At 36.1% G+C, this 276,090-nt stretch overlaps 1 protein-coding gene and 1 pseudogene across 2 annotated transcripts; both read right to left on the bottom strand.

Annotated features, from left to right (window-relative positions):
- Positions 1 to 54,532: 54,532 nt before the first annotated feature.
- LOC144302672 (uncharacterized) lies at positions 54,533 to 132,121 on the bottom strand. Its single transcript, XM_077880231.1, has 11 exons — positions 132,037 to 132,121; positions 126,593 to 129,292; positions 124,205 to 124,339; positions 120,571 to 120,702; positions 119,245 to 119,359; positions 114,250 to 114,491; positions 108,659 to 108,732; positions 73,406 to 73,582; positions 72,229 to 72,359; positions 64,375 to 64,500; positions 54,533 to 64,024 (listed from the first exon to the last, which is right to left on the bottom strand). Exons 3-9 carry the CDS (start codon positions 124,319 to 124,321, stop codon positions 72,287 to 72,289), a joined length of 930 nt encoding a protein of 309 aa, XP_077736357.1. The 5' UTR covers positions 124,322 to 124,339; positions 126,593 to 129,292; positions 132,037 to 132,121; the 3' UTR covers positions 54,533 to 64,024; positions 64,375 to 64,500; positions 72,229 to 72,286.
- LOC144302297 (uncharacterized) lies at positions 130,921 to 259,606 on the bottom strand (annotated as a pseudogene). Its single transcript, XR_013369148.1, has 11 exons — positions 259,554 to 259,606; positions 257,487 to 257,776; positions 256,419 to 256,541; positions 197,350 to 197,472; positions 148,693 to 148,811; positions 146,777 to 146,899; positions 141,417 to 141,560; positions 137,103 to 137,180; positions 134,984 to 135,025; positions 134,420 to 134,613; positions 130,921 to 132,239 (listed from the first exon to the last, which is right to left on the bottom strand). The product of XR_013369148.1 is annotated as an uncharacterized LOC144302297 (transcript).
- Positions 259,607 to 276,090: the final 16,484 nt, after the last annotated feature.

Below are 276,090 nucleotides of genomic sequence, written 5' to 3'. Positions count from 1 at the left end.
TAATAAAAAAAGTGGGGAACATATTTGAAGCAGATACAACAAAGAAGATATACAGGTGGCAAATAAGAGCATAAAAAGGGGCTCCACATCATTTGTCTTTAGAGAAATGCAAATTGAAATTATAAGATACTAGTCACATCTATTAGAATGGCCACAATTAAAAAGATTTCACAAACCAATGTTGACAGGGATTTAAATCAACTACAACTCTCACACACTGCAAGTAGGCATGCAAAATAGTACAACCACTTAAGGAAACAATTTGGCAGTTTCCTAAAAAGTTAAACATATAACTACCATGCAATCAGCAATTCCAATCTAGGTATTTCGTCAAGAGAAATTACAGTATATGTGCACACAAAGATTTATACATAAATATTCATAAAGCTTTATTTACAATAGTCCAAAACTGAAATAACTCAAATGTTCATTAACAGGTAAATGGATAAATAAATTGTGACATATCCATAAAATGGAATACTGAAATAAGCAATAATATTGGTTGAAAATCTAAATCAACCCAGAACATTGCATTATGCTGCTGTATACCTGAGAATAAACTTTTATTATATTAAGCCCTAACATTTGGAATTGGTAGTTAGCTTATCATGACTAATTTGAAAAGATTCCAAGAATGAAAAGCAGAAAGACTTCCATCAACATTCTAGAATCCGTATTATTTATGGATGTTAAGCATGGATTGGAAGGCTATAAAAATAGGTATCTTCCCTAGTTAATGTCAGAATTTAATCATCACTAGAGTGAGAATTCTTCCAATATCTTTTTTAAAAATGGGAATATTCAGGGAGAGAAAATGTGCTTTCATTAGGCCATTTTCCTACATAATAGGAAAAATGGGAGTAACTTCAGAGAAAAGTATGATGTTTGAGAAAGGGAGAATACTGAAGAAGCAGGAAAAAGGTAATAAAAGCCAGGGAATGGCAAACACATCTTCTTGACTTATTCTGTTCAGGGAGATGGTGTCAAAGGTAATGGAAAACATATGATCTTTCTAGTGTTCTTGGCTCCATGAATAATGGAAAATGGTTTTGGGTGATGGTATCATTTCTAACAAAGTGGATTATGTCACTTGATTACTGAAAATCTCTTGTATTTCCTTTGTGATATTTTTATTCTGACTTATTTTGCATTCATTTTTACAGTAAGGTATTATGTAGGGACCCTAAGATATAAAAGTGAAAAAACAGTCTCTCACTTCATGGAGCTTGCAATCTGCTTATGGAGAGGGAATAACACACATAAATTAGCTAGATATTTAAGTATATAACTGTAGCAATGTAATTATAACAACATAAAAGTACATAAAGGGTGCTCTGAGTGCTATATTGAAGGATGCAGAGTCACAAGTAGGAAAGAGAAGGCCTCTGTGATAAAGCAAATTTTCAGTCTGAAAAAATAGTGGATTAGGCAGATGAAACAGGAGAAAGAGAGGTGAATTTAGGTGAGTGGAGAAAGGAGACAGACAACACTCAAAGAAAGGAACCAACACATGTACAAGTGTACCAAACCTCTGAGATGGGAAAGAGCATGTTCTACTCAAGAAACAGAGAAGGACAAAGAGAATATAGGGTGAATTAGGAAGAGAGGGCACGACACGAAGGCAGAAAGGAGTTGGATCACCCAAAGCATTGTACGCCCTTCAAGGATTTTGAACTTATTGTGACAGCAATGGGAGATCACTGAAGACTTTTAAGGAGGGGAACTGCATGAATTGTCATGGCTTTTACAAGACCACCTTTCTATGGTGGAGAATGCATTTGAGGGGAAAGTGTAAAATAAGGAAGATCTCTTTGGGAGTTATGTCTGAAGTCTAGGCAAGAACTGAGGGTGATTTATACCAGGATGAAGGCAAGGGAGACAGAGAAAAGTCTGCAAAGTCAAGATGATATATTTAGGAAGTGAAACCAATAGGAATGATCAAATGTGAACATTAAAGGAGAAGGAGTAGAGAAGGCTGACTGTCAGAATTCAGATTTTAGCCACTCATGGTTATTATTATTATTGTTAATTATTATATTTGCATTTCTTGTATTCCTTATTCTCCCAGGTAAGCTTCAAGATAAGAATACTTTCTCCTTTAATGTTAACTTTTTAGCACCTAGTCTAATAATGCAAATACAATAGAAGCTTAGGATGTTGAAAGAATCAACGAATGAATGTATATATGCCTAAATAACTGAATGCATTTTGAATATTTAGTTCATAAACTACACAACTGAAGTTTCTAAAAGTGATTTCAATCTTTGAGATATTAATTTATATCTTTTATCTCTGTATTATTCTCTTTTTCTCCTCTTCATTCAAATAGACACCAAGGCTCTACATTACATCATGCAATAGACATCAAATTTGAGCAGGTGAATTATTTAGTAAATTCTAAATCTTTTTTTTTTTTTTTTTTTTTTTTACTAAATTCTAAATCTAAACACAGAGGTACTGAGGCTGAGTTCTGAAGAGGCCATCCAGGTGGGGGCTGTGGACTTCTTAGCTATACCCTGTGAATTGTTTTCTCAATGACTGCACTTCCCAACCAACATCTTTATCACATCCCTAGGGATAGAAAAATCACTCAAAATCCTATGGGTAAATTAGCATTCCACCTGGTGTAATGGAAAATAAAATAACTTTTTCTAAACTTGGGTTTTTGGCCTGACACTCATATCTTTAATATACACTTTGTGACTGAGACGGTGATAGTTAATTATGTTTGTCAACTTGGCTGGGAGATGGTGCCCAGATATGTGGTCAAACATTATTCTTGATGTTTCCGTGAGTGTGTTTTTGGATGAGATTTACATTAAATTGGCAGACTGAATAAACAGATTGCCCTCCATAATGTAGGCAGGCCACATTCAGTTGAAGGCCTATATAGGACAAACAAGAACAACAACAACAAAAAAAAAGAAACAAAAAAACAAAAACAAAAAACAAAAAAAACAAAACAAAACAAAACAAAAAAACTGACCTCTTGTGAGCAAGAGGGAATTCTTCAACAGATAGCCTTCAAAACCAAACTATAACATTGGCTGTGTTCTGGGTCTCCAGCCTGATGGACTTTGGACTTGATCAGCAGTATGGGTTCTTCCCTGCATCTCCAGACTGCTGGCCCACTCCACAGTGGTAGACTTGCTGGCCTCCATAATCATATTTGCTAATTCCTTAAAGCAATATACTTCATATATATACATATTTATATGCACACACATATATATGAAAAAATACACACTGAAATATTATTACCAGTGAGCCATAATAACAAAGCTACAACCCTCATAAATTTAGTCATTCTCTATGAACAAGGAAGTTAAATTAGAAATAACAACAGAAAAATAAATAGACAAACTCCAAATATTTGTAAAATAAACAACCACTTCTTTATATCCTATGACTCAAAAATAAGCCATAACAGATTACCTTTAAATAAATGAACATGAAAAAAGGTATATCAAAATTTGTGAGGTGTAGCTAAAACTGCCATTAGAGGAAAAACTATAGTCTCAAAAGCTCCTGTAAAGAGAAGAAAAAGTTTCAAAATCAATTATCTGAGTATCTACCTTGAAAAATATAAATAAAAGAAGAGCAAAGTAAACTTAAGCAGAAGGAAGGAAATAATATACATAATAGCAGGTATCAAAGAAATATAAAACAGAAAAATATATAATAGCAATTAGACCAAAAGCTAGATTTTTTTAAAAATCATGATAAATATTTTAAATAATTAATAGATCTTTAGCTAGAATGATCAAAGGAAAAGGGATACACAAATCACTAACATATGGAATTCAACAGATGACATCATTATACATATCAAAAGGATAATAAATATTACAAATAACTTCATGGTAATAAATTTGACAACTTCAGTAAAACAGACAACTTCTTTTAAGATTTATTACCAAAACTGACTGAAAATGTAGAAAATCTTAACAGTTCTATATTCATTAAAGAAATCGAATTTGTTATTAAAAACCTTTCCTAGGGCAGCCCCCATGGCTTAGCAGTTTAGCGCCGCCTTCAGCCCAGGGTATGATCCTGGAGACCCCGGATCAAGTCCCACATCGGGCTCTCTGCATGGAGCCTGCTTCTCCCTCTGCCTTTCTCTATCTCTCTCTTTCTCTCTCTCTCTCTTTCTCTAATAAATAAATAAAATCTTTTTAAAAAATTAAATAAAAACCTTTCCTAAAGTAAACTCTGAACCTAGATAGTTTTCCTAGTAAATTTATGCTCAAAACAAGACTTTTCAAGAAAACTGCAGACCAGTAGCCTCACAAACATCAACACAAAAATGTTTGACAAAATTTTAGCAAATCAAATCTAATACTTTAAAAATGGCTAACATCATGCAATATAAATTTGTAATATAAATTTGGTTTCCATTTAAAAAGCAATCAATGTAAGTCCCTGTACCAACAGAATAAAAAAGAAAAACTATAAGATCATCAAAACAGATGCAAAGAGAGGTGGGTGGGGGAATGGGCTACATGCATGATGAGTATTAAGCAGGGCACTTTTGATGAGCACTTGCTATAACATGTAGGTGATGAATTAATTATACTCCTGAAACTAATATTACACTATATGCTAATCCACTATATGCTAACTAACTAGAATTTAAATAAAAACTTAGGGAAAAAAAACAGATGCAGAAAGGGGCACCTGGCTGGCTTAGTCAGAAAAGTATGCAACTCTTGATCTCAGGGTCATGAGTCTGAACCCCATGTTGGGTATATAAATTATTAAAACAAACAAACAAAACAAAACCAATTGCAAAAACCCCCACAAAACCTTTGACAAAATTCCATACCCATTAATTATTAAAACAACCAAAATTAAGAATTGACAGCAACTTCCTTGACTTGATATAGGGCATCTATAGGGTTGTTGGCATTAAAACAACCAAAATTAAGAATTGACAGCAACTTCCTTGACTTGATATAGGGCATCTTGATATAGGGCCTATCAACTTACTTATTGAAAAAAGACTGAAATGTTTCACTTAATATTGAGAACTATCACTATTCAACATTGTACAAAAAGGTCCAGCCAGTTAAGGGAGGGGGAAAAAAAAGACAAGATACAAAAATTAGAAATTTATAAACCTGTTTTTTGTGGCATATTCATAAACCTAGAAGTTCATAAGGAACCCACAAAATTGTTGTTAGATCTAATAAGAGGGGTTAGAAATGAAACAAAATATTAAGATGATAAAAAAAATTAATTATATTTCTATATTCATGCAAAAACAAAATGGAAATTGGAATTAAATGGTATTTACAATACCATCAAAACTACAAAGTACTTAGGGGTAAATTTAATAAAATATGGGTAAAATACTTTGTACTCTAGAAAATATAAAACATTTTTTAAGAGAATAAAGACCTAAAAAATAGAGCAATTACACCATGGTTTAGTTGGAAGACTCATTATTATTCAAATTGATACAGATTCGACACAATCTAAATCAATATTCTGGTGGGCTTTTAAAAAAAGAAATTGACAATCTAGTTCTAAAATCCATGTGAAGAGTCAAAGGACGTAGCATTGCCAAAGGAAAGAACAGAAATGTTAGAGAGCTTACACTATCTGACTTCAAGGCTTACTTATTATAAAACCACAACACCAAGACATAGTATATTGTTGTAAAAAATAGTAAGTTCAATGGGACAAAATAGATTCTAGATATAGACGTATGCATAGATGACCAATTGAATTTGAAAAAAGACGCCAAAGTTATTTAATGGGGAAAGGCTGGTGTTTTCAACATACAGTGACAGAAGACTGGACATCTCCATGGAAAACAAAAACAAAACCATTAATCTCATCCCTTAACTAAGCCACATGTAAAAATTGTCCTCAAATGACAATACATTTAAATATAAAAGCTAATGTAAAAATTTCTAGGAGAAAATTTTTGTTACCTTGGAGAAAGCAAAGCTCTCTTAAATAGAACACAAAGAGTACAAATAATACAAAGTTGGTAAATTCGACATCATCAACATTAAAAATTGCTCTTCAAAAGTCACTATTAAAAAAATGAATCGACAAGCATGGGCTGGCAGAAAATCTTCTCCAAATATATCTGAGAAAGACTCATTGTACAATGCAATAATATGAAAATAAGTCCAATTAAGGTGGTAAAAAAACTTGAGCAGATATTTTACCAAAGATATAGAAATGGCAATCAGTTCATGGAAAAAATGCTCAAGCTGATTAGTTCGTATGCAAACGAAAACTTAAACCACAAGGAGATAATATCAAACATCCAATCAAATGGCTAAATGAAGACAATGCCAGGCATTGGTGAGGGTGTGGATATGGGGATCTTGGGATCTCATACGGTGCTGATGAGAATGTAAAATTGTGCAACCCATTGGAAAATATTTATAAACAAAGGGTTGTAGAAGGGGAGATGCAAGGGGGAATAGGGTAGCTAGGTGATTGGCACTAAGGAGGGCACATGACGAGGTGAGCACTGGGTGTTCTACTATATGCTGGCAAATTGAATTTAAATAAAATAAAGCATTGAAAACAAGTTTCTTGCAAAGTTAAATATATACTTACTATATGACTCAGCACAAGCATACCTAGTCATTTCCCTAAGAGAAGCAAAAACATATGTCACATGAAGACCTGCCATAAGGACATCATTCTATAACCGGAAATCAAGTGTCCAACAGGTGATTGTAGTACATCTGTACAAAGCAATAATATATAACAATAAGGAATACATTCTTGATATGTGCAATAATGTGGCTAACTCTGAAAAACATTTTGCTAAGCAAATGACACCAGAAACATAGAGTTCACACTATATGATTCATTTTATATTAAATTTTAATTCATAATGGTAGAAATTGGGTCAGTGGTTGCCTAGGTCTGGGAGTAGTGTCATGATTCAATGAGAGGGCACAAGACAATATTTGGGATGATAGAAATGTTCCAAATCTTTATTAAGGCAGTGATTACACAGGTGTATACACCTTTAGGGACAGTTACATATAGATATATACCCTTAAATTGGTGTCTTTTATTGTATGTACATTATACTTCAATGAAGCTGATTTTTGAAGTAGCTTTCAGTTTAATAAGAAAGATATATGCACAAATAGTACACTAAATGATCAGATGTTATATTGTCCCTAAGATCATAAAGGGGTTACTCATTATAAATTTCAGCAGCTATGTCATTTGAATCCCTGGTTTTAAAATTATTCTTTTTGGAGGCACCTGGGTGGTTCAGTGGTTGAGCCTCTGCCTTTGGCTTAGGTCATGATCCTGGGGTCCTGGGATCGAGTCCCACATCAGGGTCCCCACAGGGAGCCTGCTTCTCCCTCTGCCTATGTCTCTGCCTCTCCTTGTGTGTCTCTCATGAAGAAATAAAAAAAATATTTTTTAAAAATAAAATTATTCTCTTCAAAATTTAGGTTTAAAAAAGCACAAGACCCATGAACCCAGGCTTCAGGCTTAGCCCTGTCTGTGGACTCAAGCTCTAGACCCACTCTTGTGCCAGGTTGGTCCCCGTGAACCTGGGGTGCAGGCCCATCCTTGTAGACTCAGGTTTCAGGTTGGTCCTGGTGAACAGAGGCTCCAGACCCACACACTAGCCTGATGACAGTGGACACTGATGACAAGTTAATCCCCATGGACTCAGGCACCAGACTTGCCTGCCCACTTGTTCACAGCCTCTGGAAGCAGGTCTGCCTACCTTACCCTACTAAGGCCAGTCTATTGGCAATTAGAAAAGGTGACTATTTTTCAAATACACCAATTTCAATGCAAGGTAATAAAAATCACAAATAATCAGACTTACATAGCATTATCCAAGGAACCAAATAATAACTGACTCTTAAGAAAAGGAGATCTATGAACTGCTGCAAAAGAATTCACTATAGTTATCTTAAGGAAGCTCAAGAGAACATGGATAGACAAATGACAGCAAGAAATAATACATGAAGAAAAATGAGAAGTTCAACAAAGATATAAAAATAATGAAAGTAATGAAACAAATTCTGGAGCTGAAAAATACAGTGATTGCAATGAAAAAAAAATAGCGAATTTCAACAGAAGACATCAAGGAGAGGAAAGAATAAGTGAGCTCAAAGACAGATTGCTTGAAATTACCAAGTTGATAAGATAAACAAACTGACAAACCCTTAGCTAACTTAAGAAAAAAGACAAGATATACATACATACATATATATATATATATATATAATTATTGATGAAAGAGAAGACATTCCATTTATACCACAGAAACAAAGGATCATAAGAGAAAACTATGTAAGATTTTGTGCCAACAAATTAACATTTCTCTAAAGAAGATGTACAAATGGAAAACAAGTATATGAAAAGTGCTCACATCACTAATCATCAGGCAAATGTAAATCAAAACCACAAGGAAATATTACCTGCTAGAATGGCTATTAAAAACAATAACAAAAAAAACCAATAACAACAACAAAAAACTAAAGATCAACGATTGCTGGTGAAATGTAGAGAAATGGGAACCCTGGTACATGTCAGTGGGAATGTAAATTGATAGAGCCTTCATGGAAAATAGCACTGAGGTTCTTTAAGAAATTAAAAATAGAAGTGACAAAAAAAAAAATAGAAGTGACATATGATCCAGCAACCCCACCTCTGGGGATTATTTATCCAAAAGAACTGAAATCATTATCTTGCAGAGGTATCAGCACTCTCACATACAGGTATTACTCACAATAGTCAAGATATAGAAATAAAATGTCCATTGATGGATGAATGGCTAAAGAAAAATGTGGTATATTAAGACAGAGTAGAATATTATTCAGCCTTAAAAAAAAGAAGCAAATCTTGCCACTTGTGACCTCATGAATGAATCTGGAAGACATTTTGCTAAATGAAATAATCCAGACAAAGGAAGACAAATATTGAATAATTTCATTTATGTATATGATTTTAAATAGTCACACTCATAGAAGTAAACAGTATAATGGTGATTTCTAGGGACTATGGGGAAGGGCAAATGGGATGGTCAGAGTTTTAGTTATATAAGGCAAAAAATTCTGAAGGTTTATTACACAACGCAGTGCCTATAGGTGCTGTACTGTATATTTATCTTAGTCTGTTCAGGCTGCTGGATCAAAACTCCACAGACTGAGTAAGTCACAAAGAGCAGAAATGTCCTTCTTTCAGTTCTGGAGGCTGGGAAGTTCAAGATCGAGCTGTGAGCATGGCTGCATTCCGGTGAGGACCAGAATCTTCCTGATTCACAAGGGGAGTGGAAGGGCTTCCTGCTACATCCTCACAGGAGGGAAACCACCAGGGAGAAATGTGGGATCTCTTTCATAAGAGCAGGAATCTTCTTGATGGGGGCTCCACACTCATGACCTCATCACCTCTCAAAGGCCCAGCTCCTAATACCATCCCATTAGGCATTAGGATTTCAGCATATGGATTTGAAAACAGAACATTCAGAACCTAGCAATACCTAAAATTTCCTAAGAAGATAAATCTTGCATTAAGTGGTTTTATTTTGTTTTGTTTTTACCCTACCACAGAAAGTGGTATTTATAATGATACAGAGGCTGGGGGGAACCAGGAGTGATGGACACATCTATCTATGGCCTTGATGGTGGGGATGGTTTGTGCTTATATTCCTAAACTTATCGAGTTGTATACATTAAATACGTAAAGTCTGCTTAGAATTTTCTCTCTCCTCCTCCCTTTGACCCTCCCTGTTCCCCTCATACTCTCTCTCAAAAGAAAAAGAAAAAAAAAAAGACAACCATGGGCCAGTTATTTTGATAAGATCATAGTGACAGAAACTACTAGTCTTTACTCAGCTTGGGATCTCTCTTCCCTCTCATATAAGTCTTTTGACACGTGAAGGGAAGATGGCAGATGACATCCACAGGAGAAATAGGCCTGAGAATATCACATCGTCTTCTATCCTTACATTACGGTGGTAGGTACCTGCACGGGGTTCTTTGGAGTCAGGAACAGAATACAAAACAGAGATCTCCACTCACCCAGGAATTATGTGCCAATTGACCTCATTCTCCAAACTGGTTCTTGTGGCCTTGTTTCTCTCTTCTCCAGATGTGGGTGACATCACCAGACCCTTGTTTTGGTTAGTAAAATGCACTATCAGCTCTTACTTCTCCCACAGTCATATTTACGAGAATTTAGGGAAATTTAAAAAAAAAAAAAAAGATATTCATCAAGAGAAGGTCAGCAATGTTATTTCTGATGACTTGTACAGCCCTTGCATTAGCCTGCAGACCGGAAGTATGCGGAGACTCAAGAGCACAGAGTTGACTCCAGCAGTTTGCAAATTAGGCAGACTTAGGTTTGTGCCTCAGTTTCTGAGCTTATTGGCTGTGTGATCTTTTGAAGCCTGCCCCATCTTTCTGGTGACAGTTCTAATATCTGCCTTCTAGTATTTTCTGAGGATTCAAATAAATACAAAATGTGAAGCACTGACTGTAGTTCCCTGTACACTGTTCAATATATAGTAGTTTTGATTATCATGATAATCAAGTTCTTATTAGGAATGAGGACCCCTGACCTCTACTGCCCATGGACAGCTAGAGCCATGGACAATTCTTAACCTTTATGTCTCAGTTTTCTCCTCTCTAAATTGGAGAATAATGTCTTCCTATCTGATGGGATCATTAAAAGGATAAAATGTGAAAGAACTGTCATTATTGCAGTGGTTGATGCGGAATGTGCCCAATTATCCTGTTTGTTTTAGGAAGAAGACCAAGAGTCAGAAAAAAGTAAAAATTTTAAATAACCTCTTTTTTTTTTTTTAATTGGGTGAGAGAACATTTTGGAGAAGAGACTGTAATTGCATAACTGGATGGAAAAGTTGGTTAGGACAAAGAAGGTGAGAAACAGGATTCTAATAAAATCAGAATTTAAAATCATGGATTATCATTAAAGTATAAACAGTATCGAACTCCAGGAAATTATTTCTTAAGACTGCTAGGAAGTGAAACTCAGCGTGGTTCTTTTTTTGGCCTACTTGAACACACGCACACACACACACACCATGTGCCACACCGTGTGTGTGTGTGTGTGTGTGTCTGTGTGTCTCAATTCCATGTGATTAAGCAGCTTTGTTTCTGTCATTTTCAACATGCCACCACTTCCCAGAACTTGGGAGGGCTCTGAGGGATAGGGATCCCCGATTCTCAAGTGTTCCTCCTTGCATAACTCTGGTTTTTGAAGAGGTGCGCCAGAGGTGAAGTGCACACTGTGTCATTTCCAGGATTTACGGGGAACTAAAATGCTTGAGTCAGAAGTTGCCAAGTACACATTTCATTTTGATTTAAAAGACAGTTAGTGCCTAAAATTGAAAAGAACGCAAGCGATTATTAATGAAAATAGGCAACAGGAACCAACAGTTGAGAAGCAAGCCCACTTTTACATGCAGCTGATGATGCTGACTTGCAATGAGGTGGCTAAAGCAGGCTCCTGAGAAAATGAGAATCAACTTTCTGAACTGACAGCATTCCGTGACTGAGCTGGATCTTCTTTGATGGTGAAGAGGCAAATGGGGCATTTCTACACGTTGCTGGAAAGATCATTTTCTCTAGCTGTACCATAAAGTTCTGTTCATACTCCGGACTTCAATGCCACAATAACTTGGCAAGAAGCTACAATGGCTCACAAATGGATGCTTATAGAGGCATTTAAATTGTCCAGGCTTCGTTGCAGCTTGTAGAAAAAGAAGGGGTGCATGGTTACTGTAAATGTGGGCCTTTCCATTGAATGGTGATATATAAGACTGATGACTAATAAACATACCCTACATGGGAAACATTTGAGTGATGACATCTTTTTTCTTTCACCCTTTTAACTAGCCACAATGGCTGGGATTTTACTTAAGAAATATATGGGAAACAGACTAAGCCCCAAGGCAGATCACCCTGGCAGCTGTAGAAAGAGCAGGCTCTACTTTCCCATGTATGTTATCTGCATTTTTCTATCATTTTAACATCCACAGGGAAGTCGGCTTGGTCCTGTGCATGATGCACATTGAATGCCTGAGTCTGGCAGACAAATGCAGCTTCCTGCCATAAGGGAAAAGAGAGAGGAGCTCTTCGGTTGTGGCCCTGAAGCCCCTGCCAGCAGCCCCATCCAGGCCGTCTGGGTTTTCGGACAAATGTACTCACAAAGGTTCCCAGTAATCTTGGTCACAGATCATTGTTAGGCCACCCTTATTCCTGTGTCCCCGACAAGGAAGATGCTGGCATTTCCTTGATCCTCAGGAGATTCATGACAATCAAATGACAAGATAATTGTGATCTTGCAAAACATAAGGAAAAAATGCAAAACATCACGCTATTGGTTAATGCCACTGTGAAACAAAGTAAGGAGTTCTTTATACCTTCTCCATGTGATTTATTATGTACAGTTACCTCATTTTGCCTACAGATGTATTTCTGGTTGCAAAATGAGCCCGGTTTGCCAGTAGACTCTATCGTATCACTAAGCATGTGTCTACCCTTTGGTCTACTCTGCTTTCTCCTATGTTGCTGAGATTTTCCAAGATTTTTCTAAAGTCGTACATGTAGAATTGTCCCATTCTTTTTTATTGAGACATAATTTACACACAATATTGCATTAGTTTCAGCTGCACGATATAATGATGTGATATATGGTATACATTGCAGAGTAATTACCCAAACAAGTGTAGTTAATATTCATCACCTCACATAGCTACAAATTTATATTTTCTTATGATGAGTACCTTTAAGATCTACTTTCTTGAAAAGAAAAAAAGATCTACTTTCTTGGCAACTTTCAAATATATAGAACAATATTGTTAACTATGGTCACCATGCTGTAGGAGTTACTAATCTTATGGCTGGAAGTTTGCACCTTTGACTACTTTTCCCATTTTCCTCACCCACCACCTCCTGCCTCTAGCAACCACCAATCTGTTTTCTGTTTCTAGGAGTTTCATTTTTTAAGATTACATATGTAAATGAGGTCATACAATATTTGCCTTTCTCTCTGTGCCTTATTTCACTTAGTATAATGTCTTCAAAGTCAATCCATGTCGTAAAAGGATTTCTCTTCTTTTTTTTTTTTTTTAAGAGAGACTGAGAGCACACACATTAGCAGGGGGTATGGGCAGAGGGAGAGAAAGAATGTTAAACAGGCTTCACACTCAGCAGGAAGCCCCACATAGGGCCAATTCTGATGACCCTGAGCTCATGACCTGAGTTGAAGTCAAGAGTCAGATGCTTAACTGGCTAAGCCACCCAGGTGACCCAGGATTTCCTTTTTATAGTTCAATAGTATCCCATAACATATATATGTGATATATGTGTGTATGTGTATAAATAGATATATGTAAAGCATATATATGTATATGTGTGTATATATATATTTTATATATACATGTGTATATATATATTTAATTCATCCATCAACAGACACTTAGGTTGTTTTCATGTCTTGGCTATCATAAATAATGCTGCAATGAGACGAAGGTACAGATATTTCTTCAAAATAGTGATTTCATTTCCATCAGATATATACCCAGAAATGGAATTCTGAATCATGTTATTTTTAATAATTTGAGGGACTCTATAATGGTTTCCATAGTGTCTGCATCAGTTTGCATTCCCATCAACCACATGGGTTCCATTTTCTCCACATCCTTGTCAACCTTTTATATCTCTTGTCATATTGATGACAGCCATTCTAACAAGTGTGAGGTGATATTTCATTGTGGTTTCGATTGAGTTTTCCTGATGATCAGTGATATTGAGCACCTTTTCATTTACCTTTTGGCTATTTGTATGTCTTCTTTGGAAAAAATGTTGAGTTCCTCTGCCTATTTTTTTTTTTTAAAGATTTTATTTATTCATGAGAGACACAGAAAGAAAGGCAGAGGAAAAAGCAGGCTCCCTGCAGGGAGCCCAACCTGGGACTCGATCCTGGGTCTCTAGAATCACACCCTGGGCCAAAGGCAGGCGCCAAACCACTGAGCCACCCGGGCTGCCCCTCCTCTGCCTATTTTTTAATCGGACTTTTTTGTTTGTTTTCTACAGGGTTGTAAGAGATTTTTATATTTTGGATATTAACCCCTTATCAATATATGATTTGCAAATATTTTTTCCCACTATGTAAGTTGCCTTTTCATTTTGTAGATAGTTTACTGTGCGAGAGTTTTCTAGTTTGATATATTTCGACTTTTTTATTTTTGCTTTTGCTGCCTTTGCTTTTAGGGTCAAATCTAAAAATCATTACCAAGACCTATGTCAAAAAAATTTCCTGGGAATCCCTGGGTGGCTCAGTGGTTTGGCGCCTGCCTTCAGCCCAGGGCGTGATCCTGGAGACCCAGGATCGAGTCCCGCGTCGGGCTCCCTGCATGGAGCCTGCTTCTCCCTCTGCCTGTGTCTCTGTCTCTCTCTCTATTATGAATAAATGAATAAATAAATCTTTAAAAAAATTTCCTTCCTTTGTTTTATTCTAAGAATTCTACAGTTTCAGGTCTTACATTCAAATCTGTAATCCATTTTGAGTTGATTTTTGTCTATGGGGTCAGATTGGAGTCCAGTTTCATTCTTTTGCATGTGCCTTTTCAGTTTTCTTGACACCATTTATTAAAGAGACTGCCCTTTATTATGTATTCTTAGCTTCTTTGTCATAAATTAATTGCTTGTGTACATGTAGGCTTGTTTTCGGGCTCTCTATTCTGTTCTATTGATATTTGTGTTTGCTTTTTAAGCCAATACGATACTGTTTTATTACTATAGCTTTGAAAGATATTTGAAATCAGGAAGTGTGGTGCTTTCAGTTTTGCTCCTTTTTTTCCTCAAGAATGCTTTGGTTATTCAAAGGTCTTTTATAGTTCCAGACAATTTTTGGATTGTTTGTTCTATTTCTGTGAAAAAAATGTCATTGGAATTTTGATAGGGATTGCATTGAATCGGTAGATTGCTGTGTATAATATGGACATTTTAACAATATTAATTGTTCTAACCTATGTGCTTGCAGTATCTTTTCATTTATTTGTGTCTTCTTCAATTTCTTTCATCAATGCTTTATAGATTTCAATATATAGATCTTTTCACCTCCTTAGTGAAATTTATTCTTGAGTACTTTTTCCTTTTTGATGTAATTATAGATTGTTTTCTTAATCTTTGTTTCTTCCCCCTTAATCTTTGTTTCTGATAGTTCATTGTTACTGTATAGAATCACAACTAATTTTTGTGTATTCATTTTGTATTCAGTAACCTTAATGAATTCATTTATTAGTTCTAACAATTTGGAGGGGGGAAGGGGAGGAGATTTTTCTATAGAAAATTACATAACTTGCTTACTCCTATTTCCTTCCATTCTTGAATCTAAGCACACAAATTATTCCAATTTTCTGGATTCTTTCTGCATCTTGCTTTTCTACTACTAGAATCTGTTTCTTTAGAATAAAGAAGAGCATATATCTATGTAAAATCTGGTCTTTCTAGGACCACATTATTATTAGGGAAAGGGAGGGAAATATTTCTTTGCTCAGATATTCAGTCCTCTTATATCACCATGAATATAAATAAAATATGCCCAGACGTCTAGAGTATCTCAAACTCTCGGGGCCTTCTTATTTTACTTTCATTATAGACTATTCAAGGTAATCCCAGGGTCAGTCTCCTGAGAACTGAATGGAAGATGTTGAGATCTGCAAGACCCAACATGACTAGCAAGTCATTTTTAGGACTAAGTGCTAATTCCGCAGTCAAGTCAAAGAATAATGCTGCCCCTTCAGTCCTTCCTTTTATCACATTTGTTGCTAAGGGAAACACGTGTTTAGAATCAAGATTGCATGTCTAAGATATCTAGGATGATGTAGAAAAAGAAATTATAAAGTCATAAAGTTAAAAGCTCTTGCTCCCTACTCTCCACTCTCCATCTCCATCCTGCCCAACTACATAAACATTAAAATACTATCTAGACATACTTCATCGTGAGCCTTAAGAAGGTATGTTTCTATTGGCAACCAACTTCCTAAACATCACTGCACACCGATCAGGAAAAAAAAAAAAAAACAGGATTGATGAAAACACAAAGGTAAGATTTGTTCTAGATGATTTATTCTTCTGTAATTTCTTCCAAGAGCCCCCAACCCTCAACACACAGACACACATACAGACACACACACATACCCCTTTTTCCCTTAAGTAAATAATGAGCGTTGGAAGTCCTTTAACCTTTTTTTTTTTCTTCTTATAGACATCATTCTACAGGAAAATAGAGACCAGTGTATTCTGTAAGTTTATATAAGTTCTGAGAAAGGAGTCACTCTGGTGGAGTTTCAACCCTCACTGCACCAAGTTTCTTTATGGTGAGTATGACAAAGGGCAGGCTGTGCTGCAAAACTGCCAGCCGTCTCTGTGTTCAAAAACCTTCTCTCACTCTTCTTGATTTGACATGAAATATTAAACACCAGTTACCAGCAAAAAGTTATTGAACACAGATGTCCACTATCACTTTCAAATTGCTAAAGTCAATTTGGGTTTATATATTTTCTTTGCTTTAGCATTCGCATGCAACACAAATGTTCTGTGACAGTAATGATTTCACAATATACCCTTTCAATTAGGGAAGCACATCGTATATGTGTTTTCATTTTTAAAATGCCTATGTTTTTCATTCAAAGGCTCTGTGTCCCCACTAAAAATGGGACCTCGGATCGAAAAATAAACAAAAAGAAAGAGCTCCACCTACTGATTCATTTTAAAAACTTTTTTTCTGCTCTCCTGTTGAATTGAAAATGCTCTTGGCACAACGGGGATTTTGTGAGTTTGTAGCTCAAACTGGTTTAAAAAAAAAAAAGATACGGGAGTTGCCCCCACGGAAAGGAATAAACTAGAAAGGAACTCTGTCTCTGGAACTGAAAGAGCCTCCTACCCCCACATTTTCTGTGCCCCTCAGAAGCTCTAATTAATAAGTCTGCTTCAGGTTTAGTGGTCCCCAGGGATATGGGCTAACTGTGGCATTCCCTTTTCCTGGATTTAACAGAATCCCGACGGGTCACACATTTTGCTCCACTACAATAATTGTATTCATGTCATTGACTGTTGTTTTCCTTCTGAAGGACTTGGTGGGCCCTCTTTGAAAGGATTTACAGGGCCCCGTCTCCCACGGGTGAAACTGGAATTGTTTAGCACCTACCATACTACTCCCCTGGCTCAACCACTAGACTCAAGTGATTTCAAAGAGGAAGTGAAGAAAAACATCCACTGGGAACCTGAGGGTAATTTAAGGAGGCCAACAGTAATTACTTGAGGAGGAACTGCTGTGCCAGCCTCCTGGGGGCAAGGGTTGAGAGAGGCAGCTGGAACGGTGGCTCTCTGTGATGTTTGCCAACTCTCACCCTGTTACCTCTGTTGCTGAGAAGCTTCCAGAACCATTTTTAATTCCTGCCTTGGAGCTTCTTTTGAGAAGGGTATGTTCCCATGAGTCTCCCATTCGTGTGCCAACTCAAGCAGCTTCCTGGGGACACAAACAGATATGACTTATTGGGGGAATATCCTGGCTGCTTTGAAGGGTCATAATGTTCTGGGTTTTAGGTACCCACTGCTTCCAGCTTGGACCGTGCTTCCTGTACTACAGAATTTCTCTTAAGATGAATAAACACCGACTGTATTCATCTCATACATTCGAGCAGTGGCTATAGAAAATATTACCAATGGGTAACAAGATGATATCTGGAAGCACACAATGGAGTAATTTAGATTAAAGTCTCCTACCTTTGAATCTGTCTGTTCAGTCATGCATTCCTATAGACATGATTAACTAACCATAAGACCCAGGAATTCAAAGTCTGAATAGAAAATGTCTATTCTTCCCCCAAATGAATCACACATCACCTATCACTGCAGAGTTGCCAAACTCTATGGTTTTCTTGTCAAACATAAATTCAATAGCTGACCACAGCAAGGGACAGAAATTTCTTATAAATCAAATGACTACATACATTAGAGGGAGATGCAGGGGACCCACTGCCACATTTCAGTCAATCAAAAATATATGTAATGAGTGTCTACTGTGGTCAAGGTACTGTGCTTGGTGTTGTGCGGGTATTTAATGAAATATAACCTGGCCCTAACCCTCAAGCAAGGAAACACCTACCTTACATTGCTGCTCTGAGGATTGTATGCAATTACCTAATACAGTGCCTGGCACATAGTGGGTAATAGGTAAATGGTCACTAATATCATTCCTAATAATATAATATTTAGGTAATATTTAATACATAAGTGGAAGAGATGTCACATGATGGCATGGTTATCAAATGGTTGATTCAGATGCTAATTGTGCTGAGATCAACAGAAAGGGGACTTCTGGAGTCTAAAGCGGGGAAGATAGTTTCACACAGATGATTTGAGCCCTAATGGTAATTTACCATTTTTGGAAGCTCATTCATGTCCAGGCAGTGGACATCATTGATTACAATTGACAATTTTATCTTTTTTTTTTTTTTTTACTTTTTTTACTTTCACAATGAAATGATGAATATATATATATATATATATATATATATATATATATATATATATATAATCACCCTCATTTTACAGGTGAGGAAATGAGGTTCTGGGAGGCTAAGTAACAAACTTCATGTCACAAAAGCCTGACGCTAAATGCTTACAGTTTCTCTACTTACTCAAATGGTGGCTGTCAGAGAATTACAGACTGTTGGAGCTGGAAGGAAATGTAGAAACCATTCTGCCCTAATTGCTCACCTGGCAGATAAAGAGGCAGAGGTCCAGAGAAGAAAAGTGATTCACACAAGTTCACACACCTAACTAGTGACATTGCTGAAATTAGAAACTGAGGCTCTGATTCCAACTTGGTGTCATTTCCATTATTTTTTCCAAGTTATTTTTCAATATTTATCCTAAGTCAATAGCACTTTTTATATACAAATATAAAAAAATTATCCTAAGAGAAATCTTTGGTTTCCAAGTCAACTTTACAAACCTCCCTCTCTGCTGAGTAGGTACTTAATGATTTCCTGTTACTGAGAAATCACGCTTCACCTCACATTCTACACCACCCCATTACACACACACGCACACACACACACACACACACACACACACTTACCCTCAAAATACACATACTCTGTTTTTATTCAGAAGAAGTAATGCAGGCTGAGTTTATATGCACATTTGAGGCTTCTATTATTATTTTTTTTATTTTAGAGAGAGCATGAGAGGGAGGGAGAGAGAGAATCCCAATCAGACTCCATGTTCAGCGAGACACAGGGCTCAATCTCCTGACCCTGAGATCATGACCTGAGCCGAAACCATGAGATGGACTCTAAGCCAACTGAGCCACCCTGGCACCCCTTGAGGCTCCTTCTTAATTAAGTCCAGCCTTAATTGAACCATTCTGTCCTCAAACACATCTTTCAGCAGGACTTGGAGCTAGTCTGTTTCCTGGGAATTGTATCATGTAGGACAAATATGGCAAATATCTACTAATTATAGGTGCTATGGTCTAAATATCTATGTTCCCCACCCCAAATTTGTGTTAAAATCCTAATGTCCAATTTCATGGTATTAGAAGGTGGGGCCTTTGGGAGGTAATTAGATCATGAGGATGGAAGTGTCTGGAATGGAATTAGTGCTGTACAAAAGAGGCTTCACAAAGCTCCATAGCCCCTTTCAGCACATGATGACACATGTGCTATGACCCAGAAGGAGGGTCCTCACCAGAAGGCAACCATTCTGGTGCCTTGATTTTGGTCTTCCCAGCCTCCATAAAGAACTGTGAGTGATAAGTTACTGTTGTTATAAGTTAGTCTGTCATGTTATAGCAGGCTGGATGGAGTGAGAAAATAGATATTAATAATTGATTACAGGATACTTTCTTTTTTGATTCATGGGGTGGTTCCAAGATTGATCACATTGCCTATCAATCAGAGTGTTAGTGCTATCCCTGATTGCAGGTTTGTCTTGGTCTGATATGATCATGCTGCTTTGTATCCCTCTTTTATTTTCTGTTACAGTGCTCTGCTGATTTCTAGAGTTGACCCAAACATCAAATCAAAAGAAACATATGACACTGCAGTAAGCAGACTCTTTTAATATGGTAAATACAACAAAAACTCATAATTGCTCTTTCACTTCACTAATTCAATTCTTTTTTTTTTCTTTTTTGAGAGTTCAGTTGTTTATCATAAAGTGAATACTTGTGTAACTGTCACCAGGACCATGAAATAAGATACTGTCAGTGCTTGGGAGGCCCCCTTGTGCACCCTCTTTCAATCATTCCCTCTCTCTCACAATTACCAATACTTTGAAGGTCCTGATACTAATTTCCTTCTTTTTCTTGATACCACCAAAATATGGATTGTTAAGCACTCTGGTTTATGCTATTTTTAAACTTCATTTAAATTGAATCATACACAGTGTGTATATATATATATATATAAATTATGTATTCTTTTATATATAATACACACATGTATATGTTACAAGTATGTATATATGTTCATGTATTATATATAAAGGAATACATGATTTATAATATATTACTAACTAATAATACATTATTAATACAATTTTTTTCCTAGCCTCTTTTACTCAACATTACATCCATTCATTCATGGTTATGCCACAGGTTATTTAGCCATATCGTTGAACGACATTTTATCCAGTCTTGACTATGATAATAATGAACATTATGCTATGAACACTCTTGTACATGTCTTCTGGGACATATGTTCTTCATTATCTTGAGTATATATCAAAGAGCAAAATTACAGGACCATAAAATATGGTCAACTCTAGTAGATATATTTTTCCAAGGTAGTTGTACCATCCAATACCTGTATGTGAGAATTCCCTTTGTCCCCTAATATTTATTATTATTATTATCATCATTTAAAATCTAACCATTCTTTAGATTTTAATTTGTGTTCTCCTAACTACTAATGAAGTTGAATATCTTTTCATATATCTCATATGTGATGGATACTTGCTATCATTGTGTGTGTACATGTAGTGACTTCTCAGTTTTCTTGTCCTTTTTTTCCTATTTGGTTGTCTGCTTCTTCCTTATTTTTGTGAGAGTTCTTTATATAATCTGGAAAAAAGGTCTTTACTAGTAATAAGTGTTGAAAGCATCTTTTCCTCTTGATTTTTTAAACTGTCTTAATGGTATATTTTGATGAATAGAAAAGTTCAATTTTAATATATAACCTCCATTTATCAATCTTTTCCTTATGTTAGTACTTTTCCTTCTTATTTAAGAAACGTTCACCTATAGGGGCACCTTGGTGGCTCAGTCAGTTGGGTGTCTGACTCTTGGTTTTGTCTTGGGTCGTGATCTCAAGGTCGTGGGATCAAGCCCTACATTAGGAGGCACTTAAGGATTTTCTCTCTCCCTCTCCCTCTGCTTCTCCTCCTCTGTATGCTTGCTTGCTCTCTCTCGCTAAAAGAAAAAAAAAGAAATTTTCACCTATTACATATTATAAATTTATTCTCCTATATTATCTTCTACATGTTTTATTATACTACCTTTTACATTTAAATCTATAATATATATGGAATTCATCGATGTTTATATAAAATGTGAAGGACGGCTAAGTTACTTTTGTTTTTTTTCTATACATAGCCAATTTTCCAATATCATTTGCTGGAAAGGCCATATTCCCCACATGGTGTACATCACATGTCCATATATACACCAGTCTGTTGATGAGCTCTTGATCCTATCCATTCGATCTACTTACTTCTTTATAAACTAATACCATGCTTTCTTAAATACTGTAGCTTTGTAAGTTTGACATACAGTAGAGCAATAACCAGCATTTATGGTTATTTACAGAGCAGATGACTGTAGAAAATGCACAAAAGGAACATCAGAAGAAAGTTGAAATTTAGTAGATGCTTGAGCATCCAGGGCTTAGTTCTTGGACCACTTCTCTTTTCTGCCTACGCTTACTAAGTCATCCCATGTAGTCTCATGGTTTCCAATACCTGTATGCTAATGGATCAAAACTCTCTGCTTCCAGCCTGCAGTTTCTACCTAAATTCTGAATCTAACTTTCCAACATCCTACTTAACACTTCCACTTGAAACTATAATTGCATCTCAAATTTAACATGCCCAACACTGACCTCCTGACATCTGCCTCTCCGCATTAAAGTTGTGGCTCCTTCTGTTGTCATTCTCATCTCAGTTAAATAATAATTCAATTCCTTCATACATGTTGACAATGTTTTGTCTTCTCTCTCTTTCTCACTTGTCACATCCATTGCATGAGGAAATTCTCTTCATCCTTCATGAAATTATATCCAAAATTAATAACTTCTTCCCACTCCACTCTTGACATCCTAGACACCATCTTCCCTTTCCTTGATTGTTGCCATAGTCCCAGTCCCTCAGCCTCTCTGCTTCTGTCCCTAGTTCTCTGTAATTTATCTTCTACCCAGAAAGCATAGTTATTTTCTTATTATTCCCCTTTTCAAAAGCAGTTCAATAGATTTCCACATTATTCAATGTAAAAACCAAAATACTATGTTGAACAACCACCTAGGTGATCTGGTTCCCTGATATCTCTCAGATTTCATCTTTTATTATTTTTCCCTTCATTCTCTTTGTTCCAGTTACCTTGATCTCAAACATGCCAGGTATGCCCTCTCTTTAATGCTTTCACATGACCTATTCTCTCTACCTGGAATATTATTGGTTGTCTCATTGCACATAGCCACATACTTGAATTTCTCATTTCTTTTAGTTCTTCACTTTTAGATTGCCAGTGGAGAGTTACCTTCTCAGTGAGATCATCCCTGGACATCTTATCTAAAATTTCACAGTCTGACATCATTTCATGTTGTCTTCCCATACTTTTTTTTCTTAGCCCTTAGAATGATTTAATATGCTCTCTAAAATAATGCATTTTACTTACTTATATTGCTTAATGTGTGTCTCTTTGAAGTCATGTGATTCAAAGCCCAACTGGAGGAATTAGCCTTAAAAACGGATAATAGCAGCATAGCTGTTATAACAGGTTAGGGAGATAGGATAAAGTGCCCACATTAGTGGAGTCCATAATCTACTTCATTGACAGTGCTCCTGACTACCTGCATATTGTTGCCAAAAGGCTTGACTGGGCAGGTTTTTTGGAACTATGTTTTGAAAACTTCTATATGATTGATCAGTTTTGTGTTTTACAATAATAATTGAACACTTTGTCTATTGAACATGGTTGGAAATAGGGCAGATGGAGAAGTGGAATGGGACCAATAAGAGAGAAATATGCATATATCCAAATTCAATGTACTTGTATTTATTTGAGCTTAAAAATTCTTGTCAGTTTAAGAAGTAGCTGGATGTTATGTCTGTAGTTTAGCTGTGATTTTGTCAACTCAAATCCTTTGGCCCTATGAAAGGACCAGTAGTTTGTTAACTCCAGGATCACTTGCAGTAAATAGCAGTTACAGGCTTATAAGAAAATATAAATACTATCCAAATACTTCCACTTTCATATGGTCACACAATAAGTGAAGTGATTTCCTAGATGAACAGACATTTAGATTTCAAAGACTGTATTTGTTATGAGTTAAACTGCATCCCTCCAAAGAATCTTCAAAGTACCCAGTACCTATGAACGTGACTTTATTTGAGAATGGAGTCTTGGCAGATGAGCAACTTTAGTTGAAGTTATTGGGGTAGACCCTAATTCAATATGACTAGTTCCTTTATAAAATGGAAATCTGAGCAGAAGCAGACACACACACACACACACACACACACACACACGGAAAACCATGTGAAGATAATGACAGAGATTGGGGTGCTGCTTCTACAAGCCAAGGAATGTCAAAGATTGCCAGCAGACCATCAGAGTGTAGGCAAGATGATTGGGACAGATTTTTTTTCCTCATAGCCCTCAGAAAGAGCCAACCTTGCTGACCTCTTCATCTCAGACTTCAATCTACCAGAACTGCGAGACGATGTTTTTGTTTAAGACACAGTTTGTGATACTTCATTATGTCATCCCTAGGAAACTAAGACAGTCCCTATTCTTTTAAAAACAACTCGCGTATAAATAAGATTCAACTTTTGACCACAAGAATTTAAATCTAGTAAGATTTCTAAGGCTGATAAGTCATTTTAATAAACTTTCCAATTTAGAACAATTTTAGACTTAAAAATTATTATTGATTAAAAGTGCACACTTTTACTCAGATTTCCTTAGTTTTTAACTAGTGTCCCATCCTATCCAGGATACCATGTGACATTTAGTTGTAATGTTTCCTTATGCTTCTTTTGCTTGTGACAATCTCTGACTTTCCTTGATTTTGACGACTGTGATCATTTTTTAGGAAGACCGGTCAGTGTTTTGTGAAACATCCCTCTATTGGCATTTGGCTGATGTTCTCCTCATGATTAGACCGGGATGGCAAGTTTTGGGAAAGATTAAAGAAGTAAGGTATTGTTTTCATCACATCATACCACCAACATGACATCACTGCTGATGTTAACCTTGATCACCTAGCTGAAGTGGTATTTATAAGATTTCTCTGTAAAGTTTTTTTTACCCCCCCACCCCCTGCCACACACACACGATATCTTTGGAAAGAATTCACTATGCACAACCAATACTTAAGTAATGGGGAGTAATGTTCCACCTCCTTTGGGGTGGAGTTTCTGCATAAATTATTTGGATTATTTTTTTATTTTTTTATTTTTATTGTTTTATTTTTACAAAGGAGTGTTGTCTCTTCTCTCCAGTCTGTGTTGTAATTATCTGGGACAGGTAATTCAATACCCTGCACATAGAAGGTAACTTAAAATTTTTACTATATAATTTCTCTTAAAAACAAAGCAAAACAGTATTAGCACATTATCTATAACAAAGCAAGGATCCTGGTTCAGATAAATAGAAATAATAATATATACTTTGTAAAGGTTTCCTCTAATCATATGGTCTTAATTTTTCTCCATTAAAGTATGTATTCTCAATTACCAAGAGCATGAAAATTTCTTCCCAATTACAGAGAAAATTTATTATTGGATCACAAGATGTTTTAACTTCTTCCATTGTCACATGGAGGAATTTATGCCGTTGTTTATGATACTGACCCAATACTGCCCTTTCTTCATGTTTATCTTCCTCCTGAGGTGGAATACAGGATAGAAAAGGAGAAAGCCTTGAGTTTCCCCCAAACAGCAGACTTTTTCACTAACCATAGAGTGTACCTAAATCCAGACATTCCAGATTTTGCATTTCAAAATATGGAGATCCACTCTTCATCTCCTTTTTCAGATAAAACTAGTAAAGTGATGTTATGGAAAAACTCATGCTTCAAGGACCCCAGTACAGTATACCTAACGCATTAATGTTATTAATTCAGCAAATATTTATGGAAGGCTGGCCTTAAGCAAGGCACTATCTTTGGTTGTGAGGAGAGAGCAATGAGAACATATAGTTAGGTCTCTGTTTTGATGTAGTTTTAAACGTGAGGGAGAAGACCAGCATTGAGTAAGAATTAAAAGTTTGCTAGGTCACATGAAGAAATTCAGGATACTGTGAGGGTATAAAGCATGATCAGTTAATGGGTGATGGACTAGTTAATTTATTGCAGAAAAACAGAAGATTTCTTTGAGAAAATTATATTTGAGCTCATTTCGGCAGCATGCATAGGAGTCAAGTAAGCATTGGGAGTCAAGTTGGGGATGATTATCACATTAAGTGAGATAGTCCTACTTTGTGAGAGCGTTAGGTTTCTCCTAATGCTTTACCAGGGACAAAGAAACTTTAGAAAAGATCTCAAAAAAGGCTCACCCTAGAGTTTAGAATATTTTTGGAAAGCCAGTTGAAAACTCCTTACCCTGGACATTTATTATAAATAGTTAGGAACAACTCATCCTGGTGTGTCTTCTCTCCAAAAAACTCCATGGAAATAGCAACAGTACAATAATACATCCATAATAATGATTTACAATAGCCAGGCTCTTCTCATGCAAATGGTAAAATTGTGCGGTTGTCAGGAAGTTTGCTACAAAGGCAGAAAAAAATCTGAGGCAGCAGTTTCCCCAAATGTGGTGACAGCCTAGTCATAAAAGAATATACTACCTTATTGTTATGAATATATTAATCATTCCAGTGGTTTACTGTGAATATTTTTTACCGTTTACAAGAAAACATCTGTTAGAACTAGATGAATGATTAGCTGCAAAGTATATAGCAATTTTATTTTTAAGGATTGCTTTCTAAAGTACTCCCATTTCACCGTTCACTTCATTCAGGTGCATGTATAAATATATAGGAGGTCATTTCCAGAATTTTCTGGGTCAGTAGAAGCAAATTCTTGAAGAGGCTCATAAGATAAAGCTTTTGCTTCTCTCAGAATTTGAGTATTTCTTTGAGATCACTCCATCCCACTTTCAAAGAGTTCTATCCCCACTCCCTGGCCACTTTCTAGGACTATCTTCAAGGTTAATGTTTAAGTGTTAATTAAGCCTAGCCATCTCTTAAGAGATAACTAAGTAAACAGGCTAGCCTTGATAACAAGGTTTCTAAGACTGGACATAAAGGAATGTTAATGCATCTTTCATAATGGAAGCAATATGTTTATAATCTTAGACTTAAAGTAACTATGGTTACAAAGCCTTGTGCTGCCTCACCTTTACTTGATTCCTTTCACTGGGGATCCACCTCTGTCATCAGGGGAGAGTCTCCTTGGCTAATGGCACTCAGTTTGTCACCATGAGAATACAAAGATTAAATACCTTCTGAATGGAGAGCGCAATTTTTTTTTAATCTGCTTCAGAAGCGTCTTTTCAAAAAGGAAGACTTGGTCAACAAAGAAAGAAGTGTTCTCAGTTTAAACCAACTCTCAAAATAAAAAACATTGGCTTTCTATTGTACCTGAAGTGCTTTGTTATCAATGATTACCTAGCAAGTACAACGTCTTTAAACCCACAGTCCTGATGTTGACTAAGTGTTTCAAAAAAGAATTTCTGAAGATACTTAGGGTGAAAGGGTCAAAAAAGAAGATATTATCAGGATATAATTTAGAATACTGGATTTAGGATGAATTGCTACAGACATCTTCTCAAAGAGTGTTAAGGAAATAGGAAATTGCTCAGACCATAACATTAGAAACAAAGCATTAAAAACAAAATGTATATATAATCTATTTTATAAAACAATACAAAATGTATAAAGATGAAAGGAAGTACATGAAAACATAAATGGTGGTTATTTCAGGGGTGAGATTATAGGTGATTTGCTTCAATAAATATATATTCCTTAAATAATCATGAGAGAAATAGTAAGTTTTACATAGTAATATATTTTAAACAACTGCAGCTTTGGCAATTATGAAAAATACTCACTTAATTTGAGACACTTTCAGAAGAGATTGGCAAATGATATCAGGAGCTGGGAAAGCACTGACAATTTTTCACCTGGAGAAAAAAGGAGTAATGAAACATGAAGACTGGCTCTAACCATTTGTAAGACTCTTCAGGTAGAGGAGTATCAAGACTTATTTTCCAAAGACTAGAAGTTTTATGGAGTCAGCACTTGTCTTAATTTAAGAAAGACCTTTCTAGCAATCAGAGAAGAAATTGATATTCAAAAAGAAGTTGGATGGATATCAGACATACAGTTATAGCATTGATGTTGAGTGAGAACTAAGACTACGGGATTCTTAAAGTCCTTTCAACACTTGGAGTCAATTACTTTAAACATTGCTAACATATTTGCCCAACACTCTAGGGGTCAGAAGTCTTAGTTTTTCTTTTCCTCTTTTCTTTCCCCTACCTCACTCTCACTTTCCTCCCATATTGACAAAAAATGCTGGATTGTCCAAGGACTCACTGGGGCAAATTGCCCTTGGAAACCATGCTAAAGGAACAGTCAATTTCTTGTGATAACACTTCTGATTTTAATAGACTCAGAAATTACATAATATAGTGACTTGTCTAATTTACCACGATGTATCAATAATGTACCATAAATAGTAGGGTGGAGTTTCCTTGGCTTGGGGTTTGCAGGGTTTAAGAAAAATCACAAAGGATAAGATGGGCTCAGATTTCTACAACTCATCTGATCATGCATTTATACATGACCCATATTATCCATTCTTTTCTCCACTTCATCAATTTCCATACCATCTTACTCAAATATGGCCCAAGGGATTCTGTGACCAAGCTTACCAGACATCTGTCTCCTAGTTCAGTCTGTCCCTTGTGCAATCCCTAATGAGTGTAACATCCTCACCTCTCTTTGGCTTTAGATTGGCAGGAAATATTTTTGTAATATCATTCTTTTAGGAACCAAACAGTATTAGAAACTTTGTTCCAAACACCAATAGCCATTTTTCTGCTAGTAAAAATAGCAGAATATAGATATTTAGAATCCTGGGCAGTTTAGATATTTAGAAAACTTATTCTATTCAAAGGCATAAATACTAGAGGATTGATTTAGCCCTTTGAATGTGTTTCCTTGATAAATAATAAAATGTGATTTTTTTTTTACTTTTATTCTGGAATATAAAGATATGCCATAGAACGGAAAACTGTAATTCTTAATTCTCTATTTTCTGAGAAAGCCTCTAGTTTCAAACATATTGTGTTCAACTTTCCATGACCACTTCCCATGTTTCGATTTTTTATTTGGGAAGTACTGTCCTATACAAGACAGTATTTATAAGAGACTGCAGACTCGCTCTCTACAATTACATAAGGGCACAGGCAGACTTGCTCTCTACAAGAGTAACTACCAGAAGAGCTATTGCAGGAGTATTAGGAGAACTAATATATGCACCTCTTAGTCCAGATTTCTGCACTAGGTTAGAATGTGTTATTATTATTGTCAATGGTATTGCTATTAAGAGATTTAGACTAAACAGTCCAGGTTCCACTTACATTTAATGAGAATCTATATGGTGCAGGTATTGCACTCCATTTTTGTTTAATCTTCTTGGTAGCTTTGAATCTTCACTTCACTTTGTCCTCTGTTCAGATGAAGGATGGCCTAGATGGGCGAAGTGTATTAAGAAAGACACTAAGGATGAGCACTGGGTATTATCTAAATAATGAATCACTAAATTCTCCTCCTGAAACCAATATTACACTATATGTTAACTAACTAGAATTTAAATAAAAACATGGAACCAAAATAAATAAATAAATAAATAAATAAATAATAAATAAATAAATAAAATTCATTACTAGGATAAAATAAACAAATAATATAAAGTAGTAGGTATTTTGCTTGAATCACACAGCTATTCCCTCTTGGGACAGACATGTTAAACCACTGTCTAAGATACTCGGTACAGGACACACATGAGATCCAAGGTCATGTTTCTGCAAAATTTTCCATCCTACTGTGAAGAAGAATGTTTTGAAATATTAAAGAAACATATCTCAATAGTGATAAGTTCCCAAACCTCTGATTGTTTATGATGTATGGCCTTTACATGATGTACCTCATCATTAATCATTATCAGTAGAGGTCCTTCCTTTGTTAGCCATTAAATCCTATGAATGAATTATATTTCAAGTAATTCTATTAGTAAAAAAGGGAACAAAAACATTGATAAAATGGAAGTCCAGAAATGGAGACAGAAAATGTTGGCCAAAAAAGAAGAAAGAACAGGTGTTTGCCCTTATCCCACACTCCTTCAGACTAGAATATGGAAGAGCAACACTCTTGTTTTTGTGGAAATGTGCTAAAGAAAACAGAAAAATCTAGCCAAGTTGTGCAGTGAATCTCATGAATATATAGAGAAGTGTTTACATGTCTTGAATTGAGAATGGGATTCTAGTCCCCTTAGACTGTGAGCCAGATTTTAGAAGGCCAGTATAAGCCCACTTGCATTGTCTAATCATTCTCTCTTCTGGGAACATTCTAATTTAGCTAAAACCAGGATTTGGACTTGGCCTAGCTATAAATTAAAAGAATACTACATGGCTATGCAGTTCTGCTCAAGAGTTTATTTGCTCTTACATTAAAAAATAACTCAAGTCACTCTCAATGGATTCATTAAAAATCTGATTTCTCCACTTTATAGCTATTTTGCCTGGCAGATGGGATCTGGTTTTTTCCTTATGCTGCATTTTTTTGAACTAAGTATATATGGTGGGATAGCAGTATACTCTCCCGCCAACAAAAAAGCCACATGCATATTTCAATAAAATCACATTATTTGGCATCTACTGTCCACATATGTTCATTTGGCTATTGCTAGTCCAAGCCAATTATAGCCACAAGGGAAATGAGTGTTTGAAATTTAAACAAGGAGCTCTAAATTTTGTAAGAGAGAAGAGGCCTCCTGACAGGTAGATCAGTCTCTAATTCATTTTTAATGCTGTTGACAATTCCATAAATCATTGTTTCTCTCCATTATGTGCCAGCTTCTGTGCTGTGGAAGTTGGAAAAGAAAACTTCTCTATCCTTTGGGTGGGGGTTTGGGCGAGGTAAGACTCTTTGAATGATCTTTTAAGGATGAATAATTCACTGAGTAGAGAATAAAAGGGATTTCAAACAGAGGGAATGGTATGGAGGTGTGGTAAGTTCAGGGGTAAAGCAATTCTTCGATGTGGCTAGAAGGCATATGGTGGAATGGATGTAGAAACGTAAGTGGGAAGGGTATGGTAGAGATGATGGATTGCTTAGTGCAAAGAGCCATCATCAAAAGTTTTAAATGAAGAATGTAAGCTCTATCCCTGTGAGTCCTGAAAAAAGAGTATTATATTCCCACAAACGTGAAAAGAAAACCTAATGCCCTTGTCCCAGCAAAGAATGTCTGTAACAAATGTCTGAAGTTAGGTGGACAGATAAATAGGGGCAAAAGTCACCTGGAAATACTGTTGCAAGCAAAGAACCAAAAAATCCAATATCTTAGATTACTCAAAGAATTTTTTTTAATTGTGATTTTTAAGAATCTGGTTGAGAACCGGGGGAAAACAAGCTACAGGTGAAATTTGTGTAAATGTTTTTTGTATAAAGTCAAGGTAGGGACACCTGGGTGGCTCAGGAGTTGAGCGTCTGCCTTTGGTTTAGGGCATAATCCTGGGGTTTTGGGATTGAGTCCCACATTGGACTCCCTGCAGGGAGCCTGCTTTTACCTCTGCCTGTGTCTCTGCCTCTCTCTGTGTGTCTCTCATGAATAAATAAATAAAATCTTAAAAAAAAAGTTAAGGTCACCCAGAGATACCACTTGTTTATTAATTTCTTATGTACATGTCAAAAAAAGAATACACACATGCATTTTGATACAGGAAAATAATGGTGGTTGAAAATGCGACTGATTCCATGTGTCTGAATCAGCATCTGGAAAATGAATGCAACCTTATTTGAATTTACTAAATTTTAATTACTTCTAACATTTTCAGAGATAGATTTTCAGTCTATATGGTAGTATTTTAGAATTGCTTGCATAGCATAGTCCAGAGCTTGGCTCCTAGAATCAGGCAAACCTGAACTCTGTCCCACTTAGGAGCCATAGGACCTCTGCAAGTTATCTGATTACTTTAGGTATCAACTTTCTCAACTGTTAAAAAGAAAAATCAGATGCAAACTCATATCTACCAAATAATTATTTTGACGATTAATTAAATTGTTTGAAAAGTGCTTATTACAGTGTCTGGTATATATTAAGAAAGTGATAAATGTCATTAACCAATTATATAATTATTTTCATTACCCAAAGATAAACGCACACAATCAGTTTGAGAAAAAACATCTGTTAAAAATACTTTATCTACACACTGAGCCAGTTGATTCACTGCATTTTGCGTGATTAAATAATGATGTAAAGGATAATAACATATATATAATACTTTAGTGTCTAAGAAGTATTCCCTCATGAACAAATAATTTGGCACCAATCCTGTGAGTTACAAAAGATAAAATATTCTTATTGCTTACAAAGAAGAAAAAAAAAGAAATCAGGATGAAACAACTAAGAGAAAAATACCTATAAATGCAAGAACTGACAAAGCAAAAAAAAAAAGAGAGAGAGAGAAAGGAAAGCCTTTGAAAAGATTGAGTTGTCACCGTAAATACTTACAAATAATCAGAGTGGAAAAGACATCATATCAATCAGTGAACTGACATTGTCAAATCGAATGATGGGGAGCTAACAAATATCAGGCATATTTAACCTTTTATTTTTTTATAACTAGCTACTGATTTCTCAAGTTTAAACAATTCATTCCAAAAGTAATATTTCAGTTACGCTTATGACTCTTCACATACATCATCACAAAATATCATAAAAACATTTATTTAAAATAAGCATGATTTTTATGATACATAAGTTGGTTTTAAAAAGTACATGATTGAATATAGTTTTAGGTTCCCTATTTTTAAAAAATTACACATTTAGAGACTGAAATACAGCCACCATATTTACCTATTATTTAAATTACTGATCCATAAGCTATAATATAGACCTTGAAGTGACAGTTCTCAAACTCTATGATCGTGTGGTGAAAGCATAAAGAAGGGTTCCATCATTTAGTTGAATATGGCCAGTCATTTCCAAGTTTTCACATTTGATTGGATTTTCTTTTTAACATTTTGATCACTAAAATTTCTCTTTTAAAAAATTGATGTTCAAGAATTTTTGGCTCTGACAAAGTGAATGTCCAAGTTTCATAAAATATGTATTGATAGAATTTCTTGGAAAGGTGATTGTGCCTAAATTGAACAGTTAATAAATTTTTGTGGTTATATATTCATGTTTAAGATTTTTGTTTTATATACCTATAATAGAGTTATGGTTTTCTAAGCAGTATTGATTCCAACTCATGTAATATGATTAAATAATGCAATAATTCAAATTCTACTTTGAATACTATGATACTCAGTTGTTCTGCTTCCTGGTCAAAGTTGGTAACCATTGCTTTAGAAGTACATACATATTCAGATCATTTTTATTGAATTATTTAAATTTCTCTGAATTCCTGAGTAAGTAAATATAAGGCAGTGTACTTGGTTAGTTACATTTTTACAGAAGAGATGCATTGGTATCTCTGGGGTTTCTATCTCAATGCTCTCGCACCATGGGGGAGAAAACGTTAATGCAACTTTTCCTTATGGGTACAAGTGTGTGTATTAACCAAAAATATTTCTTATAAGTTTCTTTGGCATGTATAAGATTAACTTAAATGAAGTATTCATGTATATGTGGCTTAAATCTAGGAATTATACTTATCGTTCATTACAGAGATTGGTACCAGTGACAAAATAAGATACTCTTAAAATTTGTAGACTAAACAGCCTTTCAAAATATAAAATTTGAATAATATATGCTGAAGAAGATATAAAAACCTTTAAAATTCATATTATTTTTCTTGAAGTACAGTGAAATCATTAGTACCTCTCATTGGCTTCTTTATATGTGTACTTAACTATTGCTCCCAGATAAAATGTGAATATTCAAAAAAGGAAGACACTGCAAGTTTGGAAGTTCTGTGATACTACAGTGAGGATTCAAAGGGATCTGTCAAGCAAAGTTCACTGACCCTTCCAGCCAAAAGAATTTCTCACATGTCTCAGAAAAGGCAACCATCAGAAAGCAAAAGATGAAAAACAAAACAAAGACTTTCTTTGAGCCTCAGTTTCCTTGCCTGTAAAACAAAAAGACAGAGGAGCTTTAAGCTGTTTTCCAACTCTGTCCTTCTATGATTCCAAGTAATGAAAGATCCTCTACTCTGTTTTAGTGTTGCTGCCTTGTTTTGGTTGCTTTTCTGTAACATAGCTAGATAATGGCATCTCCAAGTATGAATAGAGGGTTATTTTATTTAGCCTGATCCCATGTGAACTGATTCATACCACTATTTATTAGTTTTAAAATTTATATATACATGTATATATATATGTATTTTGACATATATATATACATACATGTATATGTGTGTGTGTATATATATATATATATCAAAGTCACGTAGTACTGGAGGTTTTTGTTAGTGAGAAAGATGATTTTTTGAATATTGCACTGTGTACATTCATTTGTAATAATCTGGGATTTTAAATAGAGTTTTAACCAAAAATGTCTTAAATATGTAATCCAAAAGGAAATTTTCCATAACCTTTTACCAACAATATAAATAGGTCTGTGTGTATGTGTATATCCGTGTGTGCGTGCACGTAGAACTGGAGATAATTTATGTTAAGCACTTAATAAATGATATGAGGATCATTAGCAAATAATACTTAGATCATAATAACTCTAGTATTATTAGAATTTACACACTTCAATTATGACATGACAACAACTCATGTAACCATTTAGTAATTCTCAAAAAGAAATTATATTCATTCCAGTGCACTACTAAACATTCTCTTTGGAATTTTTAAATCATTTAAATAATCCCCAGGGGTTATTCAAAATATGGTATGTAAAACTACTATAAAATGCCCAGATGTTAGTAAAACTTTGGTCTTTTATTTTCTAATACATATTCCTATAAAAATTTTATAATATTTCATTTAAAAAATACAATTTATTTCACATCTTCCTAATTGTCCTTAATGTTTAAAAAAGTATTTACTCAAAAAAAAAAGTATTTACTCAATTTCTCATATTAATCAGACAAGCAAGAAAGGAAGACCTCTGTAAAAGAGCTTTATCAACATTTTACTTTGCATTTCCAAAGCTCCATTTTGAGAAATATTTGTTGGCTCACAGCAAATCCATGGGAAACTATAAAGTAATATAGGCCTTGCTCAGAATTCTCTCAGGCAATTACTAGAAACACCATAAAAATGTGTGATCAGGGTATCTAGACCAAGGATGTTTCTAAGGGATCTCTCGATTATATATTTATTCCCATTTTTCATAAATGGTGTTCCTTGGAACACTAGTTTTTCAAAACACTCCTGAAGAAAGGAATTCCTAGTTAAACAATTTGGAATTCTTTGCATAATCTTTCTACTGAAACCTCACAAGTCATGACAAGATATTAGAATTCCTAACAAGTATTGTATTAGAGTCTACTATTTATTTCTGTTTAAGAAATTAGACACCTAGAATTACTTAGCTGATGGTGCAGTTTTTCATTCTAACATGCCAGCAGTTCTCTCTCTTGCCCTTTTTCTCCTTGCTAAATGCTATGAATCTGCATCCCATGGAACACTCACTGGGACATGCTGCTGGCGGCCTCAAGGCTTTGGGAGCGTTTCCACCATCGCTTTGGTACTATGACCACCTCAAGGCCAGAGTGCAGTCCAGGGAGCAGGTATAGAAAACGGGTACAAAATCTCAGAAATTCATGAGGGTTGTTCAAAATGGAATTACAAGTTTGTTTAATATTTCATCGAGTCAAATGAATTTGCTGTCAATTTTTTCTTCAGTATGTTTAGAAATACAATATAGTGGATGAGCTACAACTGTGATAGACATCTTGAAAAATGATTGGTCTTCTTGTCACGGGATCTCTCAGAAAAGTATGATTGTTTGTTTGTTTGTTTATTTATTTATTTATTTTTATTTATTTATTTATTTATTTATTTATTTATTTATTTATTTAGTATGATTGTTTAAATGCGAAAAATGCATTAACTTCAGAATGCCCTGCAAATAAGAAGAAACTTACAAGAAGTATACTTTGAAATAATCAAAATGTTTACAGAATATGAAGATTTTCCTAAGGACAGGCAGTACATGAGTTAAGTCATTTAAGGAGACCAACAACTTGTACTGAGGACGCTACAGGTTACTCAGTTGGCATCAGTGACGTCTTCCTATGTTAAAAGAAATAATCCTTGATGATTCTAGCAAAGCAATGTGAATGTACTTAATGCCACTGAAGCTTAAAAATCATATAGATGGTAAATTTTACACTGTATGTCTTTTGCCACACTATAAAAATTAATTAATTAATTAATTAATCAATCAATCTTGTTTTAAGGCACCACTAAAATAGCAAGATATTTTTTTAATACTCGAGAGAATTACTTGCTTTGTAATAAAATCATATCCTTAAAAACATCTAAAGCCTTCCTCTATCCCTGGTAAACACTCTCTTGACCAAAAGAGAAGGCAGTGGTGGATGTTGAACAGATCCAACAGCTGTCAGAATAAAAGAAATATTCTTTTCTTCCTCCTACTTCCACTACCGAAATTCCCATGCCATTACAGTTGCAATAACAGATTTGAAAGTAGACTTCCATTTTACATGGTAAAAAATAATACAGTGTTCTAAAAATGTAAAATGGTATTTCACAAGTTTTTTTTAAAAATATTTCATTTCCTGTAGTGGCATTAAGAGTAAAATCTACCGTGTAGATTTCTAAGGTTAGGTGGGATACATTTGACTTATCAAAGTGTGTATTAATATAGAAGAATTAACAGATTTGTGAGAAATAGACTTAGCAAAGGATTAGTGAACTATAAAAGGATTGATGAACTATAAAACTCATTGCAAAGCTAAGAATGTTGAAAAACCATTGCTCGTGTTGGCTCATGTCATCTACTAGACTATAAGTTTATGAAGGCAGGGAACACATCCATCTTGTTCACCACAGGTTTTTTTTTTTTTCATGCCTTTAACAGTATCTAGTGTTGTAGACACTTAATAAATATTTTTGAGGGAATTAGGAAGTTCAAGATAGAGTTAAAATACAGAAAGTTGCTTTTTAGGCAATGGTTAAAAAGTGACACTAATGAAAGTACTTCTCAGTTAATAAATGATTCAAAACACCAATTGAGCACTTAGATATCTAATACATCACAAGTTCATTATTCATGTTAATCCTTTGCTACCATATCCATCCAAATCCTACATATGGAATTTTATTCACAAACCAATACTCTACATTTCAAGAAACCAATATTGTCAACACTTAAGCACTTAATATTCAATTTTTTACATAAATCTTTCTGTCTGAAGGACTTTTGTTGAATTTTTCTCGTGAAGTCTGGGCAATAAGATTGTACTCCATAGATATCTTTATGTCCATTTTTAAAAAAGAGATTTTATTTATTTGAGAGAGAGAGTGAGCAATAGAGAGAGCATGAGTAATAGAGAGAGCATGAGTGAGGGATGGGGGGCAGGAGAGGGAGAACAGATTCCCCTGCTGATCAGGGAGTCCTCCTGGATCCCAGGACCCTGGGATCATGACCTAAGCTAAAGACAGCTGCTTAGTCAACTGAGCCACCCAGGAGCCCCTAACCTTAGGTCCTTTTTAAGTGGATGCATTATTATTAAACTTTCTCTGTATTTGAAAGATATCCAGTGGGAGAATATTAATTAAAATGTTGATATTCATTATTTAATTTAATTGATATCCTTTGAAATTCGAGCTATTTATACATAAACATTAAATGACAAATCATCAAATGGTGTTTCATGTAATCTTGATAAAAGATTTAGAGATGAAAGAGTATGTATTTGGAAGATTGTAAAAAAAAAATAGGTATCTACTGCTTTTAAATGTATTTCCTGGACATTAATCATTGGATTTTGTGTTTTTTATTTAGAAAAAGTGAAATATAAGCAGGAAAAAAAGAACATAGTCTCCAAATGATTAGCTAAAACGGTCAAAACTTTGGAATCACTTTGAAATCTATTTTAAAAGCTCAGCTACTTTGATTTTTTTCTATTATAGAAACATGAAAAGTTATTTCAACTGAATGGCATACATAACTCCTACAGTGTAGACAGTTGCTATTATTTGTTCACTTCATCAAAATGCTTTTTTAAATTCTTGCTACATCTGTATTACCAGGTCCTGGAGAAACCAAGGTGAAAGAGGCCCAGGAGAAGCCAAACCCTCTTTGCTATTTCTAACAAAGGAAATGCCATTCTTGCCACTAACTCTTGGAATGATTTCCAAGTTCTCTAAAAATAATTTAACCTGTGTCAAATAGCTGTCTCATCTGGAAAACTCAATAAATGAGTGTAGAAGTTAGAAAGAGTAGGGGAGGGAGTTAGGTGTTAAACTGAAATGGTATATCCATTTGAGATTGAGGCATGTGAGATTGAAACTCCAAATTAGCCAGCACGCTTCCATACATCTGCTCACTTTTCTTTAAACTTGAGCTATATTATTGCAGAAAAGCATAATAATCCCCACTCTGATCTTGCATTTCAAGGGAAAGAGCCTGAGCCATCACAGTGCAAGCACTTTTATGAACGGGTATTATGGGTGGATGAATTTCTTTTAGAGTCAGTACTTCTGCATTCAAAGGGCAGATTATACAGGGAGGAAAAATGAGAGCAGTAATATAAATCATTTCTTCCCAATGACAATGACTCTAATTTGACAGTGGACTTTAGCTTAAAGAAGGTATGCCTAGTAAATCATGCTTTATTTTAAACAGTAGTTAAATTCATTAAAATTTTGTGCAAATTATTTCTTGGAAGCCAAATCACCCTTCACTGTACATGAATACATGAATAGCTTTTGTAGGTAGAAAGCTCAACTAAATCCTTATAAAAGTAAAAAATAAGCCTTATTTATTTATTCAGAAATGTGTGTCAATATATATTATTTTCTTAATTTGAAGCATTCTAACATGGCAATTATTAAAATGAATTTTAAAATTCAGCTATATGATTTTCTAAATCTAAAACTGAATTTTCTTGCTATTAAATTATTTAAGATAAACTTTTATTAAATATTGGTCCACAAATGAAATGGCATTGCTTGTAGTGATTTTCATACATCTGTCAGCATCCTCAAGTAGAAGGACTAGACAATTATTTTGGAGGGATGACTTACCCTATGACTATTAACTTTCATAGGGTACAGCTTGAATCAAGATTTTTCAAGGTGGCTAAAGGTAAAATGGAAATGTTTCAGAGTTTAAACATTTCTCTATTTTCTTTTTTTGATATGAAAGACAACTTGAAACATTGTTGTAAAGAAATGAGGCTACAGTCATTTGCATTTGTTCCTGTTGACTGTTTTAAGGAGGAAAGTGAAATTCAATTTGTCTAATGGGTCATGTGATGGTGCAAGTACAAGCACATGCTTTGACTTTGCTTGCCCATTCTCCTAATTTGTTTTAGACCTTGGGGTGGGAAAGGGGGTGAAAGAAGATAATATATGGACCGCCTGACATTTGCCAAGAACTGTGCTTAATATTTACACATGGCTTCTCATTTATAAAAAGTTAAGCAATATATAAGGAAACAAATTCAATCAAAAGAAATCTTACTCTTTTTTTTTCCCCTGCCATATCTAGATTTCTTGTCTTAATAGGAGATAATATCTCTAGTAAGGAAGAGAAATGTAGTTTCTTGATTCTTTTCTTTGTAATCACTGTTTTTTTAAGTCTCAAAATAAAGGGAGTCCAGCAGTGGATGGCAGCCCAAGAGAGAATGATGCTTTAATATGTCTTATTCTCTTTGCAGGTCCGATGGGGAAGCTAAGAGAAGCTTTAAAAAAAAATCAAGGAAAATGAGCAAGTACTCAGAATACTCATAGTTTTCAACTGATTTGTTATAGTTTAAATGAATTTATTTATTTTATTTATTTATTTTTATTTATGATAGTCAGAGAGAGAGAGAGGCAGAGACACAGGCAGAGGGAGAAGCAGGCTCCATGCACCGGGAGCCCGATGAGGGATTCGATCCCGGGTCTCCAGGATCGCGCCCTGGGCCAAAGGCAGGCGCCAAACCTCTGCGCCACCCAGGGATCCCCTTAAATGAATTTAAATAGAAACATAAAACTTTAATTCTAAATACTGCAGGTAGAGAAAAAAAGGTAAGATCATCACGGCTCTTTTAAGATTAAATCTTAAAAAGTTACTTATCAAATCCTTCATGTAATTTAAAAATATCAAATTTGGCATGGCTGCCTATTATAGATATGCCATATATCTATTAAATGTACTGAGATATAGGAAACATTAAGTTCAGAAACCATACTGAATTGATAACGCCAAGAATTTTGTATAAATCCTTCAGTCAATTCTATCCTAAATCAGTTTTGATTTAAAAGCTACTCTAGGAGTACCTGAGTGGTGCAGTTGGTTGGGCAGCAGACCAGACTCCTGGCTTTGGCTCCAGTGGTGATCTCAGGGTACTGATCTCAGGATCATGAGATTGAGCCCCATGTGGGGCTCCATGCTCAGAATGGAGTCTGCTTAAGAGTGTCTCTGCCCTTTCCCTCTTTCTCATACTCTCTCTCTAAAATAAATAAATAAATCTTTGAAAAAAAGCTACTCTAGACATTATGCATAAGTCAAATATCTAGTCACGCAATTTTAATATTTTCTATTTTTATCTCAGTAAAGCATGGATAACAGGAATAACATTTCCAATCAAGAAAATTGTTGTTTCTAATGTGAATTAACCAGCAGTTTGAAATTTTATTTTATTATTTTTATTTATTTTTCATTTTTTAAGATTTTATTTATTTATTCATGAGAGAGACGCACAGAGAGAGAGGCAGATACATAGGTAGAGGGAGAAGCAGGCTCCCTGTGGGGAGCCCAATATGGGACTCAATTCCAGAACTCTGGGATCACTTTGGATCACGACCTGAGCCAAAGGCAGATGTTCAACCGCTGAGCCACCCAGGCATCCCACCAACAGCTTGAAATTTTAGATATTCACTAATTACTTGAAGTCAAGAAATACAATAATATTTATCATTGGATCTTCCTTGGACTTATCACAGGGCTCATGCTACAAATGGCTGTAGAGCCAAACTGAACTGAATGAGCAATCTGGGTGAAGATTACCAATGTCAATTAAAAACATGATTCCCAGCAGGCCCTACTATTTGGGAATTCTGTGTGTCCCAGAGCTGGCTAGGAACTTGTCTTGATCCCTTCTACTCACTTTTTTCCTGTCTGCTGACCAGTGATGGGGAGAACACCACTAAACATTTTGATGATTCATTATAAGTGTGCACGTCATATTTTTACACTGATTTTTATGTGGCTAAAGTCTTAATAGTCTCCCACACCAAAAATCATGTTTGAAATTCAATACATTAGCAATCCAAAGCAGACTTAGTTGTGAAGCAGGATACTGAGAATAAATAGATGAAATTCTAGACATTTCTAAAGAGGATCCAGCTACTTAATAGCCACTGAGGTCTTCAGTGAATAGGTGTGAATATCTCAGTGCAGTCCAACCTGAACTGAAAAGCAGTTCTTACTTCCAAATTTAAATACCGCCTGTGCATATAAAAAAAGAGAGAGAGAGTTTTATTTATTAGTCCAAAATGTTACTATGATTGGGATCTTGGAAAAACATTCCCTATTTCTTGGGCATGTTCTTCAGCAAAAAGCAATTGGGAAGGGTAGAGAGAAAGGAACTTATACTTGGAAGCCATAAAGTTGAGACGTCCTGTTTTTCACCTCACAACAGGCGAAGTTGGGCTGAAGATAGTTGAGTAAGTACATTTCTCTGCCAAAGTTAAGATGATGAACCATGGGTGAACCCTGGCAAAATTCTATTCACCCACTGAAAAGCTGTATTTGGTTGTTCAGGATCGTCCAAATCATTTTCCTCACAGGTTGGGCCCATTCTCTTCCAGGGGCAAGTGCAGCTCCCATCACAAGGGGTACAGTGAGCTCTGTGGATACAATGGCACTTGGGAGCACCGTCAGGTCCAAACTGGCCTGACCTGCATCCTGGGAGGGAAAAAATAAAAATAAAGGCAATTCCAATATGCTTTTTATCACACAGTCTTTTTACTACTGTTTCTTGGAACTGAATAGGATAATGATAGACTTGTAAAGAATTCTGGTTAACCATGTGGTATCTTTTTCCCATGCTAGAATGTTATATAATAAAAGTAAGGACTTTAATGGAAAACAGGAGGAAACTGGGAGTGTCAAGGAAGGTAGTGACAAAATTGAAAAGAGGAGAAGGTAGGACAGCAACGTACAGTTTTAAAGTGGCTTCTCAGAATTAGATTATTCAGTAGAGCTTATAGCAGTGGCATTCTGAGGGAGCCAGGGAAAATGGATTAGTTGTTTTGAGGTCAGAACAAGGCAACACTCACTCAGAATACACAATATATGAAATTTGTCTTTAAGTTGAAAACACAATTATTTGAGCTTATGTTGTTGAAAATGAAATGGCTTTAAATTCAACTCTTTCATCTCTTAAAATATGTCAAAAGGCCCATAGATCCCCTGTGTACCCAACTCCGCAAAATCCTGCTATGTGTAGTAAAGGGATATAACTATCTTTAAATCGAATTCCATTGTGCTTGCAACGAGTAGAGAAATAAAGGGAAAGGATTAAAAAGTGTTAGCTTCATCAAAATAACTAAACATGGACTAAAAGGAGTGCCACAAGCATCACACCCCAGTCTGGGTACTTGGTGTTAGTCTGATATCCGACAAAGAATTAGCAGAGAATTAGCACATTCTGTGAGTTGAGGGAGAAAGCCCCACCTAGCCCAGCCTGTGGAAACAGAAAATAGGTTCATATTTCCTAGTCACTCAGGCAAGATGAAAATTAACTCAATTTACCAATATTTAAGGACCAGAGAAATTTAACTTGCAATAGTAAAGTTGCCTGGCTCTATGTGGTTTATAAATGGGGTCCTAATACATTATTTCAGTTGGTCCTAACATATACTTGTGAGGTAGGCAAGGCTGTGAGACAAGCTCTCTCATTTAGAGGCAGATAAACCAAGGTTTGGGATAGCTTGAGAAACCTTCTTAAATGTTATATCCCAGGTAAATGGTAGGACTGGATTTCTAAGTTCTCATCTATTGTTCATTACTCATTCTGCACTACTGTGTACAAAGACAAGGTATCAAGTGTGTGTGTGTGTGTGTGTATGTGTGTGTATGTGTATGTATATCTATATACATAAATATATATATATACATATCTATATATATGAAAATGAAAATAAGAAATTAGAAAGCTGGGGCACCTGGGTGGTCCAGTCTGTTAAGCTGCCGGATTCTTGGTTTCCACTCAGGTCATGATCTCAGGATCATGAAATTGAGCCCTGAATTAGTCTCCGTGCTCAGCGGGGAGTCTGCTTGAGATTCCCCTCCCTTTCCCCTCTCCTCCCCCCACAGCTTCTCCCCCTGCTCCATGTGCTCTCTCTAAAATAAATAAATAAGTAAGTAAATAAATAAATAAATAAATAAATAAATAAATAAATAAAATCTTTAAAGAAATAATAAAAATAAAAATAAATTAGAAAGCTGGAAAAGAGAAAAAAGAAAGATGGAAAAGTGGAAAAATTAGAAAAATTATGTGTGTAATACATAATACACACATATAATTATAAATATGAAGATACAGGTATGACAGCAAATTCTAAGTCTGTGGGCAAAATTCTGTTAAACATTTCTTTATTGCCTCAAAATTCTCTTTGCTGGGTTTATCACAAGCAGTTGGATTTTTTTCCCTCTCTTGGACAATGAAGATAGGTTAAGAGGTGGTTTAGCTTTCTTGTCTCAATGAATTAATGAGTTAGACTTTAACTGTGGTGTAAATGGAGACTTGGAAATCAATTTTGCAATTAGTTACTTTTACAGAGCAATTCAACTCCTTCCTAAAGGTACAACGGGTAGGTAAAAGGAGGAGAATGCAAATGCTGCTCTGAAATGAATCTCCTCTTTAAAACTTCAAACTTTCTAAAATAATTTTTAAAAATCTGTGTCATTTCAAATTTAAACTAACATACCTACTTCTGCCCAGTGTGTGGGAGGATTACTTAGTTTGGTGGTAAGACTTAGTGCTCTTGTTTGAAAAGGAGTTATGAATCAGGATCTCTCCTGCGCGGTTCAGAATCTGATTTTAATTTATAAAAATACCACATTTTCATGTTAATAATGATGTGTATTTAAGACATCTGTTTGAATGTCTGCAAATGTTAATTTACCAAGAGGGTGGGGAAATAATCCAATAAAAAGCTGTTACATTCTTTTATGAATTAACATTATGGCTGTTTAATAGGTCCTTTACCAGAGTTCAAATTAAAAGGAGGTCTTTTATCTTTATAGTGCCTGCATAGACACAGCTGCTCACAGTTAATATCACAGATGAACTGTGCCTAATTGAAAATAAAAATGCAAATAAAAGACCCTGTAGTACATCTGTGGAGGCTGTGTGTACCCCCAAAGAGCCCATGACAAGAGGGGCCTTGAGGTGACCACTGAGAATGGACACATTAATACACATGATCTATTGTCACGTGGTAATTTATTTGGGGGATGAAAGAGCCTATGTGATGCAAGAATTTAGTCCAAAAACAGTCCAGAGAAGTGAGCCTTTAATTTCCAGCTTCTCCATCAGTTCTCTTGGTTTAGTGCCTAGTGTCAGGCCACTGCTGAGTGCTGTCCAAGAGAATTTTCTGCAAAGGCAAAAATGCTCTATACTGCACTATGAAACACGGTAGCCCATAGCTCTGTGTGGCCACTGAGCACTTGAAATGTAATGCCTGATTGAGGTGAGTGTTATTTTATATTTTTCAAGAGTTTATTCACGAGAAACATAGAGAGAGGCAGAGACACAGGCAGAAGGAGAAGCAGACTCCCCGCTGAGCAGGGAGCAGGATCAGGACCCAAGCCAAAGGGTGGTGCTCAACCACTGAATCACCCAGGTGCCCCCCCCCTTGGGCAAGTTCTTAATCTTTTTGTGCTTTAGTTCTTTCATCTATAACATGGAAATGGTGAGAACTGTAAAGCATAAATTAAAGTGCCCAGCACATAATATGCATTCAATAAACACTAGTGGTTTTCTTCATATTTAGATGAAACCACAAATGCTACAAGCATTCTTCCTTTATGGAGCACTTCATTGGTGACATAGGTACTGTGGCTTCACCAAGATGTCATGTAGATGTTTATTCTGACATATTTAGTTTAGGTATGACAAGGTTCAGGTACTTTCGTCTACCATGACTCCATGAAGAATGTTGAGAAGCCAGGATTCCTTCAACAAAAATTTGCTAAAGACTATCATATGCTAGACCTTGTTCTAAAAGGCAAATAAAAGACTAATAAACACTGATTCAGCTCACAAACTTACGGTACCATGAAACACAAGGATTAGATATTTAAATGAAGAAGCTTTGCAAAAAAAAAAAAAAAAAAAAAAAAAGCAGTGTCCAGATCCATTAGCTCCTGAGTTGGAAGATTCCATAAGGTTCCAAGTCAGTCTATACCCCCTGACCTTATTGTACAGGTCTGTGAAAAGGGAAGAAAAAAGGCTAGTAGGGCTAGAACACTCTTGATGAGCTACTGAAAGTTCCTTATTCTGGCCTATGTATCAATATTCACACATACAGTATCGTCCACTAATAGCATCACCCAAAATCTGCAACCAGACTGCTTGGGTTCAAATCTTGGTTCTGCCACTTATTATCTTTCTGTGCTTCAGATTCTTCATCTGTCAAATAGGAATAAACAGCAACAACCTCATACAGTGATGGTAAGAATTAAACAAATGCAAGCAAAGTGTTTAAGATGGGGCCAGGCATTTTAAAAAAGTACCTTTGCTTGCTATTTCTCAGAAGCAAGGTGGGGGTGAAGGAGATGGTGCTGGGTAAGAAGCACTTTCCTATAGCCTGGGAAGTTACTGTAGTTTTCTCAGCTATATTGAAATTCCAAATTACATAATCATAGATTAGTGCTGGAAATGATCTTAGCAATACTCTTCAACTCTTCTTTTTGGCTGTGAGGAAAGTAAATTCTAAGATTAAACACTCTACTTTGGGTCATAATCCGGGGCAGGGTCAGTCCTTCAGGGCTATCGTGAAATGAATAAAACCTTTTCATATAGTAAGCATCCAGGAAGTCAAATAGCAAGAGATGAGTCAATTCAATATACTTTTTCCCCTTCTTAAGACAGTCCCCGAAGAGTTAGCACTTTACATTCTAGGTCATTCTTCCTGCGGGTGGAAAGGGAAATAAAGGATAAATCTCAATATACAAAGATAAGTGGGAGCTTGTTCCCAAGAACATTATCTGGATTGTACTTTAATTGTCTTAATTTTAATTATTTCTCTGAATATGTTTTGTGATTGGAGTGTTTAACTGCATCACTCTGAGGTACTTACAACGTGCTCTCTCTTGGTTGTGGTGCTGGTTTGGGGTGCCTGTGATATAATACCTACATACTCCAATTAATCATGCTAAGGCAAAGTGCCAAGCAGTGGTGGGGCAATGTTCTCTAATTGAGTAATGTTTTTAGTACGGAAATGTCTATATATCTCTGTGTAACCCATGAATCAGGGACGTCATGAGGTGCCTTGGTTCATACCAGTATCACATCTGGCTCCGGTTTTCCCAGAACCATGTTCCAGCTACTAGGTGGCAGGATCTTTCTCGTTCACAGTTACAAAGTTGAGGGCAATTGTCTCTTAAACATTCCAGGGGAACACTCTACCAAGGAAAGAGAAATGCTGAAAATTTAACCCTTTGAGCTTTCATTGATGCACCTAAATTGATATTTAAGATACAATTTCCTCAAGTAGCAAAGTGGGATGGTAAAATTATATTGGTTGGTCAGAAGAAGAGAGGGAAGTTTTGGAATTCTCAGAAAGAAGCTGTATTGTATATGTGATTTCACACCAGGTCTTAAAATGGATTTATTTTGGCAATGGTTTATATCTGTTAGAATGTGTGCAAGGTTTTGAAGATAGGAATTTTAAGGAAGGAGACTGAGTCCACCGGCTGTGTATTTTAATATTTTCCTTATAATGAAAAAAAATATTTTCCTTAAAATGTTATTTATTTTGTATCTCTTCAGAAGACTGAAAGCTTCATGTTTTATATTCCCAGATTTTAATGCAAAAACAGGCACATAACAAGTGCGCATTATCAAATCACTAAATAATAAATGAATAAAGGATGGATAAGAAATATCATATATAAGACTCTAGTGATGTGAGGATATGATATGGGACTAATATATGAATCTTTTTTAAAGGCAATAACTTTAGTTCACATAAAGTCAAATTATTACTATCATATCATCATGGTTGTTGTAACCATATGCATAAGAGTGTACATAATATGAGATAAATTGGACTTATAGTTGTCTACTGAGAACTCTGTAGTTTGGCACTATTTTTGGATTAGGTTGACTAGACTTTTAGGATTTTACAATATTTTATATCAAACTGAGTAGCCCGAATTTCCACCTCTTATCCCTTCATCCACATTCATGGCTGCTTCTACTTTCTTGTGATAAATGCCTAATTCCCATCTTTAAATGGTTTTTCATAAAGCCCTTGTATTTATTTCAATACCATTGAATACAATACAGCCTTTTAAAAACATTTAAGAACATATTTTTCATTCAGAGGGAGGTTCTCTGTCCATTGAAGACTAGCAGCTTAGTCTGCTTTGAGATATTAACCAATTTCATTTATGGGAGGCAAAATATTTTGATGAATCAGAAGCAAAATCAGAAACAACTACTATATCAACACAGGATGATTTCTTGTCTCTTTAATGTCCAAGTCAGAAGTTTAGGTAATTATTCCATGTTTTCAATTTGAGTTTACATTTTTGCCCTCAGAATGAAAGATCTCACAGTCATGCAGAATTCCCACATGCCTAAAAATGCCCCGGCCATACCTTTTTCACACTGGCTGCCATGGAAACCTGCTGGGCAAATGCACTGTCCACCTGCTACATCACAACTGGCTCCATTTTTGCTGTCACAGATGTGAGCACAATTCAAGCCATAAAATCCAGAAAGGCATGCTAGAAAATGGAAATGTCAAAAGTGTATTTTGGTTTTAAGAGTAAGTAAAGGGAAAATTAAAGGACCTGCTCTAAGTCATTTTTTCCCCCCAGGACCAAAGAAGGAGATGAGAGAAAAGAATTGGAAAATAAGAAAAGGTTATTAGGACATGAATATTGACATTATTTTAGTTATATAGGTAAATGAATATATGAAATGCCATTCTCTATAAGTAGTCTAGAAAAAACCATAAGAAATTGTAAAACATCTTCAAGTAGATAAAATTTACTTGCTATGAGGTGCTATATTCCTACAAAGACTTCATCAAAGCCCTCTAATACCCTAATTACCAAAATGATGTTCTCAAACTTCAGATTCAGGCTAAATTTGGTGAGAATGGATTTTCAATTAAATTAAGTAAATAAGAGTATCTGTGGAGGGTGATTCATAGCTCTTGATAGTTGAAGTCCTGGGAATGTATGACTGTATGACAAAGGTGAGTACAAGAAAAACAGGGGAGGAAAAGAAAAGGGAGAAAATGAATAAATGAGAATATGGTGTATATATAATATATAGTAGGTTAGCATATTATGAGGAAGTTAAGTTTTAAAGTCAGTGAAATTTAATATTTGGAAATTTTCCTTAGATGGACCAAAAAGTACAAAATAGGTTTTTTTAAGAAGTCCAGTATAACCTGTTTCTCTTCCAGAGTTGGAGATGATCAATATTTTTGTGGTGGAACATCAGAAGAAGTACTTGGTTTACATTTAGAGACTATGTAATCCAAGCAAATGCATTTCCTTAAAGGCTAAAATTGTCATGTGCCCAGAGAGCTGCTCTGAGAGAAGATTTGGCCTGAGAGAGGTGTGTGAGAGCTAAGTGTGACTGCAGAGAAAAGATTGCCATTTCCTATCTTGAGTTTTCTTAAAGGCTAGGCTTACCACTCAAGAATGGGAAGGGGATGAAATTCCCTCACCCCTCAATTATCCATATTCCATCTCCCCCCCTCCCTTCTTCCTTTCTAGAGCTCTCTCTCCTCTTTCTTTCTCTCTCTGTGTCCTCCACCCCTCTTCAGAGTTGGTTTTGCCTAGACTCCATGTGTAGGACACTTGTCCAGCGTGCACGAAATTAGAATAGATTCAACATTAGGAAAAACTTATAATCAGGAAGAAGAAAAAGAAGGTAAAACCAGAAAGGGAGGGATGCCTGGGTGGCTCAGTGGTTAAACGTCTGTCTTTGGCTCACATGATCCTGGATTCCCAGGATTGAGTCCCACATTGGGCTCCCTGCATGGAGCCTGCTTCTCCGTCTCCCTGTGTCTCTGCCTCTCTCTCTCTGTGTCTCTCATGAATAAGTAAATAAAATTTTTAAAAAAGAGAGATAAGGAAATTTTATATAATATATATTTTCCATTTTTTGATAGCATGATAACTCTTTAAAAACATAAATAACAGGGACACCTGGGTGGCTCAGTGGCTGAGCATCTGCCTTCAACTCAGGGCATGATCCTAGAGTATCGGGATCAAGTCCCACATCGGGCTCCCTGCATGGAACCTGCTTCTCCTTCTGCCTATGGCTCTGCCTCTGTGTGTGTGTCTCTCATAAATAAATAAATAAATTAATTAATTAATTAATTAATTAATAAGATCCAGTGTAGGGTTTCTTCTGTTTGTTCTTATATAATCATTACTGAAAACACAGAAAAAATCAACTATTCTTTTTTTTTAATTATCTCATTTAAATTCAAGTTAGTTAACATATAGAGCATTATTAGTTCCAGGGGTAGAATTTAGTGATTCATCAGTCGTATACAACACCCAGTGCTCATTATATCAAGTGCCCTCTTTAATGCCCATAATCCAGTTACCCCATTCCCCCCCATTCACCTCTACTCTCGCAACTCTCAGTTTGTTCTCTTTGGTTAAGAGTCTCCTTTGGTTTGTCTTCCTCTCTGTTTTTATCTTATTTTATTTTTCCTTCCCTTCCCATCTGTTCATCAATTTTGTTTCTTAAATTCCACATATGAGTGAAATCACATGGTACTTGTCTTTTTTTAACTGGCTTATTTCGCTTAGCATAATACCCTTAGTTCCATCCATGTCATCGCAAATGGCAAGAGTTCATTCTTTTTGGATGAGTAATATTCTATTATATGCATATGTGTGTATATTATATATATATATTATACATATATATAATATATGTGTGTGTATATTATATATATTATATATGTGTGTGTATATTATATATATTATATATATATATATATAATATCACATCCTCTTTACCCATTCATCCTCTTTACCCATTCATCTGTCAGTGGACATCTGGAATTTTTCCCTATTTTGGCTACTGTGGACATTGCTACTGTAAACATTGGGGTGCATGTGCCCCTTTGAATCATTATTTTTGTATTCTTTAGGTAAATACCTAGTGGTGAAATTGCTGGGTCATAAGGTAGCTCTATTTTTAACTTTTTGAGGAAGTTCCATACTGTTCTCCACAGTGGCTGCACCAGTTTGCATTCCCACCAACAGTGTAAGAGGGTCCCCCTTTCTTTGCATCCTCACCAACATCTGTTGTTTCTGAGTTAATTTTAGCCATTCTGACCAGTGTGAGGTGGTATCTCCTTGTAATTTTGATTTGTAAATCTTGATTTGTAAATTTCCCTGATGATGAGTGTGATGTCGAATATTTTTTCGTATGTGTGTTAGCCATTTGCATACCTTCTTTGGAGAAATGTCTGTTTATATCTTCTACCCATTTCTTGACTGAATTTTTTGGTTTTCGGGTGATAAGTTTCGGCTTGATAAGTTCTTTATAGATCTGGATACTAGCTCTTTATCTTATATGTCATTTGCAAATACCTTCTCCCATTCCACAGACTGCCTTTCAGTTTTGTTGATTCTTTCCTTTGCTGTACAGATGCTTTATGTTGATGAAGTCTCAGTAGTTCATTTTTGCTTTTGCTCCCTTTGCCTCAGGTGATGTATGTAGTAAAAAGTTGCTACAGCTGAGGTCAAAGAGGTTGCTGACTGTGTTCTCCTCTAGGATTCTGATGGATTCCTGTCTCACATTTAGGTCTTTCATTTATTTTGAATTTATTTTTATGTGTGGCATAAGAAAGTGGTCCAGCTCAATTCTTTTGCATGTTGCTGTCCAGTTTTCCCAACATCACTTGTTGAAGAGATTGTCTTTATTCCATTGGATATTCTTTCCTGTTTTGTCAAAGATTAGTTGACTATATACTTGAGGGTCCATTTCTGGGTTCTCTATTCTATTTCACTGATCTGTATGTGTCTGTTTGTGTGCCAGTACCACATTATCTTGATGATTATAGCTTTATAATACAGCTTGAAATCTGGAATTGTGATGCCTCCAGCTTTCTTTTTTCCAAACATTACTTTGGCTATCCAGGGTCTTTTCTGGTTCCAAATTTCAGAATTGTTTGTTCCAGCTCTTTGAAAAATGCTGGTGTTATTTTGATAGGGATTGCATTGAATGTGTGGATTGCTTTGGGTAATATAGATATTTTAACAATATTTGTTCTTCCAGTCCATGAGCATGGAATATTTTTCCATTTATTTGTGTCTTCCTCAGTTTCTCTCATAAGTGTTCTATAGCTTTCAGAGTACAGATCTTTTACCTCTTTGCTTAGGTTTATTCCTAGGTACCTTTTGGGGTTTGGTGCTATTGTAAATGGAATCAGTTCCTTGATTTCTCTTTCTGCTGCCTCATTATTGGTGTATAGAAATGCAACAAGCTCCTGTGCATGGATTTTATATCCTGTGATTGTGCTGAAACCCTTATAAGTTATAGCAATATTTTGGTGGAGTCTCTTGAGTTTTCTACATAGAATATCATGTTGTCTGTTAAGAGTGGAAGTTTGACTTCTTTCCTGATCTGGATACCTTTTATTTCATTTTGTTGTCTGACTGCTGAGGCTAGGACTTCTAGTACTATGTTGAACAACAGTGGTGAGACTGGACATCCCTGTCTTGTTCCTGACTGAGGAAAAGCTCTCAGTTTTCCACATTGAGGATATTAGCTATGTGTCTTTTTCATATGACCTTTACGATGCTGAAGTATGTTCCTTCTATCCCTACTTTCCTGAGGATTTTTATCAAGAAAGAATGCTGTATTTTGTCAAATGTTTTTTCTGCATCCATTATGATCATATGTTCTTATCCTTTCTTTTATTAATGTAGTGTATCACATTGATTGACTTCTGGATGTTGAACCATCTTTGCAGGTCAGGAATAAATCCCATTTGGTTATGGTGAATAATCTTTTTAACGTACTGTTAGATCTGATTAGCTAGTATCTTGTTGAGAATTTTTGCATCCATGTTCATCAGAGATATTAGTTTATAATTCTCCCTTTTAGTGGGGTCTTTGTCTGGTTTTAAGGCATTGGTTTATAATTCTCCTTTTTAGTGGGGTCTTTGTCTGGTTTTAGGATTAAGGTAATGCTGGCCTCATAGAATGAGTTTGGAAGTTTTCCTTCCAAAATCAACTATCTTTTATTTTCTTTATTTTAATTATATATAAAACTGAGCCCATAAATATTGCTTTGCTCAACTTTTAAAGTTCTCTAAATAATACTATTCTCCCAGTCTCTCTGGCTTAGAGCTTTGGAGCCATCTTTGATTCCTTCATTTTCCTCATCTCTATGTCCAAATCAATTGCCTAATACAGTCAATTGTTCTTCCAAAATAATCTTCTGCTCATTCATTTCCATTTTTATCCCAGTCTATATTTTTAAAATCCTAGACTATCATTAAACCTTCTCACATAGACACTACTATTTTTTGACTACTTGACACTAATGACTACTATTATTGACACTAATGACTATTTTTTCCCAATAATCAATAAATGTACCCACTTTACATATTTGTTTCACTAAAGTGATGTCTCTTGTCTGTTGATAATCTTCCTCAATAACCCACCGCATGCAGGATGAAATGTATGGGCCTGAGATAGATAATTTTTCCTCTCTTGTACTCTACTCCAATTGTGAAAACAAAACAAACAAATAAACAAAAACTACAAGATGTTTGGTTTCATACTTTCTGAGCCAAGAAACCACAGAGTAATTGGCAAGAATTCTAAACTTCAAAAAGTTAATAAGATTTATTCCTATGAAATATGTTTGCCAGAGCCTAAAAACAAGTTGGAAGACACGGGAACAATTTTAAACATTAATATTATTTCAGAAGCTTAAAAAATTCTTTACTTCTAAATAATATTTAGAATATTTGTCAAGCTTTTGCCATGTGCCTTAGTGCTAAGTATTTACATGTATCTTCTTATTTAGTCCTGATGATTATCTCTTAGGGATAATCTTTTATTCCTCATTCTACATTCGTTGACACTGAAACTTACAGAAGTTAATAGTTTACACATCTTTTATATGACAGATTTAGGCCTATAACTAACTCCAGAGCCTAAACTCATCTTAACTTGGGGCACTTGATGGGATGAGCACTGGGTGTTAAGCTATATGTTGGCAAATTGAACTCCAATAAAAAGAAATAAAAAAAAATAAACTCATCTTAATTTGTTAACTTGTCCATTAGGAATCCTTGATGTATAAAACAAATTATTGTGTAATTCTCCCTTTTCTTCATTTTAAATTAAAATATAGAGTCCAAATAAAGAAGTGATATAAATATGTTTAAGGAGAACTTGAAAGCAGATTTTTCAGAGTTCAGCCTAGATTAACATGAAATAAGAAGATTCCTTGTCTATATTTTACCTACAGGCAGCCAGAGGAAGGAGAATAACTTTGTTCAAAACATCTGGCAGCTGACTCCCCTGCCTGTGTCTATCCAGATGATCATGGAACCATAGAATTGTTGTTTTTTGGACAAGAGTTACAAAAAGAATGAACAAGTTCAATCACTGATTATATGACATTTGTCAGCATTTAGAATGGAAATTAGAGCTATGACATCATTTTAAGAATATACATTATATAATTAACAGTTTACCTAATTTTATATACTGTGAATGTATTATTTTATGATTCAAAGCAGTTTTTAAAGCTTAAAATTTGTCAACACTATAACATGCCCACTCATTATCTCTGTTTACCATGTTCACAGTTCCTTCCGTGGTAACCTTAGAGGCACTCACAGTTTCCACAAAACCTATTGCGAACTCCACTGTTTTGGCATAAGCAATTAAAATGGCAGCATGAGCCATAATAACCAGGATAACATTCTGGAAAAGAAAGGGAATATAAGGGAAGGGAGAAGAAATGTGTAGGAAATATCAGAAAGGGAGACAGAACGTAAAGACTGCTAACTCTGGGAAACGAACTAGGGGTGGTGGAAGGGGAAAAGGGCGGGGGGTGGGAGTGAATGGGTGATGGGCACTGGGGGTTATTCTGTATGTTAGTAAATTGAACACCAATAAAAAATAAATTAAAAAAAAAAAAAAAGAAACCACTAAAGCATTAGTTCTAGTTAAGACAACTGAATTTGTTGTAATGAGTTCAAAGACAGAAACAAACAGTGGAGTTGATAAAAAAAAAAAATAAAAGCAGATAAATCATTAACTAACTTAATCAAGACAAAAGCATAAATACACACGTTTTAAAAATGTGGAATAGCCACCAAAAAGAATAAATACAAAAATTATAGTACAAATAAATACAAAAACCCAAATGAAATCGAAAAGTTACAGAAGACAACTTACCAGAATTGTTCCTATCTGAGGTAGAAAACTTAGATAAGCTAATTATATGTAAAATAATAAAGAAAATAAAGATAGTTTCTGAATTAAAACGACAGCAACAAAAATCTCATCTGTCCTAGGTTTCACATGGAAATCTATAAACTTTTGTAGATGAGATTATCACCTTACTGTATACGCTATTCCAGAGCATTGAAAGGAAGAGAAATTTCAAATACATTTTATTGAGCATAACATCAATTCCCAAACCTGACAAAATACATAAAAAACTAGAGTTAATTTTACCTATGAATATTGATGCCAAGTTTGTAGAAAATATAAGTACACAAAAAGCAACAGCATATTATAAAGTAATATATCATGACTATCATAAATAGTAGTATTTATTCCAAGAATGTAAGTTCATTCAACGTAGAAATTCATTAATAAATTCATCATATTTATCAGCCTAAAAAGAAAAGTCATATTATTATTCCATAAATGCAGAAAATATACTTGAAAAACAAATTCACTAGGTGCCTGGGTGGCACAATTGGTTAAATGTTGACTCTTGGTTTTGGCGGGTCATGATCTGAAAACACGTAACACATCCTGAAGTGGCAGATGTGTAAGTGAGGAGGCTATCTTCTCTATTCCACCCAGTTGAGTGTCCGGAAATCTTCAGCCCAGGCTAGTATCTGAGAGAAGAGTCACTCACCTGAACCCAGTTAATCCTCAGAATCATGAGAGAATAATAAATAGTTTTAAGTCTCTAAGCTTTGGGACGGTCTCTTAAACATAGATAGATAACCAATCAGGTGGCAAACATACTATAGGCATAGTAAAAAGACAAAAGACAAATTTTCCCAAATTAAGGTGAATGATTCACAACAAACAGTTAATGTCTCATATAGATATGTATATCTGTATATACACAGAACTTCTAATATTAGAGAAGAAAATGCAACAACCCTATAGAAAAATAAGCTAAGGTTATGAACAAACAATTTATAGGAAAAAAATGTAAAAGATCCTGATCCATTAGGGAAAATGATAAGAATTTTCATAATAATAAAAATGAAATTAAAACTCCATTGATATGACATTTCTCACCAAAATTTTGGTTACATATTATTTTGATAAATCCGTGAAGAATAAAGCCATGAAGAAACAGGCATTCTGTAATTGCTTGTCAGTAAGCAAAATGGTAAACCTCACAGGGAGGATTTTATAATATGTTGCAAAATTATATTTGTATTTACCCAATGACTCAGCAACTCTTGCATATGTTTGAAATGTTCCATATTAACAGTTTAAATGATAGAATCAAAAGTTAAAATATCCCATATTCCAAAATGCCAGAGAATTATCCAACTTGGAATTAAAAAAAAAAACTAATATGAACATGATGGTTCTATTTTTAAAGTACTGCTGTTATTCTGATTTAGTAATCCCAAATATCACAGAATTGGTAAGAGTGGTTTTCCATGTGGGGCGCCTGGTGTCTCAGTCAGTTAAGCATTTGACTTGATTTCAGCTCAGGTCTTGATCTCAGGGTCATGAGTTTAAGCCTGGCATGGAGTCTACTTAAAAAAAAAGAAAGAAAGAAAAAGAAAAAAGCTATTTTCCACAAATTAGGGAAAATATCCTTGTTAAAAAAAATTCCCTAAAAAATAATCTTCAATGTTAGATTTAGAAGGGCTGTCATTTCAAAGTGTCTTTAGCCTCAGTTCAAGATGGGAAAACCATATCATGGAGAGACTATGATGTTCCAAAGGCACAGAGCATTGTATCAGGAATGCAAGAGTCACATATGGATCTATCCCCTCTCACTGCAAGGTGCTATCTTCTATGCCACGTCGCTAAATCTCCTGATGTTAGTTGAAAAGCACATGCATGTCACTTATGAATTTAAAAAAAAAATTCATGGTGGTACATGATTAATTTTTTCTTAATGAAGTGAAGATGGGAGACCTCAGTTCCCAGAGTCCTCGTCTTTGTCCCTTGCAGCTGGACCCACTCTTAATGTGAAGTGGCTCTGTCTGGGCCCGCATCCTCCACTCTGCCAAACTCAATGCCTCAGTGGTGGTTGAGGGTCTTCGGTAGCAAGCCAAGAAACTCAAGCTTCAGCAAATCTGCCATCCACAAAGGTTTCAGGCTTCAACAGAGCTGGAGGGGTAATGGGGTTTAGGTCTCACAAGAGCTCTTTCACAAAAATTAATACTATTTCAGGGGTTTTAAAGATTTTCACGTGGTATCTGGTAACAAGGTAACAAAATCAATATTAACATACCATTTGTTTTATTGGATATGGAGTCATAATTATAAACATCTTGCATGAACTTATTGGAAAACAGACTCTTCGCAGGTCTCTACTATATTTTATCAACCAATGGTAGTATGTCCTGGATTTTTGTTGAATAAAAGAAAATGATAATCATCTAAACTTTTTCACAATAATTTCCTGTCCATCCAGGACCACAGGTACTGCTTCCATCCACAGGACTGCAAGGTCCACCATTTTTACAGGTACATTTTAGCTCACAATTTGGGCTACACGTTGTTTGGGAACATCCTACAGTAGGAAAAAAACATATATGTATACACATATATATACCAAACTGAATAAATGTCACATGAATATTTTTCTCTGTTTCAGATCATCGTAAGTATATAACAAAAGCATAAGAAAATGTTCAAATTAAAGCAACTACTCAGATGTTACCTTAAGGTAGTAAGGACAATTGTTCATTCATGTTTTCAATCACAATACACACTTTTATTGTGCTTATAACTACATGCTTGGTATCCTTTGGGAACTTGAGACGCCCTATCAAACAAGCAGAGGTCAATCCCAGATTGGCGTAGGAGATTTTATATATTTGAACTCATAATGGATGAAGAAGACAGACACGTAGTTTATTCCTTAATGTCTTTGTGCTGAAATCTGAAAAGCACTTTAGCCTACAGTGGTGGGTGACACACACAAAAAGCACTGTGAAGAGGAGGTAAGATACAAGTGAGAAAAGCCAAGCAGACATAAAAAAAAGATGGCGCCTTCATCATCAGGGGAAAAAGACTGAATGGAAAGTGCCCCCAGTAGGAGAATAAGCTCTACTTACATTTAGTTGCTTTTGCCATGAGGAATATGGGTCCAATATAGCCAGCCAATATGATTTTTTTTTTCAGGAAAACTCAAAATCCATACTTTATATGAAATTATTTAATCTTTGAAAGTTGGCAACTAATTAAAATTGTTTTACAGCACTGTGGAAGCCAAAACTGTATCAGCCAATTCAAACACATTTGTGGCTAGATTTGGCCAAAGGCCTGTCATTTATACTTTCCAGTTTATAGTATTTTTACATAATGATATTTTCCACATGAATTATCTCATTTAATGCTTACAAATACCCCTCTGATGTGGGTAACAGTATTCTTATTTACACTTGAGAAAACTGAAGTCTAGCAACTTAATTCTTTCTCAGGCTTAAGTAGCCAGGAAAGATAAAAACTGGGATTCCAAGCTAGGACTTCTGACTTCTCATCAACCATTCTTTCTATTCCAGCTAGTGGGAGAGACATTAGAGATTTTTTTATTTGCCCAAAGACATTGTTTAATACATAACAGAGTTCATACTTGAATTTAATCTGTATGACACTTTCTTTTCTGCCTCTACTTGACTTAACTTTAGCATCAAATAAAAGAAAGGTTTGAATTCTGTTTATTTAAAAGACAGTTACAACTGTATAATTAATGATGGAATCAGCACTTGATTTAAAATATCAACCCACCAAAATTTAAATAAAATAATGAAATAAAATAAAATACTTTCAACCCGTATGCCTCTCTGGAGCCCCGCATCATGCTGTGTTTTTTCTCTTAACATTGGTTTTATTCCCTTTTAACATACATATAGCTCACTTATTAGTTATGTTCATTGTTCACTCTCTTCTCCACTAGAAAGCAAGTTGCAGGGCTGATATATATTTTATCCATATGTTCCATATGTTTAAAATGAGCATTGGCATTAAATAAATACTTTTGAATTGAGTGGATAAATGACTGAATATATCCAGAAACAGCCCATGCATAGTAAAGCATGTGTATGTGTATCTCTCTTATCCTTTAACCCTTGTTTAACCCAAAAGGTTAATATAGACATGTGAATTTTCCTTCTTCTATAAATAATATTTCCCAAATTCTTCTAAATTAGTACACACCATAGACCTGCCACATTGTTTTTTATCAGGTGCATAGGATTTATTGCATATAAAAAGATTTATTTTACCACATCACTATTGGTGGGCAAATAGGTTGTTTAAAATATTTTGCTACTATGAGCAACACTGTAATGAATATCTTTGTGGACGTTTTTATTCATATATACCATTGTATCTGTGGGGTAAGTCACCAGAAGACTTTAAAATAAAATAATTTTAATTAGTGACAGTATCAAATTTCCTTATAAAGAGATTTGTAAATGTAATATGGATTACCTATGTGCCATTTTCTTTAGACAAAATAGTATATTATAAAAATCTAAAGATCTAATTACATGCAACTTTAATTTGGATTTCTTACATTATGAATGATGCTTATCTTTTCATAAGATCTTTTGGTGTCATAGATTCTTTACTTACTAATGCATAAGAACACTTATATAATTAAAAAAAAGTCTTTTTTACCTTTTCTTCCATTTTTAAAATTCTTTGATACTTTGTATGTCTTTTATGCCTTGAATTTTTTTTTATTTCTTTTAAGTCAAAACAGCATGGACTTTCTTTTCTTTATGGCTCTAAATTTTTAACAAGATTTATAATATAGCTTTCCAAAACAACTTTTAAAAATGTTAATTCCCAGAGTTTTTGTCATTATCTCTAAGTACTTTATACACTTGTAGTAATTTTGGTGAACCAAATTACTTCTATAAGAGTTACTTTTGTCTAGGTTGCTGGTCATTTGACTCAACATAACTTACTAATTAATTCATATTTTCCCTATGTTTTGCTTTAGTCATTCCTCATTTTTACTTTAAAATTTTTTTTTACTTATTTCATCACTCTTTATTTACTAACATAAGTATTTTGGAATATAAATTTTCCTCTATGTCCTGATGTGGCTTTACATAATGGGATATGAATGTCCTTACTACTGTTTTTAAATTTCTGAAATACAGTTTTGTTTGCCTTTTTTGAGCCATTGATTATTTAAGAAGGAGATTTCAAAATGCTCATGTAGTATAGGGTTGTGGGATTTTTCCCTGGTAGGGAGTTAGTTTTGTTATTAGTTCCTGTTTTACTGCTTTATGATCACAGAGTGCCAAAGATCATACACTTTGGAATTGATTTGCTTTCTTTTAAAATTTTTGTGAATATTTCATGAATATTTAAAAAGATAAAAAAATTTTAGGGAACAGAGTTTGGATTATAATTAGATATACTTTACTAATTATGTTCAAACTTCTATAGACTTATTTTTTTCCTGCATGTGCATATGTAGTTTTATGTGTATGAGTTAACATGAATGAATTAGTGTTCTATTGATATTGCTCTTGCTATTTCTCCTTGTATAGCTTATGGCTTTTGCTTTATGAATTTTAATGCTGTGTTATTGGTTTTATACATATTTGTGACACTTCAATCCTCACTGTCAGTTTTATTCTCTATTATTATAACTGACCTTCCCATTAGTTGCTTGTTGCCATAAAATTGAACATTGTTTGATACTGGTATTATGACTACTGTTTATTTTTCTCTCATGTGTTTTGTGTGGTTGTAACCCATTTCTTACTTTCACTTTATTTTGGAGTCTTTTTTTCTAAGCTAATATAGGTGCTATTTCTCTCTTAGTGCTTCCAAGAATTTCTTCTTTAGTTTTTAGAAGTTTAATGTTGATATGTCTTTTGCAGATTTCTTTAAGTTTATCCTGTTTGTCATTCACACAGTTTCTTAAAGCTATAGGTTTATTTTCTTTTTGTCATTTTCATAATGTTTTCAATCATTATTTCTTTAAATATTTTTCAGCCCTATTCTTTTTCTCCTCCACTCTGGGATTTGGATGACAAAAGAAATCTTTTTTAATAGTTCCACAGGTCCTTGAGATGCTCTCTGTCTTTTTTGTCATTTCTTTTCTTTTCCTGTCTATTGTTTAGGTTGGGTAATTTTCTACTGTTTTATATTCAAATTTACTGATCTGCCCCTCTGTCCTCTCCATTCTGCTATTAATCCCATTGATTGAGTTGTGTTTTGTGTGGGTTTTTTTTTCTTTTGACTATTATATTTTCCAATTCTCAAGTTTCTATTTGGTTCTTTTTTATGCTTCTGATTCTTTGTTTTATTCTTATTCTATTTGTTTAAAATTTGTTTCATATATGGCCATAGTTGCTCATTGAAGCATTTTTATTTACAAAGGCTTATTTAAATTCTGATCAGATAATTTTATAATCAGTATTATCTGAATGTTAGTGTCTGTTGATTATTTTCTTATTCAGGTTGAAATTTTCCTGGTTGTTGGTATGATGAATAACTTTTTAATGAAATGTGGATATTTTGAATACTATGATAGAAAATTCTGGATCTCATTTTAGCAGGTCTCCTATGATACTCTATTTGCAAGGAAAGAGGTTCCTCAGATAGCATTAGCCACATATCCTATAAGTGAAGGGGGGATAAATGTGCCTCATTCCTGCAGTGGCAGTGTTAAGGGTCAGGCTTTCATGGGACCTCTCCCAACACCTATCTGACAGAGGAGTAGAAGTGCCTCTTATGGCTCCCCACTCTCACCTCCACTGAGTGGCCTCATTGCTGTTTGATGGTTGTGAAAGTCTTGACTGTCCACTGGACCTCCTGTGACAGTCCCCTAGAATGAAACAGTGGTGTCTCTATACTGCCTGATGGGGGTAGAAGTTCACAGTCTCCACATAATTTCCACTGACATTGCTAGGGCAGGGGATACATTCCAATTGGCCAGGGATGAAAGTCGCAGCACTTTCTCTCACACCATCCTGGTGCAGGGCAGGGGTACCTTATATATCCCTGTGGAGTCTGAAGGGTAGGCTCCTCACTTGGCCTTTGCTAGTGGGGTTGGAGTCAAGGATGCAGTTTTATTCTTTAGTGTTTGACTGGAGAATTTACCAGTTGTTGTCTAAGAGTTCTCTCTCTTGCTTGGCCACCCTTTAACTTACCTTTTGTTTAGAGAAACCAGGCATATCTTGGACTGTGTTTTTTTTTTTTTGTCTGTACCCATTGGCCTACTAGGTTGTAAGTTCTCCACCACGCAGCCCAGGATATATGAGTCAAAAAATGGAAACCCAAGGAATGCCCCATTCCTGTTCCCTAGGTATCTGAATTCCCTATAGAGTCTGCCTTGTTCTCTCCACATCAGAGATTCTTAAGTTTGTTTTCGATATAGTGACTAGAATTTTTACTATTTAGAGGGAGGAATGTGGAAAAGTGAGTATATTCCATCTTTCTCTAAGTTAAGTCTTATAGATATAATTCTATAGAGATGCCTAGGTGGCTTAGTGATTGGGTGTCTGTCTTTGGCTCAGGGCATGATCTCAGTCCTGGGATGGAGTCCCCCACAGAGCTCCCTGTGAGAAGCCTGTTTCTGTCTCTCTCTCTGCTGATCTCTGTGTCTTTCATGAATAAATAAATAAAATATTTTTTAAAAAGATATAATTTATATAACTAAGGGACTCTTCTTTAGACAGTGAACATATTATTATATAACATAATTAATTTCTTTATTTAGCCTATATTGGCTCAGCAGCATGAGTGGTAATGGAATGGATATGTTTCTCCTTTTTCCTAATTTTTCTCATTCCTCTCCTCTACCTGATTTTAGTTGGCTGTTTTTATTTTTAAATTCTCAGCTCCAGCATTTTAAATTCCAGCATTTAGCTTTATGCACTTAAACATGGTTATTGAGTTGTCATATTTAAACGAAATGTTTTGTCACAGATCTGTCCCTCCTTTTCAATTTCTAATGAAGAAATATACTTTTCCTCTATCTTCTCCTTCCTTCCACTTATGCCCATTTTGCTAAACTATCAAAATTGTTATAATATTAAATATGTGTATACTTATTATATCATGTGACCATAGTTCCCATATTTATTTTAAACTTAGCTCTAATAAAAATAGACTTAATACTCACTGATACTCTTTTTACCAGAGATTTTCCATTTATTGCTTGGTTGCTCAAATTTATCTTCTACAGTTTCTTCAAAAATATTTTATGGCTACATATCCTCAGTAACTTTTTATTATTAAAAATAGCTATTTATTTTCAGTCATACTATACTTGAATAATAGTTTAACTGTGTATAAAACACTTGAGTCAAATTTTTCTCAAGAACTTCATAGGCATTGATTAACCACATGCTAGCAATGGTTGTGATTATTGCTGTGAGCCATGAGCCAGACTGATTTTTTCCCCTCTCTATATATGAGATCTCACACTTTTTTTTTTCTTTTATTCCTAGTGGAGTTTCCCCTTGCTTATGATCAATCTTAACTACAGTTTCCAGAGATAGAATGTATTCAATCTGTGCATCAGATCTTCTTTCATTTCAGAGGAAAAAAATCTTAAATATTTTATTTGAATATTTTCTTTTCCATTTATATATTTGTCTATTTGTCTATTTGTTTCCACTTTCCTCAAGCTTCTTCTCCATTTACCTGGCTGTCACAGAAGCAGATTCAATCCTCCTATTACCTGTGTTCAATATGGTCCTCATTTATATGATGTGAGGTTTAATTTTCATTTCTACTTCTTTCTGAGCTCTGCCAGCTTACTTTTTCATTTCCCTTTGTTGTCTTTTCATTTATTCCATGAACCTTTGTATCTCTGCATTGCACTCACAATTTGTAGAGAACACTTTTTCATTATGTCCATTGAATTCTTGGAAGAAATTCTGGTTAATATTTCCATGTGCACCATAGCAAAATTTTTCTGCTCTACGTCCATCTGCTTTTTGTTTTCTTATTCCTTTTCTCCTTTACCCTTCTTATAGAATTTTCACTAAAAGAGTAGCCAAAACTTTGAATGGTTTCATATATTGTTTCCAAAATGAGAGGAGGGTTTTTTTTTTTTTTAATGCATCAGGTTTTTGTTTTCACTTTCATCTTCTTGTATCAGGTTAGTTTTGTGTGAACCAGGTATTTTGGAGAAGGTAGTATGGATTTGAGGCTAGAAGAATTATTTCAGCTAGTTGGGAACCTCCTAGGCCCAGAGTAAAACTCCATGTGACACAAAGTTGTGGTCTGTTTCTGTGTAGGCTTAGCTTCCTTTAGCTGCAAGGCTACTTATTGCCCATAAATTCTCCTCTATAATAGTGTAGGGTTGAAAAGATGATAGGTCTGTGCTCTGCCTGGTTTTACCCCATTTTTCCTGCAACTTTGTGATGTCCAGAAGGGTTTAAGGTAGCTCCTGCAGGATGCTCATGCAACCAACCGTTCTATTTTTTTTTTTTTTTTTTTACCAACCCTTCTTTTCTAACAAAAGGTCATTGGTTTTGTCTCTGTGTGTGCTTTGGAGAAGTGGCTTTCTGCATTTCATTTCACTGAACTTGAGAGTTCTTCTATTATGATTATTACTGTGATAATAATATGATTTAGAGCAAGAAAGTTTTGTAGTTTTAAACAGAGATCATGTTTTGCTTTCTGTCTCCCATTTTTCTTGCAGCTTTCAATGGGCTTCTGAAAGTTGAAGAAAACATAAAACTTTTCAGTTATTAGAATTAGACATCCCTAACAAAATTTTAGGCAGTTTTACAAAAGTTAACTAAACCTATTTCAAAATTTGCTCCTAGTCAAGAGTATACATAAATTCTTTTTTGTTTTTGTTTTCAATTCTTGTTTACCCTCCAGTAGGCTATTTCCTATATGGCTCTATGAAAGTGTGTGCTTTCATGTTATTAAATCCACATTTAAGAAGAAAGTGTTTTAAACAATGCCCATTTAATTATATTCCCTGGCACCAAATCTGCTTTCACAGTGTAGTTTAGTTAGTGCCTGGACGGACAAGGTGACCCTGCAGTCATTGTTACCTTGCTGACTCCTGGCTCCCATTTGGCCAGGTGGACATTGGCACCCTCCAGTCACCAGGTCACACTGTCCTGAGCCACAGGAACACTGCTGGACACAGTCTTGCCCATAGTGATCCTCGGGACAAACTGCAGGAAGGAGCAAAACAAAACCAGATTTTTCTTATTAAAACGTTTTGCCAGTCAAGACTTTAAAAACCTTGTAAATACACGACCCTTTCTTTTAATCAAATAGGTTTCCTTGTCTTGCCTTCAGTTTGGTTTTCAACTTAAAAGGTTACTTTGAAAAAACAAAACAAAAAAAGGAACTGTTCAAATTGTTGCTTACTTAGTGCAATTTTGGTTGACATCAGGAATTCCAACCAAATATCTAGTGTCAAACACTTACATATATGATATAAATGACTCTTACAAACTCAGTGTTGCTTTACCACATGGCTGCCTCAGCAAATTGTGTGTGTGTGTGTGTGTGTGTATGCGTGCATGCATGTGTGTGCAATAATCTTGAATATGTTTCCTCTTAAAGTCCACTCTGGAATTTCAGCTTACACCTCCATGTATCAACGTAGAATCTATTATGCTCAGATCTCCAAATATCATTTATGTATTTGTTAATTTATCTGTAAGTTTATTTTTTATTAAAATCAACAGATTTGTTAAATTATTTTTTAAAAATTATTACATTAATTAATATAAATTAAAATTTAATTTATTAATACATTAACACATTTATTACCTTGCCTCATTGCAACTTTATTCCACAAATTCATTGAGATGCTTACCAAAATACAGATAACCCTCAAAGATAAAATAAATATCTGTAAGAATCCAGTGAAGGAACAAATATAGTTATAACATAAAAAATATCATAATTCTTTGAACTTGTGAGAGGTAGACTGCAAATTGGCTCTGACCTACCTAGCTGTCAAAGCAAAGAAAGAAAAGTACTCAAGTATAAGATCACAGCCTTCTGAAGACAAAAATACTCCTAATATTCAGGGAAATCAAAACTCTTGAAGATGCTTTGGCCTGAGGAAATTAAGAAATTTCTCTCAATGATTTCTTTGAGGAACAAAGGGGCCAGTTAGAACCTTCCTTAGGAGATGTTTATGGGTTGGCTTTAACTCAAAGACAACTTGGCTGGTGAGGCCTCAGAGGCAGTATCCACTATGTTTCAATTTTCCACTACATGGAGCCAGGACTTTGTCTTGCTTGTCTTTTATCTTCAGAACATCAGGGTACTGAGGCAGGGTAATTAAAATTATTCTCATACAAAGAAGACAGAGCAACTATCTGCCTGGGCAAAATAAGCATTTGGATATCTTTAGCGCGTAACAACAATGATCACAAACTTCGTTATCATTCTCCAAATGAAGTAATCTCAGGTTTGCAATTACAGCACTTCTATCTTTCATTAAAGATCTATTGATAGTTTCTTTCACTCTTTTAGTTCTAAAGTATAAAATGCAGAATAGTGCACAAAAGTACAAATGCGCAGCTCAATAAAACATCACAAGTGAACATCCTCAACAGCAAATAGGTTGAACACAATAAAACATCACAAGTGAACATCCTCAACAGCAAATAGGTTGAACACAATATTGCCAGAACTACCTCCCCATCATGCACTCGCCCATGCATTGTTTATCTACCCTCTCTAAAAATCATTATAATCTTGCAAACTGTCCTCAAATATTGAGGAAATAGCAAATCTGATAGATCAAAATGTATTTGTTAAGGATATCCCTATAGAGCCTAGGATAGTGCATTTTTCAGGGATCTTTAATTTACATCTGGTCCCTTAAACTTTATGTCAATAGTTGTCTTTACGATGGGTAGTTAAGTCTTTACATTTTAGGGAACTGGTTACTTTTTGGTAAATAGGGGAACTACTTAATTCTGAGTTGGGGACCGCTGAGGGCAAATGAAATTGTGGAGCTTTACCCAATGAGTTTGACATTGTGTACACAGGCATTGCCAGTCCACTGTTATCTTATGGAACAGATTTTCTAATCCTGACTTGAGTCTAGCATTGCTGGCATATGAGATGTTATGACCAAAGGGTTCTCTTTGGCTGCCTTCACTGCTTCAGCTCTCAAACTCCTGATGTAAGTACTCCTCCGCCTAGAATGTAGGTCAGTTGGTGCTTGCTGTTACCGCAGTAAATTATTAAGTAATAATTGCAACAACACTTAGTCTGTAAGTACAGTTCTTAAGAACTCTACTTTAGCATATCCACTTTGTAAGTGGTAGACTGACTTACTTTGACTGCAGCTGGCCCCAGTGAAGCCAGGAGGGCAGTAACAGATGCCAATCACGGTGTCACAGCTGCTGCCATTAAGGCACTTACACATCCTTTGGCAATTTAGACCCTAAGTACCATTGGGCATCCTATTGAAGGCGAACAAAACCATATGTGATACTGTAACTCAAAGCAATCACTGTTTAAATTCATGCCCATAGACATGTGGCTAACTCAACATTCCAAATAGTTCTTTGGTATTTTCAATCAACTTCAAGCTAGTGTGGTGATTCAAGGCATGGACTTATCTGAAGAGATGAGATGATATGGATAGATGCCTTGGTAATAAAGATGGGGGCATAATGTTCTTGATGCTGCTCATTAATAAGACACAGGAAACTTTGAGTTTCCTTGGAGATCCGCCCGCTTTTAGAGAGTGCTCAGAATAGGTGACAATTTGCCAAAGAAGGCTATTTCATTCCAGTTGAGATGAGTTCATTATTTTGATTAATGTTTAAGTGTTACAGTTTGTTTGGAATGATCTGGGTTTTAATACAAGTATAAACTCAAAATGGCATGAAGCATAAAGAAAGCATCTTCATTTTCAGTTAGTTTCTCACTTTCCTGCTTTCACCTCCATGGACGTATGGCCTACCACGATGACACCTGTGTAACAGATAGATAAATTTCCAGAATTCAAGATAAAGGGAAATGAAACAGGACAAAGAGTAAGCTGAAGACCATCTGTGCAATGATCGAAAGACTGGGGTTGTTTATTCAGGAGAAAATAGAGCTAAGAAGACAGAAATGTCTTCAGACATGAAAAGGCAGTCTTGTGGAAAAGAAGAAAGGCAGATTTTATCTCAATAAGGAAATACTTTTGAAAGAGCTGCCCAAGATTGGAATAAGCTTTTTTTTTTTTTTTCAGGAGACGTGGTTATTCATCTCTGTAGGAGTTCAAACAGAGACAGGATAAGTATACAGTAGAGAAAATATAGAGGATATTCAAATACTTGATTAACTTTGAAGCACTTCCATCTGTGATACTCTCCTATTCTATGAAATGTCTGGTACTTCCAAGTCTTAAAATTATAAAAGTTTGAGTTTCAAGAGACCTCATGTCCGTCTGGTTCAATTCTTATTTTAAGATGGTAAAGTCGAGGCCTACAGAATGAAGTGACTTGGAACATAGATTGCACAAAATTCTGTCACCTGTTAAACATCTTTATCCTTGCCACATATTTAAATATGAGGCTATAGGAAATTTTGAATAGGCTGTGATTTGAAACCTATATTTTTCACATATTAATGTTGTAGCTTTAACTCTTTTCTTTGAACTTCTGATTCTTAATTACCAATGAGGATAATAACAAAATCATGGTCCTGTTGTGGTGACTAGAATGAATAAGTATATCGCCAAACTTAGCTCCTGTGTCAGTGGTGGCCATTATTTTCATTAATGATGGCAGTATCATTGCAAGGTATGTAGCAAAACTCTTTCCCTGCCTGCTTGATCTGAGTCAAAGTGTTTGGTATTTGCCTCAGGTCTTTCCTCTTGGAATATCTTTTCATTTGGAAGCATCACTCTAAAAGTGACCAAACTAGACCCAATGGTTCTTGTTTCCTTCCTTTTATCTTGTGTTTTTATGTAAGAATCAGATAGTAAAGGAACATTTTTTAAAGAGTATTTCACATGTAGCATGTTTTTTTAAAAAGATTTTATTTATTTATTCAAGAGACACAGAGAGAGTCAGAGACACAGGCAGAGGGTGAAGCAGGCTCCATGTGGGGATCCCAAAGTGGGACTCGATCCTGGACCCCAGGGATCATGACCTGAGGCAAAGGCAGAGGCTCAACCACTGAGCCACCCATGTATCCTCACATGTAGCATGTTTTAGAGGTAGCAGCAAAGAATGGGTTTTATTGAGGTTCAGATTGTTTATCCCCATATATGTCCTGTCCTAAATCCTAGAGTGCTCACCATGAGTCTCAAATCCAAAGAATGGCTTCTTTCTTCCTTTTTCTTCCAGTTTTAGAATAAAATTCTTCAAAATGGAGATGGAAAGCAAACCACTATAGTTATTCATACCGAAGGTTATTCCTGTGCTATAGCTGTTGTATTTCTCTATGAAAAATGATAGCTTCACTTTACAGTGTCTTCTCTCATTCCCTCCTCCCAAGGAATGTCAGTTCCCATAGCTCATCATCTCTTCTTTGGTATATAACATTCATTAGTTCTCCTAAGAACTTTTTACCCTCACAAAAAATTCAACAGCGCATAACTGAAAACAAGATTAGTGATTAAAAAGTCCTCATATCCTTCTCTCCTATTCACCAAAATATAAAATGTTTTTATGTCCATTTGGGTCAGACTTTTGGAATGCAAATTTTTATAGTTTTTTTTAATCAATTCTATGTGTGATGCTTCAGAAGAATGTTTGATTGGTTGATATTAGAGAAAATGCACATAAAGCAAGCTGAAAGTATGGAATCTGAAACAATGAAGTCTTGTGTGCACTGCTGGGATGTTGCTTCCCAAAAGAAGGTTAAATTGAAATTTGATTGGTACGGAAAACTCGGTAGTCACATTGCTATGAAATGAAAGCTGGCATGAATTTCTGTGAAAGTAAGGAAAAGAGAAACACCTGATAATATGAAATTCATGTACTTATTAATGAGGAAAATGCCAAACTGTAGATGTAATCAGGATATAAAAGATTTATCATCTCAGTTTAAAGGGAAAAAAAGCTTACCTGTAATTATTTGATAAATTTAAATAACTGATATATATTTCTATTATATTTATTAAATATGTAAATATAGACATATATGCCTATATTTTGAGATCACTTTCATAGGAGTTGAAGTTACTTGGGAGACATAATTTCCATCTGACATATACTCATTTTGCCAACTATCTTAATGGTGGTTTTGTGTTTGATAGAATCCTCTTTTATTGTTCCTTCTTCACACACAGAAAACAAAAATCACCTGAGTGTCAGCCTTCAACTTAATTATCCTTTTGAAATTGGGACACTGAATCTTGATGGAATTTACCTACTAATGAGTATGCCATCTGTTGAAAGACAATGTGCGTATAATCTCTTAGCTTTGAAATTCATTAAGTTTATATCAAGATTACAGTATGTGTTTACAAAAGTGCCAGTAACTTTTTTCCCCAAGTACAAGTTATTTACTGACAATTCCACTTTCTCTTATAATTCTGTACTGATGTGAAGGTTTGACTTCTGGGATCATGCACACATCCTTTGCTCAAACATTCACTGTATTTCACAAGGGAACACAGGCCCGGGACATAATGATTCCATTTGATTTGTTTGAGTGAAATTCGGTCTCCCTCCCTCATTTCCTAAAGTTTCATTTTGATCATTACTTGGCCTTTGCACTATCCTTTACACTGATTTCTCCTGGGAAACTTGGTTTTTCTGGCAAGGGATATTTAGATATTTCCCATCAAGCGATGACAACTTTATCCCATCCGTGCACCATCCCTTCTCCTTGAAAGAGACTGATTGGAAGAAGCTGGGATATGAATACAGAGTTTTGATGGTTTAAATATTAAAGGTGACTCTATACTGTGATGACGTAAACATTTGGTAGTTTCATTAGAAACTTAGAACAAGCAAGGTTGTGACTGTATACGGAGATGCTTAGCTAACAAACAAAAAACATCAATGTGTTTTCCACAGTCTTTTCCCAGTATTTGACCAGGTTACTCACATATACTAGCTACAGTCACACAGTTTTGCTTTATTCTTCAAAAGAGATGCTAAGATTTGGTCTGTCTGAATTCTTATTGCTACAAGCAATAAAGGCAAGCTTCTACTGATGTTTTGATGTCTTCCTCCTGGCACAGGTGTGCTATTCTACGGCCCATGCTTCTCAAAACATTCTATATTAAGGGTGTTCTTATGAAAACTGTCAAAAGAACGGCCCATGATTTTTAGAGGACTCCAATGCCTTAAATGCTCTCAAAGAGAGTCATTATATATAGTGGGTATTACAGTTTGGAGAAATAAAATATTTCCAGGGTATGGAGTTACTTTGCAATTTCTCATTGGTCATAAAATACATAGCATGATGAGTTTCTATCCACGGAGCAGTTTTTCCCCCCCACATGCCATCCACAGGCTGAGACCAACCTGCCCATTATAAATTACGGACAAGTGGTGAGATCCTCCTACAAGGTTGTCTGCTTCCTCTGACCTCTGCTGAGAGAAAAATCTTGATTCTCCACTCCAAACTCGAGAACATGAAAGCCCAGTTGTTTTTGGCTGCTGAAACTTTTGCTTTTGAGCCAGCTACACCTTTTATGGATATTTTCTTGAACCCTTTTTCGTAGTTCTGTAATTACGGTGGATGTTGCCAAGGAAACTTTGCAGCAACTCCCAACCACGTGTTGCCTGGAGCTAAGCCCATCTGACTAGTCAGGGAGCGGTTCTCCGACTCAGCCTTGATTTTACAAGGTGGAGCTCCCCTCCTTAGACCAAGGTAGCTTGCCTTCGGTTGTAGAAGTACCACCAGATCTACATAACTTGTTTTTTTGTTTGTTTGTTTCATATTAAAGATTTATTTATTTATGTATGTATTTATTTATTTATATATTTGAGAGAGAGGGCATGTGCACATAAAAGGGGGCAGAGAGAGAGAGAGAATCTCAAGCAGATACCCGCTGAAGGCAGAGCCCCACTTGGAGCTTGAACTTATGACCCTGAGATCATGACCAGAGCCAAAATCAAGAGGTGGATGCTTAACTGACTGAGCTGCCCTCTATGTAACTTGCTTTTATTTTATTAAGATAAAATATCCTTGACAGCAAGAGGAAATTTTTCCTGAAAAATGTGACAGAACTGAAAGTGAGGAAATAACTTTCTTCCATTACAAGGGTGCTTGAAATTCACCATAACCAAAAATATAATTGAAATTTTATGAATTTTATATTTTAATTCTTCAGTTTAAAGCTTGTATACCCACAGCAGTTATGGGTTCCAGACAAAATACTAATTGAAACCACTTTCATATCTGCTTAATTGTGTATTTGGCTGATAATATTTAAAATTAGGGCAAAGTGAGAAGCAATATTCAAAATAAATACTCTATGGTTTGTAGAAAATGAAAATCCATAGCTTGACCATACGTCTATGTTTTATAAGTGGAAGGAAAATCCCAAAATCATCCATATACGTGCAGCATTAAGAGAGGAAAGTAAAAGGTAGTCTGCTACAGGAGCAACTAGGGAGAAAAGAGGAGCAGTGGCCAAGTTGGGGGAAAAAATGAAACTAAGGCCAGATCATTTTATTTTGAAACCTATAAAAAGTACATTATAAATAATTACAAGCTTAAAAATTAAGTAGCTGACTGAACATTTTAACATGCTCCTTGGGACATTTTATCATGTGTTCCCCTATAACCATTTTCGATGTTAAAATGTCCTAACAAATCAATATAAGGTGTTTGGTCTAGGGACTATCCTTTTTTATTACATAGCAGTGAGCCAACTGGCATTTTGTCCTTTAAGCAAGTTACTGTTTTCATTCCAGAATAACAATTTGTTTAATTTGATTGTTCCTAAGCAGATCCTGGAACTAACTTACTTTCTGAATCACTTTAAATACGTTCCCATCTGTTGTATATTGATTGATAACAATCAGTTCATATTATCTTCCTTCTTTCTTTCTTTCTTTCTCTTTCTCTATTCCTTGTCTTTTTCTTGGGGATATTTGGGCTAGAAAAGGCAACACAGGAGAAAGCGTTACACAAGAAAGCATATGGTTTTCAACCATTCCAATAAACATTCTCACAGTCAGGACTTGCTATAAATTAGAACCTTGAATTAACATTTGCCCTTTAGCATTCTGACTGATGACCCACCCTACCGGTGTCTCTTCGATAAATTACAACAAAAGCACAGAACACACTTCCAGAGATGACAGCAGTTTCCATGGCAGCCGGGCAGACAGGTACATCTCCCTGTGACTGGGTGACACTCTTCATTCTCAGCTGAACACTGACATACCTGTTTACAGTCCTTCCCATATGTGCCTGGTGGACAAACTAAGGGAAAGAGGAAATGTAAACCCAATGAATTAAATTTGTCTGTGTAAATATAGCTCTAAAAGTGAAAGCAGAGAAAAATTTATTAAATAAGACCATTGCCTACAGAAGTGCGCTGCCCTTTGGGATTTAGGTTTCATTAAATTTACTTGGGGATTACTTCACTGTTTGATTTTGTTTTGTTCAGTCAATTTGTGACCGACTGTCAAGGGCCGGCTGCAATTTTCTTGTCACTGAAGAAAATCATAGGGTGATGTCAGGTAAAATCAACTAAAATAATAGTATAATTCATGAGGGACCACATATCTGGATAAAGATATTTTTTTCTGGTGCAGCCGGTTTAAATTCTCAAGGTTGTTTCTTTCTGCACATTAGCATGTACTGTATTTGTGTCACTTGTCAGCTACTCTGCTAGGTTGTGCTGTTTTCTTTTTAAGGCCGAGCAGTAAAAGCTTTCCCTCCAACTTCTAAATAATATCATTCCATTTTGTTAAGAAAATAAAAAGGTTTCTCGGTATTTTTCAGCTTACAAAACAGAGTCAAATAGACATGTTAAGTTTCATGGTTGTGTCTGACAATAATTCAAACAAATTCAGTAAAAAGCGAAGTCCAACAATTCAGTTATTATATGTCCTGTCGACCTAAAATTGAATAATAGTTTCTGGATCAACCTTTTTATTTATCACCCGAAGGGTTTGGCATCATGAAAGAACGAACCTGTTTGAGAAGGTTCTTCTCCCACTGGAGAAATTATTGACTGTTTTGTTCTCTGCGTCCCTGTTTCTTTGGCTGTCCTGTGTGCCTGTGGTGTCACTTGTTTGCTTAGCTTCCATTGTCTTTTTTTTTTTTTTTTTAGCCTCCATTGTCTTTAAGAATATTTCATCTTCCAGTTTTCTGTAAGTAAAAATAACAGGAATGGTAAGAATTCTAACTTTAAGGGCTATTAGTGGCTTGCTTAGTATTAAGGACAGAGACTAATGAATTAATAAAAAAGAGGGTGTTTTTTCTTTGTTTCTTCCTTTTTGTCTGGGATATGTACAAATCAGAGAGTGGTAGGTGGACTCTGACTGAGCCTCTGAACAACTATTTAAATAGTCTGTTGTTGGGCTAGACATTCTTTTACCTAAGATTCACCGATTGTTCAAATATATATCAATAAAGCATTTATCTGGTATGCCAGAAAGCACATCTGGCTTTACTATCTGAAAAGTTTATTAACTTTGTTTGTTAATAAGTGGCTAAGCGAGAAGAACTGATCATGGCATTTCAGACATGACTGAGCATGCATGTTTGTGTACTCTTCCTTCCTTCACCGTGTTCGTCAGTACACACATGAGGGCATCACTCACATTCCGCGGTGACGTGATGGAAGGGGGCTCCCTAATGGAAGTTTTCTCACATGGAAGGCTGACAAATAATCAGAAAAATCAAAATATGTTTCATCAGAGGCTTCCAATAACTTTAAAACCAAGAGCTGCAGTTATTACAAACTCTTCCCATCCCCAAGAAGACCTGTTTTTGCCATCATGACTATGTGACGATCTGCAAGCATCCATTGAAGGGGGTGTGGTCTAGAGGAAATGGTGTGAGCTTTGAGTCAGGTTGGCCCAGAAATGTCAGTGACCTGATCTCTGGCTTTAACAAATTATAAAAGCTCTAAGAACCTCAGTTTCTTCTTCTGTACAATGGAATTAATAAACCCTATCTCACAGATTGTTGTAAGGAGTAGCCTAGTGGACATAGTAACATACGAGAATTTCATAGTGTCTCCATAAAATTTGTTTCATTTCCATGGAAATTCTTATATATAAAATCAGAATCAATTATTCAATGGAAGTGGTATATTTGGGCAAACGCTATGGATAGTTACATTCAGAATAATGAATGTATGAAACTTATAGACTTATGAAAAGGATATCTAATATTTAGAGATCATCTTCACATGTGTCTGCTATGAGGAAAAATTATTTTTAAAGAAAATAATTTAAAACCATGAAAATCACATGCCATGAAGTTTCTGAAACACATATAGCTAAAATTTATCCAGATTCTCACTAATTGTTCAATGTTTTGAGGCTTCATAAACCATTCACAAATGCTAATCACTTCTCCATCCCAAGAGTTCAGGCACATCCTTACCTTTGATTCTTGAACTTCAGAGGAGTCAAAATCACAGAACATATAAATTATCTTCCTGTGCAAAACTGACCCCTTAAAGTTTTTAAAGTCAGTTCTCAAATGGATGTTTAAATGTCATTGAAGGAATTTACAATTTCTATTGCAAAGTAATAAAATGAAGACGGAAATAAAAGCAAGAAAAAGTATTCTAAATGTTACTTAAAAGACTTTTTGAGACATATTGTTGTATTTCTTAGATTACATACTCATTGTGAAAACATCTATCAATTGTCACCTGTGAAAAAATTATGATTTTTGACTAAGACTTCAGAGAAAATCGAAATTCATGTAAAGCCTGCTTCGTATCCTCTGAAAGAGAATGTGGGGTGCTAGTTTATTGCCTCATGTTCCCAGATGGACTACATTATGGAGCATACTTTCAACCCATCTTACAAGATGAGCAGAATTCTGGAATATTTTCATTCAACAAGAAATATTTTCTGGATACCTACTAGGTGCCAGTTCACAACAGTGAGCAAAACTAAACATCATTCTTCTACCTATAAAGCTTGCAATAGTGGGGAGATAATTACAATAAAATAACCATCAAATAAACATATACTTTAAAAATATAAGAGTGCAGGGTGCTGTGAGAGACCATAACATCAGGGACTCCAATTTAGACTGACAGGCATGGAATGGAGGGTGTTTAGTTCCAGATGTTCTCTTTGAAGAGATCACTAACTGAGATCTGAAACACTAGAGAATATATGCAGTGGGAGAAGGAGAGGGAAAGGGTGGGAAGAAAGAGTAAGGGGCATAAAAATTTCCAGAGGGAAAGATCCAGGTACATATGAGATGCTGACACTATTCCTGAATAGGATGTTGGCAATCGTATGCAGGTATGTTAGACAATGGTCAGGCGTATCTTATTTTAAGCATTTCTGTATTAGTTCCCGATGGCTTCTGTAACAATCACAGATTTAGTGGTTCAAAACGATAGAAACTTATCTCACAGTTCTGGAGATCAGAAGTCTAAAATCAAGGTGTTGACAGAGCTGAGTTCTTTTGGAGACTTGGTGGGTGGGGGCATCTATTTCCCTGTCTTATCTGGCTTTAGAAGATACCTACATTCCTTGGCTTGTGGCCCTTTCTTCCATTTTCCAAACCAGCAGCCTAGCTTCTTTTTTTCTCAGATTGGCTATTTCCCTCTTACAAGAACCTTTATGATTGTATTGAACCCACCTACCTAATCTGGGAAAATCTCTCTATCTCAAAATCTTTAATCACTTCTGCAAAGTCTCTTTTGCCATGTAAGATAACACATCCACAGATTCTAAATTTAGAACATGGACATCTTTGAGAGGATATTATTCAATTTACCAAAATCTCTGAATTCCCAAATGAATTGGGTGGCTTCTGATTTATTCCTTAGATACCATGGTGTCATAGAGGGTCATGTTTTCAACAATAACCTGATGCACAGTTCTTTCTAGAAATCAATACAAATATTGTATTTTAAAAACTATGTAAAATTTATATGAGGAAACTATCATCAACATATATATATAGTATATATGTTAATATACATAAAATTAATAGATCCAAAGTACAGCTTCTGATTTGAGATTCTTTGGAAAAAATCAGGACCCAGAAGTAAACTGGGAAGCAGTCTAATTACCCAGAGACATAAAACAGGAAGAAGAGACTTCTCAAGAGCTGAAACTCAGAAATGAAGGACTAACTGTAGAACACAGTTCTATAACCCAAGTCGTGGTTTGACTTACTAGTTAGAAAAATCAGCCTGGAAAATTTTATGTTGAAAATTTCTTGTTTATCTTGTTTACTAATTAGCCATCTGGAGCACTGGAAGAACTGGTCAAACCGGTTGGGAAGTACCCTTACCCTACTTTTTCCTAGCTGAAATTATTCTGGGTGACCAAATGACCACAAAGCTTCTGCACAGTGGTTTCTACAGGGATTTAAGCTGATTCTCCATATTAAAGCTCCATATCAAACTTTTCTGTTTCAATTAACCAGTGAATATACTAAAGAATGAGAATGGATCAAGAGTGACTATTTTTTGGTTAGATAGAATTTATATTACTTTGATCATGAAGATATAAACTGAATTTGGATAAATACCCAGAGGATTTTGGAAAGGGGAAAAATTGTATTTTTGATTTGTTGGATTCTCAGGCATTTGATTGATTTTTATTAAAACTTCCGGAGTCAGCTTTGCTAAGATTCAGGTTGAGACAAAGTCAATTACAGAGACAAGATGGTTAGCCCTGATGACCTCATAAACACTACACCTCGCATAGTTTTACTACAGGGCAAACTTTCTAATAGTACTTTTTGCTTCAAAGAAATAAAAACCTCTTCAAGGTGACTTCTGAAAGGTGATTTGTATTTTTACTATCCCTGCTAAATTTACAGATAAAATGAGATATCAACCAGAGAATTTAATGAATTTGTCTTTATTTAATCGTCCTACCTACTACCTTCTGTAAATAATAATTTTCTGTGAGCTGTATACCTGGCTGGCAAACATTTTATGAGATGGCATATTCGAATTCAAGCCATACATATAAGAAAATGCAATGAGTTGACTTTTTGTTTGGAAATTTGTGACTGTCTTAGCATTTGACATGATGCAGAGTAACTTCTTGTAGGAAGACTCTGTGGAGCCTGGCAAATAGATACATTGTGCAGTCCCAAGATCATAGTCTCTCCACAGTGACAGTTACAAACTCCAAGGCCATCTACACCAGCACAGTGTCCTTGACAAGCTAAATAAGCATAAGCAGAAAAGTGTTTTATACTGTCAAAACGAGCATCCACCATCCCACTAGTCGAGAAAAAATAAAAAGCCTATGGCTCTCATGATGGGCAGAGAGGTGTATTCAAATTTCATCTAATACTTTGCTTCTCACAAATTGGGATTGACCTTCCATGGCTTATGACAGCATATTTTGCTCAGGTCTTTATCAAAGGCCTGGTGATAGATCAGCTGTCACCCACCCGTTCCTCAGAATGTCTTTGTATTAAACTAATGGTCCAGCAGAGCAGCCAGCCTGACAGGCAGGTTATTTATTTGCAATCTGGTAAAAGAACTGACAACTTCATTGTTTTAATTGTTCATTTTTCATGGGTTGATGCATTAGCTCACCCGAATCTTTGTGCCTTAGTCAGAGAATAAATATATGGGAGTCAGGGCATCAGAATGACTGGGTCCATCTTAAAGTTCAAGAAGCCGAGGATAGTCTTGGTGATGGCTGTGATTACCAGTGTCCCACAAGCATTTGGGATTTTTTTTTTTTCAGTCTTATCTCTGTTTTGCATCTCTTTCCTCTCTTTCAGGAAGACCTATGATGTCAGCTACTGATCTGATTGTTTCTTGAAACAATGTTCCTTGTTCTCACAGACTGTTAAAGGAGAAAGACTGGAGTGAGTCTAGAGTCTCTATGTCTCAATCAGAGTCGGGGGTGCCAGACAGAGGCCCCCAGACTTCAGCTATCAAGATGCCAAGAAGAGATACAGCTCAAGTCAGAGCCTCTCAGAATCACCAGGAAGTTTTTTGCTAAATAAACATGGCCTGGCCTCATTCTATAAGATTTGATTCTAATTCAGTGACTCTGGTGAGGACTAAGTATATATATTTCTAAACTCCTATGATGCTGGCAGAGAAGCATTAAAGTAGAATTTAGATCGATGCCCTCAATTTATAGATAAGGTATCTGATAGATTGAATCACTTGCCCAAGGTCACAGCTATTTAGTAGCAGGGATGAAACTAGAACGCATAGGTCCCCACCCTCAGATCAATGCCCTTTTCATTTTCTCATCACATATCATTTTCCAGGAGCTACTTGAGAGATACGTTGAGGAAGTCCTATCAATAGCCAATTGCTAATGTGTCAGGGTACAATATGGAGGTGATCATTGGCACTAAAGGCTCAACGGAAATGCTGATCTTTAGAGAGCACAGGGCATTTCCACAGCCCAATTATAAGCATGAAGGGGATTCCTATTAGGGTACTGGGTCCCAAATTATATTATTAATTTACTATTCTTTCTTCACATTAAAATTGAGAGTGCTGGGGGGTGGGAGTGAATGGGTGACAGGCACTGGGTATTATTCTGTATGTTAGTAAATTGAACACCAATAAAAAAAAAAAATTGAGAGTGCTTATAGGGCAGAGACAATGATTATTTTCAAGTGCCTCACATCTCACATAAACCAAGAACACAGAAGCTAGTCTATTATAAATGCTTGATGAGGGAAAGAAAGAAAGAAAGAAGGAGGAAAGGAAGGCAGGCAGGCCGGCAAGCTTCTCTAGCCCAATATACATAACTGTATGAAAGACTGATCCTACACAAAAGAGAACACTGGATCCCTATATGGCATGTTTATATGTTCACTTCCTTGTTAAAAAAGATATTCAACACTTATAATTATTTACAGGGTTCTGTGCTTGGTACTGGTGATATAAAATTGAACAAGACTAGTATCTGTTTGAGAGAACCCAACAGACTAATTTAGGAAGACGTGACAAATTGATAGACAATAATCTGACAAATGCTACAAACATGTTTAAAAAAGTTAAAGAATATTAAAGAAAATAGCTAACCCTATCACGAGGGAATTGGTGTCTCCTCACAGAGGTGGCATTAGAACTGGGCTTAAAAGAATGAGTAGAAATTCCTTAGTCAGAAAGAAGGAAATTAATGAATAAAGTCTTTTATTGAAAGTGATAGATACCTTTGCTTCATGGCTAGAGGGCAGGGTTTAGGAACAAGTACGATGTCAAAGAACTGTTGGCCCTTAAAAATGAAGTGTTTTCTATATTACATTGAAAGCTTAATCTGGTGCTCATAGATGACCACAGAAGCACCATGATCAGACTATTGACAATGCGCATGTGGGACTGGAGGATGGGAGTCCGACTGGGGGCTATCACAGGCATCCTAATGAGACAAGAGCCTGAATTAGAGATCTGAAAAGGGATGGAGATAAGGAAATATAGCACGATATATATGTGTGTGTGTATATATATATATATATATATATATATTTTTTTTTTTTTTTTTTTTTTTTTTAGGTAGATTAGATAGTACTGGCTGACAGATTGTTTAAGAGACCAGAGGTAAGGCTCTTTCTGTTCCTAGACATTTCTTTCATTGTTTGTTGTTTGTTTTTACCATTTGGTGTCTCTTTTCCAGAATGGTCTAGTATTCTCACATTTCAATTACAGAAGGGGTTAAAAATATGACACAGACTTTAGAAGGCCATAGCAAATAAGCAAATGTGAATCAGCATGCAGCCATTCTTATAGTTTTGAAACCAGGCCTTTTCAGCTTATCTTGGCAATAACAGCACTGGCTGGAGAGGGCAGGCTGCCAGGACAGTGGCATCACAAGAACTATAGAATGTGGATACTCTGGGGGCTCCAGATTGGAAGGCAGCATGACCCTGTGGGTCAGAAAAGAGAGATCCTCCCAAGACACTGGGGCTGAGATAGGTTCTGGAAGTGAGTTCCATATGGTTCATTACTTTCAGGCTTGCTTTCTGAGTATATGCTCATATGGAGCACACTCCGTAAGGAAATATTCAGTGTTTCAGTGCTGAAGTCAAAGTGACGATGTTTCTTGTTGGAATGGACACCGTATATACCATTATCAGTCTGGTATCGCGCTAGGACATTAACGATGACTACTGCCCTTTTGTGGAACTTGGTGGTTGCCATCTACCGGATGTGTGGATAGTATTCATAAATAGTTAGCAACAACATTTCCTCTTCATCAGTGCTCCAGATAAAAGCCAAACAATAAATCATAATTCTAGAACTTGAACATTTCGATTCAATGCTGATTATATTATACCCACAGAAGAATTAAATCTGTTCTGAAAACCGAGAGTTAGTTTATTCATATCTGCTTTTCAATTTTCTCATGTGTTCTGTTCAGCTGCTAAAAGGTGAAAATAAAAAAAAAATAAAAAATAAATAAAAGGTGAAAATAAATAGCACAGTAATATTGTGGATTGTTGTGAGGAGGCTCTAAATGGTAGTAGATGTTCCGAATGCAGGAACTCAAGTTGAGGGAGATAAAGAAGTTTGTAGACATAGGAGAGGATAAGAATGACCAGATAGCAAATACAAAAAATGAGTGTCTTGGAAGCCTGAGGCATGAGTCATGGTGAAAGCACTGACATTTTCTAAGTACCTGAAATGTGTCAGACCTCTTCCAAGCCCTCTACTGTATCATTGCCTTGATAGCTTTAACAACCCTGTGAGGGAACAACTATTATTATTTTCATTTTATAGAAGAAACTAAGAAAGTTAATGCGATGTCATTCACCTAAAGCTCTCATAGCCAGAGTCAGTACTGATAACTCAATTTTCTTAAACATGATGTTATTCTTCTTCCCAGGAGTTACTACATTAACAGGGGAATATGAGCATATAGTACTGGTTTATGGATCCTTACAGAAGGACTTTTGACCTATTATCTCACCTCATTTCACAAAATCAGGACAGTACAGTGAGAAAAAATCTGGACTAAGCAGTTATCAATTCCTACCCATATTACTCTGGGAAAGTCACCTCCTCTCTGAGGGCCATATTGAATTTTGTCATTTCCATAACTCTACTAAGTTTTAAATTCAAATACTTTTTATTATGAAAGTGATCAGTAAAACATCTCGAATGATGGAAATCTGGTACATTCTACATTAGCATCATGTATAATAAGTTGGTTATGCTGTATTTAAAACCACAGTAAATTATAAGTAAGATTAGATTGTATAATCTTCTGTGCCTGTATGAAGTGATTAGATACTAAGTCTGAGATGCTATGTCACCAATTTCCACTTTTCTCAAGATCCATAGAATTTAAAGGAGAAGAGTGGTATACAGAAAGAGGAACACCCATGTTCAAACTACTGAGTTAGTGGATTGCATAAATCATACATAATGTAAGAATTCTCCTTTGTAACGGTAAAGAGAGGTATCAATATTATCCACTTAGAACTCACAGATTGGATGATGAGCAATATGGTGATTAGACAAAGAGGGGGCACTTACATAGTAAGTTGGAAACCCAGAAAGACAAAATTCTTGACTGTTCATGCTTCTGCTCAAGTGTGTTGATACTCTCTTAAATGCATATACAAGATAAGGTTTAAAGAATCCAGGGGCAGCATAATTAATCATAATTATTTCTTTTTTTTTTTTTCAGATTTGCTACCAGAAGAGAGGCAATGCTTTCTGATGATTATCTTAGAGTGTTAATTTTGGGCACCGACGTAAAATGAATCCGTAATGAAATTTTTCTTCATATCAACATTAAGGTCAATGAACAACAACAAATGATATTCAAATATAGTAATGAAACTTCTGCATCAGTGATCAGCTCAAACCCTGGCCTGACAAACAGATGTCTATTTGGCATCCTTAATATTAGTCCCCTTTTATCACTATAGAAAAATATGAAGCATCAAAATAGAAACACGAGGAAAGCAGTTAATATTATTTTGGACGATACGATAAAATGAAATAACTGTAGTAGAGTAACTAGATTCTTGTCAGTTCAAATCATAAAACCGTTGCTTTTAGGTCATGGCTTGTGAAAACAAATTCCTTTTCTTAAGACCAATATTTCAAAGACAGATACAAATATTCACTCGTAAACATCTCCCAACATCTTCATCCACTCAATTTGCAGTCTTAATTCAAATCTTACAATGTGGCAGCCACTGAGTTTACTTAGAAAAAAACTCAAAGTTGATCAGATCTCAGCATTTTCTCTATTTCAAAGTCATCACTCTGTCTGAATTCCTCAAGAATAAGAACAAAAAGATGTTTGAAGAAAATTGGCCCCTAACTTTTATGAATTGTTCATCTCAACTTCAACTATGTTAACTGCCAACTCTCCAAAACAAACTCCAATTCAATTAGTAATAAAATATTGCAACTCTCCATGAAGCTCTTTCTCTTCCTAATGGCAGTTTGCTTGGTCCAAAGTAAAGGACTGAAATGAACTACTTCATTGTAGCACTCTCTCCTTACATATTGTCCTGAATAAGTCACATTCCTTCTTAATAATCTGAAAGCATTTTCATTTGTGCCCTGGGAATGACTAGAAGAGCTTTTAATATTATTAAGTCTAGATCAAATCAATCCAGTCTAAATAAGGCAGGGGACTAATGCTTCTTTAACCACCCCTCCTTCTGACCAATTATTCACAACTATATTGGTGGCCTTGTTAGAAAATCCTTGACATCTATGATCAGAGGTTCCAGGCACAGGCCACTTTCATACATTTTGCTGACAACCTTTGAACCAAGCTGCCAAGTGAAAGCTTACCATGGTCTTAAAATCCCAACTGGTGATTCATTGTTTGCAAACAGAGAGACAGATTACCATTGTTAACTTGACCGTAGCCTCTAACTCCGAGTCAAAAATGCTTGAAAACATGGGCATCTTAACTAGAGCAAGACATAAATCAAATTACCTTCAACACCACAAAGAAATGAATGGTTGGCATCTTAGGAACTGTAAAGTGCAGTGAGTTTTCCTTGGAAGATGAAGTCGAGACGGATGACAAAGGATCCCATTACTTAATTGAGTCTAATAAAATATGGAGGAACAAACTTTGCCATGGTTTCAAATAGTCTGATGAATAAATAGAATAATTCCAAGAGCTTGCTAACTGCACAGTTCGTGGGAGTGAAGTTTTTCTGAGATTATGAGCAAGACAACAAAAGGGCACTAGCCAGTAGTAACATGGATAATGCTGTCTTAATTTCCTTGCCGCCACAGAATCCAATGAGTAGATTATATTGTTTTAATGGGTTTACTTGCAAGCTTTAGGGCGAAGCAAAAGTAGAGAGAGGGAGTAAAAAGGCTGCTACAGGGAGACAAGGGGAAAGAATTTGTTCCCGACAAGACAAACAATTTTGGTAAGTGAAGGAGGTGTAGTGAGGTTAGGCAAGAGCTAAGGCCAGGCCAAACGGATCATCAAGTAAGAATTTTATGAGCATGTTAAATCTCATCATGTCACAAGTTAGACTGCAATTTTATTAAATGTCGGCTGAACTGAGTTGAGGCAGTGTGTGTCCACAACCGAGGAAAAGGAAGACTTGGAAGTTCAAATCATAACAGATCATTATTGTTTTTGGTATATGACACCAGCTCAATTTTTTCCACTGAGTTCTAGCTAGAAACTAGAGGTAACAACTAACGTGCATATCTAATTTTTAAAAAGGCTTATAAGATCCAGTTTTGAAAAACAGACTGTGTTAAAATTAAATGTTGAAAGGTCTGGTATTAATGAGTTAACACTGATCCTTATATTTTAGAAGGTTAAATTTATTATTTACTTTCCGCTTCGGATCTGGGAGGGGAGAAGCTTCTCTAACAGTCCAGAAATGTGTGACAATCAATATTTTTGCTCTTGATATCTCCCTAAAAATGCCGATTTTGCAAAACAAAATCTCTCTGGAAATCGTTCTAGACCAAAAAGCACTTTTCTACACAAACAGCAAATAAGTTCTTTGAGGATTCTACCCAGAATGCTCTGGAATTCAGGGTTTCCAAGAAAAGATGATACATCCCAGAAACGCTAGAGACATTTCTCCTTTTAATAGTTTGCCAAAGCGTAAGCTCTTGTGAAATCTGACGGTTTTCAACATTGGCACGAGCTAGTTATTTAGAAACATATAAGCATTTGTTTGGGTCTCTGGAGAATGCAACTTAATAGAAAGTGGCATACATGTGCCCCTGTGGACGCTAACAGCATGTGTATGCACCCAAGAGTACTGGCAGGACACATACTCGCCGAAGGATACAAATGCATTCATGCACCTCTTGCCGTGACCTCATCAACCTGCTGTCAAAAGTGCTGGTTGAAACATGAAAATTCAATAACTCACCTGGTTATTTTGCCTACACTAACTGGTCTGATTTTTTTTTCCTTTTGAATTAATTGAGTTGATCAGCTGTGTTTGTGTTTTGGAATTGGGTTGATATCATATTCAAGGATTAGAAATGTGTAGCTTCTTTCCCACCATAACAATTTAAAGATAACATTTGGAAAATAGACACTGTCACAATTCAACACTAAAGTGGAAGAAACACTCACATTTGGGTATGTTTCATTGGCTGGAATTTTATTCATTTTAAACTATAGGAATCTATGAAAGAAAGAAAGAAAGAAAGAAAGAAAGAAAGAAAGAAAGAAAGAAGAAAGAAAGAAAGAAAGAAAGAAAGAAAGAAAGAAAGAAAGAAAGAAAGAAAGAAGGAAAGAAAGAAAGAAGAAACACAAAGGTTAAAGATCAACAGGTCCAAGTGCAATGCCCCAGTGGGGATGGGGTATAGGGTGAAATTGGGGTATGGAATAGAATTGCTCTGTTTACCTCAATAGTTGCCTTTGGCTCCAACCCAGTCAGAGAGGCATCAGGATGTCCGTGAGATGGATTGACAGTGTAACACATGTAGTGGCAATTCGACCCCAGAAAGTCCATGTGGACAAGCAGAAAATGACAAATAACAAATCAACATCCCTCCCAACCTCTCTCTCTCTCTTTTTTTCTTTCTTTCTCTCTTTCCCACATAGCTCCTGTTTCTCTGTACTGCTCCAGTGCCTGGTAAATGAACCAACTCTGTTTCTAGGCATCTGGACATAAACTTTTCTCCACTGGAAAACTTTTTAATATTTAAAAAAAATTTTCCCCCAATTATATTCAACAGGGTTTGACCCTCTGTCAAAGTATGCCTTACCTTTCTAATACAGAGCATGGAAAATTTTATGCACAATGTCTGTTATGGAAAATATACAACAATTTCAAAATATTCAGGCCAAAGGTTATTATGCACAACTGATAAGAAATTGCTACACACCTGGAATTGTATAATCCAAAATCACATGTTCAACACAGAAAGTTACAGCACAAGGCAGAAATAAATTCAAGTTTATCTACACAAATCTCTTTCCTTTCTGGTTTGTATAAATGCATTTTTATTAAATTATTATTTCTTAAAATAACATTCTCACTCAGGAATTCATCCCATATATTTAACTCATTTTTCACACACACAAAAAACCATATCCATGTATATAGCTAACTCATTTTTCCTGATTCATATGTATTTTTCTTTTCTAGCAATGTCACATTTTTCACGTTTATAAGTTGGCAGCTAATAATAACAATTCTGACTCACTTCACCAACTTTATTTCAAATATATTAGTTAATAACTAAAAGTAGAATACATAAGACAACCTAAAAATTTAGAGACTTCAAAATAAGAAATTATAGAGATACAGAAGTCACCTGATTATTCTCCAGTAGGGAGAGTAGGGAACAGAAGGAGGGAGCTGTTTCCTCAATCAGTATCGGCTAGAGTCCAACACAATCCCATCCCCAGGAAAGCTGAAATGTGGATTTAAAAACATTCTATTCTAAAGCTTGAAGTATGGCTAACCAAAACCAAACCACACACATACACACACACACACACACACACACACACACACACACAGAGAAAAATAGAGCAAACCACTAAATTGAAAGAAATAGTGATCCTCCTAGTACATCTAATGGTTCCTTGCCATTTTATTTTTCTACATCTGAAATTTCACATTTACAGAGCCAGAGATGCTCCATATAAGTAGGCAGAGAAACCACCTATAAAATATCGTATGCTTGAAAATGTATCTCCTGCCCACTATTCCCTAAATTATCCCCTTGAGAGAAACTCTCCTTTGAGTCTCTGAATGTTCTCTATTTATATGCACTCTCCACACCCTGGAAGACATATTCAACTAACATTGAAGTGCGCAGACTATCTCCCTTCCTGTGTAGATTACTGGGACAAAGCTAAACACAGCTAGGTGGAGGGTAGAAGGAGGAAAGGAGCATTCAGATGGGGAAAATATGGCAGGGGGAGGGGAAGGGAAGTAGACAAGCCTTGCCTGCTTTGCAATTTTCCAAGGTGGGCTTGTCCTTCGATGGGATATTTTTGGGTCATGGAGGATATATGTGGCTATCACCAAAAGAACCAGTTTTCTGTTGGCGGAAAATGAACAAAACTGGTACAACAAACTAGCCAACTTTTGTTGCAATTATTTTCAATCTGATACTTGGGTGTATATTTAACCCAGTAATAAAAATATTTTGTTAGGGAAAAAAATACTTGACATTTCAATTCTGGGCATTTTGTTCTTTGCTAAAAATTGAGAGGAAAGGGAGGGTGTTGTAGTTTAGAATGAGAGAAAAGAATGGGCAAATTGTGATAGATAGTCTCTAAGGAAAAGGGAGAGAAGCAGGCTGAGGAGGTGAAGTAAAATTCAGATAAGAAACTTCAACATTCCTGACTGAAGCTCTTTAACCTGAAGACTGGACCGTGACAGTGATGAAGCAGCAAGAATACTGTTCAAAGACTCATTCCCATCTCTTCATTCTCATCTATCATGTCTGCTCACTTCATCTTATAGAATTCTGTAACAAAATTTTTTCAAATGATATAAAAGTAATAGCGGAAAATTTGAAATATTTATTTAGATCACTAGCTTATGGTTTATGGAAACCAATGATTTTTATTTTTTTTACTATTAACAACTGGTTCTCCTGCTTCCATCTTCTGAAAAAAATCTGTATTAGCAATTTTCAAGAGTTTATGTTTTTCAATTTTCAATTTCATTCACTGGTTGAGGTTATCATAGACCTAAATATTTTTAAAACTACTGCTGAGATATTATTTTTCCTTTGACAGATTGACAAGACTGTAAGGTCTTACATACCCAGTGTTTGCCAGCGTCAGGGCTAAAAGGCTCCTTCACACATAGCGTAATTCTAAATCAGTGCCGGTTCTGTTGTGGTTGTGGTAGTAGTGGTGGTTTTTGGAGACAGACATCACTTGCAACATCTAGGTTTTAAATAAATAAGCCCTGCAATGATATTGCTAGGGGATTTAGCTTACAGAGAAAATCTCACATCTGTGCAAAGAAAAAAAATGCAAGAAGGCTCACCACAGTCTTTTTAAAATAGAAAAATAATAAAAACAACCTAAATGTCCATTTTAGGGGATTTAGTAAACAAATCATTCTAGCGGTTTACAAAAGAGTATTCTAAAGCTGTACAGAAAAGTCAGATATGAATGAACTGATAGGGAAGGATGACTACAGTCCATAGTTTAGTAAATAAACAAGTAAGCAAGACACAAAAAAAGATTTGGCACAAACATATTTCTGTAAAAACAAAACAAAACAAAACCCTGAAGAGGATTGTTGGAAGGGGGAGACCGGCAATGAAGCTTTTTCACTCTACACACCTCTGCACCATTATTTTAAAAAATATATATTTCTATTTTTCATATATTTATTATATATATAAGATGTATAAAACAACAGATTTGAGAGTAAAATAATAACGATGTAGAATTTACTTTTTTTTTCTTTTCTTTTCTTTTTTTTTTTTTTTTTTGAGGCCTGGCCCAAACCCACTCCTGGAAAGAAGGAGCTACGGCCCTCTAGTGGAGAATTGCAACAATGCAGTTCTCTTAACCCTACTGAATCCCGCATTTTAAAGAAATCTCAACATCTAAATTCATTTATGGGTAGAACCAACCACAATTTTATATCAGGAAATATCACAAAACATACACAATTCAATGCCCTTGAATTTAAGTCTTACATTAAAAATTCTGGAAACATCCTCTGATAAAATTTTAATCTATGATGCATTTTCTGTGTGCAGCACAGCACACTACTCAGTTGCATTTCATGGGCAGAGTCAGTGTGTCTGTTTGCTGAGAAAGTACATTTGCTAACCTGGATGCTTCAGTCACAGGAAGGGCTGACTTCTGATAGTTACAGAAGCTTGTTGCTGATTAAAAACCAATCCTTGCTCATGCCAATCTCTACACTAGGATCCAAGTCGGCTACTGTCACCTCAAAACTGAATCACTGGATGTGAATAATAGAGGCACTTATTTTCATGGGCTAATCTAAAACATTTCTAACAAGAGAAACTATTTCAAAAGTATATATGGCTGTGTCAACCGCCCAATTCCCTCGGTCCAGTTGAAGGCGTGCAGAGTTTCCTGTCAACCTGCGCTCTGAAGCAGAACAGTCTCCAACCCGACCACTGGGCTTGCTCCGCATTAAGGATCGGCTACCTTGGAAATGTACCGTCTCTCAGTGTAAAACTCCCCAAAGGGCAATTCAAATCACATTTAGAATTTCCTATTTACATTGCAACAGCCATGGCAGGAGTTTGAATGTCACAGTACAAATCTGGCACCAAATTCTGAGTGTGTTCAGCAGATTCAGTTTCCAAATTCACTTCACATGAGCATGTTTTCATCAAGTGCAAGGGGGAGGGAGTGTTGTGGGATAAGTTCATGTCTGAACTTCGGATCTTAACTCTTTATCGTCTTGAACAAGTAAACTAGTGTTTTTGCTCTTGCGAAGAAAGAATTGACCAGACTACCTTGTCTTTTAAGTGCTTGTGCAGGAATGCTATCAAGCAAGGACAGGCCACTATTATTTCCAGTGAAATCTCACACGTGACAAAGGGAAAACTTGGTTAGAACAGCCTAACCAGTAGAGGCAATTCCTGAAGAGGCAAAACTTTCTTCTAGACCAGCAATGAAGGTGGCTGATTAGTTTTCTTTCCCAAGCTGTGTCCCTGTGGTGGGGAAATGTATCAGGACACCATTTTTGTCTTCAAGTTTCTTTCTTTCCTTTTTTTTTTTTTTTTTTTTTTTTTATTATAGATGAATGTATAGGAGTAGATTTTTTTCAAAATAAATCATCAGATGTAGTTTTAAACTTTGTTTTGTGTACTTTGTTTTGCCTCTCTTTGGTTGTTACAAAAAGCGATCTGCAAGGAGAAAATGTTTATTCCAACTGAACACAGCCACACACGTGCATACCGTCTTGATCTCCAGACCCCAAGTCTACCCAACTGAGGCGAACTTGAAAGAGCTCTTCCAGACCGAGCTGGATGGTCAACCTGGCAGTGGGCAGGACTGCTTCACATCACTGTTGTAACTGGGTTGTTGAATTCGCATCCACCCAAGGTTCCCTATGTTCAGCCATGAATATTTATTCGCTATAAATGATGATATATATATATATATATATAAATGATGATATACCTAGCAAACGTATTACAATCTAATGTTGAAATGATTTATTCTAACCTGTCTATCTTGAAGTTAGTTTAAAACTGAAGTGTACTTAAAGGGAATGTGTACTATCATACACTTCTAGGCTCAGGGGAAAAAAAAAAAACTCATTATTTGGTCTTGACGTAGTCATGTAAAAAAATAGCACAGGCATCCCTTGGCTGAGGCTGCCTTTGAAAATTCCTGGATTGGAGACCTAAATGGCTCCCTTAATTTGCAAACTGATAGAACTCATTTGGGGCTGGGACTCCGGTGGTACTGGCACAGGAGGCACAGGGATTCACAAATACACTTGAAGAGAAGAGACCTCTCACTCTACGGAGGGTTCTTAGGTAGAAGAAAATAAGATGTTTGTTACTCACAATCTGCCAGGGTAGAAATTTTTCCCCTTTCAAAATTTTAACTCTGTTAGAACACTTTGAACCAGTCACGTACTCTGGGTTTTGATAATACATTAGCATATCCTATTAGCATTTTAAATTGAAACTACACTTGCCTCAAGGACAAGGATAAATCTTTCTAGAGACCCAGAATTCAATGCATAAATTTTGCTTCATTTCAAGTGCCAAAACAAACAGGAAAAGAGAAGAAACGGCTCTTGTTATAAGCCAGCTTCAAAGATAGAAGCTGGGTACTTTGGAAGTCATATAAATTAAAATAATTATTACTTCTTGTAAAATCTTAGCGTGGCTTCATGTGTTATTCAGTGCCATCTTGTTTTAAGCCTCATTGCCATCTAGTTAAGGGCAATTGTCGGGCTGCCCTACTGTACACAGTGGGCTCCATAGTGTAATGAAGCAAGAGGGGACAAGGAATTGGACGGATTTGGCTTCCATTTTAGCTCTGCAAAACGAAGGTGACAATTCTTTCTGTACGTTGTGCTGCCAGGTATTAGAGATAATGTTTAAACCACAGCTGGCCCAGGGCCTGGCATGGACTTGGCAACAGCAGCGGTGAGCAGCTTTCCTCCCAGTGGCAAGTGGCTAAGCTAAGGGATAGAGGTCAAAGGCAACAGCCCAGAGCTGCCAGGGGAAACATATAAAACTCAGAGAACTCACCCTGCTTATTCAAGTCCTAAACCTTCGTTGTTCATTCAAGCACAAGGAGTAATCCATTTCAGTGTTTCTCAGTCTTAGCTGATCTATAATCAGATTGTTCCCACAGGAAGGAGGGATTTAGCCACGTTGCTCTTTATGTAGGGACTATAGCATGTAAGCATTGGAGAATTTATTGTAAATGGTCCTTTTATAGATCACACAGCAGATCATGTCACTCCTCTGTGCGAAGTCCTTTAGTGGTTCCCTCATTTCATTTGGCTAAAAGCCAACGTCTTACAATGGCCCACAAGGACCTATGTAACAACCCTCTGTTTTTCCGATTTCATCTCTGTAGCTCTTCCGGTCTGGCTCTCCACTGGGTCTGGATCCACTGGCCTCTCACTGCTCCCAAACTCTCACTTGGACTCCAATCTTGCTCCTCCAGATCCACCTTGACCACTTCTTACTGCTACCAACTGTTTTGTCTAGCCTGCATTCCCGATTCCATTGACTTTACCTCTTCTACTTTGCCTTTTTTTGCCCAACAGTACTTATTACCTATCATACTACAGATGATACTTCTTTTGAGGTTTATTAACAGTTTTCTCTCATTAGAATGTAAGCTCTAAGAGGGCCGTGCTCTTTGGCAGTCCTTGGGTACATACCAGGGGCCTCCATCAGTGCCTGGCCCACAGAAAAATGGGCAAAGGACATTAATCAACAATTCATGGGGGAATGCACTTGAAGAGACAAGGTATAGAAAGACGCAAAACCTCACTAGTAATCAGGGAGAGGCAAATACAAATACTATTTCCTTTGAAAACCTGACATAAGCTAGACGACTAAGTTATGCAACTGCAACTCTCACATAACTGGCACACCTACTTCGGACAGCAATTGGGCATTATTAAACAAAGTTGAAGATGCAGTGCCCTATGCCCCAGCAAACCCACAACTGGTACAAACCCTACATAAACCCTGCCATAGGTACACAAGGTCACGGGCACAGAGATGTGTTTTGAAACACTGCTGGTAACGCTCAACAATTGAAAATAGCTTATGGGACTCTGGTTAGAAAAGTGGAGAACAAAGCTTCCACACCTTCACGCAGCAGGGGCCTTGTGAGCACTCAGAAGGAGCCAGTCAACATCTACCAATACAAACTAACTTCCAAAACAACAGTTGAGGGAAAAGTCAGGTTGTAGGTTGAAATGCCCAGCATGCGGTTATCTGTTGATCCAAGGCTGAACTTTACAAAATGTTACTGTCCCTAGCTGATACATGACTATTTCTCAACTCTGCTCCGAGTTTGGATGAAGTTCAGTGATTCCACCCCATTCACAAAGAATAGCAAGTTGTGTCTCTGAACTGTTTCTACCTTAGTGTCACATAAACAGGCTGGCTTGAGTTGACTATAGGGAGGGCTGCCCTAAAATCTCCAAAAGTTGCACACAATGTTCACATTAAATAATCTAGGTCATTAGAGTTCAACCATGACTTTTCTCAAGGGCTGTTTTCATAGACTTTATCTTGTTCCATGTGACATATCTCCAGCAATAGACCATTTTAGTTGTTATTTGCAGATACGGCTCTCAATTTTGGAGGAAATAGAACCATACTGTGGTTCCCAAATACGACATTATCAGAAAGAGAATGAGATTTTTAGATATGATCTAAATATGTGAAGCTTTAAGTATAAAAACAGTTAACTCATACACTTTCTAAAATGCCAACAACTTGATTTGTTATTTGAAACAGGGCAAAACAACATATAGTTTTTAAAAGCTCATTAAGACCCCTTAGTTTTCCTTTCAAAACATTCTGATTTTTTGTTAACCATCTTACTTAGGATGGAAATGACCAAGAAGCTCCCTGGCTCCCAGAATAAGTTCTTCTCTTTTCAAATGAGAACATGTCCCTTTTATAGTAAATCTTGACAAAATGAGGTTAAGTTGGGTCCTAGACAAAAAAGATAAGCAGCGCTGTGGGGGCATCCCCAGCGCTCAGTGGTTTAGCGCCACCTTCACTCCAGGGTGTGATCCTGGAGTCCCGGGATCAAGTCCTATGTCAGGCTCTTTGCATGGAGCCTGCTTCTCCCTCTCTGTCTCTCATGAATTAATAAATAAAATCTTAAAAAAAAAAAAAAAAGGGATCCCTGGGTGGCGCAGCGGTTTGGCGCCTGCCTTTGGCCCAGGGCGCGATCCTGGAGACCCGGGATCGAATCCCACATCGGGCTCCCGGTGCATGGAGCCTGCTTCTCCCTCTGCCTGTGTCTCTGCCCCTCTCTCTCTCTCTCTGTGTGACTATCATAAATAAAAAAAAAAAAAAAAAAAAAAAAAAAGAAGCAGCACTGTGTGCATTCTTCATCTACATGCCTCCCCTCACTGTAACTCCTGGTTAACAATGATTCTCATCTGACTTTCTCTACATTAGTTGTTAGCTGGGTTGGTTTCAGGGGTTATTAATATGAGTTCACAAGTTAATAGTTAATCTCAGTGGTTTCATGATCTTTTTGGAGTTACGAACAAAAATGAATGTGTACCTATGTTTTTCTAGGGAGAATTTCCATAGCTTTTGATAGATTCTGTAAGATGTTGAGTATCCCCTCAATTTAAAAAAAGTGATTAAAAACTAAAAAAAAAAAAAATGTTTTGCAAATTGGGTCATTGTTTTCAGCTGGGGTTTTTACAGAGTGCAGAACAGAATGATTCCTTGGGTCGGCCCCTGAGAGGTTCTCATTCAACCAAACTGTGGAAAGATTCAGGAATCTGCATTTTTAAAAGGTACTTCAAAAGATCTTGATGACACTGATTCAAAAGACACTAATCCACAGAATAAAATTAAGAGTTTTTAGTGTTGCCTTCATGGTCTTTGTCCCTAACTAATCTTCCTAGTCTTATTTTATCCATTAGTCCTATTGCCCTATAAAGCACAGATCATTCTTCCACTCATTTACTCCTGCATTCAAAGAATAGCTATCAGATTCATTATAGAGACCCTGTGCTGTACTTCAAAGATGCAGTGGTTGACAAATATGACCAGCTTTTCTTTACATTTTATCTCCTCCTCATTCACCAGGTAAGTGCCTATTAATCCTGCAAAATCCAGGTCAAATACTACTTGTGCAAACATTCTAGATCCTTTGAGACAGATTTCTTGTGTTTTGCTCAGTGGATTCACAGCACTTTTTTTCAAACTTCAATTATACTTCCGTGCAATTATTTTTTCTGGTTCTTGTTTTCTGTGCTTCTGGTCAGGAACCTTGTAAAAGTCTTAAACATATCCATGAGGCTTTCTTCTGTTCCAGTGCAAAATTCCCAATAACATTTCTGAATGGATGAGAAAAATATCACGTTTTCTTTCCTACCGAGAGTATATACATTTCAGTATGATACTCTTGAAACCCAAAAATCCCTAAGAAGAAAAGGTAAAGTATTCCTGTGGTCAGAATCCTAAACACAATGGTATGCTATGGGGAAACATACTTTGGTTAGGGAATCTTCATTAAACCTGCCAACATATCTGAAGAACTAGCCCCTCAAAAGAGGCTCTTATTGCACAAAAGGGTGGGGATACATCTACGCATTGGCCCTTGTGACTAGAATGGTCTTCAGCTCAGAGTGAGCATTGTTATCCTCCCCCGCCCCCTGCCCCGCCAGAACTAGTTGTCCTATCAGACAATGTTAAAGATATCATCACCAGGGGAGACACTGGAATTTTATTAGATTTGGAAAGCAACCACAAGGAAAAACCAAGAGTCCATCTAAAGTTGGTTTATCCTCAATGTCTTTGAGAAAATCTATCAGTTGAAAGAAAATAAGGGAGCATTTTCTGAGTCTTGGATGCAGTGACAACAGTGAGGGTCAAGCCAGAGAGAGGGTACCTGGTAAAGAAAATTCACGTGGGTGACATCTGGAACAATAGTTGATCTTCTATTAATTCAGGAGCTATCTTTAAGCACTCCTTTCAGAGCCAGGAATTTTAAAAATATATCATTAAAACATGATTTGGGTTCCAAATTCATGCCTGAATATATTTGTAAGCTTGATATTTTTGAAGTATTTTTTAAGTTCTTAGGAAAAAACCACACTACAAGTAATTTGTATCTCCTCAGTACTTTTATTCTGTGTATGTTGTGACATTTGTAAGATTTAAAAATGTTGTGAAAGCATACTTCACATTAGTAGAAATATCATATATTTTCTTCTTAAAGTGTGGCACTTCAAGTGATGTACTTTTTGAATTCAGGCATCTTTTAAATTCTTGATCCTTATTCAGTTTGAAGCACTTCATTCCTGAATAGAAGATTTCCCCTCATGTGTTGAGGTACGGATGTCCAAGCCTTGTATATACATATTTATACATACAGAGATAAAAACGCACAGATGGAAATTACTTAAGTACAAGATATGTGCATGTGTGGAAGTTGCCATCCACAATTTTCCTTAACAGGTAGATATGTTTTGATTTTTTAAATTAAACATGCATTTACAATGACACCCATGCTTAAAAAATGGAACATTTCCTTAAAAAAAAAAAAAGAAAAAACCTAATTTCTGGGCTTTTCTTAAAAATGAGAAGTTCTGGCATCCGGGGGTCAACCTTCTTGCTTGGACATAGTCAGTGGAGTTGGGAAGCAGCTTGGTGGCCAACTTCCGTGACAGGGCAGGGAATCTTCCTACCATCCCAATATTCCCTAACATTTTTGGATCCTGAAGGATTTTCACATTTTTAACTTTTCTTCTTAAAACTGTATATTTAATACCAGAAAAAGTGTCTATATATCTAATATCCATTCATATCAGACTGCTGTTCCAGTATGCTCCAAAAATCCCAAAAGGCTGAAAGATTTATTCTTGATTGACTATAGCATTTCCTTCAGGTGGAGTTAAGGAGGAAAGAAAGCGCTGACACAGCAGATGATGGGAATGGGAACCCTCACAGCTGTTCTGCTCCTTCCTTCCCAGGGGCATCTCCGGGGTGCTGAGCAACCATATTCATGGGAAGTCCTGGGACATTGCTCTTGGAATTTCTTCCAATTTCTTTGGAATTTCTTTTTCAGCAACCAGGAGCAGGTGATGCTAAATTTAGCTCTATTAGGAAAATATGTGTTAATCTACCTCAAGACAGGTATGACTGTCTGTAACATCTGTTCCCAAGCTTTAGCAAGCATCAAAACCACCTGAAGGGCTTATTAAAACACAGCATTCCAGGCCCCAGGGTTTCTGACTTAGTACGTGGGATGGAGCCAAAGATTTTGCATTTCTAACAAGTTCCCCAGGGATGTTGATGCTACTGGTGTGGGGACCTCAGTTTTAGATCCACTTGCCTATACATACATAGAATTTTTCAGATTCCTCTGAACACTTGTAAATGCCATATTTATGCAGAAAACGTCAGTGAAGGTAGCACCTCCTAGCAAACATCTGGATGACATTCACTAGGCAGAGGCTGAACCCTTCATAAATCATCCAGAATTCTTAGGATCATACCTATACCACTGACCAGCTCTATGTTTTTATTCCCCTGCCCTACCATCTACGGTAATCCACAGACTAGCTATGGCATTGTAACTAAGGATAAATGAATGAGAAAAGCAGAGATAATCATTAGATTCTTATCATTTTCCCGTCAGAGGATCATTTCTTTTGATACATGTATTTTTTTAATTGAAAGGAATCCTTAAAACCACACGGTGGCAGTGTAATCACATGAGTGACACTTGTCATGGTGCTGGAGTTGGGTTTCTGAACCCATTACACATTAAGAGATAATTCGGAAAGCTAAGCATCTGCGGTTTTGGCTTAACAATTATTGGCCCATAAAGTGTAAATGACAAGTTGTAGTCAGATACCTCTACAAAAAGCCTCCGTCGGAGCTTTCAATATTTTTACAATGCCTCAGACAGAATGAATGCATCTTTCCCCTCTGCCGTTTCATAGTGTGAAAACAACTTCACAAGAACAAGCAACAGATCATTTCATGCATGAGCTATGTAACAAATTCAATCCAAAATAACCCCGGCTTCAGTTTAGCAAATTACTGGGTGATAGTAAATTTGCTTCTAGACTTTAATCATTTTTGAAAAGTGAATTTGTTTCTTCTCTTGCATTGCTTAATTTTAGATATACAGCCAAGTAAAATTGAACTTTCCTAAATTTGCTTACTACAGTATCTACCTGGACCTTCTCTTTTTATAGTGAGACTGCAACAGGAGAGTAAGTCTTTGGTGCATTTCGATTGGCTGATTGACTATTAATCTTACTTTATAATAACTTACTTTATCGATATAACTAATAGAATATGAGGAGTACTGGAGTCTTAGGATAACAGGGTTCTGTCAAAGTGAAAGACATATTTCTCTAGTCTGTTCCCTGTCCTAAAACAAAATATTCTGAACTATCAGCAGAAATGGCAGGTTCCTGGTGGTGGCGGAGCGAGGGGTGTGGGAATGACTTAGTATTAAATATCACAAATGCTTCCTTACGTGCATCTTGATATGATGCTTCTGGTCCCCTGAGCAATGGGAACAGTCAAGTTAGAGCATTGCCAATATGATGATAGATAGGGGTCAGCAGAAGGGAACAAAGAACTTAGAAACTGCCCACACAACACGAGGTAGAGTTCCAGTTTGCTGACAAAATATGCCTTTGCCAACAATGATAGGGCCTAAAACCATCAGCAACCAGATTGGAGCGGGAAAGGAGGAAACATCAGTGTTTCTACAAACCATCCATCCCTATCTATCCTCCTGAATATGTTAGGACTTCTCACACCACCACAGACATCCTGATTCTGGTTTTAGCTGCTGACCTCACATTCTGTATCAAAGAATGCCCTCTGGGCATTCTAAATCAGACAAAAATACTCTCAGAGAAGTACACTGTGAGTGAGATTGCCCCAAATTCAGGGATCTGAAGGGAAAGGTGTGCTAACCCAGAGAAAGACAAAATGATCTTCCCAAATGCAGACTACAGAAGTCATTAAAATGTTATTTTGAGGATGTAGCTATTGCTCTAATGTGGGTAACATGCGCTGCACTTTATTGCCACGCGTGTTAGGTGGAATGGGAGCTCAGAGAGCCCGCCAGCACTGCAGAGCTTCACAGTACAGCAACAGCGTCTACAGTTTCAGAGGTTACAACTCCCCGGGTCCTCGTTGCGATTGATGGGCTGCACACGGTGTTCAGAATTTCTTACTTGGCCCACATCATTTGAGTTTTTAACCTGCTCTCCTAGTCGAGCCACTCCATACTCAGCCAGCTTCTTTCATATGGTGTCCAAGTTTTAGTGTATTCCAGAATCTCAAGATTGAGTATTTCAAGGACAGGTTTTTTAAGATTTAGAAAAATTACACTCCACAACACAGTTTCATGCATACATTCAGCCATATACGGAGCCGTGCCTGTATGTATGAGGTCGGTATTATTATACCCACTTTGGATATAAAGAAACCGAAGCTTAAGAGAGGTCAAGTAATAGTTCATTTTTCTGTCTTTGTTTCCCCTGCCTTCGGAGACGTGTCTAATAAGAAGTTGCTGCAGACGAGGTCAAAGAGGTTTCTGCAAGTGTTCTCTTCTGGGATTTTGATGGATTCCTGTCTCACATTTAGGTCTTTCATCCATTTTGAGTCTATTTTTGTGGATGGTGTGAGGAAATGGCCGAGTTTTATTTTTCTGCATGTGGCTGTCTGATTTTCCATATGTTGAAGAGACTGTCTTTTTTTCCATTGGATATTCTCTCTGGCTTTGTTGAAGATTAGTTTACCATAGAGTTGAGGGTCCATTTCTGGGTTCTCTATTCTGTCCCATTGTTCTATGTGTCTGTTTTTGTGCCAATGCCATACTGTCTTGATGATTACAGCTTTGTAATAGAGTTTAAAGTCCAGAATTGTGATGCCATTGGTCTTGGTTTTCTTTTTCAACATTCCTTTGGCTATTTGGGGTCTTTTATGGTTCCATGCAAATTTTAGGATTATTTGTTCCAACTCTGTGAAATAAGTTGATGATATTTTGATAGGATTGCACTGAATGTATAGACTGCTCTAGATTGCATAGACATTTTAACAATATTTGTTCTTCCAATCCCTGAGCATGGAATGTTTTTCCATTTCTTTGTATCTTCCTCAATTTTTTTCATGAGTGTTCTATAGTTGAAAATAGAGTTACCCTACAACCCAGCAATTGCACTACTGGGTATTTACCCCAAAGATACAAATGTAGTGATCCAAAAGAGCATCTGCTCCCCAATGTTTATAGCAGCAATGTCCACAATAGCCAAACTATGGAAAGAGCCCAGATGTCCATATATATATATATATAAAATATATATTTACACACATATAATGCAATACTACTCAGCCACCAAAAAAAAAAAAAAAAAAAGAAATCTTGCCATTTGCAACAATGTGGATGGAACTAGAGGATATTATACTAAGTGAAATTAGTTAGAGAAAGACAATTATATGATTTAATTCATATACGGAATTTAGGAAATACAACAGAGGATCATAGGGGAAGAGAGGAAAAAATAAAACAAGTCAAAATTGGAGAGAGAGACAAACCATAAGAGATTCTTAATCATAGGAAATAAACTGAGGGTCATTGAAGGGGAGGGGGTTGGGGGGATAGGGTAGCTGGGTAATGGACATTAAGGAGGGCATGTGATATAAGGAGCACCAGGTATTGTATAAGACTGACATTAACAAGCTTGGAAGGACTCAGTCGTTATGCTTCTTATCTTCAGAACAATTATTTCTTCTTTCCTACATACTCCTTCCATATGAAGACTATAGAGGCACAAAACTATTATTTTTGTCCGAGTATAGATTACAGGCAGTTTACAAAAAGTAGATTCTTTCTCCATGTAAATGCTATTTTTTAAAATACTGACACACACATTAGCACTTAAAGAATATTCCATATAATATTTATATGCATAATATGTACTAGCAATATGATGTTGGACAGTTATAATTTTATCAAAGTACAATTACAAGGATTACTATATTAGCTATAATTCTTTTTGACAATTCAATCAAGCTTCAAAATTTCAAAAGAAGTTTATTAAGTTGCCTCATTGATTGATTTTTTCATTATTTATACTCTATTAAAAAAAAAAAGAAGTTTTAAAATAACTTACAAAAAAGAGAGAGCCATAAAATGGAATCATTAAAGTAAGAATTAAAGAATAAGAAGTGGGGATCCCTGGGTGGCTCAGTGGTTTAGCACCTGCCTTCAGCCCAGGGTATGATCCTGGAGTCCCAGGATCGAGTCCCACATCAGGCTCCCTGCATGGAGCCTGCTTCTCCCTCTGCCTGTGTCTCTGTCTCTCTGTGTCTCTCATGAATAAATAAATAAAATCTTTAAAAAAAATAAAGAATAAGAAGTATGCCATAAAAGGGACATGAAATTTGTGCCCAAAACCTTGGATTAAAGAAAATAACTGTAAATAGACATGCTTTATTCATGAGTTTCCAGATAGCTAAAGAAAAACAAATGAACGAATATAGTTTCCTAACTGATAAAAAAGAATACTAAGTTTTTTTAAAAAGACACTAATTTTTGTACTATTAAACTTAAAATGTTTTGACTTGTGTATGTGGTGAGGTAGGAGTAAAGATCCCTTTTTTCCCCTCTATGATTATTCAGGAGATCCGATGTCATGACCATTGCATGTTCACTGTACTGGAGGGTGATTGTTGTCATATATCAATTGACTCTGTATGAAAGGGTCACTTTTCTGAACTTTTTATTATATTCTATTGGATATTATCTTACTTACTATAACTTTTATGTAGTAATTAAAGTTCTCCAGCTCTATTCTTATTCTTCAAGATTGTCTTGGCCCTTCTTAGATCTTTACTTTTCCAAATGTATTTTATAGTCAGTTTGCCAATTTCAAAAAAAAAAAAAAAAAAAGCAGAGATTTTGATTTTGATTGAGTTGGTATTATAAATCTGCCAATCCATGGCCATGCTATGCCTTCATTACTTAGCTTTTTAAATTGTTTTCAATAATATTTTATAGGTTTTTTTTTTTAAGATTTTATTTATTTACTCATGAGAGACACAGAGATAGAGAGGCAGAGACACAGACAGAGGGAGAAGCAGGCCCTATGCAGGGATCCTGATGTGGGACTTGATCCCAGGACTCCAGGATCACGCCCCAGGCCAAAGGCAGGCACCAAACCACCAAGCCACCCAGGGATCCCCAATAATATTTTATAGTTTTAAGTTAGAAACATTATACATCTTAATGTATAACTTATTTTTGATATTTGATATTCTCTAATGCACATGGTATCTTTTTAAAAATTGTTTTAAAAATTGATATTTGTTTGTTTCTGGTATATACAAATGCAATTATTCTGGTCATTGATGTAGTATCCAGTGACCTTGCTAAAGTTACCTATTTGTTCTAACAGGTAGGTAAATTCTTTTGTTTTCTAGACACACAATCAAGTTATCTAGGAACAATGGCAGTTTTGTATCTTTGCTTTCCGGAAGTCTTCTTCTTGAATTATTATGCTAGATAGGACTTAAACTGCTATATTGTAAAGAAGTGATAGCAATGTCCTTATCATGTTTTGTCAATCTCAAGAGGGTAGTTTTAGCATTTTACCACAAAGTATGATGTTTGCTGTATTCATTTTTTCATATTTTTAAAAACCAGATTTTTGAAAATAGGTAATTCTTTTCCGCATTTGCTAAGAGTGTATGTGTGTTTTATTATAATGAATGTCAAATTAATGATGTAACTTTCTGCATATAATAACAAGATCATATAATTCTGTTCTATTTTTCCCGAATATTATAGTCCATCCACTACACTGATTTTCAATTGCATCTTTACTTTTGAATTCCTGTTATGAACCTCCTTGGGCAAGATATATTATCATCTATATTATATATATATATATAAACATATATATAGGATATGTATAATATATATACAGATCCTAGATTTAAATGTGAAAGATAACATAATAAAGCTTTTAGGAAAAAACATAAGCAAATTTATACATGAGCTTGAGTAAGCAGAGTTCAGAAAAATAAAGAATGACAAATTAAACCATATAAAATTAAGAACCTCTGTTCACTGAAAAACATCATTAAAGGAGTGCAACTGTATGCCACAATGTGGGAGAAGATATTTGTAATACATATAAGCCTACCAAGGACCATATCCAGAATATGGAAAGAACTTCTATGGGCCAAAAATAAAAAGCAGGCAACCCACTTCAAAATTGGGCACAGTACTAGAATAAAGATTCACAAAAGAGAAAATCTGAATGACAATACATATATGAAAAAGGAATAAATATCATTAATGATCAGAGGAGTGCAAATTAAAACCATAATGAGGTACCATTATACACAACCCTGGAATGACTAAAATGGAATGCACAGTATCAGGCATTTTCAAGGATGGAGCGACTCGAATATTACAAAAGTACAGATTATTATAAGCACTTTGTAAAACTCTTTGGTACCACCTTACTCAAGATAAAGGTCCATATAAGATGCCGGAATTCCACCACTAGGTGCATACTTAAGAGAAATGCACAGTATCCTTACAAAATATATGAAGGAATGCTCAGAGAGGCACTATGCACATTAGCCACAAGTTGATGACTCCTCCAGTGGCCGCTGGGGTAGCCAGCCTGTGGGATGACCTGCTAGGATCCCTGATAGTCCCACCCTCTTGTAGGCTCTTCTCACGCTATAACAGGGCTGTGTGGTCAATAGACTATGGCAGAAGTGATGGCATGTGGTTTCTGGGATTCCTCATCAAAGACTGGAGCTTCTCAGGCTCTCTCCACGCCTCCGATCCCCTCCTTTCACTGCCTCCTCCTCTCCTTCTCACTTCCTCTCCTTCTTCCCCCTCGTTACTCCGCTCCTTTCACCTCCCCCCTTCTCTTTCTCCTGACTGTTTTGGGGAAGCCAGCTGCCATATCAAGAGAAATACTATGAAGAGAGGTGTGGTGAGGAACTGAAGCCTTCTGCCAACAGACACATAAGTGAACTTGGAAGCAGTTTGCTTCAGTCAAATCTTCAGAGACTGAGCCTGGCTGGCAGTTTAAACACCATCTCATGAGAGTCCCCGAGCCAGAGATGCCAGTGAAGTTGCTCCCAGGTTTCTGAACCTCAGAAACCTTGGGAGATAATGTTTGTTGTTTTAAGGTGCAAAACTGTTAGGAATTTGAGGTAATTTGTTATGCACCAATAGGTAACTAATATATCTATCAATAAGAGAATGGAACATTGTAGAATAATCATGAAATGAAATACTAAACAGCAATGCGAATGAACAAACTACAACTATGTGCAACATTATAGATGGATCTTGCAAATATATTTAGTAAAAGAAACCAGATGCTTAAAAGTACATATATTATAATTTCATTTGCATAAAGATCAAAAGCTGACAAAACAAATCTATGGTGATAGAAGCCAAGATAGTGGTTACTCTTCTATGAGGCATGAAGGGGCTTCTAAGAATATCAATATGCTCTAGTTCTTGGTCTGAGTATTGTTGACATGGATGTGTTCATTTTGAAAATTTCTCATTCTGAACACTTTTCTAAATGTATGTTGTAATTAAACAGTTTAGTTAGATTAAGAGGAAATGTATCATGATTTCAGTGTGAGGGTCTCTGAACAATATAATGAACTATTTTTTGATGACAGTTTCTTAAAAGTACAGAATCACTTTACATGTTGTCATTTCTGATACTAATTCTTGATAAAAACCAAGCACAAAATAGTGAATCACTGTACCATGAAGATGATTCTCTAGGGAATTAAATTAATACGGTCCCGGTATATAGTTTTCTAATAATCAAATTTAATTTTGAGATAAGCTTAGCAGTGTTTCTCAAACTTTAATATGCAGAGGAAATACCTAGGGGATTGACTTAAAATGGAAATGCACTGCCTCTACTCCCAGAGAGTCTGATTCAGCAGGATCGACAAAGGGCCATGAATTTGTATTTTTAACAAATATTCCAGTGCAACACTTTGCAAAATACTGAAATAAAATTGTAGACTTTTTTTTTTTTTTTTTTTTTGCAAACCTCAGTACATACTTGCATTTCAGAATTCCAAACAGAAACCAGTTTAACTGCAAATACACATGGTATTTGGTGGCTATAAAAGAAAAAAATTCTTCAAAATGGGGGAAGACAAAAATTAAAGCCTGAATATAAGAACTCATATTTTTAAATGCCTTTGGAGAGTAAAAATGATATGAATTTAAAAGAATCACATATATTCTACTGATTCTAATCTATAACTTCTGTTGCATGAGAGAGGCGATATCTATAAAATATATGCATCTGTTGTACAATTAAATGTCACTATAATGTGAACATCACCCCTGCTCAAAACGTACACACTTGTTGCACTCCAAGTAGCCAATTCTGAATCTTTAATTAACAGACACAAGTTGGAGACCCCACAAATTTCAGTAAGATCACAGTGCTTTCTTAGAAGTTTATCTGTCCTATGTCATGTCCCTCATTACAGTTTGAAAATCTTTACTTGGCTGTGGAAATGACTCTGGCACGGAAAGCATGTGACTCTGACTTAGGGGGACAAGTAAGCAATAGCTCTCAAAGGACAAATATCCAAATAACCTGTTTTCATGCAAATATACTCATAACAAACAAAGTAAGGCAAAAGGAATCCTGAAGACATAAGATATGTAGGCAGAATTATTTATAAAATGTATTATTCTGAAACTGCCCAAGAGGCATCAGCAAGTCTTTAAAGGTCCCTTATGATCACTGTTATAAGTACTGCTGGAAATAACATACAGCAGTAATAAACCATGGGAAGCTACAGAAGCAGGCATACCATTTACTTTACCAAATGGGGTTTATTTTTCCTCTGTAGTCTCCTCTTAATAATATGAGCCCCACAGTGAGATCTGTGTCTAGATTTACGAAGTCAGTGAAAATGGGGGAGGTCCCAGGTCCTTGTTGTATGCCAGCAACTCTGTAATCATGCAACAGCTCGCTGGGCAGGGGATGTGGCTACCTGCGTTCTGTCCATTAGCTAGGCTTGTTGCTGCTCATTAAATTCTTAATGCGAATGACAACAGTACAACCAATGGAGGGTTATAAATGCAGCTACCTCGGGTGCAAAATTATGGGCCAGACGTTGAGGTCCCTATTGCTAAGGCTATGGATTTTTCTATTAGAACTACCACATGAAGGGATGTATCAACATGCCTTATTAACATCTTCGCCTTCTATAGAGTAACTATTTGGCCCCGGTGAGACCGGTAACATCTCCTCCTTCTCTGTTCAGTAACCTTTAGAATAATGGGTAATCGAGGTAGTGCCTCAGAGTGCCAAAGGATGACAAGGAAGCTAGCAAGCATGGTGGCAGAAGCAGACTAGAAAATAGATATGTATATATGCAGACATACATCTACACGCATATGCACATGTATATCCATATTTACACTCATGCATTTATATGCACACATATATACATGTATATCCATACACACACACACATATACACACGTATATATGAAAGAAAAAAGAAAGAAAAAAATGAAGAAACCCTTTCAGAACAGGCTATTTTAAAAATCAAGTCTCCATTAAATAGAGAAATTATGTCAGTATTCAACCGATGTAGAAATGTAGTAACTAGTGCAAAACGGCAATATGGAACAACTTAGTTATGATTCGCAAATGCTAACTTCACTGAGGGCTATAGATAATTCAAAGTCTGACATCTCGGGGATCCCTGGGTGGCTCAGTGGTTTAGCGCCTGCCTTCAGCCCAGGGTGTGATCCTGGAGTCCCGGGATCGAGTCCCACGTCAGGCTCCCTGCATGGAGCCTCCTTCTCCCTCTGCCTGTGTCTCTGCCTCTTTCCCTCTCTGTGTCTCTCATGAATAAATAAACAAAATCTTAAAAAAAAAAAAACAAAAAAAAAAAACAAAGTCTAACATCTCAAATTTGGCATATACCATGAGTAAAGGAGTTGGTACAATCCAGTACATGAGGGGCTATTAATATCGCAACTCGGAATCTGAGAAAGCAGTTGCTATTGATTAATTGCAAAAATGTCTCCAATTCTTCGCCCAGCCTTGTACCTCTGCCCTTTGCAATGTGACGTTCAGCTCCTCCCTTCAACTAGTGGAGTTCATTGCTCTACCCCTTGCAGTTTGGCTGGCCTTGTGACTTGCTTTGGCCAGTGGACTGCAAAGGTGATGGTGCACCGGCTCTGAGTTTAGTCCTAGGCCATCTTGAACCAGCCAGCCATAGGTGACCCGCCAAGTGACCACAGACACTGGAGAGCCCAGCTAAGTCTGGCCCAGACCAGAACAACTGCCCGGTCTACCCATGGACTCATGAGAGATAATAGTTACTGTTTTGTGTCGTTAAATTTGAAGGCCATGTGCAACACAGCAATAGCTACACAATCTTGGCTGACATTATGGTGAATAAGTTACTGCTCTAAATAAAAGATTTTTTTTCACATTCCTTTCAGTTGTAGATTACAGCCATTATTATCATTTTTGCTATGTCATGTGAGGCGCAGTTCTCAGTACTTCATACAATTACTACATTTAATGGCTTTAAAAATCCAGATTTTTGGTATGATGCACTTCCTAAAAAGGAGATCTGACTAACCACAGCGACACTAGTTCCTTGTCATTGACCCTCTGCATTAGAAAGGTAGTTTAGGGCAGCCCGGGCAGCTCAGCGGTTTAGCGCCGCTTCAGGTCAAGGTGTGATCCTGGAGACCCGGGTTCGAGTCCCATGTCGGGCTCCCTCATGGAGCCTGCTTCTCCCTCTGCCTGTGTGTCTCTCTCTCTGTGTGTCTCTCATGAACAAATAATTAAAATCCTAAAAAAAAAAAAAGAAAGGTAGTTCAAAGCATCAGCACCATTCAGGAAAGTGGTGGGAGTATTAAAAGTGATCCAAACATGGGGTGATGGGATCCAGATGAAAAGTGAGGTACATCTTGAATAGCCAAACTCTCTAGTAACCTTTCTATCCTCATTTGGCACTTTGAACTGAAATCAACCTCAAAAGCTCAAGATGAGACGCATTTAGAAAAATGGCTAGTATCTTTAAATCATCATGAGCAGGCATCAACTGGGACATTGGACCCAGAATTATCTTTTGTACATGAGCAAAGACAAGCATCCTAAAATTCTTTCTTCCTAAAAACCAAAACCTAATTGCTGAGCAGATTTTCAGCAAACCTGAAAACAACCTAGTATCTACTCCATTACATTATTTGAATTCAGACGATAAAAGAACCTATATACTTTTAAACATGGTCTCTCTAAAAACACTGATGATCACAACATATTGGTGATCATAACATATTCTACAACTTGGAAGAGACCGTAAAATAATACCAAGACAGAAATATCTATTCCCTTGAACCCTGCAGAACTACTGTTTTGGCCTCCCGGTGGCTTCCAACATGAAATCCTCTTCATGGAGACAGAGGCAACAGTGGGGGAAGTCGCACTTCTTACTACTTTTAACCACAGTCACATGTGTTTCCATGGCCCTGTCCGCAAATACCAGCAACAGTAGTTGCAAAGAAACACAAAATTTAAATGAGAGTGAATTTCACACTTGAGGCAACAGGCGGCTTTACATTTGGATATGACATTCAGAGCTATGTTAAAATACTACTTTGCATACAGATTATTGAATGCTTTGTCTTGGAAACCAATTTGTGTTCTGTATGCCAGGACCAAGGGAGAACTGGCGATGCTGACTGCCAGAGTCCTTCATTTAAGTTACAGAATTCCAAGAAGAAATATAATTTCCCCCAAAGCATTTTTTTTAGAAAGGAAACCAGTAAACCTCTGAGGATTGAGTTACACCACCTACGATCAGAGTATTATATCCTTTGAAAGACAAAGAACCTATCATTTTCCCCAAATTGGTAGTGAAATAACTATAGAAATTCGCACATTCATCCTAAATAACAAAACGCAGTTCACCAGATTATCTTTTTTTAAAAAAACTTAAAGTTCTTGGAAAGCGACGTCTGAATATTTACAAAAATTAATTGCCGTAATACGAGTTACCGATTATTGAGGATCTATCACATGAAAACCTGTATAGCTGTTTTTATATAGTAACCTCACAACAATCTCTCAACAGAGATATTATTGTTACTCCAATTTGAAACATAAGGAAAATGAAGTCTAATTCACCGGAGGTCCCATTAGAAGTACATTACTGATTTAAATAAACGGTTTTGAATTAAAACAGTTTAATGCTCTTTTTGTTTCCTTTTGTATTTATCATCATTCATATATTGCTGGTTCTATGAACATCAAAATCTGAATCATTTAAGAACCAAAGAGACTCCTCTAGACCTTTCTTCCATTTCTCTTCTTTCTTTTCTATGACCTCACAGTTCTCAAAATTCCTCTATTCTTCATTTATATAACTGATTTAAAAAAAAATCTATCTTCTTATTTCTAAGCTCTTACTGAGCTTAATTTTATAGTCATGCTCCATGAAAACAACATATAGATTTTGGATAGGGAAGACTTCATAACTCACATGCCCCTCACTGGTCCTCCAGTTAGTCAATTCTGTTACCCAAGATTCAGGAGGTAACTTGCCTTCTTTGAGGACATCCGTCTGTACCAAACTTCTTTACCAGCATGTATAGTGCCATCATCTTCTCATTCAAACACTGTGAAAGACATTTGAGTTCACGTTTATGTATATGTGCTTTCATAAATAATAACTAAAGGTTAGTGAAGATGGCAGTGGTCTTACACTATGTGTTCTTTTCATAGCGGATACATTTTAATTCAGATAACTAAAAACCACTCAAACTCTTTGACCTCAAAGCTGACATGTAATTAATCTTTAATGAGTTATTAACATTCTTTGCAAAGTTTTATAAGGCCTTGCTAGGGATTAATAAAATTATTAAAATTTGAAAAATTAGCCCCGAACAGATGAGTGGGATATTTTACTATCTTGTCAGGTGGATAACGTACTTGAATACTAAGTGTGTGGGAATGTGCCACTTTATAAAGGATGACTTTTACAAACATTTGCATGGCACTCTTAAACTATTCATCATCTGATGCATAGTCTTTTTATATGTTTTCAACGGAATTGTCCTACTTTTCATTTAAAACATTTAAAACAGAAGAGTGAAAAAAGTGCATAAAATCCAAGAGAGCACAATATTAGGACTGCTCCATTAAATACCATGAAGAACACATAATTCAAGATTGATGGCAATAAAAATTTAAGAGACTAAATACAATTGGAGTTGGCTTCTTTACCATTTCAACAGCTCTGTGATATTGAAGTGGACATTATTGTTTCCTTTTGGAGAATTTTCCAAGTTTGAACAAGATAACAGATATGAAAAATGTTTTGTAAAGCATAAAAAATTAAACACTTTTTAATCACGATATGACTACTAGAGGTGTAAATCAGGCTGCTTGAAAAACATCGTTAAAATTATAGACCTTCCTCATAGAAATGCAAACTCCTAAGTCTACCCTATATGGGGTAGGGTAGTTGGCACTATTGTTTCATATTCTCTCAAATCTAAATTAAAATTTAGCAACATACAGTGAAATCTACAATAAAAATACTCCAGATTCTAGAATATAATGAACTACAATTCCCTGGTAATAGCTAACACACATTACCCTTGTGGGAATACATAGGCAATTTCAATGATATTACAGAACTTCTTCCTTAAGATTTGAAAAGTTTCAGATTCAGCTTCCAAAACACATTAATTATGTGGACTCTCACTAAGGTAGACATCCAGGAAGTCTGAGCTCTTGGCTGTTGTGCTAAAGTGAGGCACATTAAGTGGTGTGCAGGCTTCCTTCTCTTCCTTCTCTATATTCAGACAATTGATTAATGATGGCACAAGAACACAGTTAGTAAGATCGACTGTATCTTAAAATAGCAGAAGGATTCTTTTCCCCCAGTTTCTTGGGCCTGTCATTTTTACTATAGAAAAAAAGCAAATACAGATATCTCAGACTGAGATTCACCATTGTCTCTAAAGCCAGCAAGCAGTTATTCATTCCAATTTGGAAATAACTATTATGATCAATCAGGTATTTAAAATTGAGCCACTTCAGACTGTTGGAAAATTGATTAATAGATAGATTTCATTTGACTTTCCTTTCATATTCTATCTCCTTTGGGGCCCAAGAGATAGTCACAGACACTCTTTAGTGTGGTCCTAGGAACTAGACCATTGGACAACTACAAATACAGTTAAGTATTGTTGTGCTGTCATTTGCAAACTGTCCTTAACATTGGAGATGTTAAAATATAAAGAGAACTATAACTTAGAATACATGATATAAATATGGCATATGTGGACATATGTGTGAGAGAGAGAGGAGGAAGAAAAAGATAAATTAAAACTTGACAATAGAGAATTTCAATGAGCTAAAAAAGTTACTTCTCAAAGTTATCAACACAATGATTTAAATACATGCTTTGCAAGTCTTATGTGAAAGCAAATTTCCAGGTATTTGTGTCATTTCAACATTAATAACTCTCATGGATCCTGAATCCTTTCTATCATGATTGCATTGGATCTGACTTTCTAGAATGAGAGGGATTGAGAATGAATACGATTCATCAACAGGGATAATGCATCTTGGAGAGACAAAGAAAATTTTAAGCATTCTGTTGACAGGAGGGGAGAAAAAGCAGGTGAACCACTTTGTTCCCTCCATTGTCAAGCCTTCTGTGTGAATAGTCTACAGGTGCTATCGTGTGTGTGTGTGTGTGTGTGTGTGTGTGTGTGTGTGTGTTTTAATTACCAAATCTTAAGTCACAAATCCTTTGTTTTTCTTTCCTTCCTCCCCCTCTCCCCTTTTTAGGCAGTATATGAGACAGTGACTATCTTTTCTTCTTGGAAGTCATCCTTTTTCTGAAATTGTCTTTAAGTTCTCCTATTTCCTTATCACCTTTTTCCACCTTTCTAAAGCAGGAGTAACAAACACAGGTCCCTGAAGCCCAGGCAGGAAATATATAGGAGTAAATAGACGGAGTCTCAGCAGGTGAACACCAGGGAGTGGTAGGGACCACGACCAACTGGAAAGTGCCTGCCCCACCCAGAGAGGTAGGTGCTAACTAAATGTAGCCATTTGTGCCCACACAGGAATATGGTCCTAGTGTTCCCACATCTGATTTTTAAAAATATTGAATCATATGGTAAAAGGAATTTGCTTGCCACTCAAAACACATCTGCAAGTCAAATTTAGCTCTAGGGCTGCCAGTTGTAACATCTGCTCTAAGCAAATCTTGATCTCATTCACTGGCTTCCCCTTCTGTATATTCCTCTAAATGTAGGGTATTTATTGAGTTCTGCTCATAGTTTCCATAGCTTTTGTCTTTAGTGTCTTTTTCTTAGTTCTCTCTTACAATCAGTCTCCACGTTGATGGTTCTCACACCTGTACTCCTGCTTCTGATCTTTCCTTTGAGTTCTTAGGATCTGATTTTCCAACAGATGATTATTTATGCATATCCTGCTCAGCATATCTCAAACTGTACATACTGAATCATGGTCAAACTTGGTCATCTTTCATTTTCCGCATCTGTTTACTGAAACATGTGGTATATAATATATATTTTAAAATTTGTATTATTTAATAATTATGTTATTTTTGTATATTAGTGTATATATTGTAAATATATTTTACATATATGTATATATAAATACATATATAAAATACATATAAATATAAAATAAATATATTTTATGTATTTGTATATATAAATACATATATTATGCATACAAATACATGTGTATATGTATTTTTGAAAGCTAGCATCACGTAGTGGTTAAGATCAGTCATTGGAGTCAAACTACTTAGGTTCTTATCGTCACTTACTAACTATGTGGCCTTGGGCAAATTACTTTACCTCTCTGTGCCTCTCTTTCCCCATCCTGAGATGGGGATAAAAAAGTACCTATCTCACAAGGTTATAGTGAGGATCGAAAAATTGACTAGAAAGCAGGATACAAAATAGAATTTTTTCAATTGTCCCAATTTGCAGAACAGATTTCAAATCAATGTGTAGTAGGCAATTTATTCAGGTTTCACTAAGGGAGTGTTAGTGTAGTTTTACGATTCTTAGCCTTTAGGTTACATTGAGGGCATATAACAAGTACTATGGATTAATCTTTAAAGACTGGTAGAGATTTTCTTTATTAGCCTGTAACTCACTGAATATAGCCATGTGCTAAATGCCCTTCCAAAGGTGTAATATGTATTAGCCTATTAAATACTCTTAAGAATATGATAAGTCTTTTATTAGTTCAATTCTAAGGATGAGGAAACTAGGGTAAGTAAATACGTATCTAAAGCAACAAGAGCCGAAGTGGAGAAGCATAGGAGGTCAGGTGGTCTTCCCTGCATGGTACAGCATGTTTGGAGTTGTCAAAGAATCGTTCCTTTCCTTGTCCGCTCTCCATGGAATGCTTTCTCTTTACCTTACGTCCAGTGTAGAGATCTGAGAGAGAACACTCCAGGAGCTTGAGATGTGCCTTCTGGAAAGGGGTGGGGGTGGGGCTCATGAACTGGTATCAGACTCATATCTGAAGATAAGAGACCAGAGAGCAGCATTGCCACCAAAGGCAAATTGCAAGAGCACCTTTCCCACAGACCAGCTGCCCACACCATAGAGGGCATCTTGAAGAGTGATCCACCAAGAAAAGGGTGGAAGATGAGAACAGGGTCAGGACAGAGTGAAAAGCTCTACCCTTTCTCTCATGCCCATTTCTAAGCTTGAGTCAGGTCTGAGCTAGCAAGGGAACAAGTTTAAATTGGATTGGGAATTGAAGTTTTGATAAGAGAACTATACATTTAATTGGGTTACGCAGTAAAAACTGAGAGTGACTCGAAAAGTCTTGGGATCTTTCTGGGACCTCATCTAAGAGCAAAGAGAAATGAAACCACAGAGAGGCTGAGCAGAGCACAACTGCAATGATGTTCTACTCCTCATGGCTGAGATCACATTCAGCTAATCCTCAAAAACTTTTAGACACTTCTTATTTATTTTCAAAAGAAGGACTGAATCCTCTAATGTGTCATCTGGGGCTTTTCATCTTCTAACCCTATTCTATCCCCTTTACCTTTATCTCCCATCACAACCAAACTAAATCCAGTCATACTCCATTCCACACATTACTCTGCCTGGCATAAACTTCGTATCAGCCAATTATTCAGATTTTTACTCACCCTTTAGGATTTGGCCAATATCTTCCCTCTTTCATAAAGCCTCAAGGATTTCCCTTAGTGAGATTGATTACTTCTTCTCACACATCTATTATCTCATCCTCTCTTGAATATATAATTAAAATTAGTAGTTTATACAACTCTCTCATCCACTGAATTGTAAATGAATTCCATGAGGGCAGGAAGACATCTTATTTTTGTCTAGTATCCTATACAGCACTTAGCAAATGAGGCATGTATATATATAGAAAGTACAACAAACAATAACACAATTAAAACATAATGTGTATTACGGCCTGAGACCTTTCTCATTTTCAGAGCATTTGCAAAATTCTCAGGATGTCTACAGACCTTATGCAGATCTTTGTAAGATTTTTGCTTCAAAAAGAAACAACGATATCCAGACACACTGGTATCAAAAAACAAATTAGAAAATAACTCATTCCACATGTCCGACTGCTCCTTATATTTAAATATTAAACAATTACAGTAGTGGAATGAATACATGTCAGATAAGTAAAAATAAATATTCAACCATAAGTAGATAAAAATTCCAGAATACAGTGGACCATGAGCTCAACTAACAATGCACAAAGGCTGTGTGTGTGTGTGTGTGTGTGTCTGTGTGTGTGTGTGTGAATGAAAGCTATGTGTATTGGAAGTGTGTGTTGGAAAGTACAACTTCTGGAGGACTCACTTCGTAGAAATAAGAATTTATTTTGTATGTTGCCAGATATTCAACTCCAGGCTTGAGGAGCAAGCCACAAATGTAATCATGGATTACTGTAGGCAGCTAGCCAGCTATATTTACCAACACACAAGGAGAATTTTAAACAGTTAGATTGGACAGTCCTATAAAAACAAAAAGGACGGAGACCGCTTAGCATCTGCAGAAAGCAAAGGCAATTCCTCGGGTCATTATTTATGTTAGATGATGAACAGGACTTATTATAGGCAGCTTCTGACTTACAGCATCTGTCATCAGGCTGGGTCCAGTTGGACAGGCAGGTACCCTGGCGAGTATCAAGGTCCCACGGAGAACTATCATTACTGATGTGGTGCAGCAGGCGGCTTGGGCTGTAGAAATAGGTCGGACAAGCTGCATGCAGACACACAAAAGCATTCTTTCTCCTTCGTTAAACTGAGCGTAAACTGGTATGGCATTTGACATTTCAACGATGCTTTTAGCTATGGCACTCAGTCTTTTTGAACCTACAGATGTGGGGCCAAAAAGAGAACACTCTAGTCAAACTTCTTGACTATCTAGAAATTTAGATGGCTTGGAAATTAAATATTGGATACAATGTTTAAGATCAATAGCTAGTGTCTCATTTTGTCAATATGTATTGTTGGTATGGACTTCACTGATAATCTAGTCCTCGATTACTAATTACTTGGTCTCAGACAAGTTCCCTAATTCTTCTAGATTCAGCTTCCTCTTTCATAAAAAAAAAAAAAAAGGGATAGTAATAGTACTAATCCATTTGGTTGCTCTGAGGATTAAATAGTGAATTGATGAAAAACATGTAGCACAGTGAACATAGAGTGGGCACTCAATTAGCATGAACTTTGAGTAATATATTTTCACTATATTGCATACACCTATATTTACCATATAGTGCTGTTATTTACCACACATTGACTTATATATTATATAAATATTTTGTATTACATATCATTGTTTAGTTAAACTCCTTCCTTTTATATAAGGAAACTAAGAGTCAGAGTTATTTATTCACTCTCTTAAGGTGGCTCTGCTATATTTAAAAGAAAAGATTGCATACATTAAAAGTACGTACAGAAAAAAATAGTTCTAACATCTTGAGAGGAAGCTAAAGAATTATAAAAACTTCATTGTCTGGGGTTGTTAGTCTTCTAATCTTTCAAAAACACTTCTTCTGAAAAGTACTTTCACAAATGGAATAAAGACCAATGAAGCTATGGTGCTGGGCATGTAGCTAAAGCTTCCCTTCTCTCCTTTTGTCACTTTGATTGTAAAAGGCCTAAAAATTCAATCCAGGTTAGTGTAGGCTACTGGATATTTTTTCAGTACCATTAACTTTGTGTTTTTCTTTCTTTCTTTCTCTCTTTTTCTCTTTCTTTCTTTCTTCTTTTCTTTCTTTCTTCTTTCTTTCTTTCTTTCTTTCTTTCTTTCTTTCTTCCTTCCTTCCTTCCTTCCTTCCTTCCTTCCTTCCTTCCTTCCTTCCTTCTTTCTTTCTCTTTCCTTTTTTCACTTGATGGGTATGAAACTTTAATCCCAAACTTCTTTCCTAAGTTATCAAGAATGTTCTTTAATTCAATCTAGCAAATTTTTTTTTTTAATCTAGCAAATCTTTAATCAGTATTTCTTAAATATCAAGAGCTAAGGAATTTTTTAAAAACGTTATTTTAATTGTGTGCAAACAATTATCATACCACATGATGGGTGATGCTGTGGAAGGAAGGGATTTAGTATTTCTGTCTGTTTGTTTTTATTTACACATACCAGAAAATGAAAATCCCTGAAAAATTTTAACAGGCAATAAAAATGAGGGAGAAAAAATTCATTAGTGGGAAGAGTAATGAATAACAGAACTACATTTTAAAAGTATGTGATGCTTGGGGGAATAAGTATGCAGGATTATGTGTAGGAATTGCCAAAATGGTGCTAGGGACAGGTTGATGATGGTCATTTAGTGCCCAAAGCTCTTGAAGGGATTTCCATTGCATCATGGAAGGCATCAGCAGGTCACTGAGGTTTATAACATAATAACAGGATTAACTATGAAGATCTAACTGAGATATTGTAGAAACTGATAAGAAGAGGGGAAAGCGCAGCTCTTGGGTGCCCTTCAGCGGATATGTGCTAAAAATGACAGCCAATTTGAATATTAACTCTTTGAAAACAGGGGAAGATAAATCTAAAGACCAGATTTGCCACTCCTTGATTTCATGCCTTTGTATGACTGCATGGCAACTCCCTTCCAGTCCCACAGACAATGGGGAGATGAACGCATGGGTAATGACATACCCATCAGTCCTCAACCGCGTCCCTATCTTAAAACTGAATTCGCACAATAGCTTTTTGAAAGGCCTGTCACTGCTTCAGTGTAGACTCTTTGTCGCACTTCTCTGTGGGAGCTGACATTTTGCTGATACTTCATCAGGCTGGACTGCCTGCTGAGAACAAGATTGGTAAGGGATATGCATCTCACTGCTGGAAAGGATGGGAGATGTATTATTTAAATACAATTTATTTTACAGCAACTTTAAAAATCAGATTTAAGATTGCTTCAGAGAGGTTAGAAGCATATCATTGCATCTCACCTCTTCATTTCTGGGGAGGCTTAAGACTTTTAATTGTTCTAACAGTTTTTTGTTTCTTTTGTTTTATATATACTCTTTTTTTTCCCTTAGATAACTGTCTTCTTGTTCACAATACTGCATCATAAAGGAAATGCCAGCCCTGATTTGTGGTAGGTGTGTTAGAGGAAGTTGGAAAATAGCTTAGAGGTTCTGTAAGGGAACACATGGTTCCTCTAGATGTGAGTCAATACTCCAACTACATAAATTTGAGAGAAAAAGACTGAGGAAGCTGTGTCTACACATTGGGATAGCTTTTGTTTGTTTTTAAAATCTTTAATCAGTTCAGCTAAACAATTAATTTTTGCTTTAAAAATAAAATAGGCTTGGCTAAATAGTGAATTTTTTTTTTTTTTGACTGGAACTATTTGTCAGTTAATTTAATCCAACCAAAAAGGTCAAACTAGTTACCTGTTTAGAAACAGCAAAGTAAAATGGGCATCTGAGAAGTAATCATTTCTTAATATCAAAAGGGTAAATAAAGGTTAAGAAATCATTCAGTGTGTTTAAAATAAAATTGTCTGCCAGCCAGTGGTATGCTGGAGTTGTTACTACCAGCTTGGGGAAACCAACTGTTAAATTTTCAGGAATTTTGCAAGCCAGTTGACATCACACTGGTTGCCTTGAGATCACCACTGTGGGAGTCTTACGCTGTAGAAAACAGCCAACACTACAAGCCAGGGGCTTTGTATTTCAGAGAACCAGTTGTTAAACATTTATCAGATTACCGCTCCAGAAGATTCCCACCTGTATTCAATATGGTTTTCATAATGTTTAATGGTGTTTAATTATCATTTCATGATGATTAATCATTTCATGATATTTGATCGTATGACATTTAAAGTGTTTACGTTGGAGTTTGTATCTTCCTTCTAGTGTCTTTTCCCCTATTATTTCTAATGTTCTCTGCTTCATCAGTGAAGGGGCCAATGGTGTAAACGCTCATGAAGAACATAGTAGAATTCAGAGAAGTCATAACAAAATGACAGAAGGATAGAAAATAGGATTGCTGAAGAAAGGGAAATGTAGAGTTGTGAGGAAACATTATTTGTTCTTATCTTTTTTTAAGAAAAAGAGTTTTAGTGCTGCTGTCAAGCTATGCTCAATATCTATGTCACATGAAATAGGAGAAAACAGCCTCAAATTAAAAGAGCCACAAGTTTAATTAATGGAAGGAAAAATATATCTTTACTGTCGTGGACACAGTGAAGGCCACCAGACAACTCTTAGAGAACAGATAACCATCTTATTCAGGTACTTAGTCAATGGTTGGTGTTTTCCCCCAGTTGTTAAGGGGGAACCTGGTGAAGAGTATATACGGGTAAGACAGGAATGTATAGAGGAGGAAAAAGTCACCCACAGCCCTCCATCTAGAGATGGTCACTGCTATTCTCTCTGCTATAATTGCCCATAGACATATATGGGTATACGTTCTTACAAATTTAGGTCATTCTGTATGTACATCATGTAATGTCAATTTAGTGTCAATTCTCCTGACATTACACATTCTTCTGAAACATGAATCTTAATGGCCTCAGAATAGGTCACTCAGTTAAAAAAGTTTATCTCCTTCTGGTGAATATTTAGGTTGTTCCCATTTGGTACTGGGATAAAGAAGAAACTGGGACCTCTTCTCAGATTATTGGTAAAAGCCCTGGTATATAAGGCTAACCTTGACTGAAATGGTACATCCTTATCAAGGGTATAAGAGGATCTGTCAAGCCAAGCTACCACCCCCTTACACCCCAAACACTGCTTAGGAAGTAGGGAAAACTACAACCTACCATAATGCAGATAGTTTTCTAGCACAGTGAATAGACCCTTTAAAAAAAAAGAATTATTGTCCCCAAGCATTTGTATTTATAACTACCAAAAATTGGAATTTATATAAAGCCAAGATCTTTAGAAATAGCTTTTTGGTCTCTCCTGCCTTAAAAACACACTACCTTGTATAGCTTCTAAGTATTTTTACAGTTCATTATGCAAAGTAACTAGATTTTAAAATTCTGTAAGCACCATAACAAGATATTTAGAAAAAAATGTTGTATGCATTTTTTCAAGCACAAACCCCTTTTTAAATGCCACACACATTTCTTTGTGGAGCATGCGTGAAGCATTTTTAATAAGTCCTATCCTTTGGTTCCACTCATTTTTCTAAATATCTTATTATGGTAATTATATAATTTTTGTTTGTGTCTGTGTGTATAAAATCAGATAATAACATACAACACTAACATTGAACTGGACGAGGAATTGGTGAATATTTTTGTCTATTCAATTCAACACATCATCTCATTTGTCAGGTTGCCAATACATTTCAATACTATTACTAATCACCAAAAATGTCTCTGAACTATCATGCTATATTCTTATGGGGTTTGAAATCCTACAATGGAAGAGTCATAACATAACCATCAAAATTAATATTTTAAAGAATGAGCAGTTTATCTGTCTCTTCCTTTGTTTTTAAATAGTCTATTTATATCATCTGACAATTGGAACAGTGTAAACTTTATCACTAACTGCTTAATAATTATTCCATTAAAGTTGAGTTAGACAAGAGAAAATGTCACTTCGCTGTGGAAATAGCTAGTAACTACCTTTTGAATATGTAAATTCTTACCTTTAAGGTCTTTTTTTTTTTTTAAGCAAAAATGTAAGTTAGGGATAGCCAACTGCTGCTCCAGCACACTTTTATGCTGCTTGAGATGCTTGTCAACAGTACCAGAATGACAGTCCTAAAATAAAAATTATCTAGTTATATCCAGAAAAATCATCAGTCAAAGACCTTAGCCTATCGCTCTTGCTTGAAGGTTATCTGTAGGGGTAGTAATGCATTTCCCCAAAATGATGAGATGATTAGCTCAGTGCTAAATACTATCCTGGTGTTACATTTTATGTTTACATGTAAGTTTCTGGTTTTATTTGCTTGTTGGTTTATGGAAAGTCCTAAGCCCTGAAAACCAATTAGGATCATTGTTTACACCTTATAAAATCATAGGCAATCACAAGCAACAGACTCTTGCTAACCTCAGATACATTTGTAATAAAAAATTTGGACCCTGCTTAAGGTCCAAAAAAAAAAAAACTGGCTGGATCATCCAGTCCACGACTCCCTTCCAGTTCTTAAACTGTTCCAATGAACTAAAGTGGAGAAGGTCACCCAGGCAGGGTTAACAGGGGCCATGTAAGGATCACAAATAGAAAGGCCAATATTTCCACCAGCTCTTCGAAGCAGGTTCAGTTTAATCACTTTTTAAGAGTCTATAATCTGCTCCCATTTTGACAAGAATGAGAAATAACAGCCTAGTAGATCCATCCGGAAAGTGCCTTCCAGTGTAACTTGAAACAGTGCACTATGGTAGATTTGCTCCAAGGATGGCTCCAACCACATCTCCCACATTGCAGGTCTCTTGCAATGAGATTTTGCTACTTCACTCATCATAAGGTAGAATTTTTCTCCACCCCTTGGGTCTGGCTGGCCTTATGACATGATTTAGCCTATAGAATTTGGCAGAAGCAGTGACATGTGGCTTCTGAAGCTCAGCTTTTGGACATGTTATAGCTTCTGCTTTTGAACTTTTAGGGTGTTGCTTCTAGGATTGTCGTCTTGAGACTGCCATGCCGCGAGAAAGTTCAAGCTGACCTTGTGGAAATGCTGTGTGTAGGAAAGGTAGGTTGAGAAGGCCAGTCAAGCGAAGTTCCCAGATGATCTACTCGCTAGCTAAAAGCATGAGAACCATCTTATCAACCCACAGGATCAAAATAAATAATAAATCATTGTTGTAAGCCACAAAGTACTGGGGTGGTTTGTTATACCACAATAGATAATTAAAATACACCCTAACATATTATCTCACAGAGCAGTTAGAGAAAAAAAAAAAGGAGCATTTGTAAAGCTAACAGCTTTACTGACTTTTTTGGTATTCTGTCTAAGTTAATGACTTACGTGTGGTACAGGCTTTTCCTGTGTAACCAGGAGGACAATTGAAGTTTCCAGTTCTTTTGTTGCACTGACTTTCATTCTCACAGGGTCCACAGGAGAGCTGGCACTCCAGTCCCCAGAGGCCAGCAGAACAGGCTTGCGAAATAGAAATAAAAATAAAGACAAAGAAAGGAGTTAAGACATATAATGAATCGCAAGATGGTCCCTGATTTCTTCTGTCACGTAAGAGGGTTGGAAAAATGTGCGTGCGTGCGTGTTATGCGAGTGTATCTGTGTATGACTGAGCTGCAAGGAAAGCCACATTCGTGTAGCCTCCATGGATTTATGGCACTTCCAAAAATATTCCCTGAAGAAATCAACATGATGCCAAATCTTGTCACTTTGGAAACACAGAGACAGAGGTGGCTTTTTGCTGAAAATGTGTTTTTTTCAGACAGTAACAATGGAAGCAATTTTGATATATATCTTTGGAGGCAGTTGCACAGAACAAAACCTAAAAATGAGATGTAATTTGTAAAGGAAACTTGGGAGGTGTAGTTCTCGGGAAGTTGTCCCCAAATGATTGCCTGAATCCTGTCCCAGGCTTTGCTTCTTTTGTAAGCCAGAATAATCACCCCAGAGGTTTATAATTTGTGTACTTTATAAAAGTGTGCAATGCATAATGTGAGTGAAGAGGAACATGTGCTGCTTTGTTGAATGCCCTTTGAGCTGGAAAGGATGGCAGATGCAGTGGGGCCCCGTTGCAGGCAGTCCCGTGTTTGGACTACCATTGAAGCTGCTGGAGTTAGAAACCTGGTGGAAAGTATTCTTTTAATACAAGGAAAACCAGGGAACTTTCCTAAATATATGACAATTGTGGAAAGTTGCATCAGTCCAAGTTGGGCTGTGAAGTATCTTCTCCCCCTGGGAGGAATCTCTGAAAAACAGAATTATGACATTTTCTGGGATGTTCATACCATTCCTGGTGATTATCAATTGATCATTACTCTGTGCCAAGCACTTTACATAAATTAGCTCCTATTTCCATAAGTACGGCCATGTGATAGAAGCAACTTCATCTCCTTTTTACATAAGAAACTAAAGCTCTGAGAGGTAAAGTGACTTACTTTGGGTCATCCAGTTCTTAGGTAGCAAAATTAGGATTTGAACCCAGGTCTTCTGGCCTTGAAACTGAAACTCAGCCACCACACACAACTTGTGCTACAATACTAGGTGCTTAGCATCTCTCAAGTCAATTAACTTGATTTTAGAGACCACCAGAGTTCACAATTTGAAGTGCATCCAAAGTGGAACTATAGTAACAAAAATCTGTCATCCTCATGATGCCATAAGGGTTGACTAGGTCTCTTTTGATGGACTCAGTGGGCTCTCTGGACCAGAGACCTCCACATTTAGAGATCTGCCTATAGTTAAGGTCCAAAATACCACAGGCTACAAACTAATCAAAATAAGGCAAAGACACTGGCTGTCTTTTTCTCGCTTTCTCTTTTTTTGCTATTTCACAGATTCACATAGAAAGTAGCTCTTCTACTCTTAGAAGTCATTGCTGATAGGCTAAATAAAGCCTGGTGCTGATTGTGGAGAGGACTGTTCATTAGTGCCATTGAAACAATTTGCAGTCTTTAATTAACTATTCATCGGCAATCTAGACACAGGTCTAGAGTTAAGATTTTTAAAGATATGTCTGGCTCTAGGAGCACTTGGGCTACTTCACTCTTTTAAAAAAGATAAAGAAAAACAACAGGCCTGATTTTCATCATGCACAACTCTTCGAGAGCTCTTTTTGCCTTGATTTCAACTGCCAATCATGGCGATCCCATTCACCCGCTCCAGTCTGATTCATAATTTCATTTTGTGGTTAGACAAAAATATCAGAATTGGACAAAGTTATCTGATTGAAAAATAATATGTTTTCCAGAGATTATGGTGACCTCTCTATTTTGCTAATTTACATATACTTTCAACTCATTTTCCTTCACAGTGGGAATCTCAGAAGCATTTTCCAATATAGTATATTCAGCAGCTGCTTAAAGAAAATGTTATCAGAATAAATTAAATCTACCCAGGTGTGTATGTATGGCATTGTATCCTTATGCGTTGATTTCTAGGGCATGACTTCTTTAGAGAATTATTGAAGAAGGGGCTGACTCTAGGTAGGTCTAAATATCAGTTAAGACAGGGGGAGGTTTAGAGATTGGCATGGGACCTACTCTTATATGATGTTAAACACAAATGTGTTTCATTCATTTGTGTTATGTCAGGCTTCTGTTTCCCTAAGTTCTTTTCCTCTTTGCCTAGAAAGTCACAATCCAGCAACAGAAATAGTCCTTTCTCCACAGAATCTAGATGGACATACTGCTGCTCAGGAAGAAAAGGCAATAATATCAGACATAATAATAATTGGAAAATGTTATAATAATAAAAAGAATAGTATGTTTGAAGATGACCTTGGAAAAAAATTTTAAAGTTCAAGGAGTTTTGCAATTTGCAAGTTTAAGTAAGGCAGGACTGACAAGATTCAGTGAAAACATAACATAAAACTTTGTGAAAAAATGAGAGAGCCATGTAGACTATTTTTTTTTTTTAAGATTTTATTTATTTATTCATGATAGTCACAGAGAGAGAGAGAGAGAGGCAGCGACACAGGCAGAGGGAGAAGCAGGCTCCATGCACCGGGAGCCCGATGTGGGATTCGATCCCGGGTCTCCAGGATCGCGCCCTGGGCCAAAGGCAGGCGCTAAACCGCTGTGCCACCCAGGGATCCCGAGAGAGCCATGTAGATAGATACCTAGGGAGGAGCATTCCATGAGTCCACAAACCAGAGACAGGTACTACTAACATGTTAGAATACACTTTTCCCAAATTCATATGCATGCACACACTTACATATTTATATATTATTTATAATTGGAATTCTGCTCTATATAAACTTTTATATTTATGGATTTGTTAACAATTTTTCTACAATACTTACAAATTTGAAAAAGAAGGGCACCTTGAAAAGAAGCCACCTGGGTGGCTCAGTCAGTTAAGTATCTGCCTTTGGCTCAGGTCACGATCCCTGGGTCCGGGGATGGAGCCCCACTCAGCGAGGGGCCTGCTTCTCCCTCTCCCTCTGGTACCCCTCCTGCTTGTACTCTCTCTCTCTCTCAAATAAGTAAATGAATAAAATCTTTAAAAAGATATTTGAAAAAGGATGACACTGATAACTCTGTTTAAATTTTCCAAAACTTCATGGTTAGAATCTTTGAATTGTATTTGTTTGAACGCTTTATCTTCAGGTATAAAGAAAACAGTTCTTTAACTCTGGAAGCTACCAGTACTCTTGGTTGATTACTTCAGCTCAAAGAAGTGACTGGCCGGCTTTAATTTTCTTAAGATCAGATTCTCTTGCAACTTGATCTTTCTTCTTTTACTCAAGCTGGCCAGGGGATGGCTAACAGCAGAAGCTGAGAAGACAAGGTTAAATAACTTCATTTCCGTGTGTCTCAGTTTCCTCGCCTGCAAATAGGGGATTAATAAAGCTTACCCGTCTCCTGAGGACACTGGTGGGTTAACTAATTAATGATCATATGGTGCCGAACAAAGGCTGAGCATTGTTATTAGAGAAGAAAGAAAATTTATCATCAGATTGTACCTTTCTGGCATCTGTTGCCTTGGTAACCAGATTTGCAGGTGCAAGTGCCATTTTTGGCACTGCATTCCAGGGTGTTCTCCTCCACACACTGACATTCTGAAGAGCAGCCAGCTCCATAGACCCCCTTGGGACAGTCTGCAAGCAGATTGAGGCAAACGGGTCACCTGAAAACCATGCTTTGTTTCTTTTACATTGTCAAGTGTACAGGCATGTAGTTCTGCAGGGCCTGATTATGGGGAAAACAAGGGGATCATCCTGACTGCCAAAAAAAAAAAAAGAAAAAAGAAAGAAAAAGAAAAAGAAAAACAAATGTCTTTCAAATCAGGCAATTCATTTGCTTTTTGGCAACTGGATGTGAACAGTGAAGCCTGAACTACTTAAAAGGCTTTGGTGCTTCTGGGAGAGAAATTGCTTCTCAACGTGCTCCATTGGTGCCTATAGTTAATATTCTCCAGGGACTGTTAAGACCTGCCAGGCCCTATACTCATTGTGCTGCAGCAAGGAGATGATGGACAAGCACTGATGTAAAGGCTCACCATTGTTTTCTTTCCCTTTCATTATATGGTAATCCGAACTAATTTTACATCATGTAGATTACACACAACTTTCAACATGACAGCAACATTTTCTTGGCTACATTTTTGGCAAATGGTGCTTGCCTTCCCTTCAATATTTCCCCCATGCTGTTGAGTCTTAGGGGGGGTGGGGGTAGTCAGCACAGGAATTCTAATGTGAAGAAGTTCCACCTTTGCATTTAGGAAAACATACCCTCAGTTCTGTCTTTGCGGAGTTATATCCAGTAATTTGATTCCCTTTCCCAAACCACTGACATGTTCTTTCCTCCCTCATTACAAATGTCCAAGGGACTTATCAAGATCCTTCAAGTAACCTCCAAGCTCAAGGTAATTGCATTCTGTGTCTGTAGAGCTTTTGTTGTCAAAAGCTACTCGGAGAAAACAAAATAAACCACTTGACTTTCTACTGGATGGAGATTATTAGCATCTGCTAATATCTGCTATTATTAGCAGAGATAATTTAAAGTAGTGGTTACAATGCCACCATGTAGGGGGATCCTTGCCCCAGTGACCAGGGACGGTTCCCTTGAAGCAGAACAAATTTATTAACAGGACCTCTTTTCATGTGAATATGTTCCCATTTGGATGATAAATTACGTGATCTTCTCTCAAACTTCCTGTGGCCTCTGAGTCCTTTCCCAGACAAACGAAGCCCCAGGTCTCTCTCTGTCTCTCTCTGTCTCTCTTTCTCTCTCAGAGCTTTGGTCTTCCTTGATAGGCCTCCCCTTGTTCATCGCACAGCACTAACTTCCCTGGATTGGCTTCTGTGCTTTACTCTTCTGGGTTCAGCACATAGAATAGTGGTTTAAGGAACAGCCCAGACATAATAGAATGCTTAAATGTGACAACTGGGTATATTAAGAAGATATAACCGTGAAAATAAGCAGAGGGAAAAAAGGACATCTGGAAGAAGTAACATCTTTTGGCAGTCCAATGTCTACTCAGGGTTCGTTATGCGCTGAGATGTGCCCTCTCAGATTCATATGTTGGAGTCCTTTCACTCAGCACCTCAGAATGTGACCTTACTTGGAAAGAGGGTCACTGCCAGTGTGATTAGTTAAAATGAGGTCAGGATGGAGTGAGATTGGGTCTCTAATCTGATATGACTGGCATCTTCATAAATAGGTGAAATTTGGGCATGGAGAGACTCACTTCAGGAAAACACCCTGTGAAGATGAGACTTAAATGACCACAAGCCAAGGAACTCTGGGAAGCTTGGAGAGGCCCGGAACTGATCCTTCCCTAGCCACTTCAGAGGGATCATGCCAGCCAACACCTCGATGCCAGACTTACTAGCTCCAGAACTGTGAGGCAATACATTCCTGCTGTTTAAGGCACTCAGTTTTTGGTAATTTATTACAAGTCTAGAGAATATGGGGTTGCAAATTCTAGCTTCCGAGTGCCAGGTAAGAGGCATTAATAAATGAAGCCTTGAGTCTGAGCAATAAGAATCCTGAAGAACTGGAATGTGTATTTTTTTTTAAAGGTGGTCACATTCAAAATGGTAACCACCATCACCTTCCCCATCACCTACTCTTTGGGTTTTTGACCAGATGAACTATGATTTAAATGGTTTTGCCAAAACATCTGATATTACTTATAAGATATTCAAAACTTATTATTAAAAATGGGGTGTGTCTTGTTACCCTAGATGAATAATAATAGAATGCTATGTTTGTTTCTTGGTGAGTTTTCTTCTCCTGGCATATTCTAGGAGGTATATGACATTCTGGAACACACCATCTATACCTGCATTGTTCACATTTACCCACGCCTTTCCCCCTCCCTTTCTGTTTTGCTTATGCAATCCTACCTTTCTTCATGACCCAGGTTCAGTTTTCTACGATGCCTTCACAGACTCTCTTATTAGAGTATTCACAGTTTACTCTCTGTTTTCAAGGGGCGTGCCTTTTATAAAGCAGATAAGATCGATGGACATTCAGGTAAAAATACGAGATAAGATTCCAAAAGGTCTCTGTTATTAAAAAGCAGGTCATGGTATTACTGAGGTTCACTGAGGAAGGATTTCCAGAGGGCATGTGAAACAGGCAGAGGAACAGGGCAGAGATTTCTGTAGGCTCACAGGTACTTGTACACAGCTTCAAGATGGGGTGGTGGGCATCTGGCACTGATTCACTAGGAGAAATCCTAAAAGTTTCTGATGGGCTGAAGTATTTATTGGTGATTTCATTTTCTTGCAACTTTTGCAAAATGTGATCGATGGTCAAAATGCAAAATGAATAGCCGTTTTAGAAATCCTGGGGAAGGATATTGCTTTGCATTAGAACACAGAAATAAAAGAAAGTAGCTCTGGGCTTTTGATATTCAATTCTCCTAAAGTGTCAAATGTCCATTTGAAGGTGCCCATGAAATCCTCTTGAGGTAAATAACGAGAAAAAAAAAAGTAAGTGATTCAGAAATAGTTTTCTTTCATTCATCAAAATCTAGATTCTATAATGTCAGGAGGCTAAACAAAGACTAGAACGTAAACCATCATATATATGATAGGACTATATAAAATGCTAGGTTTTTTACCCTCTTCCTCTAACATATTTTTGGTACTTTTTTAGCCTTCTTGCTTCATGTAGAGGGCAAATTATTGCCCATGACTTACTCAGGTGACAAAACCTCCCAAGGCACCCTGGCCCACACATACAAGCACCACAGACCCTGTGGTGATGGCCATTGTCGGTGTAGTTACACTTCCTTTTGCATTTCTTCCCAAAGAATCCTTTTGGGGGTTCCTGGAGGGTCAGAAGGACTCACAAAGCAAATATTAATCCACATGCAAAAACGTGCAAGAGCTGTTGCTATATGAAATAAGGAGACTGTAACAGGTAAGATGTGTCCAATGTAATTGGACTGAAGCTAGGGAGATTTTTTTTAAAAAGCACAGATATGGTTCCATACCCTCTGTCTAAAATTCTACAATGACTTGCCATTGTGCTGTCAGATCAGAAACTCCAATCTTAACAAGACCTATGGGTCCCTGTACCAGCTGACTTCTGTTGTATTAACGTCTCCCTGGCTGTTTGCTCCACCAGCTGACCTTCTGCACGTTCCTCTGGTAGACCTCACTCTTTCTCACTTCAGAGTCTGGTAGGAGGCCCTCTCGGTGTGGGCCCTCTTCCTTCACTCATCCATGTCACATCTCCTCATTTTTCCATCTTCAGCTTAACTTCAGCTTAAATGTTACTTCTCCAGACGTTGCTCCCTGGCTCATGCAGTCTGTTTTTTCCTCCCAGTCTGACATCCAAGCACATATTAATACATTAATATTTAAGTCTTAATACCTACCAACATCTGTAACCTATGTCTGCTCTGAATATGACTGTAAGTTCCACATGGAAAGACCAGAATCTTCTTTATTTTCCATCTTTTTTTTTTTTTTGCTACTGTATCATAATACCTAGCATACACGCTGCCTTACTACTTCATATATATCTTTTGAATAAGTGAATAAACATTGTTCAGGGGCATAAATAACTGGAATGCTAACAGGAGTCTTTCTACATCTCTCAGAAAGGGAAGTAAACTTGATTTCCATATCTCCAGTTCTGTGATCTGTGAGAATCTAATAAACTCCCCAGGATTTCTAGCAGTCTCCAAAGACTCTTCTCCGCATTGACTCTGCATTCAGCTCTTGGGCTTGTACAAGCAGTTTCTTTTTTGTGCTTTATCTGCTCATGCTGAAAATATGGCCTCTTCATTGGTTTCTATGTAAAATCCACACACAGCACTCATAGGCATTTTGTGAGATTTTTATCCCTCATTTCTCCTGTCTTTTTCTCTCTCTATCCTCTCTTTTGCTTCTCAGATCTTTCTTTTCCTCCCTAGTTTGCCCAAAGAGCCCTATTTTTTTTATTCCTTTTATTATGCAGAGCAAATAAATTCTAACTCCTATGTCCAAACCTATATACACAAACTCAACTTTTTGCTTAGTGGAAGAAAAAGCCTTTCTCTGTATCAAGATTTATCCTGCTTAGATATATGTGGTATCAGTCAAAGCAACTGTACATTTGTATCCATAGACACCGCGTTTTTTCTTCTTCAGAAAAGGCTATCTTGAAAAATACAGATGTAATTTTCATTTGAAGATTTTATTTATTTGTTTATTTGAGGGAGAGAATGAGAGTGGAGGGAGGCGTAGAGGGAGAGAATCCTCAAGCAGACTCTCCACTGAGTGGGGAGCCAGACAAGGGACTCAATCTCATGACCCATAAGATCATGACCTGAGCCAGAACCAAGAATTGACCAAGAGTTGACACTCAACTGACTGAGCCACCCAAGTGCCCTTAGATGTAATTTTCACTTAGTTTATTTCTTATTAGAAGCTTCAAGAAGTTAAGGAGCTATGTCATGTGACTAGCAGCAGCTACCTCCTATAAACAGTAGGTTTTCCCAGGAACTCTTGGAGGGGAAGTACTGGCACTGTCCAGAGGATCATGGGTGCCTCCCTTCTGACAATCACAGATGCTGCTAGATACTTTCCCATGGGTCTCTGGAGAAAAAGCTATGAAGAAAGTAGAGAAGGTGAACAGGCAGCGTAATATACTTGCGATACAATTGGAGAAAGAAATGTTTGTCTTTCTATCAGAATGCTACAGGTAATAAAAATCTCTGTGGGTTGCAGACCCAGAAAAAGTCACAGGCATACTTCTAGCTTGGATGGCATAATCATTCCTAGGGGGAATTACAAATGCAGCTAGTTAAAATGATGGTCACTGAAGAACGAAGGTTCTTATGAAATGAACAATCAAGATTCACATGCAAAATTACCTTGTTCCTTAAACTCTAACACTCACATTTTCACAGCTACCTAGACATCTTTGTTGTGAAACTGTCATTAACCTTAATGAGAAACAAATGGCATCTTCTATTTTGAAAAATGGGAAGAAAATGTAGGAAAAAAAAATGGCATGTATTTTTAACTGGGAATGAATGTAGCTAAGACTGGCTTGAAGGTCCCAAGGTATTTTGCATTGTCAAAGATTGATGAAGTCAAGCAAACAACTGTTTTCTTTGATTTGTTGGGTTTTTAGGAAGTATATAGTATTCCATTAAAAAAATAAATTGGGGAAAATGCGACTTAAGCAAATACAGCTGTTGAGATGATTTAAGTAACCATTTTAATTGATATTTTATCATAATTGGCTAAATATTATAAAACTGCACTTTATCACCTTCTCTATCTACCTACCCACACCATTCCAGATACTAACATGGCAACTTGGCTTCTTATTGACTTTTTTCTTTTCTTTTAAGCCTGAATATACTATGCAATGGAGAAAGAAAGGAAAGAGAAAAACAAAAGGGGATAGGAAAGAGAAACTGGGAACATGGTTGAAACCTACATTGTTGATTTATATGCAGTAAGTTTTTTTGAATTCTTACAGCAAGATTTTCTGAAGCTAAGGAAGAAATCATCCTATCTTTATTTCAACAAATTCATTTTCAATATTTCTTTTTTTTAAAAGAGATTTTTTTAAATTTTTATTTATTTATGATAGTCACAGAGAGAGAGAGAGAGAGAGAGAGAGGCAGAGACATAGGCAGAGGGAGAAGCAGGCTCCATGCACCGAGAGCCTGATGTGGGATTCAATCCCGGGTCTCCAGGATCGCACCCTGGGCCAAAGGCAGGCGCCAAACCGCTGCGCCACCCAGGGATCCCTATTTTCAATATTTCTATGTTAATTGTGTATCAGAGAGGTTTTATTCTGATGTATTTGAGATAGATTTTTAGTTTCATTTCCCATGCTGCCATGTTAGAAATCAAGGGTTTAGAAGATACATATTTACCAATGAAATGGATTTAAGGGAAGTATTTACTTCCTAATAGTCATCAAACCACATTTATTTGATCCTAATTGCATACAGCTGAATGCATCAAGTTGCAGGTCAATATAGCTGGGTGTCTCAATGCCAACTTTTATTCATTTGTCCATTCACGTACTGGGTGCCTTCCCTTTGGTGAAACATGGATAGGACCTGATAAATGAGCTCTGAGTCTAGTAGAGGAGATATAATAGGAGATAGCTAACTCTAATTCAATGTAGAGAGAGAGACGGTGACTTGCAGTCCACCAAAAATAGTTGTGGCTAGACTAGCGTCATCAAATAAAGCTTCATGCAAAAAAAAAAAAAAAAGCTTCATGCAACAAGCAGCAATAGACAAAGACAGCAGTTCAGCAAAAGACACAAAGCTGAAAGTGCAAAGCATTAAATAGTGAGTGTTTAGTTTGCTGGAAATGATAAGTTGAGCAAAAAGCTATGATTAGGAAAAAAGAAAATGATTTATGAGGGCCTGATTGTAGATGCTTGCCAGAACTATATTTGAAGTGTGTGCTTATGTATCAGGAAATGGGTCACCCTTAAAGTATTTTGAGCAGCATAGGAACATGATCAGAGGGATGCTTAAGGAAGATCCTCGACACTCTAACTAGTAATTTTGGGTAAACTACTTCACTGTGTTCTGACTCAAGTTTTGCATCTATCTTGTCATCTTTCTTCCCATATGCGAGGGGTTCAAAAGAAAATCTGCTCATATCATCTTCCCAGCTAATCACAAAAACGAAGGAAAGAAAACCCTCTTGTTAAAAAATTTATAAGGGAAATTTTAAACACAAAGAGGAACCAGTCCGTATATTTTGATTTCAGTACTTGGCAATTTTCTCTCCTACAAGTACCTCCATTTAAAATGCAAAGGAAAAGATGTATTCAAGGTATCACTTTTCAAATCTTTGATATTTTTCTCCTGAGAGACATAAGAAACTTAAAAGTGTCATTGGCTTACATTAACACATTTTTGTAAAGAAAAGGAAAAGAAAAAAAAAAAACAGACAAAATGAAGCAGTCAAGTAGTTCCATTAATTGCACTTTGTAACACAAACCCTTTTTTTCTTCATTGGGAATAGCCTGCCAGGGCCTAATGATTTATTTAAATGGAGGGATTTTATAGGCCTAGAATATTAGGATCCTTTATTAATTTTTATGTTCCGAATATATACAAGATACAGCACATCAAGTTGCCCAGGTAACACAAAATCTCCCCTTTTAATCACATGTTCAGTTTAAAACCTCAGCATTTCATAAGCATTCTTTATGCACAGCAAATAAATTAGCTTCTCATCATATCAATTGTTTACCTTGTTAAAACATTTTAGGGAGAGCACACATATAGGAGAACTCAACACAGTACTTTACTAGTAGTAAAGGAGAGCTCATTAGCCTTTTACCAATTCTCCAGAGTATGACTTACTGTGCTGCAAAGATTATCTCCCCAGTCATCTGGGCAAGAGCACTCACTCCTTCCTTCCAGGCATCTGCCTCCTTTCCTATGGTCCTCACAGCTCACACTGCTATTGTGTCTGAAGGTGTGATCTTCACCCACTGAATGATGATACCATCTTAGTTGGTTCATACCATTTATATCACTGGAAATGGAAATGAGATGCTTCATTCCTCAAAAAACAAAAAAAGAAAAGAAAAAAGATCCTTGGGCATATTTCCTAAGCACTTTCAGACAAAGAGAATAGCAAAGCAATAGCAATAATATATTTTAAAACAGAGCTTGGACTATAGACCCTAACCACTATTTAGGAGAGTAAAAGAGTAAAAGAGAGTAAAAAAGTAAAGAGAAATTACCGTTGATTCCTGAACACAAAAAGAATCAATGCTTCTGGCACTTTGGTGCTCTTCCTTTCAGGCTGGCTGGCTTATTTATTTATTTATTTATTTATTTATTTATTTATTTATCTTATTTATTTATTTGAAAGAGAGAGACAGTGAGTGAGAGAGAGAGAGAGCATGAGCAGCAGGGAGGGGCAGAGGGAGATGGAGAAGCAGCCTCTTGGCTGACCAGGTAGCCCTACATGGGGCCAGATTATGACCTGAGCTGAAGGCAGATGCTTAACAACTGAGCCACCCAGGTGCCCCTGTGCCCCTCTTCCAGGCTTTTTAAAATGCAAAGCTGTTGTTTTCTCTTCAAAGAGAAAACATTTAATATTGACATTTAATATGCATGCAGACAAGTGCATAAAACTCAAGTGTACACTTCATACTTTTTTCTCCATGATGTAAATAACCCCTTGTAAATGCCATCCAGGTCAAGATACAGGTTATTACCGGCATCGCAAAAACTCAAAGGTGATTTGATTATTTCTTGATCATTAGCTTCACAAATTGAGTGCTATCCAGATTTCTGTCACCACAGATTATATTTTTCTTACTTATGAACTTCATATAAATGAACTTTATATAAAGCATGCAGTCTTTGGTATCAAATTTCTTTCATTCAGTAGAATGTTCGTGGAACTTACCCATATTGTGTGCATGCTAGTTTATTTCTTAATGGCTGTGTAGTTTTCTATTGCATAAATGTACCATAATGTGATTTTCCATTCTATTCCTCAGGGAAATTACTTTAATTTGAATAAGAATGGAGAGACTTGATTTCAGTCGTTTTAAGGAACATTCCATTTTAAGTTTTGTTCCTGTTTCTAGGTCAGATCTTTCAGACTTCCTCATGGAAAGCCTGTCCTGTTTAGCCAGGTCTCTATTCTGTTTCTCTTCTGACTTTGAGTGGCCAAAGAATCAGGAGTTTAATTAAGAAACAATAAAACATTTCCATTTTTATACAGACACATTTTTTGGTATTATTCTTATGGACTGACTGACCATAACATTAAAATATTTCTCCATTTCAACCAACTCTTCCTAGAGCAATCATCCAGCTTCGATAGTGTTAAAATGCCATGAATAGAGGGAGAACAAAAAGAGCAGCTCTGTTTTACAAAGAAAAGAAAAAAGAGGCAGCAGACTGGCTGCAAACTGTTACTTTTGAAAGAGGGTATGCTAATTTATTTTGATCAGAAGTGATTTGATGCTTCAGTTCTGTTGCGTGGATGTATAAGAGAAACTGCTCACATTTTTAAAGATATTTTTCTTGGTCCACTTTAGCATAATGAACAATTGCTTCTTGGCATTTTAAAATGTAGAAAGAATCTAGATTTTAAGGCTATTTGAGGTAAATTTCAACTATATAATAATGACTTCTAGTGGAGTTTTATTTATTTATTTTTTTTTATTTTTTATTTTTTTAAAGATTTTTTATTTATTTATTCATGATAGTCACAGAGAGAGAGAGAGAGAGGCAGAGACACAGGCAGAGGGAGAAGCAGGCTCCATGCACCGGGAGCCCGATGTGGGATTCGATCCCGGGTCTCCAGGATCGCGCCCTGGGCCAAAGGCAGGCGCCAAACCGCTGCGCCACCCAGGGATCCCCTAGTGGAGTTTCAATAGAACCACAAGGTCCTAATCCAATCCTTCTCCCTGTTATGCTAATTTAAGGAGAGCTTCCAGCTCTATTTCACCATATGCACTTCCACAGTCCCCCCTCCAACTTGCACCCCCACCCCTACCCATACCTACATGGAAACCTTTTTGTGCAAAAGGAAGAAAAATAAAGGACGGTGAATTTGATGGGAAGCAGTGAAGAACTAATTTTGGTCCCACTTTTCTTGCTAACATATCAAAACATCCGATGGCATTAAATATTGATAATGAAATTACCTTTAAGAGAATTTATGTGCATTGCCTAAAAATAAAGAGGTGGGTATAATGAAATAAATTCTCTTACTCACTAATTTTGCTCAAAGCAGTCAGTTCTCCTCAAATATGTGTTTCCTCCTCCTCATCATCTTCTTCATCTTCGTGCGTGGGAGGCACAGAGATAGCGGCATCATGAAGCAGTTGAGGTGGGCTCTTGAATCGAAGACCTGGACATCTTACAACTTCTAATTCTTCCGCTCTTCCTCCAGCTTGCCATCATCTAAGGCTAAGGCCAAGCAGAAAAAGGCCTGGATTCAACACAATGGTTAAAAGAAGGAAAAACTGAGCAGTGGTTGATGAGAGAAATGAGAGAGTTTGAACCAGACAGCCGAGGCAGGGGGCGACTGGAAGGTGCAACTCTTTGAGAAGACCCTTTCAAAAAGTCTTTTGTAAATGCAGGTGAGAAGCAGCAAGCATGAAGTTGAAGCCACAGCAGCAGACTGAACCAAAGGAAAAGGAAGAGCTCAGTCTGTGAAGACAGAATGGGGGAGGGCAGGTTGAGGTAAGGGACATGTGGTCTCCGTTGCTCTCCAAGAACAAAATAAGGGTTGAAGTAGTTTAGAAGAAATACAATAACATTCTTCACAGGGACTTACAGATGCAAGTTTTCCCATCACTTCCAATTCTGCAGCCTTCTTCTTCTGCAGCCTTCTGTGGGGACAGTCTTATGTCCCCACAGAATTAATACACAGCTGGTCATAGACTATACTGACATCCAGACAGACTCTCCTCTGTGTCTAGGACAATTTAAATAATGTCTGCTTTTAGGTGTGGAGAGATCAAATAGACATTATGACCTCATGGGCATAATTCTTCTCCCCTTGTCACCTCTATCAGGCTATATACTAAGGGTTTGCCGTATAGAAGGCAAAGTCCCTGAATTCTTCCTCAAGTATACCCTGCCAGTTACTTTTCCTCCACTCATTTCCAAGTTTACTGTAGTTCATCTACACAGACAAGTTCTTCCTGAATTCTTGATCACACGATTTTGATGAAGAATTTACAACTTAAAAAAAAAAATTCAATGGTCTGAGTGCACCACTTTGTAGAATGTTCATCACTCTTGAATTATTCAGTATCTCTGGTGAAGCATTACTCCATGTGTAATTCCGTACAAGGCTTGTGGAGAATTTTAGAAATGAAAGAGCCCCAGCCTTGGTCTCATTTGGCTTAACTGATGGCATATATGTCCACATCTGAGCCCAAACCCTGGTCAGCGTGTTTATGATACTAAAAGTTCATTTATAAAGCTGGGTTTCTAAGTTTTGCTTCAGATTTTGGATACCTTTTCCATTTGGATGTGTGTACCCAAGTATGTACATTCACGCCATACAATCATCTCTTGGCTCACTCTACTTAAAAGCAGATGGTACATGAAATTCAATTTTTTTTGGCCCTGCTAATTGGATGGAATGTGGCAAATGGTAATATACTCTACTGTGTTTAGAATATATAGATATAGTTTTGCATTCTTTGCTATTATCTACATTGCAAGGCTGGGAAGCTTGGCTATCTGTATGAAGAAACATATCTATCATCCTCAACAGAGTGCAGTAATTTATTTCTTTAAGCAAAGAAACACTATTCTCTCTGAGGCATTAAAGCCTTCATACATGATTTTACCATTATTGAAATAGATATCAATTCTCTAATCTTTGCTTTTATTTAAAAAAAAACATGGTTCAAGATAATAATATTGATCCTAAATGAAAATTTAAAGGTTGTATATTTAAGATAAACTTTAAGAAATAAATTACAGCAATGACTTATATGAGCCATTCATAATAGTATTAAAAAGGGTGAATTAATCCTACTCACCTAAATTTCCTATGATATTTAAATATATATACATATTTAGAAAGCATCTGAAAGGTAAGTGAATCAATTTTAACAAATAAGTTAGAAGATTACGGGATGCCCGGGTGGCTCATTGGTTGAGCGTCTGCCTTTGGCTCAGGTTGTGGTCCCAGGGTCTTGAGTTCGAGTCCCACATCGGGCTCTCCACAGGGAGCCTCATTCTCCCTCTGCCTATGTCTCTGCCTCTCTCTGTGTCTCTCATGAGTAAATAAATAAATAATCTTAAAAAAATAAGTTAGAAGATTGTAAAATGACTCATCTTAAAGCTTGGATTAGCTAGATTAATGTCAGATATGTAAAGGGTTCAGTACAGATTTGGACTGTGGCGCATGAACTGGGAATCATTTTGCTATAACTCCCTAATTAAAATGAGTTTCAGTAACCATGTTTAATTCCAGTCAAGCTTGCCATGAGTGATTCCTATGGCAGTGTGCTACGGCCTCTCACTTGCCTGTATATATATTAAATTAGGTAAAAGGGATTATGAGCCAATGAATATTATAATAATAATAACTACTTTCAGCGGAGTGGTTTCTTGATGTCAATCACAGTACTAGGCCCTTTACATTTATTACTTTACCTAATTTATCCACTGATCCTATTATTGTCTTCACTTTACTGATGAGGACCTGAGGTTCAGGGCAGTTAGGGTCGTCCCAGTTCATATAGTAGTAAATGGTAGAACCACGTACAAATCCAAGTTCCTAGAGTGTCAAAATGTTCCCTTTCTTCCCCTAACCCTTGGCCTCAGAGGTTCCTTCTGCCTTGATTCCCCCATCACATAATGGTTTCATGTTAGATCTCAGGAATTTACCATCACATCCACCACCATCAGGACTGATAGAGCCTACCTGTTACCTTCATAGCTTCCTAAACAGTCGACGACGACACAGAGTTGGGCACAGCAGCGTTCTCCACTCTCACATTCATCAAGGTCTGAAGGGGAAAAGGACATTTCTGTTATTTAAGGGACAAGAATTGAACCAACCTAGGGAAGTATCGATAAGCCTCACTTCCAAGTCACAACTGTTCTACAAATCATTTTCTGTTTCTAGGGCTACACTGTACATACATCAGAGAAACTAGAGAAACTATAACACAAAAAGAATGAGGCCCACATTTGGGTTTATGTTTCTTGCCTGCTTTTTCTTATGCTTGTTATTTATTTTTAAAGTATGTAAATAATCTCCAAATGCATTTATAAGCACAGGAAAGGAGTTATCTGCTATTTTCCCAGTTTAAACAGCAATCTGACTGAGTCAACAGAGAGCCTGAAGAACAATGACAACAACAAAAACAGCTTGAGAAGACCCAAAAAAATTCCATTTAGTGAGCGTTTCATAGCTGCAAAGCGGAGGTAGTCTTAGCCTCCATAAGGTGTTTACTCTTCTAGAACTTCACATGAAAGAGCATTCCCCAAGCAAAAGGATTCCACGTGACTGGCAAGAGATGTGGTAACCACAATTCAGAGGGGGTAGAAAGTCACTGTAAATGTTACGTTTTAAATGGCAATATTTCAGGGCATTTGCTTGAATTTTTTGATGATGCTTTGACTGGATGGGTGAGGGGGGTCTAGGGGCTTCGATCACCACCGGTGACACCATTAGCCTGGCAGGACTATCAGATAAACAGTTTTCTAAGTGATGGTCTTTAAGTCTCCTTCAACACCTATTATTCTACAATTCTATAAACCTGAATGTTGTTTTCTAAGACAGAATGGCCTGGAGGAAAATAAACATGCACTGGAAGATGTCAAATTGGAACCTTTCCGCTACATGATATCTGGCCTGAGTTTTGAGGTGATCATTTCTAGCATAATTGGCTGAGGAGTAGCATCAGACTCTTCACCCACTATTTCCTTAGGCTAGACACCTGGGGATTGTGTGGTCAGGGTTTTTGGCTATTTGCCCTTGGTTCAGTTTGACCCCGTCTGTTTGTTGAGCTGTTAAGTTGGGTGGCCTGCAGTGCTGACTTTACTAAATTTCACTGTTCTGTAACTACACGAGCAGCCACAGATATAAAAGGTCAGTGTCTCAATTAACCTTAGAAAGGGTACTAATGTAAGAAATGCAGATAAGAAAAAAGAGAGAAAAAATGCAATCAATCAGCCAAGGTGAAGGGTCACCATAAAATATCTAAATGAGGGTCATTTGGACACAAAACACTCTTCTGCCTGCCAAATGTCATAAGTAGTGCTGCTCACAAAATTCTACATGATATTTTTGCCTTTTTAATATCAAACCCTTCTTTGTCCTTTGGATTAAAGAGCATGAATATAGGAGACCAAAACTTTTTTAAAAAAACTCAGTTTCATTTCATCTAAAACACTATCCTTTAGATTTTTTGGGTTTTTTTAATTTTAAGATTTTTTTTTTTTTTTTTTAAGGTCTTCTCAGATACCACCAGAACCTTTAAACATACAGGTCTCAGGATTCCCTTGTTCTCAACTAGCTAGAAGCACAGCTACATCACATAATTAGAAAATTAGTTTCTTAGTTTATCATTTTATGATCCATTTTGGATTCTTCTTCTATTATCATTCCTCTGGGGCTAGTTCTAGGTTGTCTAATCCATAACTTCCTCAATCTGGAACTCACCTGAAACCCTATCCTTTCCACCTTATAAGCCTTTCTTAAAATGCCCTGTCTCCCCAATTTTTGCATCATATGTTTCCCAAATTCCTTGATTTTTTTTTCTGATCTTATTTGGTGAGATTTGCTTGCTTATTTTCCCTTTTAACTTTCTTCATCTCTATTTTTTCCTACATAGGCCAATATGCCAAATATTGCAATATTACAGAGAAATTCACCTGCACATAAAAATGTAGCCTTAATAAAAAACAGAACGTTAATTGTAAGTAGGCAAAACAATTTGACATTTTAACTCTAATTTCAGAGAAGCATCAAAAGTAAATAGTAAAATTACTTGAGCTTCTGTATCTGTTCCCCATATGTAACCACTGAACAAAGCTCCAAAAGTTATAAATAAAAAATATTTTCTAGAGGCGCCTGGTGACTCAGTTGGTGAAGTGGCCAGGTCATGATTTTGGCTCAGATCATGATATCAGGATTGTGGAATCAAGCCTTCCATCAGGCGCAACAATGAGTGCTCAGCAGGGAGTCTGCTTGAGATTCTCTCCCTCTCCCTCTGCCCCTGCCCCTGTTTATTTGCTTTCTTTAAAATAAATAAATCTTAAAAATATTTTCTAATAATTAAAAATTGTTAAAATGTAGGGACTTTATTGCTGATCAGATACGTTTTAGACAGTTGTCTTTCAAATTACATTAACACATCTCTAGGTTTTAACTCTAATAAAATTTGCACTTGGGTAAGACTAAACATTTGCAGATTGGATGACTGATTTTCACATCTATTTGTATATTCAAATATATTTTAAAAAACTAGTCTTAGAATAAGCTAAAAAATTATTTAGTTTCCTTTATGTATGAATGTTTTTACAAAGCATACATGGCCTTAATCTGCTCTCAGGCAAGTAAGCGAAGTATGCATATGTACACTCCGAACAAATCATTGCCTTTAGTGAATATTTGGACTTAAGGAATGAGTATTATTTATTGTTGGAAATGAAATAAATTTGAGCCATAAACAATATAACATCATGTTGACTGCTGAAATACCATAAATATGCACTTTTCTACATTTTGACCCTGGCAGATGTTATTTATTTATTTATTTTTTGTCTAGCTATAAATAATAGCTTTGCTGAATTGTACTTTTCAAAGAATAAGGAAAGACACCAGATTGTAAGTTGCAGAGGTTTAGCAAAATTCCAGTTTCTCTTATCCAATAATCAAAATGGGAAGATAGGTAGGAAGAAAGGAAGGCAGGGAAGGAGGGAGGAAAGAAGGAAGCCCTTTACATTTTTCAGAGATAAAAACATTAACAAGATAGAAACATATAAACTTATTTTTCATTACATAAAAATTGGCAAGAGAAACAACTGGTTTCATTAAGTTAATCACTGTAACTGGGAAAAATGCACAAAGCAATGTTGGATCAAGAAATAACATGTAATGAGATTGTTTTGGTTAAATAATTTATGAAACCAGAATACTTCAAAATCTCTAAGTTCACTCTGTCACATTGTAGTGCCAAAATAAAAAATCCCAAATACTTAGACCTCTGAAATTCACCTCTTCTTTTATTATACTTCAATTTGTCTCTAATCCTATTGACTAGTATTAAATGGTCAAAATTGTTTGTTTTTTTTAAGATTGTATTTATTTATTCATGAGAGACACACAGAGAGAGAGAGAGAGAAGAGGCAGAGACGTAGGCAGAGGGAGAAGCAGGCTCCCATAGGGAGCATGATGAGGAACTTGATCCCAAGATTCCGGGATCACGACCTAAGCCAAAGGCAGACAAACACTGAGCCACCCAGGTGCCCCAAAGATTTTTTCAGTAATCATATTATAATTTTTAAGAAAGGTGACATAAAGTATCACAAAAGAATGGTATCAGAATTCCTGAATAATGACAAATTGCTTTAGGGGCTTATAGATTCACAGAACCAAAGTACACAGTAATACAGTTTGATGCTCACTATCCCTGTTTGTAGGGATATTCTAGTTTAAACATTTCATACAGAGCAATGTCAGGGTGGAGTTCATTCTTAGATTCCCATTTGATAAAAGTTCTAGTAATATGTTGAAAATGTTATCCATTAAGAATGGGTTTGAGCTGGGATTTCCAAAGAATAATATCTTTTAAAGTTTTCTTTTGGAATGTAGTTATTTGCCATACCAAAGTTGAACACTCACCCAAATCATTACCAAGTTAAACATCAATGCACATGGTTTAGTTTCTGCTTGAGGTAAAGTAAGGTACATGTGCTGTTTGAATTTCAAATGACATTGAATGGTTAGGTAGTCTATGCAATATTTTCTTGACATAAAACTGTTAAGTCCACATATTTTGTTAAAATGTTTTAAGTCTCCTTTAATTTCAAAGTAACCATCTAAACATAATGATGTCTTCTGCCAAGTAATCTTTCTTTTGCATTTGCCCAGTAGCCAGAGATACTATTCAATTTAATTCTCCTTGCAGTTTTGAGAGACATGGCTCATATTTACAGCTCTAAGTATGTATTAGAGAGGAAAGGGCTAAATGAATCCTGGTCAAATTCTGAAGATGACATTTACCATACATTACCTATGCATGTTTTCTCATCTGAATCAAGCTGATGTCTCTGATTGCAGGAACAATGGCCACCCCCTGCCCCAAGTACACATTCACAGTAATGGGAACAACTACAATTGTTCTCTTCACAGCAATTGACAATTTCCAATTCAAATCCTTTCCAAAACAAGTGAAAGAGAGTTATTAGCATAACAACAGAGAAACCTGAATATATGTCAATAATGGGTACACTCTCTGTTAGGAAGATGACAAATTTCATTGGAAATTTATCAACACTCTACACATATAAAAGTAAAAGTCTGCCAGCAATTAGGCATTGTAAATGTCTATACCATATCAAAATACTAATAAACCTATGAATAATGTTAAATTGGTAAAGTGATGCAGAAAAGTAATGAATCCACCAGTGATTATTAACACTCTTCTTAAAAGACAGTTACCTCTGGGAATTCATAGTATTTTCAGGATATAAAAAAAATATGCATATTGAATCAAATGATCAGAACGCAAATAGGTCGTTTGCCAATTGACACATCTGTTCTCAAGCTAATGGTATGTTATTATCTGTCCTTTTTAGAGGCTATAAGTACATGAAAATACTTTTAAAAATAGCTTTAGAACAAAAGCATGAACACAAAAGCAATGAATGAGCTGATCATATGTGACTAGTATCATGTTGCTGTGCTAATCAGTTTTGATGTATATGAGTGTCACTTATTACATAAACATACTATTACTTTGAAAAACAATTTGCTGATCCCAGTACATGCTACTAGTTGGAACTATTTTGGGGGGACATCGGTCTCAGCATATGGATATTAATTGTCCTGAGTACACAGGCATTATAATCCATCATTTCCTAATGAGGAAATGAGAAATAAATAATGATTTGAATCACTGTTAAAATATAGAATTTGGGGAGTGCCTGGGTGGCTCAGTTGGTTAAGTGTCCAACTCTTGATTTCGACTTAGGTCACAATCTCAGGCTCATGAGTTTGAGCACCAGCATTGGGCTCTGCGCTTAGCAGGGAGTCTGCTTGTCCCTCTCCCTTTGTTCTTCCCTCTGGTCTCTCTCTCTCTCTCTCTCTCATAAATAAACAAAATATTTTTAAAATATGGAATTTGGGTACTCTGCTATTTTCACCATTGGCCACTGTTCTTCTTCATTTGTATTGTTTGGGCACACTTCCTCTTAACGAAGAGTGTCTACACTGGTTCATTTCTTTCCATTCTTAGTTCTGGAAGAAGAAAGACGGGAAAGAACAGGACAAGGGTACTTGGGATTGTGGCATCCTTTAAAGGCCTATATTATCATTCAAACTGCCTAGATCTCTGCTGTAGTTCCTGTACAGTTATAGCATAGATCCTCCCTGATCCCCAGCCTCTAGTTAAAGGTAGGCAGCCGCCTTATGTGCTCCCAGAGCATGCAGGGCACAACCCTGTCATTGTGTTCATCCCTCTATGCCACCATCATCTTGCATTACTCAGCTCACAACAGATGTTCAAAAATAGGTTTTAAGTGATTGAATAAACAAAAGGAAGGATTATGCTAATCAATTTGTTACTGAAAATAAGAACCCCTTTGGGTTTAGAAACAGCTACTTTAGCACTGAGGAATTAGAAAGCTAAAGCAAAAAAAAAAAAAAAAAGCTAAAGCAAAGATTGAAATAATGAAGAACACTGATATATTTTTTACAATACACTAGCATATACTCTTTAGGGAGATGTATTTTAAATTTTGGCTCCTATTCTTGTTATTTCCTGTGGACAATGAAGTTCTAAGACTGCTGGTGGTAATTTAATTTAAATATAAATTACATTGCTGTGATCTTATTAAAAAAATGCATGGGACTAAAACAAGTACGTACTTAGATCTATAACTGCCCACTAGAAGTAAGCTGAGATTTTGTGTTCTTGATACAGGTATAAATAATTCTCAACCATCTTACTTTAAAAAAATATATACTCTAAAAAAACTTTAAAAAATGATCTTTGTAGTTTCTCACAGGTAGCAATAATCATTACTTACTCAACATATTAAATATACATTAAATATATATAGAATTTAAGTTCGACTATATATTGCTTGGTAATTTGGAGGAAGTCTTAACCATGCTGGATCTGGACTCTTCCAATTTCTAATCACAAAATACTAATGGCTCATGTATAGCACTCTAGGAACATTTAATGTTTATGCTATACAGTGTTTGGAGAGCCTCTGAGGAGAAATTATATAAATACAAAATATTGTTTTCCTAGGGAAAAGGTAAAATAATATTTTCCTAAAGTATACTTTTATCTGAAAGACACATAATTCATTCTTAAAAATTACCATGTTCTGAAAACACTTACTCCACCTACAGGTTTTGAAACAACTCAAACACCAGTTTTCACCAAGAAAGTTTAGTGTGTCAGTTAGTAAATATTGAGGTCTAGTGAGAGCTGCACAAAGAACTTAGCCAAATATTCACATAAGGGAAATAAATGTAAAAATACACTTCTACCAAATGTATTCTACTCTAGGGCAAATTTCCTTCCTAAATAAATTCTACAGAAAGCTTGTACCTCATAAGTCATTAGCAATAATAGCCCCCTCTGTCATGATAACTGAAAACGCACCGTCAGATTGCAAGAGATTTTATTTCAGACACTTGTAAAATATACTCCTCTCTTAAACCTCTGGCTACATTAAAAATCAAAATATTAATAAGAAAGAAAAACCCATCCACATTTCTCTCTGCTTGAAAGGACTCCTCAGGGCACTGAAAGAAAGATTCACTTCAGAAGTTGTATCCTAATTAGTAGTTAATTCTTCTCTCCTGTCTTATTTAGTTTGCTCTTTAAAAGACAAATATCACCATAGTAAAATTGCCTTGTGTTTAAGCGATAGAAATATACCATCAGACTTCAAGGCTACACTAGCCACCCAAGCATTAAAGAAACAGCATTTTGTGCAATGGAGGAGAATGAAGAATTTAGTGACCCTAAGAATGTCTCTTCATGAGAAAGCTTACAGAAGAACACACAATTGTTTATTTATCATGATCATTATTCTTCTTCCTTGATTAAATTGTTAAGTAGATATATGACATATTCAAGTACAGGAGAAAGTTAAAAGGACTGCATATTTGGAACCTAAGGACCCCAGTCCAAGTCCTAGTGCTGGCACTTAACTAATTTTGTGTATTTGAGTTTTTGTCCAATACTGAATTGATAGTTTCCTAAGATGTGGAGAACTGGGAAGAGCATCTTTGGAACTGAAACTGGAAATCAGCAGTTCTGTTTTGGGCCTGCTAAGTTTGTAATGTCTACCAGTCAAGCAAGTGGAGATGTTGAGTACATACTCTGATATATTCACATGAAGTTAAAGGAAGAAGAGAAACGAAATGTAAATTGGACATTGAAAGAGGGGGCAGAGATTGAGAGGAAAACCAGAAAAATGTGAAAACATGAATGAGAAAGAAAGCATTTCAAGAAAAAACAGAGATTAGTCCATTGTGTGGAATGCTGATGAGAGGTCAAGTAGGATAAAACCAGAGATATTTACAAGCATGGAAGTTATGAGTGATCATGTTTGGGTAGAGATGGAGATCTGATTAGTCAGGGATGATAAGAGAGTGCAAGATGAGGAGGGAACATTGGCTAAGAGATGAAAAATTTTAATGTGAAGAGGTTCAGATTGAAGCTTAGGAGGGGTGGGGTCATAGGAGGGTACTTTAAAGATAAGAGATACTGTACCAAGTTGACATGCTGAGAATGATCTGTTAGGTAACTGCAATAGCAAACATATTGCCAGAATAAGAGAGAATGGAATCTGAAGTATAGTAGAGAAGATGGCCTTTGGTAGTCCTAGGACTACTTCCTTTATATGAACATTAGTGAAATCTTTTTCATAAGATTCTATGGGGTATTTTTGGTCAATTGTTAACTTGACTGATAGTTTGCATCCACTTGTTTGATGATGTAAGAAACAAGCTAAGAATAAAGGCAAAAAGGGGATAATATAAAAATTTGGAAGAGAAAGAGAAGATGTCAGTATTCATTTTTGATGAGGATGGAAATAGACATATTCTGATAGTGTAGATTGGTCCAGTCATGCTGTATAATCATTTGAGATTTGTGATCCTGAATTTAAAGTAAAACTAATTAAGTTTTACTTGAAGTAAAACTTAAAGTTAAGAAACTTAGAGTTGTGCTTTGAAACAAAGAGTTGTGCTTTGAGAACAACAAAATTTATCTGCTAAGGCATAAATATGAAGTAGGGAAAGAAGAGAAGAAGTCACTGGGAGAAAGGTAGGGTCTAAAGATGAAAGAAAATGTATTGTTGATTATATCATGACTACATAAGAAGAAGAGACGGAGGAATCAGCCAAAGAAATAAGAAAAAAAATATTCTGTCATTTGAAAACAAAGGGAAGAAGAAGAGAATGTGTGCATTTGGGAAATACTGAAGTTAAGAAAATGGAATTTATATTAGGCATTTTTAAGCTTAGTAAAGCAGGAAATGTATTATTTATCTACAGGTTAAGTAGTGGATCAGTGGAGAAGACCTGCAAAAAAAATAGCTGTAACAGTTATTAATAACAGCTAAAGTTTTAGCATATTTAACATTTTAATTATTCATAATAAGATATATTAAATTGCCTAACTGAGCCTAGGTGAGGAAAGGCTGAGCTTAGATGAGATGGATCATCTTTTTTCTTCAGGGAAGAAAAGAAGTAAAAGGGTAGGGGAATGAGTCAGTGAAGAATACAGTGAGAAGCAACTGCTTAAAGAGGCATGATGGAAATGAGCAGAAATGGGAGAGGGCGGGGAAGGGGACATGAAACATACACATTAGAGTATCTGATGTGTCAGGTATGGTAACCTCAAAACTCATTAAGTTTTACATTGGAGTTATTAGTGTTCAATAAATATTGCATAGCAGAGGTGATGAAAGTAGGAAGACTCTTTACAAAGGAGAGCTTTACGTCCAAAAGAGCCCCAAGTCACAAGCCCTGAGACAGACCTTGCTCTCTGCACTGTGGGTCGTTATGCCAGCTATTGTCTATTGACTCTGGTCTCTTGTTTCCTCAAATTACAATGAGGGTGTTAGACTTACTTCTAACATCCCACTCTTCATTGGGTGATGGGCATTAAGGAGGGCACTTGGTGGGATGAGCGTTGAGCATTATGCTATATGTTGGCAAATTGAATTTAAATAAAATATTGAAAAAATAAAATAAAATCTCACTCTCACTCCACCCCAGTGGAAAACAATTTTAGGAGCTTCTGCTTTGGCAAGCTATTCAGTATGGTTCTTTTGTTTAGTACTCTTGTTTAATATTTGTAAAATGCTACACGTTTCCTGGGCTGCTTTTGCTGCCATTTACCACAACACTGTTTTCCATCAGCTCCCAGTTCAAAGCCAGGATGGCAGGCACAGATGAAAGATTCCATTGTATTTGAACAGTGATGGCTGCGGTGAACCAGCCCTTCAGCATGTTTATTCATATTTGCAGAAAGAGTTATATAGCAGCTATGTCTTCAGAGCTCAAGTTGAGATTTATCTGTAAACTATAAAAATGAGCTAAAGCATTCCCTTCTTCTCAACCCTAGACATCAAACATAACAGTAAAATACCACATTGGCACCATATTTGCGAATAAACCAACTGCTAATGATATTAACTAAAGTGTTGGTCTAATGCTCTCAAAGACTTCTATCCATGGGAACCTACAAGTATTTATTAATTGGGAGCAAATAAAGAAAATAACTAAAAATTATACTTTATCTCTCCCCTAATAATACAGGTAGAAGTCATTGTAATTTGTCTTTAGGAATCTATATCACATTCTTTTTTTAAAAAAGATTTATTTATTTATTTGAGAGAGAGTGTGTGCACATGTGTACATACATGGGGGGAGGGGCAGAGGGAGGGAAGCTTCAAGTAGACTCCCTTTGACCAAGGGGCCCCTTGTTGGCTTGATCCCATGACCCATGAGATCACCAGAGCCAAAATCAAGAGTTGGACACTTCACCAATTGAGCCATCCAGGATGTATCTTATATTCTTAACCAAAAATGATATCTCCCTGATTTAAGGTAGCCAGGACATGTGGACAAGGCAGGTTGGGGGCCCTCCCTGTGTAGCAATCCACAGTGTGCTCTACCTGAATGCCATGGGGCAGTGCAATTTGCACAAGGATGCCTCCTCTTTCTTCTGACACCAAGAGGCAGTTCCATTCAGTATAACCTCATTCCATAGCTCAAGTAGTCCCTGCTCCTTCTCTTCACGTTGATAGGTCTCAACATTTTCCTAACTACTGCTTCCTCCTGTACTGTCCTGCATGTCACCTCCACATCTATCACCTATCTATCATCTATCTATCTATCTATCTATCTATCTATCTATCTATCTATCTATCTTTGTCAATTCTCCACAAATATTTAATAAGATCCTATTCTGTGCCAGAAAGTTTAGGCAAATGCTGTGCAAACAGAGGACCAAAGCAGAAATGTTCTCTGTCAGAAAAGCACATTAACACAATCAACAGAAAATTATATCTTAGTTTTGGTTTAAAGAAAAAAAAATAAACGGGAATTTTTATATCTAAACCTTTTTCAATTTCTCAAAGTGTTTATCCATCCCATAAGCCAGGAAATATTTTGGTATTTTCATAATTAATCCAAATAAACTGTTTCTCGTTTCATGAAAATGTCATGATAAAAATGAAGGATTCTGTGATTTCTCTGAAGTTAATAAAACAAAGACTGTCCCACAGGAATGATTTCATTTATTAGTTCTGGTTATGCAGTAATTTGTCACTTTCATCTTCAAATTGAAGTATGTCTGTTTTGCTATTTCTAGGAAACAGAAATATGTAACCTTGTATTTATAGTTTCTTTCTTTTTGGTTTTAATTATTTCTAACTTCTGAGAACACTCATTTGCACACACTTGCGTTTCAAAGGTTATCCTCCACGTTCTGCAGCCTATAATAAAAAAACTCCCTGTGTAGTTATGGAAGATTTTGAATATTAATTCTGGAATTCACTTCATAATGAGAAACAAAAAACAAAAGGCATTAATTCTGAAATTATATCAGACTATTTTTTGTAACTAAAAATTTCACTGAGTTTTTATAGTTTCACAAACATACCTTTCAGAATGATCAAATGAGAATATAAATGTTCTTTTTAAAGCATAAATGAAAATGCCTTTCTCCTAGCTGTTCTGACTATTCAAAACTGAATTACCACAAAATTTCAAACAATTACACAATTAAGCCATCATCTTCAACCTCCTACCTCCACAGGCCTTTTTGTCTTCAGACAGCTGGTACCCTGGGCGACAGAACACCTGGCCACACCATTCTCACTCTGACAGATGTGGGCATATCCATTCCCACCTGTGCAGGGGTCCATCTCTGAAAGCAATTAAGCAGTGGTAGTTTATAATTCATTAACTTCAGAAAGATATGCAAAGTGGAAGGGGGGGAAGGTAAAGAGGGCACTGGGGCCATGGGGATTCTCATATAAAGATGGTAAGGACTCTGAAAAGGCTTTTCCCACTTTCAGATGGAACTATTTCCAAAAAAAAGTTTCCATTTTGTGATATGAACTCCAAAATATAAACGAATATAAACATGAAGCAGAGCCAAAAAAGAATTGGCTTAATTCACTCTTCTCAAAAGCATGCCTTCAGCCCTCTGGTACCCAAAGTTCAACAGAGTCAGCTTGAACTCTATCATACACCTTTGCATTTTCCCCTTCTCTCTCAACCCTTTCCACTTCTTTGGGCATCAGAATCATTCTCAGAGGTAAAACCTCCCCTGGGTCACTTTTTCCTTTAGATAAACAACCACAGTGTGAGGAGAAGGTAGGCTGAAGCAACATGGAAGAGTCTTAGCCATAGCTGTTGTGGAGATGGAGTTTAGTTCAGATCTTCCAGGCTGTAATGAACCACTGTAAAGCCTACAGTATAATGTTGAAGAGAAGTGGCATGAACACACATCCTTGTCTTGTTCCTGATCTTAGAGGGAAAGGCTTCAGTATTCACTATTACCAGTAATGTTACCTGTGGGTTTTTCATAGGTTCCCTTTATCAGGTTGAGGAAGTTGTCCTCAAACATTTCTAGTTTGTTGAGTTCTTATATCGTGAAAGGATCCTTGATTTTGTCAGGTGTTGTTGGTTTTCTTCCTACACCTATTGAGACTACCATGTGATTTTTGTACTTTATTCTGTTGATATGGCATATAGCATTAATTGATTTTCAGAAGTTGAACCAACCTTGTTTTCCTAAGATAAATCTTAAATGACTATAGTGTATAATCCTTCTATATGTTGTTGGATTTGGCTTCCTAATATTTTGTTTAGGATTTTTACATCTACATTCATAAAATATATTTGTCTATGGTTTTCTTTCCTGTGATACTGTTGTCCGGTATTGGTATCAGGGTGATTCTGATTTCATTGAATGAACTGGGAAGTGTTCTCTTCTCTTTTCTATTTTCAAAGAATTTGTTTGAAAAATAGAATAGTTCTTTTAAGTTTAAATAAATTCTTTTTGGTATAATTCACCATTGAAACCATCCGGGCCTGAGCTTTTTATTTTTTGGGAAGTTGCAAAATAACTAATTTTATCTCTTTACTTATTATATATATAACTGGATTTTCAATTTTTTCAGAATCCAATTCCAATAGTAATTGTCATTCTTGGAATTTGTTCATTTCATCTAAGTTATCTAATTTGTTGTGATCAGTTGTTCCTCGTATTACCTTTTCCCTCTTTTCAAAAAATTTCCTAAAGTCAGTAGTGATGTTCACTCTCACTTTTGATCCTGGTCATTTGAGTTATCTCTCTTTTTTCCTTTGCCAATCTAACAGTTTGTCAGCTGTATTGATCGTTTAAAAAAAAAAACAACAACTGTTGGTCTTATTAATTTTCTTTCTTGTTTCTCTATCCTCTACTTCACTAATTTCTATCCTCATCTTTACCTTCCTTCTTTTTTTAACCTTCCATGTTCCTTTTCTCCTTATGTTACTTCTTCCCAGTATGAGTTTTCTAAGAAACTCTTACATTTGAGTCTGCAAATTCAATATGCCCCTTAACTTCACACAAAAGAAAATTTGATGGACATTTTTGGTTTTGTTTTCTTTATTGCATCTGTATGTTTTGTCCAAGGTCAAGAGATTTACACAGCTACATTTATATCAGAAACTTAATTTATTTAATCTGTATCCCCTACTACCAATTCTCAGGACAATGGGATAGATAACTCCTTCTCTAGACTTTGGAAAGTGAAGAGTCCCTAACACCAGATGCAAAATTACAATGATCATTGATGTTCTTCTCATTGACCACTGTCTCTGAGAACCTATATTCTAAATGTACTTTAATTATCTATTCTCGAATGCCATCTTGATGCCCAAGTTTCCAAATATGAGGGTTTACTCCTCAAGAAGATGGCTAGATATAACCTCCCTACAGCAAGTCCTACTGCTGTCAAAAGTCCCTTTTGTTTTGGGGACTGATTATAACTGTTGTCTTAACCCATTTGAATTAGGCAAGGAAGAACTAAAAAATAAACCTTCTATAATGCAGCATTTGATAAAACAGATTTTATTCTCAGCTGCAGGACATAGAAGGACATTTAAAAGTAGCATGTGGGACACAAGTAATATTCTCAGTCAAATTTCTAATGCTTCTTTTGTGTAGAGTTAAAAGGCAGTATCCTTTATATGTAGCACTTAAATGGCACCTGTTCAAATTTGGCTCATGATCTTGAAAGAGTAACAATGATTGGGCTTACCTTCTACCAAAGCAACTAGAAAACTAGAGTAAAAATACATGAAACAACTGCATATAATGGACAACAAACAGCACAGAAATGGGAATCCCGAGTGAAGAGAAACAAAAGTAAGCTAAATTACTGTTTTGAGTTCTGCTGGAGACCATTTCTGGGTTACAGTACACAAGGAGAAATCAAAAGAGAGCTCAGTGATCCTGCTAAATTAAAGAGACAAATCAGAGCTCATGATTATCAAGGAAATTAGAATATGTGGAGTGCTAGAAGGGGCAAGGGGAGGTGGAGAGGAGAATGTTACAGAAAGAGAGAGGGAGACAGAGAGAATCACTCCAGAAATCTGTATGCCAATCCTCTTGAATCTCTGATTAAATATTATTGCATATATACATAGGGTAAGTCTCCCTGAGGCCAGGCAAGAACAAAGAAGAATTAGGGAAGCTCTAAGCCAAACAACTCCCAAAGCACACAGGGCCAGGAATCACTTCTTAGCAGCTGGACTGTGAAAGTATTGTTGAACATATGGGGATTTCATTAAATATCCCTAAAGGGCTATGACTCAGTAGTAGGACTAATTTAACCCCAGAGTAAAGTCTATTCTAGATTTACCCTAACAAAGATTCAAAAAAGCACTTGACAGGATCAAGTAACTTAACTTGGCACCCAGAAAGAAAGCACAATACTTTCTAAAGGAGACCGAAGCTAGCATTCAACAATATAAAATAAATAATGTCCAACATCCCATAAAAAGTTAATAAGCATGTGAAAATGTAATCAAATGTGACCCATATTGAAGAGAAAATTTATTTCAAAACAGACTTAAAAATAATAGAGATAATGAAATCAATAGATAAGGACATTAAAATAGCACCATAAATAAATTTAATATGCCTGATGATTTAAAGACTAATGTGCATTTAGTGAGGATAAAAATAAAAGATATAAAAAACTACCAAATGGAACTTCTAGAGAAGAAGGATATAAGATCTGAAATGGAAAGTTCACTAAATAGTATTATCAGCAGATTACATAATTAGAAAATTATTGAACTAAAAACCTAGCAGTATAAATTATCCAAAATGAAGAACAGAGAGAGAAAAAAAGGACTAAGCAATTTAAGTAAAGAAAGTCTGATGACCAGTAGAGCAATATTAAGTGATATCAAATAATTCAGATTTTAGAAGGAGATTCTCTAGTCAAATGATTAGGAAAAAGACAGCCTAACAATACAGAAAACTTTCAGAAAATTACTGTCTCGCTATGGTCAGACATCATAGAAAAAATGTAACCCTAACCCCTACCTATGACACCAAAGAATGAAGGAGGAGCCTAGGCTTTCCCCTTCAATAGGCTGTAGTGAGGTGTTTTTTCATCTTCCCACTGAGGTGATGTCAGAGGAGGCTTATCAGAGAGTCAAGACTTCCACCACCAACCAATGATAATGAGGCAACCCCACATGATGTCCATGAACGCCATGTGGGAAGAGTAAAAAGGCACACCTACACCTCTGCCAATCTGTACCAATGGAGAGCTAGAACTCCCATCCTGCACAAAGTAAGGAGGCATGCACCTCTCATTTTTGAGTCATTGGAAGCCAGGTGGTAATAAACTGGGACTTCTACTTGCACTGAGTAGTAAAAGGTATTTTCCCCTCACCCCCTTTCCCTTTCCAAAGTAGTGTCAAAGGAAAGCATCTACAATATAATGTTTACATAAGATCCAGAGTCTTAACACAATATACAAAATGTCCAGGTTTCAGTAGAAAATTACTCATTATACCAGCAACTAGGAAGATCTCAAAAGGATTGAAAAACTGGATCAATAAATGCCAACACCAAGATTCTAGAGATGTTAGAATTATCTAAGATTTTAAGCCAGCCATAATAAAATTACTTTAATGAACAATTACAAACAAGCAAATGAAATAATAGAGTCTCAGCAAAGAAATAGAAAATATAAAGAAGAACCAAATGGAAATTTGAGAACTGAAGAACACAATAACTGAAAATCTCAATAGAGGGGTGCCTGAGTGGCTCATTTGGTTAAGTACCTGCCTTCATCTCAGGTCATGTTCTCAGAATTCTGTGATCAAGCCCCATGTCTGGCTCCCTGCTCAGCAGGGAGTCTGCTTCTTCCTCTCCCTCTGCCCCACCCCCCATGGTAGTGCTCCCTCTCCCTCTCAAATAAATAAATAAAATACTCAAAAAAGAAAGAAAGGAAAGAAAGAAAGAAAGAAAGAAAGAAAGAAAGAAAGAAAGAAAGATCTCAATAGATAGACTAAAAAATGGAATGGAGAGGAGAAAGAATCCATAAATTGGAAGATAGAACAATAGAAATTACCCAGCTGAACAACAGAAACAATAGACTAGAAGAAAATTAAAACAAAACAAAATTTTTAAAAAGAGAGAAATAAGAATGGAGCTTTAGAGATATACAGAAATATAACAAAGGCATAATATTGTGTCAAATGTCAATGTCTTAGAGGATAGAAAAAAATACAGTGAGACTGAAAATGTGTTCAAAGAAATAAAACTGAAAATTTCCCAAATTTGACAAAGACATAACTCTAGATCCAAGAAGCTGAGTAAAACCCAAGCAAATTAAATCCAAAGAAATCCACACCAAGACATATTTTAGTCAAATTTCTGAAAAGTTAAGACAAAAGAAAAATCTTTAAGGCAATGAGAGAGAAATGACACTTTACTTGTAGAAGAAAGTGTAATAGATATTTCATCAGAAATCACAGAGAATGGAAGGAAGTGACATTTTTCAGCTAATGAAAGAAAACAACCCAGAATCCTATATGCAGCAAAATTACTCTTTAGAAATGAAGGGGAAACTGAGACATTCTCATACAAAGAAAAACTAAGAGAATTTACTACTCTAGAATAATGTCTAAAGGAAGTTTCTGAAATAGAAATGATTAAAAACCAATTGTAAAGCATCAGAATGAAAGACAGAAAGAAAGAGCAAAAATAAGGGGAAAAAAATCCGATAAACTTTCCTTCCCCTCTTGAGTCTTCTAACTAACACTTTATGGCTAAAGCATAAAGTATCATTTGTCTAATGTGGTTCTAAATGAACATAGAAAAAATATTTAAACAATTATATGTAAGTGGAAAAAAGTAAGATGAAAGTAATTTAAGTGTTCTACACTTCACTTGAACTGGTAAAATGATGCCACCAGTAGGTAAGTTAGTTATACAGAATGTAATACCTGGGAGGAACTAGTTAACCAGTAAAAAGCTTGTAAAGAGAGCCACTCAAAACCTATGAATACAACAAAATAGGGGCACCTGGGTGGTTCAGTCAATTAGACATCTGCCTTTGGCTCAGGTCATGATCTCCGGGTCTTGGGATTGAGTCTCAAAGTGGGCTTCCTGCTCAGTGAGGAGTCTGCTTCTCTCTCTCCCCATGTCCTCCCCCCATCACCTCCTTCATGGTCTCTCTCACATGCACTCTCTTTCAAATAAATAAATAAAATATTTTTAAAAATTTGGGTCAAAGTTTAAACAGTGCTGAGACAGATTTATAGTACAAAAATATATCTAAAAAGATAATCGGAGATTATCTAAAAGATAATCTAAGATCTGACTCCAAGAGTTTAGAATAAGAAGAGTAAAATAGACCCAACATAAGTAGAATAATAAAATAATGATAAGAGCAGAAAGCTATGAAATTGAAAACAGAAAAGAATAGAAATTATTATTGAAACAAAGAGCTGGTTCATAGTATAGATCAATAAAATTGACAACAAAAAGGCTGATAAAGAAAATAAGAAAAAAAGAAAAAAATTACCAATATCAGAAATGAAACAGGATGTTACTATATATCCTGATAACATCAAAAGTAGAGTAAGGAACAACTACAAACAACTCTGTAAAACACATATTGGTAACTTAGATAAAATAAATGAATTTCTCAAATAAAATATAAACAACCAAAAAAGAAATATAAACAACCACAAGATATTTATATGAATAGAAAACTTGTATAGCCCTATAACAATGAAAAAATAAGAATTTATAATTTAAACATTCCCCAAAGAGAAATCTCCATGCTCAAATGATTTCACTGAGTAATTGTAAATGTTTAAGGAAGGATTAACACTGATTCTAAAATTTCTTTCAGAAAATAGAAAAAGGGATACTTTCAAATTCATTTTATGAAGATAATATTATCCTGATACCAAAGCCAGGCAAAGACAGTATCAATAAGAAAGAAGGAAGGAAGGAAGGAAGGAAGGAAGGAAGGAAGGAAGGAAGGAAGGAAGGAAAGAAGGAAGGAAATAGGATAGACCAATATCACTCATCAATAAAGATGCAAAAATCTTTTACAAAATAGTAGCAAATTGAATCGTGCAATGTATATAAAAGAATTATGCAACATCACCAGGTAGGGCTTATTGTAGCATGGAAGGCTGGTTCAACATTACCAAAAAAATCAAATAATGTAATTCTCCATATTTATAGAAGAAAGAAGAAAATTCACATGATCATATCAATCAATACAGAAAAAAAACATTTGACATAATTCAACACATATTCATGATTAAAGAAATAGGATTAGTGGGAATCTCCTCAACTTGATAATGAGCATATACAAGAAACCTAAAACTAACATTGTACTTAAAAAAAAAAAAAATTTCTTTTGCTTTAAGTTTGAAAGCAAAGCAAGAATGCTTGTTCTCATTACTCTATGCAACAGTTCTAACCAGTGCAATCAGGAAAGGAAAGGAAATAAAATGATTATAGATCAGAGAGGAAAAATCAAAACTTTTCCTATTTGCATATAGCATCATTCTCTAAACATCCTATGGAATGTACAAACTCTTAGAACTAAAAAGTTGAGTTCAGCAAGTTTGTAGGACATAGGATAAGCATACAAAAATAAGTTATATATATATTATTAATAAACACATGGGCAGTGAAAATAAAACATCAGTAACATCTATAATCACCCAAAAAATAAAACATTATGTGTCAATCTAACAAACATCTACAGGACTTGTATGTTGAAATATACAGAATACTGATGAAAGGAATAAAAAACATATGGTGAGATGTACTGCCTTATGAACTGGAAGACTCACGAAATAAAAATGCCACTTTCCCAAAATTGATATACAAGATTAATGCAATTCTTATCAAAATTCCAGCAAAATCTTCTGTATATATAGACAATTTTTTCCAAAAAATATGGAAAGCAAAGGAAGTACAATAGCTAAAACAATCACAAAAAAAGAAGAATGAGGTGAAATCAACATCTGTATTTGATCTCAAGAGTAACTGAGGCTATTTGGTAGTGGTTGAAAGATACATGCATAAATGGGTGTAATAGAATGAAAAACCCAGAAACAGATCCACACAAATATGCCCACTTGATTTTTGAGGAAGATGAAAATGTAATTCAACAAACAAAAATAGCCCTTCAACAAAAGCATAGGCAACCAAATGGATCTTGACCTAAATCTCACATCTTGAGGCACCTGGGTGGCTCAGTCAGTTAAGCTCAGGACTCTTGATTTTGACTCAGGTCATGATCTCAGAGTCATAAGACTGAGCCCTGAATAAGCCCCCTCCTCAGCGGGAAGTCTGCTTGAGATTCTCTCTCTCTCCTTCTTCTTCTGCTCCTCCCCCCCCCCCATCTGCTCATGTGTTCTTTCTCTCATAAATACATACATACATAAAATCTTTAAATACCTTACACAAAAATTAAGTAAAACTGGATTACAGACTTAAGTGTAAAACATAAAACTATCTCTAAAAAACTTTTAGAAAAAGTAACCTTTATTAATAACGCCTAAAAACAGAAACAATCCAGATGGAAATGCTTAAGGAAACTGGTGTATCCATGTCTTGGAATACTATGAACTATTGTTACATGCAAGAACTTGGATGAATCTCCATAGAACTATGTTGAGTGAAGAAAGTCAATCTATAATGGTCACATACTCTTTGTTTTTTTTTATGTAACATTTCTAAAATGTCAAAAAGCTAGAAAAGGAGAATATATTAGCAATTGCCTGGGGTTAAGAAGCAGATAGGCATGGAAGGAAAGGGTGGCTATTAATAAGGAACATGAGGGATCCTTGTGGTGATGAAAATGTTCTGTATCTTCACTATATCAATAACAATATCCTCGTTGTGATATTGTATTATAGTTTTCCAAGATGTCACCTTTGTAGGAAACTAGATATGGGTACATGAGATCACTTCCTGTTATCTTTTAAAATTGTATGTGAATCTAAAATTATCTCAGAAGAATAAAGGGCTAAAAAGTAAAAAGTAAACACTCCCCCCAAAACAAAACAAAATCTGTTAATGAATGAGTATTTTGGCTGAATTGCAATCCCTTCTTATAAAAGACAAGAATACAGAATTGACTTTACTCATATAACTTGCATTCAATAAACATTATTTAGGAAAAAAAGAGAAACACCTGAGAGCCTTGATTGTTGAAGAAGCCTTGGACCCCATCAGGCACCAAGTCTAAATGGGAACTGATAGTTACCAACATAAAGCTGCCACATCAAAATGATTTTTGGCTGTAGGGCTCTCTCCACTCTGGAGGTTATGTAGATGGTTTGGAATGAGCTGAGCTATATATATATATATATCCGGTGATCAATTTTTCAAGAAAACACAAAACCATTTTAAATGTGTATGTACCTAATGGCAGAGCCTCAAAATACATAAGCATAAATTGATATAACTGAAAGAAGTAGACACACCCACACATAGAGTTGGAGATTCCAATATTTCTCTACCAATAATTGATAAGATAGGCGATAGAATAGTAATAGGCCTGTACGCATGAATTAACAACTATCAAATAAGTTAAACTGACATTTATAACAATTTCAGTCAATAACTGCAGACTATACATTTTTTGAGTATACATAGAACATTTAATAAGATAAAATATCCTGAGCCAAACCAAGTCTCAATAAATATAAGATGATTGCAGATATAGAGTATATTTTCTAATCAAAATGGAATTAAATTAGAATACAAATGTATCAGAATGTTTAGAATGTTTAGAAATTTAATAATACAATTATTATTTTTTTAGAAATTTATAGAATTTCTAAATTCTATAAATGAATTCTATTCTAAATGAATAGAAATTTAATAATACAATAAAATACAATTTTATTATCCATGACTCAAATGGGTTAAAAATATTTTTAGGTGAATGTAAACATTATTATTATGTGTAGGGGAAAACTAAAGCAGTCTTAGAGAAATATATAGCTTTAAGTACTTATATGAGAAAAAAAGTAGGTCTAAGAGTTTAGAACTAAAACACAGAAGATCCATTTAACCTAAAATAAGTAAAGGAAAAAATAATAGAGTGAAACTAGTGAAATAAACAATAAACAATAGAGACAATCAATAAAATGAAAAGTTGACTTTAAAAAAAGATTTTATTTATTTATTCACGAGAGACACACAGAGAGAGGCAGAAACAGGCTCCCTGTGGGGGGCCAATGCAGGACTCGATCCCAGGACCCCCAGATCATGATCTGAGCTAAAGGCAGACACTCAACTGCTAAGCTACCCAGCTGCTCCTGAAAAGTTGATTTTTAAAGGTCAGTCGACTTGACAAACCTTTAGATTAAGAAAGAATAAATGGATGACATAATAGTATATTATGATTAATTTTTGCAAATATATTTAAGTTTATATGAAATGGGCAAACACCTCAAATGGCACATAGCAATATATCAAAACTGACTCAAGAAGTGATGGAAAGCTTAAATAGCCTGGCAATATTGAAAATTACATAGATAAATAAAAAATTTCCCTCAAAGAAAATTCTAGGCCAAGATGGCTTCACTGGTGAATTGTCTTCAACGTTTAAATAAGAAATTATAGCAATTCTATACAAACTCTTGAAGAAAGTAGACAGGAGAGGATATTTCTCAACCCACTTTACAAAGCCAGAATTAATCTGTACTAGACAAAAACTACAAAGAATAAAACGATAGAAAAATAACCCTAATTTAAGACAGATTCAGGAATCCCACATAACCCATTGACTAATAATTCCAAGTTTTAAAAAGAGGATAGAACACTTAGAATCCTCATGTGTGGAAATATAAAGGTGCATAACTCTGGAAGACAATTTGCCAATATTTTTTAAGGTTAAATATGATCTTACCATATGGTGCAACGACTCTACACTGGGTATTCAGTTTGTAAGAAACTACTATTCCACAATAAAAATGATTGTGCTGCTAATATACAAAAACATGGATAATTTCAAATTCATTATACTAAGCTTTAAAAGAATACAGACATAAATAATTACATACTGAGTTATTCATTTTCTATAACACTCTAGAGAACATAAACCTAAACTATGCTGCCAGAAAGCAGATCATTGGTTGCTAGGACTGTAGATAGAGTAATTTTAAGAATAGGGTAATTGGGACAGGAATAAAGGAAACTTTTGGGGAGATGGAAATAGTCATATCTTTATTGTGGTAGTAGTTACATGGCATGTACATTTAAATATGTAATATTAAAGTTGGTACATTTTATTGAATGTAAATTATATCTCTAAAATATTGAGTTAAAAAGATAAATAACAATAACAAAAATGGAGAACTGTTTTGTTGATTGGTTGTAGTTTATATTAAAGACAAGTGGGCAGCCCGGGGGGCTCTGGTTTAGCGCTGCCTTCAGCCCAGGGTGTGATCCTGGAGACCTGGGATCGAGTCCCATGTCAGGCTCCCTGCATGGAGCCTGCTTCTGTCTCTGCCCCTCTCTCTCTCTCTCTCTCTCTCTCTCTCTCCCTGTCTCTCATGAATAAATAAATAAAATCTTAAAAAAAATAAAATAAAGACAAGTAAAATGATATGACTACTCCAGTCTTTGTGTATGTTCCAATGAAGTGTTGAGCTCCATTCATAGCAACTACTAGATATTTATTCATCTGTCCTAAGCCATCCAAACATATATGCTAAACAAATGAATGTTAATATTCTAAAGGAGAGTGTGAAAAAATAACACTCTTCTTTCTTTCATAAGAAAGCGTGGTTATAACCTCACTTATATCTTGCTCTCCTTGCCCAGAAGATACTCATTGTCCTAACTACCTGATTGACTAAGACTTTTTCTTTTTCTAAGATTCAGTCCTATGTACTACCTTCTCCATGAAATTTTTACCAATGATCGCAATGACACCTTTCATCATTAAAGTAGACAGTTTTTTTTTTTCAAACTGGGTTCCCTACTATAGGGTTTTGGGGGTGAAAGATCTTATAAAAGTTTCCAACACCAAATAAGCTTGTGAATGTTTATTCAGCAATTAAACAAACAATACATTAGCAAACAAAGCTGCTTTCCATTGAATTTCTCAGAGCTTTTAATATGCTATAATAGATTATGGTCATCCAAAACAGGGTATTTAAATTTGTCATGCTTGTTTGACCATGGCATTCTTTTTTTTTTTTTTTTTTAATTTTTATTTATTTACTTATGATAGTCACAGAGAGAGAGAGAGGCAGAGACACAGGCAGAGGGAGAAGCAGGCTCCATGCACCGGGAGCCTGATATGGGATTCGATCCTGGGTCTCCAGGATCGCGCCCTGGGCCAAAGGCAGGCGCCAAACCGCTGCGCCACCCAGGGATCCCCCATGGCATTCTTTTTATTGTAAATAAATGTTTCATAGAACAAATATGAGAAATAATGGATGATACCTTACATTCAGTTCTTATAATATCCTATCTTAAACTTTAAAAGATAAATAACACGACACATTTTATTTCTTTGAATAATTTACAATTCCTTGGAGGCAGGGATCTGACTCATATAACTTGATAGAACCATCTGTCTATAATCTATATAGAAGGTGCTTCATAAACTGTATTTTGATGGAAAGACTATATAACTATTGGAATTTGGTTTCAACTATTGGTCTGTCAGTTGTTGATACATCACATGTTACCTTGAATGGCACTCAATAGATCCACGGTGGTAGACTTTTTATGCATAATAGTGAATAAGGCCATGTTCTTGCCCTCCCAGAACATTCATTCCAGTAGATGAGATAGTCAGCTTATGAATAAATAAAAAAATTCATCACAGATTACTGGGAGTGCTGTGAAGAAAATAAGATCATGTAAAAGACAGTAGCTGAGGGGGAGAGCCTGATGGGAAAAGAGAACTTGGGGCAGATGTCTTGAGACACTGAGATACAAAAAACCTAGCATATTCACTGAACAATATGGAAACTTCTTTGTCTGTACATGTAAAACATTGTGGTCCATGGTAAGGATTTTGAAACTTAAACTCAATAGTAAGACACTGAAGATTTTGAGTGGATAAATGGTAGGGTCAAAAGCAAAATCCCCGGGTCTCCTGATTCTTTGTTCAATAATCCTTTCCTCTTTATTAAAGATTATTAAAATATGTGCATTTTGCTAAAAAATGCTTCAAAATGGTAGCCTTGAAGCCACCGAGGATAAAATCTTTCACTGACATTGCAATCTTAAATCCCTCAGTATTTTGCGTGCATATGCACAGTTAAGACATTTCAAATTCAAAAGAAATTGATGTTTCTTTTTCACTTCCTATGTAACTTGGAGAAGAACATAAATAAGAAGGTAATTTAGATGGATGAGTTGGCATGAATTTCACTCAATACATTAGTTTAGCAGCAGTTTAAAATAATACATAGTAATTTATCTTGAACATCTCAAACTCTGGCTGAAAATCATTCCAAGAACTTGATTATTAGTCACAATTTTAGAAGATGCTTAAGTGAAAAAAATATTTGATGTACTCCCAATACAATTTAAAACCTTACTTAGGTTTTAACAAATATGAGATAAAAATATGATTTAAAATTCAGAACTTTGCTGATTATATTTACCTCTAGTGAGACTTTGTCATATGTTTCTATTTTCTAAAAGATGTATTGAATAAATAGCCAGAGATATATTCTTGACTTATTGGCAAAATTAAACACATACTTACCTTCAAACTATATGAGACAATTTATACATTTGAATTCAAGAACAATCTCTTTTCAAATCTGTACAAATGTACACTGAGGTAGCTATATGTCATTTTATTAAAACCAGCGACACAAATTTCAAGCTTAAGCCCAGAATTTTTTCCTCCATTGGAAATGATGTACTATACTTCCTCAGGTTTTCCAGTGACCAGTCTTTTGATAGTTAAAGGCAGATTAACGATGTCATGGAAAACATATGGGTAGTTTTGTCTTTAGCATGACTACCTCCACGAATAACCATGTAACACTTTCTCAAAATCATTTTCCCCAAAATAGGGACCCCTGGGTGGCTCAGCAGTTCAGCGCCCGCCTTTGGCTCAGGGCATGATCCCAGTTTAGGGATCGAGTCCCACATGGGCTCCCTGCATGGAGCCTGCTTCTCCCTCTGCCTGTGTCTCTGCCTCTCTCTGTGTCTCTCATGAATAAATAAATAAAATCTTTAAAAAAATCATTTTCCCAAAAATATATGTTGGTAATCTCCATGTACTTCCCTTTTGGCCCCCGGGCATTTGCTAAAGTTATTCATTAGGTAGAGTCCCTTGATCTTACCTCCACCTAGATTCTCACTTCTTGACTTTCTTTCTTTCTTTTTTTTTTTTTTTTAAGAGATTTTATTTATTTATTTATGAAAGGGGAGGGGCAGAGACACAGGCAGAGGGAGAAGCAGGCTCCATGCAAGGAGCCTGATGTGGGACTCCATCCCGGGTCTCCAGGATCACTCTCTGGGCTGAAGGCGGCGCTAAACCGCTCAGCCAGCCACCTGGGCTGCCCTTAACTTTCAAAGATACTTGAAAGATAGTGATTTTCCTTGGTAGATTGATAAACCCATGTTTTACAAAGCACTCATGTTGCTAAACAATGCACGTCTTCATATATGAGGGTTTAGTGGCATTTTACCAGGAAACACATTCTGATCCAAGAAATATGTCCCTAATAAATAAATTACTTGGATATATGGCAATAAAAAATATCCACTCTAAAATCCCAATAGCTTCCTTAATTGTTGATATTTAAAATATAATAGGCTAATTGTTCAGTAATCCTACAATGTAGAAGATGTCTGGGACCTTGACACTTTCCATCTCTGGGGTCATTTCTACTCTTCTTCCAAAATTTAGCTTAGGTGTTATCTCCTTTTAAAAGCTCTCTCTGAACCTGTTTAGGCTGGCTTATGTGTTATTCACTGGGCTTCCTGCAAAATATTATGCTCATTTTTACCACTATGTTGCTATACTCCTTATTTATTTATGTGTACCCCCTACTAGACCATGAGCTTCTTGAGGGCAAGGAACTGTTTCTGTACCAAAGAATCCTTAATTTCCAAATCCAGTGCCTGGTATGTAATAGGAACTTAAAAAATATCCCTTGCATCAAAGAAATGAATGACAAAGTAGCATCTGAGAGGATGGTGAGGAAGATAAGCAGATTTTCCATCTGGTAAAATACCAAACGGCTATCCCAAGCCTGGAAGAAATAAATTCTCAAAGTAAAAGTGAGATAAAACAATCATTTGGTACATGATCTTTAAAAAGAGGCAGAAAATCCCCCCAAACCTTTAGATTTTCTTTTCAAGTTTTGCTCATTACTAATCTTATTCATTTCATACACTCACTCTAACTGTTGAAGTCCCTCAGAGAGTCAAGACTTATTTCTAGCACAGCATTATGGATCCCTTTCATCTAAGTCCTAGATAAAATTCAAGAAATCTATTTAGTTCATGGAGAGAAGTACGACTGCCGTTGGAAATTTCACGTGCTTAATAAACTGCATGTGCACTTGAAAGGCTAATCCAAACCAACTAGAGTTAGGGTCATTATGAGGCTTGCAAGGGCACTCTGACATGAAATGCTCACTACGAATCTAACTGAGATTCATAATTGACAGCATCTCGGTTTATGGGACAGTAAGATTGTATTCATCAAAGTACAATATAAGACTTTGTATTGACTGAATGAAGAAACTAGCCACATCTTCCTACGCTGCTATAGTTTAGTCTAGCTGTCAATTTGGCAGTTCCTGGGTTGCAAATTGTGGATGCTATTGCTTAACATTCATGTCTGGTTCACATCCCAGCAGTGGCAGTTCACCATCTACAATCATGTTTCCTAACTGCAGTCCAGCCCAGCTGGAGACCCAATTTCCTGCACAATTGCAGCCAGCTCTGACAAGAGGTCTGGTAGTCAAATGCCACATTCTCTGAGGTACTTGGAGGCTATATGCTTTGTGAAGTATTAATAGATGCCACAAGAATACCCATGGAATGAGAAACTAAACATTTTTTAAGTTAAGTATATTATTTAAAAATTCTATTCCTCTGAATTGCTATAATAATTATTGTCTAGAATATTCATGTTGACATTTAATATGGTAAACTTTAAAAAATGGCATAGAGAAAAGATCAAAAAGACAGGAATTTGTAACCTGACGCTGCCAAGGCCAGGAGCTCTGTGATCTTGGAACAATCACTTGACTTCTAGGAGCCTTAAGTCCCTTATCTGTAAAACAAGCATAATAACAACGATTTCATGGGACTATTGTAAATACGAAACTAAGTAATGTGTGCAAAGCAACTAATATAGTATCTGGAATATCATAGGCACTCAATAAATGTTAGGCATTACTAGTGTGAATATAGTAAAAAGAGAAATTAAAATGGATGGAAGACTAATAAGCTAAAAATCAGAAAGAGATATTTTAGAATTTAAGATATTTGAAGTAAAACAATTGTGAGTGGTATGAAAAGCCAGAGTACACTCAGGCTTGTGTATAGCTAAACCTGATTGGAATTGGAAAAATAAGAAAACTTTAATGTAGGGAGTTAAAATAATCAAGACAAAAACTGAAGTCAGCAAAGATTTACTACATTCCTACTATGTGTAAGATACTGGGACAAAGATAAATAAGATATACCCAGTGCCCTTAAGGGGCTTACTCCATGGGGGAGATGAACAAGTATGTGCATATGGGAAAAGATATATAGGGAAAAGATCACATATTAGAAAAAGAATCAGAACCAGGAAAGAATAGGGTCTCAAAATCCAAGAAAGAATTCCCAGGAGAAATTCAAGGTCAAGGGCAAATTGGGTCAGTATCTGAAGAGTCTGAGAGTCAACACAAAGGCTGGCTGCTTTTTCTTTTTTTTTTTTTTTCTTTCTTTTTTCTTTTTTTTTTTTTTTTGAGTGCTTCCTTTGTGCTAAGCATAGTTTCAGGCATTTCTCTCATATATGTTCAATACATCATTCAAGTAAGATAAGAAGTATTAAATGATAGCAAGGAACAAGGAGATAAATTTGGAAGAGATGACTCTGAGCTACATTTGGAAATATTTAACAAATAATAATAATTTATTATGGATAAACAATTATTAAAATTATAAATAGTGTTTATATAGTGCTTAATATGTTCCAGGCACTGTTGTAAGTGCTTCATACACATCCATGCACTTAATCTTCACAACAATTCAATCAGGTAGGTACAATTTAAATATTCATCTTATAGATAAGGAAACTGAGGCAGGGTATAAAGACCCAGAGCTAAAAAGTGACAGAACTTGGATTTGTGGAAAAAGAGGGCTTCAAACCCAGGGGGTTGGATTCAGTACCTGTTTCTTAACTCTTATACTGTATCTCTTTCACGATAGCTATAGAGATGGGATGCTTACAAAGGTGGATTACAAAGGGTGGTGTACCCAGATAAAGAGACAATTGGAATTAGACAACAATTATGAATACACAGAACAGAAGGGCTAAGGGGATTTTTGTTCTTGGAACGTGGGGGAAGGTGAGGAAAATTTTGAGAGTGTACAGAAATTGATCTCTAAAACTCGGTGAGCAAGCACTCAGTGGTTAGGCAGCAAGGTGAGGTCCAAGAAGGTTGCCCTGGATGGAAGATTTGCAGTTTGGGTGCAGGATATGGTGCCATTGATAATTCTGAATTCCAGTCCTGATGATGTCAAGAAGTAGCTTTGGAACCCTGCAATTGAAAATGCATCTGTCTGTGCTTTAGGGTTCTAGCAATATTTTGCAAGTCAGGTAACTTACTCAGCTCTTTACATGCATTATTTATTTAATCTTTATTCACAACCTTATGACATATGTATGAGTATTATGTCCAAATCACAGATGAGGAACAGCAGTGAGTTTAACGACTGCTCATCATCACAGTAAATGGGGAAGCTGGAACTCTAACCCAAATCGATCTGAACCCAGAGTCCTTTATACTACTGGGTTGTATTGCTTCTGTAATAACCTAGCATTACCTATGAGAAAAAACAGGTTTGAGAATTTTGAACTCAATCCACAATGATGGTGCAGAGATATAGGAAGGCAGGAGATTAAGAATCATGGCAGCAGTAACAGTTGAGGATCAGTTATTTGAAACTAAATATGTGTGTAGCACCAACCCCAATGACCCAGTGCAGTGCTTGCTGGGGAAAACTCATTCCAAGTGTAGCGAGCAAGTTTTTAAACAAGGGCAACTTGTTGGGTGGGTGTTGGAGGTGAGGGGTGTAAAGGAATAATTTGGAGAGAATTCAAATAACATTGGATCATTTCAAGTGAGAAAAGCAATGAAAAAGGATCTTCACTGCCTGGCCCTTCCTAAACGTGGAAATTATTTCACAAGAGTTTTCCTTTTAATGGTGCAGGAGGAATGTTGGCTTACTAGTTTACAACTAAGGATACTGAATTTTTCAAGGGAAGTCAAATTTTCAAGTATATATACAGATGCCAGGACTTTTATTCTAATTTTTGGTTTGGAAAATGTTAAAATACAAAAAGCTCAAATTGTTTCCAAAATGCTACTGTAGCTTAATATCTGCCATCAATTATCTCCATGTATAAAGGCTTTTCCAGACATACCAATATTGAGAACAGGCACACTTGGAAATTCTATTAAAGCGATGGTAGATATAACTCCTTAAAGTATCTGCAAAAGGTAAATAGGTCAACAGAGACCATTTGACCTTCATCTCCCAATATGTCATTTATTCAGCTTCTAGATGATCTCTGTAATTATCAAAGATTCAAGCAAATAGTTCGTTAAATCAAATATCACAAAAATAGGAAACACAGGACAATTTTCATGTCTGGCCTAATCAGTCATCAAGTCATTACTGAATGATCATTACATATGCAAGGTACTTGCATCTTAAAGATTTTGTCAAATATGAATTCATATGTATCAGACTTCTAAATATTTTGGACTTCTAAAATATTTCATATCACTAAGTTAAAAACAGGATAGTTAGGCTCAATTCCCACAAGATACACAGTGGTGATATGATTTGCTAGAAATCAAAAGGATTTGAATTTAGTGTTCTATTGTTTCCAGTTTTTAGTTTAAACTTGCATAACAATTTGATGCCATAAATTGTGCAAATAACCTTTGGGCCCTCAGCATTTTAATCAGTGAAATTTATCTTAAGGAAATTATCATGTATGGAAGCAAACATATAAATATTCTCCTGCAAGAATATTCATCATAATTTTCTTCAAAATAGTTAAAAAGCACAAATCTAATTATGTAACAAATTGGAATAATGTAATTATAAAGAAACAATGATACGCTACGCATTATATGGTCAGCTCAAAAAATCTCGGGTCCCAGAGTTCCAGTCCCTATGGTCAAATCCTGTTTCTGCTACTTCCATACTATGAAATCTTGGGTCAATTACCCAACCTGTACTGTGCTCCTTTTCCTCCTTTGTAAAATAAGGATGGTAACAGTGTCTACTTTATATGATTGCTGTGAACTTAAATGAGATGATGCACATGAATTACTTTCCACAGGTAACTAACACAAAGGTTATTCTAAATAAATATAAGCTATCATCATAGTGCAGTCCTTAAAAATCATATAGTAGAAAATTAGATGATGGCATTAAATGTTTTTTAAAATATTTTAACAAAGTAAATTGTATAATAAAAGGTATCTATAATCCTATTTTATAAAAGTGTGTTTATGTGAATAAAATACTTGAAAAGATTTACAACAATATGTTAAGAATTGTTACTTCTCTATGGTGGTATGAATGGGTTTCGACTGTTTTTCTTCTTATTTTATTACCCATTTCCAAATTTCCTTTGATGAACATACACCGCTTTTATAAGAGAAAGTGTAAAGCCATAACAATAAAATAAATTGCATGACATATATTGATCCATGACAAAGTTAAAAGGACCTCAGCAGAAGTTGCTGCTATCAGTATGTCAATAGTTCCTGAGGCAAGAGATACTAATGACACCAAAAAGACCTCAGGGAGAGGAGAAGTGTGGAGGGGGACTCAGTGTATCCAATATAAGGTAAGAGCATTTGAGGCTGATGACAGGAGGATCAGAAAGTCAATGTCTGCTGGAAAACACAAAAAGTGCAATTTCAACATTAAGATCACTACCACTGAAATACAAAATAATTGTTTCTAATGATCTGGAATAGAGTGATATTACATGGAGTTAAATACCTAAGGCCCCGATTCAATTTACTAACTTCTTTGTGCTTTCTTTGGAATTATTTTTATTTTCAATTCAATTTTAGATGCCATTTCAGGGTCTGGGCAGGTCCACTACCATGGTGAAAGGCAGGGGACACAATACTGGAAGAATGTCTTAGTGAAGGTACTGCCAATCCAGAGCCTGTTGCTTCATAAGCCATATTCCTTAGCGTTTCTGTACTAGTTTGTGTGGTGGTTACGATCATTGTCTGTCTCTGTCCCTTGACTCTTTGGTCTGCTTCACTGCGGTACTTCCAGTGTCTCTGTCAGTTCCTGGCCCAAAGCAGGCATTCACTAAATAGTCACTGAATGAAGGAACAAATGGATGAGTTTAAACAAAGTTATTTAGTCTCTCTGAGACTCCGTCTTTTTCCATTAGTACATTTAGGATTACTAGTCTCAAATCTTTTAAGGGCACCATAGCCCATTTTAAGCAAAATCTTACATAAAATCCTGATATACTCAATGCTTCAAAGTGGAGTTTCTCTGTAATAGCCGATGAAAATCCTGGAAGAGTTCCACACCTATCTCCTCCTCTTCACACACATATGCACACACATGTGCGCGTGTGTGCACGCACACACACAGTATCTTCCTTGAATTACATTCTCCAAACTCATCAACATCTGAAACTCAGGTAAGTTTCTGGGAACATTTAATTTGGAAGCTACTGAGTCTAGGTCTTTCAACAAAGACGGTTCAGCTATTGTTTTTACTCTCCAACCTTTCAACAAATTAGCACAAACTTATGTTCTAACTTTTGGAAAACTCGGCCCATTAGCCCATTTCTGGTACACTTTGGTTTACAACACCAGAAATGCAAGTGTATTTTTTGAAGATCTCTCAGGCACATCATGGAGATGAGGTGTTCTTTGAGCTCTGTCCCTGTTTAACCTGCAATGGATCTACCATGCAGATATTCCCCTCACCTCCCTCATGCCCCATCATCTTACTCAGCAGTCCAATAACCTCCTTATTAACTTGCCTGTTGTCATAGTATTTCTATAATTCCTGCCTCAAAAAAGAAAACCCTGAAAAGACCTTCTCTTTATGTTTAATCTCATCACATTCTCTAGTACCTTCCTCAACTCAGCTATAACTCCTGTTGTTTCATTGCTGAAACTTACCTAATCATATCTGAATTATTACAACAGATTTCTTAATCATCAAGTGATTTTCTTAACGTATCAACTTTATATTTCCAAACTAACAACAGATATAGACTCTACTTTTTTTTCTACATCAATGCTAAACTCAACCTGACTTCCAAGACTTCCTAGAATTTGGTTCCTCCACTCTCCCTATCAAAACTTTACATTTACAATGACAATTTGATAGAATTATTTTTGTTGATTCATATGCAAAATAAATACGACTGACAATATCCTGTGTTGGTGGGTATGAAGAACTGAGTGTCTTTTATACTTATAGAAATGTAAACTGGTTCGTTTTCTTGAAGGCAGATGAGTAAATTGTTTCAAAAGCCTAAAAAACTGTATATATTTTACACTCTGTTTCACATTTAGAAATGTATCCTAAAGAAATGATATAAATGTCCAGAGATTATGTGCCAGGACATTAATCGAAGTTTCCATTTATCAGGGACTTGTCAAAAAAAAAGTATGGTAATTGTGATATTGGATATAACAAGAAATATATATTTAGTCTTCATCCTCTAGCTCCTGGAACAAGGACTTTTAAAAGCCTTAGAATTTTCTGAGTGATAGAGATGAGAGAAGCATCTTTTGTTATTCATAATAATTCCCTTTCAATCACACCTGAGTTAATGCTAATGAAGTTCCTCTTGGTGATCCCTAGATAGCTTCAGAATGGGAGTTGGTTGCCAGAGGGACCAATCATGTGATCAGAGGCTTGGAACTCCTTCACGGTTAACACCCCTACCCCTGTACTCAAGGGAAGGGAGCAGAGAAGATTTGAAGACTGTTAATCTTCAATGGCCAAGAATCTAATCCATCATGCTTATATAATAGAACTTCTATATAATCCCTAAAAATGATGGGGTTTGGAGAGATTCAGTTGGGGAACACAGTGAGGTGTTGGGAGGGTGGCATTCAAACAGAGTGCATGGAAACTCTGTGCCCCTTGTTCCCAGTACCCTGCCATAAACGTCTCTTCCATTTGGCTGTTACAGAGTTATATCCTTTATAATAAGCTGGTGTGTAGTAAGTAAAGTGTCTTCTTCAGTTATGTGAGCCGTTCAAGCAAATTATTAAACCTGAGGAGAGGATTATAGGAAATCTCAATTTATAGCCAGTTGGCCAGATGAATAGGAGGCCTGGGACTTGTAATTGGCATTGAAAATAGAGGCAGTCTTTTGGGACTGAGTCGGTAAATCTGTGGGGTCTCTGCTAATGCCAGATAGTTAATGTTACAATTGAATTGACTTGTGGGACACGCACTTGATGTCTGAAGAGAATTAAATAATTACATAGGTGTGGAAAGTCCACATATTTAGTGTCAGAAGTGTTGTGAGTAAAAAAGCTCATAGCAATCCATAAAATGGAACACTGTATATGCACAAAGTATTAGGAGAAACCTATACTTTTATCCTTTAGAAGTAGAGGTTTCATGTATTTGAAGTTTATCATTAAGTCTTTTCGTATTTTAAAATTTGTATTTTGGTGAATGTGAAATATTTCAGAGTAAAATTCTATTTGGAGACAAAACATAAAAGAAAATATATTCCACAAACGAAAATATTTCAAAATGGCAAGAACTATGTAAAAAAATAATATATTGCAATACACATTAACTTCTTTTTTTTTTTTTTTTTTTTTTACACATTAACTTCTAAGGGGCTTACTAATAACAACAATATATAACAAGCTCCTATACATCAATAGAAAGATACATGCCCATACAAAAATGACAAAATGGCATAAAGAAGCAATGTAGTATAAAATGTGTTCAAAAGGCCAAGACACACATAAACAAATTTCAGCCTCACGTATAAAAAATAACTAGTAAACAGGAACGATAATCAGATACTGTTGGACATATCAAATGGTGAGGCTGAGAAGAAATAGTACTCTTGATAGTCCTAGTAGAATGAAATACGGTTTCATGATTCTAGTTTGGCTACATATCAAAGCGTTATAATTGACTGCATAATTACATTTTCAAGAATTTAGCCTACAAAAATAATTGAGGATGTTTGTAAAAACCAAAGATTGCTCACTACAGCATTATTTTGAAAAAAAAAAATAAAAGAGTAAACAATTTTGCTATTTGATAGTAGGAAAATGAGTAAGGATATTTTGCTATATTCATTGAATGAGATATTATGCAACTATTGGAAATTATGTAGTAGATTAATCTTAACTGACACCAAAAAATACATTTCATAAGCTATTATGTAATTTAAATAAGGAAAAAAGAAATAGGTTAGGTTACAAAAACCATACAATCTATATGATGCCAGACTTGATAAAAGCAAAACAAAACAAAAAAAGGACATATATTTTCTAGAAGAATCAATAATATAAGAAAAGTGAAACCAGTAACTACTATTGTTGAGGCTGTGGGATTAAAAATGGAATTTATTTTTTTTCTTTTTCACCCATTTGCATTTTATAGTTCATCTTCAAATATTTATCATTTGTTTAATAAAGAAAACGGAAAATGTAGAACAATGGTAGGAACATGAAAGGGAGTTAGAAGTATGTACTTCAAACAATAGTTAAATGAAGGGATGCATGTGTTGAAGTTACTAGAATAGCTATAGGGAGGTTTGTGTTGTATGTTTGTGTCTGGGAAAGGGGAGTAAGGCCCCTGAAGGGCCGTGTGGCTGACACTAGTGACTTTCTTGTTCTTGGGCTCTGGTGGCCATGTGTCAGCCCCAGCGAACTGTAAGCCTAACATGCAAATACTGTTCTTTTCATTCTAGCTCTCCTCATCTGTCTTTCTTCCTGCTTGGAGATGTCTGCAGTTTCTTGTTTTCAGTTAATGGAGAAAATCTCAGGCCAAGGTGATAAGGAGAAACTGAGGCACAATGAAAGGTGAAGTCAGTAATAGACAATACAGAAAACACTAGAGATCTAGAGAAAAGAGAAACCCGCTCCCTGCTTTCCTTACTTTGGTTTATTCTACCCCAGAAATGAAGAGATTAAATGCCCATTTCATAAAATACTGGAATTGCTTTGCTGCTGAAGAAGTCAAGCCTTACACACATCCCTGTAAAGCCAGTGTTTTTGTGTGTAGACTGGAGGCCAGTTGGTGGGGCCTCTCCCCCCAAGTTTTTCCCTCTGCTACCAGATAGTGGTTTAACACCTTTAGAGTTGGTGTCCCTTATGTATCTTTAGCCATGATTTTTTTCCATACCCCTTTTATGATGCCAAACTGCTTGGTGAAAAAGCATTTCTGATCTCTGAGACCTAATTTTTTAAAAAAATCACATCCTTTTTGACTTGTCTCTACTGCTTTGGACAGTGACACATTGTCAGCAAAATCACAGCCCGTGTGAACACTGCAATGTCTTTCTGACTGACATGATTTTTGGTAGGTAGTTTGGGTTAAAAATGCAAGTAAATCACAAATCATGCCATTGGGCTTAACATTAAAGTCAACTCCTTTGCACATGCACAATTATGTGATGTTGGACTTTTATTAAAAACAGGACAAATCAATGTGATTAAATCAATGAAACCTTAACCCTCTGGAAGCAGAAGTAAATATGATCTAAATAATCCCAATAGCTTTTGGTAGAAAAATATGTGTTAATAGCAAAGTCCTAAATATTCACTTGAAATAGAGTAAATTAAATCATGCTGAGATAGTCTAAGTCATACGTTGGACAAAGTCCCCACTTCCCTGCCGATTTATTCAGCATTCCATGATCTCCTTTTAGGAAAAGAGGTGCTGCTACCAAACTTCAGCTTATAGGTGAACTAGTCTTTCAACTGCATTTAGAATGAAAGCCTTAGAGGGGGAGAAAAATCACTCTCATGAGCAGTGCCAAACAAAAAGGAGATGATCCACAGATGTTTGTTGAACAAATGAAGAAAAGTCTTCCCATCTTTTGTTGGATTAGGATTAGATGGATGTACACAGAGAATCTGCTTATGTCAATATAGAATTTAATTAAGCAGAGTAATTGCTAATGTCAATAGTTGCTGGTAGGCAGCTTTTCTTTGGGACTACTGGAATTTTTTTTACTAAATGTATTATGATATCAGAGGAAAATGACTCTGTCCCTGATTTCATCCCACAGTTTTGGGGAAATTTGTCTACACTTTATAATACATCAGCTAAGTTCATCCACATATTTCTAAATGCAAGAAAACTTAACATATTAATAATCTTCTTCCTCTTACTTCTTTCTAAAATTGCCAGTTGTTACTATTTCTTTGCTGGCAACTGTGGACCTTATAGGTGAAGGACCTTCACGAGGAAAAGACCATGACCTTGCACTTGTAAATTCAGACCCACCTTCACTGGGGCACAGCAAAATGTCATCTGCTGCTCTCCAATGAGTACGCTGAGTGATTTCCCCAAAATAACCCACAAGTCAAAACATGTAGAGTTGCCCAGAGAAAGCATGTGCAACTTCAGTTGCAAAGGACACTGTTCTTTGTCATTTGTGTTAAAATGCTACTTTTTCCTTTCAGAGGAAAAAATCTTTGCCTTACCCTACCACCTTGGAGTACTAAACTTAATTCCAATTGCCCACTTGTCTTTTGCTCAGGAAAGTAAATCCTAGGGTACATGAAATGTTGCCATTCTTTAGCATAACTTTAAGTAGCCTAAGAAATGTCCCTAATCCAGGAGCTCCTAGAATATGAAGGGGGTTCATGTCTTTGATAGAGAAGGTTTGGGGATGTAGGAGCTGTGATACAGTACGAAGATCCCAAGGGAAGTCCATGCGGAGAGATTTGTTGCCAAGTTGGAGATACGGTGAGGAGGACACCAGAAAGGGAAAACAAAACAATACAAAATATTGTGAAGTCAGAAAAAGAAAAAAATACCTGAAAGAGGTAACTTGGGAAAAAAGAGCTTTACCCATCTGGTGAATGAACAAGTCATGGTCCCAGAATTGCATTTTCACAGAAGCAAGCGCACTGTTTACATTTAGATTACGTGCTAGACATTAATAAGAATATGAAAGTTTTAAAGGATAGATTTATCTACGTTTTACTTAGCACTGAAAAAAATGTATTGCCTGTATTAAAGAAGATACTTATCATTTGGGGAGTAGAATTAGGGAACGAGTGAAAACTATGGGAGCCTCCTCTTGCCACCCCCACTGAATGAGTTGAGGTTAGCATGCCAAGCCTTTTCAGAGTATTTTAATTAATTATTTTTTTTTTTAAGTTTTTATTTATTTATGATAGGCACACAGTGAGAGAGAGAGGGGCAGAGACACAGGCAGAGGGAGAAGCAGGCTCCATGCACCAGGAGTCCGACGTGGGATTCGATCCCGGGTCTCCAGGATCGCGCCCTGGGCCAAAGGTAGGCACTAAACCGCTGCGCCACCCAGGGATCCCTATTTTAATTAATTAAATAAAAAATGAGAGATGTGCTTTTTATTAAAAAAAAAGAACACCACTACTATGAGCATATATAGATTTTTTTGAGTCTATAAACTGTTTCTTGTTGATGCACAGTAACAAAATGCACAGTGGAGAATAAAAGTGTTCACCCCTCTTGCTTTGTTTGTGCATTTAGGCATTTTCCAGAAATCTTTGTTCGGGGTTCCTTATAAACTCAATGGGACACTTAACATCACTTAAAATTCTTGAATTCCGTCACAGCTCATCACCATGAATCATATTGCTACAGCTGGCTACCCTCCCTTAAAAGAGAGTGAATAGGAACCTAGAGCTGTAAACGGTTCCTGAGAAAAAAAGGCAACAGCTGTTTATGGAAAGGAACATGTGAAGTAGATTATAGGGATAAAAAACCGATTGTTTCAAACACACAATCTTGCAAAATGGTACACAGTGCTGGAAAAAGTTTTATTGCTCTCAACACGTTCCTTTGTAGCAGGTAATATGTGCTCACTGTGACTTCTCCCTCAGTGTTTGCTGTCTCATTTCAGCTGGTGGTGTGGAAGGCACCAGGGCTTACAGTGTTCATCAGTGATCTGAACACACTCCAGCTCATAGCCCCCATTGTTAACAGAGCAAGAGCTGACAGCTTGAATGCTGGAAAAGGCAAGAAACAAAATAAAACAGATGTCAAAAAATCCAGTGCTTGTTTGAACATAACTAGCGTGCTGAGGAATCAATTGCTAACGGAAATCTATTTCTGGCTATTTCTTACCTACCCCTGAGGGTCTCTGGCTAATATATTTTGATATTATCCCCTTCCCCAAAAGAAAACTAGCATATATATATCAGTCCCCAAATCAAGACAAAACCATACAGTCATTATCTACGAGATTCTTATTCTAATAAGATGTTTCTTCCTTAGTGACAGTGCTTCTCGCATTTGGAGGACAATATCCTTTCAGGGAGTCAGATTAATGAGAAGAAAATTTCCAGCTGTTGCTACAAATCATAGTACATACATGCTCACCCTAGATATGAAAATACTCTCAGCAAAGAGCGAGCCTTTATACTGCTTTATTGTGAATGATTTTTAATGATAAAAATAAGCCACTGATTTTATCTTTACCCAGATCATAGTAGGGTGTCCTGCACACAGTGGTCATTTAACAAATTTTGCTAAATAATTAATTATTCAAGCATGTGGCAGCTGAAAAACTATGTTGGGAATTGGGGATAAGTGGAAAGCAGTCACATTTCTAAAGCCAATTCTGAAGTAGAGAAGATAATAGAGCACTGTTCAAGGAAACGAATTGGCACTTTTCTCCTTTCATCTATGTTGACCCCGTGAGCTCCACCAGGGAAGTAGCCATGGCTGCCAGTCTCCTTCCTCCTGTCACACCAATCCCTGGCATCGTGTGTGTGGGGGTTCAGCCAACTTTGTGGACGTTAAACCTGTGCAGTTGCAAAATGGCCCCATACTTTATTATCACTATTCTGAAACTCTCAATACTTTTTAAACAACATACCCTATGTATTCATTGTTTTACTTATTCCTGCAAATTACATAGCTGGTCCTTCACTCAGTTACATGTGTAGAATGAATAGAAACAGATACACAAAAGGAAGGCTACCTAGCTTTTTCATTCTGAGTTCCCAAATTTTCAACTATGTTCAGAGCTCTTCAAACGTATAACTTCCCTGAAAGTAAATCTAACTTAGATATTTAAAGCCTCATCAATGACATCTCTTTAGGGAAAAGAAAAAGAAAAAAAGAAAGGAAAGGAAAATGCATATCTGTATGTCATTTTAGTGTAATCTAATCTACATTTTTTCATATCCTCCTACCTCATTGTGAGGTATTCTAAACACAATTTGTAGTGTAGAATAATCAAGAACCAAGGAGTTGACACAGAAAGGAAGTGATGATCTTATTCACTCGACCCTCAATAAATATTTATGTTGTTTCATGTACTGAAGCCTGAAATAGAAAATTTAAGGAATTTAAAAAGAAACACGCAGCTCAATAACTGTTTTCAAAAATTGACTAACAAAATGAAGAAAAAAAGAAGAGTATGACACTTCCGAACTGAATTTAAACATTTGTCAAGTGGTAAAATGCATAGACTGATGGTCAAAAGTAAATAAATATAGATGTGTTCATATAGGCAAGAGAGGTGTAAAAATTATGTATCTAGGTTAACCATGATCACCTACTCCTGTATCGATCATCTGTGCACCCTGGTGGGTAAGCTCAACTGAGTGGTAAGCCATTCTATAAAACTATAAAAACTTAGGCAATTTTTTGATGTAAGTGTAAGAAGGTTGATTGATGAAAGGAATATTGTATAGACAAACTGGTATAAAAGAAGTTAATATACTTAATATGTTACATAGAAATCTTAAATTCATTGAAGATGTAAAGGATCACTCAGGAATGGTGCTGGGATAATTGTTGAATTATCTGGAAAATACACATAATTTAAGTCTATACCATACACCAAAATAAATTCCAAGTAAATTAAGCATTTAAATCTAACAAAATAAACTTTAAAGCTACTAGATCAAATTATCTGTATTTCTCTATAAGCTGGATAAAATACTCTTAAAAATCATATGGAAGAAAGAAATGTAAAAGAGAGAGATACATATATTATGCTATATAAAATTTAAACGTGGATCTATTGAAAAACAAATATTGAAAAATTGGATGTATTTGCAAAGTATGCAACAACAACAAAAAAAACAAATCAATGAAATGTTATCTACCTAGAAAAACAGAAGAAACATGCAAGCAATTCAAAAGGAAGGAATGCATAGTTAACAGTAATATCAAATAATACAAATTATAGCAATCATGATGAGATGTCATTTAAACTGCTGTAATGTGTGCCTTAGTGTGGTTCCCAGATTCCATTTGGGAACTGAAATACTCATTCCTTCAGCTGCTGGGAGTGTTAGCAACTGGCAGATTTCAGCTGAGTCCCTCTCTAGAAGTGTCAAAAACTGAAGAGAGCCACTTTGCCCAAGGTCACATACCCTACTCCAGAGAAGCCTGCATCTATAAATTGGTCCAGTTCCAGAATAATAAAGTCCCCCTGCCTTGTGCAAAGATGGGGCCAATATGAAAAGCTATTCCAGTTCTGATATTCCCACAGAAATGGCCGAGACAACTGCATCTCAATGCAACCCATCCATCTGCCCAATTGTCTTTCCCTCACCTCTCATTGTGTTGTTCCCAAGAGCACTCTTCAATAAATGTCATCCACGCACATGTCAGAGTCTGTTTCCCAGGAAGCCATACCCATGACAGTTGGTAATGGAAGTAGAGCAAAAAAAACCTAGAACTGTAATGAGAAGAAAGGTGCTGAGTCCCAGTTTCAAGCCTCAAGACAAGCTGCAGTGACAAGGACTGTACTTCATTTCATTGACTTTGCTCTTGCAAATTTTCCTGAGAAACAATCAGAATCCTGAGTTGTTCCCTCTAATTATTATACAAAGCAAGTAGATCTGAGAGGTACAAAGCATGGACTGCAGTAACAGTCCTGGCACGCTGCCCAATTTTTCCGTTCAGAACCACACTAACTCAACGGCTGGCCATGCTGGCTGTGTACTGCTCATGGCCAAGCTGTTCTCCAAAAGAGCTGCCCTCAGCTGAAGAGAAACCTCTTCATCCAAGGTCATGCCCCATCCAGTGCAGTGTGCAAATTGTTAAAGGGTATTAAGTCCCAGATCTCTTGCCTGAAGACTGGACAATTTTGAAGGAACTTCTCACCTCTCTAAAGATTGGTAAACCCTTGTTGAAATTGCATTGCACTTCAATTTTCTTATCCGTCTTATTCTGCTTAAGGTTAAGCTTAACCCCTCACTTGTGTTGTTCTTAAACAAAAATCTAAAAGGCTGTTTTTTAGGGGAACCCAACCTATGACACCTATCATATTGGAAAAAAGTAATAAAAGATAATGTATAAGTTTTGCTGGGGCATAAAGAAAAAGGACAGGATTTCTCCAAATACCGCTGAGAGAAATTTAAACTGATACCTCCTAGAGGATAAGTTGATAGTAAACATAATTTTTGATGTAGTTGTTCTATGTATGTTAATTTATTCTAAGGAAATAATTCCAGAGATATTCATAGGCTTGACTATAAATATGCTCATCAGTGACTGCTTCACCATAGTAGAAGACAGAAAACACAAAATGGCCACTAACAGGTAAATCGTTAAAGGAATTATTTATCATAAAACTGATTATCAGTCATTTTCTTAAATATATAATGGCATAGACATCTATTAAAATTTAAAAAAAGAACTTCTAAAAATCATAGAAAGTTTGATTTTGTTTCTTTTAGAAACGACAAAGAAGTGTACAATAACTCACAGCCAAGCCTCCCAATTTTGTCATTTTCCCTCCTTGTGGGAAAAATATGGGTTGGGCAGACTAAGAACACTGTCTCCTCAAGACTGGTGTGCCTCTCTTAAGCAAATGCTTTCTTATCTACAATAAAGATAGAGAAGTCTGTATTATCCTTAATTTTCCTCTTTAAAAGTTGATAGCCATGCTTTCTTAGTTGTTCTCTTCAGAATTTTCTCTTTAGTGCATTTAGGCACTTCTAAAAATCTATACATTTCTACATAACACCTTGGAAATAATTATCTACTACTGTCCCAAAGTTTAAAAATATAATAAATGGGTAGTACCATAGGCCCTTAATTTATTGTCCTGATTACAATTATATAGGGTCAGACATTCTTCTTTTGAACAGTAGCTTGGATGTCCCTGCTTATTAGAAAACTTCTGTGGTTCATAGGCTCTCTGTGGAGAATTTCTTCTACACTAGCTCTGGGATGCTGGGAAGAAGCCAACCATCAGGTACCATTGTTAGAATTAGGAAGTACAAAGTACTGGAATCCTTTGATGAGTCTTTCCCTTGGAGTCCCCTGCTTCCCATTCCATTCAATTCAAAGAACTGAAGTACAGTCTCATCTGCTAAGAAAGAAGGGCAGAGACTCCTAGTTCACAAGCTCTCAAAAACATATAGATGATTTATTGATGACAGATAGATAATAGATAGATGGATAGTGAAAGTTCTAGAAGTACATAGGCTCTCTATTACCACTGTCTCTAGTTGTGGTCTAAGGACCTGTCTGGGCCTCAGTACCCACATTCCCACCTAGTACAAAGAAAACATTAAAACTGTTTAATTCTGGGTGGTCTTGGTGATGATTTTTTACTTTCTTCCTTTTTTTTCAAACATATATATATATATATATTTTAAATTGCTATACACACATGTTGCTTTTATACTCAGAAAAAAATAGTATAATGTATTTGTAATAAGGATGACAAATGCTTATTATGCTTGCTTTATAAAGTAATATATATATTTTAAAGAATCCTTATTATGCTTGCCTTATAAAGTAATATATACATTTTTAAAAAGATGAAATTCACCACTTAAAAAAGTTAGCAAAGTATCTTAGCAGCAAACTCCTAAAAGGAAATACAAGTGACGCATTTATTTTTAGAATCCGAACTTAATGGAAGAAGGTAAAAACGATGTACACGGTTTTATTAAATTAGTAAACACTGAAAGAGACAATAAAATTTCATGCCAGGAGGGGTAAGACAGAAAATGTTACATAGTGGTAACAGAAAACATTTGATAATAGGTATCAAGAACTTTTGAAAATATGCTTTTTTAACTTCTTTTATACTTTAATTCTCCTGCTTGAAATCTCACCTAGAAAATTATAAAATATCTAGATAACATATGCAAATAAATATGAACATCAGAATTATTTAGAAGAGAAAAAGACTCATGATATAGATGTTTATTTACATATATCAAAAACATGTATCATGTTTATTTACATATATAGATTTGCCCCAGTTAAAGGGCACTTTATAAATAGTTTTAGATGAATACATATTGAGATGTAGGAGTGTGTGTATATGTGTGCTACTCTATGAACATATCATAAAAAGCATCGTCTCAATTATGAAGAGAAAAAAAATCATGTAAATAAAAGACTGGAATGAAGGAAGCCCAAATGTTAGCATGGTTGCTTCTGAGTGGTATGTTGTTGTCTATTCTCTCCTTATTTATGCTTTTTTGTACTTCCACTTTTTTTTTTTTTTTTTTTAAGCCTAAGGACGTCATCCTTAGGAAATCAGGGAGGAAAAAAAAAAAAAAAGTAAAAGAACAAACAATAAAAAAAATAAAACCCTGAGCTTTCCATACAACCTTTCATTAAGTGTGTATTATAAAACTAAGTAAGGTATTATATGGTAATTAGCTCAATAGAATATTATTCAAAATATCTGGATTTTAATCCTTGCTCTGACAATTTCTAGCAGCATGACTTGGGTCTCTCTTATTTACTGATTGTTTGATAGTAGGAGATTTATTTAATTCCTCCAAGCTTCAGTTTTCACATCTTTAAAAAGATTATAATGAGTATTTCACAGGATTGTTGGAGGGATTAAATAAATTTAAAAGGGAAAAGCACCAAGCAATGTTCCTGGCACCCTCTAGGGGTTCCATTAATGTTTGTTGAAGGTAAAACAGCTGGGTGGTTCCATCATTGAAAATCGCATTTTTTAAAAGTGTAGAAACAGCCTTACTTCACAGTTCTGGGTCACAATCCCCTACCCAGACAAAAGAATATCCTAAAAATATCTGAGCCTCTGGAAACTAATCAACTCAACAGAGCAATGGCAGTGGAAATATCAGTCCTGGCTTCAAATCCTTTTTCTCTTTTTTTTCAATTTTCTCTTATTCTTTATCTTCTTTAAACTTTTGTTGTTGTTGTTTGCTTGCTTGAATTGTAGACTTATTCAGCCTGAATTCTCTCCTCAGGAATTGTCTTATTTTTTATGTATTAATCAACGGTGAGCTTTCACTCATTCCGCATTTGAAGTGGTGTCATCCTATGTATTCGATTCATATGAGAAATTTTTTCTCTTCAAAAAGGAGGAACAAGGAAATAAAAAAAAAAAAGGAGGGACATCTGTATTCATTTCTGGACATTTTAGACATGGCAGTTCCAAAGGACTGCGAAGCAGAAATTAATCCCACTGCCTGTGGAGTTCTGAGGACAAGCAGGGCAGCGGCTCTCATTTAGAATCCTCCTTTGCCATCTATTAAGGAGTGAGCATGGTAGAGCTGGCCATGGGGGAGGCTTTTTGATTCTCAATTCCTCTGAACATTGTCAGTGTTTAATCAATAGCTAGTCTGGGCGTCATTAAACATGTGCTCTCAGTTCAAGGTCCTCTGATCGGAATGGCTGTGGGAACTGCTCAGTTTTGCTGTCAAGTGCAAAAAAGGGGGCCTATATTCAGGTTAGCCTACTTAAAAGAGATACAGTTTTAAACCATATTGCATTAAATGAAACCTGTTTTAATGGGTCACGTGGAATATCAATTATTCTTGATCTCGTAATTTGTGCTTCCAATGCAGGATATGTCCTTACTGAATTTGAGACTCTGCACTGACTAATTTATGCTTTCTACGAGGAGAAGGGTTAGAAAATGTGTCAGTCACTGGGATGGGGTGGGGGAGCCTATTCTTCTACCTCTTAAAATTTGTAGTTTGATGATGCCATGCAAGTTAAATAACTGTGTAACAAAGCAGGATGGTCTGTTTGAACATTGAGAGTAGGGCTGGAGAGGCTTAATACACAATGTTTTGTTTCTAGTTTTAATCCATTATTCTGGTTTGTATGGAATATGGCACTTAGGGAAGCCATCGCTAGTTTCATGGAAATACAAGAGATGAAATAGTGTAGTTCTTACACCACCGGGTCTCATAAAAGTTATAATGAGAAATGAGGAAGCTTATTAAATCTTTTTTTTTTTTTTTTTTTTTTGAAATAAGGCCAGGTTGAGACGAGACTGTTTTTAAGTTTAAAGAATTTTAAAAATGTGAGTTGTAGGAATCAGGGCATTCTCCCCAGACAAAAGAGGACTAATTAATCGGCTTGGTATAAAAACAAATTTGCATTTTTTCCCCTGAATCCAAGAGAAATATTGAAATCTTGAACATTTTTCCAATATACAATATAGAAAATGCTAGAGGCAGAAAATCAATCAAACCATTCCATTGCAATTATTAAAAGTTTGAGTCGTATACTATATTCACTTCTAAAATAAATTAACGTGGGCACTGAGATTATGGCAGAGCAGAACAGGCAAAGGCACTTTTCTTGCTATTGGTTTATAATCTATGAATCTCATTTGGTAGCGACCAGCATGATGAAGGCTTCTAGTAAATATGAAACCATACAATATAAAACCTTCAAATCAAATTTTAAACGATGTCAAACTAGAATAAGTCTTGGAACTCTTTTCTTTTTACTCCTACAAGTCGTTGGGTTGTTATTAAACAATAAAGCAAAATGTTAGAATTTGATGCAAACACTCATGCACTTGTAATGTATATTCAAACGATTATATATTGATTTTGACACAACTAATTTTCCAAACTGTGAAAAAAATCATACTACAAAATTTTATTTGGTCTATGTGATATTATTTTTTGTAAAATAAAATTCACATGGCTGAGCATACATGGGAAAAAGGACTGCAGCTTCCTGGCATTCAGTCTCTTGACTGTCATAACCCAAAGTGACAGGATTTCTCACCAGTCCAGCCTTAAGGCAATAATCTCTTGACAGGTTCTCTCTGATTCTACATATGCCTAACCCATTTTCCAGGAAACACGATGATGGGAACCCTTTACATTTTAATTGGTGTGTTTTCCTTCCTTAAAGAGCTTTAACAATAAAATCCAAATGTCTTACTTTTAAGCAGAAATGTTTATTTTAACACAGCTGGATTTAATTGATCAGCTGTGCCCAAAGGGGATATCATGGATCTATCCCTGATGTAAACTGAGTAGCCCTTCTCAAGTTGCTTAGCCTTTCTACACCTTTGGGGTTTTTTTCCCCCACATTGCTAAAATAGTCATACTAGCACCCACCTCGCAAGATTTTATGAGGCTTAAATGAAACAGTGAATAGACAGTGCTTAACACCGTGCCCTGATAGATAACAAGCACTCCATAAATATGAGCCACTGTTATCATTTAACAACGTGCCCACGTTCACACTGCTAGTTGGTGCAAAGCTGGGATTCTAACTTAGAGCTTTTAGGTGCCAAAGCTTATGATCTTTCTGCTGTGCACTCTGTGTATCAGATGTCTTAAGGGAGATTTGGATGAATGTTGGCTCCCATTCAGTTCACAGTCAGATCCCCCAACACAGGTCTGTAGTGCAGAATTTCTACATTGTCAATTGAAGTGAGAGCCATAAGATTTAGCTACCAGACACTGGGGAGGCAAGGTTGACATTCTGTTGTGAAAGCTTAAGAGTATGACTTGTATTCCTGCCCAGACAGAAGGCCAACCCACAGCAGCCCGGATCATCCAGTGTGGGTATCTACACAGTGAGCCAATTTTTCATTTTCCAAGAGAGAATGCAGAGAATCTTCCTCTAAGTTCCCAAACTTGGAATGAAATGAGACTCTAAACTACCGTATCACATAGCATGGAAAAGAGAAGTTAGGAAAGATTATGATGGCAGATGTACTCAAGTGTCTACTTGTCTCCTCCTTCAAAAAGTATAAAGCAGCTTCAGTAGACTTCGTCATGATGTTTACTGATTTCAGAGAAGTTATCTATGGAGCTGTAAACCCCAGTCTGTCATTCCAAAGCTATAATATTAACCTTTGAATCCCAGTTTCAGTATCTTTAAAATGACAATATCAATTATCTTCCTAATAAGGTTGTTGTGAGGATTGGAGATAATGTTTTTAAAATCATAGTAACTATTATTACTAATGGTCACAATCAAAATTACTCTAAACTACCTACATTCTAGAGTTTGAATCTCTGGATCAATTAATATGTCTGAGAACAGAATACTTGGACTGTGCTTGTCCAGCTTCATGTGACACATCAACACAGAGGACAGAAGCCTGAGGAGACCCTCTGGGAATGCTCCAATCCAGCAGTCTTAAGCCTACAGAGGTAGGAGACATTTGGTTTTGATTTTTAGGTTCATGGGTTACATTATTTTTTTATGACTACTGAAGAGATGTTCCTTGAAGTTTTCAAGGTCAGAGTTCAAACTCCTTTTCTGCCTACCTCCCTACCTGTGGCCCCAACTTTAATCTTAACTTGCACCCAGACTTGAGGATGTCATTTCCACTTTGCCTTCAGGGTTCCAATTCTCAGGATGGCTATGTATCCCTATCTATGATTTAATATTCAGCCTGAACTTCCAGATAGTGACCCCAGCCCTGTCACAGATTTTGTGTCTGACTCCTTGCCTTATCACTGATTGGAAATGATACTTTGGGTTCTTCCTATAGCTCTGCCCTCGATTCCTATTAGTAGCCATATTCACGATACATCCTGGCTCTGTGAAGTGGCTGCTCAGCATTAGGCTCTAGGCTCCGTGAAACTTTAGGTAGTCTTCCCACACTCCTGGTATGGAGGCCAGTCTTTGTCTTCCTTGAACAACTGCTGTCGACCTCAAGCCTAGGCTCTGACAGTGAGACCTGGCATTGCTGAGAACCAATATCCCAACCACTCATCTGAATGGCAGGTTCATATCTTTGCTACATCTAGCGTTTAAAATATGGCCTATGATGTCTTTTCAAAGATCTAGGTAATAAATCCAGGCTTGAACTTAGTTTTATATTCACTTTTATATCCCATCTACTTCCAAAGAGAATTTGAGGCAATGTACAGTCTATAATAGATCTATACATCTATAATAGATCCACTAAAGCTAAGGGTAAAAGGAGGAGGGGAGATATAAAAATAACCATTGCAGCAAAACAAGGACCGTGTTATGAAATGGGGTAGAGGTAGCTAAATTAGGAATATAGGTTAAATAGAGTCCCTTCAATTAAGCCTTTAACTTAGTGCTGGGTTTCCTAGGAGCCAAAGCCATGCATTTATGTAATTCTTATCTATAAAGAGAAGCAGATCATAAAAACCCAAAATGCTCCTACTTCTAAACATAGCATAATTTATTGCAAGGATCTTTATATTTTAAATGCTGAATGAATATAGTCATTTAATAAAATTAAACACTTCATTTCAGTCATGTGCTAGGTATTGAGAATACAAAAAAGATTAAAGCCTAGTGGGGGAGGTAGACAAGAAGAGAGACCTTTATAATCCATTGTGAGAGGTTCTATGCTAGAGATGTGCCTTTAGCTCTATGTGGTGGTAAAATATAATATTTCAGAGTGCTATCCTGCCCCAGTTTTTAAGTCATGGCTCAAAACTCTCATTTTCCATTCACAGACACTTTGCTAAGCCCCCACCCCAAATACTTCCTTTATCAGACACACAAACCCAATAGCTAGAGGTCCCCAGGACCGCTTAACACCCAAAATCTCCCCTTCCTCTTTGTGCTTGTGAAATCATTCAAAATACCCAATCCCACGAAGACAGTGAGTTTAACCTAACCCCACCCCACTTGCCATAAACAAGCCACCTCTTATAGTTCCAGCTTGCTGTTATCCTGTCTTGGGTGTAACTCATGAAGTACTGAGTGGACCCTTCTCTCATTTGAAGCTGTAAGTAACCAAGTGTTCTTTCTTTCACCTGAGTGTCTTTATGTTGTCTCTTACCATTAATAGAATCTTAGGGGAAGAGAAGGAACACTGAATGGGAAGAAATCAGAAATGGAGACAAACAATGAGAGACTCTAAACTATAGGAAACAAACTGAAGTTTGCTGGAGGGGAGGTGGGTGGGGGAATGGGGTAACTGGGTGATGAGCACTAAGGAGGGCTGGAGATGTGATAAGCACTGGGTATTATATGCAACTGATGAATTACTGAACTCTACATCTGAAACTGATGAAGTACTATATGTTTGTTGGCTAATTAAAGTTAAATAAAAAAATAAAAATTAAAAAAAAATTAAAAGAATCTTTAAAATCTTAAAAAACGGGTGACAATTTTGGTTTATAAGTATGGGAAGAGATACAGAAAGTCTTTCCAGAAGAGATGATTCTAAATTTTGTCTTAAAAGACAAGCAGCAGTTAGGTGAAGAGAGGTGGGGAGGAGAGAATACAAGGAGAGATGAGAAAATGTGGACTTTCAGTCAAACCCAGGAATAAGAATATGCAGAAGTAGGGAGTGTCTGACAGGACACTAAAAAAAAGGTGTAGAGATGTGGAAACTTCCAGTACACTTGAGGAACTGCAAATGTTCCATGTCTCTGAGCCTGGAGTATGAAGTATGGAGTATAAATATGTCAGGTGAGACAGAAGTTAACAAAGACTCAGATTGTGAATCATCTTGTAAGCCATAGTAAGAATTCTGAATTAATTCTAAAAGCTACTTAGAGACAGTAAAGAGTTTTAAAGATGATAGAATAATTTCTTATATTACATTTTCAACAGATGTCTTGGCAATAGTTTAGATAAGATTGAATGGGGAAAGTAGGTAGGATGATACAACATTTAAGAGGAAATTTCAATAAACTTTCCTGTAAGAGATTATTAGGACCTGACTGGAAATAGTCATGTTGGAGACAGCTCTTTGGGAGAATATTATGGAGAGATTGCCTACTGGTCTTACTGGAGAACTAGATGTGTGGAATTAGAAGATAAGCCATGAGCAACTCCAGTGTACTAGGCTGGCTTGAGAATGGGTGGCTTCAGAGGAGAATACTCTAGAAGGGTAGAAAGGAAGATATATTTAGCTTTAGGCTCACTAAGGTTGAAATGCTGGGGACATCCTTAATGAAGTCCTCACACAGTAGCTGGATCTATAGGTCATGAGAACAAAGAAAGTGATCTGACTTAGTAATACCGATTTGGACATCATTCACTTCTAGCTAATTGTAGTACATAAAGCTATGCAAGAGGAAAAGAACACGGGAGAAAGTAGAGAAAGGACCAATGTCAGAACTCTGAAAATCAACAGAATTTTCAAAGTTGGGCAGAGGGAAAAGACTATATGAAAGAGGTTTAAAATCACAGAAGGCGCCTGGGTGGCTCAGTGGTTGAGCATCTGCCTTTGGCTCAGATCGTGATCCCAGGGTCCTAGGATCAAGTCCTGCATTGGGCTCCCCATGGGGAGCTTGCTTCTCCCTCTGGCTATGTCTCTGCATCTCTCTCTGTCTCTCATGAATCAACCAACCAACCAACCAATCAATCAATCAATCAATCAATCATCACAGAGTTGGAAGAGAACCAAGACAATGTTGTGTCCTACAAACCAAGGAGGAGAATGACAGGAAGGAAAGACGGGTCATTACTTTCAAGACATTAAGCAAAATAACTGACAAGTATTCCTTGAACCTAAGAATGGGTAATTCATGGATAAGCCTGGGAAAGCTAGTTTTAGGGAGGATTCTGGTGTTAAGATGAAGAGAAAGAGGTTGGTGATAGGGTAGAAAGAAAGACGTGATATTAGGAACAAAGTTCTAAGGAGAAGGCAGGTTAGGATTAGCCTGAAATAATAGCAGGACACTTTTTCTCTGAGTGAAGAGCAAAGCAGACACAGTGGCGAGTTAATACCATAGTTGCTGGATGGAAGGGAAAGCTATAAGGTCCCTTAGCTGCGAATTTCAGTTTTCTCTGCAAAATAAAAGACATATATTCAGTAATATATTTTGAAATCATTGAATTAAAAAATGTCTCTATGATTGTTATTAGAGAATGCACACCCTGAAACCATGCATCTCTTTTCTTGTCAGCAGCTAGAAAACTATACTGGGATACTAGATTTGGATTTGAGTTTTATGCTCATATCTGGTAGTTGCAAGCACTTAATTCTTCTGCTTCTTTTAGATGGAAGCAGTACTATTTTGTTTAATGTCTTTTTGTACTTGGTGCCCCGTAAAAATGCATAAGTTGCCTTGAAGCTTGCTGTCCCCAGTGCTTTTGGAACCAGGGAGATATAAATTGCCAACCTAGTGATAAATGAGAATGGGAAATTTTACCGCATAGTGAAAATATAGTCGTGAATATTGCTCTAAACCACCAACGGCATTAAACATTTTTTTAAAAAAAAGCAAAATAGATGGTAAAAGAATCACTGAATATACATTTACCAAAAATCCAGCAACAAAGATGTTCAATGAAAGATATCTGATCACTAAAATGAGTTTATATCTACAGCATCACACCCTCCATAATTCTTTGTAGTCCAATGACAAGTATGAAACTAATGTTAGCAATCTTAGCTAACATTTGTTGAGTGCTTGCTCTGTTTCAGGTGCTGCACTCAGGATTTCACCTGTCCTGTACCTTTCCCTCACTGCCCCCTACATATGGAGAAACAGTTACTGAGCAGCTAAGTGACTACCTCAAAGTCACACAGCTTGTATATGGGATGACTACTTATGTCATCAAATTACATTGAAAGGGGTAATTTTTTCCCAAGATATACTGTTTTCAGATTAGCCTTATTTTTTTCCACAATCCTAAATTATATGCTGAATTTTCATAAATGAAAAATTTAAAGCTAGACTCTTGTACTTCTGGTTACACAAAATCCAAAATCTCCCATTCCCAGTATCTCTGTGCACTGGACAGGTACCCTGATGGTGAGAAGATAATGTAAAAGTACATACTTAATCATCATAAAAGTTATTGATTGAAGCTACTATTTATTGAGCATCCACTCTCTCTGTGCCAGGTACTGTTTTAATCTCTTCATATTTGCATTCATCCTAGACAGTAGGGTATTCTATAATGCACGTGGAAATTATTTAGGAAACACAAGAAAACAAAATTATGTATCTTTATTTGATACAATATATATTATAAAAACCTAACTTGCAAAAATACTTTACAAATGTGACTAGAAAAGATTTTATTTTCTGAAGGAAGACACATAAGATTATTCTGAAGGAAGATAGTTTCCATACAGAGAGAAGGAAGGAAAGGAAAGGCACGTGGCAGTGTGAAGGCCTCTGTGCTAACATTTCACTGTCTTGTTCTGTTTTGTTCTAACCTTGGATACAGAAGGTAGAGTTCACCATCATGCTCAGTTCAAGGAAAATTCTCATCACCCCCTAGTCCTTGGAGGGACCTCCTTGTTTGATATGCTCACTTTTAACCCTAGAGTTCATTGTCAACTTCTTCCAGTCCCCCTGGGCCACCATTCTAGGGTGTTAAATGCATTCCTTTTTATAAGATATGTGTCCTCGTACAATGTATAATATTGATTTTCGTGAATTATTATCCTGGTTTTATTAGGTATAGACACAGCTAGAGAGAGAGAGAGAGAGATGATAGAGACGCTGAAGATCAGAGAGACTAAGAAACTGGGCCAAGATCACACAACCCTTATGTGATTCAGTAGAATTTAGTCTTTAGTCTGCCACTGTCTAAAATTGTCAGTCTTACCTTCCCAAGTCTTCAAACTGTGGAGAAAAACTGTAGAAAAAAGGGAAAGTTTCTAAATGCATTCCAAAACCCAAGCAGTTGGAAAGTTTTTGAATTGGGTTAATAATCAACAACATGGATGAAAACTTGGAAAGTTCATGATTTTTCACAAGGCTATGGAATGGGGATTGAGGAGGACAGAGGGGAAATGTTCCTTAACTTCAATTTTGGGGGCTTAACATTTATCATCTACCACACAAAAGTGATTAATATTGCGAGGGCGAGGAATCTGCTCATGACTGAGAGATACCATCAATCTGACAAACTAAACAATTTTTTTAACCTGACATATCCCTTCTCAAGACATCAGCTGTCATCTGAAATGAATTCTGTTTCTAATTTGTCTTCATAAATAATGCAACTAATTGAAAGGTAGTTACAATGAAAGTCTTCAACCTCTTTCATCTCCAATTTTAGGGCAATCTCTTTGCATTCCCTGGAAAGAACCTTCTACTCCTTCTCTCAGATAAAACTTAGACATCCCTGATCAGAACACTAAGATCAAAACAAAAGAATCCATTGTGCAAAGACCACCACATCTAATGGTTTTTGTAATTTTTTTCCTAAGTTTAGCATTAACTTAAAATGTGAAACTCCTAAAAATCTGATATAAGAAAATGTATTCAAGCTCAAAGTTTTACGAAGGGTATCTTTATTTAATCCAATTTCTAGGTTGTTCTTCCCTCCTCTTCTCGCCACCTAACTTCTGCTTTATTTGGAATTAAAATATGACCTCTTACTCTGTCACACACTTATTCACATGGAAAAAATCTTTGGTTTGCAGTTTTCCCGTTACCTTTCTTCTGCCTTTTTGTTCCCCTCTCATTTAGTGAGAGTACAAAGGGACCATTGAACAAAAACAAATTCTGACCACTCCCAGCAACTGGAAATGAAGAATTCTTGTATTAAAAACTAAAATAATTAAAATGTTGTTGATCTGAGGTTTTTGTGTGCAGACATCAATGATTCCATTTGTTTATTCGTGAGCACAGACGTTAATAAACCTATGTGCTGAAGGCATGAAAGCGAGGTAAGAGAACTATGCAAGCATTAAAACTTCCAATCATTTAATTATTTCACCCCTCTGGAAAGGCCGATTTCAACAAATATATCAGGGGAAGGACATGATTATGAATGCAGATTTGAGCTGAGTGTGTTTCACCAGGTTGCTATTAAAAATGGAAATTTATGAAAGATTTTGTGAGGTATATCAAATTATAGCTAAAACCTTACAACTTACTTAAAATGCAAATTATACAGCTAAATAGAGAAGATTTGGGTAATATAAATTATTTTGGTATCTAGCCCCTGGCTGTTAAAAAATATCCACTGGTGATAGAAGGAGTTTAGTCTACATTATCATTACTACTTATATTTAGTAATATTTACTAAAGTCTGCCTCTCAACAATGAGAAAATCACTAATTAAAAGCTACTGAAGGATAATATATTCTGTAATAGAGAATATACCAGCAAAGGTCCAAAAACTAGAAATACTGCAATGCATTTGAGTTTTTCCCCAACAAGAAAATCCTTCTGGGTAAAGTCCTTCAATTTTAAAATATTCTGTTATAATAATAGTTAACATTTAAATAATACTTGCCAGGTATTTTGCAGGTATTGACTTATGTCTAAAAGTAAGAGGGGCAGCCCGGGTGGCTCAGCGGTTTAGCGCCACCTTCAGCCCAGGGCCTGATCCTGGAGACCCAGGATCGAGTCCCACATTGGCTCCCTGTGTGGAGCCTGCTTCTCCCTCTGCCTGTGTCTCTGCCTCTCTCTCTTTCTCTCTGTATCTCTCATGAATAGATAAATAAAATCTTAAAAAAAAATAAAATAAAAGTAAAAGAGAAGAATGAAGATAAGCCAGAGAAGGGATGTATAAAGAACACCAATGAGTATATTAGTCTCTCAGGTGCCATTACAAATACCGCCGACTATGTGGTTTAAGCAATAGAATTTAATTTGAGAGTCCAAGGCCTATGTTCCAGAAGGGTTCAGTTCCTGGTGAGAGCTCTCTTCTTGGCTTCAGATGGCCACCTTCTAGCTTAGTCTCATATGGAGGGAAGAGAGGGCAAACTATTTCTAAGATAGGAGATTGGGCTAGATTATTTCTTAGATTCTTCTCGAATAAAATTATTAAAAATGGTGTTTTCACAAAAGCAATGATATATCTTTTTTTCAATAAAAACATTGAAGAAACACGCTCATTTTTATTACACTGGATATACAATTCCTACCCTGTTTTTATGCTTGGACTTTCTAAAGTCTGAGTTCTTCAAATACTTTTTAAAAATTATTTATTTATTTATTTATTTATTTATTTATTTATTTATTTATTTATAATTTAAGAGAGAACATGAGGAGGGAGGAGGAGCAGAGGGAGAGGGAGAAGCCGACTCCTGCGGGAGCCTGATGCGGGGCTCAATCCCAGCAATTGGGATCATGACCTGAGCTGAAGGCAGATGCTTAACCAACTGAGTCACCCAGGTATCCTCTTCAAACACTTTTTAAGTAAAATTAGAGCTCTATAGAGTAATTATTATATATAGTTCAGAGGAGTTCTTAAAAATATACATTAATAGATGATTTTTTTTTATGAATTAGTAACTTTAGAAGCTCCATAAAATTAAAACACTTTAGAGATGCAGTAACTTTAAGGCCACTTTGTCCAAGTTTACACATAAGGAAATGAGGGTGCAGAGAAATTACATGATCTGTAGAAGTCCACAGGCCAATTTCGATTTCCACTGTGCCCCCGTCCCTAATCCATAGGCAGAGCTAGTGGTGGGCTGGTAAGAACATCAACACATCTATCTGGTGATTGCTACAAAAGATGACTGCTTAAAGTTTCCATTTTTTAAGCTTTCGGTTTCCAAACGAAAGAAAATTTAAAAGTATATGAATTGCTTGATAATATCTGTGTTAATGGAGACTCTGAAGAGCAAATCAAATCTGGCAAGAAATCTGGTTTAGTCTGCTTTCCAATGCTGTGTCTGTGCCCTTCCCCCATCAGGCATAGCTAGTCTCACTTATTGTGGTCCTTTACCCATGTAAGGCATCTCAGACTGGCTTTTTTGATGCTGTCTCTCAGGAGAGGTCACAGTGGGCCAGGAACTCAAGGACAAGGAGCCAGGCCTCTGGCTTGGAATCTTATAAAAAAGGAGGCTGTAAGGAGAAACAGTCACTGACCAGCTTTGCTTTAGACTGTAAGAGAGTAACATGAGATAGTGCCATGGCACAACAGTGAGATCCTCCCATAGGTACACCTTCTTAAGAAGTGCCATCATAAGGACAAGAGGACATGTAGATATTTTGAGGTGTCGCAGACACCTTAGGAATCTGATGAAAATAATAAGCCCTAGCCCCCAGAAAAAAAGATATGCATTCCAAAAATTTACAGACAAATTCAAAAGCTCAAACTGAAGTCCACTGGGGCTAAGTTCCTCAGTTTTAGGGGGATCACATTTTATTAGTGGTCCAAGCGACCTTTTAAAAGGAACCAAGTAGCCCATACACTCATACTTCTGGCAGAGACTGACTAGTAACTGCTGGCCATATATCACCACAAGTATACAATCCCTAGAGAGGGGGCCCTTTAAAAAAATGAAATCATCTGAAACTCTGTAAATGTGTAGGGGTGCAAGGAGTTTTCTTTATGGCAACTGTGATTAAGAAAAAGTGCAAAGAGCACCAGAGGCCATAATTCAAAAAGTCATACTAGCTTAGGCCTATGACTGATGGGCAGAATGGGGCAGAGGAAGAGGGAAAAAAAAAAGAGGGAGGAAGGGAGAAATGGAGGCAATTAATCCCACATACTCCAAAGTAGTGGAATCACAAAATTCCATAACTCCGTCTTCTCTTTCATGACTCTACCATGAGTCGTGATGAATTCTTCTCTACTACAGCTCTGCGGTACGCATCAACCACCATTTTCTGTCCCCTGCCAGTTAAAATATCCCAAAGGGAAAGGGGGCTGATTTAATTTCTTGTTTTTAAAAATCTCTGACCCTTCCCACAATATAACTGAAAATACAAACCAATAGGAAATTTAGTTCTCTACAGCTAACATTTTTTTTCAAGACAAATAAGCAAATAGTTCTTATGCTCAACCTCACATTACTAGTCTTTGAACACAAGTGCTTAAATTCTTCTTGAGATCACTTTAACAAGAATGCTATAATTGTGTCAACTGACATTAAGACCCTTCAGTGTATTATGTGAGACAGGCATCAGAATTTCCACAAAGATTAAGTGCTGGTCTGAGTCTAGTACATTCTGTAGAGTAACATCGAAGGGGTTAATGCTTTAAAAAGATTACAGCCATGAAATCCATATTTCTCATTAGCTAAATCTGTAAAACAAATCTATATATATCTATGTATCTATATCTATCTATCTATATATATATACTGAAATTCTGCTTGAGAAGATCGGCATAAGGAACTGTAAATAAGCTATTACCATGGTGTCCATGTATCTGCACAGTAGGACTTGGCTTTTAAGGAACATAAATAGAAAAGATAAACCATAATATCCTGATCCAGCTCCACTTTTGACCTGAAGTCATTACAACAAAAAATTAGAAAATTCAAGGGCATTGGTGGTGAGCAATAAGGAAAGCACTTAATGTTTTTACTCAGAAATATCCATTAAGTACCAGAACTTAGAAAATTATGTAATTTCTAAATATAATTTCTATATACCTGTGTATCTAATGTATTTGGTTATTAAAGTGCTTATTTGGCCTTATCATACAGACTAGATATCATAGGTTTATATAAATCACTACTTTGCAAATATTTTTATGTCGGATATAAAAATTCACCAGTTCAGTCTTTACTGATCAATACCTCATCTGCATGTATCAATAATCCCACTGCTCCTAAATATTTTGTGACTGAGATAAGTTAGAGCAGAAGTTTAAGGATGTTACCCTGAAGGCCTCACAGGTTGGGGATGTGGATGAGAAAGGGATTCCTGTTGCTAAAACCAGTAATTCTGCAAAAAGAAGGGGTTATTTGGATTACATAAATATGCATGTGCTGCTGTCCCACCACTTGTGCCTGCTGTAGATATAATCATGATGCTATTGAGTTCCCTGGTTGCTCGGGGATAACTTCTTTTTTTTTTTTTTTAAGATTTTATTTATTTATTCATGAGAGACACAGAGAGAATGAGAGAGACACAGGCAGAGGGAGAAGCAGGCTCCATGCAGGGAGCCCAATGTAGGACTGGATCCCGGGCCTCCGGGATCACACCCTGGGCTGAAGGTGCTAAACCGCTGAGCCACCCAGGCTGCCCTCGGGGATGACTTCCATCTTCATTTTCACTCAACTTTGGCAAAGTCCTTCTTTTTTGCTCTTAGGACTCATTTTCTCATATCAAAATCAGATCTACAACCAGGACATCTGTACCTGTTTCCCTTGGTCTTCTCTCAATTTCCCATAAGGCATGGCCAGAAAAAGAAAGAGGGAGTACAGGTTATGAGACTAGCTGAAATTGGCTGATTCCTATTTCAAGTTTCATAATTACAGAATACTTATAAAATAGTAATAATTTTGAGTAAATGGACTAGTGAACAAGCCCTTTATAAGTCAAACCAGCAATTAAATTGTTCTGAACAAGATGCTACTTTTTAAATATAATAAATACTTTTAATTTAAAAGAGACCTTGAAATAAAATTGGAATGTGCATAATTCCATCTGGGGATCATCATTCAATTAAACACACACACACACACACACACACACACACACACACTTTTAGGGCAGCTCCGGTGACTCAGTGGTTTAGCGCCACCTTCAGCCCAGGGTGTGATCCTGGAGACCCGGAATCGAGTCCCGTGTTGGGCTCCCTGCATGGAGCCTGCTTCTCCCTCTGCCTGTGTCTCTGCCTCTCTCTCTCTCTCTCTGTCTCTCATGAATAAGTAAGTAAAATCTTTAAAAAACAAAAAAAGAAACCCACTTTTATATAAGTTACTTTAGTTAAAAAAACAAAAAAGAGCATGTATAAATCATACAAAGAGCACGGTGTTTTTAAAGTTTATTCTATCTTTTTTCTTTGCACAAACTTATTTTAGAAAATCTATAAAATTCAGAAATACACAAAGAGGATTTAAAATAATAACCCAAGCACTCAAAACTGGTATCTAAGAACAGTTTGATGTACGACAAATTATAGTAACCTCGTATTTCACGTGTGTAGTTTTTAACTACTCTTGAGTGACCCCAAGATCCTTGACCTATATACTCTGCTGTAATTTTTGCCATTATAATCACGAGCCCAGTTCTGAGTCTGATCTGAAGCGAGTGAACATTGCAGCTAGTGATCCTAATAGTCCGGCATCCTCTCTTCCTTGTGGCCCTGTGCTGTACTTGCGTATTAGCAATAAGTAACAAATGCATACTTCACTGCATATGGAGAAATGATATCCTATGGAAATATTCACTCATTTGGGGATTCAAATTTTGCTTGTGCATGTTAATTTCTATATTTCCCACCCCATCATTTTTGTCTTTTGTCTTTTGATAGCAAAAGACAAAAGACAAAAATATTTTTTTTTTTATTCTAAGAGACAGATTTGTACTTGAAAACCATCAGTTTCTATAGGGATTTTTACAATAGAAAAAAAACCTCTCCTTCCTGCTCCTACGTGGGCAGGTCGATTTTCATTGAAAATGGCTTCAAGCTGGTTCTAATATTTACTCACTTATGCAGGTGCATTCATCAGCATGGAGTCTGTATCCCGTATCACATTCACAGTGGAAGGTGCCCAGAGTGTTAATACAGCACTGCTGGCAGCCTCCATTCACCACCACACATTCATCGACATCTAGAGGAGAAAGACAGATGGCCAGGATTACAATGTCATTCCAATGTCAGCTTCGGAGAAGCGGCACAATATTTCTTTGATACACAGTATGTGTTATATTGTACAAAGGCACTGTCTCTGTTGCCACAAATCTTTGCTTGTTTGATCCATTTTGCTCCACAGTGTAAACAAGAAAATGTAGATAGAAACTTTATTGAGCTTTTTAAAGCCCCGCAACGATGAGCATAGGGATTGTCTCACAGTTTTCTATTCTTCACATACTAGTTAATTAGACAGATCTGAGATACAGATATTTCCTTGGGGAAGGAAAACCGGAGGGGAGAATTTCAATGAGCTACTCTATCTGGAGCAACACACGCTGGTAGATAAACACCTATTATTGGTCTGATGCTGCCGAATAAAGCCAATAATGGAGTTAAGACCTTGAATCTCCTTCTCGTGTGCTATGGTGGATGGACATCAAGGCAAAGAGATAAATTCAAATAGAACCATGGTTTGGAGCTCTTAAAAGTACATCAATACATTTGCTCCATTGATTCAAGCTTCTTCCTTTTCACTCAGGGTTCCATTTTTCCGAAATACTGAACATGTGTATGTGAAGTTTAACTGTAGAGAAAATGAAAAGGATTAAGACTCATGGTCACCTTTGTCTTACGATCAGTCAAGGTCATGATAAATTCATGTAATATTAGCCATTCTCTAGGAAAGGAAAATAAATTCATCTCCCAGAATCTCAACTTCCATATACCCTATGTAAACCCATACTAATGTATCTAAAATCATGGGGAGAAGACACCAAAAGAAGCAGGGAAAACTTTTCAGGTAATCCATGAATAAAGGGCTTCTAACTTTTCTTGTTTTGGAGAATTTCTTTTTACTTGGAATCTATGTCTTTTGGCAAGTGTCAAAGTGAAAGTCAGGCAGAGGTGGAGATTTAACGTGAGAAAGTATGTGTCTCAGGGAGAAAATGTCCCTGACCTCCCGTGTCCTCCATCCCTGATACTCTGTCAAAGAAGTCTGGGTCTGAATATTTGTCACTAAAATGTGTTATCATGATAGACAATTAGCTTTACATCAAGTGAGATTAATTTTACAGGGCAAGATGCTTATGTGAGAAGGCGTCAGCATTGACAAGGAACACTATGTCAGTGCCTCATCGTAGGACTTTTTCATACTAGAACGATCTGATCTACAATGAATGCTTTTAACTGTAGTAAAAACTACAGACCTTGACTTGCAGGAAAAAAAAAAAACAGTTTTCTTTCATTTGGCATTTCTCTGTATGTGTGTGTGTATGTGTGTGAGTGTGTATGAGAGAGAAAGAAAAAAAATCCATATTTTGTATAATCTAGTATTTTCCTTCTAAATTTAAATATCCTGCTATAATTTCTGATATTTTTAAAGGAATCTTATTTTGGAAATAAGAACTACTAACTTTTCAAAATATTGGAATTTTTATTAAATTGTGAGTCTATGATAAACAACCTGTAAGTCTTTTTCATATAAACTAATGTTGATTCAGAATTCTCCACTTGTTATTTGTACTTTACACAGGGCTTTAACATCTCTGCCTATTAAATATTTATCTTTCTAGCTTTAGGATAGGGTTGAGATATAATTTTGAATTTTATTTCTGTCACCTCCTGAATTAGATAGATATCCTTCCCAGGTCTTTCACTTCCGATGTACAAGTAAAACCCTTAATTCCCAAGAATGTGTTTTATATGATAAAAGCATAAAAAATTCTATGAAAGTTATTACGATATACAATATATATGTACTAAATACATAGAAATATCTTAAAGGGTGTGCACAAATAAAAATGATTACTTCTGAGGACAGATGAAAGGCATCTAGATGGAGTGGAGTGCAGGATGTGTGTGTGGGGGAGGGTGTTCGACAAAAGAGATTTTATCATCTCCAGTGCTCTAATTTTGTATAAGAAAAAGTTATTCTCGTGTTACTTGTAATAAAATGTAATTTCTTTCTTTTTAATTAAACTATAGTTGTCACAAAATGTTACACTAGTTTCAGGTGCACAACATACTGAATGGAAAAATCTGTATGTTGTGTTGCGCTCACCACAGGGTACCGACCACCCATCACCATTATTAGTGCTATTCCAATACCCTTGATTATATTCCCTATGCTGTACCTCTTTTTCCTGTGTCTTATTCATCCCCAAACTAGAAACCTGTATCTTCTACTCCACTCTACCCATTTTTTCCATCTCCCCACTCTTCACTCCTCTGGCAACTACCCATTTGTTCTCTGTAATTTATGGGTCTGTTTCTGCTTTTTGCTTGTTTATTTGTCCATTTGTTTTGTTTCTTAGATTCCACATGTCAGTGAAATCATAGGGTATTTGTCTTCCTCTGTTTGATTTATTTCATTTAGTGTACAAAAGTAGTTTTAAAGAAGTACAACTTCCCTTTGTCCCTCCTCATCAAGCTTCATTAATTTTCTGACAGAAGAAACCAAATTAATATAAAAAAGAACAATCATTGGGTTTATTCCAAGGACAAGAATGGACATCAATTTTGAGAGTGAGTCTTCTTTCTGTATGTTTTCATGTGTTCATATTCTAAATGTGCCCTGGAGCTATAACTGAAGTACTATAAGTTATTACACACACACACACGCACGCACGCGCACGCACAACCAAACTGCCACTGGACGTTGAGTTAAAAATCTTGGGGAAAATATCTTTTGTTGTTGTTGTTGTTGTTTGGAAAATATCTTAGTGTTGAAACTTAGTAGCCTGTCACTTTGCTCTCTGAAACTATATTTGCTCATCTATAAAAGGGGATAATAATGATTATCGTATGTACTATGCTATGATTTTCTTCCTTCCCTATTCATGCACAAAATTTTGAAAAAGATTGGTAATGATTGAGATTACATGTAGAAATTAAACCACAGACAATTTTCGTCCACAAAATAGGGGAGTTAACAATGTAAGACTATAAAGCAAGAGTGTAAGATAGAAACAGGAAGAAACATGGGAATTCAGAGGAAAAAAAACCCATTTGGGGCTAGAGAGATAAGGGTAAACACTGAGCAGTAAGTGGATGGAGAAGAGGGTGAGTAATCCAAAGGTGCAGTGGTTTGAATGTGCACAGTGTCTGAGGTTCGGCATTCCAGCATTCAATCTGTCAGGCTGGAGAGTAAGACTGACAAAAGAAAGTAAAGTTGAAAAACAAACCTAAAACTCCTTTTAATTAATTTGGCAAAATGTTCCTCTTCTTGATTTACAATACAATACACTTCTAGGCAGGTTGAGACATAATAGTCTGTGTTCACACAGGAGCTAAGCAAACTTATTAACAGTTAAAAAAAATCAATCATTTATAGAGTGGTACCAAATAGAAAGTAATTGGTTTGACTTCCTTTTTCTTTTATGCCTTCTCAGAATACATTGAATTTACTGATTGTTTGGTCATTGTTTAACTAATAGTTCTCATGCCTGGCAGCATGTCAGAACAGAAGTATTTAAAAATACTCATACCCTGGTTCTGCCCTTAAAGAGTATCATTTAATTGGTCTAGGGTGAGACCTGGGAATAAAACATTTTTAAAGCACCCTAAGTGATCTTAATGTGCAGCCAGAGTTGAGATTCCCCTGATGTAGTTAATGCTTTAAGCACCTAGGATCTTGTTAAAATGAAAATGCTAATTCAATAGATTTGGAGCTGAGGGGCTGAGATGCTGCATTTCTATCTAGATCCAAGGCAATCCTGATGCTGCTGGCCTGTGGACTGTACTCTGAGAAGCACAAATGTAGACAGACTTCTATTCAATTATAAATGTCACATGGATCACAAATGTCATGATCCAGTTCAACTTCTCAGTTGTTTGACCAAAGTATACCAATTCAGCTCAAGTGGACAAATACTCTGGTCAAAATGATATATACTTTTCTATTTGTCTATATATATTCTGTAATATATATTTATATTTTTTCACATGTTCTATATTTTTATTTTAAAGATTTATATTTTAATTATCTACCCAAAACCTCTGAAAATAAGCCACCAATATTTCCCACAATATTCATTCAATAATAGTTAATAATTTCAAGACTATTTTGGCATCATTTGTTATGATAAATTACTTGCTTCTCTAAAACATGAAGGGCACTTTAGTTCTTTTCTGATGGAATATCTCTGATATAGGATAAAACCGGGTTAAATTGCCATGATACTAGACACTCATGCTGAAGCTGTCACAAGTGATTTTCTTTTCCATCAAGATTCTGCCCAACAGAGTTAAAAACCAGAAATGTCAATATTACATTAAAATGTTATTATCAAGTATACTTCATGTGAAGAAACTATTTCTCCAAAAATTCTCTGAGTTATATCTTCATGTTAGATGCTTAAAGAAAGCCCTGCCCTTAGAATTGGAGCTCTGAGACACTGCTGGGAATAATGATAAAGTGATTAGAATTTTTTCAGTATTATTTCTGTGATATGGACCAAGGATTTCATGATTGTTATACTATAAAAGAATGTCAAAAAGAATCAACTATGTCTGGTATTTTTCCTTTCAATGTCCTTTCTCTAAATATTTCTGCTGTATTTATTCCCAAAACTATTTCCCCAGATGGTCACAGAATATAATAGCTTAAAAGAATTCACATTATTATCAAATATATTTTGCACATAAAAGCTCCCTGAGACAACAATGATCCACTTTTGTTTCCAAACAACCAAAACTGTTTCATATTATTTTCTTAGAGTGTACAACCAGAATAAGATAAATTATTCTTCCATTTCCCTTTTAATATATTATTCCAAGAAACCTGTTGATTGGAAATGGGTGTTCCAGTTGCTTTACAATGGGGATTACATTGTAGAAGTGTTAGGTTGGAGGAAATATTGAAGGGTGTAGTAAAGATCTCACTAGATTTTCCATGTGGCTTTATTTTCACTCTGTTCTACCATAGAACTTTCACTCTGATACAGTATATCAAAACTTCTAACTTTTCACTTGTAATTCTGTAGTGACTGGTTGAATGAACTCCTTAAGGTCAAAGATTCTGTTGTATTAAGCTTTTCTGGCATAGTGTCAATATTCCATAAATGTTGTATGAATGAATGAATGAATGAATGAATGAATGAATGAATGAGTGACTTGGGAGTCATGCACAGCATTAGTCTTTTTGTCTACCCACATTCATTCATAGGATTTCTTAGAATTGGACTCTGATTGCACTTGTCTCTCTTTACCTTGCAGTAGGATGCTTGATATTTGTTTTGTCCATTAACAAGTAGATTTTAAAATCCAGGGCACAGAATAATTTCTAAGTTTGCAAGTGAATAAATTTGAACTGTGCCTGAGGTGAATATTTACTGATTGTCTATTAGGGGTTTCATCCATTTTTATCTGTATTCATACTAGATAATCCCAAGTTTTCCTTTGGGGAATTTTATCTCTTCCAATTTAGAAAAGGCATACAGTTTATATGAGACTGATGAACACAACTCCTCTCTCAAATCCAAGGTAGACTCTACTTGACATTATCTTACCTCCATTTGCCATAGTAATTGAACAAGTTTATCTCCTCATTCACATATGGCTTTCTCAGGAATGAATGAATTTGTTCAGATGTGATCTAGTCAACATGAAGCTCAACGTGTGGGTTGGGAATTCTGGGACATAGAGGTCTTCTTGTTCTGGAAATTATAATGTGTGGGTGTGAACTATTTTGTTTCCATGAATGAAACTACACTAAAGATAAAGCCAACAAGCAGAACAGAACTATGGTTCTTCATAGAGAACCATAGTTCAACTCTGACTGAACCATGCCTGAAGTCTTCCCTACCTCTAGACTTCTCAGTTAATTGATCGAATAACCCCCTTTTACTGTTTAAGCATTTTGAGTTGTTTGAGTTATAAACAATTCTATTGTTTATAAACAAAATCATCCTGATATATGTATACTGTAAAGATGGTGTGCAAGACTCAGTATACCATTATCAAAAAGATTTCTTGTCCTCTAATCAGTAAAATGTTTTAATCTATATTTTATCAAGGGTCAGGAAAAGTCATGTAGCTTTCCATTATAGTTTACTGGAATGATTATACTCTATCAAGATTCTAATAAATTTGGGGGTTTATCACAATTTTGGTAATGGTTTCCTTATAACCCACCATTGAGTGATCCTTCCCAAGTTTTTCTCCCACACTTTGGCCTCTACTTTCTCCATGTTCCTTTCTAGGTAGATACCTCTGGTAGCTTGATGCTCGGTTGGTAGGAAATAAATACATGCTGCATGCTGCTAACTTTGTGGATACTAGTGTTTTCCTACCTTCTTCCTTTTTTAAATAAATAAGTAAGTAAGTAAATAAATAAATAAATAAATAAATAAATAAATAAATGTACCAGCTTTCTAGCTGAGACATTCACCCAGCAGCAGAAATGGCCTTTCTTAGCAAGAAACCATCTAGTTCACAAAGAGGCAAACAGGATGGTGATATGTACTTTTAAAAGAATTATAGTATTAGGAAGGAACAAAGCTCAAAAGACTTGTTACCTTGTGCTGAGGATAGGACGATATATGTTTTATAGAAAATGTAAGTCATTTGGTCTTATAAAGTAAGGATTAAAGCAAATAAAACAAAACAAAACAAAAACAATGGTGCTAGAGATGTGGCTGGGGCCTGGTCATGGAGGGTCTTTTCTCCTATACTAAGGACCATTACTTTATAGACAATGGGCATCAGCAGAGTGAAGAACAGATTAGATAAGTGGGTGACTGAAGGCAGAAAAGCCAAGGAATAGCTATCACCAAACTCCAGATGAAAGATGATAAGGACTTTATCTAAGTAGGAGTGTAAATAGAGAGATGTGGGCAGATATAAAGGATGTTAAAGATTAAAAAAAAAAAAACATGAGTTGGTAATTAAGTAGATATTATGGAGAAGAAAGAATCAAGGTCAACTGCCTTGAGCAATTGGATAGATGGTTGTGGCATTCACTGAAATAGCAAAAGAGGAAGAACAGTTGATAGAATAGTTCAGTTTTGAACATAAATGACTTGATGGGCAAGAGAGATGGGAAGTTGGGAACTGAGTGTGTGGACCAAAATCAGGAGAGAAATATTGGCTGACTTTTCAGCTACCGTCTATCTACTTGGACAAATCTAAAAATCAGGAGTCATCCTTGGTACCCTCTTCTCCTTCACCCATTTCCAATCTAGTAACCATATATTGTATCAGACTTATCTCCTAAAACATCTCAAATCTGCCACTTCTCATCTCCACTGGCATTACTCCAATCCAAACTGTACAGATGATTATGATAGCATACTAAAGCTCCCTCCACATCCACATTGGGGCCTCCTATATCTTTATGCTATATCACAGTGATGTTAAAAAAAAAAAAAAAGATAAAGTCACCTACTCTCTCACCCATGTCATAGATTTGTACCCTCCAATCACTTTCCATTGCTCTTAGAATTATATCAAGCAATAACATGGTCTGCAGGTCCCTGCATCACACTCTCTGATCTTTGCCTCATTCTCTAATTCCATCTTGCTATTCTTTTTCTCTTACTGTGTTTTAGCATGTCTAATCTTCTTTAAGTTTCTTGAAGACTACTTCTTTTGATTTTCTCCTCCCCTCCTTTACCTAATATCTGTGCATCCTACAGATGTCCACCCAAACACCACTACCTTAAAGAAGTCTGTATTTCTCCTTCAATGTAGGTTGGATTTATGTGTTATACTTTCTTAGGACTGTTTTTCTTTTGGAGCCACTAAGTCATCTATAGTTGTAGATTCATGTGTGTGATTATTTGATATCTGTGTTCCTCATTAGTGACTACGTCCATGAGAGCAGAAACACTGACAAGTTTTACTCACAATAGTAACCCATGGAAAAAAAAATAGTAACCCATGTTTGACGGATAAAATATGCTTTATAAATATCTGTTAAATATGTAAATGAATGAGGTACAGTGTATTGGGCATTTCCACATAGATAGTAATTCCAGCCACAGGAGTAGATGAGAGAACTAAGCAAAATCATGTAGATAGAAAAGACAAAAGGACTCTAATAGAGAACCCTAAAGAATATCAACATTTAAGGCAAGCTGTTGTAGAACATACAAAGCTAACCACAAAGGCCATTCAGAGAAGTAGGAGGGAAATGGAGAGTCTGGCAACATGGAAACCAAGGAAGGGGAGTGGGTTTAAGAAGGGAATGTGTCAACACACAGGTGTCAAGTTGGAAGTGCCATGGCCCATTGGATTTAGCAAGAAGAATTTTACTGATGACATTGAGGAGGAGGAGGATGTTAATAATAATAATCTACCTGACAATCACTGAACACTTACTATTTGCCATGTACTGCTCTAAACTCTTTACATATATTAACAGACTTAGTACTCAAAATACCCTGTGAGGTAGATACTATTATACCCCTACCTACAGGGGAGGAAGCTGAGACATAGGAAAGTTTCAATGGAGTGGCTGATACGTATCCCAGATTACAGTGGGTTGGGTTGAAGAAGAAATGGGAAACAAAGAAAGGGAGAAAGTACGTTAAAAGATGTATTGCAATAAATGTTACTATTAAGGAGAGGAGCACGTAGTTGGACAGGAGTGTGTGGTAGAAGCAGAGGGTATTTAAGTTGGAAGAGACTTGCAGTAGCTTAAATACTGATAGAAAGGGGCCAATAAAGAGGGATGTGTTAAAGATGTAATAGAGGAAATTCTGAAATTATTGAGAATCTCAAATCACAGTAGTGCATTCCAAGAGAAGGTATACGCTGGGAGAAAACATCCACCATGGTTATTGAGCATCCCTATAATATCCATTCCATGCCTGATGACTGTCTTCACCCAAAACATTTTTTCAGAGCTGTGTTTACGCAGAGAGTTAACGTCTCTCCTGAGAAAATGAGCAGGCTTGTTTCCCCTGACTATAAAAGTGGTGGACATCCCCAAGCTCAGAATTTCCTTTGTATAATGCAATCAATTGCATGTACAAGAATTCATAACAATCATTGGTGTCACTGTTATGGGATATGGGGGGACACAAGTTGACACAAATGGAGCTTTGGCTACTGCTTTTGCCAGAAGTAACAAAGTCATTTGTTTCTGACCCAGAAGCCTCATGTCTTCTGTCAGCATCCAGTAAAAGGCTAACTTGTTAGTGTAAAAGTAGGGTAAAATCCCAGATCCTGCACAGTTCTTGATAGTATATAGAACAGAAATCACACACATCATCTCTGTTACTCTGGGTTAGAGAAAGCAAACATGTTTCAAAGCGGAAAAACCTGAAAAGCGACAGAGGATGTTCCTGTCTTCTTACCCTTTCCGCTACGCTGCTGAATGCTTGTAGTCTTGAAACTATTAGTAAAATGTGATGCTTGGAGGACCTCTCTGCCAGAGCCAGATCTGACAATCTGATCTTTTGTTTTAGCTCAGAAGGGATAAAAGAAAAGATGTCATGCTAGGGTGCCTTTATGTGATTTTAAAGAACACTGAGCATTCAAATACCCAATTCAAGGAACCAAAATTTACTATATTGTTAGCTCCTTGAGGGCAAAATTAGTATGTCTCACTGTGCTTCCAGTACCTATGTCAGTGCCTGGCCCATAGCATATGAACAATAAATATTGTTGAAAAATAAAGGGGGGATAAATGAGTAGTAGATAGCTGAATTTGCAGAGGAAGAGGGCTTAGCAAAAGAGACTGAGAGAGAGGAGAGAGAGAAAGTGGGAAGGAGCAGGGCAGTGCCCCCAAGGAGGAGTCTTTTAAAAAGTAAATGGGGGATGCCTGGGTGGCTCAGTGGTTTAGCGCTTGCCTTTGACCCAGGGTGTGGTCCTGAAGTCCTGGGATCGAGTCCCACGTCAGGCTCCCAGCATGGAGCCTGCTTCTCCCTCCTCCTGTGTCTCTGCCTCTCTCTCTCTCTCTCTATCATGAATAAATAAATCTTAAAATAAAAAAATAAAATAAATAAAAAGTAAATGAACAACAATATCACTGTTGCTGAAAATCCAATAAAACGGGGACCGAAAATAGTCTAGTAGATTTGCAAATTATAAGATCTTTCTGTTATAGTGCAGAATGTGGATAGCAAGTCAGCTTTCTGGGGTATCTATTCCTTTAAAATTTTTCCAAGCCCAGAACAACCTATTCTTTGTTATTGAAAACTGAGATGCCAAGGTCACGCTTTCATGGATCTATTATATTGCTGCCTCATCTATAACATGACCCAATATCATCCCTGAGGACCATGGTGTGACGAGGCTCTAGTCTATTTTAATACAATATTGTCACCACAGTCTGTGTGTGTGAAGGAGCAGCAAGCAATGACAATAAAGCATGTACACTGAGCTTGCTACAAACACCAATTTAACATATACTTAGTGAGATACGAAATTATTTTCGTACTTCATAGGGTTAGTATCAATGGAAAAGAAAGTAAAACTGAACCCCAACAAAAATTCATGCAGTTGGTTGTGCCTAGCTAATTTTCTCTACGTTCAATTCAACTCACAGTCCAAACATATTGATTCTTTTCCAGTTTTTAAGGAAGGCCCAAACTCTCAGTGGGCTGAGAGCTAAAGATGTTATTTCCAGGGTGGATAAGGCTTCACCCTGAGCATTAGGTTAGAAAAACATAAACCTTGAGTCAAGCTCATAATTCATTTCTTAGAAGAATGAATGATACAGTCTCCAGGGATTTTGATCTTTCTGACGGTGACTGGGTCTGCTTCCCCTTTTCTCTCTAGGTCTCACATACCCTAGCACATAGATGGTGTTTAGTTTTCCCTAAGCAAATGGTGAATAAAGACACATCTAGAGAGGTAGAAAAGGGGCCATAGGAAATTGGGGAACCAACATAGGGTTTGGAAATCAAAGCACGTAATGATAATAGTTGGCTAACTTCTTGCTTGATGGGAGATAACTGGGTTGATGCAGAAATTATTCAAAGAGCTTTTTGATGAATATCCTTGAATACGTAACTCTAAGGGTCTCAAATGGGAGATGAGCAAGTGGAGCTCTGTATACTCTAGAGGTCACCGCTTGAAAGGTATATCTTTTCCCAGGTGTTGGGATTCAGGAGAGAAAACACAGTGGGCTGCTGTTTGGAGAAAGAGAAAGTGGGGGGGAGGGAATGCGTGAGAGTGAGCAAGTTGAATGAGGGAGAGTCTCCAGGCCCAAATCTTCTCTTCCCCATTGACTATCAGTGGGAACTCTCTTCTGGGAAAGTACATGTGAGGCTAGCATTCTCAACTCCGGATGGCTTGTGACTGGATTTATGCCCACTTACCAGATTCAACGAAAGAGTAAGATCTCTTATGGAAGTGAGGGAGGGAGAGCCACAAGTTGTAACAGCAGGCAAAGAAATTGAGAGTGTGGGTGATACGGGGCCTTGGACAGCTCTTGGTCACTGGGCAGCTGGGGAAATAAGATGAGGAGATCTAGATGCTGGGAATTAAGACTCAGAAAAACAACAACAATAACAGAACCCAAGAAGCTCAGAAACCAACCTCTCTCTCCCTTCCATTACAACTACTCCCTTTAGTTGACTTTCTCTCCACATCTCTATCTAAGGGGTCAGATGAGCTAAAATAAACTGGCTGTTTTATAACTTTCGGAAACCCTACTACAATTTATACCATGCACAGAACTTTGATGGAAACCAGAATAATGATGAATTGATGCAATGACTCTGGAGAGCTCCAGTAATGATTTTATCTGCACAAAATATTTCCCACCTCTCTTTTTCCTGATTACAGAGCTCCTCTCTTGTAAGCTGCCCCACAATCACCACCAAACTATTGGGTGGGCATGGGACCCTGGCTGAGACAACCTGAGAGCTCCATCGTCCTGGCCACAATGATTAGATCAAGGAAGGTGATCGAAGCCAGACGAAAAGCACATGACACAAGCCAGATAAAATAACATCTTACCAAGGACTTTTGCCCAAGGTACCTGGGAAGAAGCACTACCTTTCCTGTATGGTGCTTGAAATTGCACTTTATTTATATTATAAAGCTTGAGTTTGTTTTACATTTTTGTGAAAACGTTAAATTGTGTGCCACTTCTACTCTCACCTCTATTTCTTTCCTAGTAAAAAATTTTTATTGAAATGCTAAAAATAATTGATTTTCCAATTGTAGAATTAGAAAAGACCTCGAAAGACAAACTAGTCTAAGCTCTTACATATTGAGGAGTCCCTTCTTCAACATTTGTAACAAATGGCTATTCAGACTCTGACTAAACACGTTCATCTATAGAGAGCTCACTGTATTATCCTTTTTATGTCTTTCTCCTCCTCCTACGTCTCCTCCTCCCTTTTGTCCTTTTGTGTTTATGTGGCCTTACCATATTATAAAACATTTGGAAGGACAAATAATTATATTTTTTCCACCAGAGAAAGTCATTTTAAAACAAAGAACATATCATAAACAAAATAGTACAAATAAAATAATGCAACATTTTGGTACCTTATTTGTTTAGTAAAATTGGTACGCTTCCTTAATTTTCACCTTATTACTTTTAAGAATAAACATTGTATGTTTGTTTATATCATACTCTTTTTTTGAACAAATTGTTTGCTTAACTTTTTTCCCCATTATGACACTACATTCTTCTGTTCTTTTCCTACACCTTTCCTTGTTGATATTTCACAAAACAGGTACTATTTATCGTTAAGTATCACACTGAAAACAGAATCTTTCTTTTTTTTTAGTTTTTTTCTCTTTGCCAACAGTTTCAACCAAACTTCAAAGAAAGATAAATTTCATTTAAAGCACACCTCTAGCCTATCCAAGATTTAAGCATTTAATTAGAAATCCATTAAAATAATTGTATTCCCTTTTAATGTAGTCACTTAACCTGTAGTTAAATGTGACTCCCATTATTATAAAATAGCTCATATATAATCTGATATTATATTGCTTAAAATTATCTCAGAAACATTAGCACTTGTAGATTAAGTACAAATGTCCTGAATTCACACCCTGAAGTTACCGTTCGCAAAAACTGGTGCACTGATTATATTTAAGAGCCTAACTGAAGCAAAACAATATATCCTTCCTCATTTCTTTTGTTAACCACAGCCAAATAAACTAAAACTGAGATAATATAATTTACGAATCTTTCCTTCTTAAAATTAAGAATAATCTAAAAACCTCCAACCTCTCAGCACTTATTTCTTAGAGAATTACCTGTTGATGACTTAATATATTGGTATACATAGCAGAGCAAATGAGTAAAATTCGACATAAAAATATACATTTATATGACCCATGACTGGCCTTCATTTCTAATCCAAATCATTGAAACTCTTGTTTTTTGATGGCTTCAACACTATAAGACCTAGACTATTTCCCAACCTGACTCCAGTCTTCCATTTGTTTATTAGGCCATTGCTCTTGATACTTCCTTCTCCTCTTCTGTAGCTCCAAGCCCTCATCTAACAATTCCTCATTCACTAGAGACTTCCTGTACCTCTCTCCACCCAATCAGGATATTACATTGTCTCTGCTGGCTCTCCAGAACCTCCCCCCATCCCATCCCATATCTACCATGCCAGTTTTGAATAACACATGTCATCCATCAGAGCCAACTTATGCATTAGGCATAGTGCCTATTATCCTCCAAGACCCATATAAATGTTTTAGTATCTTACCTTTTAGGTTAAAGAGAATATTTTAATATATGGTATTAATATATTCAACTTTAAGTCAATGCAGTCATAAAATATACTTATTTTTTAGTAGACAAAAGATCCCATTAATGCAAACATGCTTTGGGTCCGTGAAAATCATAATGTTGCCCTGCCATCCACTTACCCTGCTTTACCCCCGAAGACATCAAATAAGGATAGCATTACTGAAAGAATTCTCACAACCCATTCAGCACATGTTGCTTCTTTATTTTTATATCACACACACACATGCACACGTATGTACACATGCACACCACACACACTCAGAGGCAGCTTCATGGGTGTGTGACCAAGACAACGGCAAAGGGCCGCAGTCAGAAAGGCTCTGTGTTTAGAGTTTAGTGCTCTGTGTTCACCATCGTGAAATATTTAATAATTTTATCTCAGGACTTGTGTTTTGTAGTGAAGTCAGGTGGGACAGTGCAGCATGAACCAGGAACTTGGAGCCTCAGCTCACTCACATCCTTCCATCTGTAACCACCTCCTTTCCTCTTCGGGATGGCTCTTCCAGGCTGCCTAGCACACTTTTCCTGCCTGTACCCAGTTACAGCTCCAGCTCTCTGCCCCCCCCCCACCCCTCTGTGGGGACCTGAACATGGGTTGGGAGAGGATCAGGGGAAGGTGAAAGTCTCTGCGGCATCTCAGCAAGTCATAGCAGCAGCTGGCCTCACCCCAGATAGCATCGACAGCCCATCCAAAGGGTGACTTTGCAGAGGTTAGCTTCTCACCCAGCTCTGATTCAGTACTGAGTGAGTCTAAGCACAGAAAATCCTTGGGGTTCATCCATCCATCGTGTGTAGGGGTGTGAGCTGGTGGGAAGGAGACAGGCTTTCCCACCACCAGCCAGAGCACTACGTCAATGCTCAGGCTTGCAAACGCTGAGCTGCAAGGCAGGACTACTGGTCATCTATGAGTATCTGCAGTTCCCCTAGGATCCCCATGCCCAGGAAGCACAATAGCAAATAAAAAACAAAACAAAACAAAACACCATGACAGGATGAGACAGGGATCACTAAAGAAAAATAAGTTTTATATTTTAGTACTTATAATAATACCTTTTCCTGTTTTTTAAACAAAGACCACATATTTTCATTTTTGCACCTGGCCCTGAGAATAATGTAGGTCTCCCTGTACATGTATCTTGGGTTCTAAGAGCTTCCCCCGCTTGATCTTATTGTGAACCTTGAGCTAGATGATGAGAGTTCCTTTGACTTCCTTCTTCATATCACAAAATATCTCCTATTCTCATCCCTTTGTCTTCCTATGGATTCTAAAGTTAATTTCTCTACACATGCTTTCAGTCTGATTTCATTTCCAACCTTCAGGCTTCATGACATCAGTAACCCTTTTCAGCTTAACTTTTCCTCTCTCCTTTGCCATTGGTTATTTTTCCCTGTGTTTGCCACCCCCCACTGTCTGCCATTCCACCATTCTTCAACTCCAAAACCCAGGGGTCTTTGCTTCTTGGCCATCTACTCTTCTGGCAGTTCAGCCTCCCCTCTGGGTTCCCTCTCCTACCTTGGACTCCCTGTCCTGGTATTCTAAATTCTAATCATTCTCTCACATGTCCCTAAGAACTCCTTCCCAGCCCCGGGCATTTTTTTATGCTCTATCTGATTGCTCACTGTATGAGAATTAACAGAATGACCAACAGAGATCCTAACATATTTATTTGAGTTTGGAATACTCCATTTTCTGGGTACTTTTGAGGGTGGATACTGGGACTCTCCACTGGAATCAACCTTGCCTTTTTCCTAAAAGAGATTTCTTTGGTGTACTCTTTTCCTTGAGGGGAAATCCTTCAGGAATTTCAAAATCATTGAGGCAACTCAAATGCAGATACTTTAGACTGAGATATGAAATGTTCATATAAATTGGATGCACTGGCAAGAACTGTGCTTGTGCTGTGCCATCAAAAAATTATCCCTTAAAAAAATTAACCCCTGATGTAGGGGAGTTTTATGAACTAATATCTGAACATTACTGGTTATTTTCTGGAAGCTCTTTGTATAATGGCAATTTCCAAAATTTCCAACATGGCCCTAATACTTATAGGATGGAATGCGACCTCCTGACATGTGAGTCCAGGTCAGCTCTTCTGTAGCTGCAGAATGCCTTTCTAGACTTCCATCTCATTACATTGCTTTATGTATTCAAGGCCCTAACCATCTTGTGTCACTCAGTATTGCAGAGGATGTTTGATAGCTCTGTGCTAACTCCTGGCTAGCTTGCTAGCTCCTGGCTCTTTGTGATCCCTGAACTAGGAGTGATCTCTTCATTTCCCACAGGCTGAAACTACCATGCTCCAGATCCTAGCTGAAATTCTTCATTCATAAATATTTCCTTGGTTGCTACAACTGGAAATGACTTTTTCCCTGGAAAACTACAATATTTTTTTCTGTCTTTTTCTCTTCTGAACATACCTTGCCTTAGAAAATGCCCACGACTGGGAAGAAGTACTTAGGGACAAGAGAGAGAATCATTAAAGTGCCAGGACAGTCAGTGCAACGGAGGAGAGAAAACTGGGAGGGAGAGATTGTCAATATTATTGACATCCACAGAAAGGTCTAAAGTGCTAGGGACATGACATGCTGTTTTCTTTGGCTACTAGGCAATCCCAGGTAACCTTTGACTAGGAGAATACTTCTGTACTCTCCATTAAAATATAAGCTCATTAAGGGTAGAAAACATGGATACTTTTTTATAGTTATCATTTGCATTAATCAATTATAAAGTAATTTAGCATTCATTGAAGTCCTGTGAAGTCAATGAAAAATACATTATTGGCACTACCCGAGGTGTGTGTAGAAACTGAAGCTGAAACAGGTTAAGTAATTTGGCCAAGGCCTGAGAGTAACTAAATGGCAAAGCCAGGGCTTAAACCCACAGGTTCTGATGCTAAATCTAGTGTTCCTTCTCCTTCAGACAATACTGCCTACAGTCATCATTATATGGTTTAAAGACATATGACCCCTGGCACTTAGCATAATATCTTGGGCATAGTAGATAGCCAAGAGAGATTTATTAATTAAATAAATGAATGATAACATACATAAATATAAATTAAAATACTCAGGAGAAACAAGATACTTTGCTTAACATTAAAAGAGATCCAATAAAACAATTCGCTTATCAAAAAACAAATCTTCAATAAAAAAGAGTCAGTAATGCCAAGAATATAGTTGACCAATGTTAGAGACATTCCATTAAGCGTCATAGAATAGACTTAGATTGAAGCCATTCATTTTAGAGAGCGGATCTGATTTGAAAAGAGAGAACTCTGTTAGCACCTGATGTGACAGTGTAAGGAAAATACATTTTCAAGTTTATCATTTAAGAGTTTCTGACTGCAGGCAAATAAGACATAGATGAGGTTCTCAATGAGAATTGAACAAGAAAGAGAAATTTGTCGGGGCTGAAGTGCTTTAGTAAAGAAAACATGTGTTCTGGCCCCTATGCTCTTTCTTCCACTAGTGTTCTGAACGTGATTTTGTGGATTCACAAAGGGAGCACAAATGAAAGAGATGGAAAGGAAAGTACAGGCTAGTAACATTCAAAGGGAAGCAAAAGCTGTCTGGATTCAGGCTGATAACACTGAATTTGTCTAGGGACGGATTCTCTTGAAATTCGCACTTGATGCTCAAGAGGCTGTACCAAGAATTATCAGCTATAAGAAGGCACTCTAATTTAGCTTATGAAGCAGTTATTGCTCTGGTTGAATGGACATTGATTAGAAATTGGAAGAATGTGCTGTAGTAGGTCAGGTTTTTATAATGCATGTCTCAAAAATGGAAAGTTTAACCCCAAATATAAACTTTACTTGGAAGTAGACTTTAATTTAGAGTATTGCACCTATTTACGAAGAACCTGGCATTTGCTATTACATGTTACATAATGTACAGGAACTTACATTCTCAAAAAAGAAAAAAGCACAGAAGAGGCTGCTCCAGGAAAAAAAAAGAAACATATGGAAGAGAAGGATTCAAAAGTAGCTTTAAAGTATAATAGATCTATTTTACAATTAATATCCTGGTCTTAAAATATATCTGAACAAGAATAAAATATTTGAAATTTTGTAAAATTGAAGCATCAAAAAAATCAAGAAAAAAAGATATCACCTGGATCTTTTTTTTTTATCACCTGGATCTTGAGGAAATAAATAAAATAATTCAAAATGATCCACCTATTTAATAAAATAATATATAATAATTAATATTTTATTTATAAAAATAATTTATTATAAAATAATAAATCAAAGATATCTTCAAAGAACACCTATTTATAGGTGTTTATAGTATACTATTATACTTCAAACTGGTTAAGTAAAATTGGTAAGTCAACCTTATCAGAATACTATGCAACAGTTTTATTTTTTTTAATATTTTATTTATTTATTCATGAGAGACACAGAGAGAGAGAGAAAGCAAGAGAGAGACAGAGACACAGGCAGAGGGAGAGGCAGGCTCCATGCAGGGAGCCCGACGCGGGACTCGATCCCAAGTCTCCAGGATCAGGCCCTGGACCAAGGTGGCACTAACCACTGAGCCACCCGGGCTGCCCTATGCAACAGTTTTAAAATAATGTTCTATTTAAACGTGTGGGCATAAAAATATGTCTATCATAATGGTAAGTGAGAGAGAAAGTTCCAGAAAATACATGGGCGATATGGATGTTTACATATAATACTTAGATATGCATATACATTTACGCAAATCTTTAGGATCTATGAATGTATACACAGATTTTTTATGCATATGCATATATGTCTGTTTTTAATAAATGCTTATAAGAAGACCATTAAGGATACACACAGACAGTGGTTAAATCTAAAGGAAAGATTAAGCACAAAGGGTAGGAAGAATTACTGAAGACCGAATTTCACTTTCTCTTGATTATTTATACATTTTATAATGAGATGAATCACTTCTGTATTTTTTAAATTACATGCATTATGTCTCCAAAACTGGTAACTGAAATCCCCATCGGTACCTGGCTTCTAATCTCTATTCATCAAAGAGGGAACATCTCTCATTTTCTACATATGCTATCATGCCTACGACTATGCCTTTCCTAGGGTTTCTTTTAATTTCTTCACTAACTTAAGCTAGATCACAAGCAAGATCTATTGCTCGCATTTCAAAATCTGAATTTAAGGAAAAGAGCATCAATATTTGCCACACATTTAAGATTTTTCAAAATTTTGATACAATCAGAGAACAAATGCTCTTTTTTCTAGGTTTAATGTATTCCCAAATAGCTGCTACAAACACATGGTAGAGTAAGCTACATCTGATCGTGATAAAACATTACTTGGCGGCGGGGGGGGGGGTGGGGGTGGGGGGTGGGTAAGTGACTCTTTACTACTTTATTAAGGTTTTAGCCAGAATTCTACATAAAGCAAAAAGGCCAGAAAATGTAATTCAGAACTGATTACTGTTCCTTCAGTTTGTCTTTTACATCTGAATTACATTTGATAGTTGGCTAACTGAACATTCTTTTAGCTATTCCACAGACAATAATTACCCTTCCTTCTATTCTGAATCTTTTATGCAAACCATATGGCACATTTAGAAATTCTGCAGGCTTTAATTAAAAGTGTCCATTCAAATTAAACAAGGTCAAAAGAGAAACTATATTAAGATCTACTAAATATTTGGGAGGGGGGAACAACACCTACAGAACAACATAACAGAAGCATTGTCAGTTAAATCTATCTGCAATCTTCATGCTGATTTTTCATACACAAAAGCTCGGAAAACAAAGCATATCACTGGTTGGTCTTCTAAATACGCAAAGAAAGCTAAAATGTCAGGGAGGCAAAGAGGTAGGAGAAGAAAGCAGCATCTGCTCCACGATTTTGTGAGCCAGGGCTGTGAGTGTGCCTTGGCTCAAAACAGCTTGATGTAGAGTCAGTGCACATGTCCAACTCTGCTCGTGAGCCACGAGTGTGGTGGACATTCTGCTAGGTCTCCCAGATCTTCCTTCAGGAGTGAAGGACTTAGACCCCAGGTGCCAGGAGTGCTGCCAGTAGATGCCTTCAGCTGTCACCCCTGTTCGGAAAGGTGCCTCAGCTGAAGACAACCTCTTAATCCAATGATGTGTTCCCTTCTTGGGCCAGCCCAATCCAATGACTGGTGTGTGCAGAGGATAGAAGCCCAGCCCCTAGCCCCAAGTCAGCAGAATCAAAGGGCCATCTCAGCCTCAGATCTTCCCAAGAGATCCACTGGAGTTTTACATAACTGTCTCAGACCATTTTCTTCCTTTTCCCTCCCATTCTTGCCACAGTTGTGAATCTTAATAAAATTCATGCACATTCATCTCCCTGTGAGTCTGTTTTCTGGGAACCTATCTGGTGACAGTTTATGGAAAAATCAGGCTAGAAATCAAAATTGAAACAGAATAATTCACAAGAAAAAAAAAAACTTTAAAAAAATCTGGTAAAAATGTTCATGTTGGAAGTAATTTTTATTTTCATGTTTCTGTGAGCATTTAATATATTTTCAAACATGTATCATATTTCTGTGAAACATTTTATCCCAATTTTTAAGAAGGAGTTTATTGGGGGGAAAATACTGAGTTTCCTTTGTAAGGCTCTCATGAGGTGAAAGCAAAATATATCTAAAATAAAGAGAGATGCAAATATAATAAAAAAACCTTGATATCTGTTGAGTGAAAAATTATATACATTTGAAAATGAGCGCCAAGGTCATGAAGGTGGGAGCCTGCATTCAAGAACCTGAACAAAGCCCCATAAAGCGTTATAATTGAAGAAGATAAAACATAGCAAAAAAGTGACAAAGTCTTAACCAAAAGATACATAAAACAGTATCTAGAAAAGATTATTATTATTATTATTATTTAAAAGATTATTATTTTAGAGATTTATTTTATTTATTTGTAAGAGACAGAGAGCATGTGAAAGAGCACGAGCTGGGGGGAGGGGCAGGGAGAGAAGGAGAAGAGACTCCCCACTGAGCAGAGAGCCTGATGATGATGATGATGATGATGATGATGATGATGGTGATGATGATGAGGGGCTCGAACCCAGGACCCCTGGATCGTGACCTGAGCCAAAGACAGGCACTTAACCTAACTGACTGAGCCACCTAGGCACCCCTAGAAAGGATTATTTTTAATAGACATAACTAGTATTGAAAACTGTAGATTTAAAAAAATTTTGAACATAATAGTAACAATTTCTGGTTAACTCAATCAATGAAAGATAGTTATTAGTAGTAATACTGTGTGAGGTTATGTGGAAGACACAAAACATTAATACTTAGCCTCCATTGTCAAGATACTTAAAATGCAGCTTAGTAAAACTTCCCCAAGAAAAGCCTTTTCTTGAAGAGGGTATTCAAAAATATTATAAACTGTGAATGCACATTTAACTAGAGATGTAATTCTTCTAGCGGAATGGGAAGTCACATAAGGGAAAGATACTTTTTCCCAATTTCATCTATTTATTAATTTACATTCCAAAGAGTAATGAGTTCTATTGTTTTCTTTATTACAATCACCATGATTTTGAATTACCACAAATACCTGGTAATTGTTTTATGTAAATCACCCATTAGAAAAGTTTAACTTTAATTGTAATCAACTCTGAACATAATACTCTCAAGATTGTCTCAAAAATTACTGAAATAAGAATAATAACATTTGCTAAAAGTATAAAAATTATAGAATAAGGATATTAAAGATTTATTTTTACAATATATTATTTAAAAGAAAGTTTAAACATTTGATGCCATTTTTCCCCTATTAAAATTCTAATGATAGGGCTTAACAAACTTAATTGTTCAGAAATATATTTGAGCCCAGAACAATACTTTAGAATACTTTTAAATATTCTTACATCAGAATGTATGTCTACTATTCTCATGAATATTTTCACAGAAATTTAATGCACATCTTTCCAATTTAAATCACACATTATCAAAATGTCATCTTGAAAGCAATATGCTGAATCTTTTTATTACCAATTTTTGGAAGCTTTTCTTTCAATTAGAAGCAACTTGCATATTAAAAAGCTATTGTTTATATCCTCATACCAAACTCACAATGTTCAAGACCTTAAATATAACTCTTTCTCAATTACTATGGGGGAAAAAGGAGTAATAAACCAATTGCTCTTAAAAACATTTCTAGACATAAAAAGGGAGAAGCAAATTGTTGGGAATTCAGTGAATACAGTTTAGCATGCTCATTAGTATCTTATACAAGCCTCTTAGAAGACTTTATTAAAAACCCTGGCAACATCTCTGAGGATGGAGATAAGTCATTTCCAGAAATGTTAAGGGACAACAGAAAGGGTTAATTTTCTTTCCTTCTCCTCTTTCCCATCTCTCCCATAAAATGAGGCAAAGACAACTCTAGCTGATAAATTTTGGGGTGATTTCTAGGTAACAAAATTGTCTTTCTGGTGTTGCTGGGGATACTCATTCTAAAATTTACTTACTCTTAAAACATGTCAGTCAATGAGCTCAATGAGAGAAGAGACTTGGATTCCAGGATGAAATCTAAAGGAACTACTCATGAGAAATTATTGTGAAGAAACCATTTACTATTTTGTACACTTAAGCAGCCTTCATAAACATGTGTATTTTGATAATAAAAGAAAAATTAATAATCCAAAAATTTATTAAATGCATATGTCGTTACATATCAACCAGGATTAGTATCTTTATCAAGGGTGACATAGTTCAACCTTCTCTTCAAAAAGAAAAGTAAAAAATCAGAATCTTAAAACCTAGAGCTACGGGATCCCTGGGTGGCGCAGTGGTTTGGCTCCTGCCTTTGGCCCAGGGCACGATCCTGGAGACCCGGGATCGAATCCCACGTCAGGCTCCCTGCATGGAGCCTGCTTCTCCCTCTGCCTGTGTCTCTGCCTCTCTCTCTCTCTCTGTATGTGACTATCATAAATAAATAAAAAAAAAAAAAAAAAAAAAAAAAAACCTAGAGCTTTACACAATCTCTTGATCTAAAGAAATAGGGCCCTGCTCTGTACTTACTCAAGCTTATCTCATGCATAAACATTAAAAAATATTGTTATGATTATAAAAGTTATGCACTATCATTGTTGACAAGGTGGACATTATAGAGGAGCATTTTTTTAAAGGAAATTAAAAACCCCATAAAACCACTATTGGGAGAGAATATGGTAGCATTTTGGTGTATTTCTTTCTAGTCTCACATGTCTAATCTTTATCTGAACTTTTATCTTTATGAATTTCTTTCCCAAACTTCATATCCCTATCTATATCCATGTGTACTTCAATATCTGCTTTATTTATTTTTCAATTTCTCTATACATATATGTATATCAGTCAGTAGGTGAACCTCAAGTCATTCTGCCATTTCTTTGGATCTTTGTTCAAGGCATTCTTGCAGGAAAATTTCTCCCTCATTTCTTCCCCCAAAAGGGGGGAAAAAAGCCAAAAATTAAAGTTCTCCATCTCATGCCAATCATCTGTACCTGAACCTGGCACAGCCCCATAACAAGCTTATTAGTTTCTCAAGTCTCTTTCAATCCTGTGGTTCTAGTTATCTGCTACATTTTCTTTTCTTTTTTCTTTTTTCTTTTTATTTTTTATTATTATTTTTTAATAATAAATTTATTTTTTATTGGTGTTCAATTTGCCAACATACAGAATAACACCCAGTGCTCATCCTGTCAAGTGCCCCCCTCAGTGCCCGCCAACCAGTCACCCCCACCCCCCGCCCTCCTCCCCTTCCACCACCCCTAGTTCAAATCATGTTGCAAATATGTATGTGTTTTCTGCTTTTTTTTTCACTGAATAGTGCATCATAAACATTTCTTAGGTTGAAAATATATTTTCAAAATTACTGCTCAATATTCCAATATGTTCTTTATATTCCTAATGAACTTTATTATCTACAAGTCCACAGCTAACTAAGAGGAACAAATCAGAAATCAGAGGGACATTTAGTAAAAGTGAAGAAGAGGTAGTAAAACTATAAAAAGCAGACCCCATACTTCTAGAAAGTGCCGGGTTACATTGTTTTGTAAAAGTAGATATATGTGTGTAAAAGTTACATTCATGGAGAGGTAAAGTTAACGTCAATCCATGCACTGCTATAGAATCAGAGGGTGTTTTTCATTTGTGTTAGATATTTTATTCCACAAGAGACAATGCATGTCAGTTTTTACTTGCTTCGCTAAACCAAATATAATCTGCATTGATCTCTATTAGGTAAGAAATTCTTTCTCAGTCCTTTTGTTGGAGAAAGCGGGCTCTCCTGGGGGCCGTTCCAGTTCTGGGAACTGGCCCTGCTCTTTGACTCCCAGCAGCCACTCCTGTGCAGGGCTCTCAGGGGCCCTCTGTAGGCAGCATCCCTGCACCCCATGTGCCAGGCTTGGGAATGAAGTGGGCTCTTTTGTTAAGACCCGGAGCCTTTGCACATTAGAGGCCACATTACCGTGGCTCTGACATGTTCCTGGACATAATGCCGTCGTGGGGCATGATGCTGCTCTCATGAGACACACCAACATGTCCATCTTCTCCCCAGGTCCCCAGCAACTCCTCCCCACTTCCTCCTCAGGCTGTTTCCACCTCTTCTCCCTCTTCAACATTGTCCTGAATCTTTTCCACACCCTGGAGTCCAATAAACTTCTCTTCACGTATGTAGACTTACAAAGCCTGCAGCACGGCAACCACTTTAGGAAGCAGGTGGGCCCAAAACTCAGGGAAGGGGGTGCCTAAATACAGGTAGGGGAGAGCAGATGAGATGAAGGATCGAGGGTGGGGGAGCCGCCCTTTCTTACTTTCTGGACCCCTGAGGCCCTGGCAACAGAAATGCATTATTGTCATCACTATTGCAATGGATTGTTTTTATTTCCAATAATCTGAGTATTGAAAAGTTTCCATTTAATTAAAAAGATTTTGTACATAAACATAAAAGTGCCTCTTAAAAAAAAAGTGCCTCTAGAAGCCTTGCTTATTCCAAATGACTAATTACTGGAGATACTGAGCTTATCCTGGTATCGCTGCAGAACTTTTATAAACAGAAGTACGTTCATTAACTGATTGCTTTATCCAAAATACATCCCAATCACTCAGGATAGAAATCAAAGACCACAAAAAGTTGGCTAATATTCCTTAAGTCACTCAGCACACTACCATTTGCATGTTGCCAAAGATTTAATAAAAAATTCATAGAAGACTTGATTACACTGACAATTCTGATTATTTTGGGCCTTTCTTTATGAATCCAGATAAAATAATGCTCATAGAACTAGCCTACTTTTTACTACGCTTTACAATACTTTCAAATGCAGCCTGGTTTGTTGTAAGTGTTCCTAGAATGCAAATCAGCTGATACGACATTGACAAATAAGGGAATTAGGTCAATTCAATGCATTGGTTCAGATTCTAATTTTTTCTAGCATATTATTATTTTTTCTTTTTCTTTTGTCTCACCCCCTACCAGCAGCTAAATGTATACTATACAAATACACAAGGTGTTGCAAATTATGGAACTAAAAGCAATGCCCGCTCACTCCATATTCTTCCTCTTAGCTTGAATTGGCCACATGCTTGTTCTTTTTTTTTTTTTTAAGATTTTATTTACTTATTTGAGAGAGAGACAGAGAGAGCCCAAGCAGGGGAAGAGGGACAAGCAGGGAATCCAACATAGAGCTTGATCCAAGGACCCTGAGATCAGGACCTGAGCCAAAGTCAGATGCTTAACTGAATGAGCCAGCCAAGAGCCTCACGCATGCTTGTTCTTGGGGGATATGCACTTGTACTTTGGTTCTCTAATTCAAAAGCTTCAACCTTTCCTTACTCTTTCTACCAATCTATATTCTTTTTTGCTTTCTCTGTCTCTCTTTCTCTCTCACACACACATACTTTTTAAAGTAGGGTCCTATATTTATTATAGTATTTCTTTTTCATGGTTTTAATTTGTTTTTTGAACCACAGCAATATTTTTATTAGCATGGTTGTTTTAGAAGGAGCTTTGGTTATAAAGTTGCATTTGTTTTTAGTAGTATGCCCTTCATATTTTTATAGTTGTATTACTTGTAGAGCTGTGATGTTTTTTAAGAATTCACTTTACCACAGAAAGACCTATAAAGTATGCTTTCTGATTTTCTTAATAAACTTATAAGGGAGGTAGAGTGTTTTTTCACAGATGAAGAAACAGAGGCTTGGGGAGTTTAAATCATCCATCCTTTAGCAAATGGCAAGTAATGTAGACTGGAGACTGGAGTCCTGATCTGCTGATTTCAATTCTGGTGCTCTGAACACAATACCACACTCAATATCTTTTTAATTTTTTAAAATATTTACTTGAGAAAGAGAGAGAGAGAGAGAATGCACAAGCAGGGGAAGGTGCAGAAGGAGAGATGTAAACTCCCCACTCAACAGGGAGCCTAATGTGGGACTTGATCCCAAAACCCCAAGATCATGACCTGCCTGAGCCAAAGGCAGAAACTTAACCAACTGAGTCACCCAGACACACTTCCAACATTTTAAATAATTATCTGCATAAATTACTTTATTAATCATGATCTGCTTTATAATGTGGCTGCTCTCGTTGCTTTAGATTAGCATTTCAGGCTTTGGTGCTTCTGTATGTGTTCATGACTTGTCTGTCTAGCTACTCTTATTTCTGACTCTCTGAAAGCCTAGAATACTCTCTCTTCTCCACTTCCTATCCTCATCCTGTCAGAGTAAAAGAAACAATGAATCAGGTACACTGTTCAGACCTTGAAATCTTAAGAAGAATGCTCCAATTCACAAGCGAACACTCCATCACTGCACACTGGACCTGGTGTCTCCATAGCCTGATGTTTGCTGGAAATAAATTACAGATCTCTCCACCCAAAAGAAAACAGACCTGGTTAAAGAGGGCTTGTGAGTTATCAGATCATCTTGATACCCTCCGTAGAGCTACATAAAATGAATCATTACAGATTTATTCACAGCTATGCAGGATTCTTTACTGAACACCTCTCATGAATCAAGCACATTTTTTAAGAAATATTTTATTTATTTATTTTAGAAAGAGTGCACATGAGCCAGGAACAGAGGAGGAAGGAGAGGGAGAGGGAAGGAATCTTATGTAGACTCTGCTCTGCGTGTGGAGCCCCATGAGGGGCTCCATTGACAACCCTGAGATCAAATACATAAAAGTGGAAAACTAAGTCTGACGCTTAACAGACGGAGCCACCCATGAGCCTGAATCAAGCACATTTTTACACACGGGAACACAAACAAACATGACATAGCCCTCTGCTCTCTAGTACAAAGCAAAAAGACCCTATATAAAATTCTACTGGAAAGACAGAGTTTAGGGCAGTGGGTCTCAACCTTTATGGTATTCAAATTACCTGGAGGATTTGTTAAAACAGATTGCTGGGTCCTTACGGGTGGCACCTGAGATTTTGCATCTCCAACAACCTCTGGGATGATGCTGAGGCTGGCTGCTGGTTACTTAAGCTCAAGAAGCTTTTGTTATGTGTAAAATTGGAGCCTAATACCAGTGCCTCACTTGTAGGATTGTCTCGAGGATTAAAGTAGTTGACTGCATTGAGCCTGGTACATAGTGAAAAGCCAAGAAGTATTAGCTTCCAATATTATTTTTATTATTTTTATTATTATTAAGGGGTTTCAGGAGGGTTTTTTTCCAGATTCTCTCTCTCCCCTACCTTAGAATGTCTGAAATCCCTTTAAACGAAGACAATGTGATAAAAATTAAATAAAATTCTCCATGAGAGTTTACTTCCAGTAATACTGGGAATTAAGTTAGTGATATCATATCCTTCCCTGATTCTGCTTCTGAAGAGGTAGAGACCACTGAGTCTCTAAAAGGTGTTGATAAAAGTGAAAGAATTATGTCAAGAGAACATAGAAGCAACAGCAACAAAAGAGCTTGAAGTAAAAAAGAAAACTTAGGCATTCTCCTGAGGTCTGTCCTATCCCCACTTAACACGCAGAATTTCCTTCCAACAAATAGAGTTCCATCTACATTCTATTTGTATCTGTAAAACCCATTATTATTGTAATAGCAAAATCACTAAAGAAGAAAATGTTAGAGTCTTTTTTTCAGTTGAAGGTCTGCTGTTTCAAAATTCAAGCTGCGTCCAGTTCTGTTACATGACAGGCCCCCTGAACATTCCCTCAGCAGGCCATGACACATGTTGAAAATAAGGTTATTGAGTAAGAAATACAGAAAATAATGATTGATCTCCTATAGAAAACAGCTGCTTCTTGTTAGCAGCTAAACAAATGTCCTCTTTCCGGGTTTAGCAGAAGTCTTAATTCTATATGGAAGTAAAAAAAAAAAAAAATGCCAACGAAGGCATATGCAGTCTAAAAGGAATATAGCAAATGATTTTTATTAAGATAATTTCTTTGAAATTTCAAATACATAAAAGTCTTAGAATAACAATTAATACCTAAAAAAGTGATGTCTTCCCAAGGTCAGTGAAAATAATGAGACATTTTTTACAGATAGGCTCCTTCAGTACAAATAGGACAATGTAGGGGAAAAAAGCTAAGTCCCAAAAGACTTGAATAGTAGGCAACAAAAGCAAATTAATATAGTACCCGTGTGATAAGTTATTCTTTGGTTTGGTTTCTTTCTTTTTTTTTTTCTTTTTAAAGATTTCATTTATTTAGAGAAAGAGAATGAGCGGGAGTGGGGAGAGGGACAGAGGAAGAGACTCTCAAGCAGGCTGCCTGATGAGCAAGGAGCCCGATGTGGGGCTCTCAATCTCTTGACCCTAAGATCATGACCTGAGCTAAAACCGAGAGTCAGACCCTCAACCGACTGGGCCACCCAGGTGCCCCAGGTTTGGTTTCGTGTTAAAGATGTGATGATCTATTTAAGTTTATGAAGAATACAGTTTCTTTGGGTTATAATTCCTAGATGAGATTTAATTATTGTTCCAAAGGGGAGGATGCAGGGTCAGGTTTCTGCAAACCTCTGGTGACAACATTTTCACCAATCTATCAATATATAATGTTGTTTTGAGTATGTTCATATTTAAAACACCGTATTTAATATATACATATATATAGATAATTTTAAATCACACAATCACTAGCAGAAACCACAGATATATGAAAAACATGGCATTGCATAGACTGCAAAAAGAGCATTAGTTTCGAGTATGAAAACTAAAACAGGAAGGCAGAGTGTTGCTTTGACCTCAAGGGCTAACATGTGCACTGGGTGACTCAAATTTTTAGCTGCTCTGTGCACGTCCAAAAATGACTATGAAAGTACTGTGAGTATCGATTTGGGGGTTAAAAATAAATTTTAGTGAGTAGGTGAATTCACAGATAATGAAGATTGACTGTATATTCTTCACCATTTTGAAGATCTTGCTCCATTTTCTTTCTACTCTCTACTATGACAAATCATCTGTCATTTTAGGTAATCTGTCTTTTTTATCTTGTTGCTTTTAAAATTTTCTCCTTACCCTTGATGTTCTGAAGCTTCACTATAATGTAAATTAAATTGTATATCTTTCTCTAATTCTGGAAAAACATTTTTTAGTCATCATCTCTTCAAATATTACTTCTCTATAATTTCTCCCATATTTCTGGGACTTCTAGCATACATATTTTGGAACTTCTCATTATAAGATATAGATATGTGTATATATATATGTCTCTGTGTGTGTCTGTGTGTATAGATACATATGTCTTAACTCTTCTTTCATATTTTTCATCTCATCATATCATTTACTCATGCGCAAAATGAAATCTTTAGCACTATCTTTCAATTCTTAAGCTATATCTATGACTATATCCACAATTTCTATGAGTTTTATTTTATGGCTTCCTTTTTTGGATTCACATCTGCCAGTTTTGGTTTCACTATTTTCTTTTAGTATTCCTTTCTTTTTGAGGATCTTGAATATACTTATTTAAAAGCCATTTGTAACTGGTATATTATTAGTTTGCTGATGAAACTGTATTCATCTTCTAATTGTGACTTTTTTTTAAGCTTTTTTTCCCTACCTCTGACTCTTTTCTGTGTGCTTTAGAACTGTAGTTGGCAACTTCAGTTAGCATGAAAGCATTTCACTTTCTCTGCCATCTCTCTGAACTTGTTCTTCTCCATATCTCAGCTTTGTGGTCACCTGCACCGAGACTGTCCAGAACAAGTATTGCATTTTGCATTAGGACACATGTGTTCCTGGAATGCGGCGATCACAGACAATCTCTGAACAAGCAGGTGCCTTGGCCTAGTTTTGTCTCCTCTTCACCATCTGAGGCAAGCAGCTCGAGTCAAGCCTCCTTTCAAAGGTGGCGAAATTTTTTCCCTGCCCTCGGTTTTTGGCCATCAGTTTGGCCTTGATACCCTACTGTTAAGGGTTGAGTTGTGTCTCCCTAAAATTTATTTGTTGAAGTCCCAGCCCTCAGTACCTCAGAATGTCATCTTTTTTTGGGAACAGAGTCATTTCAGATGTAATTAGTCAAGCTAAAAGTGAAGTCACACCAGAGTAGGATGGGCATCTAATCCACTTTGGGATCTTTAGAAAAAGAGTGCCATGTGAAGACAAAGACACTCATACAGGCAAAATCATTGATGGTGAAGGCAGAGATGGACATGATGCTTCCATAAGCCAACAAACACCAGTATTGTCAGCCAAGAATGACAGGTTAGGAGGCAGATCCTTCCCTGGAACCTTCAGAGGGAGCACTGCCCTGCTGACACCTTGCTTTCAGACTGCTAGCCATCAAAACTGTGACACAATACACTTCTGTTGTTGAAACCCCCAATTTGTGGTACTTTGTTAGGACAGCCCTAGCAAACAGATACATTCTCGATTGGGTTCTTTTAGTCTCTACCTCCGACTCCTGGTGCTTGCCTATTTCCAGAATTGGAATTCAAAAGGTCTGACTTCAGCTTCAGCTAACGCCACCCACACCTGCTTACAACTCTGTGATTCTGTTTCTTTTTGTTAAAATGAAAAGTTCGCCTTTAAAAAATTTTATTTTTACTTTTAAAGATTCTATTTATTTATTCATGAGACACACAGAGAAAGAGGCAGAGACATAGGCAGAGAGAGAAGCTCTCCATGTAGAGAGCTCAATGTGGGACTCGATTCTAGGACTCCAGGATCATGCCCCAGGCCAAAGGCAGACACTCAACCGCTGAACCACCCAGGGATCCCAAATTAAATTTTTTTTAGTTTAGTTATTCTTACTTAATTTAAAAAAACATATCTCATTTACCGCTACCAAATCTCTGGAAAGGATGAAGGAGTTAAATATGGGAATTCACCAATCTTTTCTGAAAATCTCCATTTTTCAAAATATTCTGTACGAAATATATATTCCATATATATATGGAAAGGACATTTTTAGAAAAAAAGGAATATAATAATGTATATTCTGATCCACAGTTTTAAGAATATTTTACAAAAAGGACGGTGACTGGGTGGCTCAGTGGGTTGAGTGTCAGACTCTTGGTTTTGGTTCAGGTCTTGATCTCAGGATGATGAGATCAAGCCTGCTTAAGATTATCTCCCTCCCTTTCCCTTGGGAGTCTGCCCCTCCCCACCACTTGCATGCACACAGGCTCACTCTCTCTGTCTCTCTCTCTTTCTCTCAAAAAAGAAAATATTATACAAAGGAAAACAAAATTACATAGGAGAGAAAGTGAAGAAGCAAAGGAAAGAAGGTACTATTCTTCCCCAGAGCACAGACCAAGATTCCTCTATATATAGATTCAAAGGAGCAAGTAAGATTTTAAAAAATCAGTTTTCAAAATATATGGTAATTTCTGTTTGCCTTTGATTAATATTAATATTCTTCTGATCTATTGTTCTAGATATAATGGTCCCCTTAATTTCTCCAGTGTGCAGCTTTTTCACGTATGTCTGTTTATAGAAAAACTACATGGCATTAAAACAGGTCCCCCAAGGAATGGGTGTGGGCGGTGCCAAACTTCTCAGGTCTTCTTGAAAGCTGGGCATGATGACACAGTTTGCTACACAGGGACTAACATCCATATGCATTTGTGCTATTTTCACTGATGAACAGCTTGGGAAGGATTCATTAATAAAACTTTTCAATGATTCCAGATTCAGAGTGTCTGCAAACATCAGCCATGACCCAGAAACAAATCAAAGCAGCCTACAAAATTTTAAATAGACTTGAACTTAGTTTGGAATGTGCATTTAAAAATGTCCAGTAAACCTAGGATCTAGGTCATATGTTAAAAAAAAATAGACAATAATTACATAAAGAAAATGCAATGGAATCACCTCTAACTAAATTCTTATCAAATTTTTATTGTTTGTATTAAAGGAAGCATTTCTGGGATATTAGCTAATACATTTTCAACATCAATTCTTCATTAGATGGACTATAAATATCTTTGCAGGATATATATAGAGGCAGGTGGCATTGTAGAAAGAGTGTTAAAAAAAAAAGAAAGAGTGTTAGATTTGGAGTAAAAAAAAAAAACAACAAACAAAAAGGCTAGTTCCACCATTTACTGATCACAAGCAAATCTTTTAATCTTTCTAAGCCCCATTTTCCTCACAACTGGAAATGGGAATAATGATACCTTCTACTTAAATAGTGTTATGTAAATTACAAAGTGTTATTCAATAACAAATGTTAATTTATATTACTATAAAAATTTAGGAGGAAAAACAACTGAAAACAAAAATGAAATTTGCCATAGACTAATGATCTCCTTGAAAAGTAAAGACACACCATAGTGTTGTTATTTCAACTCATGAAAGGGTATAAACGTGCCTAGTCAGAATGTCTGGGAGACTCAGGTGAGCTTGGCTCAGAGAAGCTGGTTTCCTGATCTTTCTGATTCATGTTCTGACCCTCAGCATGGCAGATTCAGAGGTTTGAATGTATTGGTTCACATAGAGGGCCTGAGAGACCAAGGGCATATCAGTTCAAATGTATACCTATTTATGGATATATTAGTAGTTTAAAAATCTGGACTGTTCTTCACAATGAATTGTGTGCCTGGGGAGTAGATCTACTCATGAAACCAAATGATAGATGAGAAGCTGGCCTTGTCGATGTGACCCATGAAAATCACATGCCTTTAACACTTTGTGCCCTCAAGCTCAATAATCTCAGTGAATTGTCATCCTCTACTATACATTATTTCTCCATTTTTGAGCAAGATGGGCAGTAAAGCAGGCTCTTCCTTGGGCAGAGTCGGAAACACTAATTTAGCCAACATGTATTTTTTAGGATCCAGTGGTATCCTGGGCCCTGGATAGACATAAAGATGTATGGAAAAGGAGGCTGTACTCAAGAAGCTTACAGTCTAGTAGACAAAGATGTGAACCACTGACTATAATAAAGACAGAGTGAAGTGAGTGAATTCTGTGTGAGTGTGCTGTGAGTGGGGAAAAAGGAAGGGGAAAGAGGCTAACATTTTTGGATGCTTAGATTGGCAGGATAGGAGGCATTCCCACATATCATCCCATCCAGTTTCACCCTCCCAACAATTCTGTGAGATAGAAATGTAATCCACACATCAACTACAGTCACCTTGTTCTCAAAATTCTAGAGAAGATTGGCTCCAATAGTCTTTTTGCTGCAACTGGCCCTCAGTTGACAGGGTCAGTGGATAACCTAGGAAATTATAGGCTCATTCACAAACGTCTTTGAAGTCCTGCTATAGGGCTTAGAGAGAGTAGTATGAATGTCCTTATTACATGGTGTTTACTGCATGTTATAAATCATAATGTTTATTTTACAGAATGTAATTTTTTAACGTTTTAATAGTTATAACTATAAAACTTTATTTTTTAACTTTTTTAACTATAAAACTTTAATTATTTAAGTACCCCTCTACCCTTTATTCCCTAAAGTGTCCTAGTTTGGGTAATAAATATAATGATTATCTTACTCCAACCCCAACACTTATCTGGACCAGTGTCCTTGGGCAGCCATCTACAGTTACACTCTTAGAATCATTGCATCTAGTCTTGAAGTCCCACCCAGCCATAGGCCAAAAGTTTTCTCCCTTGATGTTTAAGTGGAGTAAACAATTGCTAGCTGGTGCACCAAACTTCAGCCAGGGTCAGAAGAGCTTTCCATCCTTAACCAGACTGAAAAACTCCCAGAGGCTACCTGGAAGGCTAACCCACTATCACATTAACCTCACTGTAAAAAGGTAGGGTTTTATGCCAATAAATCTCCAAAATTATTTTTTATTATGATCATATTTCAGATTGTCTACTTGCCAGAGAGGAAGAAAATATGGATTATATTTTCTCAAACAAATTTTGGTACACATTAATCAAAATCACCTTATGTTTAAATATATTTATATAATGAATGTTAATAAAATAAATATATATTTAGTAATGTCCTTAATAAATTGCCTTCGTTAAAAACAATAAGCTCATTAAGTCAAGACATTCTTAGAAAATTTGTATTATGTCACCATCTATACGTATATATAAAAAAATAATGCCTGAAGTCAGTGGTTCCAAATTATGACTTGTTTGATGGATTCTCCTAAATGATCCTGAATTATTCTTCTATGTCTTTAGAAAATGAATAACTAGAGACAAAAATAAATCTTCAAATCATCCTGAAAAGGTGTTATTAACCTAAAATGGAGTATTTCTGACTCCCTTAATATTGCAAGTAGCTAATTGCAATTAGCATTAACTGAGCAACACAAATAAATAAATGAATAAAATGTTGCAGATTTGTTCATAGGAAATATTGTGAACACAGGCGCCTGAGTGGCTTAGCTAGTTAATCGGCTGACTTTTGGTTTCCGCTCAGGTCATGATCTTCTGGTATGGGCTCCAGCCAGTGTCGGGCTCCACACTCAGAGTGGATTCTCTCTCTCCCTCACCCTCTCCCTCCAGCTCATGATCTCTTTCTCTCTAATAAATAAATATATATATATATATATTTTAATTTTTATTTATTTATGATAGTCACAGAGAGAGAAAGAGAGGCAGAGACACAGGCAGAGAGAAGCAGGCTCCATGTACCGGGAGCCCGACGTGGGAATCGATCCTGGGTCTCCAGGATCGTGCCCTAGGCCAAAGGCAGGCGCCAAACCGCTGCGCCACCCAGGGATCCCAATAAATATATATTTTTTAAAAAAAGAAAATACTGTGAGTTATGAGCAAAGTATAATCTGAAAAGACTAGGTGCTACTTGCCATATAAAGATACTGTATTAGCTCCCGTTTGAAATATAACAGGTACCATAATAACCCAGCAGTAATATCCAAAAAGAAAGTAGATACATCAAAGTGTAAAATAGGTCTTATAATTATTACTCTTCATAGTGAGGCAGAGGAGCACACTGCTTTCTATGAGTAAAATAAGTGATTCTACCAAAAACACTAGACTGTCTCTGCAGGACAGGAAAAACTGTCATATCTGGAATTGTACCCAGGAGCCTAGAATGTTAATTTATCTCATTTTGTCCTCTTTGACTCATGCAGGATTAGGTACTCATCAGGGATGAAACAATGAGGACAGCCAATGAAAGCCAGAGGAGAAATGACTTCAAATATTATATGTTTGTAACTTTGCCCTACATATGGTCTAATGGTCTTTGGGAATTTACAATAATTTTGTATAAGTGATCGGAATTCTAAAATAAATAGATTCAAGAGTTTGACATATGAGATTTAAAGACTAATAAAAATGAAAAAGAATACATTATTAATGTTCATTCCAATTCTATAATTCCAAATCTCACTGCCTGATCCAGAATGGCTTTAATGGCTCAACTGACATTTTAAGATCTGAGTATGCTGCCAAATTAAATGCAAAAGTATACAAAAAATGGTTTCTGATGTCTAAATTGTACAATAAAGAATAAATATTGGGGCAGGTGGGTGGCTCAGTGGTTGAGCATCTGCCTTCGGTTCAGGTCATGATCCCAGGGTCTTGGGATTGAGCCCCATATCAGACTCCCCTCAGGGAGCCTGCTTCTCCCTCTGCCTCTGTCTCTGCCTCTCACTCTCTCTGTGTCTCTCATGAATACATTTTAAAAAAATTAAAAATCTAAAAAAAAAAGAATAAATATTGACTGAAATTCCACTAATACAGGTAGTGGAGAAGGATGAGTATTAGCAAGTGCATGAAATCCCTTTCTGCTTTTGTTATTGCCACTAAGTCACCTATAAGAGCTAGTAGTCTAATAACCATGGCTTGGATTTTCTTTCATTGTAGTTAATGGTAAGCAAAAATTTGCTTATGTGTTTTAAATTTAATAGGTTTATATTCTATCAATTTTCTTGGATTGAATATTTTTACTGGATGTAAAAGTTTAAGGAAATTGAGTAATGCCATTTTGAAAATGTTTTGTTTTGGGGTGGCTGTGGGGCTCAGTCAGTGAAGCATCTGCTTTTGGCTCAGGCCATGATCTCAAGGTCCTGGGATTGAGTACCACATCTGGCTTCCTGCTCAGTGGGGAGTCTGCTTGTCCCTCTTCCTCTGTGCACTCTCTCTCTCAATAAAATAAATATATTTTAAAAAAGAAAATGTTTTGTCTTTATTTAAAAATATTATATACTTGGATATATATATATTATATATATATATAATATATATATATCGAAGGCAGATGCTTCACTGACTGAGCTCCCCAGGCACCCCAAAACAAAACATTTTCAAAACGGCATTACTCAATTTCCTCAAACTTTTACATCCAGTAAAAAAATTCAATCCAAGAAAATTGATAGAATATAAACCTATTAAATTTATTTATTTTTTATTTTTTATTTTTTTTTAATTTTTTTTAAACCTATTAAATTTAAAACATATAAGCAAAATTTTACTCTGTGCTATATATATATATATATATAGTACAGAGAAGTAACAATTGAAAGTAAGTGTCCCTTTTTGGTTGCTGTCTTCTCTCCTCCCAGTATCCGACCATATTCTTAATAAAATTGGCAGTAAATTCAGAAATTCATTCAGATCTTTTCAGCATCAGTTCTACACACACACACTTGCACACATACATGCAAAAATTAATACAGTGAGAACATTTTTTTCATCGCAACAAAAGTAACTCATTCTTTTTGATGATTAGCTCAATCTTAATTTGCTAGCATCTTTTATTAAAGCAAGAACATCTAGGAGGGTAAATACTGTTATAAACAGGTCTGAAGCCCGAAGGCCTATCCTCCCTAGATAGAGAAGTCAATAAAAAAGACAATTATAGGTAAGACAATTATATGCAATTATATTTGCTCATTGTTTGTCCTTTCTGTAAACATTAGGAGGGGCAGGGATTTTTGTTTCATAAAGTGTAGTCAACTGAGCAAACCTTGTATGAGCATGGTGCCATTTGTAATACATTTATGTTTTAACAAGCTGAGGGATATTTTTATTTTAATCAACTATTTCTTCTCATGCAAAATCACTCAGAAATGTTGGCATTTTCAATGAGCTACCACTTAGAGGAAATAAACAGAAGTTTGTACTTTGAAAATAAGAACAAATGCAATTTTATTTGTTAAATTACTCTAAATAGCAATCTAACTGGATTTTTGAATAATTGAGCTTCCTGTCCCTTCAGCTAGTCTGTTAATATTAAACAACCCTACTATCATTTTGCAGATAATCATGCCTAAAGTAGTGCTTCAAATAGGGCTGTTAATGAGAGTGCCGGCAGATCTGAGCTCCTTGCAAAATCTATTATGGATTGTTTTAAAACTTTATTAAGGGTATATCAGACGGGTCCATAAAATACAGGGATGTTTCAATACCGAATGTGACTTTTATTAGTCCTCTCATGAAAAACGGCATCAGTTTGATCCGAGATGGCAATAAAAAATATATAGCCTCTTCTAGGGAACTCCATTTCCCAGATCTTGAGATTTGTGATTAGTAGGCAAGGAATTTATATCATACAGCAGGCAAGGTAATGGACAAAGTAAGATTTACCTTACGAAACATTTCCATTGAAAGTCAAATTTCTACAGCCTGGCAGATATGGTATCTCCTAATATTTCTTGTAAGCACATTCAAGGATTATATATACACTCTTTTGTCATGCTTAAGAGGAAGAATGCGATGATCCATTTACAGAATAGTTAAGTTTGCTCAAAAATTCTGGAAAATGTTTGGGAGTTTCACACCTATCCTTACAACACCTGAAAAAGAAAGGAAAGTAATGTCATATTCTAATTTAAAATACGTTCAATTCAAACAAATTTAAAATTTTCTCTCCCCTTCTAGAAAATAATTATAAATTCTGTGTATTATGACAAGGATTCCTACCTAAGCAGTTCGGTTTTATACTGGGTATGTCCCTCTGACGTTTATAACACCTCTTCTTCCATCCTATTTCAGCTTAAAAGTACATTTTTTTTCAAAGAAAACTTCTCTGTTTCAGAAGAATATCATAGTTGTTTTAAGTCTATTTTTAAGACATAACTAAATGTGAACACAGAAACTCAGACATTAGAAGTTGATCATGTTTTCCAGGAAAAAGTATCTGTAAGCCTATGAGCTAATTTTTCTATTAAATTTTGATGCAAAATTGGTGTTGTGTTGTGTCTTGCAAGTAGTTCTTTTATATTTAAGAAGTACAATGTTTCATTACAGCCTTACTAAATTATCTACTCTATATTTTAGCCATTCATCCCTTCATCAAACATTCATTGGACATGCCAGGCCCAGTGCACAGCATCAGTCATGGCTACTCGAGAATTAAGACAGGGTTCTTCTTACCTCCAAGGCTTTTCTAGTCTGATGGAAGACACAGACAATTTAACGAATAAATACATTACACCATGTGAGAAATAAGGAGACTAGGTGTTCACTTGATTCTTGGAAAAAATGGAGTCCAGGCAAGTTCAAAGAGAAGATGAGCATGGGCTCAGCATATTTCCTGAGTATAAGCCCCACCTCTAGTTTGCCAGTAAGCCATTTTTCATCATTCTGTCTTTTCCCATTTCAGTGATAACACTATATAATTATTTGGGAGCTTATTGGCAGTAAATTTCTCTACTGCTTGACCACATCTTTTTTTAAGTCAGACTTTGGCTTATGGAATATGATACTTCCTGGCAGTTGAAGTTATAGTTATTAATGACTTTAGAAGAAGGAGAAATTACATTTCTACCACTCTTACATTTAGGGCTATCCCAATATCTTGTGTTTCTTTCTGTAGTAGGATATCCTTTGAAGATTATGCTTCTGGTTAAGTCTTACTCCCTTGTCTAGGCTCTAGGTTCAATGGGATTTAGGAAGATTCCAACATACCATCAATTTCATTTCACAGTATAATTTTTTTTGCATTAGCAAACACTTTTAATATTTACATATCCTTTCCAGTAACACATGCTAATTTGATCCTTAAAACAAAGTTCCCCTGAGTTTGGTAGGGCAGATGTTATTATTGCCACTGTAGATATGAGAAAGCTGAGACCCTGCAGGTATAGTGGCAGAGCCTAGAGCCTTTGTGTATTTTTCCTCCTCCTCATGATTCTTTTCATTTACCTGCCCCAAATTAAATTACTTTTGGGATTGATCACTATTCCAGAAACAGAGTCTGAAAACTCCGGACAATTTTTGAAAATATCCATAGGAAGTAATATTCCTTGCTGTGAAAGAAAAGTTTAGTGCCATTTAGTTTTTAATTATACATATATTTTACATACATGTTAATATTTGATCCCTGCTTCTAAATGTTCAGTCATAAAATCATTGCATGTTAATTCTTATTTCTGATTTTAATCAAATTTTTTTTGTTGAGTAGCAGCATTATTTTTCAGCTGAATAACCATTGAAATATCTAGCCTAATGGCAGTGTGTCTTGGTGTGTGTGTGTGTGTATGTGTGTGTGTGTGGTTTGGAGGTGCTTTGAGATTGCAAAATATAATAATAGTTTTAATAGCAATGTACCAGGAGATCGATTATAATTATAGTAGCTAGGATAACAGTGAGTTAGAAAATTATTTCCTCCTAATAAATCAATTAGGAAAGACTAAGTCTAGTTAGTGAGTGAGTCTATGTGAGTAGGAAGTTGTCAAAAAATTTTTTTTCTAAAAAAAATTTTTTTTTTCCTCCACAGAAAGTTGGGTAGAAGTTAAACAAATCTAGTTAGTGACAACAGTTTATTCAAAGATAACCTACAACCCAGTATCCCAATTGATTTGGGGATATTTGATTAAGATAAAGTAAAATGAGGTAAATGATAGTCTTGACATCATTTCCATCAAAACTGTTAAAGACAGGAGAGTGATAGTGTTGTAGGGTAGCTCCTTCACATTAATAACAGTTGACTATAACCTCTCCATCCTTTTTTTAAGATATTATTTATATTAAGAGAGAGTGTGAGAGAGAGAGGATGAGCAGGGGAAGGGAGAGAGGCAGAGGGGAAGGAGACTCCCCACTGAACAGAGAGCCCAACATGAAATCCTGTGATCATGACCTAAGCCAAAGGCAGATGCTTAACTGACTGAGCCATCCAGGTATCCTTAACCTTTCTGTCTTTAACCTTCCAGCAGTTATACACAAGCAAGGCTGAGATCTGGGAAATACCTGCCAGCTGCCTCTGGAGACTTTTCTCAGATTGATACTGCTGAGATGTATTTCCCTCAATCCAAGGACAGGTCTCATCTCTTCATTTCTATATTCTTAGTGCAAGTGAATATATAAAAGCAGAAAATGGCATAATGCTGTACTCTACAGTTTATGCAGCAAAGTCATGACTAGCCACATCAAAACCAGAGTTGTCAACATGAAAACTGCATGTTGTAATTAAAAACCAAACCAAACCAAACAACAACCAAAAACCTCAGGGGTGAATAAACATCAATGTTTTTTCTTCTCTCAGAGGTCTGTAGGTTGGCTGAGGCTGCACTAATCTCTATATGTCTTTCTGGGACTCAGATGAAAGAGTAGCCTCTGTCTGCGACTTACTTTCTTCACGGAAGAGGGCGGAGATGCTGAACTATACATTCACATTTAACACTTCTCAGCTTTGGGACCAGAAATGGCAAGATCAGCAAGGAGATCACCACTGCTGTGGACAAATCTAATAAATTTGACCTGTGTTTTATCTAAACACTTTTGTAGCGGAGGAGAATGCCCCAATACCCCTTTTGAAATATCCTATAGCCTTTGTGTTCTTGCTGAATGCTATGGGTTCCATGTTTTCCATATCCTCCTCCAAGTCCAGGTGGATTGCAGTTATTTGTGATTATGAAATAAAAAATAAAACAACGAAAAAACCTTAAAAATAAAGCTTCAGTTCAGAACTCAAATGCAATTGTCCCAAGCAAGTTAATGACCAAGTTGGCAATGGATAGGAGAAATACCATCTTCAGGGGAGTCCCCAAGTCTATATGACTAAGGATGTGTATTTATAATCCCTTCATTAGGTGGGATGGGTATAACTGGGAATTGTGCTGATAGTTGATTTATTATTCCTAGTTTCAAATTCACTTTTTTGCTCTCTGAGTAGAAATGGATCTGGGTCTTTTAATTATTTTCCCTTTTCTTGCCAATAGAGAGTACTGGAGAAACATTGTAGAATGAGGGGTTTCTCCTCCTGTTCCAGCATGCCCTAAGGCGACCTCTCCAAAACCTGGCTCTTGTGGCACAAAAGTCTTCACCAGCATGTGATTCTTGCAATGCATAGGCTTTCTTACTAACCAGCTTTGCTAATGCAGGCTGCTTGTCTGGCATTACATGGGTGGCTTCTCTAGCATTAGGTTGCTGCCTTTGTGCACGGGTATTCCAGTGCCAACTCCTACAGTACAGACAGCTTCCTTAGCTCCTGGCTCCTGCCATGACTGGTGGTCAGCAATACCCAATAACCAGCACTCCCTTTGGGCAATATTACAGTGAAGAGATACCTCTCCCTAAATAGTTTTCTTCAGTAGTCTAGAGAGCAGATTTCTGGTAAGTTCCAGAGGTCATATTTAGCAAGTTTTGGTGCAGTGGCACCACAGTGGCCGCTCTGCCATCCAGTGAACCATGACCACACTCTCTCCAACAATGTCTGGATCTCAGTCCTGAGGATCCTCTTCTTGGGTTTCCAGTTCAGCCATGGGGTAGTAACTGTAATCCTGTATTCTTCAGAGTTCCCTGAATTCCTTACTGTCCAATTCCTATTTCCTTCAACCTCCTTTTGTAGTTAACACTTCTTTGCATGCAACTTTCCATGTTCAAATCACTGTATGTTTCTCTCTCTCCTAATTGGACCCAGGCTGATACAGGAACCATACTGTAATCTATCATAGAAATCTAATACATGGATTTAGTTAAATGAAACTTATTATTCAATGGGATAAGTTAATTTATTCATTAGGCACATAGAACTGAGATTCTCAGAATTTGCTGAGAGTTGCCTCTGTTTATTTTTACTCCAAGTGATTTTGTGTTGACTTTCAGAAGACATTTAATTTTTTAAGACATTTAATATTTTTCTCCTTCCAACTTCTTGAGCTTTGCCCTCACTAGAATCCTCACTTTGCCAATATCATATACATATTAGAAATAAACTATGAAAAGCAACTTTTGAAAAGGCATCATCCCCTTAAAACAATAATTGGTAACTTTCATTTCTGATATGCTTATTAATCAATGTGCCTACTCACTGAATTATGTGAGTGTATGGGGAATATATCTAGGAAACACAAAGACAAATTTTTTGCTTAATATATGTGTTAAACTAAGAACCATATATGCCTTTATAATTTAGAATTTCTTTCCTAAGAATCAGCACATAAAATGCAAATATTTTTACTGGGCAAAAGGAACTTAACTTACGTTTTTTATTAATATTGTATATAATTTTTACAGAAATGTTTGTTGAGACTGCAGCTATTCCTCTCAATTTAAAAGTGAGCAATTCAAAGAGTTACTTGAGGAAGTATATAGTGTTTTATTTTCTGATCTAAAATCTCCTCTAGACTAACTGCTGAAGTGAATAATGCATGGCAATAAGTTCAACATGGAAGTACTGATTATAAGGTAGGTAGCATTTTGCTGGAACTGTAGAAACTTTCATTTCTTGAGAGACAGAAACAAGACATATATGAAAAACAAGGGCAATACCTAAAAGGCAGGTAGACTCTATGGCCTTTCTAATGTCTGATGCAGTCTTTTTTTTCTTTTTTTTTTTTTAAGATATTTATTTATTTATTTATTTATTTATTTATTTATTTATTTATTTATTTATGAGAGACAGAGAGAGAGAGGCAGAGATATAGGCAGAGGGAGAAGCAGGGTCCCTGCGGGGAGCCCGATGTGGGACTCGATCCCAGGACCCTAGGATCATGACCTGAGCCGAAGGCAAACGTTCAACCACTGAGCCACCCAGGTGTCCCTATCTGATGCAGTTTAGTTGCAGCTTATGTTTTGCTCTTTTTCCATCCTCCGATTAGATATGATCTCTTATCTTACAAGATACCTTAGCTTCTCTGTGGAGCCCCAGGACTAGTGAAGAAAGACTGTGGGATTCAGGGAAGAAGTCTTTATGCCTCATTAACCTCTAGACATTTCTTCCTCACCTCTTTCATAGATTTACAGCTTTTGGATTGCATTTGAAGTGGTAGGTTTATGCTTTGTGGATTATGGAATTTACAACTTTTGAGATTCTCCATTCCAAATGTCTCATTTTACAGATAAGAAAATTGAGGCCCAGAGAAGGGACGGAGTATGTTCTAAGTTCCCAGGAGGTGGATCTAAAATAATCAAACACTGAAGTATACAATCTCCCAGTGTCTATGTTGATGATCTTCATACTGTCGGAGCTCCTGTGGGCAACAAGGGCCACTTTGTACTGATATCAGGGAGTACCACTTGTAAAAATAAAGATTTAAATTGCTATAGATGAAGAAAGAATGCCGGCCAGGGGAGTGTCTGCATGTTGTGTGTGTTACGCTGACAACTTGTAGCTCCTAGAGATCCATATTGCTACCTAATTTAAGAACTATCACCCATATTTGTCATATTCCTCCTGATATAAACAAGAGAATATAATTAACACTCTGGGATTCTGAGTTTATCTGTGTGTTTTAAGCAAAATTTCTTTTCTTTTTTTTTTAAGCAAACGTTCTTTTTTGTTTGTTTGCTAACTTGCTTGTATATAAAGAGTCTTTAAAAGAAAAACTGTCATTGCTCACTTCTATTTGCAAACCATCTGGCAATTCCATTTTCCAATGACATCCAATGAAGAAAAAAGAGTAAAAACAGGAGCAAGAACAAACGTAAAGATAGGTCATCTCATCAAATAGAGAACTTATTTACAAGCAGATTTGAGCAGTGCTAAATATTGTGCCCTAACAGCATAATTAATAATAACATTCAGGGAAAGTTTTTATCTTTAATCTTACTTCTCATTAATTTGAAATTGAGTTAACTTATGACTTAATGTTGAAAAATAGAAATCAGCATAAAAAGAGCCTAGGTCTATAATGAAGATAATAAGCAGGCTCTACCAGATGTTACCAGATGGTAACATCAAAACCTATGGCACGGTCACACACAAGAATCAAGTACTGATTTTCAAATGAGAAATGATGAAAAATGGACTAGAATTTTCTTATAATGGTAGATATTTTTATATAAATATTCTAATAAATCCAGTTGGAATGTGATCTCTCTGTTCATTCCTTTTTCTATCATATTATATCTGGCATTTCTGCTATCCATAATTTATTCTATTACTTATCATCTTATTTACAAAGACTTTGGTATTTCTTCTTTCCCTGAATCCAGGGTGTCATTACAACTTACTGGCTCTTATACCCTTATACTTCTTATGGATGCCAACAGCTGGACAATCTCAATGGTCTCCCTGATATTTTCATGTCATCCTACATGTCATTGCCAGAACAACTTTCAGAAATCACATTTTCATCCTATCATTGCTCTATTCAAATTTCTCTCATTGAAAACCACGATCTTGCCCATGTTCCCATGGAGTTTATCTCTTGAGTTGAAGCCATCTCAGTTCAACCCAAACAAATCATTCATATGTTCCTGGAATATACTCATTCTTATTCAATAGGTCTTCTACCTTCAGAACATGCAATTAAACCATTTCTCAAAATGCATTCTATAAAGCAAACACTAAATCCTTGAGTTGTAAATATTTTACTTTTGAAGATTTCCAAATATGTTTTCCCAATATGTTTGGGAGACCTGAGTTAAAGAAAGTTAAATGATTCCTCTTTTGCTTGGTTTTCATCAAGAGAGTTTTGATATACAGTGGTCCTTGAAATTATTTGACTATGGAATACTCTTCATGAAACCATTGCTTAATGTATATCTATCCATATGCATACTCATTTAAGTAGCCATACTTCTAAATCTGATTTTATCTATTTTAATTAAAAGCTCAAGAAAAATTAAATATAAGTTCAATCCAAGAATTTCACTCCTAGATATCTACCCAAGAGAAATGAAAATATGTCCACACAAAAATTTGCACATGGATGTTTATAGAAATATTATTCATAATAACTCAAAGATGGAGATGGCCCAAATGCCCAACAACTGACAAATGGATAAACAAATGTGGTATCCATAAAACAGAATATTATTCAGCCTTAAAAAGGAAGGAAATTTTGACACAAGCATATATATAATATGTATAAACCTTGAAAACATTATGCTAAGTGAAAGAAGCCAGTCACAAAAGGCCACATATTGTATTATTTCATTCACATAAAGTCCAAAATAGAGAAACAGAGACACAGAGTAAATTTGTGGTTGCTTAGGTCCAGAGGGAAATGGGGGAGTTAAAAAGATGACAACAAAGGGTATAGGTTTTCTTTTTGAGATGATAAAAAATATTCTAAAATCCACTGTGGTAATAACTACATGTTTCTGTAAATATATTAAAAACCATTGAATTGTACATTTTAAAAGGACAAATAGAATATTATATGAAGTATACCACAATAAGAGTGTTTTTTAAAAAGTTCTAAAATATGTCCAGAATAGCAGATCATATCACACCATTTTATAAATCTTTACTGTGGCAATGTTTCAATAAGCAAGGGCTTAATAATTATCTGACAAATGAACTGAAAAAAAAAAAGAAGTCTAACAAAAGCCTTTCTACTCAGTGTGGTCTATGGACACAGCATCACATCCTCTGGGAGCCTGTTAGAAATGCAGATTCTCAGGCTGATCTCATACCTGCTGAATTGGAATTTACATTTTAACAGGATCCAAGATGATTCATATGCACATAGAAGTTTGAGAAACACTGAACTGTAGTATCTTCTAATTGTTAAAAACACTAAGTTTTTATATAGCCATTTTGCTTTCTCATGCCTTAGGGCTTTTAATAGGGATTAGATCAATTCACTTTTAATAAGGACACCATCTAATGAATTACAATTAACCTAATTTTCTCAGCTGCAGTTTTAATGTTTCCCAGTGCTCAGTCAAGCCTCCAAAATGTGATGATTATTTAAAACATAAGAAATTATATAAAATAAACAACTTGTTCAGGTCTTTTAGACTCTTGAATTCTACAGGCATATCATCTTTATAATCATTGACTTAAATGAAAAAGCTAACCATTAACTTGCTTAAAGATACAGAACAAATTATTTTAAACCAGCTTCTTTTCTTTTTTCTTTTCTTTTCTTTACTTTCTTTTTTCTTTCCTTTTCTTTCCTTTTCTCTTCTTTTCTTTTATTCATGAGAGACAGAGAAAGAGGCAGAGACATAGGCAGATGGAAAAGCAGGGTCCCTGCGGGAAACCTGATGTAGGACTAGATTCCAGGACCCCAGGATCACAACCAGAGCCAAAGGCAGATGCTCAACCACTGAACCACCCAGGCATTCCCCATCTTGTTTTCTTATCAATTAAAGGTAGTTTATAACCACCCTTTTTTCTTACTATACTATTGTCAACATTTTTTGATGAATTACTAGGAGGCATCCTAGCCATTTTGGTCATCCTCAAAAAATAAATAAATATACATAAAATAGAGAAAAATTTTGTTGTTGTTTGCAGAGCTACACCCAGGAAGATGTGCCATTGCTGGGGATGCTGTAAGCCTTAAGGGCCACACTTCTGTAACTTGTCAGACTTAGAGAACTTTATAACTGAGAAATATACACTAAATTACAGCATAAAATACACATATAGAATGCATTTCTGTCAAGGATTATCCTTGTTTCTCTTCCTTCCTGCCCCTGATCTCATGCTCACACAAACAGGGAAACCTGAAGCATCTTTTCCATCCCCACCCTGAAATGGGGGTCAATAGGACCCAGTGATAAACTCAGACCAACCAGAGCTAACTCTTTTCCCTGACAAACAAGCTGCTGAGAAGTGAAGGCCTCCTCCATTCAGCTTTGTCAGGTAGTCTATTCCTGGAGTGCCATCAAAGGGTTTTCAAAAAACGCTACTTCTTTTCTCAGTTTGCAAGATAGACTATAAATAAAAATTAATTTATGATCAAGTACCCTGAGTATTTTGATAACAATCACAGAAGCCCACACTTTTATATAAGGCCAGAAGCCAAACATCCCCCTTGATAAAAAGAGAACAACACTGTTTAGAAAAATTGTTTGAATAAGATTCTTTAAATCTCTCTTTCCTACATATGTAGAATGGTGAAATATATGAAAGTTTATGTTTGTAATAGCACGGCACAGTTTACATATTTACTGTTCTTAGGAATATACTATTCCCAATGAGACACTTGTATAGAAAATGTAACATAAAAATAAAAATAAATATGCATACTCTCATGTATTTGATTTTACTGACAATGCATGTAGGATATGTCCATCAAATATATCCACAATAAACAAAACAAATGATATTCTTTTATGTTGCTATTAATTGTATCCAAGGAAGTGCTCATTTAGCCTATTAAAAATTAAAAACTAGAATGATTAACAATAACTGAAACTTAACTTGAATTCATGAACTAAGGCATACAGTTTTTTTTTTTTTTTATGAGTGACTTTAATTCTTTCTCTGAAATGTTGTATGGAAGGGGTTCTGGACTTCAGAAGGTTACTAAAAAAATAGACACATGAAAGCCAAGAGCAAAATAACAAGCCAATTTTAACTGGCTTATTCCTGATTAAAATTACACATATATATTCAGAGTCCCTCTTAATAAGTACTTATTGAAAGATGAAAAATCTCCCTTACTTAGAAATTGATAAAGGTATTTATTATACCAAAAGGAAAATTTAAATCAATTATCCATTACTATTTTTTATAATAGTAATAGGAAATAATATGAGTATTGCAAGTATAGGAAGTAACCACTTACATTTCATAAGTCCAAAGCATCACTCTTTACAATATAGGATCATACTGATCTTTTGGAAATATATATATATATATATATATATATATATATATATATATATATATATTTATTTATTTATTTATTTATTTATATATAGAGGGGGGACACAAATCTGAGGTGATTCAGGGCAGGGTGCTTCAGTTGGGGAATTCTTTTTAGAAAAAAATGAAAAACAATATAATATTGTAAAAAGATCAACTTGGGATCCCTGGGTGGCGCAGCAGTTTGGCGCCTGCCTTTGGCCCAGGGCGCGATCCTGGAGACCCGGGATCGAATCCCACGTCGGGCTCCCGGTGCATGGAGCCTGCTTCTCCCTCTGCCTGTGTCTCTGCCTCTCTCTCTCTCTGTGACTATCATAAATAAATAAAAATTAAAAATAAATAAATAAATAAATAAATAAATAAATAAATAAATAAATAAAAATAAATAAAAAGATCAACTTATTTTTGAATGACTGAGTCAGGAAACTCAAAGTAATCGCAAATTAAACTAAAAGATTTTATTCTTCAGAACATTAAACTTGAGAGGATGGTCCAAAATGGTAATATAGGAAGACTGAACTCGCCTCCTCCATGGATTCACCGATCCATACCTACGTATAGAATCATTCCTCTGGAAAAAGAACTAAAGGCAGACTGAACAGCTTTTGTACACGAAGGATGGAGGGACCTCATAGAGAACAGCAGGAGAGATGGAGATGGTACTGAAAGGATCCCCACCCCTAACACTGAAAGCTGCCCTGGGGAGAGATGGTACTGAAGGGCAGTGAAAGATTCACCTGCCTTGAGGCACAGATAAAAGCTGCAGTTTAAAAGGGCAGCCAGACTATAAAGAAGCTGCCCCTCCACCAAAGAGTGAAGGGTCAGAGGCACTGGCTACTAGCATGGTTTATACTCTTGCTCCACCTTGATAGTGCAGATAGGAGCAGGCTCTGGGCACCCTGGCTACCCTCCACTTCAAGAAGTCCCAGACCCCTAGCCCACATCAGCCCTAGATAACCTGTAGCATAGGACAAAAAGCCCAGGTTTAGAGGAACAACTAGAATATAAAGGAGACAGTCCCAAAGCTCTGCCAAAAGGTGAGGGAGCAGTGGCACACTTTCTGGGCACAGAGGGGCAGGCAAGCACCATTGTTTATGTTCCCCCCTCCACCTTGACAAAATAGATGAGAACAGGGTATAGTGCCTTGACCAGCCTGCTGCCTCAGTGAACCCCAGGACCCTAGCCCATACCAGCCCCATCTGTCCCCTCAAGGGGACCATATAAAGCAGCCCCAGCATTCCACACACTAGGCTATCCCTGGACAGTGCTCACTCAAGACAGTTGAAGCCATCTCATCAAGGTGACCCAGGTGCAAAGAATCCCAGGATACTCCATGCCCATTGGATACTCCAATCATATCTTGAGATGATTGTCTATGGCACCCAATGTGCAGAGAATCTACTTAGATTATAGTTGTCCTGCCATAGTCATCTCTGTGCAGAATGCCCTGAAAATCCCAGCCTATGCCCACCTCAGCTAAAGCTGTTCCACTAGGGTGGCTGGCTCATGCCCACTTCAGCTCCAGCTATCCAACCAGAGTGGCCCCAGTGTGAAGTGTCCCAAGACCCCCAGCTCACACTCACTACAGTTCTAGCTAGCCAGCCAAAGCTTCCAGGCACATGAGATGTTCCTATACAAGTCCATTCCTTCAAGTCTAGAAGTAGCTGTTTGACCTAATTCACAGAAACAAACACAGAAAGTCAAATAAAATGAGGAGACAAGGGTATATTCTCCAAACAAAAAAAACAACACAAAATTTCAGAAAAAGAACTAAATGAAATGGAAATAAGCAACTAACCTGATAAAGAATTCAAAGTAATGATCATAAAGATGCTCACTGGACATGGGAAAACAATGAATGAATTCAGTGAGAACTTTAACAAGGAAATAGAAAAAGAAAGAAAGAAGAAAGAATGAAAGAAGAAAGAAAGAAAGAAAGAAAGAAAGAAAGAAAGAAAGAAAGAAAGAAAAAAAGAAAGAAAGAAAGAAAGAAAGAAAAGAGACCCACTAAAAGTTGAATAATTCAGTAACTGAAATGAAAACTACACTAATTCAGCAATTCAACAACAGATTAAAATGCAGAAGAACAGATCAGTGATGGGGAAGACAGTGTAATGAGAAGCACCTAAACTGAACTGCAAAGAGGAAAACAAAATTAAATGAAGATGGGTTAAGGGATCTCTAGGACAGTATCAAGGATACTAACATTTAGATCATAGAGGTCTCAGAAGAAGAACGGAGAGAGAAAGGGTCAGAAAACTAATAGGAAGAAATAATAGCTAAAAACTTCCCTAATCTGTGGAAGAAAACAGACATCCAGATACAGGTCCAGGAGTCACAGAGTTCCAAATTAGATGAACCCAAGAAGGTCCGCACCAAGACACACAATAATTCAAATATCAAAGATCAAAGATAAAGAGAGAATCTTAAGAGCAGCAAGAGAGAAATAATTATTTATAAAGGAAACCCCAACAAGCTAACAGCTGATTTTTCAGCAGAAACTTTCCAGGCCACAAGAAAGTAGCATAATATATTCAAAGGGCTGAAAGGAAAAAAAAAAAAAAAAAGACTACATTAAGAATACTCCCCTGGTAACATTCATGGGGGGCCCAAGTTCTTCTGATTGAGGCTCAAATGAAAAAGAAAAAAGATACTCTATCTAGGAAGGTTGTCATTTAAGATTGTGGAGAAGAACACTGGATAATCCAGTAATTCCACTAAATACCCAAAGAAAATGAAAACACTAATTTAAAAAGATATATGCACCCCTATGTTTATTGCAGCATTATTTACAATAGCCAACATATGGAAATATGAGTGTCCATTGCTAGATAAATGAATAGACACACACACACACACACACACAGAGGACTCTTACTGAACTCTAAAAAAGAATGAGATTTTATCATTTGTGACAACATGGATGGACCTAGGGTACCGGTATTATGGTAGGTAAAATAAATCAGACAGAGAAAGACAAATACTACATCATTTCACTTATATGTGGAATTAGTTATATTACTAAACAAGTGAACAAACAAATAACCAAAAAAACAGAAACAGAATTACAAATGTACAGAACAGACTGCAAACTGGTGGTTGCCACATGGGAGGGAGCAGGAGGATGGGTGAAATAAGTGAAGGGGTTTAAGAGGTACAAACTTCCAGTTATAAAATAAACAAATCATTGGGGTGAAAAGTAGTACTGCATAGGGAAGAGAGTCAATAGTATTGCAATGACATGGGGTGGTGACAGCAACTATACTTAACTGTGGCGAACGTAGTAAACTGTTGAGAATTGCTGAATTATTAGGTTGTACACCCAAAACTAATATAACATTATTGACATTGTATATCGATTATGCTTCAATTAAAACAAAGAATAGTAAAATTTTGTTTCTTATCTTGATATAAGGCAAAATTTAAGGGCCCTGATTTAAACTTTAGGAAGAAGGTCCGTTGCTGCCCACCATTCTTAGACACTTCCACACACAATTTTCCCTGATCAGCTGCTTCTTTTTCATTGTTTTTGCAAGTGACTGGAGCTACTGAAAATAGGAGGTTTGTAGTTGGTTAATTTTTGTCCTGGCCTACTACTAACACAAGGCCCCTGGAAGAGACGTCTCGCTTGTCAGCCATGGATTTCTGGGATCTCTTTTCTCAAGTCTTTTTCTTTTGTCACTACCTATTGAAGATTGCTTCAATAAATCTGTAGGTACCTAATGAAATTTGGAAAGTGAGCCAACTCATCTTGGAGAATTGGTATCATTTACAGTCTCTTCTGGTTTGCCTCACTACCAAATATGGTTTGACTGGAAGTATTAGCAGAAAGCTGAGGTGTTGAAATGATCTCTGAATTATTAGAGGAGAAATGATGGGCTTCATTTAAAAGATTAACTTAAAAAGAGATAGAGTGGATTTCCCCTTTCATAGTAAAGTTTCAGATTTGATTTATATGTGTGGTTCTCTCTCTAGTCTAAAAGACACAGATACTTAAGAATACCCTTAGACTTTCTACAAAAGAGGATTGTGGGTGTGGCAGTGTCAGCTTTGCTATTAAAATCTTAGATGTTTTCCAATGTCAAACAAAAGAGAAGACTGACAACAGTACACTGATTAGGAATTTTTAAAGAAACTAAAGAAATGGAAGAAGAGTTGTTCAGTCCCAGGACTGACTGATTAGTGTCTATCCCTGTTCCTTGCAGCCTATTTTAATTCAATGGTGGGTTATCTCTTTGTCTGGTTAATTCCCATAGCACTTACTTGCCCCTGCCTTGTATTTACTCCCGCTATCTTAGACTGTAGCTGTTTGTTCATCCATCTTAAATCTTTTATTGAACTGGAAGCTCCTTGGAGAGAGACAGATAACCTTACACATATTTTTATCTTCAGCAACATATGACATCAGAAAAAATTAAAAATGAGGAAAGAAGGAAAATCTCTTGAGTATTATGCATTAGGAAAATGCAAGGCGTTAGTATATAAAAAGGTACAATAACAAATTTATGTTCCCTGCCTTACTCTTGCTTTAATTGAGATCTAATCCAAAATAAGCAGTTGTGAATAAAATATCAGCTTTAATTTTCTAATAGTTGAAACTGGAGAAGATTTAGGGGTGTAGCAACAGTGGGCGTCCTAAAAACATATGCAAAATTAGGAAAATGCTCTCACTTGGTTATAGGTATAGCTGAAAAACCTCACTCTTTCCCATGTGGGGATCTGCCCTTGTTAAAACATTATCATGAGAGAGGACACCAAAATGAGCACTTTCTGCAGGCATTTGCAGATCTCTAAGAGGAGATAGGAAGGTGAGCTAAACTCCAGGGTTTCTTTCCCCATATTCTGGAAAGAAGGTGGTGAGGAGGAGGCAGGGAGATATCAGGATTGTTAGACTAACAAACACTTCTCTCCTACGGTCATGAAGTAAGGGGAAAGGAGGCTTTTCCACCATCAAATTGTTTTCATATAACATCTCATTTAATCTCTCAACCTATATCAGGTTAGGGCTGGTAATTCTGGTTCTATAAATGAAGAAGGGAAAGTCCATAAATATTAAGTAGCTTGCTGTAAGTTTCACAGTAAATGTCAGTCAATATTCAAACCCAAAGTGTGTGCTCTTTGTCCAACATGGTCCACTGTGGATGGGTCACATACATGTTTGGTGAATGGATGGATGGTTGGATGGATGAAAAGGAAGAAACTTGGCATACATTTACACATCAATGATGATAAATATCAAGAATTTTGATTCAAGCTTTCAAACATAATGAAGTCCATACTGTAGATATGTCTTGATAAATGAAAAAAAAGGATACCTTTTCTTTTTTTAGTTTAGGAGAAAAGATTCTATGGGAATTTCATCAAACTGTTCTCCATTTATATCCTCCCAATAGACTGTCAACTCCTGAAAATCAGGGAAATCCTACTACCATTACATCTTCCCTGACACCAGCAGAAGTTCAGGAGGCCCTTTATAAATGACTATTAAGAGAAGCAATGCACAGAAGTAGATAAATCCTTAGTAATTTCTTCAAGTGAATTTTATGAACTCAAAACCAAATACATATGCATTTATGTATGTGGGTGGATAGATGGATGGATGAATAGATGGATGACATATGGATAGCTAGCTACATAATAATATTTTTTTTCTTAAAGTGCCAACAGCCTCTGGTATTGGGTGTACATTTTTATCAAGTCGAAAAGGGGCACAGTAGTATGCTATAAGTGTGGGAAGAATTATTGTAAGGGAGGATTCTGATTAGCTAAGTCTTTCTGAACTAAGAAGACAATAAAATCAGAAGGCTTAAATTTAAACTTAAACAGAAGGAATATAGATGACCTGTAAGGAAGGCTTTCCTGATAGCAAGGGTTTTAAACAGACAGTGGAAAAGATTTGCAGAACCTCCTCCTTTGGAGATCTCTGGTATCAGGATAAACTGCCAGCTGGCTTAGATACAGGGCTGCTTGGAGGCAAAGAGCTGGCATGCATGAACTCTCAAAGCATATAATAAAATTACTTGAACTTTCCTTATCACAAAAGAATTTTATATCTAGGATTCATAATGATACCGAAACCCTATGACAGAAGAAGCCGTAATTTGTAGTACTCCGTCCGGTCTTCTTGAATTATGCAGCATAGTGCTGAGCACATAGACATTGCCCAGTGAATGTTTACCGACCAGATTGATCAGCAGAATGGTAGGTGGGAAAAGAACTGGATTATTTTTACCGCTTACCTCTATAAATAGTCCGAAACTTGGAGGAAATCTGTCAGTTTCTCCAGGGCTTCATTTACCCCCTCTGTAGATCATGGCCTCTGTGAGTTGAAGGTCTCTGGGACACTTGGAGCACAGTTGACTTCATGGTTGTGATTAACCTGATCTGTATCTACTTCATGTTGCCTATCAATATCATAGCAGGGAAAAAAGAAAGCTTGGCTTCTAGTGTCACTTTGTCCACCAATTAGCATTTTCAACTGGCTCAAATCATTTAATTTCCCTGGGATTCCACCTATATAATTTTTAGTCAAAAATTCTATAATTCCGTGACAATGACCTACCAAGTTACATTCTCTGTTTATTCATATTATCGTTTCTAATGTTTTTCAGGAAAAAAAAAGGCTAAAAATATTATCCAGATTACTTTTAAATATTTTTAACAATTTGCTTAAACAATATACTTTTATGTCCATTTATTTCTCCCAAATGTAGGATTTATCTCAAATGTCCAACCAATGTTTATTATCAGTTCACTTATTAAAAGTGCAGTAATGTTAGTTACTATTTCACTTAGAAAGAAAAAAAAACAAACAAACTTTGACTCCATGGGACTACTATGCTCAGAGAGTCACATTAGTGATAATGCTGCACCAATAATTTAGAAAAGCCACATAGAGAAACTTCAGCAAGTTCAAACTAAGCTAAAAAGACTTTGATTTGCCCTCTAGAAGTAAAAATGTGATTTACTTTTTCAAATGAAACAGACTTGTTATCAGCAAATATTTACACAAAGACCTGGTGATAACCAAATGGTTTAACTAGCCTGACTTTAAGTGACAAACCCAGCATGATTAGAATCTGTAGATAAGGAAATGAATAAAGGTATACTGATTTTATGCTGTATGCATTTGTATTTGAATGGATGGGTATTCATCTGCTCATTCATTCATTCAATAAACATTTATGGAATTCTGCTAGGTACTAGACACCTGTTACCTGGGGATAAGAAAGTGGGAAGACATGATAAGACATGGCCCTGTCCCAGAAGATATTCCCAAACTAAGAGACAGGACAGATGTGTAAATAAGTGCAGTGCTCTGTGAGAAGTACTATACTAGAAGTATATACAACATGAAAGGAAAGACAGTGTAACTGAAGGCCCAGAAATAAGAAATAATAGATTTAGACTCCCCAGCAAGAACCTCAGGTGTTGGAATCAGACACACAATGTAGCTATGTGTGAAACAGTAAAGGAAAAGGATACAGTTGTAAACATAAGTGTACAAGAGAAAGAAACTTACAGATTTGAGAAAAATAAGGCTTTTAAAACTGTAAGGTTAAATTATTGACATCTGAAACTCAGTCAACTAGCTGAGCATGTGCAGTAAAGAGAGAAAAGAAAATAGAACAGAGAAGAGCAGCCTGGGATATAGAATAGCAGGTCTAACAAATATCTAATCAAAGTAACAGAAGAAGGGAATCTTTACCAGTATCTTGGCCTCTGCCCACTAGATGCCAACAGTACCCCTAGGCTCAGTTGTGAAATTTATGTCTTCAGACATTGCCAAATGTCTCTGAGGGACAAAATCACTCCAGTTGAGAACCAATACCATAAAAAACAGATGAAAAACACAAATTACTGGCCTATTTCACTCATGGCTATGAAAGTAAAAATCCTAAACAAAATAACTGCAAATTGGATGTAGTAAATAAAATATTAAATCCAGTTGAATTTTTTCCTGAAATGCAGAGATGGTTACATATGAAAATCTATAAATATTATAATCCACATTGACAGATTAAAGGCAATCTTTATGCCCTTTCAAAAAAATATATACATATATGCATCCTGTACATATATACCTGAGTACACTATATACCACAGTGTCCACTAGTAGGTGGTTCTTTCCCCTCTTTATTTTTCTTTTTAATTTACACCTTATAAAACCTATCTGCAGTGTGAATTAGAAACAGTGCTTTAAGTTCAGCACTATGTCTGAGAAAGGGGATACCACGTAACTGAGCTAATCAGAAACCTTCTTTACAAGTTTATAGCTTTTCAGAGAAAAGGTTAAAAAGTAAGATTAGCTAACAAGGCCATTTACAAATATTTCATTTCCATTGAAAAGTAGACTCTAGGTTTATTTAATAGTACAACAAATGTCTACTAAAATGTTGATCTGTATTTTAAAAGGCAATTCAAATGAGTTATAATCCATTTATATTAATGTAAAAAGAAGTCTTTTCAAATGGCTATTTAATTCCATATCTGTAACATTCAATACAACGGTTTTTGAAACCAACCGACCTTTACTGTTAGTATCCAGTGAATAAATATGAATGACTCATTAGTGCACTCACATGAATTGAAATGCTCATTTGCAGTGGCTTTAGAATGCACCCAATTTCAAAATAACCTCTATTATTTTTTATTTAATTATGTATATAAGCAAATCTGTATGTTCAACAATCAAGCAAGCCGGTTCTCTAGCATCACCATGTCTACCAGTCATTTTAGGAAATGAGCAGGCAAAGAGTGTCAGAAGTATGAGAAGTAGGAGACTGTGAGGCGGTTCTGTGGTGCATGCTCCACTTTGTAGCAACCCCCCCCAATCCCCCCCACCAATGCTTCATCTCTGTAAATAGGAAGTCAGTGTTAGTTCAAGGTCACACTCTTGATTCTCACAAATTCTGACCTTGCTCTTACTCTGTGCAACAGGACATCGGTTATGTGAAACCACAGAAATCACTTCTCTAAACGTTCTGATGATTATATGAAGAGTTATTAACTTCAATTAAATGTGAGATAATTGCATGTAAATGAATTAGTGGGTACAAAGTTTATCATGACTTGTTAGCCTAATAGTTATTATAAACATAATAGCGATTATTATACCTACCAATGGCTAATTGCTGTGCAGGGCACTTCAGATATATCTATAATAAGGATGATGGTGATAACAATAGTCAGCCAAAAGAAACAAGAGATCGCTGCCTGCCAGGGAAGGGAAGGTCATGACAAAGAATATTCTCATCATGTAGACCATGCTGTCTTCAGCGGTCATTGTCCCACTTTTCATTTGGACACCATGGGGTCCTTGAGTCCTCCTGTTCTCTGATATTGAATCAATAGCAAGAACACCACTGACAGATAATCTCATCAGCGTATAAAGATTATCTCCCTTGAATGAAAGGAGCCTGTGTAAATGTAGGGCTTGCCTGTATTAATTTATACTCTTCCTGGCAGAGGGTGAAGCCTGTCTCAGGAAGGCCCAGATGCAGTTGGCTTTGAGTATCTGCAGGCTTACTTGGGGCCCTTCCTGTTGCTGACTGCCACAACTTGCCAGAAGGGACTGCTTCCTGAGGGTCTGATAAATCCGCTAACCTACTCACATCTACAACTTGTCTTACCTTGGCAGTCCCAATCAAACCCACAGCCCCAGCCCCAGTTGTCCTCAGCTGGATGTCTTTTGTTTATTTTGTTTTCTCCTACCCACTTATTCACGTATGTCCCATCAGGAACAGACATTGTCAGACGTAAAAAAAAAAAAAAAAAAAAAAAAAAAAAAAAAAAAAAATGAGCATGATTGTAAGGTCAATGGGCAAACATAGAATAAATACATTTCTAAGTGATCTAAAAAAAATGCTCCAGCATTTTAGTAATATGAATAGATGGGGGGGGAAATCAGAAGGAACAGTAATAAGACATTGTACAGGGTTCCTTTTAATTTGGATATCTCCTTCTTAGAGAAAAGGAAGCAGTCTCTGGCCCCCATGACATTCCCAGTATGGGCAATAACTGAGTTCCTAGATGAGACTAAAATTCTGAATACCCACTATATGCCACCCACTATGCTAAATGCTTTAGGCACATTATCTTATTGAATTCTATGGCAACTTTTGTGATTTTAGAAAGTACCATTATCCCAAATATTATAGATGAGGATCGAGTCTTAGCAAGGCTAAATAACATCTGCAGGGTTACCTAAATTATTAAGTGAGAGAGCTGAGATTCAAATTCAGGTCTCTGAACCCAGTGCATTTAACCGCATGTGCTAATGCCTTAGAACACCATTCTGTAAGGTTTTGGTTTCTGTTTCAATCTTTGCTTCTAATCAGTAAACTCCTTCAGGGCAGAATTTATTTCTCATTAATTTTTATATCCACAGAACGTGGAATAATGCCTGCTACAGAGCAGGAACTCAACGATTGTCAAATGAACCAAATGATGAATTCATAAATAAAGGAAGGCAGGAATTAATTTTAAAAGGAGACAGTAAATTGGAGTTTGTGAAAAAAAAAAAAAGCTAATTCTGCACCAAGAATACTGATCCTGTGCTTAGTTTCGTGCCCCTCCATCTCCACTGTAGCAACATATGAGTATTTTATGATAAGCACCATTTTTACTTTAGAATTAAATGAAATGCTTTCGAAAATGTGTACTTTACCCAGGGATTTAAATGAACGATTGAAATTCCATAATCAGAACATGACACAACCAAACCAGCGTATAATCATATGTTTCCTATAATAAGCTACTTGAAGTGTTCTTAGGGTTACAATTTTGTAATCTAGACATGAGAGGAAGATCTGTGCTCTTGACAACATTCAACACAGGCAGTTCAACTGGCTATGGATAAAAGACAAACCCCCTCTTTTGCATTACATAGATGCTCTCTCTTTCCTTATCTGTAAGCAGACAGTCCTAAACGTTACCTTCACATCCTCTGCCATCTTCCTCCAGCTTCTGGCCAGCTTGACACTTGCAGTAATAACTGCCAATTGCATTACAGCATTGGTTCTGACAGCCACCGTTGTCAGTGGTACATTCATTTATATCTGCAATTGAACATTTAAATAGAATTAGCCTCCTATAACTCGACACATAAAAAGACTTCAGTGGCTCTCCTAAAAATGCACCATCGCAGAATGGCATTATTCTTTGACCTCAGATTAAATGAGATAACACTATAATATCTTATTTTAATTAGAGCTGGTGCATTCCAATTTCGATGCAAAGGAAAAGGTAGGTCACAGCCTTTGGTAATTGAGATATTTTTGAGCAGTGTCCTAAGGAGATGTTTAGTCTTCTGGAATTGAAGACTTATAGTACAGGTCCAGAAATTCCATATCCCAACACCTCTGTAGGTTTGATAGTGGTGTGCTCTGCTCAAAAGAGGCACCTCTGCTGCATGTTCACTAGCTGACATCATAAATCTTTGCCTCGTGAGAGGCAGGGATGACTGTGGCTGGAGGAGATGGAGGGTAGAAAGGGCAGAGAAGGAGTGAGGAGGAGCAGGTAAGAATGGGGGAGAGACAGTGAGAGAGAAGGAGAATGTGTTAGAAAGAGCAGAAGAAGCTGGCAAAGTGGAAGCACAGGAACAAGAGGGGCTAAATCATCCTGATTGTGGAACCCTGAGAGCAGAGAACTGATCCCAAAGCTAAAGAACTGACAGGCTTTGGTCCCCCTGGGATCGAGTCCTGCATGGAGCTCCCTGCATGGAGACCTCTTCTCCCTCTGCCTGTGTCTCTGCCTCTGTGTGTGTGTCTCATGAATAAATAAATAAAATCTTAAAAAAAAAAAAAAAAAGAACTGACAGATGGAGTGAGCTGTGGCACATCCTGACTGGATGTAACTGCTTCAGTCTGAGGCATGGCTGTACAGGTGTTGAGACTGCTTCTGCTTCCTTTTAGTTGACTTTTCATTGAAATGTGCCATATACACAGAAAAGCACAGGAATCCTAAGTATGCAGTTTGGCGAGTTTTTCAGATAGGGAACCTACCAGGGCCACCACAATAAAGAGAACGTTGTAGCACCCAAGAACCACCCGGCCTGGCTGAAGGTTGACAGCTGGCCTGATGTTTAATCGCTACAGGTTGCAGGTCTTGTCTTTCTGGAACTATATAAGCAGAATCACACTGTATTTGGGAGCGGGCGTCTGGCTTCTCTGGTTCAGCACTCTGCTTAGGAGATACACCCGTGTTCCTGCATGTGCTTCCAGTTGGTTCACTCGTTCCTGCATATTGTTCAATTCCATAAGTACACCACAGTTTTAATTGACCTGTTTCATAGCTGATAAGAGATTGGATATTTTCTTATTTGAGGGTTATTATAAAGAAGGTCGTTATAAACTTTCCCACGCGTGGCTTCAGCAAACTCACACATGCGTTTCTGTTGGGTAAGGTTTCTAGGCCTGGAATTGCTAGGTCAAGAGGTATGACATGCTTTGCTTTAGAAGTTATAGCCAAATAGTCTTCTAAAGAAGTTCTTCTAATTTACACTCCCACCAATGGTATATTAGACACCAGATGCTACTCATGCATCCCTGCCAACATTTGGGATAGTCTCTTTTATTTTGTTTTATTTTTACTCTTCTGGACAGTGCATAATATTATTATATTGTAATTTTTAGGTTGCATTTTCCTGATGATTAATTAGGTTAAGCACGCTTTCCTGTTATTTGCCATTTAGATAACATCTTATTGAAGTGCCTGTTCAAATATTTGGTCCATATGTCCAGTTCTTAAAATATTGGTTCTCTTCCTGGTGACCACAATAGAATGTTATAGAGCAGGGCTGGTGAAGATCGTCTTTGTCTTGCTTCTGAATGTACATAGTTTTTTAACATTTCACTGTCAAGTATGATGTTGGAGGTTTTTTTTTTTTTAATATAGATTAGTTTTATCAGATTAAGAAATGTTCTTTCTGCCCCTAGTCTCCTTAGGACTTGTATCATAAATAAGTATTAAGTTTTATTTACTAATTTTTCTGACTCTATAAAGATAACTATATGATTTTTCTTGTTATTTCTGCTAATGTGATGAATAAAGCTGATTGATTTTTGTATCCCTGAAGTAGAGGTGGTCAAGATACAGTGCCTTTCATAGCTTTCCGTGGATTCAGTTAACAAGTGGGAAGAGTTTTTCTTCTTTTTCTCTTCTCTGAAATTATCTGTATAAGAGTGTTGTCATTTCTTACTTAAATGTTTGGAAGAGTTCATTTGTGATGCCATCTGGGCCTTAGATTATGGTTGTGTACGTGTGTGTGTTTGTGTGTGAATGTGCACAAAGTTTTTAATTACAGATTCAATTTCTTTAGTAAATATAAGAATATTCAGATTTTTATTTAAACATGTAAATTACGTGTTTCAAGGAATTTGTCCGTATCATATAAGTGTTCAAATACATTGCTGTTAAGTTGTTCACAATATTTTCACACTATTTTTTTAATGTTTGTCCAATTTGAAGTGAGGTCCCCTTTCCTATTCCTGAAATAAATGTGTGTCTTCTCCTTAATTTTTGATCAGCTTTGATATCTATTATCTATCTATCTTCACCTTTTCCAAGAACAAAGGGTTGGCTTCATTGATTTTTCAGTATTCCGTATTTTTCCATTTAATTACTTTAGCACTGTGATCTCTATCGTTGTCTTCCTCCTACTTCCTTTAGATTTCTTTCACTGCTCTGCTTCTAAGTGGTGGAGATAGAAATTGACTCATCGATTTTTAGACTTTCTTCTTTTAAGATATTTCTGGTTATCTATGAATGTGTAACCAACCACTCCCAAAGTCATTTAAAAAGGCAATTGACTGTGGCTCAGTTAATTAAGTGTCTGATTCCTGGTCTCAGCTCAGGTCTCAATCTCAGAGTCATGAGTTTGGGCTCTGCATTGGGCATGGAGCTTACTTTAAAAAAAAAAAAAAAAACAAAAGGAGGGGGGCAATTTATTGTTATCTTTCACATTTCTGAGGATTGAAGAACTCAGTTTGATGGTCCTCATTTGGGATTCCAACTATGGTAGCAGTCAAGTGGCGGCCAGGGTTAAGCTTGCATAAGGCTTTTTAACTCACATGTTGGCACTGGGGCTGAGATTGTTCGAATATTTGGGTGGTTGTCTGGGCATCGATCTCTGTCTCCACGTGCCTAACTTCTACTTTCTCACTGTGTGGTCATCTCAGGGTGGAGACACTTTACAAGGTGCTTATCATTCCCCAGAGAGACACTCTAAGAGATCCAAACAGAAGCTACAAAGCTCCTTATGACACAGCCTTTGAAGTACACAGTACCAAATCTTAGATGTCTTTTGGTTAAAACAGTCACAGGCCAGTTGAGATTCTATTATGCAGAGAAAGAAATTCCTTCCCACAATGTGGGAATTTCAGTGTCCAGGAAAGAAAGAAATTGACAGTAGCCTTCTTGGAGAAAGCATCTCACACTATTAGAAATTTTCCTAAAAATAAAGTATTAGCTTCATTCCACAGGTTTTCTTGTGTTCTAATGTGTTATCAAAATATTTCCTAATCCACATTACCCTTCTTTGGGTTATTTTTGAGGTGTATTTTGAAAGTTTTTCAAACATTTGAGGCATTTCCAATCATCTTGTTATTGTGAAATGCTATATTAATTCCACTGTGGACACAGTATAACTTACATGACTTCAGTTCTTCAAAATTTGTTAAGGCTTGCTTTATATTCCAGCACATGGTCAATTTTGGTTAAAAAAAAAAAAAAAAAACTATGTTTACTGGAAAATAGGATGTATTCTGAATTCTCAGGTGCTATGTTTTCTGTGTATATATATATATATATACTATATATATATAACACGTATATATGTATTTTATATGCATATATTTAAAATATGTATAAATATGTATATTTAATTAGTGTTTGTTAATCATGTTTTTCATATCATTGTATCCTGAAGGTTTTTTTTTTTATATACTTGATGTATCAGTTACTGAAAGTGGCATAGTACAATCTCCCTATCTGATTTTACATTTGTCCTTTTATGACTACACATTGTGTTTTATATATTTTGAAGCTCTATTGTAAGTGACATACAAATTTAGAATTGCCATATCTTCCTAGAAATTAACCTTCGTTATTGTAAAATGTTCCTCTTTAATTTTTTTTAAAGACTTTATTTATTTATTCACGAGAGACACAGAGAGAGTCAGAGACACAGGCAGAGGGAGAAGCAGGCTCCTCACAGGGAGCCCAATGTGGTACTCGATCCCAGGACCCCGGGATCATGCCCTGAGCCGAAGGCAGACGCTCAACCACTGAGCCACCCAAGTGTCCCTGTTCCTCTTTAGATCCGCTATACTTCTTTCATTAAAGTTGAGGTTTAATGATATTAGTATAGCTTTATCAATTTTCTTTTGGTTTGTATTTGTATGTATTTGTATTTTATGTTCTAAACCTTACTTTTAACCTTTTTTATATTCATATATTCAAGAAACTCTATCCATATATTTATATCTATCTATATGTGTTATTTTAAATATTCCAATATCTTTAAGCTGTTATATTATATTTTGACTTTTAATGTAATTACTGATAAATTTGGATTAAAGTTCTCATTTTACTATTTTTTCTAAATTTCTTTATATTTTATGTTACTTTTGGTCTCTACTATTTGTCCTTTCAAATTTATTATTTTACTGTTCTATTTGCACTCTCTATTAGATTGTCAGTTCTATATCCCTTATTATTCTTTGAGTGCTCTAGATATTAAAACATCTATTATTAAATTCTAATATAAATTAGTACTTTAACCGCTTCCCCGGCAATGCTAGAAACTTACATTTTAACTCCACTTATGCTTTTCCTTCTTTTATGTTGTTATTGTGCTTTTTAATTTCAGATCCTTAGACCCCATAAGACTTATTATTATTTTATATAGTCAATAATAACTTACACATCCATATACTTACCTTTTCTGCTATTTATTACTGCTTCCTGCACTTCTGTGCTTCTCTCTGGAATAATGTTCCCTCTGCCTGAAAATCGCTTTTAGCATTTCTTTTCATATGGATCTTCTGGCTACAATGTTTGTTTGTTTGTTTTTTTGTTTGTTTGTTTGTTTTTACAGATCTTGTTTGCCAAGAAATGATAGTCTGTCACCTTAATTTTTAAATAAACTTTAAAAAATTTAGAACAGTTTTATATTTTGCAGAAAAAAACTGCAAAGATAATACAGAGCTTCAGTATTCCCCATATATTCCATATTTCACTATTATAAATCTTACATTAGTATGGTACATTTTAATAATAATAAGCCAATATTGATACGTTATTATTATTTAAAATCCATTTTTTGGTTTCCTTAGTTTTTACTGAATTCCCTTTTTGGGTCCCAGGATCCCATCCAGGTTATCGTATCACATTTAGTTGTCAAGTAGGTTAGGTTCCTTTGGGCTGTGACAGTGTCTACTATTTTCCTTGCTTTTAATGACCTTGACATTTTTGAGGGGTACTAGTCAGGTATTTTATAGAATGTCTTTCAATTTGGATTTTTATGATGTTTTTCTTATTATTAGACTGGGATTATGTGTCTTGAGGAGGAATCTCACAGAGGTAAAGTGCCATTTTCATGACATCATATCAAAGATATATACTATCAGTATGACTTAGGACTGTTGATGTCAACTTTGATCCCCAGGTTGACATGTTTGACAGGTTTCTCCACTATAAGGTTATTCTTGTTTATCCCTTTTTCCATATTTTATTCTTTTGAATGAAGTCTTTTTTCATAGCCCACACTTAAGGAGCAGGGAGTTATGGTTTCCCTTTTTTGAGGATGAAGTATCTATGTATATTTTTGGATCTCTTCTGCACAGATTTGTCTATTCTTCTCCACTTATTACTTCTTTTTCGAAGTAAAATTTTTGAAGAAAATTTTCAATGGAATTGAATTCTCTAGGTTGGAAGTTGTTTTAAGCATTTCAAAAGTGATATTCCATTGTCCTTTAAATTTCCCTTTGAATATAATATGATTTTCTGTCTGCTTTTAAGATTTTCTCATTGTCCTTTTTTGTCATATGTTTTACTACAATATGCTTTTGTGTGTTTCATTTTGTACTTTCCCTCTTTGGAGTTTGCAGTGCATCTCAATTTTGTAGTTTCATGACTTCAAGTTTCAGAGAAATTGTATGTACCATTATCTCTTCGAATATTGTTTTTACCCTATTTTCTTTTTTCTTCCTAGTACTGTATAGCACAATATGTAAGACCTAACATGTCATTTGTCTCATGCTTTTTGTTTTGTTTTGTTTTGTTGTATAATATTTTTTCTTTCTTTACTTCCATCTAGATATATTGCACTAGATATATTTCTGTTTTCTAGATTATTAATTTGATACACAGCTATTTATAATATACCATTAATTCCATCTACTTCATTTTCTGTTAAAGTTTTCTTTTTTGTTTCTACTATTTACAGTTGATTATTTTTCTAAATTCTTCTTCTCAGGTGAATTTTCTCATTTCATAATTTTCATCAATTTTCTCATTTTTATAAATCTATTCTTCTTAGATTTGCTTTATGATATTGAAGCTGGACCTTATGAATATCTCTACCTTGCCTGATGGTGCAATATTAAGTCTTCTTTGTTGAGGCTCAGAGGAATGCCATAAGAGGAAGGGGCTCATCACTTGGATGGTAGTGCTTTCTGTTCTGCATGTATGTACAAGGAGCTGTCTCCTTGTCAGTGGGCTGCCTCTGTGTCAGTGGGAAGCTTCTTCACCAGGAAGCAGCTACCCTACCAGTGGCAACTGAGAGACCTAGTGGTACATACCCTTCAGCAAGTCTCACCAGTACCCCAGCAGACAGCTTCTCAGTGAATCTCACTGCTACTCCCAGCAACAGGCTCCTACCCACCATCCCTTCCAGCAACACCTCTGCAAAGTTTTATGCCATCCTGTGGGTCATAGTCACATCCTCACCAAGATCTGGATTTCAACCTGCTAGGTGGGCGGCGGGGGGAGAATGCTTCCAAGTCTGTTCCTTTCTTGTACTCTCCTTTCAGACCTAGATATGTGGCTGCTCCCTACCATCTGCTGCTGTTTCTATATTCTTCAGCATTCTCTTTTTCCCTCTGAGTACTTTATCTTCAGTTCCTAATTAATAATCTGTATTATTTTCCCCCAATCAAATCTTTGCTGTGGTTTCTGTCTTTTATTAGACTTTGACTGATATATCTTCTCTTTAGTATCTTGATCTCTCAAACTTTGACTTCCATGATAGCTTTGAATTCCAATTTATATCTCCTTAGCCCTGCGTACCTTTTCTCCTTATTAGCATTCACCTTCTTCTCACCTTTTCAGCTTGTCCCTTTATGTTACTCATGAACGAACCCCTCAAGGGGTAAACTCACCTCACTTACTTTCCTAGCTGCCATGTTATACTCTGATGTCTTCAGAGGAGTGATTTTTTTTTTATATTATATGAAACTTTTTAAGCTGTTTCCAGTTAGAGAGTTGGTCTGTTACAATTTACACTATCATAGCCAGTAAAAGATCTCCTGTTCATACTATTTCTTCATTTTCCTTAGTTTTCTTTAAATTAGCCCAAAGAAAGCTCCATTAATTGAGCCATTGTAAACTTGTTAATTTTTCTTAACATTTTGACTCATCAACAAGCCAGGTATTCAGGACTAATAATCATGAAATGATAGAGTCTTGTATTCTTTGTCAATTAATAGGTCCTGAGCTTTATGCTGTAGGATACCACAGAGGGGAAAACCAATGAAGGTTGACTTCCTAAGAAATATTAGAGTATAAGTTTACATACCAGTTTGGATATTATTCTCTGAGCTTAGTTTGCTGAAAAGAGGATATATATTGGAATAGATCACATATCAAGAATCTTTTAATTCTACTCTTAAGAATTTATCCGAAAATATATTCCAAAAGAATATGATTGTGTTAGACACCTTTCCATACATAATGTCATGAAAAGGTCATTATAAACTGATGAAGTGGGCAGCCTGGGTGACTCAGCGGTTTAGTGCCACCTTCATCCCAGGGCCTAATCCTGGAGACCTGGGATCGAGTCCCGTGTCAGGCTCCCTGCATGGAGCCTGCTTTTCCCTCTGCCTGTGTCTCTGCCTCTCTCTCTATGATGTCTCTCATGAATAAATAAATAAAATCATTAAAAAATAAAAAATAAACTGATGAAGTTATACAAAATTATGTTTATTCAAAAAAAGTATGGTCATTAAAAAGAAAACTGAAGGTGATATAGGTATTAAGCAAACATTTATAACAATTTAAATATTCACCAATACGGGAATATCAATGTACATTAAATATATCACTCCAATGCAGTCATTACAAGCTATAATTATGAGGGCCACAAAACAACATGGAAAACTGTTATGTTGAAATAGATTAAAAATATTTCTATATTTCAGTTACAACTATTAAATCTATACTTTCTTATGGAGAAATCTTGGAAAAAAATAAAAATTAAATATTTTAACATATAACAATGGTGGAATTATGTCTTTTAAAGTTTTAGCTTTTGTCGTAATATTGCCGATGCCATCATTCTTTTAAAAAAATAGTTCTGAGATTTCTAATAGGGAAGAAAGAACAAAGAATAAAACAATGGTTTATATAATTTTCAGGTGACTGTTCAAATGAAAATATTTGTTTTTTAGGAAGGATGTATTTTTGCTGGCATTAAATTTGTTACATGAGTTTTGAACATACAGGTAATTAGATAAAATAATGACAAAGTCTTCAACAGAATTTTTCAAAAAGTGTCAAAATTTTATTTATCAATTTTTGACTAATACAGACCTTCACTAAAAGGTAAGCCCTAGTGTAAAACGTATCATAACAAAATTACCTCACTGGAAAGTCAAATCGATATGATCCAGTCAAATTGCCTCTGCTTGGTTTTACCTGAAATAAATACAGAATTTAAAAATAAAAGTAATGTTTGGTTTGCATTGTCCTAAACAAGATTTTGGAAAATAATTTATACTTTTGGACCAAACAAATACTTTCTATATGTTTTCCAGCTCACTACTCTTTTCCACAATCTATTCCTGCTAACTGAGTAATCTAATTTACTTATAGCATTTGACTGGCTCTAAAGACATCTGGCTTTACTCTTCCTGATAAGAAAGATTTGGGGGATCCCTGGGTGGCTCAGCAGTTTAGCCCCTGCCTTCGGCCCAGGGCATGATCCTGGAGTCCCAGGATCAAGTCCCACATCGGGCTCCCTGCATGGAGCCTGCTTCTCCCTCTGCCTATGTCTCTGCCTCTCTCACACACATCTCTGTGTTTCTCATGAATAAATAAAATCTTTAAAAAAAAAAAGAAAAAAGAAAGATTTGGTTTCATATTCTTAGGGATTCACAGAGTTCTCTCAAGGAAGTCCTGCTCAGGAGGAGAGGAGGAGAATGAAAAGGGGGGTACCCTAGCATGTTGTCTCTAATCAATAAGTGAAAAATTGCTTTAGTCTATTTTACATATTAGGTAACTCTGAACTTAAAATTTGTTTGAATAAAGTGATGGTTTTTGCTACTAAAAATATTTGAAAATTCCTTCCCTAAACTGTTACATCTGGTTATGGGGCAGTCAGAGGCAAGGCCTTTTACTCCTAAAAAATGTGAACAAGTATGTATCTGTGAGATAATATGAGAGAAAACTGTCAATTAAGATACTGAGTTTAAATTCCTGAAATATTAAAATAATGAATATCATGTGAAAGAATCCCTTTCCACATAGGTCTACTTAAGCCTAGTAATAGATTCATGCTATTAACAAATGCCAGACAAAATTTAGCTCTTTCAAAAACTCATAATCAAACTGATAAGATGGGATTCTTACATTGGCAGGAGATAAAAAATAAAAGACAATTAGATATTTTATTGGTCAAAATGACTAGTGTACAAAATTGATATAGGGATGCCTGAGTGACTCAGTGGTTGAGCATCTTCCTTTGACTCAGGGCATGATCCTGGAATCTCAGGATTGAGTTCCACGTTGGACTTCCTGCATGGAGCCTGTTTCTCCCTCTGCCTATGTCTCTGCCTCTCTCTGTGTCTCTCATGAATAAATAAATAGAAATCTCAAAAAAAAAAAAAAAAAAGAAATAACCTTATTTTTTTTTTTAAAAAGGACTTAAAATCTCTTTCTTCTATTCAGAAAGAATTTTAGTAGCACACAAAATAGCAAGATATATTTTACAAATATACTTTATACTTTTGACTCTAATACCAGTAGTAAAAGCATAAAAGAAAAGGCTGATAGACTTCCCCACATAAACTTTAAAATCTCCCATTTAGAGTGGCCAAAATTAAAAGAAAAATAAGAACTGAAAAATAAAACATTGACACATACATAGCAAAGGGTAGAAATCTATACTATGTTAAAAAATTAATATATATCAAAGGGAAAAGGATAACTCTCCCAAACAGAAATTTGGTCTAATAAAATGAAATAAATTGAAATCAGAAATAAAAATATCTAATAAATGTCAATGTTGTTAAGCTTAATTGTCAAGCAAAAAACTAAAACTGAAATAAAATTAATACTATTTTTCCCTATTATATTTACTAAGATTAAAATCAATGCTAATGTGTGTAGGGGTTGTTAGGGTATGGCAAAAGGAATATAGCATACTTTGCTAGTGAGAGCACAAACTTGGAAGTACTTCTTGATTCAAGTGTCAGCAAAAATTGGACAGTGGTTAATATGCCCATATTATCCAAAAACAATCTACAGATTTCATGCAGTCCCTAACAAAATACCAATAGCATTTTTATAGAACTAGAACAAATAATCCTAAAATGTATATGGAAGCACCAAGATCCCAGATAGCCAAAGTAATCTTGAGAAAGAAGAAAAAAGCTGGAGGTATCACAATCCCAGATTTCAAGATATATTACCAAGTTATAGTAATCAAAACAGTATGATACTGGCAAAGAAAAAAAAAAAAAAAACAGACACATAGATCAATGGAAAAGGATAAAGAGCCTAAGAATTAAACCCATCTTATATGGTCAATTAAACTTCAACAAAGGAGGCAAAAATACACAATGAGAAGACAGTCTTCAATAAATAGTGTTAGGAAAACTGGACAGCTACATGCAAAAGAATGAAACTAGGCAACTTTCTTACATCATACACAAAAATAAATTCAAAATGGATTAAAGACCTAAATGTGAGACATGAAACCATAAACTTCTAAAAGAAAACAGGCGGTAAGCTCTTTGACATCAGCCTTAGCAATGTTTCTAGATATGTCTACTCAGGGAAGGGAAATGCAAACAAACTATTGAGACTACACCAAAATAAAATGTTTTTTGCACAGTGAAGGAGACTTAACAGAATGAAAAGACAACATACCGAATGGGAGAAGATATTTGTAAATGATTTATCAAACAAGGGGTTAATACCCATAATATATAAAGAATTTACATAATTCAACATCAAAAAACTGATACTAATTCCACTAGAAAGAATGAGGAGATGACTGGAATAGACATTTTTCCAAAGAAGATATACAGATGGCCAACAGACACATGAAAAGATGCTCAACATCCCTAATCACCAGGGAAATGCAAATAAAAACCACAATGAGATATCACCTCATATTAGTCAGAATGGCTAGAATAAAAAAAAAAATAACAAGTATTGATGAGGATGTGGAGAAAAAGGAACTCTCATACAATGTTGTTGGAAATGTAAATGGTGCAGCTACTATGGAGGTTCCTCAAAAAATTAAATATAGAAATACTATATGATTCAATAATTCCACTACTGGATATTTACCTAAAGAAAACAAAAATATCAATTTGAAAAGGTATATACATGCCTATGTTTATTGCAGAATTATTTATAATCGCCGACATATGGAAGTAAACTCAAGTGATAATGAAGATGTGGCATATTACATATACAATGGAAAATTAACCATAAAAAGGAATGAGATATTGCCATTTGTGACAGCATGGATGGAATGACAGGGCATTTTGTTAAATGAAATAAGTCAGACAGAAAAAGATATACACCATATGATTTCACATATATGTGGAATCATAAAAACAAAACAAAACAAAACAAAAAAACAAAAGCAGAAAAGGACCCATAGATGCAGAGAACAAACTGGTGGTTGCCAGAGGGGAAGAGGATGGAGAGATGTGCAAAATAGGTCAAGGGAGGAGAGAGGTATGGGCTTTCAAATACAGAGTAAGTCAGTCCCAGGAATAAATGGTACAGCATAGGGAATATAGTCAGTGGTATTGTAATAGCATTATATGGTGACAGATGGTAGCTATACTTGTGGTGAGCACAGCATAACATACAGACTTGTCAAATCACTATGTTGTACACCTAAAAGTGATAAAAGCGATATAATATTGTGTGTCTTACTTAAGAAAGACATTTTTAAAATCAGAATATATATATAAAGTATATATATATATATATATATATATATATATATATATATATATATATATACTTTACTGCTCAGTGATTCTACTTCAAGAATATATTCAAGGGAAATTACAATTGTCCATAATGATTTATGGTTTTTTTGTTTTTACTCAGATGAGGGCAGCCCAGGTGGCTCAGCAGTTTAGTGCCACCTTCAGTCTGGGGTGTGATCTTGGAGACCAGGGATCAAGTCCCACATCGGGCTCCCTACATGGAGCCTGCTTCTCCCTCTGCCTGTGTCTCTGCCTCTCTCTCTGTATCTCTCATGAATAAATGAATAAAATATTTTAAAAAAATAAAAATCAGATGAGGAAAAATGGAAGCTGAATTTCATATAGTAAAATTTTAAGTAAATTGTAATATTCCAAACATAGGACTACCATACAAGAATTAACATCACATTCCAGGGAAATATTTATTCACTTCTTCAAATGTCACAACACATTAAGGATGTGTATATATAATGGTAACCCCATATGTATCTCCTTATTTTCTTATCTTAGATATCAATATATCTTATTAGAAAAAAAATGCAAGAATATATTTAAATATGCTAAACAAACTTATCTCTGAATGAAGTGGATGATTTTTTTTGTTGCCCTATATTTGTCTGTTTCCTAACTTCTTTGTAATAAGTATACTTTGAGAAAAATAGTACAATGCATGCAAAAAAAAATTAAATTTAAGGCTAAAATGTTTCTTGTACTTCTTTTTTCTTTTTTATATACTCTGCCACGGTGCAGATTTATATCACTTTTAGTGTAGTACTTGAATTTTAGAATAAATAGTGTCTTTTTTTTAATAAAGATTTTGCTTTTTAAAATGCTTTGTGAGGAGCTTAAAAGCTACTCAATGACATATAGAATGTTGGCATTTTACTCAGTTCATTTTTCATGGCCAAGGCTGTACCATCTAATCACTGGGATGCTCCACACTTGAGAAAGCAGCAATGCGTGCCAATGTTTTTGGTCTCTGGGGGCATCTTCACATTCAAATGATAAGGACAGCAGCATTCTAGAAGACCCGCAGTGGAAGTTATAAGAGAGACTATGTGTTCTCATGAAAATTTGATCCATGCTTATGTACTGAAGATTTGATAAAAGGAAAGGATATCACACATTTTATACCAAGAACCTCCTGCTAGGTCTAAAGCAGAAACCCTTTAAGGATAGCTAAAATGTAACAGAGGCAGGCCACCTCCCTGGACACAAAATTCCAAATAGAGTAGCTCTTATTTGGCTTAAGTCTTGATTTGCCAAAGTACACATGAACAAAATAGTAAAACCCTTCATGAAATGTTTGTTGCTAACTTCATAGTTCTTAATTTAGTCATCTGTACACTAAAAAAGAAAGTAATTACTTTATAAGGCTTCTGTGGGAATCAAATTAAATAATACATTTAAAATACTTAGCACAGTTTCTAACATATAGTTCCATAAACAGTAGCTATTATTATTATTATTATTATTATTATTATTATTTGCTAAGCATTAGCTATTATTATCACATGTTTGAGAACTCAAACCTGGTTCACAGAAGGCATTTAATTGACTTTCTTGTTTAATTTATATTAACATGAATTCAGCTTTAATATGAATGGAATAAATTTAGAGTAACATATATCACATTTCTTGTACAACAGAGAAAGCTCAAAAATGATTTTGTTTTTCCTCTGATAGTACTGCTTTCATGCAACCCTGCTGTATTTATATATATTCTGAGACTTTTAAGAAAATTGGCTGAATAATTCCACCAAAGGATAGACTTCATTACTAGTACTTCTCTATTGGTTGGTTACATATTGACCTTAATAAATATAAAATATAAACAAGCATTTCCACTTCTGTTGTTTTCTACTTTTATCTTAAATGTAAATAATAAAACATGGCACACATATGATGACTTCATGTACTCAAAAAATGAAAATATAAAGTTATTGTTATCAACTGAAAATCAGTGTGTATGAGTAAAAAATTTGAAAGTCATTGGCTTTGAAGATGGTTCTGAAAACCAAGTCAATACTTAGGATTTTAAATTGCAGTTTTATAAGATACTCACTGCATGATAGATTTCAGGCTGTTTCATGTGTCCAATGTCATTCAAGGTTGCAAATAAATTTGGCCTTTCAAAAGCAAGATGAATGACAAAAATTCTCTGACATATAGCAAGTCTTCCAGGTTAGGCATGACAAAAGTTCAATGATATCATCAAGGCTATCAATCCATCTGTAATGACATACTGCAGTCTCTTCAAGAATTAAATATGATGTTTGCAAGAGCACTATTGCATTTCTGGTTGTAGGACAAAATAAAACAGAACTGCAAACACATAAAATTAGCTACACTAATAGGCTGCTAATTTCTATCTTTAAACAAAATTTGTGAATTTGGGCACCTTATACTTGATTGTTCTCTTAAAACATTCTTCTATTCTAAAAATCATGTGATCCATTTAGCCTGTTTTTATGCAGTCTTAGTAATAGCTTACACCGCTTTCAGGACAAAGCAAATACTAAACAGAGGTGGCCACAGTGCTGAGTAAAGAGGCAAAATTAGAAGTGTTTTATTTTACTCACATCTTTCTCTAAACCAAATACTTGGTCCAATTTGGTGTATGTATTTTTGTTTTTAAAGAAGTGTGTGTTTGCTTTGTGAAAATAACCCAAAAAGTGCACACACATCTTATGTATTATACTGATTTTCAAATCAATAGGCTTCATGAAGTGAATGACCTAAGCTTCTTATGGCAATTAGCTTTTACAGCAAATCAGTCGACTTTTCTGTAGTTCCCAAGCTTAATGTAATTCTCTATAGGTTAAGATAAGATATGACAGTAATCAATGTCTTTGAGAAGTTCATATATGCCCCATATATAATTAGGAAATGCATTCAAACAACGTTCTGGATTTTTAATTTGAGACTACAGAATTACTCATGAGGGATAATTTTAATAATATATTTATTTTGAAGAATTTACATAATGACAGAGGAATAACTTCTGTACATGGTTTTAATTCTAGGATTTTGCTTAAATTGGTGCATGTACTTTCATTTCAAGGCTTGGGCAATCCATTCAACCTCTAGTCACTAGAGAACAAACTCTGAACCTCAAAACAAAAATCTTGACCTTAATGAGTCTCCTGAGATCCAATCACGTTCTTTCTCATGCTATTCATCATTGGTTATGGAAAGAAAGAAAGGAGTCAATGTGGCAATGTGCTAGACTATTGGAGAAAGTATTAGAGATCATTCCTTATGAACCAATAACTTCATTCCTTTACATGGCCTCTGTACAAGGTGGAAAACAAGTATAAGACAATAAAATATTAGAGTTCAGAGAATCTGTTTGACTCCTAGTTCTACCATTATGCAATTCACTTCACATTTGTGAGTCTCTTCTTACTCATTTGAAAAGGAATCTAATGATACTTCATAGAAATACTGAGAAGTAAAACTATGATAATACCTATGAAAATGCCATGTAGGGCAGCCTGAGTGGCTGAGAGGTTTAGCACCGCCTTCAACCCAGAGCCTGGTCCTGGAGACCCGGAATCAAGTCCCACATCAGACTCCCTGCATGGAGCCTGCTTCTCCCTCTGCCTGTGTCTCTGCCTCTCTCTCTCTCTTTCTCTCTGTGTGTATCTCTCATTAATAAATAAATAAAATTTTAAGAAAAGAAAAAGAAAGAAAATGCCATGTAAACTTTGAAACTCACTGAAAAGGCTCTCTCTGGTACTAAATACAGTTGCTTTATTTTTTCTTTCATATTTCCATTAGATGACTTTAAAAAAATATTCAACAGAAATTTATCTGACAAAGGGAATTGTGGGAAAAAACAAGTTACATTTTAATAGGAAAAAAAACTTTTATTAAATAATGGCTACTTAAAATAAATGAAACCAGAGATAACTGGAAAAAAAGCCATTATATTATAGAACACTCATTTAATACAGCCTATGTTTCTAGAGATATATTCATTTTTAAGAACTTTTCAAAAAGGCCAAAATATTGAAACTAAAATTATGTTGACTTTAAACATGTCATAGTAATTTGCAGTAAATCAGTGAAGTTAGATAATAACTCTAAAATTATCACCTCCTTACCATAGCCCTTATCTGTTCATAATTAAGAATTGTTTGGAATATGTTGGGAATATTTATAGAGCTAATTAAGGGTTTATTTATTTATTGGGGGGGACAGTCAGAGGGAGAGGGAAAAGAATCTCAAGCAGACTCCTCAGAGGGTGGAGTCTGACACAGGGCTTGATCTTATGACCCTGAGATCATGACTTGAGCCAAAATCAAGTCAGACACTTAACTGACTGAGCCACCCAAGTGCCCCTATAGAGCTATTTTTAACCACAACCTTTCATTAAAACTAGTAATTGCATTCTAACTGTAGTGATATGGTTAAGACTATGGTGTCTGGACAGAATCTGAGTATCAGATCTTTAGCTTACTCTTTATTCTTCAATTTCCTCATCTTTAAAAAGAAGGGAAGGGAATAGCTATAGACCTGCATCATTGGTTCATTGTGAAGATTAAATTATTACATGTGAAATGAATGGAAACATTTAGTTACATGGTACTGTTATTACTATTATCATTATTTCTCAAATGTTAGTTACAAATGAAATTTGTTCTCTTTTGTTTCTTTTTTCCCCCTTTTTTTCTAATTCATAGCAAGGTAGCCTTCCAAATGCAATTACTTTGATTTCAAAGTCTCCGCAATTTACATATTACTTTTACGAAGGAGCTGCAAAAAATAGCTCCACTGTGTGATATGGTGGAAGGCTGCAAGTTTTTAGGATGTAGTCTTGCTGAATTATCAGCTCTTATCCATACAGACAAAAAGTCACAGACAAGTCTACAACACAACTAACAAAAACTAACTGGCTCTTTTGGTCTATATTTCCCTTAAGTTATAACAACACAAATCAGTCATGATTAATAATTATAATTACCAATTACATATTCTTTCACATAATTAGCATTTTTAGGTTTGCCTCATATTCTCACATTCAGAGTAACATGTGAACTTCACAAATCAGGGAGGTAGAGAAAGCCGTATTATTAATAAGATTAGAATTTAACTTTCTGAATGGAGGTAGCCATGGTTGAGAAACTCCTATCCCAGAAGAGCATTAAATCACATGAACCTCTGTATCCTGAAGTAAAATGTGATATCCTAAATCTATCTTTTAGCTGGATTCTCAAATCCTCCTTCATCCATGCATCACTATAGGACAATGATAGGAACAGATGTCACATTAGTGCTAATAGTGGGTTTTTTTGCATATAACATTGATCTACTCTCCAATGTGTCAAGAAGATAAATTTTAAATGTAGCTATTTATTTATCTGTGAAGAGCAGCCCCACCATGACCTAGAAAAAATGACAAGTCCAAGATATAAGTGCTGATAATTTCCAGATTACAAACTCAACTATTGATTTATGTTTTAGAAATAAGAAAAATGAAGCTCTAAGAAAATAAGTTACTGCTTCTTTAAATAACTTTATTGAGATATATTTGCTGGTAAAAATTGCATGTATTTAAAGTATACAACTTGATGTTTATAAATATATATAGTCTTACTATATATATGTGTCTCTCTATATATACATATATGGTGTAAAGATACAACTTGATGTTTATAAATACATATAGTCTTACTATATGTGTGTTTCTTACTGTATATATGGTGCAAAGATCACCACAATTAATTTAAATAAGTTACCTATCACTTCTACGTAATTACTACTATGCATGTGTATGTGTGTGTGTGGTGATAAGATTTAGATTTAATATATAAGAAACTGGTACAACTCAATAGCAAAGAAAAAAAAAACTCAACTTTTAAAAATGGGGAAAGGTCCTAAATAGACATTTTTCAAAAAAGACATACAATGGCCAACAGGTTGTAAATGTGTTCTCAATACCACTGATCATTAGGAAAAATGAAAATCAAAACCACAATGAGATATCATTCATACTTGTTAGAATGGAAATTATGGAAAAGACAAAAGATGACAAGTGTTGAAGGGGATGTGGAGAAAAGGGAAACCTTGTACACTGTTGAGGGAAATGTAAATTAGTATAGCCACTATGAAAATAGTATGAAGTTCTGAAAAAAATTAATAATAGAAATACCATGCAACCTAGCAGTTCTACTTCTGGGTATACATCCAAGAGAAATGAAATCTGAATCTCAAAAAGGTATCTATAGTCCCATGTTCATTGCAGCATTAGTCACGACAGCCAAGACATGGATATAACCTAAATGTTCATCAATCAACAGACAGATAAAGAGTATGTGTTATATATACACACTGAGATATTATTCAGCCTTAAAAAAAAAAAAAGGAAGGAAATTCTCTCATTTACAACAACATGGATGAAACTGGAGGGCATTATGTTAAGTGAAATAGCCACACACACACACACACAAAAACCCCCAAATACTGCATGATCTCATTTTTATGTGGAATCTAAAATAATCAAACTCATGAGAGAGTAGAATAGCGGTTGGTTGGCAGGAGAAGAAGGGGGAGTGGGAAAGGAGATGTTGCTCAAAGAGTACAATTTCAGTTGTAGAAGATGAGTGGGTTCTAGAGATCTAATGCATAGCACGGTGATGATAGGTAATGATACTGTATTGTATTCATTCACTAAGGAAATATTTACTGGATGTCTTCTTTATGTTGGGCCCAGAGAATCCAGGGGATCAAACCCATTATTAGGGTATTAATACTAGTATTTGTCTTAGTATTTTAAGGTAAACCTCCATTCCCATGCTAAATAAACTTACTGGCTAGTGTGGGAGATACAATTCAACACGTCGCTATAAATTAACTAAAGACAAGACTGAAATTCAAATTCACTAAAATCAAGCTTTCTGACTCCAAAATAGTTTCAGTCTACTCCACTCCACGCTGCCTACTAAGAATATTGCCTCATTAAAATATTCATCATCTAATTCACCATCTGAACTGCCCTGTCTTTGTAACATGGTTACAAGTCATTACCCAATCACTGATCAACCACCTTTTACAATTATGATAGTTGATGTGTTTATGATCCGATTAAACATTCTCTGTTCTCTCATTCCATTTTCAAGCACACACAAAAAAAAACTCACTATGTGCA

The sequence above is a fragment of the Canis aureus genome, chromosome 31 (genome assembly GCF_053574225.1).
Source record: "Canis aureus isolate CA01 chromosome 31, VMU_Caureus_v.1.0, whole genome shotgun sequence".
Taxonomy (NCBI): Eukaryota; Metazoa; Chordata; class Mammalia; order Carnivora; family Canidae; genus Canis; species Canis aureus.
The sequence above is the reverse complement of the archived record's forward strand: the minus strand, read 5'-3'. Positions and strand labels throughout refer to the sequence as shown.

Coding starts and splice junctions, on each gene's coding strand:
- LOC144302672 (XM_077880231.1), bottom strand. CDS start 124,321: ATGGAGCTGGCTGCTCTTCAGAATGTCAGTGTGTGGAGGAGAACACCC. Junction 120,703..124,204: donor AGGCAACAGATGCCAGAAAG/GTACAATCTGAT, acceptor CTATTTCGCAAG/CCTGTTCTGCTGGCCTCTGG. Junction 114,492..119,244: donor AAAAAAAAAAGACCTTAAAG/GTAAGAATTTAC, acceptor CCACATCTGTAG/GTTCAAAAAGACTGAGTGCC.